Genomic DNA, 238,920 nt, shown 5'->3' with positions numbered 1-238,920 from the left:
AGATTTTTACAGATTTTTTTTCTTCTAAAAAAAGAGCAAATATAGTGATTATTAAGCAGAATATGTGTAAAACTCTCTCAAGCCCACCGCATTCTTTATAAATTTATACACCCCAATTAGAAATGTTAAATGATGACAAAATAGTTCAAATTTTAAAGTATGAGGGTAATTTATAGAATATGAATAAATAATTTGTAATACATTTCAAGAGAAGGATGTGAGCATTTATTGAGGGTTTTTTCAGAGCAATAACAAACCAAGCTGTGTGTTTTTTTTTCTGGACATACAATGCTGATTTGGCCTTTTATTACAAGGAAAGGTGACAGATAAAACCCAGTAGTTGAATAATCTAGAACTAATGCAATGGCATTTTTTGCCTGCATTAATAACCTTTGCTAGATATTCTTGATATGGGTTAGACATTTAGGTGGTAAATTCCTCTGGAATGAAAATTGCCACATCCACAAATATGAAATTACAAATTTCAAAGATAGGTTTCATTTATTTAAACAAACTAAGTAGCTGAAATCTCAAGCAAACATTTGAAATGAATAAACATGCACTCTCAAATATCAGTAAATATTCAGAGAAGCAAGCAACATGCGATCACTTACTAAAAAAAAATCACTATAAAACCACTATATGATATATCTCATGGACCTTTTTTTTATTAAAGAAGACTACTTAAGTTTCAATCAGTTTCATGCCAGTTTTCACAATGCTCATTACTAATCTAGAATACTTTTTATACATTAATATTTCTGTTATTGGCATATTCATTCATGTATTTATTTCGCCAATCAAAGGACAATACTTTTTTTTCATTTCCATTCATAATATGATTGCCGTATGTAAAAAAAAAATGGACTTGGCATTATCATATATTATGCAGTGGACTTTATCAATCTGGTGCTCCTTGTAGTTATATTTTATGCCATTAACAGTATAATTTTGCTGCATTTTATTGGTGATCAGGGTGAATGTACATGGGGGCAAGATATTTTACTTTAATCCCCCATCTATTATGAATTTTTTTAAAGGTAAACTTTTAAAAATTTTCTGTCCCAGAATCTACAATTCTCAAGTATTTTTTTTTAATTCTATTTTTAAAATGTTGTGTTTTTTGTTCTTGTAGTTTGATGTTTATCATCCAATCCAATGATCTGAACTTTAAAGCAAAACTTGACAAATATGCCATGTAATATTCATTTTTTAAAAACCATATCAAATGCTTGGTAACTAAGTTTTTGAGGTTGTTGGTTAGCAATGGGGACTTGACTATGATATCAACTTCATTTTGAGATAATTTCAAGTTGAGATTCAGTAAACTCTCAATCACTCATATCCATCTGATCAAATTGCTGTTTTCTATGTTATTCTCGATTGTATTCAGATGTCCATTTTAGGACCAAATAAAAACGATCCTATCATTGGACTAGAAAACGGGCAGTAATCAGAATATATCATGAATTTACATTGCTCAGGTATTTTATGTTTTCATGTAATGAATTGATATCTCTTTGAGATGTTATGGATTTATCAGCTGCAGGGGAGCGAGGGGGTCAATGGAAAATTCATATTTCTCTTCGTCTTAGGGCCAATCATCACCTGCATGTTGTTCAGAACAGATTGCCTACTTATATTTTTGTGCTATTGTGTAACTTGGGATTACGTTTTCCTCCAATGAACAATAAGATACCCTCAGATGGGCACAGAAACTTTAATATCAACTAAGCTTTTTACATTTTTAGGAGATAAATAAGCGATATATTGGAATCAACTTAATCGATCATGAAAATTAAATTTCTATCATGTGTAAAGCATGCACATTAACATATTTTTAAAAAGATAAAAAGAATAACCCCCTCACTGTCAGATTGTTGATGTTGTACTCTTGTAATATGCCTATGCATATTCTATTTAAGCTATGCAATCTACATTAGTAACTATATATGTTCCCCCATGCCATTTTATGAATTGTATATGTTGCTGCATTAACTATTTAAGTGTTTGACACGCTCTTGTGTGCAAAAGATATTTCTTGTAAATTTGCTTCTTAAACTTAAAGTAATATGTTCTTGATTCGTTTTATGAGTAGAGAATGATAAATATTCTCCTTTCTATAATTTGAGTTGAATAGATGATATGGAATAATCCACAATGGTTGATAGATTTAAATTTCGGTGAAATAATTTGAGCTGTATGAAATTAAAATAATATAATAAAAATCTATTTATTGATGAAGTAACTATTGATCAATGTCAGTGAATGGTTTTCTTCATTTTTAACTGTTAATTATCTACAAAGATGGATCATCTTCACACTCTAAAAAAGATTGAGTAAAAGTTTACCCAATTTGGGTAGAATGGGAACAAGCATGTTTGCTGCATATTTTTGTTAAAGGGGAATCTAACCCAAATAAAAACTTGTTCTTAGGGGAATAAGAAAAATCAGACAAGTTGATAGGTGAAAGTTTGAACACTATCTGACAAATAATAAGAAAGTTATGATTTTTTTTAAGTTGTGAATATTGGTAATCCCTAGATCCATGGAGACTGCAAATTGGCCACATATGTGATGTCACAGTGATGTAAGGCAAGGACTACTCTTCCATGTACTCCAATACATAAAATGGCTAATATGTCATTTTTTCAAATGTTTTACTTCAAATTTTATTTTTCTTTCATGAGGACATAAAACAATATACTACCAGGGTTATATTTAGATTACTGCCCCAGGGGAATGGGCAGTTAGGAGAAAACCACAAATCCCTGATAATTAAGTACATGGCCTATGGGAAAGTTGTCCTTGCCTCTTGTCATAATTTACTTACCCAGTTGCCAATTTGAAATCTACATAATCATAGGGATTTCAATTTTAAAGCAGCTATAACTTTCTTATTGCTGGTCCGATTTCTTTCAAACTTTCACCATTCTGTTCTATCCATTTTTCTCCTTTCCAACACTACATTTTATGACCAAGGCTGGGTTCCCCTTTAAATATTTCAACGCAACGTTGCATAAACTTTACAAAGTATTTTGTATCATTTTACCCAGCAAGCATACATGTTCCCATTTTACCCAATCTTGGGTAAACTGTTTTTAGGGTGCAATAAAGATGATTTACCTGAATTACAAAATCATGATTTTGATTTTGGTCATATTCTGTGATGAGAAAACTAAGTGTCTGATTAGGAATGAAGCTCTTGATTCATAGTCATAAGTTTGTCTTGTAGTATTGTGTTCTATGTGAATGAATCTTTTGGTGCTGTAGATTAAATATATTTCTATTTTGTTGTAATTTTTTATTCTGTAGAAAAAAAAATGTATAGTTCACTATTTCTATTCCTAAAATCCTTTCAGAGTAACAATTTGTGTGTTGTCTATTTTTTGTTGTACAATTGGGAAAGTTTTAAAATGTAGATGTTTTAGATATATAATATTATGAGCAAGAAATGGAGATACTATATTTTTGTCCTCTACTTTTTTTCTTTTCATTTTAACCTATAATCACTACCTTGAACAATGTTTGAATTTTTTGTTTCATTGACTTTTAACCCCTATGCCACCTTCGTGTTATATGTATTTTCATTCATTTTTGATTCTCTGATATTTTATTAGGGATAAGACATTGAATATCGAAACTGAAATTTCACACCTCTTTTGGGCTTTTTGCATGAGATGATTTTTCTATTTATCTTACCCAGTATCAATCGAAGAAGTGAATGGGATATTACAATGGGATATGCCTCTGTGTGGTTATGAAGAGAAAAACGTTTGATAGATTCTACGTCACAAGAAAAAATTGTGTTTAAAAATGCAAACCACGGCCATTAGAGGTGTGAGATGAATATGACCTTGTGTTCACTCGTCTGAAGTATATGTTAGGTCGTTAGTACTAATTTATTATCATGTATTATACTGATTGGCATTTGTTGATTGTGAAGAAATTTTGAGGGCGAAATGGAGAATCAATTAAAAAAAATGTTTGAAAATGTTAATAGCTTTCATTTTGTGATCAATGTTCATTTGTAGTTTGTGAGAGATAATGTAGTGTATATCTGTGGAGAGGTAATAATAGAAAAAAAGTATGGAAGGGGGAAAGATGAGAAAAGGAGACTAGGAAAAGATAAGGGAGAGAAGAAGAAATGAGGGAATAGGAGAATAGAGGGGAATTACAGAGTTACAGATTTTTGTGACCTTTACAATGTTATTCAACAAATTAATGCAATATGACGATTTAGACACTTATTTAAAAATGTTATTCAACAAATTAATGCAATATGACAATTTAGATGCTTATTTTGCCAGGCTTGTGCCAAAGAACACAAAAATTCAAGTATTTAGCATGTTGATTAGCTAACAATAGTACTATTTTTTCAGAAAAAAGGTGACAAAAAGAAATTTTAGATTACTAAGTCTTTGAAAAACAGACTAAGTGAAAATGATTTTAACCTTCCTGTTTCAATTTTCTGAAAACAAACGTACTATGTCAAGACATTAAAAACATACTATGTCAAATTAAATTGCTTTAATGAGAAAAAGGCTACAGATATAGATACAAAGAAACAGAGAGAGAGAGAGGGGGTCGGGGGAGATATCCATGTAAATATACACGTATATATGAATTACCTGAGACCGTCGCCTAATGACCCCAAATTCCGATATGTGAACTTATGCTTTAAGTATTATCTTGACAACTCAAAATCATTAGCACACCACAACACAGTCCTTGACCCTATATGACATTTGACCTTGATCATGTGACCTGAAACTCCTCCAAACTTACAGTGATATTTGCTTTCAGTATTATCTTGACAACTCGATATCATTAGCATACCACAACGCAGTCCTTGACCCTACATGACTTTTGACCTTGATCATGTGACCTGAAACTCCTCCAAACTTAACAGTGATATTTGATAATCACGACGTTTAAGTTTCATATATTCATATATCAGATTAATACACTTTCAAAGTTATGAAGTTTGACCTTGATCTTGTGACTTGAATATGCACGTTGGTTATTGATACATGATTACCCTTATGTCCAAGTTCAATGAAATAGTTCCATATCATGTCAAATACTTAACATTGGTTGAGATTCCACTTTCTCCTATAGTGGATTTTTTCGGACTTTCAGTAATGGTCTTCTGTGGACCCCAAGGAAATGCAGTATAATAAATTCTGTTGCAATTTGTTGAAAGTGAAAAGTTAAAATGTCTGGACTATTAGTGCAGGGAATTGTCTCAATAACAATTACATGGTTGGTGTGAACCTGAATCCGAATGAGCCTGAAACATTCCCTGGTCGAGCACTGATTAAATGTGGTCATTTCTGTAGAACTTCGAGAAAAGTTTTCAGACTTTCATGACCTCCAATTCGTACTGGTATTCAGTATAATAAATTGTCCTTTGGTCTTTATACACAGTGAGCCAAAGATGGGAGGGGTAGATCATGGCAATAGGGGGAATTACTTTTTTTTAGAAATCATAACCAAAACAAAATACATGCCATGCAGTGCACTTTTATGTTCAAAATGATTTATTTCCTCTCATGTTGACCGTGGTGATGATAATAATGATTATATATCTCCAGCGTTTATTAATATATTTTCATGATAATAATCACCCTTTCTTCTTTATCACCATGATCATGATCATCATCATCTGGCCGTCAATCATCACCATCATGAAACGTATGGTGATTCTAACTCTTTCGAAACAAGAGGGTCAAGGGGTGATTTAATGCTCAGTCATGTGGTAATTTCTTTCAGTAACAAATTCATAGTTGAGCAGTACAAGCTGGAACACGATCCACCGGCAGAGAGTGTTCCCAGGACCCTATCTGCCTCGCACTGCATCCGCCGCTACACTGGCCGTACGGCGAGTCGAAGAGGTCTCACAGGCCTAATTCATTCCCCATAGACTCGTGTGTTAAATTGGCACTAAGAAATTCATAAAAAATAAGGATGAAATTCGGGGGTTGAATGTTTACTACCAGTGGATAGGATATATATCTGGCAATCCATATCTGACCAGAAAAGGGTCCCTCGACCGGCTCATTTTAAAAATAAATTGGCGTGTTTGAAGACATCGTCGGGGGAGCAGATTCATCACCTCACACAGCAAAATAGCCCTAAACCGTCCGCCAGTCAAAATATAGTCCAAAATTGGTGATATTTCTTCCCAATTTGGGAAAAGGAAGTTCAGTAATTACCAAAAACAGAATCAGTGTGAGATGGACAATCATATGCATACACTTTGTCAATCAGCCATATCAAAATTAAAAAAAATAGCAATGGGTTGGCTCGAATGAATATCTCTTGCTTTCCGATATTAAGAGGCCCGTGAAACCAAGACAGCCGTTTTAACTTTTTTTTGTAACAGCAACATAGGGGGTTTGAATAAAAGTGAATAAAAACGACTCACCGTACGGCCGCCGCGCCGTAGAGCAAATGTGACTGAGGTATGAAGCTCATGCAATTAATGCTGCAGTCACATTTCCCCTACGGCGAGTCGAAAACCGCCTTTTATGCATTATTTATTCAAACCACCTTCAAGTATAGCTGGTACAAACAAATGTTGAAACGGGTTTTTTTCCGACTCGCCGTAGGGGAAATGTGACTACACCTTAAGGCTGGGGGTAATTGCGCCTGAAACAACTACTAGTATACAGAGTCCAAAATATAAAAGTCCCATCAATTTTAAGTTATCTTGTCTTACGTATGAACATTTAAGCATTGATTTCTCAATATGTCGTTATATAGAGCTGTTCTTCTAGCGTACTTCGGTACAAATTTCATGTTGATCTTTGCATGCATGACTGACTGCGAGACTTTCTTGAGTTGCGCCATGTTGCTGGGAGAAGAATGAAATAAAGAGTGAAAAGGTACTTGTGTGTACGCAGAAAGACACATTTCCACCATTCACACGCAGACACATACACGTCTCCACACCCACACAACACAAACTCCCTCACACATAACAAACCACCTCTCTCGCACACACATACGCCCATACACCCCACACACACACTTCGTAAACACTTCACAAACCAGTGTTTACATTTGCCCAATTACCCATTATCTCATTGGTTATTTTTTTGGATAAACAATGATCAGCTGTTCTATTGTTATACCTACATAATAGGAAGCAGTTACTAAATTTGAATTATTCTCAAGTCTGTGGGTGAGTGTGGGAGATGTGCTGTGTGCGCGTGTGTGTGGAATAACGAATGTGTGCTTCTCTGCGTGCACACAGTTACTTTTCACACTTTGTTTCAGTTTCCAACGAGAAACTTGGCGCAACTGAGATTTTACCTCCTTCTGGCATGTCTGGAGATTGTCTCGTAGTCAGTCATGCATACAAATATCCGTATGAAAATGGTACGAAAATGGGTTAGATTCTAGCAATTGCTAGCCATTCAAAAGATCATGCCTTTGAAATTACTTTATTTCGTATGCATATATAACCAAAGAGTAATGCCAGCCTGACACTTACACGATTTTGTGTCACGCATTGGCACGACTCAAGTCGTGCCAGTGCGCAAACTAGTCGTGAACTGGCGTGAAGTGTGCGTAAACACGTCGTGACATGTCGTGACTGCGTGCCATGTCGGGACGAGAATTTTGAAATGTTCAAAATTTTGGTCACGACAAAATTTAGCCACCGGGTCGTGAACTATGCGCAAACTGTTCGTGAACTCGTCGTGAACTCGTCGGGACGATGCGGGAGGATGCGTGCCAGTGCGTGGCAGTGCGCGCCATGCCACGACTGTCACGAATGGTTCACGAACAGCTCACGTCGTGTTCACGAATAGTTCAGCACGACACCGTCCGAATTGCGCAAACTCGTCGTGCCAATGCGGGAAGTGCGTAAACTATGCGCAAACTATGCGTGAACTCGTCGTGCCAGTTGGACACTGACGGGCACGCATTCGTGAACTATTCGTGAACTCGTCGTGAACTTGTCGTGAACTATGCGTGAACAAGTCGTAAAACAGTGCGGGAGCCTCCCAGTTCGTGCCCCAAAATGGCACGACTTGCCACGACAAAATCGTGGCCAAAAGTCGTGCAAGTGTCAGCCTGGCTTAACTCCTGATATAACCCACCCGGTATAACCAAGGAGTTATGCCATGGTCACATTTGTTCTACGGCGGCCGTACAGCGAGTCGAAAACAGCCGTTTCAACATTTTTTGTCCAACTACATAATCATGATAATAAAATCAAAATTGATAAAACGGCTGTTTTCTACTCGCCGTACGGCCGCCGTAGAACAAATGTGACCATGGTATTACCAGCACATTGCTTAATTGTTCTTAAACCCTTTACTTGCGTTCAGAAAGCAATTGCTAGTGGTTTGAACAATAGCGACGCCACGCTGTGCGAATACGACTTACCAAGGAGTAACTCCTTGGACTCACAGAACAAAAAGGATGGACTCGAATGCAGAGGTGTGGCAGTGCAAAGTACCGCTTCTCTCATATAACATCTCCTTAGATGTGGAGTCAAACTTTTCCTTAAACTTGTTTCTAATTAATAAATCTTCATTGTTTGCATTAGGTTTGTCACTTAATAGTAAGATATATGATAAATTGGGCACAATTACTCTTAAGGATGTAAAAGACAATGTTATTAGAGATTTGCTGGAATTAAATAAAAATGTTTAATATTAAGTTCGATTTCAGTTGAGCAGACATCACCTCCTTTGAATGATACCGCTATCACATTGATGGAGGGTGAGCCACGGAATAATTGCAGATTTTCCAATATGTAAAATCAGACACAAAAAACTGATCATTAAATTACTATCGTTTGGAGTACCTACACTTCGTTTATCTGTATAGCGCTATAGAAGATATTTGTGGATTTTTTTATATCATTTTTACTGGCGGTTTACTTCTAATTGTGCACAAGACTTCTTTGCTCATATTTGCGTAACAAAGGCCGTATTCGATTACATATAACAGCCAATAATATAACTTTATAATTTTGGCCTACCAACCGACTAACTCAGCCACAGATTGTCATTTCATACATGGTATAAAGTTCTAACGCACACCTGTGGCCACTTGGAAATCTGAACATGTTCAGTATAATTGTTGAGAGTGTCACTGGAGTATTGATGAAGGTAGGTATATAATGGTTGATCAACTTGTTCATCTGTTGCGTATAAATCTCAGCCGCAACTAAAAACAATCGTCATTAAAACGAGAGTGAATGATATACAATGGCATTAATGAGATGCATTTTCGTTTTGTTGTTGATGGAGTCTTTATCATCTTGTGATTGTTCTGATTCAGAGCGACCTGATAATGGAAGGAATTCGTCAACATCAGTTTCTAACTCCCTTGATAATTTTCCAGAGAATGAATATTCTTCAAGCTCCTGGTCGGTTTCTTACGGTAAGTACATCAAATTCCTTTTTGTTCCATTTATTTGCAATTTCCGCATATACGTTAGTTGAATACAGATTATGTAGGTACTTCTAAAGCCATTTAAAAACTTACTCATGACCTTATAATAATAGACTACATGATTATTGATTTTTTTTATATGATCCTATGTGTAAAGGTATATATATTAAAAAAAACAGAGGTCTTTATTTTTAATCTCGTTTGATTTGTGGTTAACAATATATCTATCACTTCAGATGTATTCTGACCATAGACGGCGGAAGCGGGGGGGGATGGGGACGTTCCCCCCTAAATTTTTAGCTGATGACCTTTTTTTTTGTCAATTTTTTTGGCCTGTGTCCATCCCTCAATTTTTTTTTTGCTTGTCAAAAAATTGTGGTGGTCCCCCCCCTGAATATAAGAAATGCAATCTATAATAGTCGAGAATTCATTCTTTTCATCAATTTCCAGTCACTCTTAGAGAAATACATACCTGCATCATGTATATGGAGAATTGTGGTGCAAAATAAAGCAAGGCCTAATCTAGTACTACATTGATTGTCTCCTTTTTTTCCTTTCTATTCCACTACACCTCAGCAGTTATGTCAAGGTATGTCAATGACTCCCACCACTTGAATCTTCCTTAAGGCATGGTCACACCGCCCGAGCGTTTTTGGAGCGGTCGTGGAGCGGAGAGAAAAAAAAATCATCACCGCTCGCTACCGTTCACCATTTTCGATTTCGATTGTGTTTTTATGTTTTCGATTTTTGTTTTCGATTTTTCCCCAATTTTGAAAGAGAAATTCGACCCTCTTTCCCTACCGCTCCAACAACGCTCGGGCGGTGTGACCATGCCTTAAATACAGTGCTCTGGTGAAATTCAAATTAGTCAACGACTACACCAACCCGTTGTCAAAGAAATAAAATACTAAAAGTACATGATCTCTACCACTTAAACTTTTTAAAAATCTTTTTTGTTTAAGCCATCAAAAACGGAGCACCCTCTGCCATTACTTCACTCTTTAAGGCCTGGTCACACCGCCCGAGCGTTGTTGGAGCGGTCGTGGAGCGGTAGGTCGAATTTCGCTCACAAAATTGGGGGAAAAATCGAGAGAAAAAAACAATCGAATACGAAAATGGTGAACGGTAGCGAGCGGTGATGATTTTTTTCTCTCCGTTCCCCGACCGCTCCAACAACGCTCGGGCGGTGTGACCGGCCTTAACCAAAAACAATGACATTCACACATATCATACAAGACAAGCTATTCCAAATCAATATCACCCCTTCTAACTATACTTGCACAAACAAACAATTTGAAAACAGGTCCCAAATACTGGAATGGTATACACCAAAGCCCCCCACCCCCCCCCCCCAAAAAAAAAAACTCTCAAAAATATTGCTCTTTTAGGGTAATTATGTGTCCAACCAGCATTGGGCTTTTTTTTATCCAGTGTGATGAAATTTTGCCCATATTAATGTAATTGCTGCTTATTTTTTAACCTTACTGGACAATATGCTTCCCGCATTGGCTAAAATACTGCCCCAAATTGGTTGGACACCTAATTACCCCCGTGGTGGTTAAAATTTTTACCTAATATTTTTTTTACAGTGAACAACAACCGACCCCCGTTTGCTCCGGGCTTTATTTCGTCCAGGGTTGCGATAGAGTTTTATGTTAAGTTTAAAGTTGTATATAGGATAGGGTGTAGTGTTAAATCCAGGGTTTAAATTGGTCATACCATTAATGTGTGGACTTTGCAGCGGAGCAATTGTCATGTAATCCCCAAACACACCTATAACCTTCATAAATGCCTTTCATAAAACATGAAAATTCTCTATTTTTTTCACGATACTTTGACTCTCCATCCTATTTCTTATTCGCATTCGAAATTTATGATGGACACGATACTGGATTTCCTTTATTTTATCACTTTCTTCCTTTCTTTTTTATTTGTGATGTTAAGTTTTTGTTTTGCCCCCCCCCCCCGCTCTGTTTGCAAACACTATTTTCTCTTCGCTATATAATTATGGTCGTATTTAACCTAATACCCTATTTTGATTACCTACATGTATGATTAAGATCACAATTTATTTCCAAAGGGTCTTACCAATACAAGCTCTGCTTTTTGATAAGTCCCTTATTTTTCATTTTCATATGTAAATGAACACCTGTAATTATCTAATTATCGAAATGTGTATTGAAACTACTATACGACTTATTAATTTTATCGATCACTTTCCTATGATATAATTTGTAACTGAAGTATCGTTTATCTGCTTTGTATATTATGTATTTACGTGTTTTTTATTATGAAAATAAAAATTTATATATTGAAACTGAATTAAATCATCTTGTTGAAAAAAACTTAACATTTTTTCATTTCTTTGCCCTTAATTAATAGGTTCAAATGAAATCACATCCGTCATTTGTCCTGTTGGTAAGTGTCTATCTTGTTTCTCTTGTATCTATATAGCATCTGTAATTCTTATTTATGCTGTTCATACTAACAGCCTCTGTGCAAATATCAATCAACAAGACTTATAAATAGGGCGCACTGCATAATTCAAACTATGTGTTGGGGACTATATATCTATTGAGATCAATAACAATAATTTGAAACAATGAACAACTATTGAAATCCATCTAAACTTTGAAGAATCCTATCATAGAACCAATGTAAAAGAGAGCAATATTGATCGTAATTTAATCAAAAAGAAAAAGGAAAAAAAGAGAAAGAAGGGGACTTTTGACTCTGACAAAAAAAAATTAATGGAGAAATTCGAGTGTAAAAGGTGTCAATATCATCTTTCCGGTACAAACAAAAAATCATATTTCAGAAGAAAAAAATGCCCGACTTCATTTTATTGGTGACCACGATTATTGGATTTAAAAAAGATGTTTACGCATAGGCGGATCCAGCTTTTGGCGAAAGGGGGGGGGGCGCACTACCGAGCGGCGCACATATTTTTGCACTTCACCGGCGCCATAAAAGAAAATGTTGAAAAAGAAAAAGGGGTAATGCCTGACCCTGTCAAAACACGCACACGCACACACACACACACACACATGCATATATATATATATATATGACTCATATCATATAGATATACATGACTCATGAGATAGAGACACATATTTCACCGACAAATTAATGCGAGCGCGAAGCGCGAGCTGAAATTTTTAAAGTATACTGACCTGGAAACAGGAGAAAGGTGCCTGTTTAGGACTGTTTGTAGTAACTCATGAGGAGGATACATATCTCACTACACAGATAATGCGAGTGCCGAGGGCGAGCTGAAATTTACTTATATTCTGACCAGGAAGCTTGATATTCTAAGCATTCTTGGTACCAACGATTAAGATGGGTATCTAAAAAAAATGCGAGCGCGAAGCGCGAGCTTAAAATTTTGATATTTCGATCTGAAAACATTACAGTTTAATGTACGTTTTAATAAAGAACAAGATTATATCCAACAAAAGATTATTGCAAATCGAAGCGGGAGTTCTTTTGAGGTTCAGAACTAAAAACGGGACATTCTATTAACCTATTTAATCATGAAAAATATGGGGTTTTGCTACAGAAATGATGCGAGCGCGAAGCGCGAGCTGAAAATTTTTATGTTCCAATCTGATAATTTGAGCACGATTTTTAATAAAGAAAGAGTTGTGTAGCTCAATCTCGTTTGCTGATTTCTGTGTAACATTACCATCTTATTGTTTTTGCACATGCGGAATTATTGGGGGAGGGCAAAACGATCATTCTTGACCGCGGCGCCGATCTAGATTTGGTTAGCAATAGGCCCTTCTTCATTATTCTACCGGCGCTTATTTATTGAAATCAGGGGACGCTGATCATTCTTGACCGGCGCCGATTTAAATTTAGGTGGCGCCGGTTAAGACAAAGGCAGCGCCGATTTGTCTTGACCGGCGCCGATTTAAACAAGTAGTACTGATTATTTTTACCGACGTTACGTAAGATTCAGGCAGCGGCAATCCATAATCGACTGGCGCCGATCTAGAACCAGGAGGCGCCGATTATTCTTGACTGGCGCCGATTTTTAACCAGGTGGTGCTGATTATTCTTGACCAGCCCCGATTTAGATATAGGTGGCGCTGATTATCCTTGATCGGCGCCGGTTAAGAACTCAGGCAGCGCCGATTTTTCTTTACCGGCGCCGATTTATAACCAGATGACGCCGATTGTTCTTGTCCAGCGTCGATTTAGATTTAGGTGGCGCTAATTATCCTTGATCGGCGCCGGTTAAGACTCTGGCAGTGCCGATTTTTCTTGACTGGCGCCGATTTATAACTAAATAGCGCTGATTATTCTTGTCCGGCGCCGATTTAGATTAAGGTGGCGCTGATTATTCTTGATTGGCGCCAGTTATATGCAGGCAGCGCACTGCTACCGGCGAAGTTGTTGGGAAAAGGGTATAGTTAAAAGAAAAAATAAGGAAGATGATATGATTACGCTTTGCTGGGGATAGTCTTTCCTTTACTGTTGCTAATGTTATATCAGTGTATATTTTTTTTAAGCAGCGCCTTTTCCCTTTCTTTCCTTTATTTTTAATTTTTCAAGCGGCTTTTCTTTCTTTTACTTTTTTTTATTTTCTTTATTTTGAGCGGCGCCTTCGGCGCCGCTCAAATATTAGGGGGGGGGGGGGCGCGCGCACCCTGCACACCCCCCCTGGATCCGCTGATGTTTACGTAATACTTTGGACGTCTAAAAAATCATAAAGGCGGAGATTCTGGCAAGAGAGAATGTTGATATCTTTAAATCTTTGGCCTGAACATTTCATGATTTGAGATTAAGTAATATTGAAAGAACTAACATCAGATACTGGGAACACCTGGCTACCTGTATCTATATGCAAGATGATATTAAAGTACCGAATTCGATATTTTGCATAATATTTCACCACAGGTGTTTGGACAGGTTTGTGTAAAAGACGAGTACCGTAAGGGCACTAGTATTCAACCCGGCATAATTCAAAGATTTTGACATATTTCCAAATATTTAGAAATATGGAAACTATCTTAATTTCATACCTTTGTTATTTCCAGGGTAATCTGTTGTCGGTATTTTCTTTATCAATCTGTCGACTGTATGCGCGTAGGATCGAATTATGCGCCGATGGCCTTTTGCACTGAATTGCACTAGTATTCAACCTAGTGAGGATAGATAGCAAATCTCAAAAGGGTTTATATTGCTAAATTAGATTTAGATCTATGTAAGTATCTGGCTTTGATTAATTCCCTGTTTGGTCTCATCTCAAATGGTCTAGTCCATAGTCGGATGGGACAAGGGCAGATTGAGAGACAGGACCATCTTTCATCGCTAGGTTGAATACTAGTGCAGACGGGTTGAATACTAGTGCAAAAAAAACTGTCGCCGTATAATTCGATCGCCCGCACACACAGTCGACTGGTTGAAGAAAAAAATAACGGAAAAAGAATAACCAGCATTTGCTCTTAGAAATAAGACGGGTCTGAAATTCAGGTAAATTCTATGTTTCTATATATTTGAGGAAACTCTCCAAACGGGTTGAATACTAGTGCCCTTACGGTATTATACGATTGACCGTCAGATAAACATATTTTGACCCCACTAATTATATACAGTTGAGGCCAAATTTCAAACATCGTTTCATAGAATTTAATGTCAAATCTATGATTAATAGTACATTTTCTATCATGATATATGTCACCACTGAACAGAAAAGGTGTAATCTGAAATGTTTATATTAAGAGGTAACAAGCACAAATATGACACGTTTTTGTCAAGTTTTTTTAAGTGATGAAGGATGAAGAGAACAATGGTAGGCGTAGATTCATTCAAGGGTTCCCCAGAGCTATCTGCCCTTTGGAAAAAATTGTGATGCCGAAAAAATGTCTCTGCCGGGAATCTAACCCGGGACCCAGGCTGCTATGAACGCCGCGCCGGTGCCTATACTAGACAGATTTTTGACACCATCCCAATTACCATTGTTGTCTTCATCCATTTCTTTCACAAAATATTTAGATAGAAGAGTTACCAAAGCGGTTGTACATGTATTGCATACTTTCTCCTAACCCGGGAGCCCAGGAGCTTACCGTGTACATGTATATGGCCATAGACACAGGACTAGGGTAATTTATGGTAAAACTACTTATCAAACTGACTTGTGAAAACAGAAATTATGCACTTACCACGATTATTACGGATGGAGGTCTAACATGTGGCAGTATTCTGGCATCGAGGCACAGACTGGTACTTAAAAAACCCCAAAAAGTTCTGTCGCGATACCTCTCCTAATTCTTTCAAAATTCATAATAAAATGGCCGATTGAGACTGGTAGAAAGAGACGGAACTTCTCGTTTTTTTTTGTTTTTTTTTTGAGGTTCCAGTCTGTGCCTCGATGTCAGGACACTGCCACACGTTAGACCTTCATCCATATAATCGTGATAAGTGCACAATTTCTGTTTTCACAATTCAGTTTGATAAATATTTATTACCCTAGTCCAGTGTCTATGGCCACTACACGGTAAGCCACTGGGCTCCCTTACGTGTAGGCCCTACTTTATCAAAGCAATAGCTTTGATCCAGCTGAGGCATGGCGGTTTGATCATTGTTCAATACTCATCTACAACCGACAAAGGAAATAATAATTTGTAGTGTCGAAAATCTATCTATCTGATGGTCAATCGGATCTGAGTCGCCCTAGCCACTAGCCCGTCTATGTGGTCTAGTGGTTAAGGCACCGGCGTTCAAAGCTGGAAGCTCGGGTTCGAATCCCGGCAGAGACATTTTATCGGCATCACCAATTTTCCAAAGGGCAGATAGCTCTGGGGAACCTTGAATGAAGCTACACCTTCCATTGTTCTCTTCATCCATTTCAAAATATTGAAATAAAAGAGTTGCCAACGATGTTGTCAGTGGCGTACCGTGGGTCACGGCATTGGGAGGGCACCAGCAAAAATTTCGGGTCACTTAGGGAGCGCGCGAAGCGCGCTCAGTTGTCAGGTATACTGACCTAATAGAGATATTTTAAGGACATGCAGTGCCATCAAACGGATATGTATCTCACTGTTTAAATAATGAAAGCGCGAGCTGAAAATTTTTGATATTGAGGGCTAAAAAATGACATTATAAGCGAATTGTTTTGTAATCATGATACTTAACTGTCTCGCTAAACAAACAATGCGAGCGCGAAGCGCGAGCTAACATTTTTTGTATATACTGACCCTAAACAAGGAAATTTCAAGGATTATATTTTAGAATAATATGTCACCATAGTCATCTAATGCTATTGCCATCCTTTGCTGATTTTGTTAGAATTACATCTAAACACAGTCATGAAGCACCTTTTGTAGTCATGTAATCATGATTATCATACGCATCTTACTAATCAAATACTGCAAGCGCAAAAGCGCGAGCTGAAAATTTAGGAAATATAGACCTGAAGAGGGGCATTCTAAGGGTTGTTTGTAGGAATTCTCTAAGACCCTACGTATTTGACTAACCAAATGATGCGAGCGCGAAGCGCGAGCTGAAATTTTTGTATATATTGACCACAAACATGGATATTTTAAGGACTATAGTTACGAATCCATTAAGCCAGAGTATACATATCTCACTATAGTCATCTAATGCGAGTGCCAAGCGCTTGCTGATTTTGTTAGAATTACATCTAAACACATGGAGCACTTTTTGAAGTCATTGCAATCATGATTATTATACGCATCTCACTAATGAAATACTGCGAGCGCGAAGCGCGAGCTGAAAATCTTGGAAATTCAGACATGAAGAGGGGCATTCCAAGGCTTGTTTGTAGGAATTCACTAAGACCCCACGTATTTCACTAACCAAATGATGCGAGCGCGAAGCGCGAGCTAAATTTTTTTTTATATTCAGATCAGAAAAATTGACATTTTAAGGACTGATTTTAGGAGTTCATGAAGAGCAGAAATCTCACCAATCCACTAATGCGAACGTTAGCACGGACAGGAAATGTTTTATATTAAGACCCTAAAATAGGGCAATAACTTTCAGTAGTCATGAAAAAGAAGAATATATCACTACTTAAAACAATAATAATTCTAATTGCGAGGAAATATATTATTTTGTTGTATATTGATTTGAAAACGGGAGGCTTTAGTACAGCAGGTTATATCTCGTTAAAAATTCTATGCGAGCACCAGGAACAATGAAGACACAATTAAGCAAATAATGTTTCATAAAGTTGTGAAAAAATGCTTCTTATGTTATATAACAAAATATAATATAACACTATGATAAATAACAATTCCTTCTTCCCCGCACTACGTTTCTCTTCCTTTTTCCCTCTTTTTCTCCTTTTCCCCGTTTTTTTTTTGGCGAGCCGATTGGGGGGGGGGGCACGTGCCCCCCATGCCCCCCCCGTAGTTACGCCACTGGATGTTGTACATGTATAATTTCACACACACACACCCACACACACACATATATATATATATATATATATGTGTGTGTGTTTATCAGGTATAATTATATTTCAATTCATAGAATGTATACAAGCATATGCTATTCATTACGTGTCATTTGCTTAGCACACTGCAAAGGACGTAACATTCGCCATTGTTATTACTGCAAGATGACAATGGCGAATCTCCGGTTCCAAAACAGGAAAATCTGAAAAAGGGTCGCACCGCCAACAGACGAGGTCAAGCGGTAAAAGTACCTGATTTCGATTTTACTTCTATTTATCAGTTAGTCTGTCCTTCCCGACTTACCACTCGAGAAAGAAGAGTTGCGATGCATGTAAAGTAAACATGTAGCGACAGGTGGATAAAAAGATGATGTGTAATCTTGAGGTCCTCTTTATTCTTTAAAACTTACAATCTTATCTTTGAAATTAAATGGTTATTCCTTGATCACATTCTATCTCAGAAGAAATGAAATTTTAATTTGAGAGGTGTTCCGAAATAGTGAGATCTTGGGGACGATTCCTTTTTATCATTGGGCAATTATTTCGTGTCCAATTGCCAGCATTGTTAGCCAGTGTATATAAAGGTACATTACATCTAATAAAAAAATAGTAGAGGGCATCAGCAATAGGCAAGAATTGGGGAAAGATATCACTATCGCAATGTACTTGATTTCATATTTGAACCAATATATTTTATCGATATGTATGAGACTCAATAACGAGATGATTAACTTTTCCACCTATTTTGGACCTTTTTTTTTTCTTTCCAGATTCTGACAAGTGCGTTATTTTCACTTATTACATAGAGGAATGTGATATAAATCAAGTAATGTTTGGACCCACTTCGATGTGTACCTGTTCTGCAAGCTGTATTTTCTTCGACGACTGTTGTCATGGATACCCAAACAACCCCACAGAGCCTTACGCCGTGATTATTGAGCGCCAGTACTGGAGTTGTACCCGATTTGCAATTGGTCTGGCACATAACACTTCTTGTAACTACACTTACTTTGTTGTGAATAGATGTCCAAACTCAGATGCGACTGACCCCCAGTTGAAACAAAGATGTGAGAACCCCAGAGCAAATGATACAGTCTTTGTTGATTCGCAGACTATCTTCTATCGCAACAGGTATTGCGCTCTCTGCCATGGCGTCAACTCGTCCGAACTTACCCCTTATATAATATTCTATCCGTGTCAGGACAATCTACCAAATGAGGACACGTTTTGTGGACAGATCCCTTATAAGCTCGACGGAGTGATGGAGTGGCGGAGGCCGCGTCTGTGTATTGAGGATTCAGACATCATATCACAATGCGATTCAAAAATAGGAAACCAAAGCTTACATTCACTTTGTTTGAGCGAAAGCGAACGAAGAGTGTGGGTCGCTCAGGTCGATGGAATCAACTTTGCCGACGGTAATATTTATAGGAACGTTTACTGTGCAATGTGCAATGGGTTAGATGGGGAAAAGGTCATCAATAAAACTAAATCATGCGACACGCACAAAACCGTAGATAAACTTTATAAAATTTCCTACTATTATCCGGAGCTGCAATGTAGCAATGGCCTCCAGTTATCAGGAACAGAATGCGTCCCGGAAGTAAGCTCTTGGCCAGACTGTGAGACCAGCAACTTCATCTTTGCTGTTGTCTCTAATGGGTCTTCGCAGTGCTACAAAGGCTTCGACGGTTTCAAAGAAATGAGCAATGATTGGAGTTTGGACGAACCCGAAACATCGAACTATGATTTCGTGTACGACCTCAATGGTGCGATGTCGTTCACCACATTCTTAGAGTTTCCAGCTGATTTCCTACCACACCAAAGCAAAATTAAGGAATTGGTTGGAAATAGCTTTGAGCAAATACATGATACGAGTTGTCCCGATAACACGATCATCATCCGGGAAAGATGCAACATTGTCTCTGGGCAATGGGTGGATTTTATTGGGAATCTATCAGACATCACAGACGACCCGCGACTTTTTGAACCAGTGGAAATCAACGGCACACTTTACATCGTGTATGATGAGACTACTTTCATTCGACCGGTTTTGTGGGAAAATTACACTTATTTCACACGTTTCTCAGATGAGTGGAATTTCACCAGACAGCTTTCATTCTCGCTGTATGGACACTTGGTTGACGTTCAAACTTGTGCGTCTATCGTTGTCGGAGATTCTTTTATCACCGAAAATAAAATAGACAATGTTACTGTGTTGGTAAGTAGTTTTACACTGTTTACACGACATTCAACATTTTTTTTCGGAAGAGTTGCAATTGATAGCATATGTACCTTAGGTTGTTCTCAACTACCATCAACTCAGATTGATTTTGATATTGATAATGAAGGTACCTCCCAGCAAAGTACAACACTTCGGACACATTTAAGTCATATCGCCAAGGAACTTGAATTAGTGTCTTGGTCATCGATGCCATTGTAACAAAGCTGCGACAGTATTTTTTTCAAATAGAGCGCCATCCAGTAACTTTTCTGTTAATCAGTTCAATTAAATGAGAATGGACGTTTCTTCCAATTTAACAAAAGTAAGATTTGTTAATAATACCTCTTGTTTAAGGTGTAACATTATTGTATAACTAATATTGGCGACAATTTTGGCATTTTTGAACCCTCAAACACTGATGATAAATCAATTTCGTATTATCTTGCTTTAGTTCCATTGATTGGTTTTCAATTACTTGAATTTGTGACTTTCTCCCCAAAACGCAGATATACCAAGGCATCGAGTTTTATCCGGATAAGTACACCCGTTACAAGAATGGATCTGTCCGTCTCTGCTGGACCAGTTCCGATCCCCAGAACCTGTCAGCATGTTCAATTTCTCCAGAGGACAGTATCTTCTGAACGTCATCCTCCTTGTAGTGTCCACCATCTGTCTCCTGGTGGCTTTGATCACATACTGTATCTTCAAGCCTCTTCGGAACCTTCAAGGCATATCTACTATGAACTTCATCACTGCTCTCTTTATTGCACAGGTCAGTGTCAGGTTCAAACATAGAAACTTTACTGAGAACAATGATGAAATTGATAGGATGGAAAGAAAATATTCATATGTATATTTTTGGTTTGCCAAAAAAAAAAGTTGGATACAAATAAACGAAATTATGAACGAGGCAACACTTGGTTAACACAAACTTAGTTGCTACTTTCCGTACGGAGTAATACACAACCGTATGTTAAGAAGGCGAAATTATAAGAATTATCTTGAAAACGAGAAATAAGTTTATTTCACCACAAATGAAAACCGCAAATCGTGGTCTAGTTGATATGTCTCCATACTATAGATTACAAGGTTTGGTGTTCGATTTCCTCCTCGGCACTTAACGTCCTTCGGCAGGTTTTGATATAATTTGTCACATCCGACACTGGTCAGCTAAATCGTTACCCGACAGGAAAATATTTTATTAAAATGTTGAACCGCATTATTTGGAAGCAATGCTAAACCTTCGTAATATTAAAGAACTTAGAAACATTCTGTATAGAACTCTTTATCTTGCATATTATAAATGTTATCATTGTCATCAGAAGCATCATCATTAATACAAAGTAAATTAAAGAGAATTCATTTTAATTTGATTTAGAAAATACTCACATCACTCATATAACAAGAAATCTAACTCTTTTTTTCCCAAATCAATTTGATCTCTGGTCGTGCGAAATAACAAGTTGATTGAAAAAAAAACGTAAGAAACATGCATTTCTTCCTCCTCTTTCAAGGTAATGCTCCAATATATTGCTCCAAACATGACATCATTCCCGATCCTGTGTACGATTGCTGCAGTCGCCACTCATTATTCCCTCCTTGCCGCCTTCACCTGGACAAACATCTTGGCATGGGATCTTGTCCGTCACTTTGCATCTTCGTCCTTTTTACCAAAGAGACATAGTGAGACAAGACGACTGATCGTCTACCATACCATTGGTTGGTGTGTTCCTCTCATCATCATCGTTCCCTGTCTCATCGTCCAAAGTCAGAACCCATCACTATATCGATATGGCAAGATCGGATCATCTTGCTGGATCTACCAGGCAATGGGTATCGTTTTGACATTCCTGGTACCTATTGCTATCAGCTTCCTCGTCAACATTGTTCTCTTCTTGTTAACTACCTACGGTATTCACAAGAGCAAACATGATTCTAGAATTCTCCGTGAAGGTGCAAAGGAACGACGAAAGGAACTCTTTCAAGAACTCCTGGTTCACTTCAAGGTTTGTATGAAAATTCTACTTTGGGGGAACCGCGTAATACAAAGACTTGTCATCAACAACTATTTCACCTTTTGTTATATAGGCTTGAAAAAATAGAATGGTCATTTGGTATTTCAAGACAATTGTCAACCGAAATATTTTTGATGTGATTTATATTTTTGATTCGTTAACGTAAATATAGTGAAATATGCAAAGTAAAGGAGTTAAATAACCCCTTTATGTTCTCAATAATTTCTCCCCCACTAAAACCTGTAGATATCTTGTCTACTTGGTTTTGGATGGTCTTTTGGTTTCATCGCTTCATTCACCAATTCTGCTACTGTTTGGACCATCTTCATCCTGACTAGCTCTCTTCAAGGGATATTCGTTTTCCTCTTCTTTGGCGCTAATCAACGAGTAAGGGATCTCTGGCGAAACAAGGTTTGCAGATCGGCAGCACAAACAGGAACTTCAACTATGGCATTAACATCTTCTACAAGTGTGGGATCAAAGAGTAATGGGAGTAATATAGAAACTACGACCTCCTGTTCGACTACGGGTGTGTAAGACTTCTTGGGCATGTCAGCTATGATATTTTGAATGACCTGACGAAACGGTCTTTGCCAAATTTCAGTGAATCAAAACAGCGGTGGCGTTCAGACTCGCTCTGGACTATGGACAAACGACATATTTGCAATTTTCGTCTGGTCCGAATCTTCGGACGATGTGCTGTCCCGGTCCACCAAGGCTTTTTACAAAAATCTCCCGGCTGTCCATTACGTGATTTGACTTGCATTTTCAAAGAAATTGGTGCGTTGCAGAAAGCGTCTGCGTTGTGATTGCAAAAATATGTTTTTGTCCTCGAAACGATCACAACTGCTGTCTCATGGAAATCAAAATTCTCTTTATCTTAACGTAGAAAGAGAATATTCATATTTGTTTATTTGTAGATACCTCTTAAGATATTTTGCAGTTCGTTAGTAATATGCAGAATTTATATATCGCTTGATACAATACTTCTAAGCGCTGCATACTATTCTGTGCTTCCGATCCCTTTCTGCTCCCATTATCCTTTTCATCTGTTCTCTCACACAGTTTTTTCATTGTATTCCCACCTGTCCATCCTCTCTCTCCTCCATTTCTATTGTTTTACGTCTATACTCTCAATTTCATGAAGTATAAATCTCGTAATCATTGTTTCATTTTTTTTTCATTGTAATTCGATTCTTATCCTGTAGTTCGAATACTTATGTATTGTTCATTATTATGCTTTCAAACCGTATTTTTAGTTTTGTACTTCAATAAACTGTTCGCAGGTTGACCCATTTATTGTACTGTTTGTAGATTTTTATCGTTAAAAATGAATGATAATTAAAGAATGCATAATTTTTACTACCATGAATAATATTATTTGAACAAAAAAATTGCGGTAGTCAATAGAGAACTTTTACACTGGATAGTTATTCGATCCCCATAACCATTCAACAGAGTTTAAAAATTTCTTCGAGAAATATGATTGAACTAAGTATTTTGTTAGTGTGTCGGGATATTTCGTTTAGTACGAACCATTAGGTAATGATATACATTATATTTTTGTCAATGCGATATGTCTTTAATGCTGTACGAGCTCCATAATAGAGGGGAAGAGAGAGAGAGAGAACGATTATAGAAACAAAGTTTGTGACTTAATTTATTTTTCATTGTGTCAATTTTTTTCCAGTAATTTTGAAGACTGATTATCGTTATAGTATCGTTAATACCATTAAAACTATAAGTATTACCAGTATTTCTTAATTAATGTAGCTTTAATTTTATCATCAATGTTATTATATATGGAGGAATATAAACATTGTCATTACACTTACTGCTATCAGTATTGTTACAATTGTTCGTAGTTCTATAACCAAATTTACATTTAGTACTATTCCCATTATTATTGATTTTATAATTGTTAGTTCAAATATTATGATTAATATCATTATTATCACTGTTGCTATATGATTATCATCATCATTGTTGTAATTGGTATGATCATAATTACCAATATTAGCAATATCATCAAGGTCTTCACAATTGTCATCGTAATTATTTTTATCATGAATAAAATAATCGCTGTTCCCATTTCCCCTAAAATATCAACAATAATTGCATTGATATGTACATCATTATCGTAAACAAAGAAGCGTTGTTTCCCCGGTGGAAATAACACAGTGTCATACAGTAGGATCACAGTGTATCCACGAAATTGGACTATGTGAAAATATTATTCACACTGTTCAAATGCTCTAATTTATCAGTGTAAAAGGAATTTCACACTGTGGCTACCTCTATGGTATGGATATATTCACAGTGTCTTAGCATAGTAAACCATGTGGATATGTAATTCACACTGTTGAAATGCTCAAATTTAATAGGTCAAGTCCACCTCAGAAAAATGTTGATTTGAATCAATAGAGAAAAATCAGACAAGCACAATGCTGAAGATTTCATCAAAATCGGATGTAAAATAAGAAAGTTATGACATTTCAAAGTTTCGCTTATTTAAAAAAAATAGTTATATGAACGAGCCAGTTACATCCAAATGAGAGAGTTGATGATGTCACTCACTCACTATTTCTTTTGTTTTTTATTGTTTGAATTATACAATATTTCAATTTTTACGAATTTGACGATTAGGACCTCCTTGCCTGAAGCACAAAATGTTAAAATAATGGAATTCCACGTGTTCAGGGAGGAATGAAACTTCATTTCACATGACAATGACGAGAAAATCAAAATATTTCATATTTCAAACAATAAAAAACAAAAGAAATAGTGAGTGAATGACATCATCGACTCTCTCATTTGGATGTAGCTGGCTCGTTCATATAACTGTTTTTGTGAATTGAAGCAAAATTTTGAAATGTCATAACTTTCTTATTTTACATCCGATTTTGATGAAATTTTCAGTGTTATGCTTGTTGAATTTTTCTCTTTTTATTCAAATCAAGTTTTTGTTGGGGTGGACTTGTCCTTTAATAGTGTGAAGGTAATTACACAGTGCTCTTGGCTGTGAACACACCGTGGCGTAAATTGTAGGACACTGTGTTCTTCTAGTAGGGTTAGGCCAACAAACATGGCTTTAAAGTCTTTAAAAACTCACCTTCCAATGATCAACTTCATTGTGAACCTTGCTGTGAGTCAAAGAGGTTAACATCCATTTCCAACAGAACAGCCACCACCAACAAAACATTGTTTCACGGGGAAATGTTCGGATAGTAAGTCTCCCAAATGACCTCGAGAGGAACTTAGAATAGATAAGTGTTAGACAGTGAAATTAAATTATATGGGCCACCTGGGAAAATAGTTTTTCGACTTACTGGTATAGAAAACAATTTAACTTTTAGATTTCTACACACACACCCATACACCCCACATACACTTTCTCTTTCTTACTATCTATCGATATGGATTTCATTTCAATGTCAAGGATTATGCAGTTCGGCTATTTTGGTCGCCAAACCTTACTAAAACACTGTTTAAAATCAAGTGAATAGATATTTTGCGTGCAAAAAATATACACAATTAAAAGATATCAAAGTAAATCTGTTGGAAATTGTGGTATCAAAATGCAGTATAATTTTTTACCGTAACATGAACACACTCTAAAAAAGGAAGAGTATTTAGCTCTTAAGGAGCATGTAGAGTGACTGCGCTTCGGAGTGAGTACTGACTTTTCTCGTTCAAATTTGAACTAGACTAGACAAATCAGCACTCCGAAGTGCAGTTACCATACACGCTCCATAAGTATGATGAGAGCTGAATTAACTTTCATTTTTTAGAGTGCACTGTCGTAAAAAAAAATGAGGGCAGGGGAAGCAAGAACCCTAACCCCATCGCCAATGATGAACATCAATTAAAAAAAAACCAAAGCAATAAAATTCAATACCTAGAATCTCTTAGGTAATGGTAGCAGTAAAGACTATATCAAGTTGTGTTTAGGTATAACCATAAACACTCTTCGATTTGTAAACAAAGTGAAGACAGAATGACACTGAAAGGCGGGTTTGTCCTATTGTTTCTCCTGATATTTTCCTCATTTCGTTCCAATGCGGAGCATGATTCTGGTCCTGATGGCGGATATCAATCTACACCGGGTTTGACTGGAGCCCGGAGAGGTAATGTTACAGCGGATATAACTTCTGAAAGAAATGAACGAGATACTCTGCAGTCCAGTTCTGAGGCGGATTCTCAGCTTTCATTTCTCGGGTCTCCTGATATCGATTGGAGTGACTATTCTTCACCCTACTCATCAAGCGAAGGTAAAGCTTAGAAAACGCATTTCTTGTCTGTATGCACTTAGCATGCTTAGGGGCGGATCTAGAATATACCAGATCGGAGTTTGGAGGTGCTTTCTAAAAGAGACACTGTCCAGCCCAAAACAAGAGGTGTTACAACCATTAAAGGCAGCATGTCCAGATAATTTTAATCAAAGATAATAAAAGAAACAATTAAAAAAAAACTTAAAGGTCAAGTCCACCTCAGAAAAATGTTGATTTGAATCAATAGAGAAAAATCAGACAAGCACAATGCTGAAGATTTCATCAAAATCGGATGTAAAATAAGAAAGTTATGACATTTCAAAGTTTCGCTTATTTTTAACAAAATAGTTATATGAACGAGCCAGTTACATCCAAATGAGAGTCGATGATGTCACTAACTCACTATTTCTTTTGTTTTTTATTGTTTGAATTATACAATATTTCAATTTTTACGAATTTGATGATTAGGACCTCCTTGCCTGAAGCACAAAATGTTAAAATAATGGAATTCCACGTGTTCAGGGAGGAATGAAACTTCATTTCACATGACAATGACGAGAAAATCCAAATATTTCATACATCAAACAATAAAAAAACAAAAGAAATAGTGAGTAACATCATCGCCTCTCTCATTTGGATGTAACTGGCTCGTTCATATAACTGTTTTGTTAAAAAATAAGCGAAATTTTGAAATTTTCTTATTTTAAATCTGATTTTGATGAAATTTTCAGTGTTACACTTGTTGAATTTTTCTCTTTTTATTGAAATCAAGTTTTTGTTGGGGTGGACTTGTCCTTTGAAAAAGAGGTACATACGTCGTCCGTGGATCCGAGCCTATAAGCATACACACACGTTGTTAACTTGCTCTCTAAGTTCTCGTATAACACTTGGAACTTGTTTTAGATATAATCATGGATCAAAATATAGTCCGAAACATATTTTGAGCGCTTTGAGCAGAAAAATACATGAAGTTGGTTACAACATGGACTTACTACAGGTCCATGGTTACAATGAAATACACACACACCCTCGCATACATACACACACACCCACAACGGCTTTTGGCAGCAATCTACTCATATTTTGAAGGTTTTTCTTCTTCGAAGCGGTGCATCTTTGAAAATGCTTTATTTTGTTTGATATTTAAGGTCAAGTCCACCCCAGAAACATGTTGATTTGAATCAATATAGAAAAATAAAACAAGAATATCCATAAAAAATCATCAAAATCGGATGTAAAATAAGAAAATTGTGAAATTTTAAAATTTTCACAATCATTTATATGCACAACTCAGTGAAATGAAAATGAGGGAGTCGATGATGTCCGTCACAGCCTCACTCCCAATTTCTTTTCTGTTTTAATTGTTTGAATTATACAATATTTAAACTTTTGCAGATTTGACCAACTTGACTGAATCATAAAAGGTTCAATTTATAAGAATTTCACATATTCAGGGGTGAATAAATCTTTTTGTCTCAGGCCAATGAGGAGAAAATTAGACAATAGAAATAATAGTGAGCGGGTTACGTCGTCAGTCCCTTCATTTGCATACCGACCAGGATGTGCATATATAATCTTTGTTTGGTGAAATTAAGCGAAACTTATATATGTCATGGCTTTATCATTTTACATTCGATTTTGATGCACTATTTTCAGCACTATGCTTGTTGGGTTTTTCTATGTTTATTCAAATAAATGTAATGTCGGGGTGGACTTGTCCTTAAGCATTACTGACAAATTAATTGACAATTTCAATTCATTCAATTATAATGAAATATAAATATAAAATCAGGGTGTACGTACATGCATAAAATAAAATACAAAATATGGCTTGGACCATAGAAAAAAAAATTGCTTATAGGGAATGGACGACAAGACAAAATAACAAAATTAGCAACAGAAATATTAAGATGAAACATTCGAAATAAAGACAAACTTCATCTGCAAACATACACACACATAGACACCCTTACCCAGGCACATAAATCTTGACAATGTTGTAGACTTTCAATCAAATAAGTCCCTTTAATTTCTGACGGAGGCGGCGTCAACATCTTAACCTAAGGTCAAGTTTTTCAAATGACATCATAACTTGGAAAATATACGGACCTAGTTCATGAAACTTAGTGACATAAGAGTAATCAACTATTGCTGAACTTCCTGTCCCAGTTTCATGTCAGATGACCCCTGTCATAGGTCATTTAGGGTCAGTAATCTTAGATCATTTTCGGGGAGTCAACATCGAAATATTTATATCTTAACCTAAGGCAGGTCCTACGAACTATTTTTTTTAATGATGACGTAAATTTAAAAGCCCCCCCCAAAAGGGGGGGGGGTTCATAACAAAATGGAGGTCAAATTGGTTCCGATAAATTTGAAAGGCCCAACTAAAAGTTTCATTACAAAATGTCGAAATGTCATTTTTGTTTGCTTCTCAGGGCCATGACCTCCTAAGGTTAAGTTTTTTAAATGCCATCATAACTTAAAAAGCATATACACCTAGTCTGAATGAAACTTGGACATAAGGGTAATGAAGTATTATTAAACATTCTACGTGAGCTTCAGGTCACATGACCAAGGTCATTTAGGGTCAATGAACTTTGGCTATGTTGGGGGGATTTTTGTAAATTACCACCGTAACTTTGATAGTTTATTGATCTAGTTCATAAAATGTGGACATAAGAGTATTCAAGTATCACTGAACATTCTACGTGAGTGTCAGGTCACATGAGACCAAGGTCAAAGGTCATTTAAGGCAAATGAACTTTGGCCATGTTGGGATAATTGTTGAATTTCCATAACTGTGAAAGTTTATGATATAGTTCATGAAATGTGGACATACTGTAAGGCTTATCAAGTATCACTGATCATCTTGCAGAAGTCTTAGGTCACATGATCAAGGTCAAATGTCATTTAGGGTGAGTGAAGTAGTATTATATACTTATGAATTGTGAATTTAAATATTTTAAAGTTGTCTTTAAGGTCAGCACTGCTGCTATATTGAATCGCGTAATGCAGGCGAGACTGTCATACCCTTTTTACACAGGCTAAAATTTCCTTAACCCCGTACTATAGGGGGGGGGGGCTAAATGGCAATTTAGCCCCCCCCCCCCTATACTTATGGTATATTATCCCACTTTCTTTTTACACAGCATTTTTGCAAAGTGGGCTAACCCCACCTATAGTACGGGATTATTTGGCACTGCAAAAAAGCAGGGTTATCCCAGCAATTGCGGTGCTAAGAGCGATAGTACGGGGTTAAGATCGCTAGTGTAAAACGAAAGTGGGCTAAGCTTAACCCCGTACTATAGGTGGGGCTAAATAGCAATTTAGCCCCACCTATAGTACGGGGTTAAGGAAATTTTAGCGTGTGTAAAAAGTGTACCAGTGAAGTACTTGTACTACGAATGATCGACAAAAACCACTAGTCCGGGGTTAGCGAGTTTCGTGTGTAAAAAGCAAGCATTCCTTATCCGGGGTTAGCAATAACAATTTGGCATGTGTGAAAAGGAAAAAAAATAGTACGGGGTTAAGGATAGTACGGGGTTAGCGATAGTCCGGGGTTAAGAAAATCCTGTGTAAAAAGGGTACATGAGGCGCTCCACTTGTTTGGGAAATATTTTATGTAATCCACCTCAATGTTTTCCATCGATTTCCCCTCCATTTTCTCCGTAGCATGAAGTGACAGTAAAATACGATTGCCCCAGGGATTGAAAGAATCAAGAAATAGCATACAGGCACGCGATGTATCTTTATGGTTTGTGGCAAATTAATAAAATGCAAGCTACCATCACGAATTTTTGCGTAATTGGAAGATGCAAGAAAGAGCTAACGAGTATAAAGTATGCAAGATAATAATACCATTAAGAAAAATTGATCAACAATTTTACTGGTAGTGTATAGCCATTTGGCGTAAACAAGTCTACATATTGGGATTCCTTATCCTAAATGATGTATCCATTATAATGGTATACGCAATCAATGTGCGAAGGAGTGAGTGAATATGAATTGTTTTGAGAGATAGCATAACTATATTTTGCATGAAATGTATTCATTATAAGTTTTGTCTAATGCTTTACCTCGTCTGTTTGATCCCCCAAGGTATCACAGGCCTAAAAAAATTCCCAGAGACTCGTGTGTTAAAGTGGCACTTTAAAAATAGTCATAAAAAATAAGGACATTCGAGGGTTGAATGTTTATTACCAGTGGATAGGATATATGTCTGACATTCCATATCTGACCAGAAAAGGGTACCTCGACCGGCTCATTTTTAAAATAAATCGGCATTTATGAAGACTACACCTGACAGGATCAAATTCATCACTTGAGGGAGTAAAATGACCCTGATTCTTCCGCCTGTAAAAACATAGTTTCAAAGTGGTGATATCTCTTTCCATTTTGGAAAAAAATGGAAGATCAGTAGGTATCCTCCTAGAATCAGTGTTAGATTGTCAGTCATATTCATTCATTTTTGTCAATCAGCAATATCAAATTTAAAAATTGAGAATGGGTTGGCTCGAATGAATGAATATCTTTCGCCTGCTAGTTGTAATTAGGCCCGTGAACCCTAATCTTTTTGCAAATGAATGAGGACAGTGAACAAGGAAAAAAAACTTGGTATTGCAACAGCACCGGCCTATTGAGTTGATAAGATTAGAAAACACAGTTTAAAATTGTATACATCGCTGTTTCCTAGACCCTTACAGTAGCTGTTTCAACAGCTTAAATAACCATGATTAATTTATTGAGAATTATATTTATAAGAAATAAACTTTGTTGTCTAATATATTAAACATTTGTTAAAAACGTATTGTTAAGTTCAGATAATAAATATCACGGTATAAAAAAGGAATAAGCGGCATTTTTTTCCTGTGTATACACTTGTATACCAATCTAAATGTATTGGTCCGTGATATACACAATGGGAGGAACTGGTTTTAGATAGGCCTTATTGTTAATTTATCGTTGGATTTTTTTAAGGAACCCATTTTTTTAAACAACAGTTTCCACATTTTTTCATTCACCCCCTACCATTTTACACCTTTTCTCACTTTCCCTCCCCTTTTCCTCCGTCTAATTCTATCCGATTTCGATTATTTGCAGTTCCAACCTCCTATACAACTTGGCTGTGTCCTACCGGTAAGTATACAACTATACATTATACAATTTCATATCATATAGGGTCAGCACTATTATACTATCAATATAGTATATCATATCATGACTTATTTCTGATATAACAGAACAAGATTTTGTATAAGATTATTCTTAATTTTGGGGTGTGTATTAATCTTTGTTAAGTCTTTAATTTGCATTGCTTTAAATCTTAATTCAAGGTCTTGAAATATTGCAAAGGTCTTGAAATCTTGATACTATCGTCCCCAAGATATCCTTTTATATCGGGATACAAACTTGTAATGGCTTTATCAGACCCTTTTCTGTATCCTTGACAGATTTGACGTACCTGAATAAATACAATGAAATGTTTTTAATGCAACGTGTCATATTTTTTTAAAACAAAATCTGTTCACCTTTTATAATATTAATTTACCAGTCATGGGTTTATAAAATACTCACACACAGTGGCTAATTGATGATAAGTGGTCCTAAAAAAATCACATGATAAGCGACTGGGGTACAGGTACGGGAGACATGAACTTTACAAATTACAATTCTAGATAACATATTTACATGGAATTCAATGCTCATTTGATTATTTGTCAAACAGTAACATGACTTTACAGTCTCTATTTAGAGTAAACCCTAAAAGGACTGGGCTATTTGATATGTAAGCCTATCATGAGGACGGGGGGGGGGGCATGAAGGCCCCTTCTGATCTCGGACGCCGTTTGCGCCGACATTTGGCACGCAGAATGATTACTACACAAAGTCAAGATAAACTACAAGCCAGTATTAAGAGAAATTATTATTTTTTTTTTTTATAAAATATGCAAATTTATTAGTGAAAAACACAATTTGCATAATCAACACCAAATTTCACTTCCAATTTTCATCTTTTTCCAGATGTCATCTCATGCCTTCTTAATAATTGCGCGAGATTTTAAAGAAATAAGTCATAAAATATTGCAGCGCAATCTTTTTTTTTTCGTTTCATAAATATCGCGCGAAGCGTTGGGGACATCATGGGCCCCCAATTTTTTCAATGGTTAAAGGAATAACAGTCAAACTTCATTTAAACACCAAGTAAATCTAGGGTAATCTTATTTATCACAAAGATTGTAACAAACATTAGTAGCCTAAAAAGCTGTATGCAACAACAGCTTGCAAAGGCAACAAAATTCCAGTGTATTTAATGATCATTCGCAAATTTACTGAATGGTTGTACAATGGCTATAATTTCATACATGCATTGTTTCTTGATCTAATATACAGATTCAGACAAGTGTGTGAACTTCTCTGCATTCATACATGAATGTGAAATGAATTCAACGATAATTGAATCTGCGTACTGCACCTGTGATTACGACTGCGAATTTTTCGACGACTGTTGCTATGGATACAAAGTGACAAATAGTACAGCGCAGGAGCCTGAAACGATGGATCTTGATAAGCAATATTGGAGTTGCACCGCATTTTCCATTGGCGTCGCACACAACTCATCTTGCATTTACAACCACTTTGTAGTTAGTCGATGTCCGCCAGTATCTGAAACTGACAATGAGTTGGCACATAGATGTGAAAACCCTATCGCCAATGATACTGTCTTCTTTGACCCAAGGAGAGTCTTCTACCGTAACAGGTATTGCGCTCTTTGTCACGGCGTCAACTCCTCCGAACTCACCCCTTACTTCATTTTTGTACCATGCCTGGACAACCTTCCAACTGAGGATACATTTTGTGGACAGGAACCGTATGAAATCGACGGGATTTTCGCTCCTCGACCTCGGTCATGTTTCGATGAATCTTCCATCATTTCACAATGTGACTCACAAATAAACAACCAAAGCTCACAGTCACTTTGTTCAAACGAAGAGGAGCGGAGGGTCTTTATTAATGGAAGTATTTACCGAAACGAAGATTGCGCGAAGTGCAATGGGGTGCAACTACCTAACGACACATTTAAATGTATTGATAGTGTCCCTATTGTAAAACCTGTTAACGCTTTTAACGCGGGTTACTATTATCCTATATTGACATGTCCTGAAGGCATGATACCAACTGGAACAGAATGTGTTCCAGAAGGGATTTCATGGCCAGAATGCGATAACAAAACCATCATTTTTGCTGTTGTAGCCAAAGGTTCTTGGCAGTGTTACGATGGTTTTTATGGTTTGGAAGTTATAAAGTCTTTACCAACACTAGAAATTCCTGTTGTCTCCGACTATGATTTCAATTTTGACATCGATGAGTTAAATTTCACCACCTTCTTAGAAATCCCTGTAGACTCCTTACCCACAACCTTAAGACAATTTAAAAGCGATGTTGAGGAAAGCCTGGAGGAATTGCGGGAAAAGAGTTGCCCTGATAAGAAAGTTATCATCCGAGAAAGATGCAATCTTGACTTTGGTCTTAGTAGGTCTACTTCTTTATTTCATATTCAGGATAAACCCCGGTTATTTGAACCTATAGAATACAATGGGACTGTCTATATCGCGTATGATAACACTACTTTCATAGCACCAGTTTTGTGGGAAAATGACACCTACCTCACACGTTTCTCAGATGAATGGAATTTTACCAAAGAACTATCCTTTTCCCTTTACGGACATGTCGTAGACTTACAAACGTGCCCGTCAATCATTGTTGGAGCTTCTCTCATTACCGAAGACACAAGGGGAAATGTGACCATTTTGGTAAGTATTTTAATATATTATCGATTTTAATTGGAACAGGTCAGATCGAAACAATGCTGTTCAAACGATAGTCCCCAAGTTCTGTGTATTGTGTGTAGGCCTACTGCATACATCTATTTTTAACATCAGAGATATAAACGCAATGCAAATAATTTCCTCTTCAATACAAGAAGAGCATTAGTAACATCTTTTATTTTCAATAGAAATTTCACTTCATCTCCTAATGACAATAAAGTTCTCTCCAAGCATCAGAGTTAACTTCAAGTGTTCGCAATGATTGTAAAACAAGCAGACCTTTACCGAGTCAGAAGAAAACTTAATTAAAAAGAAATCGCCATTTCAATGATAAAATACGCCATGAACAGTGCACACAATACCTTTATATATTCTCTGAAAGAGCTCTTCTCCCAAACAATATGTAGTCATTTTCGTATGGTTTGTTTATATTTTAATCATTAGGAGATGTTTTTGTTGTGATGTAAAATTTGATATATGTTAAAGCAAGGCATGGCTGCCGCGGCAATGAATGAATCCATGGGAGCGTTTCGTGAAAGGACCTGTCGGGCGTTTTATCTGTCATATCCTGTTTTATCCGGTAGTTACCATAGGAACTGTGCTTATTAGCCAATCATAATCCAGAAAGTTGTCATATCTGATATCAATGAAGGCAGACAACCAACACAAAATTCATTACAAAATACATTTTCAATTAAATTAGCAGGGGAAATGTTTAATAAATACTTTTTTAGTAACAATGTCATGTTAATTCGATTTCAATATTATTGAAGTTTACTGCAACTCACGTAAGATTGTGACGCCATGGCCATTAGGGTCCCGTTTGCTATAACAATAAATGCATGATTTAGCCAATCAAATTGACCGGTTTCAGTAGCTTTTAACTGTTAATGCAAAATTCTTTATCATAACAAGTTTTATGAAATGGAGCTCCTGGATGCATTCTCAAAATGTCCATTGCAGTCATGCCTTACTTTGACACTAGTCGGAATAAATCCCGATTATCTAAGCGTAAATAACTTAAAAGTAGTATCAAACTGTTTATGAGAGAATATCTTTTTAGGACATTCTTTTTCGTGACGTGTTTTTTCCATTGAATTGGTGATTTTAGGTATATTTTTTTCGGACTCACATCTGGAAAACAAGGCCCTGAAGTCTGCGTCATTGTCTAAGTGAAAGGGGGTGAGGGCGGTGGTCTCTTTCCAAACAATATTATCAGATAATGAATTTTCGTTGTGAATTTTTTTTTCTCATTAAAATGTTTTTTTAAAGATCATCATATACGTCGCGTTTCATTTGGACTACATATATAATCATAACTATGATTATGACAGAGAGTTAACCGCTAAATTTTAGGCCTGAAATAGATACGATACGTTTAACTCCACGTGTACAATATTCTCTGGATTATACATGTAGATATACCAAAGCATTTCATTCCCTCCGGATAAGTACACCCGTTTCAAGAATGGATCTGTCCGTCTCTGCTGGACTTTGTCCGATCCTCCAGAACCCGTCAGCTTGTTCAGTTATTCCAGAGGACAGTATATCCTGAACGCCATCCTTTTTACTCTTTCCATGACGAGTCTCTTCGCTACGTTGATCACATACTGCGTCTTCAAGCCTCTGAGGAATCTTCAAGGCATATCTACAATGAACTTTGTTTTTGCTCTTTTCGTAGCGCAGGTATATAAGTACAAAGTCTATTCTAAATTTCCCATCATTAATTCCTTTACCGAACAATTAGGACGTCCCGAAGAAGAAGGGTCTCGGCTAAGACAACAAACTACAGACATGAAAGACCTAGGTTAAAATCCAGTCACGTCTCTTACGCCATGACTTTGAACAATGTCTTTTATTCTCATAATATTCATGGATACAAGTCTGTAAATCCGCAAATCAAATGAGTTCCTCATTCAAGGCCGATATTTAGTACTTTTAAAAAATTATGGTGTATAAAACACACGAGCAACAGACCCAACGATAGTTTGCTTCGATATAACCCTAATCCTTAAAAAAATATATACGTCTACCATTCGTCAAAAATGTCCTTGACTTCTTATTTTTGTATGAAATTCAGTTCACTGCGATAAATGGCTGTAAAATTACTCAAGACCTGTGTCACTTTGTGATACACGTCCATCCGGGTCCAACTGTTACTCTGTTGCCGGAAAATAATATTTGTGTACACTTAGAGATACGTGTAATTTAACATGGACCCTCGCAAAATGATTATGCCTTTTACTTATACGAGATCAAATTTTATACGAACAATGACCTATGAAATATTCCCTTTTTTGTCTACAGGTGATGCTCCAATTTGTGTCTTCCTCCGTGAGTTCAATTCCAACCGCTTGTACGATAGCAGCTGCTATAACACATTACTTTCTGCTTGCCGTCTTCACCTGGACAAATGTCTTGGCATGGGATCTTGTTCGTCACTTTGCATCTTCATCCTTTGTACCAAAGAGACATAAGGAGACAAGACGACTGATCGTCTACCATACCATTGGTTGGTGTCTTCCTCTCATCATCATCGTTCCCTGTCTCATCGTCCAAAGTCAGAACCCATCACTCTTTCGCTATGGCAAGATCGGATCAGGTTGCTGGATCTACCAAGCGAAAGACATTGTCTTGGCCTTCTTGGTGCCTGTTGCTGTCAGTTTTCTTATCAATCTTGTTTTCTTCGTGTTAACGGCATGGGGTGTTCACAAGAGCAAACGTGATTCTAGCGTCCTTCATGAAGGCACGGGAACGCGACATAAGGAAATGTTCACCGAATTGGCGGTCCACTTTAAGGTTTGTATGCTGTAAAATTTACGCACAATACTTTTGTATTTTGTGCAGGCTTAGGGTGTGTGCCGTGGCCGAGTGGTCTAAGGCGCCTGGCTATAAAGTCCGGGGTTCGATTCCCGGCCACGGCACCTGTATGCTCTTTTATCCTGCATTCAAATTAATGGAAATGCTTTACGCATTATTTGTATAACTAGGTGTGCATTTTTTAAGTGTATGAATGGGTTGTCAATATTGTAGTTACTGACTTTGTCGTATTATTTTCAATTCGCCTATACTAGATCTTTGACCATTTTTTGCGATACACTGTACGTTTATCAATAAGCCTTAAACACACCTTTCATCAAATTAATGTAACAATTGCATTCATTTCATAGGCAATCACATAAAATATTCTACCATGATATCAAACATAATAATACAATACAATTACCCACTCATTTCTGCGTATGCGGCACAAAATCCCAATAGAGTAATATGTGAAAAGAAAACAGAAGACGCGGACATAAAAGGTAGGCGTAATAGGTCTACCTGGTTTTCTGAGATTTTATTCATTTATTTGTTTATATATTTATGCTTTAATAATGTGAATCACAATCACAATAACTGCATCCTCTCTAATTCATCAATTTCTTTTGAATTTCAAATTCTTTCTTTTAGATATCCTGTCTGCTTGGTTTTGGATGGTCCTTTGGTTTCATCGCTTCATTTACCAATTCTGCTTCTGTTTGGACCATCTTCATCCTGACCAGCTCTCTTCAAGGGATATTCGTTTTCATCTTCTTCGGCGCTAATCAACGAGTAAGGGATCTCTGGCGAAAAAAGGTTTGCGGATCGGCAGCACAAACAAGAACTTCAACCATGGCATTTACATCTTCTACAAGTGTGGGATCAAAGACAAAGAGTAATATAAAAACTACTTCTTCGGGTTCGACTACCCGTGCATAGGAATTCAGCTCTATTATTTTCCATGAACTTGTAAATATTATTGGGCGACTATTTGGCCTACGCCTAATGGATGAAATGCTTTAGTTTTGGGGTCTTAGTCACGTATTTGACGTAATTAATTCTTAACTCATTAGTTATTAACAGTACTTGATATATGTTGCATAAAGTTTGTCTGATAGTTTCTGACAGTTGAAATGGTTGTTCCAAAATATGTCAAGCCCGGGGTTAGCACTTGGGGTTAACGAAACTTTAATTTGTACACAGTACCAATATTCACCGGATTCGGCAAACTTTCGCATGCCTCATCATGCGGCATGAGTGTCATGGTGGCCCGATTTACTATCACAAAATGGCAATATTGCCTACACTACGTTTAAAAGATAAATAGAATGATCCATGTGTTTTGAATGGACGAAATGGATTTGTAATGTAAAATTTCTTTAATAAGGTATTGAGTCACAGAATGGTGATAATTATCATAGGCGGCGGAAGGGGGGGACAGGTCCCCCCAAAAAATTGAGGTGGGGGATAGTCTCCCCCCCCCCTAAATTTTTAGTTGATAACATTTTTTTTTTTTTGCTTGTCAATTCTATTTCCTGCGTCCCCCCTAAATTCTGGTGGACCCCCCTTAAAATGTCTCCTTTTTTGCTTGCTTGTCAATTTTTTTACATGTGTCCAACACAGAATTTCAGGTAGACCCCCTAATTCTTTTAGCTTCCGCCGCCAATGAGAATTATACAAGAGGTGGGGTGGCTGAGTGGTCTACAAGCCGCCTAGAAATTCCTAGATTCGACATCCGACCCCCGAGATCCGACCATGGCACCAGTATGACCATGAGCAGGGCATTTTATCTACATTGCTAATTCACGTCTTCCGGATTGTGACGTTAATGGTCGGTCCTATTAAATAATTGTAACGTGCATGTCAGCAGCACCTCTGTAAAAACAAAAACCAGACTCAAATGGCTATACACATTAAACACGATATACACAAATTTATACAACGCTGTTAATCATTATGAAATTTACAACAGTTGTTTAATAGTGTAAACAACTATCCATAATTTATTGAATATTAAATATTTAACGTTGGTGTTCAATATCTTAAACTATTGTTTAAACTCTAAACTTCCACTGTAAAGTGAATATAGTAAACAGCATTGTTTCCGGGCGTTGTATGAAAAATAATCTCAAATTTAAAAATTATGTAAAAAAAATCAAGTAAAATTAAACAGCGTATATGGGTAGTGGCCTTTTCCAACTTTTTCAAGATTGTCACCTCAGTTAAAGTTGTACGAAATTGAAAGCTAGGCAATATCCAATTTGAATAAATTAGTCGGTGTACGAGTAGTTGCCCAACGAACGTGTAACCAAATGTTGTGTAATTGTAGAGTTTGGTAAAATTTGTTGGGTCACGTGAGCGATAATAATTGACCTATATTGTGATTTACCCAAAATTACTTGTCATAATGTTTATCCGATAGCAAAATATCAAAAGGGAAGTCCAACCAATGAAATTAATTTTGGTTCAAATAAAAACAGAGAAAGATCAAACATACATTAGACTGAACATTCATAAAAATCGTATCTAAAATAAGAAACATTTTTAGCTTTAGCTTAAAATGTTTAACCGAGATGTATCCATCTTGGTTGGTATGCTAATGAGGGAACGGATTAAATCACTACTCGTATTTAAAAAATATTTATAACATAGAAAGCATTCTTATTTTCGTCACTATAATGTGAGACTGTTTGATACCTCTCGGCCTGAAGACGTGGAAAAGTAAACTTTTCAACTAAACTTTTCCTTGTACGAAATCTACACTACTGTCCGCTGTATTGGGTAATGTACGTTGGTAATAAATAAATATATAAATTGGGCAATTATTAGTTTTATTACCCAATTTGGACAGATTTAAACAAATATTTGTGTGGATAGTATGTTGCAAAGTGATAGTTAAAAATTGGACCCTTTTGCCCAACTTTTTTGAGAGTGCACAAATTGTAATATTGTATATTAATTAATATAAGATATTAAAAATATAATGACTTGGTGAATTTCAAACTATAAGTTTCTTATTTTGCATTCGATTATAAAAAAGAAAATCAGACATGAATATCTTTGTTTGATTCAAATTATTCAAATCAATTTTTGTTGGAATGGACTTGTCCTTTAATAATCATTATTATATCACAGTAACTCATAATGCATTTAATGTTATATAAATACTTGTTATGAATTTTAATGTAAGATATATTACGTTTACTGTCATGTTCCAAATGTACATTTCATTTTTCATGTTAAATTTATATAATTTGTTGTCTATCATTTTGCACGGCATGTACACGACAAGAATTTTCAATTATGGACAATAAATAAATATACTTATACTTAATATCTTATCAGAATATAGTATCCCCAAAATAATACTCTGATATTGCATGGAGTAACAACTCTAAGTTTAACTTCTTACTAAAAATGACAGTTGATGTTCCGAAAATATAAATAATATCAAATCATTTTACACAACTTTTAAATTCTATGTTAATCCAATTGTCAGTATTTGTCAAATGACCAGGTTTTGTACATGTATTTTGAAAATACCATGTTAAATGCAACGTTCCGTTTATTCTTTTTGAACAATAAATACAACTTACAGAACATACATTATGAACCTTAATTATCTATGTCATTCTTAAAATCATTTACAATAATTTGAATCACAAAGGTTTTATAGAGGAAAATCTGAAAATTGGGCATACTAAAGATTTTTTTATTTTATTTTTTTTATAAATACTAACCCGAAAGGGAACTACTGAAGCATTGTGCAACATGAAGGATTTTTTTTCTAGAGGATAGGGATCTCATTAAATATATGATATGAGCGCGAAGCGCAAGCTGATTTTTTTTTTAGAAAAACGGGTTTACTGATCACAGTCGGTAGAGAAGCGCGAGCTGAAGACTTTTGAAGATTTAACTTAAAAAAACTAAACATCTGCCCTTTTTATAAAGAACAACCCATGTTCCGCACCTGTTATTGGACAAACTGTGTATCTCAATAAACATAATGCGAGCGCGAGATGGAAAATTTTTTTAAGTAGACTGAGAATTTTATCTGGACATTCTATTTCAGGGGCGGATCAAGCCTTCGCCAATAGGTGGGCCCGGAATTTTTTTACAGCCATATTTTCCCCGATCGGCTGCTCGAATATGATTTTTGCCGGGATTTTTGGTTTCTTTGAAGGAGTAGTCATTATTGTCACTTCTTAGCTTTATTCTTATGAATAAACGTAAATAAATAATACCATAATCCTTATTTATATAATGCAAGCGCGAAGCGCGAACTATTTTTTTTAATTCTTAAGTACTTTTTCCTAAAATTTTTAACATTCTGGGCAATGTTTGTTATCCTGAAAAAAGATGTGTATGCAAGTGAATAATTACTACGAACGTGAAGTGCGAGCAGAAATGAAGTAATGAAAAAGGTACAGTTAAAGAATTGCTTACAGTTATAGCCATGAAGACTTTACATATTTTTTTTTAATCATATAATGCGAGCGCGAAGCGCGAGCTGAATTTTTTTTGACATTTTTACCTAAGGAATGGAAATTCTAAGCACTTTTTGTAACAGAATAGGTATATAACTAAACAATTGATGCAAAGCATGAGCAAAAAAAATCTAGCTTTAGACCTACTGAACGAGACACTCTATTCAAGTTTTGTACATCATGAAGGATGAGTAAGTAGGGATCTTCCTTACATTAATAATGCGAGCGCAGAGCGCGAGCAAAAAAAAATTATATACGTTTTGAACTGATCGAAAACGTGCCTGTTATGGACTGCTTGCACTAAGCCATGAAGACGTTACATAACATATTGCGAGCGCGAAGCGCGAGCTGAAAAATTTTGACATTTCTACCTGAATAATGGAAATTCTAAGCACTTTTTGTAATCGTGGAAAGGATAAGCATGTAAACTAAACATTATTGGTGCGAGCGTAAAGCGCGCCGAGCGGAAAAATTCTGGACACTCCATTCATATTTTCTAAGTTATTGGAAATTTTACATATAAAAATGCGAGCGCAAAACGCGAGCAGACACTTTTTGATATTGTGATCTGAAACTGGATAATGATTTAAATTTTTAAATAAAGAACAAGCTGCGTATCTGAATGAACGTGTGTTTCAGATTTCGACCTAGAATTGGGGTATTCTAAATTCCTTTCTTATCATGAAAATCAATAAAGCGAGCGCAAAGCGCGAGCTAAAAATATATGATATTCCGATCTGAAAAGGGGTAAATTTAAGCCCTGTATTGCAAGTACTTCGTAGGAAAATTGTGAGGTGGATATGGATCACAGAAAAAAAGATCTGATATTTTTCATTATTATTACTTTGAGTTTTGACTTAGGAATGGGACATTTTATAAGGACATTATATCATCATATGAAAATGATGACTATCTTCCTATTTCTCTTCCTATAAGCATGAGAGCGCGAAATCTGCATGCTAATATTATGGCCTTAAAACTCGACATTTAAAGCACTTTTGTAATTATGCATAAGATGCATGTCATGAGTTAATATCTATCAATGCGAGCGGAAATCGCGAGCCGAAATTTTTGATAAACTGTCATCAAATTGTGATTTTAAGTAGTTTGTTTTAGAATTAATATTGAGGTATACATAACTCATTAATCAATATGCGAGTGTGCAGCGCTAGCTGATACGTTTTGACAACCTGACCTTAATAGGGATATTTTGAGAACTTTATGGAATACAGGAAAGTAATAGGTACCTGTCAAATCAAATTTGCGAGCGCTCAGCGCAAGCAGAAAATGTTAATATTGAGACCACAAAACATACATTTTTTACAGAACACTTTTTAAAAATAAATTTGTAAATCAAACGAAATCATGAAAGTTCAATTTCCTAGCTGAAATGTGTTTTGTATATTGACTTCAAAATTTGATATATTAAGCTCCATATTGAGCAAGATATGTAAATCACCTAAGACGCAGTGCGAGCGCGAAGCGCGAGCGAAAATTTTATATCCCGACTTGAAAGATTAAAAAAAATATATTTTCCAAGTCTTCCCCTCATCTTATTTTATTCACTCATCTTCCTCCTCTTATGTTTGCCTTTCCTCTTTTCTCCTCTCTTTTCCCTTCTTTTTTCTTTTTTCCTTTCTTTTCCTCTTTTTTTGCTCCGCCAATAGGGGGGGGGGGGCTCGGGCCCCTCGCCCCACCCCCCTGGATCCGCCTATGTAATTACTGTCGGTACAGAGAGCTCCCCACCTACGTATTTCGAAAAATCACAATTTAGCGATAATGAAATTTGACATCTATCGACAAAGTTAATGAACAAGAGCGATTAGATACATAAGCAATTGGAACAACGCTGTGTGACCCGACATTTTGTAATTTTTCTGACATACGTCAGTTCAACCATGGAGCTTGACAGAAACCAAGAAAACACATGATTTTAAAAAATGTTATGAAATTATATTTCATTTTTCCAACATCTAAAAATCCTCATCTTTAGTTACACCGATACACCAGGTAACCTATTCAAAACTTCATCTACCATGTCTACCCAATCACCTCTCTCTGGTTTTCCTCCTTTTGTTTTCATTTTATTTTTTTCATGTCTTTCCTTTTTTTCTTTTTCTCATTCTCTTCTTTCCCTTTTTTCTTTCCTCTTTCTCTCTTCTTTTTTTAATCGCCCATTTTCTTCATTTTCCCGACGGCAGCGCAGATACCGACAATATCCAGAGTAGGAGGGTGTCGCACCTTCCACCCCACCCCCTTTAGCGACAGCCCTGCCCAGAGCACATGGCTATAGGAGGAACAAGAACCCAGCAAAATTTTGAAAGTAGCATTGCCACTTTAGATAGGCGAGTATATTGTACCTACTCAGTAATGTGTAAATTAATTTTAGCTTAGTTTAATTGCATGTGTGGTATTTATTGTGCCAGAACTGTAGTAAACTTTACCAATTTCCCTCTTTTTCTGACTGAATGCCTATGAACTAAACATATCCGATGGGCCAAAATATTATTTCGAAAAATGTTGGTTTACTTTACAAATTGGAAAACTATCCTCCACATACTACCCTTGTCACACTATACAATTCATTAATATTACCCTATTTATCGTACTGCAATATATGTATATATAGTTTGGGCAACCTGTGCAAAAAAATAAAGCACATTACAATATACTTATTACAGAAAATAAAACATTCGAATTTGTACTGATTCGCAATATTTATCACACACTAACGCATTATTCCATAAACTAAAGACCATAACAGTATTTGACATAAGTTCACTTGAAAGCTTGTACTGTGATGTTCAAGTTCGTATATAAAATACTTCCACCTTCTTTCCACAATTTTTATACAATGAACACATCTGCTCATTCTCATTTTTATCATCTTTATCATTATAATTATGAACAAACATTCTGCTTTTTAAATGCATTAATTTGATGAGTTTAATTCCGGGGTTGACATTTTTTTCAAACAATTTGCTGGTAATAACAGTCCTTCTTCTGCAAACTGTAAATGTCAAAATCATTTGGTAGTAGATCATTTTTGTTCAGAATGACTTCTTATTTAGTATTTTTTCCATTTATGATCCATGCCCCCAAAGTCTGCTTCGGCCCCGGCTTCGGCCGCTTATTGGTTTAGTAAAATGCCGTAGAAATAAAATCGCAGATTTTAAAAGGAGCGTACGTAGCTCTCAAAAATGAAAGGTAAAAAGGGGGTAAAGTCACTCTTCGTCAGTGCCAATGATGCGACCAAAAAAAAAAAGAATTCAAATCAAGTTTTTGAAACAGTCGTGAAAAACACATTTGTTCATGGGCATATAGACTTTGAAACTCGCCTTTATAAAAAAAATCAATGCGCTCAGTGAGAATGAATTGAGAAAGGTTTTCGAGTCCAACAAGATTGTCACTGAGGCCGATCCCCATTGATGATAGTTGCGTGATTATAAGCATAAAATTTGAAATGTAATAACTTTCTACTTACATCCGATTTGTTGACATTTTCAGCATTATATGCTCGTTTGATTTTCATCCTCCTAATCTTTTTCTAATTGTCGGGATAGACTTAACTTTTACAGAGGCGAAAATACCTCCCCCCGGCTTCCCCCCAAAATAAATAAAAATAAGAATTAGTTTGCATTAGAATTTAACTAATTATTAAAGATATATACTAAAAAAAGACCAGTATATACAAATACAATAATAGAATGTTTACAAAATACCTGAATCCTAGATAAACGTAATTCAGCATATTAGAATAATTTCCGTCATAGCGATATGTTTCTGACTTTCCGGTATACTGTCAGTGTTTCCACTCTTCCCGAAATTCAGGAAATTTTAACTTTTTCCAGGAAAGGTTCGGGAAATTAAAAAATTCCAGGAAATTTCGGGAAATCCGAAAATTACAATGAAACAAGAATTAAACATAGCAACTATTAATATTCAGGTTTAACCTCCATACGTAGCTCAAAAATTTTCGCTCGCGCTCCGCGCGCTCGCATTTCGTAATATTGTTCCTATTTTTAAACAGGGTGGGAACAAAAAAAATGCTAAATTCTCTGATTTTTGCCACCTGAAACAAATTTACACTCGCTGTATTATTGCCCGATTTTCGTTAAAAATCAAACTTGAAAATTCCAGGAAATATTTATGAATTTCAGGAATTTGGAATCCAATTTCGTGAAATTTATTTTGGAGCTGTGGAAACATTGTATACTGTCCCCCTTCGGCGTTCCATACCATGTAGAAAAAAAGTGAAATTTTTCTGCGGAATTTTCAGTATCTTCCTAAGCTTCTTGGCTCTAATCTGGCCGCCTGATCAGTCAGAGGCATAGGAAGGTAAGAAAGAGCTCTAAATTGAGAAATGACAAGGAAACTTCGTACCTGCCAGCGAGCTTTCGATCTATCTATCTGCTACCAAACCAGGTCAGCCAAGGATTTTCAACTGACGCGGAACCGAAGGGGAGCAGGCGCCAAGACTTCCCCGGAAGAGTAGTTCAGGACGCTGGTCGTGTATCAGTTGCACGTTCACTTATGCTATGCACTTAAACTTGCACTGTTGCATCGCTGCATACACTCACACATTGTACGAGGTTAGTATGCATAGTGCATCTGCCCCTGCAGGCTGCAGCTTCTCAGTCGTACCGTTTGTATTTAATTATATTCATGAACACTTTAATTAGTTATTAAACTTAAAGGTCAAATCCACCTCAGAAAAATGTTGATTTGAAATGATAAATCAGACAAGCATAATGCTGAAAATTTCGTCAGAATTGGATGGGGGGGGGGGGGGGTCAGGTGTCCGGACACTATATTTTTGAAGCCTTCTTATTTGACTTTGGATTACACTAAAAATATGAATTCAATAGTTGTAATCAGTTATATCTTAACCTTGTTCATTGAATGAGTGGTTGTAATCATCTTCTATTTTGTTCTCTATAATATTTCCTAACATTTTGTACTAAAAATTGATGGAACTTCGCTTGCAAATGTTTCCAAGTGACTTTCTAAAATTGATCGTCCGGACACACAACAACTGGGTATAGCCTACAGTAAAAATAAGAAAGTTATGACATTTTTAAGTTTCGCTTATTTTTCACAAAACAGTCTATAGATCTATGCACAACTCAGTGATATGCAAATGAGAAAGTCAATGATGTCCCTCACTATTTCTTTTGTTTATTATTGCTTGAATTATACAATATCTCAATTCTTACATATTTGACAAGGAGTCACCAACTTGATTTAATCATAGAATGATGCACATTCTACATGTTCAGGGAGGAATAAGATTTGTTTCACATGACAATGAGGAGAAAATGAGATTTTTCATATGATGAAGTACAAAGAAATAGTGAGTGGGTGACGTCATCAGACTGCTCATTTGCATACCGGCCAGGATGTCCATATAACTGTTTTGCGAAATTAAGCAAAACTTTAAAATACATTGTATCTAACTTTCTTATTTTAGAAAACATCAGATTTTGATGAAATTTTCAGTTTTATGCTTGTTGGATTTTTCTCCTTTTATTCGATTCATCTTTTTATTGGGATGGACTTGCCCTTTGATAACAAAGTTATTCTATTCTAGATACTGTAAGTTCTTGATGGGTGGGTTTTAGATAGTCGACTATAATCATTTTTTTTTTTTGGGGGGGGTTAACTTTAGTGTTACTGTATAGTGTTACATTTTTTTTCCACACACCCGTCATAATTCTTAATTACATACTTGGCCTTCCCTGGCCTTGGTCCTTGGCCTTATTTGGCACATGATTGTCCGAGACTGAATGATTGATTGATTTTTTTAGTAGTATAAAAAAGTTAGTGGGCCTCATGACTTTCCACCAAATGAGGTCCTTACAATAAAGAATATATCAAAATTAGTTTTGAGAGCTCTGATGAATTACAGAGTAAATAATATTAATCATCAGGATTATATTATGAATGACAGATCATACAGCAATTGAAGCGCACGGCTGATATTGGAGACCCTCCAATACAAGACAATCTATGATAGATGTATTTGAGATTTGTTGTGCAAAAGGATAAAATAAAAACATAATTAACAAGGCAGTTATTGTCGACCAAAATTTTTTGGCCAAATTTGTAAAATGATTATGCCCAGCTGTTAGGTTTAGTAATTAATTCACCAGAGTAAGTGAATATTTTAGTATATGTCTTGTTTTTATTGTCAAAACTTGCTATGTCAGATCTGATTTGAATGTAGGCTACATACAGTATGTGATAAACTCTGTTTTTATCAATTTTACTATGAAAAAAATTAGAATACTCGCCATTAAAGGTGGGTTTCAACTTTCAAACCCATACAAATAGAACACTAGTGTGTAGTTCAAACCTGATGTCTTAAATGACTTGACCATGAGCAATTGGAGCAGATTGGAGTGTTCTACATGTAAAAAATGAATACCTACACTGTAGAAAAATATATACTTCTGCAACCTCTACACATTTTTTATAGCCTACATATATAAGAATCTCGCTGACAAGGTCAAAAGCCCATTTTTTTTAGTTTGGATGACAAAAGATATAATGAGAACAAAACTAGTTTGATTTTTTTTTTAAGTAGAAGGTAAAGAGGAGAACATTTTTATGGGGAATTGCTTTACACATTTTGTTCACCACCAAGGTAATCCCTCAGATGCAAATTCAAAGGAAAAAAGGTCCTCCCAAAATGGAGACTGTCCGAAATTGGAAACCAATATTGTCTACAAAAACTCTGATACCGGTACTAGAGATATTTAAATGAATGGGAGAAAGTCTCCAATATTGGCAATGAGCCTCTAATAATAAGTGAATGTATTTAAATTGACCTGTGTTGTTACAATGATTTTTTTTCTTAAAGGCATTTTTGGAATGTGTGTTGTATGACATGTTGCAGACTCGAGACAGAGAATGTGGTTGCAGATGAGATTGCAAGTGGTCTGAAGAAATGAAAGGTGTAAAATACTGGGTCTTGAGAACAAGTTCTATTGGGCACAGTGATAAATAGGTTTTGGAAAATTGCATGTTATTGTGCAATGTGCACAGTACAAGAGAATCAATTGGTATGAGCCAAGTTACGGCGTTATGAAATGTGATGATACTCTCTTTCTATCTGTGCACTTTGAAATTGGTTAATTTCCATTTAGTTTGACTCCCATATTGATAATGAGGTAGTCCTATAACCTGTTGATAAAAAATAAAATGCAATACTTGCAGTTAAGTTTGCTTAATATATACTCTGTTGTTATGTTTGATAAGTCTGTACTCTCTAACAAGCTTTTAGGTTGACAAGACCATTCTTTGAATATTTGTATCAACATTTACCAGTCTGTTTGGTCTAGCAAATTACATTCCATATTCTTCACTCTAAAATTGAATCTGCAGGACCTGCATGTACTTCATATCTACCCGGTGAGCAGCATACAGAGACCTTGAGGTTCAATCTTGGATGTTACCCCTTCCAGATGTGAGAATACGATATGGCAAGAATGTCCAGACTGAGAGCTGTACTGATAGACCTTAGTGGGACTATTCATATAGAGGATGCTGCCATACCAGGAGCTGTAGCAGCCCTGAAGTGGTAAATATTTGTTTCCTTTTACAAATGTCACGTTCTCACAACAACTCAACTATAGATTAATTTGAGGAATCAACTTTATATCTCACTTACCAATGTTTTTGTAAATGGAAGTGACAGTCCTTTTCAGGACTTCACTCACTTTCAAGAAAAGAATACCTCTAGTTTCCTCTTTTCATCCTTTCTCGTCTTTCCATTTCAATTTTTCTGCCTGTATTCCCTTTCCCTTCTTCATATTACACATGGGGAATCGTAAACCTCCACGTTGTAAGTGACATTGATATGTTTACTGTTTTGGGCTGGCTGAAGACCTTCAAAATGGCTGCCAAAATTTGATTGACCTACATAACATGTAGGTCAAGGTTCAGGATACAGCATGTTTCCTCATATTTTGTTCAGAATTAGTCTAGAAGCACCACATGAAAATTTATCTTTCTACAAGTGGAAACTCGCCCAATTATAACCCAGACTATTTGAATATTTGAGAAACTTGTGTGTGTTTCGTAGAGCTAATCATAAGTTATGATTGACCTGACAAGACTGTTGACTCTTTCTTGTTAAATCAACACCATAAAAATTTGGGTATATCATATCATTTTCCTTGCACAAGAAGGGTCACCTGTCATTCGAAAGTTATTTACAGTCATATGTGCTTCATGAACAGCTTTATAAGATGGTACCCTGGTCTGCGAGGTTAAGAGTCCACCTTGAAATAAGGGTTCCGTAAGTCAAATAATTTTCTTTGAGCATGTTTTATATATATTACTCATTCTAAGTTAAATGGACTTTGGTCTTAAGATTAAAATTGACATTTGTAACCAATATTTTTTTCCTGAATGTACAGTCTGCGAGAGAAAACTACAAACATCAAGTTTGTAACCAATACTACCAAGGAGAGCATGGCGATGCTTCACAGCCGTCTCACAAGGATTGGCTTCGATATCAAACAGAATGAGATTTTCTCCTCCCTTACTGCTGCAAGAAATAAGATCAAAGAAATGGGCTCCAGACCAATGTTACTACTTCAAGATAGTGCAAAGGAAGATTTCATAGGTTGGTAGGATTGATCATATCTTTGAATATCTGTGTCAGAAAAAGGTGAATGTGCAGGAGAGTGAAACACATGGCCTTGATCTTTTTAATTTTACCCATTTTAGGTATGCAAATAGAGAACTTGGATATGAAATGGTCAAGCTTACCTCATTGTCTAGATATTGACTGTGTTTTTTTGTGCTCTATCTGTCCGTTTGTCACCTCTTTTCCCTTGTGATAACTAAAGAATCATCAGGGCCCTGTCTTACAAAGAGTTACGATTGATCTGATCATCTTAAAGTATATGGAAATCCAGCAATGTCATGATTTTTTTTTCTCCAGGAAATTTGCATGAAGTCTTTTGTAAAGAAAGAGAAGCACACTGAATTTTGAAGAAAGTAATGAATGTCTGATTATGCATCACATCTAGAAAATATATTGAACAAACGTACATTTAAGGCCACCGCACACTTTACGACCCGACCAGTCGCCGACTGGCTTGCGACTGGATGAGGAGAGATGTGACATCACAACTCTTGTCAGCTTGAGCGTCGCAGACCGGTCAGATTCGCAAGGAAAATCGGAAGGATATGACTGGATCGCAATCTCAGTCCAACCTCCAGCCAATCAGACAGCAGAATTGCATAACGCGTATTAAGATAAACAACGCGCATATGCAATAGTAAGCGCAATTTCTTAGATGCTATGCCAAAAAGCGCATGCGTGAGTCGCATATCGGATCGCAAGGTGTGCGGTGTCGAGGCTTAAGGCTGCCTTGCGATTCATCTCTCCTCACTCAGTCGCCGACCGGTCGGGTTGTCAGGTGTGCGGTGGCCTTCAGATCTCTTAGATGGCTTTCCATAGTTGTGGTTGATCGGACCAATATAACTCCTTGTAAGATGGGGCCCTGAGGAGTCCATGTCAAACTTGGTCCACATACGTGTAGGAGCTATGATGATTTGACTGTTCTTTTATTTGGGGGGGGGGGTCAAGTTCAGAGGCTGACAGAGCTCATTATATATATTGAATTAAAGGATTATCTTGTTCTTATCGTAGCTGAAGAACAGGTTAAAGATCAACTTAAAACCTCGTCAAAGAATGCACATTGGGATAACAATTGTTTGTATAAATTTCAGAGGGAAAGATCACAGAAATCAATTATACATTGAATTATCTTGTTCTTGTAAGTACAATTATATTTTGTTTTTGTTTAAATAAAATAATTTTGAATGTTACTGGTCACAACTTGAATGAATGTATTCAAGGTGTACCGTTCCTTTCTGTATCTGATTAGATATTTGTACAGATGATCCAAACTGCATTGTGGTAGGCCTATCTCCTGACAGTTTCAACTACAACACATTAAATCAAGCATTCAGGTGAGTGTCAGGTATCTTTAATATAATTATTACTAATTTATTATTACAATATTTGTTGCAATATGGAAAAATTGTTAAATCTCATAATTATATGATCTTCGGCTCACTGAGATCAGAAAAGAGGAGTGGCAATGCAATTCCAATTTAAAGTTTAAGTAAAAATATATCCATCTTATATTGTTTGAATGTAATGATCATGCCTTCCGTAAAAGATATGATTGATCTCATTATTAATATTGAGTATATGGCAGTCAATGGAGAGTTAAAATTATTTGTGCTGTTGATCTTATCACTGTGTATGTGGCATAAGACGACGTAAAAGGACAAATCAGCAAATATTACTTGCCAACTACACTCTGCACCTGCTACAACATGACTACCTCTACACTTATGTCATTTTTTTTCACTTCATGTTCTATAGATTGATTCTTGATGGTCATCCCCTCATTGCGATTCACAAGGCCAAGTATTTCAAGAGGCATGATGGGTTAGCCCTCGGACCAGGAGCATTTGTTGAAGGGCTAGAGTACGCAACAGGTATCACAGCTACGGTGGTGGGCAAACCAGAGAGGGCGTTCTATGAGGAGGCTTTGAAAACGATGTCTTGTGTTCCCGAAGAGGCTGTGATGATAGGAGATGTGAGTATCAAGAGAGTTGGGGGATGGTGTTTCACAAAGATTTAAGTGTGACTTAGAGTCACACTTAATTTTCAAGTTGCGTGCAGTATGATAGGTCAAGTCATGGCTCATGCTAAGAAGACACGTGCAACTGCATATTTATCAATAAGGTAGTGTGCACGTTGATACTGAAGCATGGCACTAAGACACACTTTAACTCTTTGTGAAACACCTCCAGGAGATTTACATCGGGCTTGAGTCAAATTACTTGTTTCTGATAATAAAAATTCAATCATCATATCATAATACCTGATGTACTTGACCAATGCAGAGATCCACAGCCAAGTTTCCAGGTCTAGCTTTCCTCTAAGCTTATTACTTATCACTACATAATATGAGATCATAGACTTTCATTTCTTTTTTTAAACAAGCTTATTTTAAGATATATTAAAACCAACGAGTTATTCTTGTTGCCATCAGATCCCCTTACTCCTTGTGTTTTCCTTCTTGCAATTCTTTAGTATAACAAAATAAAGATTTTTTTTGTTTAATAATAAAAATCCCAAAACGATTGTGTTTTCATGATGTATGTATATTTCTAAATGAATTCTGAAATTGTACACGAGTATGCTGAATAAAAAATGTATTTGCTACTCTATGTGACTGAGGCTTAAGAAAGAAAAAAAGTGTATCAACCATTGACCACCTTGAATAAAGTAAGAAGATTATGTTGTGTTGGCAGTATAGATCTGCATGAAAGTTGAATCCCTGCTTCCTGTTTTTTTATTAGGATGTAGAAGGTGATGTAGAAGGAGCACAGCGCATAGGCATGAAAGGCATCCTTGTGAAAACAGGTAAGATCCATATTTGATGTTTGGCATTCCATAGACAGGTGGGGTACTAAAAAGAAGGCATGCTCCAACTCATCTGTGTCAGTGTAATCAACAAATTAATTTGTGTCTAATAAGTATACGATGTATTGCATGTTGAGAATTGGTAGTTTATTAGGCTAAAGTCATTGCATTTTTAGGAAGTTTGCAGTTTCATTCAAGTAGAGCAAAATTATTATAATGGAGATATATTCAACTTTAAGAAAAGGAATCTACTGTGTCATGTTTACATCAGGACCTTTTAGCTATTCCATTGTCATAAGGTTGCGTCCCTAGCGACACACATCCAGCATTGTCTTATCTTGACCAGCATTTTGACTACATTGTTGCTGCGCGGATCAATATGATGCATATCTTGTTCTACGCTTCATCAGATGCCTGGGTGTGAGACTGTGGAGAATGCAAAGGTTCACTTTTTATCATCTGTGCATACATAGTCAGTATGTGCAGATAGACCAAGCAGAATACAATTAATATACCCACTCTTTACCGATATTCATGAAGACCGGGGCAATACAGCTTTGTAAATGACTAGCTCAGATGTCTGATTCGGGTAATAAGCACCAGTATTTTTTGTTCTCTTTCATTTAATGCAGGTAAATACAGAGAAGGTGATGAAGAGAAGATAGCTCAACCTCCGACGGCGATATGTCAGGACTTTCCTGCTGCTGTTGAACTCCTGCTGAGAGATTACTTATGACACGATACCTTGTGAAATATCTACGTTTTCATCATAATCACTAAAAATTATTATTGTGCAATCTGGTGCTAAAGAATGCAAGTAGGTCCCTGGATTGTTATTGTGGCTGCCTTTTGTAAGTCTTTATGCAGAGGAGTTTCATTCTCTATATCTAACTGTTGTTATTCGCAAGGCTTGTCAATGAAAAACAAGACCCATGCTATGGTTTCACAAGTGTATATTTTATTTAGCAACTCAATAGCGTAAACTTCAACACTTTCTCTGTAACCCTGAGTATATTAGTGAAACAGTGACAGTTAAATATGATTATAAAGATTCAATCTCATGCTTTTGTCTGTTCTTGAGTTCCTAGAATGCTTCCTGCAGGGAAAGGGCTGTTGTGTCGAAATCCCCCTGCTCTTTTAGGATGATGCCCATCTCCATCAACGTTTACCTTTTTTGAGTATTCAAATTGCTTCTTTTTCTCTTCCTTCTTGAATATTGGGATGGATAAGGTTGCTGAAAGGTTGATGTGTCAACCCGGCGCTGCAATGCGTGTTTTTCTGAGAGAATTTCCTCATCTGAGGCAGCGGGGATGTCTTTCATATAACATTGGGTGTGGCAAGAGATGGACGTTCTTGCTGTATGATCATGATCCAAGAGCTCTGACTGCAGAACCAAGAATGAGCATGTAAGCTCGAATAATGAGAATGAACATAACAAAAGGTTACATACTACAGCTGTTCTCAGAGGTATGTGTTCAATAACGAACATAATTCCACAATTTCACAACTTCCAATAAAGCATCAGAATAGTTTTTGTCTTGTTAATTGAAATTTGATTGATTCAAAATTATGGGGAAAAAATGGATGTCACCATAGCTATCAAACAAAAAAAAATAACTTCAGATAATCACAGCACTAAAAAAATCATCAAAACCCCCAAGTCTTAGACCTCTTATACCTCATGGCGGAGGTGCAATATAAACATTAAAGAAATTCTCCAGCATCAAAGAATTAAATTTTCTTGTTTACAATCCAGTAGAAACAACACCGAACAGATATTTCAACAGGAGTATTTGAATGAATGGCCTGAGTAAGACTGCTTTACACTCATCTACAATGTTGTTACCTTTTTTTTTTTTCGAAAGATTGTCTCTGCCATGACAGTTGAAATTTGATTACATGTGGACAGTGGAAATGGTGAAATACGACCCCTCCCCCCAAAAAAAGAATGCCATCAAATGGATTAATGTAATGAAGAAATTTGAACTTGTAATTATTGCTCCTTGTTGCTGATTATTCCCGAAGATTTGATTCATCATGGCCTTTTTCTTAAGATCCATAATGACAAGTGCTGGGCTTGCTGGGTTTTGTTTTAATTGTTTATTGAAGTTTGAAAGTTCATTTCTTGATAGGGGTGGCTTGCGCACTACAGTAAAATTATCTGTAGAAAAGAACATACATTACCTGTTGATCATCAACATCCATAACACTATAGCAGTGCTTCAATCATACCTGGAACAATAACAGGGTTTTGAAAATGGTTGGAAATGATATACAAGTATCTGGAAATGATGTTTTCTTCAAACAATACAATGTTTTCTTTCAGTCTAAACAACAATCATATTGTATTCATTCATTCTTTACATAATTCAGTACAAAATGAAGACAATCTATACAACATCGTAAAGGAAAATACATCTAGTCTGCATCTAACGCTAAAATACAAGACAATGTCTATCAAATTCCAATTCAAACATACACTTGATCAGAACAAAAAAATACAAATAGATATATACATATATCAAAACTTTAATTTACAAGTTGCAGAAATGTAAAATATGAATCAAAACAAGAGTACTGTAGTGTTATATGGCAAAAATATAGGCAGAGCTTACAACATAGACTGAAATATAATAAAATAAGATGAAAAATAATGACAAAAACAATAGAAATGAAAATCCATCATGAAAAATAAAAAGCCATATAAATAAATCTACATGTATTCTGACTACGAGTTCATACACAAGGCAGCTTCTTTCCTTATATAGATGTGTGCTATCTTTCACCTTTGTCATGTTTTCCAGTTCTTTCTCCATCTTGTTGATCATCCTTCTTGGTATGATATGTACGTCAACGATGACAGAAGAATTTCTTTAAGCTGGATTATCGACTGAATCATCCACATGCTAAAGCATTGATAAGTTCATCTCTGCCTCAGGATCGTTTGCCTTTTCGCATCCGAGATCATTGAGCTTGCTTGATCATTCCCCTATTGGTTTTGCCTGAAAGATCTCGTCACGTTTGTCAGACGTGATATCTTCATGTAGATCTTCATGTAGATTTCCTGAATTCAAATAATGTTTGAAATTTTCCATTTTGAGTTCAGTATATTAACTTTTTCAGCTTGAACTTCGAGCTCGCATTATTGATTCAATGATATCCTGTTCATGAATTCAAATGGAGCTTGAAATTCCCCTTCTTTTCAGATCATTAGATTAATTTTTTTAGCTCGCGTTTTATCAGAGTTACATAAAACGCATACTCATTCTTCATAAAACCAGAAGTTGAGACGATCACAACGATAAGTTGTGCATGTCAATAAGTAAAGAAATACAAACAAAATATTAATTTGTAAAAATAATAATGCATTACAATATTATAATGCAGTGAGAATGCTTCAAGTTGTTGCTGGGACTGGGCAAAAACCAAATTATCCAAGTAAGCAATTAGCATCATAATGGCTGATACACGTATGAAACCATGATTGGGTTTTTTACGCCAGTTTTACAACACTCAGAGTATGCGAGTTTATGGCATCTGTGAGAGCTGGAGGAGAATTGCAAAAGAAAATTCCTTGAGTCTTTTAAACTGCTCTCTGAACCACTGCTGGTCAAATGGGACGTCAACAGTGATTGCTTCCAATGCTGTCCAAACCATGAATTTGCATTTAGATGCCTTCGCGCAGTACATCGCCACCTGCACCTGCATGGAGTATCCATTGGCTGCAGCTGGCACAAGAAATACGGTACTCCCCTTTGTCATTTGTCCTCACGTCATATGTTCTACTGTTCAGCTAGAGACTTGTGCTTAGACATCTTCTGTGGTGTTGGACACTTGATCTCGAGAATGGTGTCCTCATCAGTTCGTCCATCAAGGCTTGCACTTAAAAATGAATATGGGAACGTTTGTTAATTTGTTTTTTATTTTACAGTGAACTGAAATATTTGTCAATCATTTCGCTCTCATTCTCTTCAACTTCCCCCTCCTTTGTATTGTTTCTTCTTGTTATCATTATCCCTTTCTTAAAGTAATGCAATGGAGTATTAAATGCGTATGTGATTTCATAATTATTTGATTTTTAAGGCTTATTAAAATATGTTCTATCGAAGAAAGATTACTTGCATTCGCCAAGTAGAATTTGCTAGTAAGAATTTCAAATACTTTTAGGTTGCACATATTTGAAAACAAAACAAAGTCTATTCGGGCCAAGCAAAGATCAAAGATGATATATTTACCTGTTCCGTGCACTTCCTTTCTTCTTTGTACGTTGTACTTCTTTGCCTTTGAAGAAAGATCTTGCCATTTTTTCTTATTTTTTCTAACGATCGATCACTTCTTCCTCCTGCAGAAATAATGGCCAGTCGGCACTTGTTCCATGATTCAACTTTCTGTCTCTCAACTCCCATGCTCCCCCTACCACCAGTTCCAAAAAGCGTAGATGCATTAATTTTGACAAATGAACACAGTGCCTGCACCTTGTGAGGCTCCCAGGGCTTTTCTCTTTTCTGTTGAGTAGAGCAGAAGTTGGACACGAATCATGTATTTGCATCTTTTCTTTCATTCAGACACTAAGTTATAATTTCCTTTAAAAACAATCAAAGAGGCACATTAATTTTATGGTAGCTAATAGCAACTGTATCAGTAGGCTACACAACAATGCAGAATGTAATTATTTATTTTCTTTTTTTTAGATTGTCTTTTAGATACTTTTGTGGTAGAAGATTAACTATTGCACCCGATTCCAGCTGGAATGGTACCCTCTGATTGTTGATAAGTATGTTACAGATAATTGGCTCTTTGTCCATATTCACTGCATTAATTTGCACCAAACTAATGCTTTCAGCTGAGGATGAGTAGTCATCATCATTCCTGGTCTTGCACACTGAAGATCCCTTGAAGTGATTAGGCTTACTGCAAGCTTTGCACTTTTGTCCCCATGCTGGACAGGACTCTTTTTCATCTCATGAACCCTGTTACAGAACTTGCACTTCTTAACCTCTGATTTACCTTTCTGTAGATCTTTCCCCTTTGGTTTCTGCATGCTATTCTTTTTTCTTCCAGACTTAGGGAAATGTTTCTGTCCAACCTTATGTATGTCTTCATTCTTTGTACTCAGAGCTTTCATTTGGACAGATGTAGCCTCTACAGCTTTACACACGTCTATAGCAGTTGTTCTTTGTTAATTACACCTCTGAAATTGTTACAAAGAATAGAAAAATTCCGTCAATTTGGTAGTGAGCAATCTTTTTATAAATTAACCAAACTTATTTACCTCAGTCGTATCCTTGGTAGGAGTTTGTCCATTCATAACTACAATCTTTTTGAGAATTGATTGACATTAGAATCTTGGTATAATTAATTGCAAGAAAAAACCCGCGGGTAAATGTACGCGCGCTGCTTGCGATGCGTTTTGACCCCATCCTCATTCAAGAATTTTTTTTTCCTTAAATACGCATCGTGGTTGCGATGGGTTTTGTGAAATCCTATGAACCAACTAATCGCAGCCGCGATGAGTTGCGTGGGAGCGATGGGTTGGGCGATTAATCGTTCGGCAATGTTAGTGAAATCGAGCCCTGGTCATCTACCAATACACCAAATTTTTTGAAAATCTGTTGAATATTTCATGATTTATGCAGAAACCAACTCGCATGATTAATGAGGTGTGACCTTTGACCTGCAGACTACGAATATGAACTTAGCCTGTATTTTGGTGTCAGCTACCAACACACAAAAAATATAAAAATCCCTTCAATATTTTTCTAGCCTTGCATGGAAACCAAGTTGGGGGGGGGACAGATGGACAGGGGCAACACTTCATATCCCCTCTAGGCTTTGTCTGTAGGGGCATAAAAGTGATCGTTGATACTAATTTCATCACCCCCCTCACTAATTTGACATGGGAGAAGTAATACTTATTTTATTACAACAGATGACTTTTCGCTTTTCCAAGAGGCTTGACTGAAATTCCACATGTCTTGGTTCTTGTCCGTTTCTGAGACATTTCGTTGATCATCTGAAAAATGGAGGAAACAAATGAGATATGTCAGAGGCTACCAGTTTGTTATAACAGCAGTTACATGTAAATCATCAAAAAGGTAGACATATAAAACTAGGACCCTTATTCAAGGCTTACTAATTAATATTATGATTATGAAGTTAACTGAATACTTACTTGTGGAGAGAATTGAGTGGCTTTTGTGTTTTCTTTCTCTTTCCTCAATCGTTCTTGAGACTCTTCCTCTATTTGCTTCTGCTCATACTCCTCTGTAATTCTTTGCACATCCTGTATTGTGAAAATAAGTTAGAAATACATGCCTAGTCACAATTCATCTTTTAAATTAAAATATTATTTCAGCATTCAACACAGTTCATTAAGATCCCACATGGGGATTTTGAATGAAAATTGGAGATAGGAGGGAGTTATATAACAAATTGACACCTGATGATTGAGATATTCTGTGTGTTCAACTGAAATGGATACAGGAGATGGAAAGTATTTCTTGAGAAGGTAAGCTACTTTGCTCCAACAAAGAATATTCAAATGAAATCAAAATTTTCATGTCTTCAGGGACATAAAATTATTGCATACTTTAAATCAGAAATTTTGATTTCAGTTCAATAAACATTTTTTTGCATTACCTTGGGAAGTTGAAAGTTTTATTACATGCCTACATAGAAAAAATTGATAAGCTTTCATAACAAATATACAAATAAAAACTATCTCTTACCTTTTTGCGGCAGTATACTGACAATCGACATTTCAAAGGGTTCTTGCCTGGCCTGTTACTTGCGTCTGTCAACGTAGTTGAAGTACTTGCATCTGCAGAAGTTTTTTCCTTGGTCCCGGATATAGACAGTACAGGTCTTGCAAGTTTACTTATAGTTGCCGTTGGCACTGGATCAAGTGTGCTATAACTGCAGCTTGCTGAAGAAGGCATATTAGACATGGTAGTGATTGACAAAGCTGTGGCAGTAGTTGTTGCTGTAGTTGTGACAACAGTTGTAGATGTTGTTGTTGTGGTGGCACTTTCTTGTTGTGGTGGCACTTTCTTGTACAAAGAAATCTGGTGGGAATGGCTGGATAGCTTTGTGGATGTGGGGAATTGCTGTCGGCTTCAATCGTGGTGGTAGTTTCTGAATATTCATCTGATACATCACCTGCGTTTCATCATATTGTGTGCGATCAAAATGGCCGCTGCAAACATGCACGCGAACCCGCTCATTTGCATTGAACCTAGCACGCTTCAGTTTGATGACATTTATCCAGTCATTTCTCACAGAGCCTTTTTGTTTTGGTAACTCATGGATACTGAAGCCGTCGTAGTTGGTGTTGCTACAACCTCCTACCACACACCTACATCCTCCTTCAGGCTTGGCCTTCTTTGGTACAGCTCCTCCTGAATCGTCCATTGCATCACCAGCACTTCTAGACATCTCGACATCTAAGAATGAGATTAAAAAGTAATCTACAAGTACATGTTTCTGTCACATTACTCAGATCTCTGGAAAGGATCGAAGATTTAATTTGAGACCAAAGAGTGCATTAATATCATACAAAGTTCTACTGTAGATTCATGACCTTGATCATGATTATAAAAAAAAAATCTTTCACTAGCCTCGATAGTTGCATGAATTGTTTTTTTTTCATCAGTAGTAATGCAACATTTTTTCATCAAAGTATTATTCATGTAGATCTAGACAATTACATAACGTTAGGTTCAATCTAGATGTTACTATTGTTAGATTTTAACATACGTAGACCCTCTTATCACAATCTAATGTTAGCACCATGTGCATATTCCAATTTCATAATAAAAAAAAGGTTCAGGCCTACATGTAGTTAAAGTTTTGAACACTCAACACAGATGAGATGAAAATGGAATCCTTTTTTTCAGCTAATATTTGATTAGGGCATTGAAATTCTGAACAGTCGAGGATAACCATGGACAGCCTAGTAATTATCAATAATACAAAATCCCACTAGTTTACATATAAATATGGTACTTTTACTCACAAGATAGGCCTACTATACTTTGAACTTCCTTTTTTTCAATGCCACATCAAAATTATGGTAGTAACCAAATGTAAACTAAGTGGGCTATTTGGAGCATTTTATTCTCTTTAACCCTAATTCTCCCAGGGGGGGGCCATAAATTTTCGCGATGTACATGTATCTGCTGCGCAAAATTTTTTGACCTCGCCACTCTCTGACTTTTTACTGTAAAGTCTCGCGCAAATTTTGAGACCAAATTTGTGATGCCCGGGTACATGTTCATGGTTACGACATTATGCAACATGTGAATGTCAGACCCAAAATTGTTCATAAATGTGATTTCCTGTACAAATCCAAAAAGATGCAAATTGTGTATTTAGCCAAAATTAAAAAATGTATCATCATTTCTACTCTTACTGACTAAACTTAATTAATTTTGCCTTTTTTATGATCAGGATTAAGTCTGGAATGATTTCCATCGAAAAAACAATAAAAAAAGTTAAAAACAAAAATACATAAGAAATTTTAAAAACGATAAATACATAAGAAATCGGTCATGGACTTGGTACCAGAATTTTTTTCATTCACAATTGTTAGGAATGCTATAAAGAATGTTTTCACAAAAAAATAGCATTCTAGGAGCTTTGCATCAGAGCAAAAAGTATGATTTCATGAATAAATTATCACAATTCATATAAAAAATTAAAATATATGAATTCAGTGAAATTTACCAATGCAACTGTGTAGATTTGTAGATGGTAGATCATTCTCTACCATCATGCAAACTTTCGTTGTGATCGTAATCTGAGATCTAAAGGGGGGCCATTATGCCCCCCCCATGACAAGAATCAAAATACCTCAGGTCAGGAGATTTAGCCTAGGGTTAATTTGATACCAAAATCATTAAATAAACTTGATCATAATATGTCAGAAATGTGCTGAACTTTGATTTTTTTCCCTCAAAACCATGACCATTTTTGGCTGTGTGAATGCGGTGAAAAGGGCGAAATTTTTTGCTCTCTGATGAGTACGAGTGACATACGGTAGTAGACTATATACTAGACGGGGCAAATACGCCCGACAAGGTAAATCAAGGTAAAAACTTAATCAGACTATATATAAGTTACCCAAATTCAGACATTTGTAATGTCTGAACATAATTCTCAAATCACCTGTCAAATATTCTTCCTTTTTTTTTAGCTTGCTAATGCTCGTCTCCCCTGGCCCAGCCCCTGCCCGAGCCTTCCCATCGGCACCCAAGCCAAGGGCAGTGCGGCAGCTCGGGCCTGCGGGCCGGCCGGGCAGCGCGCGCTTGATTGATGCGATCAATGCAGCATAAACAACATGATTGATAAACGTCGCAGCATCCATAAAAGGGTAATTCGAAGATTCTTTAAACAATTTTTTCACAAAGGATGAGAGGATTCGGTTTGAATATAGCATGAGGATAACTTCAAATGTTGATTGAGGCGTTTCAGTATCTGGAGGATTACGTTAGATCTAGTATAATCAAACTCAATCAAACGCAAACAAAAATTACGGTAGGGAATTGACACACGATGTCATTTGTCACAAACGTGGTTTAATTGAACTCCAGTTGGTTGATCGGTTAAAACAGCGAAGAAATTCAATGAAATAAGATTTTTCCCCAATCATATTCATAATTATTTAATAAAGTTCCATATGTCATCAGCTTCGATTAAAAAACGACAGAATGAAAGTCGAAAATAAGACACAAAAATGTAGCGTCGATAATCACTCACCGACTAAGTCGTGTTGACATCACGTGTGGAATACTAGCTAGCAGCAGCATCCCTGGTGGGTGTTTCATAAAGCTGTTCTTAAGTTAAGAGCGACTTTAAGAACGACTGGTGATCCTTACGCGTAATAAACCATTGCCAATGAACATTTTGGTTGTATGTCATTTACCACAAGAAAGCATCACCAGTCGTTCGTAAAGTCGCTCTTAACTTACGAACAGCTTTATTAAACACCCACCTGGATATCTAGCTCACTTTCCTTCATAGCATGACGTCATCATCTCACTGTCTCTTCGGTGCGATATTTCTTCCGGGTTTTGAAGCTCTTGAATTTCATATTTCAAATTCCATTTCTCATCCGTATTGCATTTTCCAGGAAAATAATTTTAATTTGTCAATTCTCTATATCATAAGCTTCAGTTTGGTATACAACATATATATTTTAGTTCCCAGTTCGAATATGGTCTTTAAATATGTGGCTGCCTGTCTCCTTCTTGAACTGTTCCCTTGCTATGTGTTCATGTTGCTGTCCATGGGCTGTCGCAGCATTCCCCTGAAAGCTGGATCCAGTTGCATTAGCACTTCTGGCTATGTGCAGTTTCCGCTGAGATGTCCATAATGCTGATATCTGATCGACTGTTTTTTTCAGCAAGATTGATGGCTTGAGAGTCTGATAGCTCTACATACTCCTCAAAAGCCTTCTTACAAGGAGTACATTCAAGTGGCATATCATGGCTTCAATGACTGTTTTCACTTGTAGCTCTCTGGTCGCTCTGAGATGTTGGTACTGGCTGTGGTCTAGCAGTTAGCATATGGTTCAGAATAGTTCCTTGAAGTGACGAGAGAGCATGCATATGTGGTTGGATGAGGTGGGCCATTATTTGGTGGTCGTTTCAAACGCTAGGACTGATTTGGCCATTGAAGAACTGCTACTAGAGCGAATGTTTTGCACTGTGTATATGGTAATGCCATGCTGTGATAAAAGTGATCCCCCCCCTCCCCGGCAATGCAGTCTACATACAAAATTTTCAGAAACAAATGTATGCATACATTTTATGCATCCTTTGGTTGTCTGACTGAGTACAATGGATCTTTCCATCAACTGTCCAGACTTACCAGTGTTGTCATCTCTCTTTACCGCTTGAAGAAGTTTAGACCTCTTCAAAGACAGATGTTCCCTGATCATGCTATTCTTGTTGCTCTTGGATCCATTTAGCTTTTTCTTGCTACGTAGTAGACATCCTTGTGCATAAGTTTCGGGCCATGTGTTCCCATTCATTGCAGCTGAAACACCTTGGGCGGCCTTGGTCTTCCCAGCTTGGGTTCCTGGTCTTTCCTCCCTGCTGATTTCCAGATCCTCTGCCTCACTTGGCCACCTACTGACTCATCTCAGTAATAGTAACCCGAAGGGCCTTCAGCTCATCAGCCAATTGGGAAAGGGTGAATGTAGCACCATTTTCTGCCAAGCCGCCTACCCTGTCTGTCTTGAACACGGATGCCTCAGCCTGACCAAACTCACCGCGACCCACCATTTCCTCCTCTGTTTCTGTCCTTCTTGCCACCTCCTTCAGCATCCTAAAAGAAGTAGCCCCCTTCTGATGAGCATAACAGCTCACAGAAATTTTCCTGGGACTCTAGCGCATCCCTTCAAGGAAGCATCCACACAACACCTCATCCACGTCAGATATTTTGTATTTACTTTCAGTCTTTCCTGTGAGTTCTTGGAGAGCCAAGGCAAACTGTCTAGTTGTCTCCCGGGCCTTTGATGTCGTCCATGGAGTTTATTGAGTAAGGATGCCAATGTCTCCTCTCCGTAGATATCTCGAAGAGCTTCAAATATCTTAGAAGGGTCTGTTCATGACGCACCATCTAAAACCATCACTTCCCTGCGGGCCTCTCCTGCGAGGTGATGGACGATGACCTGCGATTTCTGATCCTTAGGGGTATTCCATGCTTTATAGGCTGCCTCCACTCTTGCAATCCACCCTATTCCCTGAGTGGCTTCAAGGTTGTCCCACTGACAGTTGGTATTGTAAAATATAAGGGAAAGTAAGGGAGCCGCACTATTGGAGCTTTGACTTGGCTGGAGGATGAGATGGGGACACCCCCGTTATTACCTTCAGTGGCCATCCTACCGTCTAGAAATTGTTTACGGAATGGAGGAGGAAATGATAAATTGTTAGGTAATAAAGTTGTAAATCAAGAATAACAATGAAAACACCGTGCTGAGTAGCCTTAAATATTATATTCCTTGACTAAAATCCCACTTCTGACACCAAATTATGCAAGGTTCAAACTAACATACTTTTCTGTAATCAAGGAGTAAAAAAAAAGTCAAACAGGTTTTTCAGAATAACTTGGGATATATCCAAGGCTATAAAGGAACACTCTAAAAAAATCTAATATGACTTGGACAGGATCAGGTAAACAAACTCAAATAATATATTATATAAAAATTGATCAGTCAGTATCCACAGTGAAAATCAAACAAAATAAAAAGAAGCAGGTTGTGTCTATTTGTTTGATATAGAGATAACGATAACGGGACCTAAGTAAATATCTCAATAATTGACCAGGATAACATCTCAAGGGATCCAAATTTAAGGAAGATACTCCGGATAGCGTCTATTATCAAGTGTTGACCAAAACGAATGTTCAAAATCGAAGAATATTAATCAGGATAGCTTCTTAGGAGGTGTTTTGATTCCAATAATTGGCTTTGAAAAAATGCTCAAATCTGGATAGCATTTATCAAGGTGTTTGACTCTAATACCAACATTTGGATGCATATAACTTTATGCGTACTTCCGAGGTTTATAAATTGCTCAAAAAATGCTCAATAAATGGTTAATCACAAAATGAAATATTCCACAAATACCATCAGTGTCCTATTCCTCTTCACAGCCAATCCAACTCTGCCCAATCCTTTTCAATTGCAAAAGTCTCTCCACTGTTCCATACATGTGGCAGCTCTCCATGCCACGTCATAAGCTGTGTTCTCTTTTTGTACTATGATATACTGACCATTTAGTGTTTCCCCAAATTCTACTGCCATACAGGACCAAGTTTATAAACTATACACAACAAAATATCTCAGTCTGAAGAGTTCTAGACTGTCTTACACTGACAGTCCATAGATTTTCTGACCATGGCTTATTCTATTCCAGTACAAACTATGTTGACCCAAATGAAACACTGTACAGTGACCGCCTGCTGGCCTCGGTCACCACCCTGCCCATAAACCTGATAAAGCTAAACATAAACACATCCAAGGATAATGTAGAGGGGGAGAGGGAAGGGGCGGGGGTTGGGGTGGGGGTGGGGGTGAGAATGTTGCCTATTACAAAATATTCTATTGATCCTTCTGGAAAAGTCTATACTTTTCGTAACCATACATGTAAAAGTACTGCATTTCAATGTTAGAGAACTTGTGAAAGTCTTCTTGGAAAACCCAACCCAAAGGGGGTTTTTGATACAGGTGGTCATTGTGATTAGCATAGCTTGCATCCCCAATCCAGTAGGATGATTCTTGCTTGATTTAGTTTTTAAAAAAAAGCCAAACAAGCAGAGGAAAAGTCCATAAACTCAAATATGTTCCAAAGAATAAGAAACTAGTCTAGTAAATTTAGCCCCCCCCCCCCCCTGTTTTCCACAAAAGGACTCCACATTGGAACGGACATAGCCAGAGTCAATGCTAGGATCATCCTCCATATTACAACCTGTTTTCCAATTCATGCATTTTTTTTTTCAAGACACTTCATTATTTGTATGAGAATCCCTTACATATATGTTGTTCTCTTTTTTTGTGAAAAACAAATGATGAAAGGAAGGAACTGCAAATTTGAGGATGTAATCTCTGTGTATCTTTCTGAAAAACAGCTAATAAATTTGTGAGAAAAGTGTTCAGAGGGCTTTTAAAAAAGAAAAATAAAAGAATAAGACACTATAACTTATGTTTGTCCTCAAATATGAAATGTTTACTTTTGTATGTTAGGTAATACTCCTATATAATTAACATTATTAAACTTTACCAAAGCATTTGAACTGTTCTGAGTTTTAAGATACTTATGTTCTAAGACTTATGAACACTACCAAAAATGGCACTTTCTGCCTTTAAATCCTGATTAGTGACATTTGCTTTTCTGTCAAAGAAAATAAACATGTGTTCACCAGATTCAGACAGTATCATTAGAAAATTATCTAGGGTGTTAATGTTCTGAATAATAATTGATATATATGCAAATTTTCTTTAAAGATGATGAGTTTTTCCTGACAAACAAACTTACTTTCATCAAAATTGACTTCTTTGTGAATGATAGTATTCATATACATGTATATGTATTCATGATGTGTTTTCCAGATCATTAGCACACGCACAATGTCAATAGTTTAAATATCACTTGGACTGTTAAATCTCATTTTTCAAAAGTTACAAATTTTGAAGATAACTCATAAAATAATGTATTTTAGAATTATGGCAACCTCATATTGTCTAAAAAATGTTTTATAATTCCTACAGAGAACCCTTTCTAGGCAAGATTAGGTTGCCTCATATGTCATAACTCTAAAATGGGATTTTCTGATCTCTGCTAATTGTACACAGTTTCAGACAGGTGAGATTTAACAGCCCACTAGTTATATGAGTCTGTTTTCAATCATTTTTCATGCTCATGATTATTACCATATTGAAAACTGAAGCATTATTATTATTTTAATCTTGGATAATTCATTTTTATTTCACTGCCAGAATGAAATGTGTAGATCCACAAAATGAATGAAGTATCCAAGGTAGCTTTTGTTTTCTTCTCTTCTTGGTAATGAGCAAACATGTCAGCATCTTATAATGGTGATCTTTTTTTCTTATGAGCCAAACATTAGTTCATGTAGATAGATATACATTGTATAATTGAAATATTCTCATTTTGTGATGCATTTTACTTGATAATTCTATGAAATAGAATATTTTGTTAAGAAATAACCTGTGAGTTTTCCACACATTGCTGTTTGTTGTATATGTGTATTCTTTCTTTTCTTCTTTATTTTCTTTGCTATTTTTTCATTTCCTTTTCCTTTCTCTGTCAGCCATGCTATTTTCATTTGGCAGGAAAATAGAATCATATGAATCATTAATTATCGTTTAGGTGTATGACAATAAATATTTTTGCTGGATATACACTCACTTAAAATCTCTGATCTTACCATTTATTGCATGTGATGAGTTAAGAGAAGGGATCATAGGGGAATGGGGCAAGAGGGAGGGAGAGTAAGAGAGAGGGAGAGATTGAGAGGCATGAACATGGAACTGGGGAGAAAAAGAGGGGGGGGGGGGAAGAAAGAAGGATTTATAGAGGGGGAGCAGAGTGAGCATGAGAATGTGCCGTTGTCGGGGGGGGGGGGTAGAAGGAAGGACTGACGGAGAGGAACTATCAAAGAGCAGAAATTAAATGAGAACAAAGAAATTGTACTGTAAGCCTACAAATCACTGATGGATCCAGGGGGGGGGGGGGTTGAAAGTGAAGACATTTTTTGTTTTTATTTTTCAATATACAGGTCTCTTTTGTGCCCTGCATGATGCATAGACCTTATCCATTCCTCGGTGAGTTTAAAGCTAGAACGGATACAACCAATTCATTTTGGGAAACTATCTGTTCAAAAAGACGGTCAGAATTAAAGAAAAAAAAGATTATCATCTGCTAATTGTGATTCCTCAATTCAAAGAATATAAGAAATAACAAATAAGAAAGTGCTTGAATTTCCAAAACTTTATTGACTAAAGATGCATTCACAGGCTGCCGCTGGCTATTGGACTTGGTCTTGGCACTCTATTTTGTTGGTGATGAGCAATGCATGAAGTGGTGGTAGGCAGCCAGTGAAAACTCATTTTTTAATCATTAATAATGAATTTATGGAAATGCAAGAATAGTTTCAAAGAATCAGTAGTTTATTTTTTAGCCATTTCCTTTGAGGGATTATATTGAAGGGCATATGGAACATTTGCGACATGATTTTCTTTTTGAAATTGAGACACCCCACCAAATAAACAAAAAAAATAAAAAATGGGTTATCGAGATGACATATTTTCCCTCGCTTTTCCATTCATTTTAACTTCCTTTTCCTTCTTATCCTTCTTATCCTAAAAAATCGTTGCATTCGAGACTGAAGTAAGCGTTTGATTTTACTAGTTGCTTGACATTATTACGGCCATTTACCGCTGAGATTCTGCATGTTTTGCCGAAAATTAATACATTGGTCGCTTAGTTCAGCATTTCAGGAATGCAACCAACATCAATCATGGCAGAGTAAGTTTCATCAAGTTCATTCCTTGTCCATTTTAGGTGTTTTCCTCCGAATGAATTAATTTTCCTGTTTATGAAGGATTTTTAAAAGTAATTTACAGTAAGACTGTTTGGATGTGAATCCCGAATACTGTGCTATGTGTTATTGCAGACGGCCTGTAGACAGCTAGCCAAAAGTCTCGTGTTAGTACCGGTACGGTACGCAGTGCAAGCGGAGCTTGCCCGAAGTTCAGTCGGGACTGGTGGGGCGAGACTGAACCGCACACTGGATGCAGTTGTCCAGCCTCCAGGGCGATATCGCGATCGCGACCGGCAAATTTGAGTGCCTGCTTAATTCAAAATCAAATTCGTTAAGCTTTAGGGCCTAAGTTTAATAAACTTTAATATTTCAAACCATGCTAGCAATTGAAATGGGGATGGGTCAATTCTGAATTTTTTGTTGAGATTGATGTGATTTTGACATTCACATTTTTTTGGGGTGATTAATTCAACAAGTACGGTTTTGACCTTTTGGTGTTGGTGTTAGGATGGTCAATTTTTACACGATTATAATGCCAAACATAAAATGAAGATGATCATGAAAAGTAACTCGCTACTTGTTGAGGTTATAATGATGTCATCTGGATCAGTTTTGCAAACTATGTATAAATTTTGGAGCAATGGGAGGCAATTCAAATTTTAATACCAAGGGCCAGGCCAACACCGGACTTGAAATCACCCAATGGCATTTCTTTCAAGGGGGGGGGGGGGGGGGGGCTGACCTAAGTCCTAATGCTAGACTGAAGTGTAAAACCATATCAGTCAGGACACACTCCACAATCACAGAGGGGGAAAGAGGATTCTTCCTATCATATTTCATGATGCGATCATTGTAGTGACATCAGCAGCAATGGCAGCCATAGTAGAGGCACTGGTCAGAAAATTGGGATTGTCCAAGTTTACAGGGACTGTCTCAGTTTTCAAAGATTTCTCCACACAAGAAATCTCAGAAAATTCATTCTCCTGTCAAGTGCCGACACCATTCAAGTGCGCTAGTCAATGTAAACTTATCAGGTTTCATAACAAGATTATTTGAAGACGGCAAGTCTCGATTGTGAAAATTGATGTCGAACTGGGGGAAATTCACTTTATCTATTTTTAGCACTCTCAATTCCTGTAATTGACGTCTATTTCCTGCAGGGGTAAGTGAAAAAAATATTGTCCCAATAAACAAGGACAATTTCAATTTATCAAGACATGATTTGTCTTGGTTTATGAGGATATCCTTGTTTTGTGGGACAAGCCCAATTTTTGGACCAGCACCCAAGGCTCCACATTAACTTTTTTTTGTGGTGGCCCATTCGGGCCACCAAAACCTTCAAATAATTTTTTTTGGTGGCCCATTAGTAAAGTTTGGTGGCCCGAAAAATATAAAGAAAAACATTAATTAAAAATGAATAAAACAAACTGAAATATTCTGCAGTCACTACCATGTACCACTATCCTGGTACATCTTGTATGCAAATGGTGCTTGCTGTTATTTTACTTTGCTTATTTTGTGGTAATATATAAATTGTTCTATCATTGTGAACATGAAATGATTGAAAGAGAATAAAAGAATTGTATTGTTCCCAGGTTGTGTGGACTTTTAATCTCCGTATAGACACACACTCATAATGGTAAAGTAAATAAATAGTGCATATAGCAAACTCAGATTGATTTACAAAACAATGATTTTTCCTTCCTTATTGATCATAAAACCTAGATTATGCAGGCCCCAAATCCAGTTTATTTTCCAGCATATTATAGCAGGAGAAAATCACAGAAAATATGCTGCAGAATTAGAACAATGTATAAAAGGGGGGAAATAAACAAAAATAATTTTTAGAATAGTATATTGAAAAAAGAAACAAAAATTGTGAAAATGAATAAGTGAAATAAGACAAATAAAAAAATGAAGTAAGAAAAAACAAAGAACAGGAAAAAAAAATTGAGAAAAAAACAAAAGAAAATGTAAGAAAAATGAATAAGACAAAATTATCAGAAAAAATGGGGAAAATTATTATTATTCAGTAGAAACATGTTCTTTAATCAGGCATATTCAATGGGAAGGGGTATAAATGGTTTAATCACTGTAAAAAAAATGACAGAAAAAATAAGAAAACGGCAAAAGTTATCTGGAAAAAACAGTGAGAAAATTCCTTCCCTATATTTGACAAAATGATGGAAAAAATTCACATTTCATATCAATGAAATGCCTTCCCAAAGTATTTACTTCCTTAGGAGTGGTTTAAGAAGTCATTTATAAACAAGAAAGAAAGAAGCTGTCTATTCAAGACAGCTTCGAAAATAAACCAAATATCAACATACATACAAATGCACATGTGGGACTGTGATGTACTCACCTATGTGTATTAATGCATTTGGAAATCGGTCTTTTTGAGTCAAAAGAGAGGTCATAATTCCTCCTTTTAATGCTTGCAAATTATCAGGTTTCAGTAATATGGACTGTAGAAGGGCATTTCATTGGTGTAAAATGTGGCTTTGACGTAGATTTTCAAAGTTCTGGGGAAGATTTCTTAGCAGTAACATCTCTCATCGCAGCTCCCAGAGTCTGAATAGTCTGCTAGCGCACAGCCAGCTGCAGAGGTTTCATGCATGCAAAGCTCAGCAAGACAGCCGGCACGGTACGGCCGGCTGAATAATAGTTACTGTATGCTAGCGGTAGGCCTACATACTGTCATGACTATGCCATCTTTGTGTGTGTGTATTTGAAACAAAATTTGGGATTTTAGTTTTATATCGCATTAAAAGTTATTGAATCACAATGTGAAATTAAAAAAGATTAGGTTTCTTTTTCTATTCAACTGAATTTAACACTCCTTTACAGCTAGTGCTTTTTCTGCATTAACATTACACAGGCCTTCAAAAAAAAGGCGAACATTTCCTTTCCAACATTGACATCCCCTGACCCTTTCCGTCATTTATCTCATGTTTTATAGCTATGGAGATAGGAAGATCAAAGATGCACAGATGAGAGCAAGTATTAATCAGAAACTGGTAGAGACTGGAGAGAAGGAGAGGTAACTTATTTATCATGAAATTAGCATTAATATCACCGATCACCCTTGTTGTAATGTCCAATTTTGGAATTATTATTGCATGAAAATTATCCACATCTATTTTTAATAACTTTATTAATTGTTGATTCATTTTTTGCATTAAATCAGAATTTGGGTATATTTAAATAAAGCTCCAAAACTGCTGGATTCCTAGTCTAGACAGTCTTTATAAGATTATTGGGGGGAAAAATGGCAGTATGAAAAATTGTTAATGTATTTTTTTTTCAATTTCTTAGGTATTTCTTTGTTTGTTTTCAATGTTTTTTTATTGTTCTTTTCAATGAGATTTGTCTATGACACTAGTTCAATAATCAAAATCAGGAAAAGTAAAAATAATGACACATTTGTGATTTTTTTTACATACACAATTTGCATTGGGTATTATAGGATTAAGTTTCTTGAGCATAGATTTTGTCAAAAACCAAGATTTTGAAAATTAGACTAAGATGTTTGATATCATTATTTATAATCTTTGATTCTAGGATCTTTAATCCAAGAAATATCAATCGATCAATTAATTTCTTTCACCTGTTTGTGACTTGTACTTGGGTAAACAAAATGATGTCTATTAAATGGATGTGATTTAAAATTCATCCATTTTTAAAATCCATTTTTTGAACTGACAAATAAGCACTGTTTGTACAGTATTTTATTGACTCTGCATTATAAAAAGATATTTTTTGATATACCTTAATACCATTTGAGATAACTACTTATAACACAGATAATATATTTTCTATACTTTTATTTATGCTGAGAGGAAAATTACATATTTTGCTGCTCAGTAACGTAAGTATTGCAGTACAAATGCATTGAGTAATGACTCAGTGTTATCATTCAATTGGGCCTATATTACAAGACTACACTTTTCATAATGATGCATTATGGGTTCAGAACCTGGCCAGATTTTAGTAGTTTAGGAATTGAGCTGGTGCTGTACAAGGATGCTTGTTCCCATTTGCTTTAAAATGTTGCAATTCCCTTTTCTAATGACCTATTTTTCACATTTATTCTCATTATTTAGACTGAAGGAGCTCCTGAGGAATAAGCTGATAGAGTCTGGCTGGAGGGATGAACTAAAAGCTCACTGCAAAGGTTAGAAATGGCAGAAAAATCTATAGAGTACAGTAGATTCACCTTTTGACATTCAATTTTTAATGGGAAGTTTACCTTGACAAAAGTTTCATTGTAATAATAGGAGAAAGGTTTTCCTCAAGCCTTTACCAATATCTTTTTTCTTTCTGGTATTTTTACAGCAAACTTTTTATCAGGGTGAACTTCCCCTGTAACAATTAATCCATACTAATTCAAATATCAGGGGATAAAAGGGTACACAAAATGTGTGGCTGGAGTATTGAAAATTTAAGGCATTAATAGATTGAGTTCCTGGAAAATGGATATATACTAGTGGACTATGATCTGATATAAGTTAATCCATGATTTAGATAAAATTGTATATGAGCAGTGAAAAGAAGAAAAATATGAAGGGCTGTTGTAGAAACTGCATAAGGTTTTTTGATGTTCCATCATTTACTGAATTGAACCTTTTTCATATGATTCAAATTCAAATTCACTTTATTCACATCCATGAAAATGGTATAATACATACAACATATAAGCAATAAAAAGATCGATCAATACTTTAAAAATCACTATAATGATATTGATGATGATGATACTAATTAGGCCTGATAATAATAATACTTGTTTATATAGTCCTTAACACTTAATTTGTCAGAAGCAATCTAGTGTAATGCAGCATATGTAATCACCCATATTTGATTTATGTATTCCAGAGGTTGTGAGGAGAAAAGGACTTGAGCATGTGACTGTAGATGATTTAGTAGCTGAAATAACACCCAAAGGAAGAGGTATGTATTTTGTATTTAAAGAGAGTATATATTTTTCAGAATATTTTGGGCCCTAGGCCAGTTAACCCTTAGCCGTTATTATGTAATTCTATTTGTTGGTCTGTCATTAAGTATGTCACAGAATATTTTTTTTAAAGTTATTTTTCTTTGTAATATGATGTAAATAGAAGAAGAAACACTATAAGTGAAATCACAGAAATACTTCCAGAATACATAAGAAATAAATTTCTATACTGCAAGTTTTGTTTTCAAATTCATTGTTGAGAATGCAAGAAAACATATGTCTCTACTCAGAATAAACCCATGAGAAGCTTCATTTGGTGATTTAGAGTAATGACATAATATACACTATAAAGCAAGTGACTGTAAGATTAGAATGTTAGATGATACTGGAGTATTATTCACATTATTGATTCTTCATGAAAACTTTATGCATACCTTTAGGAAAATTTCTTGAATTCCAAAATGGAATCAAGCTGAAATGTTGACCCCTGTTTTGGTTGATCATTTAGCTGAAATGTCTCCCTTTTTTGTGAAAACAAGTTTCACTTCATAAATCAGTAGAAAACTGAAGAATAATATAATTTCATATGAACCTGAGTAAGTAATTTGAGTCAGTAAATTTTATCATCCATAGAACTTGTACCCGATGAGGTGAAGCGAGAATTGCTTCATCGGATTCGAGCCTTTCTGGCCCAGCAATCAAACATCTGATACTTCTGTGAGCGAGGTCTGTGATGCGTGTCCAGCAAATCTCTTGATTGTTATGCCAAAGACTGAATAGCTCATCACAAGTTATGTTTCTGGCAACTCTCCTGATAAGTGTGTCAAAGACTGCATCATCATGGGGATGTGTGTCCAATTCCACCTTGATTTCTCATCAGTGAATTCTCAAGTTATCACCTCTACTAGAATGTGTAGGAGGCATCAAAGTACAATTTTTGTTCATTCAAAGGGTTATTTATTATACTGTCAGCTCTATTTAGTCAAAGTTGTTTCAGTTGAATAATTTACTTTCAAACAGTACATTTAAAGTCCATTTTTCCTAATAGTTGTTTTTCCATTTCAAACCTTTTATTAGTTGAGTTTCATCAAGTATGTGTATTTCTGTTCGAACTGACTAGAGCAAAATTCACAGAAAAATGAAAAAGGTCAACAGTAGATGAATTGCCCTTTGTTTGAATGATTCTGACACATTTCTAATCAGATTGCTTGTGCTCTAGTTTCTAAACCTGAATATCGCTGACTGATGTATCATTCAAATAAGTCTATTCTTTTTCAGTTCTAAGTATTAAATCAAAAAGGAATTCCGAAGACTTTCATCCATTTCTAGTTGAGTAGTTCCTGAGGGGAAACACAACACACTTAATGATGCTGAGAAGCAATCATTTTTCTATGGCTTTTTTTATCTGGACCCTCTTCATATGCTGTGAAAGTTGAGATTAGAATGAGAAATTCTGAATGGTACTGGTATTTCTCCAGGCTGGTAACAAAATGATATAGAAACTGAAGATACTTCAACTCTCTTTTGGGGCAACATAATGTCTAAAAAACTTCAATAAAGTATATGCTTTGAGACGTTTTATATGAAAAAGTTCATGAACTTTGATTTGTTTTGTTTTTTGTGTGTCATATAAAGCAAATTTCATTATTCATAGTTTCTTTGATTAAATTTGCTCAGCATCCTACAGAATTTAGAAGAATATAATGAAAGTGAAAATTCAAGATATATTACATCAGTAATGCATGTGGTAGAAATGTAAAGGTATTTAATTAACTGCAAATTTAATTGATATTGGTGTGTGTTCAAGATTAAAGGTCACTATCCCAGAAATTTTTATTTTTGTAATAAAAATTGAAAATCAACAAGCATGTTAGTAAAATTTTTATCAAATTGTATGTTGTAAGAAAGGAAAGTTACAATGTTTTAAAGTATCGCTGAATTTCCCAAAATATGCATATACTGGTGAGGATGGAAATGGGACAACTAATGTCATCCACAATTTTGTTTTTCATTAAATAAGAAATATGGAATATTGCAATTTTCCTAAACATAATTAATGTGAAAAAATATTATTGCTCCGTGGATAAGAGCCATTGCCATTGTTGCAAACTACGTCATTCAATAAAGAGCTTCTTTATTGTCCGAATTGCAAAAATTGAAATATTCTATCATTGATATGATACAATACAAGGAAATGGTGAGTGTATGAAGTCATCAACACTCATTTGCGTATCATATTCATTATACCTATAGTTTTGTAAAAATAAACAAAACTTGAAAATTTTGTATCTTTCTTATGTTACATTACATCCAATTTTGACAGAATTTTCACAATTATTCTTGTTTGATTTTTGAAAATTTATATTCAATCAACTTTTCGCCGGGATGACCTATGGATGAATTACACGTTGACAAGACCCTTGTGTTCATCTGTGCATGTGCTTTTGAATACGTTTTATTTTTGATACATTTTGTATGTCTTGAAATTTCCTTAAGTAGAATTAATTTTGAATACTACATGTTTAAAGCTAGCATTCATAAATGTTGTAAATTTCATGCTTATTTTTTCCTGTCTGAATCTGTGCACATTTTGAGACCTTTATCATGATTACTTCATTTAAGTTTTCAAGTTTTCTTTATGTAGGTCTACATAGACATTCCATTAAAGTTCCTGTGAAATGCAATAGGGTCAGTCCAAAACAGTATATTGAATCAAAATGCCCCCCCCCCTTCCAAAAAAAAAGAATAGAGCCCTAAAAGCCCCCTAAATATAAAAAAAATATCTGAAATCCACGGAACTTGGTACTTTATTAAAACCAAAATATGCTTGGGCTTCTCTTTGCACTTTGAATTCAGTTTGTTAATGGTGGCATTTCTTTTCTAATATTGGACTATAATAGATAAACCCATTAATATTTTTTCTACTTTGTATGAAACAGCCATGTTCAGTTCTTAAAATTTTATTCATGGAATGTTGTGACATACCATTCAGGTAATTCTGATATATTAGACCAATGCTGGTCCTGGCCACCTTTTCTACAACCCATTTGCTCTGATGGAAAAATATTTCAGTCAACAGCACCCCAAAGATTTATTACATTATGACTGGGAAGAAACAGATTTCATTTGAGCATGAAATTAAATCAGTCATGCAAAAAGTGAATTGTATAGTGTACTTTCTTGCAGTATTACATATTCATGAGATACCTGTATGTGGTGTATATTGTAGATGTCTCTCAATTTTATGAAGGCAGCCATATATACTACAAATGCTTTGTGTGTGAATTCTAAGAGTATTCAGAATTGACTTATATAATTTAGACTCCCTTTCCTTTATATAAAAAAAAAATGCAGGAGTAAAGAAAAAAACTGTTGTGTTGGTTCAGTACAAAATCTGGTTTGTCACGTGCCAAAAGTCACACAAAATTCTTTGTTTTTAATAAGACCAATCAGAAACTTGAGTCTGCTGCTACATAAATAGATAACTTGTTATCTTAGAGATCCATTTTGGTCTTTTTGCATTATCTGAGAGAGATCTTGTATTTCTGTTGCCTTACTTTGTAAAAATGTATATATGTATTTTTTTTGCAATGTGTGTAATAAATCTGTAATCTCTGTTCAATGATAAATTCAGTGTGCTGTTTCTTTTGAGTGGAGAAATCTAACTAGAAAATGATGGTGCACAACATTGTAGTACTGACTCAGAGCTGCCAATTTTTGCCAGGGAATAGGGAAAAGGAGAGAGAAAAGAAGAAAGTGAAAAAGAAAAGGGGGAAAAATAGGAAGAGAAGGGGTAAAGAGAGAGGAGGCAAAGAAGGGAGAGGGAGGGTGAAAAGAAAAAAAAATGGGTAAAGGAGAGAGATGGAGAAGGAAAAGAAGGGTGGGTGAAAGAATGGGAAAGAGAAAAGTAGATAGAAATGAAGGCAAATGAGAGGGTACTGAAATGGAAGGGGAAATGGAGACAAATGGAAATGAAAATGAAGCAAAAGAGAAGCAAAGGAATGAAATGGGAGGAGGGAAAAATTAATTGCTGGAATTGGGAGAGAAACACTGATAAGTAAAAGAAGGGAAATGCAGTAGGGAAGAAAAGAAATGGGAGGGGGGTGGGTGGTGGAGGGATGTTAAGGCGAGCTTCTACTATTGAGCGTTGATGATTAGTGCAGGGTTCTTTTTCAAAACTTGTTTAAAATTACTTTTATCATATTTTCTTGCACAAAGGAATGGAAGATAAATATGAGAAGAAAAAAAGGGAATTCCGACTGCATAAGGACCTTTACTTTGACAGGGCGAGGAACAATGGGGTGTGGGGCCTTGTCTCCCCTTACCTACTCCCCATGAAAAGGGGGGTGGGGAACAAAACAAAATTAAGGAAGGAGTCGAGGGTCGAATGGCCCCTGCTTCCTAGTGGTAGAGAAGTAAAAGAGAGAAAAGGGAAGAGGAGAGGAAAAACAGAGAAATGGAAGGAAGTGATGAAAAAGTTGAAAGGGATAAAAAATAAGAGGAAGAATAAAAAGAGGGAAAAAAGGTGAAGAAAAATAAAAAGAGGAAAAAAGGTGAAGAATATGGAAGTAGTAGGAGGATGAGCAAATCAGAAGCCTTCAAAACGTAAGTTTGAGCTATGATGGAATTTTAGATCTATTGGTCTTGCGAGGCGTCATGCGGATCTTGATCTGTTTCGATATATCTGTGCAGTCTAGTCTTTCCCTTAATACCCACAATCAAAGCCGGCAATTACGGCAATTGAAGATTGACATATTAGGGCGCAACAACAAAACTTTGAAAATGGAAGAAATACTACAAATATTCAATTGGTGTTATAAAAAAACAAAGAGTTTATTCATTTATCAAATGTTTGACGCCTACATTATACATTTTTAGCGTGCAAGATACGACAAGTGGACCTTGTATAGGTCAGAAAAGTTTTTTTGTGATTGATATCAGAAGAACTCTAGACACATGTGTATATATCAAAACCGGAGGAAATGAGTGTAGTAGTCAATAGAGAAAGTAAAATCATTTCGTTTACGTCTTTTTTTTTACTGTCCAGAACTAAGAGAAGCATCCCATCAGTATATGTTGACGTTTTCCATGTACATAGGCCTATATCAATCATCCTATGGAAAAAAGTCAGCGGCGAGGTGAAAAATGCTAAATAAGGGTTAACTGAACCTTATCGACTGTCAGTCTTACATTTTAATTTTCAAGAAAGAAAAATAAAACCATGAACATAACGCATGATAGGCAGGTCCAAGCTATCTGACATAATATGTGTCATAAGGGACAAAGCAAAGAGGTATTTCACCAAAATTAAGGGTGAATAAAAATTGGTTGGATTAGGGGGTGTTGTAAGAAAATATTTGCAATCAATCGCAAATTTTCTGTTGCAATTTCAAAATCAAAAGATCTATTTTAGCTGTATCAAATCAGATTACACTCCCTGTTTCTAGGAGCAGATTAGCGATCAGTCACAAAGTTACAATTGCATGAAATTTGACTGATTTATTGACCGAAAATATAAACTTGCGATCAATCGCAAGTTTCTTGCAACGCCTCATTAGTCTCAGACGACATACTCTACTGCTTGTTAATCAATGTGACTGAAAATTATCATGTGTGCATTTTTAGTGCATGATACACTTGGGCAAGACTTTTAATATAACCATTTGTGTAATACTTCCCAGAAATTATCTGCTACTGTCAAACAATTTTCATTAATATGAAATGATCTGATAAGAGCACTGTTTGAACACTATACTGCAGGAGTTTTTTTTTTTAAGACCCCACATGAAGGGTACAAATTTGAAATAAACAGATGAATTCTTGACTGCACATAGTCAAAATGTATGCCTCTGCTAGTGCCAGATCTACAATTTCATACTAAGGAATCATGATGTCTGTGACCTTTAACCCTTGACCTTGTGACTCTAGAATCTAATTAAGGCAGTTTACACAAAAAATAAAAATTGATTTAAGTGAATAGAAGTAAAAATAATGATATTTCTATGAATTTCGGCAAGAAAGAGAACTTGCGTTGGATCTGTACACAAAAAAAATTCGGACCTGCATATCTGGGCATGGCAAATATGGTATCAGTAGTTGCACAAGATTTCAAACAAAAAATCCTTTAGCAATTTGTAAATTTTATTCTACAAAGGGTCATGACAAGTATTGAAATGATAATGAAACACTGATAATGAAACAATAGATAATTCTCTGAACTCTGAACTATCAGCAAAGAAATAATAGCTTGGACCTGCTCCATAGAGCTACAAAAGAGCCATCATAAAATATATATCAACATCACTTTACAGATTTGGGAAATCAAAATCTCTCATAGATGGATCTATGAATTATTGAAGTGAAATACAGTTTCCAATAATGTTCGTAATCACAAAATGGGGCAATTTCATTATGTATGTACATCCAACCCCTACATTGGGCGACCTCACTGAAATAAATTGTCTCTGTTTTTTTATTCATATAAAAAGTGGCAATGCTCTTAAATCCTTTAAACGTTTCTTGAGCAGTCAAGTGGAGAAAAATGGGACCTGCATCAACAAACCAGTTAATTATATAACTACCCACTTGTGTTTTCTTAACCTCCACCATTATACATTGTAAAATAAAACAAATAAAACAATTATGTGATAACAAATGACATATGGCAGAAAATTACTTTTAAAAAACCAAATAAGCTTTCAAAAGAAAAAATACAATCTTAAAAAATAAATCATTAAATGCAAATGCAACAGATAATAGGTATGGAATGTTCACATATAAAACATTTTGGAATTGAATTCCGATACTCTGCCCAAATACAGAATTCTTTCATTGAATTAAAGTCAATTTAGCAATAAATATAACATTAGTACAAAATATATATTACGCAGCTAGAAAATTATTTATTGTGACCTAAATTACAGACTATAATTTGACTTTGGTATCTTTCTTAGCCTGAGTCAGGATATTTTCAGTATAAGTATACAACAGATAAAAACTCGGAACATACCACAAAACAGGGTCAACATGCTTCAGATAAATTTCTTTCCCATGAACAATGCTACCAGTTCATTTGAATAAATGCAGAAAATGCCATAAACAGAATACAAGTAGTCAGAACCTATTCATTCAGACTTAACTGAAATAACAGATTGTTCTTGAAATAAATAAATACATAGTGTACCTGTATATTTAAGTAAACCACATTAATGCATTTAATGGTCAATTTCCATACATATATCTTACAAATACGACTATGATTCATTTTCATCCAGATTTAAGTGCATATTCCCTAGCTTGGGAATAGCAATGAAGTATAATATGCCACATGTCATTAAAATAAAAAGTGTAAATGAAAAAATGTTGCTCAATTCAACAAAAAAAATATCATTTATGTGGGCTTTCTGTACATTGTTGGGAAGTGGTTAACTACATGCAGATCCATGTATTGGTCATTACAAAAAATATATATATCATATAAAGATGTAGATTAAACAGATGAACGGTGAGTTGAAAATGAGTTGTGCAACTATATCAAAGAAAAACAGATAGTACAACACAAGCAACATGCAGTGTACAAGACACCTGTTCCATTCCAAAGATATGGCAAGAAAACCCTAAGGTATATAGTTTTTACACATCCAATTGCACTGTTCTGCAGAAACCCAATGCTATATAACACTGGGCCAAAACGTGGTTCTGCTTTACTATCAGTATGTACTATCAGTGTGTCATGCCCTGTGTACCCACAGTGATTCAGCATGCTTGAAGTGAATAAACGGGTGTAAATGTAGCTTTTTGTGCCATTGGAACTTTGGTGCAGGTTAAGCTCAATGTTGGCGCATCCTCATGAGTTCTTCCAAACTATGACCTTCGAATCCTGACCGCCCGTGAGCACCGTGGAAGCATCAGATGATACCTGGATACAATTAATTGCTCCTAAAAATGGAGAGAGAGATGCAATTTCTTAGATTTTACCAAGTCACTGACTTCAGGGACCCATCTTACTAAGAGCTGTGATTGATCCAATCAACCTCAAATACATGGCAATCCAACACTGTCATATTTTTTTCCTGTAGGAAATTTGCATAATGTCCTTTATAAACAAAGAGGAGTACATCGAAGTGTACAACATACAATGAATGGATGAGAATACATCATATCTAGAAAACATTTTGAATAAACAGGGGGGTGTTTCACAAAGATTTAAGTATGACTTAGAGTCGCACTTAAATCTCTAGTTGCGCGCAGTATAAAAGGCATGACAGCATTGGTCAGATCATGCCAAGAGGACGCGCCCTTCTGCGTATTGATCAATAAGATTGCGCGTTGCATATCATGTACGCGTCAACGTTTAAGTGCGACCTAAGTCATACTTAAATCTTTGTGAAACACCCCCCAGGTATTTCAGACGTTGGCATATCTGGCTTCCCAAGTTGTGGTTGATCGGATCAATCAAAACTCTTTGTAAGACGGAGACCACGTTTACTTTACTTACTCTTCTTCGTCACTCCAATATGCAAGCAAGGTTGGATTTGATCCAAATGATGATTTATAAGCTAATGCTAGAACTAAACAGGTTGATTGCACCTATGGAAAACTCAAAAAGTATAAAGCCTCCAGCGTCTCCCTTCAAGGGCAGATCAGATACAGCAAACTAAGATTTTTTTTTTCAGTGGTTAGTTTTCTTTTAAAAAAGTACCTAACACTGTCATCTGGTTCTGTAAGAAATGACACACGAAACGACAAAGTGTGACCATAATCAATATCATGGTCATTCGGTCAAAGAAACCAACTGACTATTGGCAAGCGCTGCAACAAAAGAGAAGTATTTCTATCTTTTTAACCTAAGGTTTCCATATTTACCTATATGTTGATGGAATGATGCTACTAAGTGAGCCTTGGCCATATCCCATATCATGAGGTTACCTCCTCCATCACCAGCTAGAAGAATATGATCTCGCCAACATAAACACCTTTAGGACAAAGATTAAAACAACAAAATGATAATGGTACGGAAGATCATCGTGATAGTATAGCATCGGTAAAGGAAATAATCTGTTGACTCCCGATGTAGCAAATTGAAAAAAAAAGGCGCATGCAGCAATTGTCTACTCCATTTCCTGACGAAGACTAGCAGGTGCAGTCGAAACGTCGCAATTTCAGTCTGCCACATCGTGAGGCAACAGATTATTTCCTTTACGGAAAATGATAATGGTTTCAAATTCTGATTTACTCTACCCTCAGAAACGCACTTCTTTTGTACTGCATAAAACCTTTTTTTTTAAAGTACTGTATACACAGCTTTTAATCTGCCAATTTGACATTATTCAATGTCTTACAAGGACAGAAAAATGTGTTGTGATTTTTTTTTTATAATTTCATATTCACTCATGGTTCCCATGTACACCACCTCTGAAGATGTAAGTAAATATTTTGACATGATAAAAAAAAAATTAATGTTGAATGGACACTGATATCCACTGGCAATTATGCAATGGCTTTGGTCAAATACAAGGGGAATATCAGACGGTACATAGAGCGTGCAATGAAATGCTTGGGAAGAGCGCACTACATCATTAAGTAACAACCCTTTTTTACCTTTTCGTATCGCCATCTGGTTGGGTACAAAACATATCAGAGAAATGGTGAAGGGGTGAAGGAATAGACAATTTTTACATTTTAAGATTTTTTTTCTTAACTGAGAGATAACATATTTCAGAGTTTTTTGGGTAATAAAAGGTGGAATTATTCCTATACGCCGCCCTTGCGCCCTCCCCAAATCCCTTCTCTCATTTTCTCCATATGTTTTATACACAGCTGCATGCTGATAAGCGAAGGTTTACTTACTCAACACGAGTGGGCATCCTTCCCCATGAGCATTTATCGAGCGTTTAAAAAAATCACGGAAGTGTCCGATCTTCCCCTTGTATTATCTTTGCTTTGGCTTAATACCATGGTCACATTTGCTCTACGGCGGCCGTACGGCGAGTCGGAAACAGTCGTTTTATTCATTTTTATTATAACCACCGACATGTAGCTGGTACAAAAAAATGTTAAAACGGCTGGTTTCGACTCGCCGTACGGCCGCCGTAGAACAAATGTGACCAAGGTATAAACAAACAAACAGTATCTTACCTTATTTCATGTTCACCATCTTTAGCAAACACCTCAGTCCCTGTGTTTACATCAATCACTCTGATGTAGCTATCCTGACCTGCAGAAGCCATCTGTTGACAATCTACAAGCAACAAAAAGATGATTTCTCATAAAAAATTGAATTCCCTCTTCAATTGTGGGGGCAGTGATGAGGGGGGCAACCTCTGATTTTTTGACAACCATAAAGAGGTGGCAGAGTAGTAGTTAATATGGGCACATCCATGGAGTCACAATAACATGCTCCCATGATTCAGTATGACAATGGTAGACAGAACATAAGTATAAAGATGGTACACAGTTCAAATTAACCCTCCCCCACCCCAAACCCTGTAATTTGATTTAACCCTAAAAAGACTGGGCTATTTCGACGCCTAAGAAGACTGGGGGGGCTGATTCAGCCCCCCTTATGATCTCGGCCGTCGATCGCGCGATTGCGACAAAAATGGCACACGTGTTACCCATGGCACTATCTACAAAACTATAACATAAAATTCTGCAAAAAATCTCATGTCTCATTAATTATGCTAATTTATGCGTAAAATCATAAGTGTGCTCTAATTAATAAAATAATGCCCCTGAAATGCTAAATTTTGTTTCACATACTCTAGATAGGCATCTGATCAAATTTATTTAAAAAAATCTCAACAACACATTTATTTTCTTATGTATTCTATTGTTTTCTAAATTTCTTATGTATTTCTTTGTTTTTCGACTTTTTGTTTTTATTGTTTTTTTCTATGGAAATTGTCAAGGACATTATTTTGACCATAAAAAAGATCAAATTAATTTATTTCAAGCAGTAAAAGGAAAAATAATGATACATTTATAAATTTTGGCTAAAAGCACTATTTGCATTGGATTTGTACACAAATTCACGTTTTTGAATAATTTTTGGTCTGCATGCACTTACGAAATGTTGCGTAATTTCGGAACCGCATACCTGGGGGTCACAATTTTGGTCTCAAAAGTTGCACGAGACTTGAAAGTAAAAAGTCAGTGAGCGATGCGGTCAAAAAAATTTGCGCGGCGGATTTATCGCGAAAAATGTTGAGGGGGGCTGAATCAGCCCCCCCAGTCTTTTTAGGGTTAAGGATGAACTGCATTTGGGCAAGGACAGTATACAAATAGCGAATAGGCATGAGTGCTATAGTGTGAGATTTCAACTGATGCCGAGTTGAATAGAAAGTCTCTTTCTTTCACCAAATACGAAATCTCGCACCATTGCACGAATAAGAATATTCGCTATTGTGTTGTACAATGCCTCAGAGTTTATCAAAAATATGAAGAAAAAAAGTTTTCCCCGCAGTAATCTATGAAAAGGGAGCAAAAATATTGAAAGCGAAAAGCAAATTCCACAAGCGCACATGATCTCGGGCAGAATTGCGCATGTAGCCAGCAGGCTATACGCGTATTTCACCTTCATTTTTTACTGAGCACAATGAATTGAATCGCATTGTGATGTCACCTCCTAAAGCCGTCCAATAGTCCATTTTGGATGGTATGTCATGTGCAATGGTACGAATGTTTGACATTTAGTCTCCCATTTGCTCGCGTACAAAAAGCTAAATAGGCGTTGTCATCTATTATGCATGAAGAATATCATTCAATGATCCATTCAAGGTAAATAGAGGAACAAACCCACCTGGACTGAATATCACAGCATTGACGGGTCCATGGTGGCTCTGTATGTGACGTAGCGCCACCTGGTGTTCAACGTTCCACAGGTTGACATCGCCGTCTTTCGTTCCCGTCAGGAGTAGACTGCCATCATGGCTCAGATCTGTGCATGTCACCTGTAAATGAATCGAAAATTACTAGAATAAATACTCATGAAGCCCAAGAGATGTACTAAGAAATAAGAATTACCACTTCAACAATGAGTTGCTCTCAGTAAGGAATGCCAAGATAAATATTTCTGTAAAATTCTGACAGCATTGTCCAAGGCTGTCCTAATCAGTTGCATTGGTTAATTTTACATGAAAATGTATTGTCTTAATCTTTGCAAATTGCCCTGTGAACAAATCAATATTGCAAAGATATCCATCCCAAATATGGCATACGCTATGAAAAGATTCATCTACTGTTCTTGAGAAAAAATACTAATATTGGCCATTTTATAATGCTCATTTGTCATGATGCGATGCACAATATGGATATAATCACCCTGGTCATAGCCGAGCTAAAAAATAACTAAAAAGTAAAGTAAATGACAAAAATGTGCATCTTTACCAACCTACAAGATGGAAGAGCATGTCAACACTTATTTAGTCTCATGACTTGCTACCATCAGTTACAAAACAATGAAAGATATTGGAAAAAAATAATACCCCTGAATCATGATCCAGCTCGGCAAGAACATCAGCTACAATCTTCTGAGAACTTCCATTAAGGCCCTCACACGCCCATAGTTTGACGGTCGAATCCCAAGAGGCGGACACAAAGATTGAAGAGCCCTGCTGCCAGCAGAGGGCGGAGACTGCATCATCATGGGCGGGGATTACCTCTAAGACACGCCCATAATCAACAGAGTATACATAGCTGTAAAGAGATCAAATGCATTGAGGAAGATGAAACATACCCCCAAGTTACCTAACCCAGAGCCTATTTGATATTTATTATGAGTAACATAAAAATGTCATTGTCACCACCATCTGGAATTTTAGTGAATGAATTTTGACATCTTTAAAAGACTGTTATATTGTTTTATAGTACTCTTGCTCCTTTAAATTCATGCAAAATTTGAAAGCTCATATTACAGTGATTACATCATCATGACGGAGGGGGAGACCAGGCTTTGCCCCCTCCCCCTCAATTGTTTGCTTTTAAGCCCATTTTGGTGCCTCGTCCCTCCTCGCGGCACATCGAACGAGAAACAGTTTTCTGTGTGTTTGCATAGTCCCGGGCCGAAGGGGGTAGGGGTGGCTCATGCACCTGAGTGGTCACTGAAATGTCACCTTTCTGATGAAAAAAAATACATGGCATATCCATTGACAGCCCACCCTCATGAAATGCTAAATCCAATGCTGAGTATGTCATACGGCATATAGAGTGCATGTGAAGGAGGCTAAAGTGTAATAATAATAATAATAATAGGCATTTGTATAGCGCCATCTATCTAGAAATATTCTATTCCGAGGCGCACAAGAAAAGAAAGAATGAGAAAGTTTGGATGAGTGTCAAAGTGCCAATAACTAATACTGTTAGAAAAGATAAGATTTCAGTTTGGATTTAAAGGTCTCCAGTGATTGTATAATTCTTAAATTTAATGGCAAATTATTCCAGAGAGAAGGTGCTGAGGCAGAGAAGCTCGTGCACCATATGCTACACATGTCTTGGGAGTCTTAAGAAGTTGCTGGTGTGATGATCTCAGGCTTCTAGCTGGTGCATAAGGCGTAACAAGGTCTTGTAGATATTTTGGTGCCAAACCATTAAACACTTTCCAAGTGAGAAGAAGTATTTTTAAATTCTATACGCTTCCGGATTGGCAACCAATGTAACTTTTGGAGAATTGGTGAGATGTGTTGATATTTTGATGTACCAGTTAAAACCCTGGCAGCTGTATTCTGAGCATACTGAAGTTTATTAACATTGCGTGAGGTTATATTAAAATTGCATATGTGTAGCCTACATATGCAATTTCAGGTAATGGACATTAGAACAGTTTCAAAGCTTTTTTTTGTGAAAGTCACTGTGTTATGAGATATTTTAAAGAGAATTGTTTGAATACTGTATATTTTTTTAAGTGTGGTGTTTTAAACAAGTATTGTAATGACTCACATAGAGTTATCCCACGATGCAATGAGTGCGTGTTTGTCGTCGGGGGTGATGATCACACTGGAGAGAGCCATGTTGGAGAGGCTGACACTCCGTAGCTGACGCTGGTCTTCTAATGAGTACATTTTCAGTTGTGTATCTGTGACATAGTAAAATATATTCCCATTTTACATATTAACATCGTTTCAATCACAACAAATTCATCTTAATTTAATTTCTATTGAAAAATAGTATACTTATTTAAAACCTCCAATGTGTTGCCCAAATTGTGTGTTTTTCATAACATATGTATTATTATTTTTGTTTCTTTGCAACGGATACAAATACTTATGTTTATATATGGTAAACAATTGTTTTTGTTTGATGGAAGTGAAATAAATAAAATTGAAATTGAATTAGGAAGTGCCTTTCATACAGAATTATTATTATTGCTTATGCAGTGTTTTCCCCATTAGGCCAAAACTGGCAACAATAAATGGCATTATATAATCTTTTAACTACAAACTATGAAAGAGATGGATTTTTATACCCATTCTGAACAATGCAATTGATGGAAAATATCAAGTGGAAAATCATACTGGTACTTTGAAGCTGACACGGTAAAAGTGCTATTGCTGGCAAAGTTACGATTTAATGAATATGTCAGACGAAGAGGGTCACTGGCCGACACAATTGCTCTGCATGTAGTTCAAGTATACAGAATCAAACAGCTACTTAAATACTCTGGAGTCTCTTTATCCAGTGTTTTATAAACAAACAAAGTAAATTTGAACATTATTCTGTTTCAAAGGAAGCCAGAGCAGTGAATTAAAGAGTGGTTGGGAAGAATAAATCCTCACGAAAACTTAGAATTAGGCAAGTGATCGTATAATAGTAACAATAAATGACCAAAACAAATTTATATATGTAGTGCTATGCAAATGCAAAAGGTCTTGCTATGTAACTTCTAGTCATTTATTCTGGATTGGACCTTGATACCATTTCTCAGATTTATAACATTATTTAAAAAAAAAATAAAAAGTGACACCGTTTGACTGTTGTTTTATCACATAATTACCTTTGGATACTGAAAAAACTGTGTTGTTGTTACTTGAAAGCTTTAGATCGCACACAGAGCTGGGTGGAAAACAAGACAAATACCCTATTGTTAGTTTAACATGTACATGTATAATGCAGTCTACTGACATTTAAGTAAATAATCAATTTAAGTTGAAGACTTTATACCTTGTGTCCACCATAAAGCACAGAAAAGATCTGATTTATTATACTATATATATATATGTTAGCTCTTCAGTAGATGAAAAGCCTTGCTTGGGGGCGGAAGTGTCTTGGCCAGGAATTAAATTTCGGAGTATAGCATTTTACAGGTAACTTCACCTTAGTCAAATCTCTTGAGACCAGAGAAATCTGTTTGACTGTGCAGCAATTTGACTTAAAGGTATTGTTTAACTTTGTAAGCAGCCGATTTAAACAATTCTCAAACCAAGATGAAACATGTGTACAAGTGCATGTATTAGAACTAATAACCCTGAAAACAACCATTATTGAGAATTAAAAGCTAAAACTAGAAGGCAAATCCCGATTTATAACCTAAATACACATTACACATTAGTGTATGGGATGAAATTAAGATGGTGTTTCCGGTCACTTTATATTTCAATTTTTGAAGCACTAAAAAGTTCTTTTCGAACGCATTTTTTTCTGGGCTTCATTTTTGTAACATATCACAGACACAGGTGACAAGTGTGACCTTCTAGCTCAGATTTTTTAAAAGTCAAACCAATGTTAACCAATCACTTTAAGAGAGGAAATAAACGCATGTTTTGTACAATCTGTTAAAAAAATTGGTTCGACTTGCAGGTTGCAAGGGAGAATATTTTACTTATGGAAGATTGATTTATGACCCTTATGTGTTGTTCACAAATAAAAATTACAGTTATAAAAAATTTTAATTCTTGACATTTAAGTAGGATTAAATGATAAATGAACTTGCCAAATGTACAACATATGCCGCTGGCTAAATGATCTGGGTCTGACAGCCAATTTACTAAGAGCACAACTGGGAACTCCCCTATTGACAATGGAGAAGAGAATTACTCACTCTTTATGTAATTTATAACTGAAACTTGGCTGCAGCTGTGATATTCTTTCCCAAGGTGACCGGGTAGATGGCTGACCATGAGAAGGGTCTGAAGTACCTGTATGATGTGAGTCTTCAAAGAAGAATGACAAAATATCATATCAGATTTAAATTATCTTTGACAAAAAAAATTAACAAAAAGTATATTCGCTTTAAATTCACCTAAAGAACAAGGGAAATTACATACTTTAAACAAAAACTGAATCACTTTTTTTATCAGCTAAATGTAAGTTTATTAATAAAAACATTTGTATAACTTTAAACCAGTGACTCTTAAATGCTTTGACTTGTCGAAACAAAACACAAAAAGTTGGGCACAATCATTGTACTGTTTATCACTAAGATAAACCCCATTCTATCCCTCAAATATAGCAAAATAGATCATCATTCTTTCATTATTACAATCTTTGATTTATTCCCTTATTAATAAGATATTCGTTCATTCACATTTTCGCAACCTACTTGAATCTTGGGAGGCATGTGATGCCAAGACATTGCTTTGATTCACCCAGCTAGTGGGAACACCCTCAGTCACATCTTGCAGTGGACTTCCTGAGGATGAGCAGTCCTCAGGGCGAGGTGATGACTGCTTGCTTCTTTGGGTGGCTACCTGCTCTGGCAATCCCACCGCTGCCACCGGTGTGGAGAAACGTGCAGGGTGGGGCTTGGTGAACAGCTGCTTTGGAGTCTGTCCAAACTCCATGATCTGGGATTGCATGGATGCCTTCTCATTTGGGTCTGATATGCTGAAATGAAAGGGAGAATAAAGAGATTGGATTCACTTTAGATTTCTCTAAGGGTAGAAGATATCATTTGTAAGGAGTTATAAAAAAAAATCAAGAATATTTCACTCAGGATCAGATGAAGTGTCTAACATACCTAATGATCTGTTGCTTCTCTGTGTGGGTTCAAGCTCTGCCAATTCCATATCTGCCACTATTGGTGCAGATAACCACGTAAGGTAGGGCTTGGCAAAGAGCTGCTTTGGAATCTATCCAAACTCCATAATCTGGGATTATAAGGATGCTTTTTAGCAAGAGTCTAATGTTAATTTGAAAATGAGGATATAAAGTTCTTTAATAGAGACAGTCTAAAAAATCTGAACAGACTATTCACACCACTGGACAGGTGTCCTTCAATACAGACTTCAATCAGAAATCATACTGGGTACAGAAAATATATCATTGGCAGGTGATCCTTACAGATACGTTGTAAATCAAGTTTGAATGCATATTTTTGTGAGTACTATGTTGTCATCTATAAATCATTAGCCTTCTAAGACTTGTAGACACAAAAACTTATACCCTAAAAGTATATCCAAAATATTGTACATATGTAGATAGACAAAAACAAAATTAAAAAGACATAGGGGTAACTACTGAGCAAACAATATGAAAAATATCATTCATCCTATCCAAGAAATAAACTCTTCATTCTCCATTGAATGCAAAGTTGTCGCAAATGGCAATACAACAAGCTCTTGGCAGAGGTCGGGTCAATGAGTAACAGTTACTGGTAAATATTTGTGAAATATCAGATGACCAATCGAAAATTAATGTATATTTCCTGTAAGGCAAGTCAATATTATATAACATAGATGGTACAGGATCTCGAGTGGAATATACCATAACTTAGGTATTCACAGATTTAGAAATTCTCAACTTATAATGTTACCAAGGAGATGCATGCTTCTATCTTAACGATTCGTTGAGAACCCACCAGCACATTTAAGTCGACCATCTTACAACTATATAATGCATGTTTTTTGTTGCTGAATACACCATTAAATGTGCATTCATAAATAAAGAATTTCTTTCAAGATTATGTCTCACCTTGGACTACAGCCTCAGTGACATACATGTACAATCCAAATCCAATTGAGAAATTCAAAATCTTTGAAATCCGATATTATGGTATCTATTCTAAAGCATGCTTTATATGTTTAGCATTCCATCAGTTTCATACTAATTTCTTTCTGCTACAAAAAAAGCAAATACCCTTAAACTGAAGTTGAGAAATATTAATATCATTACAAATGACTGTCATATTTCAATTTTAACTTCAAATGTGATTAAAATCACTATGATAAACCCATTCTACAGGCCACAGACAACCACAGATATTTAATACCAGTAGTCTTTTAGTACTTTGCTTCATTTATCTCATTTTTCATGGCACAAAGAACAACACAATGCCGATTACTATCTTCAAATGAATCGATAACTCTTGATTGTTTAGCCATATCATTTCTCAAGTCATTTATCTTATTCTTAGACATTAAGCTATGAAAAAAGGAGATAAATGGTACTAAGTTTATCAAATAAAGATACAACGTGATGAGTGACTCACCTATCCAAGTCTATAGCACCTTCGTATGTGAGATAATAGAAAACTGAAATTGAAAGAGGAAAAACGAATATAATTAAAAATTCAGAGTATAATTTGTATTAGGGGCAATCATGCAATTGAAATATAAAATAATAAATAAAAAATATAATTCATTCTTCAACCAGATCAGGATCTAATCTTATGATCAAAGCAAGTACAAAGTAGTCGGGATTGATCTCAATATGCTTTGAAGATGGGGTCTACATTATTTTCTTCCAATTGACATTTTTCATAAATTAATACAAATCTAGTCTAGGGGCCCATTTCACAAAGGACTTAACAACTGTTGTAACTTTGCCATTATGGCAACTGCATGTACCATGGTAACAGGGCTCAGCAGCCAATCAAAATCAAGGTTACCATGGTAGTTGCCATATTGGCAAAGTTACAACAGTTGTAACTCTTTATGAAATGGGCTCTGATCTGTTGTCTTTACTTCCAGATTTTCTATTTTTCGACTTATATGCATATTTTTTTCATACAACCTTCATGTCATTTTTTTTTTGTGTGTGTGATAGGCTCAATACTTTGAGTATGTGATCCTTGACCACAACCTTCTTGGGATATTATTAACCTATATGCTAATCATTTCAGAGAGAAATTTGTTAATATCCAACCAAAAAAAATCACTTCTTGAGATATCACTATTAAGTGAATGAAAAGGCAAGATCCTGAAAAAGTTTCTCAATTTTAAGCTTATGGGCTATTCCACGGTCACTCACGTTACATTTGGAGACACCTTGACTCATACTTGGAGCTGTAACTCCATTATCATTGATAGGAACTAAACATCTCCTTATCACAACAAAGTACAGTCTGACTATCCTTTGTATAAAAACAAAACTTAGGAAATCGTATTATGCTCCTTGCAAATCTTTGGAATGCGTCGGTTACTCACGTTACATGATTTGGACATGCATAAAATGAAAAGTCGACATAAGTGAAAAGTCTCCTCATACAAGGCTTTTATGAAAGTTGATTATATCCATTTCAAAGAAGTATATTAGGGAGACAAACTCTGTATATAATTAAAAAAATAAAGAACACATGGTTTTTACTTGGGGTGCAGATAATATGGTTACTCACGTTACGGTTACGGTTACTCACGTTACATTTTGTCCATGTATGGTTAACAACACACATGTCATTAAAAATTCAATAATGTGTGTAAAATTCATTGCTAGGAACATCAAAAAGAGAATTTATACCAAAAATTGGAACAATTGGAGCTTTATTAGGGAGTAGGAGGGAAAAGTATGATTTCGCTTAATAATTATGCATAAATTAGCATAATCGCTTAATACCAATGTGCATGAAATAAATTACTGTATAATATAGGATATTTTGTCCAAGACAACCTGCACGCAAATTTTCGGCGTGATCGTGCGGCCAATGGCCGAGATCTCAAGGGGGGCCTGGGAGCCCCCCACCCCCCCCGGCCATATCAACTCCCAAAATACCCTGGCCTAGATAGGGTTACAGGTAAGGGCATTCAATGTGTTGTTCGAACACTCTTTAAAGTTTGGTTAATCAAAACCAAGTCTTACTAATGCACTCTCACATTGTGAATACTTTTACTAATATTCAATTTTTTGTGTGATTGTATGACCACTGATATTTTGATGAACAAAGAGTCGCATCAAAGAGATGTACCCTCATTTTGCTTTTAATTAATCAAAAATAACTTCACAACTCACCATGAGACTTAAAACTTGACATCCCACAGAAAATGTTACCGAACTGAATAATTTTTACTGGTTACTCACATTACATGATGGTTACTCACGTTACAGTTTTTCTTCATCATTTTTATAAAAAAATTGTACTTTTTAATGATTTTGATAGTCATCACTGTGTCAAAGATTGTTTGAAGGAAGAGAATTTAAAATCCCACCAATTAACTGTGAAGAATTTTTCTCTCAGAAAACAAAGTCAGTTTTTTCGGTTACTCACGTTACATCACCTGAGCAGGTTGCAATATTCATTTTTGAATGAGTACTACAAATTTACTTGAAAAGCGGTTGTGTATTTTAAGTAATTTGACTCTTCTAAACTTCAGAAATATATGAAGTGGTATGTTGTTGCAATAACAAAATGGTAATAAGGCATATTTCATTTTTCACTATTTTTCTTGTATTTTGGTACACAATGGAAGACACAACTTTTGACCATTTTTTTCCAAAGTATACTATGAAAATAAACTTTTTATTTCTTGTTCCTGAAACTATCATGTATGAAGGACTTAAAGTATAAAAAAATTCAAGAAAATATTGAATTTGAATTTTTAAGCTCATGTCCACCAACCTGTGGAATTGCCCTTATACTTATAGTGAAATACCATGGAAGCAAATTACATGGCTTACACACATAAGGCGGTTTCAAACCGCCTCGATCACAAGAATCCCCGTTAAATTACGAGAACTTTTTAAGGCTAAAAAATACCCGTTAATTATTCCTGCATTCACACCGCCCCGAAACACATCCTTCGGGATAAGTTCCCGAAGTTACGAGCATGCGCAGTGTGGTCTGATAAGCAGGCAAGGCGCGAGATTCAAAATCACTATAGCCCAGCAGCCACCCACGCCGCCGCGCCCAACGACACGCTGGGATAAAAGTTCCCGTAATTTGCTTTCACATCGCCAAAATACCTGCGACCTTGGAAAAATCCCCACGAAAGTTCTCGTAATTTCGCCAAGTACCTACTATTTTGCGGGTATTTTCTTTCGGGGAAATTACGCGTAGTTTGCTTTCACATTACCAAATACCTGGTATTTTCTGATCGGGGTAAATTTCCCGATCAGAGAATACCTGGAACTGGCGAACTTCGAGGCGGTCTGAAACCACCTATAGAGAATCAAGTTGTGGGGGGGGAGGTTTGAACTACTATGCTAGGATTACATGTATTTCTCAAAGGGTAAATGGTGACTCGAAATTGTACTTAATTCAAAGATGCATGGTAGATACCGCACTATCAGAACGTTATGTCAGATTATACTTCGGGCTGGGAAGTTACCTCCACTAAACATGTAAATATCAAGGATCTGAAATAAATCCAAATCGGCTTTTAATAGTAACCAGCCAAACATTGGATTAATCCCCAGGATTAAAATAAATCCAATGTTTGGCTTGTCACTATTCACAACCGATCTGGATTTATTTTCAATCCTTGAAATTTAGAGAGTACTAAGCGTGAAATCATACAAGGTTTATGCATTAAACAGGATATGCATTTGGCACTTCTGGCTTGAGCTTGAATTTTAGTCTCACCTAAATCCTGACGAACTTTTACCTTGCCTTTCAAGACGATCAATGCATTAAAGTACAATTTTTCAGGGCAACTTGTTACACTATATCATTGATATTTTTTTTTTTTTTACTTGACCAGATTTCACCACAAGAATATACAAAGACAGAAATCCCAGACTATTCAGTTTTATAAGTGATCATCACATCAGAGCAATGTCTCTTCATGCTTCACAGATTATTACTCCAGTTATTTGGATTCTGACTTTGAAAACTTTCTATATTCCTGTAATCGCTCAGTGACCATCGATTTCATTGAGCGGGTTTCTATGGATTCATGGGACTGGCTATCATACTACATGCCGGTATGAGTAATACAAATCTGTTGGTTATGCACTATCAGATCACTGGAATGTGTTCGCTCATCCCCCTTTTCTTCTGCAAACTTCAAAGGTTTTTGTAGTGTTTCACGAACAGAAAACAACTTGTGTGCATGTTGCAAGGATAAATGTAGGTTACCTTCTAGATGCTCTCTCAGGTTCAGTAAACCTTCAAGTGAAACTGAATGGGATTCAAGAATATGGGAGTTTATTCTCTCATGACTGAATCCCATTGATCTCAACTCAATGACAGACAATGCATTGTTGTTGTTGTTTTTGCCTGACCATGGAATAATTGCATTAAGCCATCCAGTTTAAACCCTGACAATTCAGTCAAGAAATTTGTCCGCAATGAAAATAATTTAAGGGCATAAGAAGCATGAATTAAAGACCTTAAAATGTCATTTGAAAAAAAAAAGAGTACAGAAATGTCATTTCATCAAATAATCTGCAACTTTTCCTGAATCACAAACAATGTAATTTATGTGATATTCTAACATGTAGCATTTAGTTTTCAAGTGAAACATAGACTACATACAGCTTCTGACGAGACCCAGTTTTATTTTTTTTCTGTTTCGTTTTAAAATTCATTTTAATGTTTAAAATGCTTAAAATGTTGTAACCTATACACATAAAAAGGATTCTCATTTCATCTTATGGCATTCAATACAGATGTCATCTTTACCAAAAATATACTAAAGTTAGTGTAATGGTAATGAAAATACTATCATATGATCTACTTAAAGTAAGGGCAAGAGCAATAAAATATCAATTATACTGAAAGTATAGGATAGGGGTAATGAGACTATTTCATTAGTGAAAGTAAGGGTGAATGTAATGGGAACATTATAAAATGATACTGACACTGTGAAAGTGAGGATAAAGGTGATGAGAAGGCCTATATTTCAATTAAAATAATGATAGTGAACTAATACCTCGGTCACATTTGTTCTACGGCGGCCGTACGGCAAGTCGAAAACAGTCGTTTTAACATTTTTTTGTACCAGCTAAATATAGGTGGTTTGAATAAAAATGAATAAAACAGCTGTTTTCGACTCCCCATAATGGCCGCCGTCGAGCAAATGTGACCGAAGTATTAGGATGAATACATATTAAAAAGGAATATTATTCAATATTTAAAGTAAGGATAAGGGAAATGTGAACATTTTTAAATGAAACTGGAGGTAAGGGTGAGTGTAATCAGAATATAAAATTATACTTAAAGAACAGGGGTCGTGTGAATCACATCAATGGTACCCTGAAAGGGCAAAGGCAATGGGAATATTATCAAGTGCCACTGAAAGTAAGGGTAAGTGTAATTCATATAAAATGACTGAAATTAAGAGTAAGTGTAATTCATATAAAATGACTGAAAGAGTAGGAGTTAGGAGATTTTAATTTGATAATCATTCTGAAATCAAGGGTAGGGGTTATGAGAATATAACCATCACTAGAATAAAAAAAAAGTTGAAATAAATGAGGGTCTAATGCCACTTAATCCTGTTATTTTCATCCCATGCAATAATGGTGATTATATTACCATTTCATTCAAAGGCAAAAATCTTTTGAAACGTCAAGTTTGCCCCCTGAACCATAGCAGTGGATGCACTTCCGTGCCCCGGAACCACTTATTTGAATGCTCTGAAGCAAACACTGCGCTTCCGATCATCGATCATCGAGAAGAGCACTTTGAGAATAACACCTTTTGCTACAGTGGGTGATGCCAATTGGTCCTTCACAGGATAAGACGAATAGAAAAGGCCGACTGGCTGAGTCTGCATACATGAATGGTCTTATTGTGATTTATATTCATTGAAATGCTTTCTGCAGCTCTTTATATAGAAGGCCGTCGGACCAATGGAATAGCCGATAGCCGCCGCCCCCTCCATTTCAATGCAGTCTGGTTGAGGAAGTATATATGAAATAAGATCAGCCATGTGGCTATTCATATGTCCGACGTCGATAAGCTGGAACAAATCATTCTCTCGATCTGCATGATATTTTTCTAAATTCGTATCACATATAATACATTGATCTTTTGTATTCACTATGCTGCATGTATGGACAGGGACAGATTGCCTTCAGTGTTGGATATCTAGAATCATGGCTACTGTAATATGGAAAAGGGTGTGGTTCCAGTGAGCTAAAAATTGGTAAGAGACCAAGTCAGTTTGGCAGGACATTTGACCCGTAGTAGACAGCTAATGTCTGATATAACTCAAGTTGATTCAAATCATGATTTCAATCACCATGATTTTCTTTTAGGTGAATCAACTGATTTAAATAACTTCCATATGATCATCCACTAAGACTTGTACAAATTCTTCTCATGTAATTGAAATAATTAAAAATCAAGTCAATAAAATCAACTACTTCCACCAAAGCCTATATGCAATCAACAGTGACTCTCATGAGAACATTTTTTTTTCTGAAATTTTATTTTTTTGTTAATGGAAAGAAAAACAAAACATTTGTTTTCTTTTAGATAAATGAAGTTTTAATTGTTACCTTATTTTTGTTCATTAGTATTTATTATTTTGCATTTATTGCTTTATTTTACTCACTCATTTCTATTTTAATTCTTGCATTCCTTGACATACATGTATTTTTTGTAGGGGGAGCATTGCCTAATATGAATTAAGGCAATTTAAACATTAACATAGGTTTTAAGCCAAAAAAAAATGTACCACAAATGTAAAGCCCAAGTGCATATCGCTATTCCATTACATTATTAGATTATATCAATGCATGTGCCCCGAACGAGTGTGGTGTGAAGAACAAGGACTAAAATATGTTAATTGGCTAAATTTTGATACCGACTTGTCATTAAAATGGACAAGGACAGGTTATGGTTTATTACGTGGCAGTCATTGGCCACTATTCATCATTTTATGATGGGAACATCAGGCCCAAAGAACCATCCCATTTTTTTTTATTCATTTGATGCGGGTGCCAAATCAAAATAGAAATTTTAATATCTATAAAGTATTTTTGTCTTGCTTGTCAGTAGCTTTCTAATATTAAATTACTAAATATGTAAAGCAAAAATATAAACATTACTGAGTGGGCACGCTATTCAAATTGAAATCGTAACTGCCAGAAATATGCCATATTCAAATTCTGATATGTACACAATGCATTCAATGACTACTAAACTAAATGGCCCGTATTCCAAAGTCGGGTTTAACTTAAACCACGGTCTAACTCTGCGCTAAAATTATGGGGAGCCAAAAGTTCAAGAATTCTATTAATATTGTATATTTCTTATGTTTACTATTTTGTTTCCTTTTGCTTTCATAATGGATAAAAATGCTTCAGTTATCATTCCCAGACAATCATGAACAATTTGAGAGTCAAATGAGTTAAGAAAATGGATGTGTACATTTAGGGATTTGTGCCCCAATTGGCTCTCCATAGTTAAACCACAACTTTAAACCATGGTTCAATTTAAACCCGAGTTCAGAATACGGGCCTATATATGTTTAATGATAAGTATAGTTCACATTACTGACCCTTTACCAAAGTTTGTTTTCACTTTTTTTCCCTCTACAGACTTAAAAAAGGAAATGACTGAATGTTCCCTAATGCCATATTGAGTTGATGAAGAATATTACATGTATTCACAAGCAGAGTGCTTCAAAAAGGAACATGAATATTGAGGACTAATATGGCACTTCCCCCTATTGACTTGAATCGAAAGAAGGAAGTGGCAAAGTGAGTCTACCATTTGTCACACAAAATGTGCCTCCCTTTCGAAAGAGGAAGAAGAGTTTAAATGCCTGTTTGCGAGTGCATTGCTTGTTGATTTGTCACTTGAAAGCTGCAGACTTCACTGATTGGACCAATGTCCTGCTGCGATGAATACCACCTTGGTTTTTGTAGGAAACGTGAGAGGGGGCGCTAGAGTACCACTTGGTGACTCACACCGGCTTGGGGAGGTTCACTCTTTTTTTTGCAGGCAGTTAATTTAAGAACATATGCATTGTGTTGCACTGCAGACAAGAGTACCTGCATATATTGCAAGAGGACCGTCCAATTTAACCAGAGGAGATTCACAAGACACTGGAGTGGACTGACTCTACACACCAACATATTGTCGGCCCATCATGGAACTCTTTATATGTTTTGCGAAACAAATTTATCTTGTTTGGTTTACCAGCCTTGTCTTGCTTGGGAGATCTGGTGATGCAGCGAATATACTCATGAATGCAATATTAGGCAAAGGAAGCCATTATTACATTACTGAAGCTATCGGAGAACAGCTTGTCAACCGGGGACATAACGTGACACATCTTGTTAGTAATGCTTTCTACAAGCAAGCATCAAGCAGGCAAAATTCAGAGCTCTTCAACTATGAAGTATACGACACTGCGATACCACCTGAAGTTATTTATCAGCTGTATGCTAATATGAGTAGAGTGGCCTTCCTTTCTCCACTGAACAGTCAACATATTGAAGTAGAAAGCAAACCTCACTGGCATCGCTATCAGGACTGCCAAGCTGTTCTCGACAATCATGACCTCCTGGAGAGAATTAGGCGAGCAAATTATTCTTTGATTATATATGATATGTTATGGCCTTGTTTACCAATTATTTCTAAAATGCTTGATATTCCTCTTGTAGGAATCATTTCATTTCCCAACCCATGTATGGAAACAGAGATTGCAGGATCAAATTTTAATCCGTCCTACGTACCTTGTACTGGCATTGGATTTACAAACAAAATGACCTTTGTTCAGCGATTTGTGAACACATTCCTTTACGCATTTGTACCATGGCTGACAACAGACAAATATGTCTGGTACAATCAGCTGTTACATGAGCATTATTCCAACGATTCTGTTCAGCTTTTAGACATTGTTCGTGAAACACAACTCTTTCTTGCCAATAGTGATTTTGTAGCTGATTACCCCTGTGCCTTGGGACCTAATGTGGTTCTTGTTGGGGGGCTAACATCCAAGCCTCCTCAGAAACTGCCTCCTTCCTTGGAGAATTTCGTGTCGAGTTCTGGAGATCATGGAGTCATAGTGTGCACCTTTGGATCCTTCCTGTCCTCACACGACCTCTTTGAAGCAAACAGCAAGCTTAGTGTCTTCATCTCAGCTTTTGCAAGACTACCCCAAAAAGTCATCATGCAGTTGAGTCACGAGCCATCATTTCCATTGCCAGGCAATGTCAAAGTCCTACCCTGGCTTCCACAGAATGATCTGCTCGGCCACCCAAAGACCAAGGCATTTGTGTTTCCTGGAGGGAATAATGGATTCTACGAAGCCATCTACCACGGTGTGCCCACAGTAGTCATCCCTCTGCGTGGTGATCAGTTTGATGTTGCAGCTCGTGTGACTTCAACAGGGATTGGCGTGGTGGTGGATAAGCTGACGGTGACAGAAGATAGTCTACAACACGCCATTCACCAAGTCACCAGCACAAACAAGTTTGCCAATAAAGCTAAGAAGCTCTCGACTATCTTCCGGGATCGGCCGATGCCACCTGCACAGCGAGCTGCGTTCTGGATAGACCACGTTATCAAGCATGGAGGAGAGTATCTTCAATCCTCTGTTCATGACCTGAGCCGTATGCAGCATATCCTACTGGATGTCTTGACGGTCATGTTCATATTGTTTCTTGTACTGTGTGTTCTAGCCTACAAATGCAGCTCAAAGGTGCTGTGGTTCCTCTATGGGTGTGTAACACATAAACATTTAAAAAATAGTTAAGACCTGAAATATATCTTCTCATATTATTTACTATTATTTTCTTACATATATATATATATGGAATTGAAAATGCAATCTTTCAAGAATGGTTATGACTACTTCTGTAGAATCTGTACGAGGTACGAGCCATCAGGTATCAGTCAACTGGTTCAAGTGAAAAGTCCTGAAATAAGGAATTATGCAAATGGTATTTTAAGGTAATACAATAGCTTACCATTGCAAAAAAGTCATAAATAGTATTATTACTGTGATTACAGTCCGACCTCTCTTATTCGGACACATAGGGACCAGCACCAGTCTGGATAAGGGATTTATTCGGATCTGGGAGACCTGATATCAAATACACGCTGTCAGTGCAAATTATAGGCGGTTTCTTTAAGGAAATGAAATCGATTGGTTGCCAAGACTCTAGGATAATTTACCTGCTGAAATGATTGAGGAATACATCAAGCATACCTCAAAAGAAAGAAAATGACTATAGTCACACCCACCCCTGCACATCCATTGGTTCATTTGATTCTTCTGCTCCCCCCCCCCCTGAAGAATTCTGGCTCTGCTAATCAGCTAATCATTAGTAAAGATATTGTTTGACCCAAAATGCAGAAACTACTTTTTTTGAAAGACAGAGTCTCTGGTTGCCATGGAAACATGTGACTTGTGAGTCCCATTGCGAGATGTATAGCTGGGATATTAACAAATTACTTGTTTCCTTGTATATACATGGACCAGAACCAGACACTGAAATACCTTTATTTGTTCTTTCTTTTTACTTTAATTCTACTTCAATTTTAATGCCATTTATTTCAATACAATATGAGTATCTAATGTAATGAAGATGCAGTATTGTTGTTTGAATATAGATATTCATATTTATTTATTTCTGGGTTGACTAACTTTGAATATACTGTGAGGATGGGGGAAATATAACACTACAGGCATTCACCTACCTCTCTTCATTTCATCAGTGAGCTTCTAAATAAATAGCTGCAATTATTCCAAGAAAATGATGTTCTAACTCACTTGGGGGGAAAACATGAGTAATATTTATCATGTTTCATATTTAGAGCATACCTGAAGAACTACCATTTCGGTGATGTCAAAAATCACTCAAAGATCAATCCAAAATGAATAGAGAGGGAGAATAAAAAACTTCTGCTCCCCTGAGCATAATAAAGTGAAATGCATGTACAACCACTGCAATGCAATTTATGATGATAAAACCAGCAAATTGTATGCATTATACACCACAGTCATAATTTTAAGTCACATTTAACTTTTTACATTAAATTCACTCAAAAAATCACTCCTAAAAGTTCACAAATCCCTTGTTAGAGTTATACTAGTCAAGAATACACCCAACAAACAAGATCAGCTGATATTCTACAATATTTAATTATTTCTCAGCAGAACATTTTAGCTAACCAATTTCTATCTTAATAAGTGTACACAAAATGCAACATTTTTTATCAAACAAAATGTATTAAATTAATTAAACTAATTAAAATAATCTTTTCTGTCGTTACACACTGTTCACAGGATAAAAATACACCTTTTCTCATTGAAAGAACAGCATTTTTAAATCGAAGTCTTTCAGACAAAAACAGATAGTTTGATACAAATTTGTCTTATATGTAATTGTAATATATATCAAGAAAATGTCTATGCAATAATTTTGTTATTTAAGGAAACGTTTTACCGGTATTTAAAATTTGCCTAAAGACAGATTGAAGAATATTATGTGCAATGTACATTTACGATGATTGTGTTTTTAAAAATAACTTCATGACAATGTGCAGTTTTTCATTGAGTTGAAATTCATGCATCCATCGGCGTCAACACAGAGGATTATCGTTTGTATTTGGAAGGGGGGTGGGGACGCAACAATAGATGTCCCTGCACATCAGCTGCCAAAATCTAATTGCAACTGCATGTCTATAGCCCAGTTTCTGTGGTTGGTGCAGTATAGACAAGACGAGACAAAAAAAAATAAGACATAAGAAAATCCTCTGCGCTGACACCCAAGCATGCATGCATCACCATTTTTTATGATAGTGAAAAACTTAAAATATATATGTACAGTGTATGTCAAATACTTATATAAGAGTGCCGAACTTTTATTAAGGATCAAGTAAACGGAAAAAAGACAGAAACAACTAGCAAATTTGTTTAATATCATTTCGTCTTGAAGACGTTTATTAGTCCATGATATTTGATCTACAAAACCCAATTCTTCTTGTTTGCAATTTAGTTTGTACCGCTTAGTACAAATACATACATGTATGACTTCCTGTTTCAAGGTATTTCATGTACCAGCAACCTGACAGTGTTAAAGGTACCGTTAAACAAGTATTCCTTGTGAGTCATTGCGGGTGACCAGACATTTCTTAAGCTGCACTGAAATCTAGAGTCACATACTGTACGGAGGCAAGTCTGAATATCGTTTTCCAGGAAATGGTTTATTAATGATGACATGCTCAGCTCCAATGTTTATGTGCAGGGCCCCATCTTGTAAAGAGTTACGACTGATCCGATCAATCACAACTATGGACGGCCAGCAACATCAACATCTATTATGCATGTTTGTTCAAAATGTTTTCTAGCTATGATGTGTATTCATGCATTCATTGTTTTCTTGAAAATTCACTGCGCTTCTCTTTGCATACAAAGGACACTGTGTGAATTTTTCTTAGAAAAAAATTTGACAATGATGGATTTCCATAGAGTTATAATTGATTGAATCAATCGTCACTCTTTGTAAGATGGGGCCCAGATTTCCAATGCATCTTGTTCTTTCAAAGAATCTCAATATTTCAATCAATGTGTGCTCTTGCTGCAATTAATTTTTCATATCATGTGGAATTGATTCATTTTGTATTTTGTTTTGGTCAAAAGATTCAGAATAAATCATTTGGGTATCCATTTTAGGTAGATAACCCGAGTTTCTATGTGTTGCACATTCAATTATGGACAAAGTAACATTAACAATTATCATTTTCAGGAATAGTTCACCTTAAAGGGTGAGAAGATAAATCCTTGAATCATATCAATTTTAAAAGTCATTCTTGATTTTGAAAAAAAATCTATCGACATTTGGATAAAAGAGCTGAGAAGTTTCAGCTACAATTTTGTGAGGTCACTTAGAAGATGCTCCCCATATGCTGTGTATTATCAATATCATAAATTGCAATTTTCATGACTAATGATGAATTAATAGATTTTTTTCATAGAATTTATCTAAAATTATACATGTATGCAGGCACGGATCCAGGGGGTGGGGGCACAAGGGGCACGTGCCCCATTTTTGAGTAGCAAAATATAAAATTTGTAATGTAAAAATGCTATGAAAACAGAGGTGTGCCACTTCTTTTGAAATTGAAGACCTTTTTTCTTCATTGTCAAATTTTTCCTCCGAAAAATTTGCCCCCCCCCCCTGCAAAATCCTGGATCCGCCCCTGCATGTGTGTCTGATTAAATGCACAGGTTAAACTATAAAATCTACAAATTCTGATAAAGTCAGTTTATGGCAATCATAGAGCACAACATACGGGACCGCAGCTGTATGTCACAAAAAAAAATTAAAACACAACATTTGCTCCTGCTACAATTGCTCCAGGCTCAATTTCATCTAAGATGTAGGGTTAGGGTTATAATAGGAGTTTTATGTTAGTTTTAGGGTAGGGTATAGTATTAAACCAAGGGTTGAAGTTAGTCATTTGATTAGTGTGGTATACAGAGCGGAGCAATTGTTGCCAGAGCAAATTTCATGGAACAGATTAAAGATCATTACTCAGTCATTTTCTTTAGTGGATTTTCACCACAGATTTAGAAGTGACTTGACACACGAGTTGGCTCCCCCTTTAAAGGTGACAAAAATTAAAATGCCGTTAAAAACAGTTTGTTACCCACTGTCATTAAATGGGAACTGTATCATGTGCATGTTTTCAAATAATATACTTATATTTTTTTTAATAATTGAAAATAAGCTGAATTTTGTTGCCTTGTATGATATTATTTATGTTGTGGATATGTGTGGGGTGCGCAGGAATCTATTAACAGGTAATACATAATGGTGGAGGTGATATACCACTTTGGAAAAAAAAAATGTTTATCATTCACTGTTAAAAATAATTTAAACAACGCTGTTTACTCTGTGAATCACACAGTAGCTGTTTAAACATTTTAAACAAGTGTGTAAAATCTTAAACAACAAAGTTTGAATTCAAATATTTAATTACCAATAATTTAAGAATGGTTAAGATTTTAAACACTTGTTTAAACTGTCTAAGCAACTACTGTGCGATTCACATAGTAAACAGCATTGCCTAAATTATTCTTAACAGTGTTGAATGTGTTTGGGTCACTGTTATTGGACATTGGCAGTTGGTGCAATTACTAATATAAGTATTCAACTATTTAGGACACCATAAGGGATATTTGTTCTTTCACTGTAACTATGAGCTATTTATGCTTACCATGTGACTTTCAGAATTCTCTTCCACCTTTGCATACAGTAGAAATGCATCCTAACCTGATCAGATTGTAAATTGAGGTATTTAGTATTGATTGACTGGTTTAGAAAATTTTGCAATAGCTATAAATAGGATACATCCTGTCTTACTCATGTGTTATACCCTTTTCATAAACCTATCCTCCAATTAGCCGCCTAAGATTAATGCGGATAATTCAATAAAAATTGCGTTCATAAACTCCGAAAATAAGCCGCATTATTTCTACGAGCACCCGTCCTGAAAAAGGCGGATAATCGCCATGACAACTGGACACGCCCCCTCCGATGCGGTTGTGTTGGAAAAGGGTGACCTTGTGACCGCACCATGGCAATTATCCGCATTATTTGGAAATGCGTTCATAAACTCAAAATCTTATCCCGATGCCGCTATTATGCGGATAATAGCAGCATCAGAGTAATGCGGATAACTCTTGTCCTCCTCCAATTTTACGACCAAATTATGCTGCTATTAGCCGCCTAATTCATTTTAATTGGGTTTATGAAAGGGGTATAATATCCCTATAAAAGTATGTTGTTCAAACGAGTCTACACTCCTGAAGTCCAAAGTTTTCCATTTCCTATAAAATGCTAATTATGTGTACTTTGGTGTCATATGATTAGCAATTATGAATAGTGAAAAACATAGAAAAACAGAGGTTTCAATTAGGGTTCTTGATGTCCTCGTTTATAGAGCTTGGGGAAAACAAAAACTGCTGACAGATTTTCAACAGGTTTACTTTTTGAATTCACTTTTCACTATATCTTTCATAATAACAATATTTTGCTCAGAAGAAATGTGTTTCTGCAAAATTCCATGAATTCTGTGTTCTTCCTATATTTCATGAGATTTTTACTTAATCTGTATCAGGAAAACTGGGGACTTAAGTCCTTATATAGATAGATATTAGGGTAGTTTGGTATGTGGTGCAAAAGATATTCAATGAAAGCTATATTTCAAATTACCTTGCTGCAAATAATAGCTATGAAGCTTAACCTTAAAAATGTGTTCAAAGATATTTGCAATGATTGAATCTTGCATGATGGAATAACAATTCAATTGATGTTTTAATGATTTGCAAGTTCAATTAGATGCGAGTTTAATCTTATATATATTCAGTTTCAATGTTTACACCGTACATGTCTTGAGTAAAATCAATGGTGCTCTGTTTTTATACATTCATCATACCATTTCCCTATGACTTGAAACTTTTACAGAAATGCCACTAAAATATATACGTTTATCTCATCATATTAAAAACAAGCTTACAATGAAACATTTTACTTTTAGCTCTTGGAAAGTATTTATATATTTAGGAAAGATTGAATAGCATTGTATATTTCAATGATTTGAAATTTTCATGAGAATATAAAGTACAACTGCTATGCAAATCTAATCTGAACTTAAACAAGATTGCAAACTTTTTTTTATAAAGTTTGTTGTGTGTGAAGAGACTAACAAAGTAATTGTATGAATAATAAGCAGGACAAATATGGCATCTACATGTATCCATTTTTATTTCTATCCCCATCGTCATTGGTATTTTCATTATCATCGCCGTTGTTATGATCATGATCATAATCATTATCATCATCATCATCGTCATTGTCATCATCATCGTCGTCATTGTTCTTATTTAAATTCTCATCATCAAAATAATCACTATTGTTGTTGTTATTAAATATCATTTACTATTAATATAATTATCATACTTATAATTTTAAATCATGAAAATTATCATTCATTATCATCATCATCGTTTTTGTTTTATAATAGCAAGGTTTTAAGGTAATAAAATGTGTTCTTTTAACAATTACTGATTTTTGTTTATAAACAGAGTAAATTTAATGGTCAAAATCAGTGTGCTGTATGTCAAGTGAAAATAAAGGCGTGTTCCATATGATGGACTAAAACCAAAACAATTGTAATCTGCTGTTTTGAAGTCTATTGAGTCCTTAATAGCTGAAACAAATATAAACAAACTAAACTTAATAATATGTAGGGGAAGGCGGGGTAAGTTGTGACACTTTTTGCATTTTGCATAGTAGAATTGATATGACCAATAATATTGTAGAAATAAGTAACTTGCCTTTAAATTTGATTCTTGGAAAATATTTGTTCTCCTATATAACTCTCTACCCCAACACGTAAGTCATTGTGACCTTTGAAAAAAATGATGTCAAATGGCTCACTTGCCCCATATATATATGGGGTAAGTTGTGCCCCCCTCTGGGGTAAGTTGAGCCACAAAAACTATGTACAAAATCTATGCGGGAAGAACCAGCATGTAATTTTTTTTATTTAAAGTCTTTTCACTTGCTAATTCGCTGTAAATACTAACATCCTCTATAAGTAAAAGAACTGTCATGTGAATTTGCTCCTTTCTGCCTGCATATCAGTGGCTTTTTAAGTTTTTTTTTATTATATGTTACCATAAGAACTACCATGGCTCAACTTGCCCCATGTTTATTGGCTCAACTTACCCCATTCTGAACTTCATGCAATATTTTCACATCCTCACATTTTTTATGCATCCATCTTGTAAAAGACTGTGACAAGAATGAGAATCTATACCTGGACCAACAATATTGTTCTTATTTCTTTATTATATTTAAAGACGTGTGTGTGTGTGTGTAAAAAGCAGTGATCTATTTCGCACCTTTTTTTTACTTTTTTGGCTGAAATTTGTATTTTTCCCTCTAAAAAAGTACTTTTTGTTTTAAAGTTGAAAACAATGTGGTGGGGTTAAGGGTTATGTAATGGGTCATCAATACATGACACCACCATAATGTCTGACTCATTCATTATTGGCCTGGGGGTGGTGGCTCAACTTGCACCTATGCTCAACTTACCCCGCCTTCCCCTACTTACTTTTTGTGAGTGTTTGTTTTCAGTGAGTGTTAACAAATCTTTAAAAGCCAAAACTTAAAAAAAAATCCCCAAACAAAATAAATGATCAGAATATCTTGTTACAAGAAACAATAACACCTACAGTGTATTGACACCTTGCAAAAAGGAAGACATCTTTGAAAATTTGAAGGACTGTAAATAGCTGTCATAAAAAGTAACCCCCATGAGAAATACTTGGGGTTTGATTCCATACCATTCATACCATTTAAGAAAGGAGTTACTCCTTGGTTTCAGGTTATAAATCATGATCATAAATATGGACAGGGTGAAAATTAATATCATGATTTTATCATTTCTTCTTAAAATGTTTGTTACATGAATAGGTTTCTCGACTGTTTCGATCAAGTTCTCAATTCTTGATTTTGTAGTAATTAAAAAAAAACAGCATCATGGATGGACATTTTTGGAGAGATTAAGAGAGCTATCAGAATTTGAATTTTTTTATTTGTGATGTCATATATGAGCAGATGCCCATAAATTTCAATTTTGTAATGGTCCTGATGAACTTTTTCCCCCCATTTTTAGAACGGGTGTGAAATAATTTGTCTATTGATACACTGAAGGTACAATAATAATCATTTTTCAATTTTCAGAGAAAGTGACATTTTATTGATATTTCACCATATTGTAGGATTGCTCCTCGCACATGACGTCACAGATCAAATAATACAAATTCTAACAGCTTTTTAATTCTTCGATGGATTTTCCTCAAACCTTGGCCAATATTTTCTATCATCATTATCTTTTTACAATAAAATTTTTGTCAAGGTGAAATTCCCTTTAAGTCATAATGCCCTGGAAATTAGGCAATCCAAAAATAGTGTTCAGTAATTCCCAGTGACACGTGGTGAGTTGAGGTGCATCCTCATCGACCAAAAAAATTACAGTGACATTTTTATCAATCCTCAGCTGAAGATTATCCCAAATGCTTGATAAAAAGCCTGGGTACAAAACATACAGAGGGGTCATTCCATGCCAATTCACCCAATGAATGTGCAATTTTGCACCCGACCGTCTCAGAATTTGTTGTAATTTGGTATACATAAAATTCAACATGGCCCAAGCACAAAACAAAAAAATTAGTCCAATCGGTCTGTCGGTTCTCGCGCTACGGCCCGCCCTTTTCTCCTTGTTTTGACAAAAATGGGCGTGACCTTCAACTTTCAATGGCCACTGCATCGTTACGTGTTGACCAATTTTCATGAAACTGGTACCATTTGATAGGAAATTCAGAGAGGAATCCAAAACATGCATCGAATAATGTATTGGAGCAATTTATAAGGTCATGACCTTTGACCTTAACTTTGACCTTGAGTTTGACCCCCGGACATATAATTTTTTAACTTGATTTTCGTGTATGTTAATTATTGGTATGATATTGACAAAATATGTTAAAATCAATGATGATATTTTATTTCTTCACCTTTAAAAACTCTTCCAAAGATACCATGAAATTTCACTCTAGTCCCACACACTAATATTCATGTTAGTAAAGTGTTTACCAGTTACATGATTTCTTCCAATCTTCAGTTACAGCATGCAAACACATGAAAAGAAATTAAGCTTAATCAGTTTACAAATAAAAGACTAAACCTTTATGCTAATGAATAGGTATCTGTTTAGGCATTTTATGATTCAGCAATATATATCTTATACATATATATATATATATATACATGTATATATTTTGATGATAAAAGTGAAGACTTTACTACTATGAATATATATGATATATATTGCCGAACATCAAAATGAATATATATTGATGAACATCAAAATGCCTAAACAGATACCTATTCATGAGCATAAAGGTTTAATCTTTTATTTGTGAACTGATTAAGCTTAATTTCTTTTCATGTGCTTGCATACTGTAACTTAAGATTGGAATGGAAGAAATCATGTAACTGGTAAACACTTTACTAACATGAATATCAGTGTGTGGGACTAGAGTGAAATTTCATGGTATCTTTGGAAGAGTTTTTAAAGGTGAAGAAATAAAATATCATCATTGATTTTAACATATTTTGTCAATATCATACCAATAATTAACATACACGAAAATCAAGTTAAAAAATTATTTGTCCGGGGGTCAAACTCAAGGTCAAAGTTAAGGTCAAAGGTCATGACCTTATAAATTGCTCCAATACATTATTCGATGCATGTTTTGGATTCCTCTCTGAATTTCCTATCAAATGGTACCAGTTTCATGAAAATTGGTCAACACGTAACGACGCAGTGGCCATTGAAAGTTGAAGGTCATGCCCATTTTTGTCAAAACAAGGAGAAAAGGGCGGGCCGTAGCGCGAGAACCGACGGACAGATTGGACTAATTTTTTTGTTTTGTGCTTGGGCCATGTTGAATTTTATGTATACCAAATTACAACGAATTCTGAGACGGTCGGGTGCAACCACTGGGTGAATCCAGATGGAATGACCCTTAGGCACTTCGAATTTCATAATTGCATCTGCTATTCAGTTATTTTATCACTCTGATTTGCAGCTGATAAAGGTTTAATCTTAAATCATTTTTCTTTACATGTCTTGTTTTACTTTTATGTGAATGATATTTGTATATATTTTTAATGAAATGCAATTGTGACTATTTGGGGGTAATGAAAACATCTACAACTTTAATGCACTATGGATTCATTCAATCTGCTAGTTTCTTTCTTAAAGACTGCACTGTGTGTACATTCTGAGTACCACATGATCTTCAGTGTTCATTACAAATTTCCAATTAAAATTTTTTTTAAAACAGACTCAGAAATAGCCTTTTCTTCTTTTTCATATATAATCTCAAACAAGAAATACCAAGCAGGAACTTCAGTTTAGCAATATCAGTTATCTATTGGTGTGGATTGAAAATATTGGCAGGAATGACCTTCAGTGTTCATTACAAATTTCCAATTTAAAAATGATTAAAAACAGACTTAGAAATAGCCTTTTCTTCTTTTTCATATATAATCTCAAACAAGAAATACCAAGCAGGAACTTCAGTTTAGCAATATCAGTTATCTATTGGTGTGGATTGAAAATATTGGCAGGAATTTTAAAAAACTAAGCAACAGATGAACTAAGTACATCAATTATCAATATTACATCACCAGTCGGCCACTGCACACCTTGTGATTGGTCTGTGACCAAATTTGGAATAAAACATTTTAAAATTTGTGCCAAATCTCTAGATATGGATGACCTTACACTGCAAAGTTCTAAAAGATCATAATTATATTAAAATCTGTGACAGCAGTACCCTGCTTTATGAGAATAAAATAAGGTGTAATCAAATATCTAATCGCCATGACATCACTCACAGCAATCTCACGATAGGCTGAATCAAATATTGCCTTTCCTCCAAATCAAATTAAGGCTTGCAATCATCAAAAACTTTGGTATTGGCATGGTTAATTTGAACCTCAAATAGAAATATTCAGGAATTAAGGAAAATGCAATTTTTTCCAAAAAATCGGATCATAGACCAGTCGCAACGTGTGCTCTCATCTGTCATTTTAATACAAATCGAGAGAAGCTTCAAGGTATGATAATATCATAAAAGTAAAACATTGACTTCAAACTATAACTAAATACATAAAGGGATGATTTTAGGTGCTAGACAAAAGCTAACACCTTCCATTATGGTTACTTCCTAGTCTTGATTAGTGGTTCCTGTTTATTACTTGAAGTTACGAAGTACAAAATCATAACTTGGTGAATGACATAATGGCTGCATGAATAAGCAAGTTTTCCCAAGCTCAATGCTTGGATCCTTCGTTTCTTTTTGCAACGACAGGAAGAAACATTAAACCGCCAGGGCACTGTCTAACAAAGAGGTACAACAGATTCAAATCTCACGCAAATTTAACTACACAAATTTAAAATTTGGGTTTGATTCAAATCTGATCCAATTCTATAAAGGACAAGAGGGAGATTGTTCCAGAAAGCAGTTATGATAAATTCAAATCAAACTCAAATTGCGATAATTTCAAAATTCCCCTCTTTTAATTAACACAAATTTAGATCAATGTCAATTTGGGTTTGTGATTAAAATCTATTGCAATTCTATATAGGAAAAGAGGCAGATCATTCAGAGAGCAGTTAGGATAATTTCAAATCAAACTCATATTGCGATCCAGAAAGTAGTTAAATGATAAATTCAAATCAAACTTAAATTGCGATCATTCTACAATTCCCCTCTCGTAATTAACACAAATTTAGATCAATGTCAAATTGAGTTTGATTAAAATCTAATGCAATTCTATGTAGAGATCATTCCAGAAAGAAAGCTGTTACGATAAATTCAAATCAAACTCATATTGCGATCATTTCAAAATTCCACTATTTTAACAACGCAAATATAAATCAATCTAATTTGAGTTTGATTAACTCTATTGCAATTATATGTAGGACAAAGGGAGATCATTTCAAAAAGCTGGACCATGTGTGAAAATCTGTCAGTCATGCTCTATGGATATCAATAGTTAATTTTTAATACCCCATTATGAGGTTCATACTTCCTGTTTATGTACAATAATCATATCTATTTAAACTATTGTATTGATGATGATGAAGGCCAATGAGATGGCAAAATAATCTAACCTTTTTGTTAATGTTTTTATGGTGAAGCTTTGTAATTAACAATATCTGGGGTGTAACTGTACTATGATCTATTAAATAAGAATATCATGAGTACATTGCAATTGCATGATGGTTAATGGTTGTTCCTTTGAGCCTTTGTGCCACTTAAAAAAATATGTGTTTCATTGATTTTCCAATCACACTGAATGGAAAAGAAAATATTCAGACCATATTACATGGTGATTCTAGCTTGCAGAATGAGAGGTTTGTTTTCTTCATTTAAGCTACATTGTGACAAAATCTTATAGCATATACATACATGTACATGTATATATACAGTGCGTCCCAGAATAAACGAAACCGAGATTTAGCGATCATTTATCATAACTTAATCATAAATAGAATAGATAAATGACCTACCAATTTAAAGCTTAGAATCTCCTCTTTCATCTGATATGACTTAGCTTATTTCTTATTCACGCATGAGTGAGAAAAACAATTTGAAGAAAGAATACCAAAAACTCATTTGGCGAGGGGTATCTGGGTTTCAAAAAGAAAACCACATTTCTGAAAAATTCAATATCTGCTCTTTAATTTGGTACCTCAATTACAGATAATGGTCAAGAAATAAAAAAGTTCTGGTCATTTGAAATAAGGCTATTTTCATAATTTCATGAGATAAACGTGTTTTCACCGGTTTCCCACAGAAGCTATCGCATGGTGAACAAAAGATTTAATGCATGGCTGATCGTCAACAAAACGGAGTGTTGAGTGAGTTTGAAAGCCAGCTTGGAGAACCTCTTCATTTTATGAAATTATTGAAATTCAAGCCTTATTTCAAATGACCAGAACTTTGTTATTTCTTGACCATTTTCTGTAATTTAGGTATCAAATTACAGAGGAGATATTGAACTTTTCAAAAATGTGGTTTTCTTTTTGAAACCCAGATACCCCCCGCCAAATGAGTTTTTGATATCCTTTCTTCAAATTGTATTTGCTCACTCATGCGTGAATGAGAAATAATCTAAGTAATATCAGATGAAAGAGGAGATTCTAAGCTTTAAATTGGTAGGTCATTTGTCTATTTTATTTATGATTAAGTAATGATAAATGATCGCTAAATCTCGGTTTCGTTTTTTCTGGGACGCACTGTATATATATATATAAAATAAATAAAGTTACATAGATAACGTGTGGTTCATCAGTACTTTATTGATTTGCTACTCGGAGTTTCACGCAGATGCAATCTTCAGGCAACAATAAAGGCTAGCCTTTACAATAAAGACTAGCCTTTATTGTTGCCTGAAGATAGCATCTGCGTGAAACTCCGAGTAGCAAATCAATAAAGTACTGATGAACCACACGTTATCTGTGTAACTTAAACTTTATTTTATTTCATGCTCTACCAATGTCAATGACAATGACAATGAATGACAATGAATTTTATTCTTGAACGGTCCCACCAGGAGGCATGGAAGAATAACACACAAGTAAGATAAAAAGATAACACAGAAAGCATATATATACTATTTACAAATCACAAACATCGAGCACTCTTAATTACAATAATAGCATTCACCAATATGAAACGAAAATATTATTGAATGGATTAAGAAAATCTTGCAGAGATGTACATGTACGTGCATGACCAAAAATATGTGGAGGAACTGCTCAATTCCCCATACTCAGAAAAAGATCATGCAAAATCCGTTGGGTACGTAAGCATTCAAAGTTAGTTTCACTTTTGAAAGGAAGTATACAATTTTTTAAACTATCTTTAACAGACACAAAAATACCTTAAAATTAAGTGCTGAAATTATCAGTTAATTTCTTTATTCATCATTATAATACTTGTACATGAATTGTAATTTTTCAGTGAGAAATATCTGCTTACTACTATATTGTTTATTCTTAAATCAATCTAAAATACCCCATTTTTAAATGTAAACTATGCCCTACTGTGAGACCAAGTGTGTACATTTTCTTCTGTTTCACCCCTCTTTCTTTCTCTCTCTTATTTTTTTTTACTTCTCCTTCTTCACATCTTCCTCCTCAATCTTTTCCTCTTTCCCTCTTTCTACTCTATCCATTATTATGCACTAAACTATTTCCCAGGGTTCCCAGCTTTTCAAGAGAACAAATTCCATATTTCCCTGATTTTTCTCTGATGAAGTTTAACAATTCCCTGATGATTATTTAAACCCAGTTTTACATGTTTTCTAAGTTGTTGCAGTGAATTATGTGTAACCCCCCCCCCACAAAAAACCACCATAACCAGTCATTCCATGGATGTTTTGATATGCAACAAAATATGACAAGAGTCTGATTACCATGCTTTTGACTTTGGGCAGATCAAAAGTCCCTGATTTTTCCTTCATTTGAGGCATTTTTCCCTGATTAGAGGTATTTTTTAATCAAATTCCCAGATATTTCCCTGACTGGAAAAAAGTAAAATAATTTTTCGCTGATGGGCTGGGAACCCTGATTTTCATTTAATTATTCAGCTTTCATGAGATATGTCTATTGTACATGCATGATGAACAACTAAAAAACAACAACAAAAACAGACTTCAGAGCATTGTCAGAGATAGCATTAAAAATAACAACAGGCAAATAAACTGGCACAAAACAAAAACAGATTCAATTATTTAGAGAGATGAAGAGTTAAGTTAAAGGAGGATTTTATCTTGAAACCAATTGGTTTCAATTGAGACTGAAATTTGACACAAATGTATGTAAATGATGTGTGTGTGTGTGTTTTGGGGGGGTCCATCCAAGAACAATAGACTTATGGATTGTTAATTCATTTCATTTTATGAGATCACATGTACATGCGGCCAATCCCCTCATATGTCACGTGATATATTTAAGGTCATTTTCCTCAGAAAATAGAAAGTGATATTCACTAGCAGTGAATTCATGAAGCATTGAGACACATGATTTATCACATCTTGTGAAATACAAAAGTATTGATAATCATGAACCATTCAAAATGGAAATCTATAAAATTTATATTACACATTACAGTGTAACGGACATTGAAAATGCAGAAATATTACTGTTAGTCAATGATGGCTTTTCACCAATCCTTCATTAAAATTGTTTCTCTCATTTCTATTTCATGAAAAACAATTTTACATAAGAGTGGACTACCCCTTACAAAGAGGTTCGCAGCGGTCGAGACTTGAGAGAGAGAAAAAAATTCAAACAGGATTAATGTGGAGGGGGAAGGGTGGTAGTGTTTCTGACTCTTGTCTTTCAATCACAGGGTCAAGGGTTCAAATCCTATAGTATTATACTATAAATTGTTACTATTTGTTTGGTGTCATCTGTGCCTGGGAGGCGAAAAGCGAACCAAACCAGTGTGACCCGTATGTCTCTCCTCCCGATATAACTGATTGGGGGAGCACTTGCAGGTAGATCACTACACGCACAGGGCCTCCATTAAACATCCTACCCAAGGGATGGAGTGTATATCCACTTTAATATAGCCTGCATCTATGGAACAGGGGAGATACACATTAACACACAATGCAGGCTTCAGTCATCCGCCCGGGGTGGACTCGAAGCAATCTTTAGTTTGACAGGCAAATGCTTTACTGACTGAGCCAACTTGCTTCAATTTCCTTCAGCAAAAAGTTTACCCATGGATGTGAGTTGTACTCAACGTAGGTGAGATGAATGGGTACCTGGTAGGATTTATTCCTTTCAGGCTTTAGTGGCTATTCTTAGCTATAGCCAGGGTAATAATAAGATACTACATGTATAAGGTGCAGTAGAGTACATGCATATAGAAGCTGTACGACATAAATGTACCTACATGTATTATCATTACATTGCAGTGCCTTGGAAATTATGCTGGCATGCCATGCACATTATTTGTGAAGAGGGATGACCAAGGTCAGGAATTTTGGTTGGTTCACATACGAGCTAGCAAGGTAGCAAGTAAACACATGCATTAATTCTTTTACAGCTAGTCGTATGGGACCCAATATGAGGTCCCACCATGTTGATAATGCCATGGTCACATTTGTTCTACGGCGGCCGTACGGCGAGTCGAAAACAGCCGTTTTAACATTTTTTTGTCCAAATTCAAATAGGTGGTTTGAATCAAAATTGATAAAACGGCTGTTTTCGACTCGCCGTACGGCCGCCGTATAACAAATGTGACCATGGTATGATAGGTGAAGTATTCATTAAAGCCTGTCTTTTCTTGAGTATTTTATTATACATGAATAAACATCTAAATTATCAAACATGCTTGATATTTCATATCATGAACTGAAACAAATAAGCAAAAAGATACGAGAAATTCTGTAATAGCCACTAACCCAATTTAGACACCAATTTATTCACATTTTAGATATCCAGGTAAACCCTTAATTGCTGAAACCTTTTTTAGTTATCACTCTGATTAATTTTATTCAAGTTTTAAGTGTTTTCTAGGTTTAAAATCATTGTTTTCATTAAACTCTGGTTGATCTCAGTTTCAAGTAAAAGAGAACTTCATTTTCCTACATGTTAGAATATTTCAAGAAACCATTGGTGAAATGATTCAGCAGCAATGATTGGCAGTCTTAAGTACATACATACTGTCATATAGGAATTTGGAACATGCGATATTTTTTCAAGACTTCCTGGTTATTAAAATTACATGCTAGTACCATCATTTATCACAGAAGAGAAGTTTTATACGCCAGTACAACTCATTATGCTGCACAAGAACGAGGTCACTATTTCAAGGGATGGAAATTTCAAAGTGAGATGATATTTCCAATTTTCGTCCCCTCCCCCGAAGAAAATAGAAAAATTTCTCAAGGAAGGGACAAAAAAGATCAAGATGAAGTGTACAAATAAATCTACATTTCTCTTAATGGACCTTTTTTTATGAATTATATAATCTGATTGGTCGATTTGTTTGTGAGACAAACCTGTATTTACCTATTATTCTTGGTCACAATGATCAAACAGGTAATATGAGCACGTATCACCCGTTTGGTGTTTAGCTGTTGTTGTGTTAATGTTTTTATTGTTATGCGCATGCCCAGTGCTGATTTCAACCACGTAATCTGAGACCGTACTACATGCATATTGAAGCATTGGCTGCGCACTATTATTTACACATCAGTTTCTATTGGAAAATGCGCATTCTCTTCACGGTGATCATTGTGATGTCATAAATTACTTCCTTTCAATAATCACTCTCAAAATGCAGGTTTTTGCAGTTTTTTTTTTTTAATTCTTATTTTATTGATTTATCCTATTCTGCAATAATGTAAGGGATACACTTACAGAGATAAAACCCATTTTCCCCTGCTTGTTCTTACGAAGTACAGGAAATATCTACGTTCTGGTTCCATATTCCATGAGGCCAATGTGGATATTTCCTGTATTTCGTGAACAAGCAGGGTGTAACTAAAAGTATCACAGGATAATCAATCTATATATAAAGAAAAACATACAACTACAATGATAGGGTCACACTTTAATACACCCTTCTAACAGATTTCCTCCTCTTCAACTTTCTCAAACTCCTCTCACTCTTGCTTTCATGTACATGTAAGTATCATATACAGAATAATAAGACTTATTACAGTTTCTACAATATATTAGCAAGTGCCATGATATACTGCCCAAGACATTATCACAAATCAGATGTATTAGCAACAACTGACAGTACGAACCAATAGTAAAGCAATGTAATTTCACAAATAAAGTTCTTGATCCAAAGTTTTTTTTAACAAATACTTGAGACAGTCATTTCTAACTTAAAAAGCCAGATCGAGTTCAATTTAGATATACATTCAGCTATCACCAGTGGAGCATTTCATCAATACTTTCATCCAACAACTTGTCAGGGGCCCGTTGCAGAAAGAGTTGCAATCAATCCCAACTCTAAAAATCAATCGCAACTTCATAAATCAATCGCAACTCTAAAAATCAAGCGTAACTTGATATTCAACCAATCAACAGCGCGCATTTGGGACTTGCAACTGATTTTTTTACTTGCGTTTAAACGCAACTCTTTCTGCAACGGGCCCCAGATCTGACAACTTTCCTTGATTCTGGTTGGCTGAGAGGCACTGTTGGTATGGTAACTGTTGGATAAAACAGGACTTGTTGGATCAAGCCCTTTCATGTAACGCTACCCAGATCATTATCCCTGAATTACAATTTATGTTTTTAAACTGTTCTTTAGCAAGGATGAAACATTTGCAGAAATACCTAGCTGTTAACTAGCTGTTTATCCCTAAGTATGTTTAAATGTAAACTGAAATCATTTCTTTTGTCCAGTTATGGACACTGTTAAGACGCACTGGCTGAATATATATAATGTATTTGATTTGTACCTTTTTAAAGGTATACTGTGGTATGGTATTTCACATTGTCCACTTTTCCTCTAATTCTTTACCCCGTGATTTTGCGCTAATCTTTGGCTTTTCCTTTGTAGTCTGATTTTTCTTTAGTGTCCGATCTCCTTACGAACTTCGTAACTTTAAGGAACCTGCAGACATTAAAAGCTCTGCTTTTCATGCAGGTTCCTTCATATTTCACTTTATTTACTGCCATTATCTTTGTATTTTCTATGTAATCAAATGTATTTATTGTATTATGTTATTATTTTGTTATCTTGTGAAGTATGAAAATAAATTCAATTCAATTCAATTCAAAATGTCTATTACAATACTTTGAAAGTATCAGGAGAATAAAAGTGGTATAGATGGTCAATTCAAAAACAATCCCCAGGCAACCATCTTCAGTAGGAGGCATAAAAACATATCAGGGCCCCGTCTTACCAAGAGATACGATGGATCAGATCAATCGCAACTATGGACGGCCAGCAACGTCAACATCTATTATGCATGTTTGTTCGAAGTATTTTCTAGCTATGATGTACATTAATGCATTCATTGTTTTCTTGAAAATTCACTTTGCTTCTCTTTGCATACAATGGATATTTTGCAAATTTTTGTAGAAAAAAATCATGACACTGATGGATTTCCATAGAGTTACGATTGATTGTATCGATCGTAACTCTCAGAAAATCATTTATAATATCATGCTTGCTCTCAGTAAGGCATGGAGCAGTGATGATCAAATGATGATAAAGACCTAAAGTCTGTGGTGCTCAACAATTGTCACTACAGACCGTTTTCTTAACCTCCACACTGTAGTTTACATTGTACAAGGGTGCTGATTGATTGCTGTTTCCATGGAAACATCTTATTGCACAAAGTGTAAATTAAGGGTGGCAGCATCGGTTAGGTTAAGGACATGCTTGAAGTGACATTCTCCTTTAATACTCTCCATAAGGTGTTGTGGTTCAGTGGATGTCTCCAGACTTTGAACCACAAAGTCTGGGGTTCGAACCCCAACCCAGCACTAGCATCCTTTGGGATTTGCCACTCTCGACCCAGGTGGAGTAAATGGGTACCCAATAGGAAGAAATTACTTGAATCCTTGAGGACCTGATAACAGTAGCCATGCTAAAGCTGGGATAATAGTATGTAGGGCTTAGAAGTATTGCATTTAGTGTGATATAAATGTTGCATATTATCATTATTTTTGTAAATTTGTGAATACAGAGATATCATAATACAAAAACTTACCATTATCAGCTTGCTCTGCTTCAGGCCCTTTTTGCTTGTAACCAAAGATAAGATCAATCCATTGATGAAGATGATGTGAGACGTACTCACTTTCTAATGCCTCACGACACTTCCTACAAAAGTCTGCTTCATCTGAAACATAGGGGAAAATATTTTAATGTTGATTATTCTTCTAATTCATCCTATAAAACAGCACAACAATAGACTGACACATGTCATTTGTGTGAAATGATTGATGTTATGCAATATCTGGTTTTATAAAACATAATTTTAGTTATGTTACTACAATGCTTTAAAGCCCATTTCAAGCCTTGGTAAAGGTTCAGTAATATGAATAAGAATATTATATTCAAGTATCATATAAAATTCCAATATTACAAAAGTATGGTGGTCACTGGTGCTATTTCAGCCATTAGAGTTAAAATTTAGAAATTTTTAGCTGATTAAAAAATAAAAATGGCATCTTGTGTCCATCAATATTTTTCATATTGGGGTTTTGTTCAAAGAAACATTTCTTACCATCAGCCCAAGGTGGCAGCACAACATTGGTGACTGTCGAACCATCCTGGCACGTACCCAGCTTGAGTCCCTTCCGATTTATCAGGAAATCAGACATCTCAGGCTGATAGAACTCGGGGATCAACTCTTTGACATCGGAAGGGAGAGATAGGACGTTGTTCCAGGTTTCAGCCACACTAAAGGAATAAACACCATGCAAGAGTTTTAAACTGGTTGTGTGTTTTAGAGTTTTAAACTGGTTGTGTGTTTTAGAGTTTTAAACTGGTTGTGTGTTTTAGAGTTTTAAACTGGTTGTGTGTTTTAGAGTTTTAAACTGGTTGTGTGTTTTAGAGTTTTAAACTGGTTGTGTGTTTTAGAGTTTTAAACTGGTTGTGTGTTTTAGAGTTTTAAACTGGTTGTGTGTTTTAGAGTTTTAAACTGGTTGTGTGTTTTAGAGTTTTAAACTGGTTGTGTGTTTTAGAGTTCTAAACTGGTTGTGTGTTTTAGAGTTTTAAACTGGTTGTGTGTTTTAGAGTTTTAAACTGGTTGTGTGTTTTAGACTTTTAAACTGGTTGTGTGTTTTAGAGTTTTAGAGTTTTAAACTGGTTGTGTGTTTTAGAGTTTTAAACTGGTTGTGTGTTTTAGAGTTTTAAACTGGTTGTGTGTTTTAGACTTTTAAACTGGTTGTGTGTTTTAGAGTTTTAGAGTTTTAAACTGGTTGTGTGTTTTAGAGTTCTAAAATAGTTGTGTGTTTTAGAGTTTTAAACTGGTTGTGTGTTTTAGAGTTTTAAACTGGTTGTGTGTTTTAGAGTTTTAAACTGGTTGTGTGTTTTAGAGTTTTAAACTGGTTGTGTGTTTTAGAGTTTTAAACTGGTTCTGTTTTAGAGCTTTAAACTGGTTGTGTATTTTAGAGTTTTAAACTGGTTGTGTGTTTTAGAGTTTTAAACTGGTTGTGTGTTTTTGAATGGTAACTAAGAGAATGGGCATTTCTGGAGAGAGGAAGGGGGCAGGAGACAGGATAGGGTGAAAGGATTGGGGGGGGAAGGGAGGGAATAAGACAGACTCATTGAAAGAAAGACAGTGAGGAAGGATAAACCTTAAAGGTCAAGTCTACCTCAGAAAAATGTTGATTTGAATCAATAGAGAAAAATCAGACAAGCACAATGCTGAAAATTTTATCAAAATTGGATGTAAAATAAGAAAGTTATGACATTTCAAAGTTTCGCTTGTTTTTAACAAAATAGTTATATGAACGAGCCAGTTACATCCAAATGAGAGAGTCGATGACGTCACTCACTCACTATTTCTTTTGTTTTTTATTGTTTGAATTATACAATATTTCAATTTTTACGGATTTGACGATTAGGACCTCCTTGCCTGAAGCACAAAATGTTAAAATAATGGAATTCCACGTGTTCAGGGAGGAATGAAACTTCATTTCACATGACAATGACGAGAAAATAAAAATATTTCATATAATAAAATACAAAAGAAATAGTGAGTGAGTGATGTCATCAGTTCCCTCATTTGCATACCGACCGAGATGTGCAAATAACTATTTTGTGAAATGAAGCGAAACTTTAAAATGCCAAAACTTTCTTCTATTACATCCGATTTTGATGAAATTTTCAGTGTTATGCTTGTTGATTTTTTCTCTTTTTATTCAAATTAAAATAAATTCCGGTTTTGGTAACGATCTCAAAATGAAATTTGACAGAATCTAATATAATGACCACCCAAGTGTCTATTTTTATAAATAAAAAATATGTGCCAAAAGATTCTGGAAAAAATTGTGTAATTGTTGAGAAATAAGCAAAATAAGCTCAGATTCGGTCACTTCTGTCGGGTCTTTATTCCAGCAATATTAATACACTGTCCCACGTGTGCCTATCTGTGTTGGTGATCTTCAGTGAAAACATTTTTCAACGTATATTTCAAGATTTCACAAAGTTCAGTTTATGTAACTGTACCAGATTTAGATACTCGATAATATTCTGACAATTAAGCCTGGTTTTACAGACTTTCTCATGAAATCAGTGTTTACTGCAACTACTGGCATTTCTCTTTAAGTTTTTGTTGGGGTGGACTTGTCCTTTAATAAGCATGTTGGTAAAAAAAATTGGCCCAACATTCTTATGAGGATTAGAATAGTATATATAGTACAGAGATAAAATTAGATGCATATTTGTATGTCTACTGCTACAGAGTGAAGGAGCCTGAACTTTTTAGAGATAAAAAGAAGGAACATGAAGAGACCTTATCTTTCACGTCCAAAGCAACATAAAGATTGTTTTATTCTCAAGTATCCAATAATCCTTGAAATTAGACATCAATACAATTTACAGAAATATATATTTTCACCAGTAAGCGTAATGTCAGATGGAAGCTACCCTTGCCAGATTTATTCAACAACGGAGAGTTGGGGGGTCGTTTTTCCTCACCTTTTGAAGAGTCTATCTGGTTGGTCAAACCTGCCATTTTGTAAGCACAAAGCCTGCTCTGGAGCTACCCTCACCAAGTAGTACAAGACATACCCAGGGGTGGAGTAATGAGAACCGTAGAGGAATTTGGGCTCAGGCATATCTTTTCTCCTCTCCTGTCAAAGCAAAATGAAGAGGATGCTTCAAAAGGACATGTTACTACCCTAATGAACCTGGGGGGTGTTTCACAAAGATTTAAGTATGACTAAGGGGGTGTTGCAAGAAAATATTTGCGATCAAATGCAAATAATCTGTTGCAATTTTACAACTGATACATAGATCAACGTTAGTTGTAGCAAATAAGATTAAACTTCTTGCTTCAAGGGGCATATTAGCAATCAATCGCTAATTTGCAGTTAACTGCAAGACATATGATTGATTTAGGGACCAAAAAATAGACTTTCAATTGATCGCAACAGTTTCTTGCAACACCCCATTAGAGTTGCACTTAAATGTCTAGTTGCACGCGGTATAAAAGGCATGACAGCATTGGTCAGATCATAACAAGAGGATGCGCACTACTGCGTATTGATCAATAAGATTGCGAGTTGCATATCGTGTACGCGTTAGCATTTAAGTGCGACACAAGTCATACTTAAAAATCTTTGTGAAACACCCCCAGTTTACACACTGATCTATATCAATTCAATTTAATTTTGGCTAATTAAATAGAAAAATACACAAAAGGAAGCAATATGTTACCATCATTTCCAACATTGACAGCTGAGTATGATATTTTATTGACATAACCCAATCACAAAATTATGATTTTTTTTGGACTTAAATATTCTCCCTAAACTTTACATTGTTATTGTTATTAAAAAAATTGGACTAATGTATGGAAAATGTATTGCTTTCTTTATTCATTAGTTTTAATACCAATGATAAGTTTAATGATAGATTTTTGCTTCGAAATCAGTTTTTAATTTATTTTGCACCGTTTGGCTTCACTCGTTTATTTTACGCAAATCATGTGTGTTCGTAAAATATTGCGAGGCTGGTAAATTTGGTGTCGTGCTGTACCTGTTCTAAATCAAAAATGATAATTGCATCTTCTGAATTAGGAATGCAGAATGTGACAACTTAAATAACTTCTTAAAAGCTACCAAAACACAGACAAGCAGGATTCTGAAAAATATTTCAAGAAGCATACCATCGATGATTTTCAAGTACAAATTCTTTCAGCCAATAAGATGTACAGATTTCAGTAACAAGGGTCAGTTCAGCGAAAAACACTAAAAATAATTGCAAAGTCACTCTATGAAATGGAGGACACACCACATACCCTGAATCTCTCCAGACGCTTGGGATTAATGGCACCGATCGGTTTGCTGAGGTCACGAAAGGTCGTAGGGTCACTGAGGTCAAGTTCAAGGCTTGTGTAGTCTGCTAATATCCACGGAAAGACAGGGTATTGTGTGATGTCATTGATACTACGGTCAGCTTGACTGGAAGAAATAAAAAAAAGTGGGATGATTAATTGAAAAATGGACAGGGCCATTAACATTAACTCATGGATCTATATGCCACACTCTGACTTATCACTGAGCCTGTGTAAGGGTAAAATCATGAAAAATGCTCCTTTAATACTTAAAGTTACATAAATTCTGCTACACTTCATTAAGAGTTCATGCTGATTATTATTACTATATAGTTGAATTGTGAAGAACAATCTAATGACTTATAAATTCCCCATATTACTAATTAACCAATTCTGCAATCTATTATTCTTTGGCATATATTTGTATTCATACATCAAATACTCGGGCAATGCCTTCATTTTCTGATTGTTATAAGTAGGGCCAAGTGGAACCGACTGGTCCACTGATGTCTGACCAATGCTACCATCAAAGGGACCGATCTTGCAGATCGGTGGACTGATGACACAAATAAATCCACAGAATCAAAGCCTTTGGCAATTAACCAGTTTAAGATCCAAATTTTCTAATAAAAGTTTCATATTTAACCAAATGGAACTATGGAATTAATATTACTATGCAGGACTTCTCTTTTTTTGCTAGCCCATAAATTCAAGCTAGAAAATAAAGAAATCCAGAAGGCCGTTTCATAAAGCTATCGGAAGTTAAGAGCAACCTTCAGAACGACTGGTGATCCTTTCTTGTGTTTAAATGATATTGACCATTAAATGTTCATTGGTGATTATTTAGAGCGTAAGAAGGGTTCACCAGTCATTCTTACAGTCGCTCTTAACTTACAAACAGCTTTCTGAAACACCCACCTGCTCAGTAATCTTAGTTCCATAGTTTTTTTTCAGTGATTTCAGGTTGGTTTGGTTCTAAAAAGCACGAGATAGATGAGGAAATTTAGTTTTTAAACTGTTCAATTTTAGTAGTCTTTGGTGACACTAATTTCTCTTTTTACATATTTTCTTATTTCACCAGTTCACCAGTCTCCACAGAAAAATCAATGGAGGGCACCGGTCAAACAAAAACCTGTTATGACCCAGTCCCAGTCATAACAGCCGGATTTATGTTTAAGTGATAAAAATACTCCTCCCTCATACCTGTTTAAGTACATAAGGTAATCAAAGTTTGAGATAACTTTATTCTGCCATAGTAGCATCATGTTCTCTTGTCCTGATTCTTGTAAGCTGACACCTATTAGCAGAGATAAAACACCATACACATAAATGCACCATTAACAGATGAAAATGGGCTCATGCACTTTGAATATTTAACATCTCATACTTTCTTAAGTAGTATATCCTTTGTCACAAAAAGCTCACACCCCAAAGTTTTCATTTTCATTTTACTGAGCATCTATTGATACTAAGTTGTGACAACAGGGTACATGTTTTTAAATTTATACATATACTTACATCTAAACTGCAAATCATACAAAAAAACATTAGCTATTTGTTATAATAATGTCGCTGAAAAATCTGATACAGAATACAAATATTAATGATTGATAACAAGGAAACGCATATTCCTTATATTCAAAATACTTCAATACTGTAGATACTTTTAAATAGCTTCAAAGTAAATTTATATTAAACACCATATACATGTATATTGTTTACACAAAAAATATATATTACTGTTTATACAGTTTCTGAAACATAGGCAATGTGAAAGCATTTTCATTTAATCGGTTTCAAGGCAACATCTTTATGCTACCCAAACTGTAAATGACCAGGACCCCGTCTTACAAAGTACTGAGATTGGAGTACGAATACGATTGATCTGATCATCTTAAACTATATGGAAATCCAAGTGTCATAATTTGTTTCTCCATGAAATCTGAATGATGTCCTTTGTAAACAAAGAGAAGCACATTGAATTTTTAGGAAAGCAATGAATATATGAATATACATCACATCTAAAGTATATTTTGAACAAACATGCATTTTAGATGTTGATGTTGCTGGCTTTCCATAGTTATGCTTGATCAGATCAATTCCTGCTATTGTTAAAATAATTCTTCTTACCTGGTTGTTCAATGACCTTTCTGTATAATTCATCTCTCTCTTCGGGTTTAGAAAGCACAAGGAATAAATTGGATCGGATTGAATCATCACAAAACACCTCCATCCCCTGATATTAATTACCAGACAGAAAAAAAAATAAAAAAGGACTGAAACTTGTCTCTGTATATATGCATGTACATTACAATTCATGCAGCATAATGGCACTAATGTATCCATAATACAATACTTTATATAGATTGGTTGAATTCTATAGGATCATATTAAATAACTTTAAATGTAGCTTAGATCCAAATCAAATTAACATATTTGAGTGGGACTGAAGGAATTAAAAAATATATATATTCTAACTCAATGTTGTATTAATACAAAAAAAATATGTTGACTATAATGGTACCTATAAAATTTGTATGATTAGTTGAGAAACAGGCATGGAATAAGTTTTACTCAAAACGAAACACTATGTACAAAGAATAACAGAAACACAAAAGCTTCTAGGTTTAGTAACCGACTAGAACCGGTCATTACTACACAAAACAGCAAAACCAAATATTCAAAGCCTGAATTCAGATCTTAAATTTAAAGAAAATTGGTATGTCTGCATTGGCGAAACAAGTTAATGAAAAATATTATGAAGATAATATGTAATGATATACATGAATTACTCACCACATGCTTCAACAAAAATCTCCTCTTTACAAGCCTCTTGATGTCAGAAAGCTTTATCTTCATGACAGGCACCTATGAAAAACAAATGAAGAAATTAAATGAATGGATTGCTATTCAACAAATACCAGCACAGCAATTCCCAGTGATTCATGTAAAAAAAATAATTTTAAAACATAATAATATAAGAATATAATATAAGAATTCCCCTTATCATATTTTTTACGCTTTTCTTTCTTTAAATATCAATTAACGACAATTGCTAAAATTCAAATATACATATATTTTTTTATTGAACTGGAAACGCATTAATTCATTACCAGCACCACAACATTTACAAAATGACACATTCATGGTGACAGTATTCCTTACATAGTGACTACATACAAGATAACTTTCAAAGCACAACTTACTGGCTCTACATTATTGAATGGCTGGAAGTACAGGATAGTAGATGTGACCATGATGCGACCAGGGTTGACTACCAGCGGTGTGATGCGCTCCCCAACCATCTCCACGACGATGGTCTCATACAGACTCTCCAAACGACTTGTGTCAAACTTCACCCTCTTCTGCCTGGAGTACACAATAGTTGCAATCTTGGAGGAATATGCAATGGAAATGATGTTGCAATAAAAGTTATCGTTGTAGGTAGTATTTTGTACAAACTGAAGTTGTGTAATAGCAAGATTTTGTACTGCCAAAGAAAATATGTGAAAAAGATGACAAAAACACAGTGTAACTGAAATAATTTTATCTATATTAACAATGAGCCGATTTTTTTTTCTTGTAACAATGACAAGTAATGGGTAATCAAAACTTATTCACATATTCAAATAAATCCAAATGAATCAAAGTATAGCAAGTATATACAGTGCGTATCAAAAAAAAGTTTACACTTAGAAAAAACCCTGTAAAATTATACATTTGTAATATTCTGAAGACTTTTCCACATTTTAACATTGGTACAGATCCATTTAAGTAAATGACGATAAAACTGTCGAGAAATATTTCCGCTTGAGTGAGCACCACTTACTTTTGAAAAGTTAGTGAAAAATGATTTGCGCAGAACCTTGAAAAAGTTTACCTTAATCATGAAAAACATGTAGAATTTAGCTAGTAAAATTTATTTGAAGATATCTTTTACCCTTTTAAACTTGTTTCCATGCCCACCCCACTCCCCCACACACCAAAGCCATCGTGACGATATTTGCTTTACACTGACCTGTGATTTACATGTAATGGCTAAGGCTTGATTTTCATTTTGTTAATCATTGCCAAGCTTTGAAAAAGTGTGGAGAAACAAGTATTAAATGAAAAATGAAATGTAAACCCACTTTAAATGATAAAAACTTAGTGAAAAAATGCTGAAGATGTCTGATATAAACTTTTGTTCAGATTCAGTTATGTCCTCAGATCCAGCTGGCACAAAAAGGGTAAAGGTTGTGCTTACTAAGTGCTGAAATTTCAATTTGGGTGGCAAAATTGCTACAAAATGCTTGAATGTATCCGTTTTATCTAAATTGACTGAAAGTGCAAGGAAAATGTATGAGAAATGTTTCGCAGAGTAAGTTTGATATCGCCCTTTCCCCTTGACACAGCGTGAAAACAAGCATTTCTGCGCAAACAGATTTCTGCGAGCTTTACAAAAATGGACAGAGCTCACTCAAGTGTAACATTCTGTCAAAACTTTTACTTTCATTGGATAGATGAGACCCAAACCCAATATTATATGTGAAAAAATTACCCACATGTTGTATATATTTTGATTCCCAGGGCTTTTTCAAAGTGTAAACTTTTTTTGATACGCACCGTGTATATATATATATATATATATAATCATAATTTTGCAGCCACTTTGAGAGAGCTGAGGCACAAAACTTGTAATCATATTTGTAAAAAAGAATGAAGAAAATAACATCATATGAAATAACATCCAGGGTAAATAGAATATAAGTCCCAAAGCTGTTAGAGTGAGCTTGATTCATTGCACTTTAATATTCATTCGTACTGGCATCAGAAATTCTCAAACTTTCACAAAGCAATTACATTTTCCCTGGCAGAGAAATGAGAACATACCAATACAAAACAACTTTTCAAGATTTCATCTCTTCACAATCTACTTGGTTTCTACCTTGTGAGCTTTTGCCTATTTGTTTCTTCAGGCTTGTTCAGACTGCGCCGACTCGCAGCAGATATCGGCAGTATGACAGCGGATAGGGAGGCCATGCCATAAACAGAGATGCTGGACAATAAATATGATCTCTTCCCTATGTACCTATTCTCTTGGACGATCGCCCTGCCAATACTAACCGATCTACGGCGAGTCAGCGCTTGTCTGAAGAAGACTGAAGGCAAAAGCTCACAAGGTAAAAACCAAAATTGATTAGGAAAAGATGATAATTTGTTTTGAGTTCTACCAATCAGATGAATCTCTATACGAATGTGTACATACTGTTTCACAGAGATTTACTTATCTATAATACTAACTTAATGTCAAGAGAGCCCCTGTCCCTTCAACATATATTTTTTTAAGAAGCCCCCCCCCTTTAAAATGATGACGACAAATACATCACTGCCACATATTCATCGCAATGATTCTCAAACAGTTTCCTTACCATGGCATCTTGATCTGCCATTGGAAGAGTGGCTGCTCTGGCCAGCTGATTAGCAGGATGTACCACATCTTCAGCTGCCCCAAAGTTCAAGGTGAAAATGTACCGGCTATCACCCTGGGAAAAATAAGTATATACAAGTTTTTCTTTTTTTAATGAGCTTTTCCGAGCATATTCTGTAAATGCTTGAATGAGGGTTATTTTCTTAGTTTCTTATTTTCAAACAGCAATATATATTTTCACTTTATTTTCTTTTATAATTTTTTTTTATAAAACTAGGATGTACAATAAAGCTGAATTACATGTATATTTGTATGTATTTTGAAAATTTTAGATGAGGTTTCCAACAATCTCTTGGTTTCATACTACCTAATTCTTTAATTCCAGCAGTTTTTACAAACTTTGTTTCATTACGGAAAATTAAACAATCATTTATGTTCTTAGAAATGTCAACATCTCTGGATCATTATTTATCTTTTACTTCTTTCTAAAAATTGTTCGACGTTCAAAGCATTCACTCGTTAGGACATAGGTATTGACTAATTGGATAAAATATTCAAGTTCTCTCTCATGCAAAATAACTGAAGAATTGATACACACCATATGCATTAGATATCATGACATAATAATAATCATCACTATGCACATCAGAAAACAAAAATGAGTCTTCTGTAAAATTCACAACAACAAAAATGAACACAGAAGTAGAAACTACCAATCAAAATACTTCAAGACATACAGTACCTTCTTAAAGTTGTAAGGTCCTATTTCATTGTCAGATTTCATATGAATGGTTTGGGAAGTCTGGATGTAAAGAGTGTCCCGCTTTGATCCAATCCTGTTTGTTAGGGGTTCATAAGAAAAGAAACTCTTATTTCAAAACTTGATCAAAAATCAATCATAAAGCCTCTATGGCGAGAGCAAGTATGAAAAGGATCAGATTTTCACGATCGACATTATCTCCAAGATTTAGCACATTTGTTTTCTCTCCTCTTAAAATCAATATACAATAATACGGAATAAACATAAACTTGATGCTAAAACCTGTTAAATGGGTCGTTGATAGAATGCAGCATCATTGATGTCTATCCTCTCATGGGTTTTACTTAAATGTAAGTGCAAATTGTTGTAACAATTTCAAAATAAGTTCGTACAAACTCTAATAACAAGTGGAATGCCTCTGGTAATCTCGCCTGCATTATCCCTATCTAGGCCGGGGTATTTTGGGAGTTCATATGGCCGGGGGGGGGGGCCTCCCAGGCCCCCCCTAAGATCTCGGCCGTCGACCGCTCGATCGTGCCGAAAATTGGCATGCTGGTTGCCTGGGACATAATCTCCAAGATTGTATAGTAATTTTTTTCGTGGGAGTCGCTATTAAGTGATTATGCTAATTTATGCGTAATTAGTATGCGAAATCATACTTTATCCTCTAACTCCCTAAATAAAGCTCCAAATGTACTAATTTTTGGTATAGAAACTCTTTGTGGTGTTCTTAGCAAGTGTACATGAAAAAAATTGCGATATCAAATCATTTTCTTATGTATTTTATTGTTTTTTGCAATTTCTTATTTATTTCTTTGTTTTTTGACCTTTTGTTTTTCATTGTTTTTTCAATGAAATTTGTTGGGGACTCTTCTGTGATCATAAAAAGCATAAAATAAATACATTTAGAGCAGCAAAACTAAAAATAATCATACATTTATGAATTTTGGTTGAAAACACTATTTGCATTGACTTTGTACACGAAATCACGTTTTTGAGCAATTTTCGGTCTGACATGCACTTACATAATGTTGCGTAATTTCGGAACCACGTACCCGGAGGACGCAAAGTTGGTCTCAAAAGTTGCGCAAGACTTGAAAGTAAAAAGTCAGCAAGCGGCGCGGTCAAAAAATTTCGCGCGGCGAAAATATTGCGCGATTTGTTGATGGGGGGGCCTGTGAGGCCCCCCCCCGGCCTAGATAGGGTTATGCGATTCAATGCAGCAGCAGTACTGACTTTGAAAACAAGACAATTATGAATGATTTGAGTGTCAAATAAGCTGATAACATTAACGTGTACTCATAACAAGTTATGCCACAATCAGCTATCCATAGTTAAACCACAACTTTAAACCAGAGTTTGATATAACCCAAGTTCAAAATACGGGCCATTACGTTTAATAAATTCACAGTTTGACCTTTGATGAAAAGTACTTTGAAACCTGGATACCACGGTCACACCAACAAACCCGACTCCAAACCGAACAAAGGTTTGTCATTGGTATAAACCAGCGCGCGACACTGGCACTGGTCCGACGGCCCCAGACGGTAAAACTTGCAATGGGACCACTTACTTTTCAGAAAAGTCAACTGGTCCAACATGACCAGTAAGAAAACTGATACAAAATATATTTTCTCCTCTTTTTGTCAATCATAAAAATGGCACTGGCATCTCAAAAAAATGGCTCTCATGAATTGTGTTGTGTGTGGACTTTTTTTTTTTGGGGGGGGGTAACGATAAGCAATAAAAGACAGCAAAATAAACTCAAGCCTTTTTTATTTTTATTTATTTTGGGGACCAGTAAATTTTAGGTTTTGGTCCAGTAAAAATGGAAAAACTGGGTAGGCCTATGTACTGGTCTGACATGATCAGGTCGGGCCAGTAGAAAAAAAGGTTAGTGTGGAGCCCTGTAATGGAATAACTGTTCTTTGTCTGAAGTCGGTTCGACAACGTGACTGCAGCATTACACACATCATTATTGAAAACTATACATGTAATTCCTACTTGGATAAGAGTGGCGGGTTCCATTCCTCGATCTTGATACAACTCCTAAGAGGAAACTTCATAATAGGTTGGGAGACATCTTGAGGATCGAATACAACGGACTTTGAACAGATCTTCAGTCTTCCTCTACATCGCCTGTAGTGAAACCAGAAATAAAACGAAGTAAATAAAAGAAGTAAAATTCAAACTATCAATGCATTCGTTCAATTTACCAACGATCTGCAATTGCAACTGAATACTACTTTTCCTACTATTCAAATGTTCACTTCAATGTTGATTACTGATTTGAGACATTCAATTATCAAACGAACATGGCTATAATCTTTGATATTTGATAACAAAGTTCAAGATAACAAATGAAATTTTTGCTAAAATTTGGTGAATTCCCAAAATCATTCAGATGTATTAATGTGCATCTCAAAGGCACTTTACTGGGAAACCTAGCTTGCTCATTACGTGTAACCATGTCAGGTCATGTAAGTAGGTCAACTTTTTATGATTTCCAGGAATCTTAATTGATCAAAATGTTTGATTGTTTATCCTGGCGAACAATCGAACAGCAAAGTTCATCATTTATGTCATCAAAACTGTTCATATTCATATCATGATCATAACAGCTATAAAGATTAGAAGTCATTTGCTGCAAAAAAATAGTATCAACCAACAAAATCAGTAACATAAATTTAACCAAAGTAGAGGAATAGAGATTTTCATATGTAAAAAATTGTCTTTTCCATTTCTGAAAACCTGTAATTCTGTTTCAAACTTCTGTTAATCAAAAATGGATATTCTGTATGTCATAGAAAAAGTATAACCAAAAATATGAATTTTGGTCCGAACCTAAAGAGGGAGTGGATAAAAAAAGAGAAAACGATAGAATACGGTAGATGGCTTGGTCAAGAATGCCTTAGCACCAGTATAGTGGCCATGCTACAGCCAGGGTACTAATGATAGTAGCACCTTGAGTACTCAGCACAGTGGGTGAAAGAATTCTATAATTTGCTTGTTTTATCAATTGATATCTCATATCAACAATATTATTACACTTATCATCATATGATCCAGCAAATCATCCCGATCTGAACAATCTCGAGATTACTAGCAATGGAGACGCAGTTATCGCGCTAGTTCGTAGGATTCATCTTGAGATTGCAATCCCACGTCAATTTGGGATTATTTGCAAAAATTGTCGCACTAATTCGTAAGTGCAGATGCACTCGGGATTATTTATTCACGGCGTCAGACCATAATGCATCGATGCCACGCTCAAGCAGGAATCGCTCTTCTTGCGATGGTGGAGACGGGGTTTCTTGAATCTCGAGATTAATCGCAAAGAGGGCCGATCGGGCTAAAATCTCTAGATTGTGCAAACTCGGGATGGTGTAGCACCGTCTTATCTATCTTCCTCTTACTACATAAGGGCTTTAATCTATAAGTTATTATGCCTTATTACCTTCTTATTGCTTCCTCTTCTGATACAGCCTTGAGACCAGTTGGGTAAAAGTAAACACTGAAGTCTTCAAAGTATATCTCACCAGGGTCAAGCAGCAAAAGAGAAAACCTAAAAAAAAAATAGCATTGACAATTTTGTCGCCCTCTATATGTGACTCATACATGTAGCTTAGCTACTAACAAAGAGGGCAAAATGGCGATGTAAACATCGGTAAGTTAAATTCCATCTTGTCATAATAATTTTTTTTCTTTTTTTTTTGAAGGACAAGTCCACTCCAACAAAAAGTTGTTTTGAATAAAAGGAGAAAAATCCAACAAGCATAACACTGAAAATTTCAACAAAGTTTGATGTAAAATAAGTTATAACATTTACATTTTCGCTCATTTTCACAAAACAGTTATGTGAACATCCTGATCGGTATGTAAATGAGGGGGCCGATGATGTCATGTCATCCACTCACTATTTCTTTCACATTTCACTAAATGAAATATCTTAATTTTCTCCTAATTGTCACATGAAACAAAGTTTCATTCCTCCCCAATTATGTGGATTGTGGAATTTCCATTGTTTTAGACATTTTGTGGTTTAGTCATGTTGATCATTATTTTCAAATATGTAAAAATTGAATTATTGTATACGGTAATTCAAACAGTAAAAACAACAAAAATAGTGAGTGGTGGGTATCGACTCTCTCAATATGAATATCACTGAGTCGTGCATATTGTGAAAAATAAGTGAAACTTTAAACTGTCAGAACTTTTTTTATTTTACAACCGATTTTCATGAAATTTGAAGTGTTACGCTTGTTTGATTTTCTCTAATGTTTCAAATCAACATTTTTCTGGGGTGGACATGGCCTTGAATTTCTATTATCTTTAAAATGTAATCAATAATGTTATAAATATTGGAAATTAAATTCTAGCCCATTTACATGCTTTAGGGCTATAACTTTTACTGGGTTAGCAGAAATCTAAGGGGGCGAAAGTTTCAATTTTGCCCATCCTCTACGAACATTATAATTTATAGGCACAATCCCTGGCTCTGTGCACTCAATCAATTATATACAACCAACCTGCCTGTGAGGAATGTAGATCTATGCCAAATGCAGTACACAGCACACACTTAAAAAGTTCACTGAAATATCACTTTTGTAACCGAAAATACCAATTTCCATACAGTTGCACTTAATTTTTCATTTATTTTTCATTTGTGAAAAATGTCATCTTACAATCTATATTTTTCATTTTGAAAAAAATAAATAAAAACTTCAATGGTGACCAGACGTCCTGTATTTCCCGGGATTGTCCCGTATTTCGCTCCTTTGTCCCGGCGTCCCAACAAACCCTTCCCAGGACGCCTATTTGTCCAGTATTTCAGAATATTGAACAAAATATAATACATTTAAAAGTGACGAATTTTCATTAAATAACCAACAGATGACGAAACAGAGACAACAATTAAATCGATAACTGTAAACTTTTACAAGTTCTGCTGTGATTTTCTTGCTAACCCAATACATTGCAAACGAACTGGCCTCCTGCCTGTGTGTGGCAGGCTACTACATGTAGGCATGTATCGGAGCAAACTCTCAATGGTGCAAACAATCTCACATGATAAACAGTTTTTCCACCAAAATAATCCCAAAATCGGCGGGAAATTCTTATGAATTCTCACTCAGGTTAATAATTTGCAGAAGTAGTCGCAGGAAAAAGTTATTAACTTTTCATAGATCTAGTTGTTTCAGCTTTCATTTTGAGCCTTGGTTTGTACGATGCCGCAATGTTTCATCTAATTTTTAAGTTTGACAATATGTTTCACTTTGAAATTTTATTCATTTCTAAAACATTTTACTTTTTGAAATTTTTATAATACATTTAAAACACCAAATAACATTATTTTTATTAGATGATTGGATTTTTTTTGTTTGCTTGAAGTTTGAATTTTCCTTTTTCTTTCTTTTCTACCCTATCTTTCCTGCTTGCCCTATTTATGTTCCATCTATCTTTATTTCCTATCATTCTTTCCTGAACATTTTTTTTCTCTCTCATCTGTTCATTTTTCTTTCTTTACTTTCCTTCTTTATCAAATTTCCTTTTCTATTTCCTTCATTCTTTCCTTAAAATTACCTTGGCTTCCTTCTCTCTACCTCTCCAGTTTCTTTTCGCTTTTTTCTCTTCTTCCATTATTTTTTCTTTTTCCATTTTCTCGTGCCTTCATTATTCCCTCCCTCTCTTCCTTTATTTTATTTTTTTCCTTCTAATTCTTTTCCATGATTCTTTCTTTCTTTCTTTCCCTTCCTTCCTCCCCTTCCTGTTTTCTTCTTTCTTTCAAAAAAATGAAGGAATCACATTTCTTTCCTTCAATCTTTCTTTCCTACTGCTTTTTCTTACTTTTTTCCCTTTAATTTTCTTTTCGTCTTTCACACATTTATTCATCTTCCCTTCCTTTCTTTCTATATTCATTTCAAAGAATGATAGTAACTTTTCTCTTTCTTTCATCCTTCTTTTATTCTAACTTTCTGTTTTTTCCTTTTTCCTTCATTTTCTTTCCTTCTCAATTATCTCTTTTCTTTCTCTCCTTCATTCTTTCGTTCACCCTCCTTCCAATTCTTTATATTTTTCACAAGTCTAACACTGTGTGAGCTTCTTTGTTAATCTTTGTTTGTCAATTGTCCCGTATTTAATTTTGTGAAATTTGGTCACCCTGAATAATAATATGGTAGGCTACTTGATAATTAAGAGCCAAGTTTGAACTTTGAAGTTATCTGATAATACAATGGAAACTGGGCGCTAATGCAGTTTCGCACCGGTCGATTACTAGCACACCTAATCACCAATACTTGTTCCCAAATGTCATGACAAGTCTCTCACTCAGTCACATTTTGATGTCAATATATCCACCACTTTTCAAAATATTGTGATCGGGAATGGCTGTATTTCGGCTTCGATCTCAACGTCGTTGATCGACACGGCGTAGACATCGCTTCGCGGATCGCTTGGATTCACCGTGCATTCACCGTAATGTTGATATGAACTGAAGTTAGCAACCTAATCATGCGAAAATGTGGCGAACAAACTGCCAGCATGCCGCATGCGAATCTATGTTCGCATGATTTGGTTGCTAACTTCAGTTCATATCAACATTACGGTGCACGGTGAATCCAAGCGATCCGCGAAGCGATGTCTACGCCGTGTCGATCAACGACGTTGAGGGATCGAAGCCGAAATACAGCCATTCCCGATCACGATATTTTGAAAAGTGGTGGTAACCGGCCGGTGCGAAACTGCATTAGCGCCGGAAACTGAGCTGACAATGCCCCCAAATCAAGCATTTGTCCCTAAGAACAAGAGAAAATAAGAAAAACATTGCCAACCTTATTGGTTGGGTTTCAGGCCTCTGTTCCTAGTGCACTTTCGCAACGCCCGACGAGATGAGGCAAGGATCAACAATCCTCTCACATGGAGAGCGCGGCGGCCCGCGGGGCGGGCAGCGCTGGCGGGCTGAGCCAATGAAGTTAGTACCGTATGGTGCGAAAGCGCACTAGCGCTGTGCCGGAACTCGTACCAATAATTCTCGAATAATTAAGGGCAATATTTACCTTTCTTTGATACTCAGATCTTCATCAACAAATGCCATGGTTATATAAGTTAAAAATCATTAATACATATCATTTCCTTTAGCAATATCACAGCTTTTGTTAGACCAAAACCAAAACATCAGCAACTTCGCTGGCACTCACTGCGGTGGGGTGGCTAAGACGTATGGTGTCTTCGATAATGAAATAAAAACAGAATGAAGTAGAAGTTTTGGGGATAAAATTTGCGTTATTTCTATATGGAAGAGACTCAAGAATGTGTACTTGTATGATTACATTTCTTTCAAATTAAGAATGAGAATACAGGTTACATAAGATATTTCATTGTTCATTATTACAGTGACATATGGAATTGCCACAATTGTAAACTAGATCTATCAACAGCTTCTTTTATCAAATATGCTAAAATCGAAATATTTTACATCAGTTTACAAATAAAAAAGATAGCCCACTCCTATGGGGGGGGGGGGAGGGTCACAGCCTAGTGACGAGTCACAGCCCATAAAAAGGATGTATCCCCCTGACGAGTCACAACTGATCCCTGACGAAGTTGAAGACCCTTTTTTTTTGCTTGTCAATTTTTTTTTTGGTATAAAATCCTTCGTGGTTAAAGACCCTTTTTTTTTGCTTGTAAATTTCTTGGGAGATGCTTTTGCCCCCCCCCCCCTTTGGAAAATCCAGGTACACTACTGAGATAGCCCATGGGCTACCTACATTAAAAAGTGGACATCATGTTTGCATACAAAACAGCATGGGAAAATGGGAGGTTTCCGATGCCTAGACGATGTATGCGCTAGTTTTAAAAAGGAGTTTCACTGAAATTTGCCAAATTCTTAGGAGAAAAGGGCATCTGTGCTATCCCTTATTATTGATGGGGAAAAAGTAAAAAAAAATATACTTGATATGATGATTTCATATTTAGAAGCATGGTGTCAAGCTTCTAATGAATGCCCCCCCCAAAAAAAAATGAAATAAACAAAAATACAAAGAAATATTTCTGAAAAATAGTAAAACTGACATAGTAGACTCTCTTGTTTGCATATCATCCCGTTGCGCATACAATCCTGAAAATAATTGAAACTTTGAAATAGATTTTTCTGAAAAATATATATATAAGAGGAACAGAGAAGCTACAACCAAACTAATATAGCAGAAAACAGTTATTTTCAACATTACAAAATCTGTGGGCTACCTAGAACACCCAGTAATGCCTTTCAAATGGAATTCAACCCAACAATAAAAAAAGTAAAGATAAATCAGAAAAGTAGACAGGTGAAAGTTTTAACAATATCAAACAATAATAAAGTTATGAATTTTGTGGGGTTTTTTTATGAAATCTCTATCCACAGACACTTCATATTGGCAAGGCAAGGACTACTCTTCCATTTACTCACATTCCTAAAATGGGCAAACTGTCATTATTTTCAAAGTTGAAAATGCATAATTAATGTACTATATGTTTTTCTTTCTAAACTTTCATCAGTATTCTCTACTCTTTTTTATTCACTTTTCCCAAACTTAAAAAAAATTGTCTATTAGACCTACATATTCCTCTAATCCAAGGTAATCTCCCATTAACTTTGTTGACCTGAACTTTGGCGTTCTATCCTCCTTAAAGGTCGAGTCCACCTCAGAAAAATGTTGATTTGAATCAATAGAGAAAAATCAGACAAGCACAATGCTGAAAATTTCATCAAAAAGGGATGTAAAATAAGAAAGTTATGACATTTCAAAGTTTCGCTTATTTTCAACAAATAGTTATATGAACGAGCCAGTTACATCCAAATGAGAGAGTAGGTGATGTCACTCACTCACTATTTCTTTTGTTTTTTATTGTTTGAATTATACAATATTTCAATTTTTAAGAATTTGACAATTAGGACCTCCTTGGCTGAAGCACAAAATGTTAAAATAATGGAATTCCACGTGTTCAGGTAGGAATGAAACTTCTTTTACATGACAATGATGAGTAAATAAAAATATTTCATATTTCATATAATAAAATACAAAAGAAATAGTGAGTGAGTGATGTCATCAACTCTCTCATTTGGATGTAACTGGCTCGTTCATATAACTATTTTGTTGAAAATAAGCGAAAATTTAAAATGCCATAACTTTCTTACTTTACATCCGAATCTGATGAAATTTTCAGTGTTATGCTTGTTGAGTTTTTCTCTTTTTATTCAAATCAAGTTTTTGTTGGGGTGGACTTGTCCTTTAAGGCGCTGTCACACCTTGGCGTTTTAGACAGCGTATGCCCGACGTATCAAAATTTCTCTAAAACGTCGGCATACGCTGAACTTTGTTGTTGTTTTTTTCAATTCTGGGCGTATACTTAGCGTATTCATAACGAGTTGGACGTACACATAACGTATTAGTAACTTATATCGAACGCTTCGTTAACTTATAAGTAACGTATTCCAACGAATGCTTAGCGTATTGCTGGCGTACACAACTTATGCCCTACGATAGCCTAACTTAAGGCGCTGTCACACCTTGGCGTTTTAGACAGCGTATGCCCGACGTATGAGGAATTTGGCGAATACGCTGGCGTACGTCAAATACGTTACGGGTAAGTTTTGCATACGTTAAGAGTACGCTAAAACACGCTGGTATACGTCGTCATACGGCGAGGTCGTCGAAAATTTTTGTGCAAGCACAAAATTTTTCGACGTATGCCAGCGTATGGCTCATACGTCCCGCATACGCGGGCCATAAGTTGTAGGCAAGTTACGCGATCGTTGATACACGTTGACACACGTTACTCGTAAGTTACTCATAAGTCGATGTACGTCGAGATAATGTCCAACGTACCCTAAAAACTTACTTCTAACCTATGAGTAACGTGCTTTGAACGTATGTGTAACTTAACTCCAACGTATAGTGACGTATGAAGACGTGCTCCGGATGACCACAAAACTTACTGAACGTGTTTATAACTTACAGCTACCGTATAATGGCGTATTGACAACGTTTATAGGAATTGGTATACAAAGGTGGGGTTCACAGGAATTTTCTTCGGCATGGCGGTGGTGTTGATACGGTGATGTATCGTGCGGTTATGATTTGAATAGTCGAGAGCAGCCTTTTTATAGGCTATGACACGTGTTCGTCAGCGACACGTGTTCGTCAGTATACGCCCAGAGTTGAAAAAAAAAATCAAAGTTCAGCGTATGCCGACGTTTTAGAGAAATTTTGATACGTCGGGCATACGCTGTCTAAAACGCCAAGGTGTTAGCTGACGAACACGTGTCGTAGCCTAAAAAAATGCTGCCGCTCGACTATTCAAATCATAACCGCACGATACATCACCGTATCAACACCACTGCCATGCCGAAGAAAACTCCTGTGAAACCCACCTTTATATACCGATTCCTATAAACGTTGTCAATACGCGATTGTACGGTACCTGTAAGTTATAAACACGTTCAGTGAGTTTCGTGGTCGTCCGAGCACGTCTTCATACGTCACTAGATGTTGGAGTTAAGTTACACATACGTTCAAAGCACGTTACTCATAGGTTAGAAGTAAGTTTTAGGGTACGCTGGACATTATCTCGACGTACATCAACTTATGAGTAACTTACGAGTAACGCGTGTCAACGTGTATCAACGATCGCGTAACTTGCCTACAACTTATGACCCGCGTATGCGGGACGTATGAGCCATACGCTGGCATACGTCGAAAAATTTTGTGCTTGCACAAAATTTTTCGTACGCTGTCTAAAACGCCAAGGTGTGACAGCGCCTTTAACAGTATAATATCCCTCCACTTGCTGCAGTGAAAACACAATACGTATATATCTTAATGAATCCCCATAACGCATCTGTGTTTTTGAATTGCATAAATCATGGAGGTAGATAAATCATGTAATCTGAAGTGAGATAATATCAACAAGCCTCAAATAGCTTTTGCACCCCCTCCCACTCTCTCTTACTCTTTCTCTTCAACTAATGTGTAAATGTGTTTAGTTGTAAACTACGTAATTCGGAATAAAATGAAGAAAGAGCTGTTCCTCCGCTCTCAAGGAATCTCTAGGCCTCATTACATAAAAGCAACTAATAGTTTCTTTGCCATACAACGGTAACTGCCATGGTAACATTGCTCAACAGCCAATCAAAATCAAGGATTCCATGAAAGATTCAAATTTACTATCCTAGTGACTTTCATGCAACAAGGCCCAGATAATCAGAAGAAATATTTCAATATATCCATGTGAACACCAAGAACAGCTGCTTTGATGCTGTAATCAAAAGAAAAGACTTTGACAATTGACTTATAACATTGCATTTTGTTTTATTTCATGGATGAATGACCACATCCCATGACTGTGAAAAAAATGTCAACAAAACAAATAGCTCTTTTTTGGTTTACTGTACATGTATACAAACACCATTCATTTTTCTTTCTGTTTCCTATGTGTCCTTCTTTAAGTAAAGCCTGATTCATGTGTGTTCACCATCCACTCTTCAGAAAAGTTGTCAGATATTCATCCTACAAGTCTTGTCTTATCTGACCGTTACCATAATATTAACAGAGCTTCTCAGCCGATTAAAGCAGAATAAAGTTGTCAGATCTGACAAATTGTCAGTAGACAAATGGTGATGAAACACTCTCATATTAAACCAAATCCAATGTTTTAAATGACATGAATTATCACATAACCTCACCTCTCTGTCCTTAACCCCAAAAAAATCAATCTTCAAAGGACAAGTCCACCCCAACAAAAACTTGATTTGAATAAAAAGAGAAAAATTCAACAAGCATAACACTGAAAATTTCATCAAAATCGGATGTAAAATAAGAAAGTTATGGCATTTTATAGTTTCGCTTATTTTCAACAAAATAGTTATATGAACGAGCCAGTTACATCCAAATGAGAGAATTGATGACATCACTCACTCACTATTTCATTGGATTTTATTATATGAAATATGAAATATTTTTATTTTCTCGTCATTGTCATGTGAAATGAAGTTTCATTCCTCCCTGAACACATGGAATTCCATTATTTTAACATTTTGTGCTTCAGGCAAGGAGGTCCTAATCGTCAAATTCGTAAAAATTGAAATATTGTATAATTCAAACAATAAAAAACAAAAGAAATAGTGAGTGAGTGACATCATCGACTCTCTCATTTGGATGTAACTGGCTCGTTCATAGAACTATTTTGTTGAAAATAAGCGAAACTTTGAAATGTCATAACTTTCTTATTTTACACCCGATTTTGATGAAATTTTCAGCATTGTGCTTGTCTGATTTTTCTCTATTGATTCAACTCAACATTTTTCTGAGGTGGACTTGACCTTTAACTTGAAAAGTTAACTTAATATAATGAAAATTCTGACTTATAAAAAGTTCAAGTAAACATATAAAAATCAAATCTAACAACCCAAATATCTTTTAGGGCTTTGACAATTTTCCTTCTAGTCTTATTGTAAATTTACATTTTTATTACAAAACCGTGTTCATACACATGAAGATATCCGGTATATCTTTTAGAACAACTGATGAGGCCTCTATATAAAGTGTTCAAAAATGATATTATAAATTCCCTTTCAAGTTTTGGACTTCTAAATACTTTAAAAAGTCAAACAACTATCAACATAGAAAACAAACTTCTAACAACATGTTTTGCACAGATTTGATGCACTTCATTAACATTTGCAAACAAAATTCAAAACACATACAGTTGCATGCTATTGGTTACAGAACTTTTAAATAGTATTTATTTCCCATTTCTGTTGCTTTTAAAAGCACATTTAAAACACTAATAGTATTCAAGTTCTGCTATGTTTTAACATTTAATTGTGAAGTCGGGTGTTAAAAAATGTTTCATTCAATCAAGTTTGTTTCTCTGGGCTCGCTGAACATTGTAGTGTCTATATTCAACTCTCAACAAAGAGTCAGCATGAAAGAGTGCATTTTGAGGTGGGGTTACAAGGTTACAAGCCTGTATCTAAAATAAAGGCAGAAAAGCATGGGAGAAAAACAGATCCGCAGGTAAAAAATACCCTTGAAAATTTTAAGAATACAGGCTGATGACCTTTTTTTTTCGCTTGTCAAATATTTCAGAGACAAATTGTCAACAACTTTTACTGATTTTGTTGAAAACAATGCAGAGCTGTATTTGTAGTCAATAAAACCATTATCAAATATTTTTCAACATTATAATTTGGCTAATACTGAAATATTGATGCTACAAGTGCTATTCCTCAAACAGTTTAAAAGTTGAAACAACACATATTCAGGTACATCTAATGGCCTCAAGACTTTAAACGTTTTACCTCACAAACTCTAAATACGTTAAGGGGGTGTTGCAAGAAGATATTTGCCATCAATTGCAAATTTCAGAAGCACATTTACGAGTGACGGATCAATTCTAACTAAAGCAAATCAATTTATATTTCTTGATGCAAGAAGCAGGCCATCAATCAATCACATATTTACAATGAAATGCACAGATTTCAATCAATTTTTGACCTAAAATTGACTTGCGATCAATTACAAGTTTCTTGTAATGCCCCATAAGATTGTCCCTCAAAGATGTACATGAACCAGGTTTGAAATTGATCCCTTAAAGATTTATGCCAGTTGTGGTAACGATATCAAAATGAGCTCACACAGAATCCAATGAAATAGCCACCAAAGTGTCTGTTTGTATAAATAAAATATGTGCAAAACGCTTCTGGAAGAAATTGCGTAATTGCCGAGAAATTAGCAAATAAGCACAGGATTTGGGTCAAGTGTCGGGCCGACATTCAAAGCAATAATAATACAATGTCCCACATCCACTTATCTGTGTTGGTGATCTTCAGTGTGAACATGAATAGACTGCAATACATGGGTAACACTCAAAATTTGTAAAATACCACTTGGTCTATCCCCGCTTTGTAAACTTTCAGTTGGTCTTATCCCATATAATTCAATCCTATTTAAACTTCAACCAGTCATATAAAAAACAATTAGTCTAACTGCCATTTATTCCATTCACAATTTTGTCTACTTTTTAGTTAGAGTTTACCCATTTTGTATAATACATATCCACTTGATCTAACGCCACAATTGTTCATGAACCAAATTTTCATTTGACAAAATATATCTACAAAATATAGACGGTGTGGAAATTAGATTAAAATCTGGGCATTAGACAAAATGACAAGCCAAGTGAGTAGTAGACCAGATGATGGGTTGACCAAACAACAATCAGATCAAAGTGATAGTAGTCCAAAGTAGTTTAGGCATGATGATCTTTTACAAAATCTGTGAATTAGGCCATGTGCATAAAAACCTGCAAATTTGCATATTGTGAAACATAGAAAAGAATGGATATTTCACTTGAGAATAATTTAAATTGCATGAATTACACAAATCTGGATGCTCTTTGAGACCCCAAAAATCACTACCACAGAATACATTCACTGGAACAAGTGGAATGCCTCTGGCCGTCTCACCTGCATCATGCGGTTCAATATAGCAGCAGTGCTGACTTTGAATACTACTCTAACTCGCACAAGATGTTCAGTGATACATGGTTACTCTTATGTCCACTTTTTATGAACTAGACAAATAAACTTACAGAGATATGATGGTTATTCAACAAAGAAACCCAACATGGCCAAAGTTCATTGACCTTACATGACCTTTGACCTTGATCATGTGACCTGAAACTCGCACAGGATGTTCAGTGATACTTGATTACTCTAATGTCCAAGTTTAATGAACTAGATCAATAAACTTTCAAAGTTATGATGGTAATTCAACAGATACCCCCGATTCAGCCAAAGTTCATTGACCCTAAATGACCTTAATCATGAGACCTGAAACTTGCACAAAATGTTCAGTGATGCTTGATTACTATTATGTCCAAGTTTCATGAATCAGATCCATAAACTTTCAAAGTTATGATGGGAATTCAACAGAAATCCCCAATTCGGCCAAAGTTCATTGACCCTAAATGACCTTTGACCTTGGTCATGTGACGTGAAACTCATGCAGGATGTTCAGTGATACTTGATTAACCTTATGTCCAAGTTTCATGAACTAGGTCCATATATTTTCTAAGTTATGATGACATTTCAAAAACTTAACCTCAGGTTAAGATTTCGATGTTGATTCCTCCAACATGGTCTAAGTTCATTGACCCTAAATGACCTTTGACCTTGGTCATGTGACATGAAACTCTAATAGGATGTTAAGTAATACTTGATTAACCTTATGGCCAAGTTTTATTAACTAGGTCCATATACTTTCTAAGTTATGATGTCATTTCAAAAACTTAACCTCAGGTTAAGATTTGATGTTGACGCCGCCGCCGTCGGAAAAGCGGCGCCTATAGTCTCACTCTGCTTCACAGGTGAGACAAAAAACTGTCTTCAAGATTTGGGGAAGAATGCCATTAACTATAATTGGACAGGTTAGGTTGTGTGCACACATGGCACAGAATAGTTATTCTAACGATGTGTGGAGATGTTTCCTAATCATAAATCAATCTTTTCACAATGACATAGAATACCTTAAATCAGGAAGGAGAAAGAAATATATTACAATGCATTCACAAAAAAGTATATCTTTCAGTTTACTTTGATGTTATGGTTAAACGCAATTTGGCTATCACCTTATTCCAATTAGAGTCTGACACTGATAAGGTGAGATTGGTTGATTTATACATGCAGGTATTTATAGGCCTACAATGATTTCGTTCCTTCGATAATGATATGTACCACTGTTTCATTTCTTATTCATTCCATAGTTTTGCTATTTTAGCATTTCTTATTCTCCTCTCACTTAGGGATGACATCTTGGCCTTGTACTCATGAAGATCGACTCTTTGTTCAAACTCAAAGTTTTCAAATCCTGTATGTGATCTTCCAGGAACTTCCACCAGGCACTTCTTATTGACCAGGAGTTCAACCAGATTTGCAGTATCAGATTCTCCAATTTCAAAGGTATACTTTCCTGGTGCTTCCTCATCTCCCTTCACTTTTTTCCCCAACACCTGAGCATCAAACAGCCTATTCACTGTTTTCTTGGACCAAACCCCTTGAACAGAGCGAGGTATGGAACCGTAATTGAGAGTCCCTGCTACATCTTTCACTGATTTCATGTAATCCTTATTCATGATGGCCATTCCAAGATCCTTTCCTGCATTGTTTCCATCACCACCAAGCATGTTCATTGTTCTATTCCACAAAAGCTGATGACCTTTCCTCTCTGATACTCCCCCGTTCACATCCATAAGAAGAGTGTGTCCTTCAGCGAGGTATTTCCTGTGGTGCTTGTCAAAGAAATGTGCAAGATCAAGACGCCAATGTTGGACCATGCGATTACCGTCTCCTTCTCGTATTGCATCATAACGTACCATCTCACTCAGACCGAGATGGAGCAGAGCTTTGGAATATTCATATTTTGAGTCCACATCTTTCTTCTGCTTCTTCTGTTTTCCTTTATCCTTCAGATGTTGCTGATGGCATCTATCGCTGCAAAGCCATAGTCCATGGATGAGGATATCTTGATTCTGCTTCAGGCAATCCCAATGGCACCATTTATCTTTTCTACATCTCTTGTTGCCACACATCATAATCCTCACATCTTCGTGTTTTTCTTTACAAATACAACAAGATCTTTCATCATCCTCATCATCCTCATCTTCATCATCATTCTCAAGATCCTCTCCAACAGCTTCTTCAGCTCCCCCAAAATCCATCATCATGTCTCCCTCGCCTATCTGGTAAGGATGGAAAGACATATCTAGCACAAATTTACATGTGTTACTGAAATAGGATAGCATTTCCTCTGGGTCTTGTGGCAGGTCTTTAGGGGTATCACTCAGCTTTTCTATGCCCATATATTCACATGCTGCAGCCAACACGTATGCTTCTGTTGTGAACCTCAAAAGGTTGGTTGCATCATCAAAGCACTGGGAGACCTTTGGTGTCACCTTACTATGCTTGTATTTGCTTTTTACATAGTACATACTTCCACAAGACTTGACACTCTTTACATCATAAAGGAGTTTGTAGGTATCCTGTTAAAACAAACCAAAAACAAACAAAAAATGCGTGAATAATTGATATATACTGCTAAATGTTGTAAAGTTCATTTACTTCCTCATCACTTCAGAGGGAAAATACAGAACAGAATCCAGATTACATAGTCAATAAAAAGCGGTCTGTCTCCTGAATATTGAATTTCTAACAGTGAGATGATAGAGACAGAGGGAAATGGTGGAAGGCAAGGGTAAAATGAAAAGTGGCTGCTGATAATTTAAAATACAATCACTCATTAATAATTTATAAAATCTCCATAGATGACAAGATCCAATATAAAGGCCTTACAGAAATATTCAAATTTTAAATTTTCCATTGCATCTTTGAAGTCAACGTTTACAAGGTTTACTCTTATATGGACAAATTCTTCAATATATTAGAACGACTACAATCTCTTTGTCCCCATTACATAAGACTTCACAAACTATGACAATTTCTTTGGTGCTAAATCAGATTCTCAAACATTGATTAGCATTATTTGAAATCTCAATGTATGCAGCTTAAAACTCCCTAACAAGCATACGAAAGCAGTCTATCACTTGTCAAACTTTCATAACTTGGGAAATTAGAAATTCAGTCGTACCAGGGATTATTTTGTGCATTTTATGAAAACAAAAAGATTGCGTAACCTGCCGTTGGTAAGGATATGCGTAACTTATGAAAAGCTTGATAAAACAGTCCACTAAACAATTTAGAATTTGCTACCTTCAAAGATTTTTAAGTATACAACAGAAGAAAGAAAGGTGGGGCTTACCTGTAGCAAAAGATGACGTTTATGCCACTCCTGTGCCGATGGCAATAAGCCACTCAGTCTACTCCAGGATGTATCCTCGTTGATTCTCGAGGCAATTGCATCACGGAATCTCTCGCAGGACGGTACATCTCCATAGAGAATCATAGGGATTGGTGACTTATCATCCCCTGGTACGTATCCGTGCATATACTCCAATACATCTACCATATCCTCTATCTGGCTATCATCTTTCTCAAGCACTCCTAGTGGTATCTGTACATTAGTAATAAAAAAGTCATTGTCATAATTTTAATATTGTGTTTGTGTCTCTCTGTCTTTTTGTGTCTGCTTTCTTTGTGACCAGCCACCAATCATCATGGCATGCAATTTAATCCCCTCACAGTTCTCTATCATCTACATCATCAGTGAGGGTTTTTTTCACCATATTTTAAATATAATCCTGGCAGATAGCTTCCTGATAGATAATAACAAATTATTTATGGTATATCAAAAGCTATGGCCTAAGTTTGATGATTTTCTCTGACAATGAATTCAACTTCCATTGATCAGAGGACAGCATCTGCAAAAATCGTCCTTAGGGAAAAAACACCCTATACAAGAATTCCAGGGTAGATCAGTACAACACCCTAAACACAAATTTTATGCAGATTTCCTAAAATTCCACATAATGAAAAGTGGCTGCTGATAATTTAAAATACAATCACTTATAAATCACTAATAAAATCTCCATAAATGACAAAATACAATATAAAAGCCTTACAGAAATGTAAGGCCTTTATCTGTCTGGGCGTTGTGGTGTGCGCCTGTAATCCAAGCTACGTGGGGAAGTTACAAATTGATGCAGAGGTTCGAGCCCTGGTCACGTCCTTCAGATGGTGACGTTAAAGGTCGGTCCCAGACATAAATAATCATATCTGATTGATACACATCTTACAAAACTCAAATACACACACCACACCTTAAACATGAATTTTTCTTTCTTTTCACTGATTTTTTAAATATATACCCTTAAAGGTAAATGCTAATTTTGGTAACGATATCAAAATGAGTTCGTACAGAATCCAATGAAATGACCACCAAAGTGTCTGTCTGTATAAACAAGTGGAATGCCTCTGGCCGTCTCACCTGCATCACGCAATTCAATATAGCAGCAGTGCTGACTTTGAAAACTACTCTAACTCGCACAAGATGTTTAGTGATACATGGTTACTCTTATGTCCACTTTTTATGAACTAGACCAATAAACTTACAGAGATATGATGGTTATTCAACAAAAGAAAACCAACATGGCCAAAGTTCATTGACCTTACATGACCTTTGACCTTGATCATGTGACCTGAAACTCGCACAGGATGTTCAGTGATACTTGATTACTCTTATGTACAAGTTTCATGAATCAGATCCATAAACTTTCAAAGTTATGATGGTAATTCAACAGATAACCCAATTTGGCCAAAGTTCATTGACCTTTGACCTTGGTCATGTGACCTGAAACGCGCACAGGATGTTCAGTGATACTTGATTACTTTAATGTCCAAGTTTAATGAACTAGATCAATAAACTTTCAAAGTTATGATGGTAATTCAACAGATACCCACAATTCGGCCAAAGTTCATTGACCCTAAATGACCTTTGACCTTAGTCATGAGACCTGAAACTTGCACAAAATGTTCAGTGGTGCTTGGTTACTATTATGTCCAAGTTTCATGAATCAGATCCATAAACTTTCAAAGTTATGATGGGAATTCAACAGATATCCCCAATTCGGCCAAAGTTCATTGACCCTAAATGACCTTTGACCTTGGTCATGTGACGTGAAACTCATGCAGGATGTTCAGTGATACTTGGTTAACCTTATGTCCAAGTTTCATGAACTAGGTCCATATATTTTCTAAGTTATGATGACATTTCAAAAACTTAACCTCAGGTTAAGATTTCGATGTTGATTCCTCCAACATGGTCTAAGTTCATTGACCCTAAATGACCTTTGACCTTGGTCATGTGACATGAAACTCTAATAGGATGTTCAGTAATACTTGATTAACCTTATGGCCAAGTTTCATGAACTAGGTCCATATACTTTCTAAGTTATGATGTCATTTCAAAAACTTAACCTCAGGTTAAGATTTGATGTTGACGCCGCCGCCGCCGCCGCCGCCTTCGGAAAAGCGGCGCCTATAGTCTCACTCTGCTAAGCAGGTGAGACAATAAAACGTATGTGCCATAGGATTCTGGAAGAAATTGTGTAATTGCTGAGAAATCACCAAATAAGCACAGGATTCGCGTAGAGCGTCGGGCCCGACATTCAAAGCAATAATTATACAGTGTCCCACGTGCGCTTATCTGTGTTGGGGATCTTTAGTCATTTTTCAGCGTAGATTTCAAGATTTCACAAGGTTCAGTTTATGTAACTGTACCAGATCTAGATCCTCGATGATATACTGACAATTAAGCTTTGTTTTACAGACTTTCTCATGAAATCAGTGTTTACTGCAACTACTGGAATTTCTCTTTAACTCGGATATTCCGATTTTAATACAAGTACTGGACCTACTGGGGATATTGAAATGTGGAGTAAGGGATTCCATTTCCAATTTGAAAATTTTATGAGGCTTCTATTGGGGTAAAGGATTTTCCGTTCATGGATCTTGTTACAGAAGGTCCCAGAGTCGATGCAAATAATATCCCCTTTTCAAGTTTAAATATGGTGATTTAGGGGCCATTTTTTTCTCATTTTTTTAAATATTTCTGACACTATTCACAATCCTTGCCTACCTACAAAATGCACCATATTTACTGCATTTTTTCTCTCAAAGATACTGTCCACTCTTCAACCCCCCCCCCCCCCCCAGCAGGAGTGACCACAGAAATCAGTAAAAAAAAACAACATGCAAATAAATGACTGATATTTTTGTAATTTGCATTAGTTAAATGAAATGCCATCAGAAAATGTGATTGAAATAGCACAAGATATCTGTGTGAATATTTCTCAGTAAGTTGGGCAATGAGAGACTATTTCTAAGTTGCTTGCAAATAATTATTTCCCATTACTCTAATGTATACTTACCACAACACTTTTCTTCTTCATCTCTTCAAGATAAGGATGTGGTATCTGTTCAGTAATGCTCATGTCCTTGAAAAAGGGAATGTGATTGCAGAGTATTCGGGATATCATCACTTCATACTCATCCCTGTGAAAGAAGTAAATCAGAAACAGTCAGTCGGCAAGCCCCTTTGTTAATGAGCAAATGGGCAAGATTTATCCAATTCCTCTCGTCACTGAATTCATGTCCCTGCAAAATCTTGTGAATTGTGAGACTTTCTTTCTTTTTCTTGAGTAAAATTGATTATTTTTGTACCATGGGAAAGAGTAAATGTTACTCTTTATATTGGTCATTTCTTTTGAATAAAATATTTTGATAAGTGAATTTTGTACTTGAAAAAATGCATCAAACATAATTTTTTTCCTCTGTGTTCACTTGCAAATTCTGCAACATTTTGTGTTTTAGGCACAAACAATATTTATATCATCAGAAAGCTCAAACTCTATACTTTCTTACAATGTCACTCTTGATATGTGGCATCTTTGAGATGGGTCAGCAGCCAGCTTTTTCCATCAAGATGCAAGAAGAGATTTCTAAAATTTCTCAGTAACATAAAATCGAGAGTTCTGATTGGCTGAGTAATGTTTTCACAACAACAGGAGCAGGTAATTTGAAGAGATTACCACATGGTGAGTGTGACCTTGCAGAGGCCCAGTGAGGGGAACATTGGAATTTGCGCAGGTGTGTGGTCTCTATGACCAATCAGAGCGCAGTATTCTTGTTTTTGAGCTGCTAAAAGTACTTGGCCTATGAAACCTGGCTGCTGACCCATCTAAATACATCTTATAAAAATTATATTACCGGTATATCAAAGCTTAGATCTTCAGCTTTATCATTATCTAAAAATCATTTGTGCTCAAACAAAAATTAAGTGTGAAAACAACTTTTGTTGCATGAAAATTATTTTGTTTCATGTTTTATATCAAATGTTTTCCCTATATTACAACATTCTTTTAAAAATCCACACACATGACCTGAAAGAATGATTCTTCTTCTTTACAAAGATACCCAAAACATGAAATTTTGTCAATATTTAGAGCAGCAATGGCCGAATAAAAAGAGGTGTTTTGGTTTGCACCAAGTTCATTAACAACACAGAAAATCCTCTAGTCATGATATCACTTGGATAAAAGAAGCTACTTTTTCAGGGCTTGCCGACTGGAAAGAAATGAAACTTAAATATTATGTAGTATCATTGATACAGCATTAAGTTTCAAGAAATTATGCCACCCTCCCCCTATAGAATATAATACAACACAAAGATAAAGTGTTTCCATTCATTGGCATACATAAACAAAGTTTGACATCGATCCCTCAACGGTTCTTTCGATATTGCAAGAACAAATGTTTTCAGTCTGAAATGACCTCTGACCTTGTGATCCTAAAATCTGATCTAACAATCATTGCTCACATAAATGCACACATGGGCCAAGTTTAAAGTTGGTTTCTTAATAATTCTTTAGTTATCTCAAGAACATATCTTTGATATGTAATAAACTCTGTGGCCTTATACCTTGTGACCCCAATATCACATCTGATCAGAGTCCAGCAATATATATACATTTATCACATTGATATTTTGATTAATTTTTAGACAAAGCAAGAACAGGAGGGACAGACACTGCATGAAAATGTAATGCCTCCTACAACCATGATATGAAGCGCAGAGGCACAACAATTAAAAGGGGATAAATTTACCGTAGATTACAAATATCATCAGTAGAAGGGAGGAAGATATCTTGAGAAATACTTGAAAGCTGTTCCAAAGATGGTTCCTCGTCTCTAAGATGGAAACATGGGACACGGTCTAACTCTCCAAAGCACTGTACCATGCTGTTCAGTTTTCCATTCATACTTGAACGGAACGTTATTACCGAGCTTTGATCAACACTGGCACACATCAAGGTATATCCTAATGGTGTTGCTGCATATAAATTGAAAAGAAAGCATTTTCATCAACAAGTAGGCCTATGATAGCCATAAGTGATACACCCATAACACATCCATTCAAATACTAATTTATAATAAAATTGGAAAATAATTGCATTTTAACTTTTCACCCATTTTTTTTTTTTTTAACAGTAATATGCACATCCTGAACTGAATGCAAATGAAGGACCTGAAGATGTCACATATTTTTTGTGTATTTCATTATATCACAATACCATATTTCAATATTCATAGCTTTGCAATGTTGAAGGCTCTTTCTCTGATCCACACCAAATCATAATCATCAATGATATCATGACATCTTCAATTCTCTCATTTGCACTACACCTAAAATGCCTATAAAAAAAATTCATGAAAATCTTAGGAAAAAAAATAATAAGGTGTCCTACTTTTTCTTATTCTTAATCCTATCTTGATGCACGGTAATTGTCAGTGTTATGCTTATTTGAATGATAATTCTTTATCTATTCATCACAGCTTTTTGTGGGGTGGCCTTGACCGTAAGAGAACTTAAGTGAATTATAGTTCTTGAGCTTAATAGTACTCACCTGTTTTCGTTTCGGGGGCCTGGACTGGTCTCTCATTATCAGAGTTAATTGAGGCATCATCGGCTTCTTCTCCAACTATATGAAGATATAATAGGAATAAAGACTAGAATGCAGAGCTGCCAACCTCTGTTGACCAGAAAACTTACTGATCCATAATTAAAATCATATTTCGAAGGAAAAAACACATTTTGATTAATAAATTACATATGCCAATCAAATTTAACAAAAAACATATTTTGCAATAAAAAATCTTTTTTGTCACTTTTGATTATGAAAAAAACATACTAATATTGCTAAAACATATTAGTTGGCAGCTTTGAGAATGCCCTTTTCTATGTTCATATGAAAGCAAGGTTCATCATTCTACCCCTTTTGTCTGTTTTCATCTACTTGTAGCATTCTTCAATCCAGGCAGGGTAGGGATTCGCCCCCATGACCAGCATGGATTGCACAACTTCTTTACAACTATACTAATAATCAAGCCAAGTTTTTTTCCTTCAAGTCTCAAGCATCTTTTGACACTTAATTCAAGATATCCAAGCATGTGGTTCCGAAGTCAGTGGCGTACCGTGGGTCATGGCATTGGGGGGGCACCATCAAAAATTTTGAGTCACTAAGTGAGCGCGCGCCCAGTTGCCAGGTATACTGACCTAATAGAGACATTTTAAGGACAGTGCCATTAAACAGATATGTCTCTCACTGGTTAAATAATGCGAGCACGAAGCGCGAGCTTAAAAATTTTTTATATTGAAACCTAAAAAGGGACATTATAATCAATCTTTTGTAATCGTGATACGTACCTGTCTAATGCGAGCGTGAAGCGCGAGCTGAAATTTTTGTAAATATTGACCCCAAACAGGAAGATTTTAAGGACTATAATTTAGGAATCCATTAAGAGTATACACATCTCACCATAGTCATCTAATGCGAGTGCCAATAAGTGCTTGCTGATTTTGTTAGAATTACATCTAAAACATGCACATAAAGCACTTGTAATCATGATCAACATACCCATCTTACTAATCAATCTTGCAAGCGCGAGCTGAAAATTTAGGAAATTTAGACCTGAAGAGGGGCATTTTAAGGCTTGGTTGTAGGAATTCACGAAGACCCTACATAGTTCACTAGCCAAATAATGCAAGCGTGAGCTGAAAATTTTTGATATTCAGATTAGTCAGGACCATGATGTAAAACAGTTTTTAACTGATCTTGTCATCCTGAATAAATATATTTGAATAAATAAATAAATAAATAAAAAGGGGAATTTTAAGGACTGATTCTAGGAATTTATGGAGAGCAGACATATTTCACCAATCTACTACCTATGAATGTAAGCACGGACAGGAAATGTTTATATTAAGACCTTAAAATTGGGCAATCCCTTTAAGTAGTCATGAAAAAGAAGCATACCGTAAGTAACGGTGTATTAACCGCACCTTTTTCTCGGCGGGATAGAAGCAAAAGTTGGGGGTGCGGTTTATACACGGTGACGGGTCTGAGCCAGCCCGCCGTAACCCCTCCCGTACATGTACGATGTCTGCCAGTTCACAACACATCGAGTGGCCAGGCGTAGCCGCCCAGGCAATGTCGTTTAGAGGGGTATGAGCCGCGGGTAATGGGAAGCGATTATTACGAACTTAATTAAATGTTGTCCATAACAAACGCACCCACCTTCATGACACTAATTTTGACTTTATTCTCGATTCAAAGTAGTGAAGTTCCCTGGCTAATTTAAAAGAGACGCCAAGCATACTCGGTAATATTTTGTCACCGCTGAGCGAGAGTTGAGTGAGCTTAGAGATTGCGTTGTAATGTGGTCATAGTGCGACTTAAGCTGGCGCTATTCAAAGTCCCGTTTCGCGCCAGCTTGTTTTTTTCCTTCCTGTTTGCTTTTCATAAGATACCATGTAAACCACGCACGAGAGACGGCACGAAGCCGTAAAAAACAACTGGAAAAAATGTCAATTTCTTTGTTTCTTGAACCTTCCTGTAATCCCGTATCCAAAATTCATGCTAAGACATCAAATTTCTGAAAGTGATTCATTGATGCAAGAAATGTGAATGTTTCTTCCTCCTACGCTGGGAAAGACACAGATCATAATTTGATAAGATGTACTGGCATGACTGGTACTGTATTGTAGTTTGCAATGTAATGGCAGTGCTGTGTGTGTGTGTACACTGTGACTGTGAGGTGAGTGAGTGTGTAAGTTGCCAATATTGTCGGGACCGTTCTTTCTTTCTAACATTTGTAGATGAATTGATCAAGAACAGCAGATTTCCGCATACCGGTAATCTCTTTGGATACTTTGAAATCTTAAAAACCTAGATTTTGTTTCTTCGTACCTCAAATATGCATGTAAATGTGAGAATTTTTTTTTTTTTTTTTTAGTCCAAAGTTGGGGGTGCGGTTAATACACGGGTGCGGTTAATACACCGTTACTTACGGTACTATTGTACCTAAAACAATAACTCGAAGTGCGAGGAAATGTATTTGGCAGCTTGGTGTATGTTGACTTGAAAACGGGAGGTTTTAGTATAACAGGATTATATTTCTCGGTTAAACAGACAATGCCAGCACCAGGAACAATGAAGACATAGGCCCTGAGCAAATTATGTTTCATAAAGTTATGAAAAAAATGTTTTTTATGTAATATAACCTAACATAATTATGATATGATATAACATTATAATGAACAATAATGTCTTCTTTCCCAATACGTTTCTCTTCCTTTCTCTTTTTTCTCCTTTTCCCCGTTTTTTTTTTTTTTTGGGGGGGGTCAGCCGATGGGGGGGACACGTGCCCCCCCCCCCCCCCCGTAGTTACGCTACTGGTAAGCATCATTTTGTGCTTGCACGTCAAACTGAAAATAGCCCAAATACAAATACTGTTTTCCGTCTTATACCCAAATCATGTCTTTATTTTTTATTATTTAAATAGTAAAATTCAATGTTTGCTGTTAATATATAACCCTAACCCTATCATGTGACCTAAGATTTGTCAGTGATACTTGATTACCCCATGTCCACAATTCATAATCTATATATCCATAAACTTTGAAAGTTATGACAGCAATTTAGTAATTACCTCCAACACGGCCAAAGTTCACTGACCTTAAACCCATTCGACCATGGTCATGTGACCTGAAACTCACACAGGATGTTCAGCGATACTTGATTACTCGTATGTTTAAGTTTTATGAATCAGATCCACAAAAGTTTTAAAGTTATAATGGTCATTCAACATATACCCTGAACTTAGCCATTCATCAACCTTAAATGACCTTTGACTTTGCTCATGTGACCTGAAACTCGCACAGGATATTCAGTGATACTTGATTACCCTTATGTCCATGTTTAATTGCTAGATTATATACACACTCCTGGAATGCGTCATCTACTTTCACTTTAACCCTGTCGTTGCTACTTATTCCCTTGCCCTCATCTAAATCCAGAGAGGACATTCCATTATTACAATGTATCCTTATAATATATTCTTCTGCTCATCCTTCTCTGGCTCAACACCACTTTCATTTAAAATTGAGAAAGTGAAATTATCTTGATTGTATGAGAACTCACACTCATAGATCAGGGGCCCATTTCACAAAGGACTTGCAACTGTTGCAACTTTAAATGGCTACTAACATGGAAACAGGGCTCAGCAGCCAACCATAATCAAGGATACTGGTAGTTGCCATAATTGCAAAGTTACAAGTCCTTTATAAAACAGATCCCAGACCTCAAATAGACCTAGCATGACTTTATATCTAACAGCAAAGATTTATGATTTTTAAAATATGAAATACATAAAGAAATAACACATCATGCTGATTTTGGTCCAATACACTCAATACATTAAACAGAAAAAAAAGTATTTAGAACAAATTTCTGTTGACTTCATTCTTTAACAGATGCAATCCATTCATTCATTTGGGGAGACAATTTCTAAAACTCATCACAACATTTTGTAGATTGCATAATTAAAGGTCAAGTCCACCTCAGAAAAATGTTGATTTAAATCAATAGAGAAAAATCAGACAAGCACAATGCTGAAAATTTCATCAAAATCGGATGTAAAATAAGAAAGTTATGACATTTCAAAGTTTCGCTTATTTTCAACAAAATAGTTATATGAACGAGCCAGTTACATCCAAATGAGAGAGTCGATGACGTCACTCACTAACTACTTCTTTTGTTTTTTATTGTTTGAATTATACAATATTTCAATTTTTACAAATTTGATGATTAGGATCTCATTGCCTGAAGCACAAAATGTTAAAATAATGGAATTTCACGTGTTCAGGGAGGAATGAAACTTCATTTCACATGACAATGACGAGAAAATAGAAATATTTCATACTTCATATAATATAATACAAAAGAAATAGTGAGTGAGTGATGTCATCAACTCACTCATTTGGATGTAACTGGCTCGTTCTTATAACTATTTTGTTGAAAATAAGCGAAACTTTAAAATGCCATAACTTTCTTATTTTACATCCGATTTTGATGAAATTTTCGGTGTTATGCTTGTTGAATTTTTCTCTTTTTATTCAAATCAAGTTTTTGTTGGGGTGGACTTGTCCTTTAATGACACACATGTTAATTTTGGTCGTGAATGCAGTCAATAGCCTAGATCCCTGACAGCTGAATTGGATTGAAATAACCAAGTTAATTCTCTATTTGCTCATTATTTTGTACTTCCCTTTGCTTGACATTACAATTTATTGCAATGGCAATGTCACTTCTCCATCAGTGATAACTTAAATTTCATGGAAACAATCTTTATCATCACACCCATTTCTTGCCTCATTCATCAAACTGCAGTTTCAATGTCTTTATCCAGTTCCTTTCTATTAGACATTTAGCAGCAAATGACGTTGACAGTCATTTTGATTAAAGCACATTAAATATTGCTCTTCATTATTTTATGACTCACCTGCTTCCGTTTGTGAAACCGTGTCCTTTTCATCATTACTGGGGTTCATTTGAGTATCAGTGGGTTCATCAGCTGCATCAAGAATTCAATAGACGTACATGTATAGCAGTCACGACATGAATCCATTACCATGAAAGCATTTATTCAATATCTCATTCCTGCAACAATCCCTAGTTTCTCTATCACAAAACTCTTTCATTCTTCCTTTCTGTTTTTATCTCCCTATTACATATAAAACAAATGATTAATACAGGTTTAGGCAAATTAATTTTATGAACCTGCATTGGTCTATTTAGTGCAAAGTGCATACACTAAATGAGGCATATACATGTACATGTATATGCCATAAATTTGAAATAAACCTTGGTCTTAAATTTAAACCACTTTTGTAAATTCCACCTAAAAGGTCTCCATTATTAATATAGGATATTTATATTGCACACATATCCACCTTGTTAGGTGCTCAAGGAGCTCCTATAATATACCCGGCTAAGCTAGGCGTTCATAGCGCACACAGCTTCTTAAGGAATTACTTCCTACCGGTACCAATTTTTTCCTCACCTGGGTTGAGTGCAGCACATTGTGGATCAGTTTCTTGCTGAAGGAAATTACGCCATGGCTGGGATTCGAACCCACGACTCTCTGTTTCAAAGTCCGAAATCTAATCCACTGGGCCACAATGCTCCATTATTATTCCTATCATGAATATCATAACTTATAAATCTGATGAATTTTGATTGATTGCGTTGATTTCAGATTATTTTATCCATACCTTTTTCCCATTCTGTCAAGTCTACCCACTCATCATCTACAGCCATTTTTGCTTGCTGGTTTGTTGACCGGCGCTCTGTGATTTGCTGTCGTTGTCTGCGGATTGCATCATTGCCTTGGGTTTTCGAGGCTTGCAGGGTTTTTAAGGTGGTTTGGACATTGTAAGTAATACCAAGTTTGTTCAGCTTGTCGAAAGCCTGCAAGCATAAAGCATGTACCTATAATAGATTAATACATTCAGGGGCAGTGCCACGTTGGAAAAGTTACCTACTCCATGACTTTTCAATTAGTGCAAAAAAGTGGGAAGGAAAGAGAGGAAAAGAAAGGGAAAAGGAGAAGGGTGCACAAAGGAGACGTCGGGTGGCTCGTGTAATGCTTTACTCTCCCAATTATCAACTGAACTGACATGATCTTAAGGCCATCTTTCCCCAAAAATCAAAATAGCGATCAGTGCACCTGGATATATATTGTGGCAACTGATAAAATGAGTCTAGTAGCTTGGGTGGATTTGCTATTCAAAGACAACACTCAACTTATAATAGCACATCATAGATAGAATATAGAAAAATTATCATTCTGATTTAATTTTATTACTAGGGGCCGTTTCATAAAGCTGTTCGTATTAGTAAAGAGTGACTTTAGAACAACTGGTGATCATTTCTTGTGGTAAATGGTGTACAAAATGTTAATTGGCGATGATTTAGTGCGTAAGAAAGGATCACCAGTCGTTCTTAACTTACGAACAGCTTTATGAAACGACCCCCTGAATTCACAAGAATATATGACTTTATTGATACCCAAATGTGATTACACATCATTACAGAACATAAAATATGCAAGTCACTGTTTTCTGAAAACAAAAAAAGGATACATGATGCTGTTTAAGGCACATTGAACCTTATTATTCATTCTGAAGTTTGTTCCTAAACTTTCCAAGCAGGGAAAAACTTACATAGGGGCTGGGGGCGATTTACATGTAGCCCCAGAAATGGAAATTCCCATTCATCTCAATGTCAAAGCTTATCTAAAGTTGAAGATTAACCACCCTTTTACATGGTAAAAGATTTGTAGTTTGAATGATTCCAGTGAAAAATAAGGCTAATGATGAATTTTTAGCATGTGTGAAACCACACAAGAATCACGAACGGTAATCACAATTACATATTCAAATTCTACTCCGGAGGTGAATTCCAGTTAAGTTTCACTCAAAATACGGTACAAATTTTTTTTGTAAGGCTTGACCTCCAAAACATCTTTTGGGAGGTGGAGATTACGTGACCTTTCAAGCACTTGTTCAGGGTCTAATTGTCTCATTCATCCCTTCTGAATATATTTGCCTAATCATGAAGGACACATACCGCCTTCACTCGGGAATTCAAATTCAAATCAGTTTTTGAGTGAGCGTGTGAAAGGTCCGATGATTCTAAAGACGATTTGTAATCATCATTACAATGACGATTCTAGATTCACGTGTAAAAATGCCCTTAGACAGTAAGTTGTGAACAGAAGCCCCAGAAAATGAAGAAAAAAAATTGCCTGTTTCCATGTGCTCACTGAATCAAGAGAGGAAATGAGCAAAGGTCCTTAGGCAGCAAGATAAGCTAGCTCAAAACTACTTGACTTTTGACAGACCAATCTATTATGATAATTGGCTTTTATATAGCGTGATCCCAGTCTGTGACTGCTCAAAGAGCTTCACAATTATTATTACCTGGTCCTAACCCTGGTCCCAGGAGTCATAGCTTTTCTTCCCAACCTATTAGGCGCAGTCTTGCTAAACCAACCACAATGACGATTGTTTCCTACCAATACCCAATCAGCACCTGGGTGGAGGGTGGCAAAAACATGGATTGACGTCTTACTAAAGGATGCTAGGCCATGCGGGATTTGAGAACATGACCCTCTGATTGAGAGGTGAGAGTCAGAAGTGCTACACCACAACGCTCCCACATTTATGTACAGTGGTGCTCAAAAGTTAGTGGACCCCACCTGAAAATGCACATATGTAAAGTGTTCAAGTTCTGCTATGTTTAAAGGCCTGGTCCCACTGGCCGATGGACACAAAACATAGACCTACTCATAACGGATGCAGCGGACAAGCAAAATTTTGGGGAGGCTCCATCCGTTTTCATCCAGACAATGGACAAAATGGGCAAACAATTCAATCACAGTGGACGGACGCACGATGGATGAAGAATGTATGAAACATGTATGCAAGAGTACAAAACAGATCCATTTAACGTTTTCCAATGGATGGCAAGATTCTTTTCCCTTTAACTTCCTCTCTGCATCTGTAAGTGCACTGGGACCAAGCCTTTGGATGTTCCATTGTGATGTCAGGTCATGAAATATTACATTCAATAAAGCTTTTTCTCCCGGTTCGCTGAACATTGTAATGCTGTCTCTACATTCAACACTCGGCTAGAAAAGGTGCATTTAGTGGGGGGTTCACTAACTTTTGAGCACAACAATACCATCAGTCAATTTGGAGTTGGTTGTATTGATATGACTGTAGCATACAGTATGTGTCGTGTGGTCCAGTAGTTAGAGTATTGGACTCATAATCACTCTGCCATTGTCTCCATTTTGATAAAGAGACCCGAGAGTAATATCTGTCATCTATAACTTCAGCCACTATGACTGATTAACATGGACGTAAAATGTTTCCTAGGTAATTGCTTATAAATATACCACTTTGGCATTTACCAGCAATACGCTGTCCTGCCGAGTTGCTACTGGAGTTACTTTACCATAAACAGAAACAGAAACTGTGGCATATATTTGAATCAATTTCCTTTTGGGGGGCAAGTTCAAGAATTCGCGCATGTTACGTATGTGACATTTCAGAGGCTTTAATGACCTGAAAAATAGTGTTAAATGACTTTGATTAGATTGAATTCCCTCATGATGGTAGACATCTAGGAGAAGAATAATCATGCGAAAAAATGGTGACATATGACCTTGACCTTTTAGAGAGAAAAATGTGTCGTTACACATGGGACGCAGAAAAAAGACAATTTTTAAAACCTTTTTTTTAAAGAGAGAATTCTCTGAAAGTATTTCATTTGACAACTTGTAACTTAGTGTGATAGAAGTCACAATACTCCAGTATATATAAGGCAAGTTTCATGCCATAAGCCAAATCCCTCTAATTACAGACTCTAATTAAACAAATTAATGACATGTTACGTATGGGACATTTTGTCCCCATAGAGAACGTACACAATTTTCCCCATAATTAAAAAAATTGAAATAATTTAAAATATGGAAATAACGAGAGTTTCTTTCTTTTAATATGTTCTATCAATATGACTGAAAGGGAAATTTTCAACATTTCTTTTTCTTGTTTTTCATGGTTTCATGAATTTGTTTTATATTTTTTCATACTTTTCAATTTTTACAATCTTTCACTTCAGTTGTTTTCATTGATCAGTATTCATAACAAATCAATCTTTAAATACTAAGGAAAAGGTAATTAATCACCTTTTAGAGCACTCTAGAAATTTGTTTTTCTCCATTCACTTTGTACACAAATCTCCCAATTGACATTGTGTGTAAATGTCCCATACGTAACAATTTTTAAATTAACTTTTAAAACGTAAACTCTATTTTTGAAACTTTTTGTGGTATAACATTTTCATACTTAACAAATTAGAACTTCCCAGAGATGCAGCAATACAAGCATTGTATTATGAGAATTAACTTAAAAAAATTAAAAATATAAACTTCTAGACAAGTAAAAGGATACAAGTAAAAGGATACTACAAGTAAAGGGATACTTTCTTTAAAGCTTGTGTATAGCTTTGGTAAATCCACCAAAATGCACCTATCACTATTCCAATTCATTGCTAGCTAATATGAATGGATATGCCCTATAACAGTTATGATGTGGAGGATATGAAATGAAAATGTGTTTTACAGGATAAATTTTGCGATTTTACATGGAAACTTGATCGGGTCACCCGATCAAATTAAAATATCTGTGTGTTTTTGTCTTTCAATTAAATCCTATTCCAAATCATGGAATGGGCTGAAACTTTCAAGATATGTTCTTTGTAACTTTTGGATATCTAATCACTAAATTTATAAGATAAGTGCTTGAATGCCCATTTTTTTAATTTAAAACAAGCATCGCCAAGAGATGGTGCTATATATCCAAGATTTGAATATTTGAAATTTTCTCAGAGAAGTGCAGTTGGTAAATCCACCAAAATGCACCTATCACTATTCCAATTCATTGCTAGCTAATATGAATGGATATGCCCTATAACAGTTATGATGTGGAGGATATGAAATGAAAATGTGTTTTACAGGATAAATTTTGCGATTTTACATGGAAACTTGATCGGGTCACCCGATCAAATTAAAATATCTGTGTGTTTTTGTCTTTCAATTAAATCCTATTCCAAATCATGGAATGGGCTGAAACTTTCAAGATATGTTCTTTGTAACTTTTGGATATCTAATCACTAAATTTATAAGATAAGTGCTTGAATGCCCATTTTTTTAATTTAAAACAAGCATCGCCAAGAGATGGCGCTATATATCCAAGATTTGAATATTTGAAATTTTCTCAGAGAAGTGCAGTTGGAAAAATATCTAACGGTCTCTACGCTTCAGTAAGACTGTCATATTAGATGATATTCGATTATCAATCACATTATTGACCCTTTACCAAAGCTATACACAGGCTTTAAACAAAAGTAGTCAGTATTCACCTTTCTGTTGGTTCCAGAAAACCAGAGGAGGAGTCCAATTAATTCTTGAAGAACACTGCATCTCCGAGGACATCTTATGAAGAGCAAATGAGCTACTGTCATTGTTAGTCTCACATTATCTGTCTTCTTCGGTTCTCTACTCAGTGCGCTGTGCAGAATGGTCATGAGGGTTGGACAATTCTTCTTCAAGCTCTTGTGTGCAGTTTTCCATGAATAACCCTCCAATGACTTCCTCTTATTCTTCTCATCGACAGTGAATACAGATTCAACTGATCTAATCTCTCTTCTAATATCCCTACAGATTGAGTCAAGGAGATGTTTGTTGAAAGACACCGAATGAGCTCTCATTTTGGACAATGCTAACTTATAATGGCCTTTTCCCAAATAAACTGCAGCTTCTGTACAAAAGGAATCTTTCTGTAAGGAGATTTAGTGAAAAAAATTAATGACTATCAAGGAAGAATTGAATTGACAAAATGATGCACACTATAAAACACAATGGTAGGGTCAAAATAGCATTATAACATCTGAATGTTGACATAGAAAATCCAATCAATATTGGCAATTACAGTATTTGAATATCAGTGTACAGTATTTGAATATCACCCGTTGATGGCCATATTTTGTTTTGACACAATTCTTTTAGATAAAAACCCATTTATCAAAATATGTAAATTCATATGGGAATGTTTACTTATTTCAAGAAAGGGATGGTGCATTAAACGAACAAAAGTCTGCAGATTGTATCATGAAAATTTCATCTTACACCATGCTCGAGAAATAATTGCTTTTCAGTATAAAAACAAAATTCAGAAATCAAAATTAAAAATCTTAAAATTTTGGATTTCCTTTTCAAAGATGACATCTGGGGGGCGTTTCATGAAAGGACTTGTCGTACGTTTTATCCGACAAGTCCCATTTTATCAGACAGTTACCATAGGAACAGTGCCTCTCAGCCAATCAAAATCATGGAAAGATGTCAGATCTGACAATTGTCGGATGAAAATATTGATGAAACGCTCACCTGGTTTATTGACTCCTAGATGACCTTTGACATTCACCAAATGACATAAAATTCCATTTATCACTTTGCTGATAATTGCTGATAATTGATAACCATATGAGTTAGGGATTTATACTTTAATATTATTTGAATTCCTAACTTGAATAGGTTTTTGATATTAGTAGCAAAAAGTGATCAAATGTCATTGACCATAAAAACTTACCCTTGGAGGTTGTCGGGGAATCGTTTGAGTCATCTGATCCCTTTTTTGGGTCACATAGCGTGCCTTAGAGCTAGCCACAGTTTGTGATTTGCTCCCTTCAGTTTTTCTCCTTTTTGGAATCAAGCTTGGTGTTTCCATGAGCGCTCTCTTAATCTCATATCCCAAATATGTATGTGGTTTGGTGCGTCTCTTGAGCTCCGCTATTAAATTCTTCAAGTCTACACTCAATTTCCCACCCAACTTTCCAATTAATGCAGCACATTTAAGGCAAACGAAGTGTATACCTGGCTTGTCTGGGTTCAATTCTATTCCCAGTCTTTGCAGTGCCTCTAAAATTGTAAATGATGAGTGGTCCACTTTACGATGAAGAGATCTTCTTATTCCTGGATGTCCATGCAGATCACAAGCACAATTGCAGCACCAGTATCTAGCCTCCTTAGCCATGGTCAATGAATGTTCAATATCCTGTCAAGAGCCAGCTTCACGTCCATAGATCTGTATGTTAACGCAGATCTGAAAGATTTGACCAACGTTGACAATTAATGCAGATGACGGCAGGAAACGGATGGCAATAACCTTTGTTCTTGGTACATCACATGTAGATTCTGAACTTAAAGACAAACAGGGACACTGTGAGCATAGAAACATCAGTCATAAGTTTAGAAACATCCCAGTCAAGGTGAAACAGATTAAACATATAGCAGGGGTGATAATAACTCTTAAAAAGACATATTTAAGCCAGGGAGTGATAGGGACTTTTTGCATTTTGGGACTCCACATTGTGCAAAATTGTGCATACTTGGAGGGAAAAATTTGGGCTTCTAAATCTAGAGTCTCTAACTCAAAAAAAAAAAACCATAATCCCACATGTGCAAAACTAAAATAAGATTATGTTATACAGAAATCAGCAAGTGAGATTTGAGATACACAACCCATTCTTTATTTAAAATCGTGCTCAAAATGTCTGTTTTTCAGATTGGAATATCAAAAAATATCAGCTCGAGCTTCGCGCTTGAATCATTTCTGTAGCAAAAACTTGTACTTTTCATGAAATAAATAGGTAAATAGAATGCCCCGTTTTCAATTCTAAACTTCAAAAGAACTCCCGCATCGATTTGCAAAAATCTTTTGTTATATATCTTATATATATCTTGTTCTTTATTAAAAATGTCCATTAAACTGTCAAATTTTTCAGATTGAAAATCAAAATTTTCAGCTCGCGCTTCACATCTATTGTTCTTTTAGTTACTCATCTTAATCATTGGTACCAAAAAGGCTTAGAATATCGAGCTTTCAGGTAAGAATATCAAGAAAGTTTAACTTGTGCTCTGAACTCGAATTATCTGTGTAGTTAGATATGAATCCTCCTCGTGAGTTACTACAAACAGTCCTAAACAGGTACCCATTTCCTGTTTTTCAGGTCTGTATACTAAATTTAAAAAAATTCCTGAAATGCTGCAATGTTTGGTTTAAAGATCAAGCAAAAGAAAAAGGAGTTTAGCGCAGTCAAAATCAGACTTGCAAACTTGATCCATACGGTGCAAATTTCAACTGCCATTTTTTCTCGGGTGATGATTTGAGATGCCCATACTATAAAGCAATTGATGTTTCCAAAGCTGCCCGCTCAAGTTACCAACATTTGGTATCAATCATTTCATTTTGAAAGTGGGGTTGACAATTGTTATCAAAATAAGAGGGGGTAGCGTCTCAACGTAAATCTCAACCCACAGAGAGGTTTCAACAACGCAACAACAATGCACTTTTATGTACGATTGTACTCTTGTGTGCGCGATATGTCTATGTAGTAAATATATTGGAATTGGATGTTTGAATCGGCGACTCAAAATTTACCCATCATTAGGTCGCCTTAGGAGTGCGTAATTCATGACGTTCTTACTTAAAATGCAGGAATTTCAGGCAAAAAGTTTTTTGTATATTTGAAAGGATTTGAGGATGCTTTCATCAGTAAAGGCGCTAGTCTAAAAATTTGGATTGTCCCAGAAAACAAAGATGTCCTCATTAACAGAGCTGCCAACCTGAACAAGAACATTTAAGTATTTTTAAAGATGAAAAAAGGTATTTTGGCGAGGAAATCAGTATTTTCAAAGAAATAACATAGGACAACATATAAAAATGAAACTTGAGAAATCAGTATTTTGCATGAAACCATCAATATTCTCATTTTCAGTACTACATGTAAATACAGAAAATCAGTACTACTTGGCAGCTCTGCATTAACCAAGACAAATCATGTCTTGATGAATTGAGACTGTCCTTGTTAACACAGTGACAAATTGTGTACAACGGATAGCGGAGCTAGCGGTCATGTACATTTATGCTTATTATAGGACATCATCCAACCACTGCCAAGAGCCAATTTATAATTTATGAATGAAAATATAGTAAGCATGCGCAGTGCAAGCCTTCCATTTCCCCACATAATATTCCATCAAAACAAGTGTGCAATTCTCTATCACCTATTTCCAATATCAACCGAGAATTTCACTTTCCTATAAAGAAGGGTATTCTCGGAGGATCTATTTTCTCACCGATACTGCACAGGGAAGCGAATTTCGATTACTTCTTGCTTTTCCGTCAAAATCTTACGAATTAGCTTCTATATGGCATCGTGTTTGTTGGAATTTGTAGAGTTTATCGCAACGTGTGCAAAGTCAATTGGCTTCCGGGTTTCGAAATGTCGCGTGAATATGCATGAAATTGCAGTTTCGATAATTTTCAATCGATACCGGAGCTATTCGATCATGATCCAAGACCATTTCCCGCGTACACAACGTGACCGGATATCATTTTATCGCTATCGATACTTCGCACGAAGGAATTATTTTGGCGACCACATGGTCATGACGTGATCTGCGCAACTGACCAATCATCGGTCTCCGAATCGCTGTGCGGTGATGATCTATCCGTTGCGTTGTACACAGTCTATGGTCTATGGACAATTATTCGTTGTGGTTTAAGCCTAATAAGGGTACGCTTTTTTTCACTTTCCCCTGCGGCCAAAGACAGCAATAAGAGAAATTGAGAGTGCTAAAAAGAGATTCAGTGACCTCAATTCCGCCAGTTCACCATCTGTTTCATAACTTGCCGTCTTCCATTACGAAGACCTGGGGTGGTATTCTGAAAATTGTCTTAACTTTTCTTTTTCTTGTAAGTCAGCAAGATAACAGCGCACTAAAATTCTCTTAAATTGGTATTTTAAAATTTCTTATCTCTGTAAGGACGTCCCCTATTTAATCTCTGTCACGCTCAATATTCTGTCATCAACCTATTATTAAGCTTGTTACTTATACGCTTGGGTCAACCAATAGAAGCAGCTCTTCTGAAAAATAATGAAGTGCATTGTTGATATGAGGTGTAATTTCCTTGAGCCTGCTTATGCGTTGCTGTGCTAAAAATATATGTGGCTCTTCTCAAAGATAAAAGATCCATCATCTCAAACACCAATTTTCAATTGCTGAAAAGTCTACCAATCCGTTGTTATAATAATGTCTTTGGAATGTCTCCTTTTGTAAAACATGATGTTCTTACGGGATGGAGCAAGAAACAATTATTGCAGACGGACAAATATCCCATGCAACAATAAGTTACCATAGCCCCCACCTCTTGTAAATTTTTATAGTATTTTCCAAGGAAGTTGAGAGAAAGAGAATTTTCAGAATACCTTGTAACTCAATATTTTATCTTGCGCACAGACATAATATGCGCCGATTATGTATTTACCCATCATTATCTCTGACATCATACGCACTCAGTGAAATGTACAAGAAAAGTTACAAGAAAAGTTAAGACAATTTCGGAATACAGATTTTATTGTAACTCTAAAGATACAAGAATATCTCTCTTAAGAAAATTTTCAGAATACGGCCCCAGGTATGTTTACATTGACTAGTGCACTTGATTGGTGTATGCACTAGTCAATGTAAATAAACTTTCCTAAAAATCCTAGATTTCTTGTGTGGAAAAATCCACTCCTTCAATGAACAAGGTTATGATATAACCTTGTTCTCAGTTATATCTCCATGTGTGGCAAAATAAGGGTGGCAATGTTTGGCTTATTTTCTCTTTTTCTTTGGGGCAAATGCTTGATTTTTTTACACTGACAGTTTCATTACACCTTTTATTCATACAACTTGGCTCTTATTTAAATTTGATTCTTTAAATCATTTTTTTCTTACCGGTAATTAAAAATAGAGATCAAAAATGAAAATTTTCTTGCCTTATTACTTTCTACCAATAGAGGGCATACACAAAAATATGCCCAAAATTAAAGTTTTTGAGCACTCCGGTGAATACAAAAATTATTCCCAAGTTACTAATGAAAAATAAATTGCAACTGTATGGAAATTAGTAATTTCGGTCACAAAAGTGATATTTCAATGATTTTTCTAAAGTGTGTGCTCTGTTCTGTACAACTGGCAAAGCCATAGGGCTACCATAGTCCTACCTGTAGATTCACCCCCGGGATTCACCACAGGCAGGGTGGTAGCAGTGAACAAGTGGAAAAATCTTTGAAAACTGACAATCCCTGTAAAGTGTAAACTGGAAATATCCTACTTGAATCTGACCAGCGCCTCTACTATTTCATCGCATACAAAGATTTGGGTAAGAATTTTTATTTTTTGCAAAATTGAAGGTTGAATCTTGAAGACCATCGATTATTGCCGACTCACTGACAATGCACATGGACGTTAGTGCCAGGCAGTAGCCTTATTGGATTATTGTATCGGTATGACTTGGCTCTTGGTCATCTTTAAGGACTAAGCACTCTGACGCCTGTGTTGCAATTTCCTCTAATGAGGAAAGGGTGTAAATGCCCTGTCCTTGAAATACGGTAAATAGGGGTAAATTTGCGAAATGGGCAAAAGTGTCCTTACAATCTTATAATTAGGGGTGTTTCAAGGTACCATTTTACCGCAATTTTGTCCTTGTTTTGCGTGAAAATAGGGGGGGTAAATTTCACAAAATGTCCTTGAAATCGACTGCAATAGGGGGTCACTTGCATTTGTAGTAACGGTCATACGTGTCCCCCTCTGCGGCTGAGTGACCCCACTGGGAGTAGCCACTCCGACCTCGACCTAGGCTTAGCTAGGGTAGATCTCTAGATCTAGGGCCAGGCCTAGACTTTTCTTCTAGTCCAGATTGGACCTTCACCTTGTTGTTTGGAAATGGAAGTGCCCTTTCCCAAATCCACTCATCTTCCCTCAGATGAGTGGATTGCCGCTGATTAGAGATTGGGAGACATGTTCCCTCTATGTTAGCTTTGGGAAAGGGCACTTCCAAAACAAGGTCCAATCTGGGCTCCGTAACACATAGACAGCTGGCAGCCGTCTGTTTCGAGGAGTTTTTTATTATTTTTTTTTTCAATTTCTCCTCGTACACAGACGGCTCGCTATCGTGCAGCCACCATTAGGGGATTTGCAATGCAAAAAACCCCCGTCGGGGCTTTTCTATTTTTGTCTTTAATGAATATAAATTTTGAAAATTAATTTGACCAAAATGCAAATTTGTATTCCCTCTTGGCATTAATTGCCAAAAAAACATAGAAAAATGAAGTTGGAAGGAACAAAAACAGTGACTTACCTCGGCTGTCGATCATTCACTTCCCCGTTTTATCCAATCTTATAAGTACATGAACATATGGCCATTGAGTCCCCTGTACAGATCGCGCTAGAACAGTCTCTGTATTTGGTAAGTGAAGCAACAGAGTTCAGCTGAACAACCAACAAAACAGACACCGAAGCTTTTGGTCTACGACTTAACACAAACTAGCGATCAATCGCTAAATGAACTGACCAATCAATATCAATGTTATACGCGCATTGATTTGGTTTAAGGCAGTGTATACAGCCACACGCGTGTGTCTTTACCATCCAGCCACACGCGTGTGGTTATATCCAGAACACCTATCTGTGGATACCGCCACACGCGTACGCCGCCAGAGCAGTAATAACAGGTACCGTATGTAGGTCTGACCGTCTATATCACGATCAAAATAACCTCATTTCTTCATTAAATTCTTACATTCTAAACCCCTTTGATATCCTTAGATCGTTTCAATTTCATTCTCACCGTCTTCTCTCCTTGCTTTTCTTGTCTTGTTACAAACGGTCGTCTGTTTAACAGCAAATTCTCTTTTTCTACTTGTGTCGATTCTGGCTTCCTACGCGGTGGCAGACCCATACAGCGTTAGCGCAGCGCAGTAGTAGACATACACAGGACAAACTGTGTATGTCTACTACTGCGCTGCGCTAACGCTGTATGGGTCTGCCACCGCGAAGGAAGCCAGAATCGACACAAGTAGAAAAAGAGAATTTGCTGTTAATCAGACGACCGTTTGTAACAAGACAAGAAAAGCAAGGAGAGAAGACGGTGAGAATGAAATTGAAACGATCTAATAGTAGACCGGCCAAAACGATTTTTTATACTTTGGACGGCAAAATTTGTTAATGCTTGCTAATGCTTGGCATCCCGGCTAAAAGTTTGCAAAAATACCCAAGGAATAGCGTACGGCCGGATGCCAAGCGCAATTTTGCGTGAAAGTGTCATTTTTAGCGTAAAATCTGAAAGACTGTCGAAAATCACGCATTTTGATATTTTGACGGATTATCATCATATTTCTGATTATCTTTGATATGAAACTATTTTTATTCAGAGTTTCAAATTATAAGTCTACTAAATATGCATTTCAAATTTGATTATTACACACACACACATGGCACAGGGAAACTTAAAACCGCGATTTCCTCGAAATAAAAGTTTGAAAAAACTATCAATAGTTTGAAGTTTTTTTACGCAACATAAATTCTTCGATTTAAATGCGTTTTTCCATCGAATGTATAGTAAATGTTCTAGTGCCACAAATATTAAAAGAATTTTCTAGTAAGATGGAAGATATCTCATTTTATTTTATCCGAAAGGAGACAATGTGCATTTTACCAGGTGCGCATTTTGAAAGAAAAATTGAAAATACCGTACATTATGTACATAATTACATGTATAAGTACATTCCAAAGCGAGTTTTTATTTACATGTATAGCCATAATAGAGCGAGTTTTTAATTGGATAGCACAATTTGTCAATTCCTTGCATCCCAACTAAAAGTCTTGCGGAAATACTGAGGAATAGCGTACGGGCGGATGCCAAGTGCACTTTTGCGTGAAAGTATCATTTTTAGCGTAAAATCTGAAAGACTGTCGAAAATCACGCATTTCGATATTTTGACGGATTATCATCATATTTTTTATTATCTTTGATATGGAATTGTTTTTATTCAGAGTTTCACATTATAAGTCTACTAAATATGCATTTCAAATTTGAATATTACACACACATATATGGCAATATGAAATATAAAATCGTGATTTACTCAAAATAAAGGTTTGTAAAAACTATTAATGGTATAATGTTTGTGTTCCGCATCTCAATTTCGTCAAGATTTAGTGCTAACGGAATAAATACTTAATAATCGTTGTCATGACACATATAGTGAAAACAAATATTGAAATAAGATGCAAGATATATATCATTTTATGTTATATATGCGAAATATAACAATGTACATTATTTTATCAGATGCACATTTCTGATAAAAATAAACAGCGCACAATATTACATCGATATTGCACGTAGCTTATATCAATGTGATACTCGTCATGATATTATATAGGATTATGTTTGCTTTTGTAGAGTTCGATCTTCTTGCTATTTCCGCGAATGAATTGGTGCTGAACTTAAATCTACCTTTGGCGATATTCAGAAATAGGTCTGATAATTAATTTGCCGTTACCATGGTAGCATTAATTTTACAGGAATATCTATATCCAAAATCATAGAAAACATACATGTATGAATAAAACGATTGAATTAGCATTTTTAAACCACTCTGTCAATCTACATGTTACTTCAGTTATTTGATTATCAAAGTATATTAAAATAAATGGCCGTTGCACGGCAGTACCTATTTTTTGTCTCGCCGGCATACTAGCAGAGCAGGACTAAAGGAGCCACTTCTCCGGTGGAGGTGACGGTAGTTTTAATATAACAGCGTCATATCAACCTTGAAATCTTAACCAAAGTTACATTTTTCAAAATTTCATTATAACTTTGAACGTATGGAAAAAAAAATTAATGACACTTTAATTTTAATGACACTTTAATATTCATGTATTACTTATCGTCTTGCACAAGTTTTAGATCACATGATTAAGGTCAAAAGTCATTTAGAGTCACTGAACTTAGGCCATATGGGGGTATTTTTTTAAATTTCATCATAACTTATTATTTTTATTGATCCAGTTAAAGATTACACTTGAACATAAGGGTATTAAAGTATCATCGATTATTTTGCACAAATTTCAGTTCACATGATCAAGGTCATACGTTATTTAGGTTCGATGAGCTATGGATGGCGTTTTTGTGAATAATTATTAATATCAGTTGTTTCCAATGTCCTGCTGCTATAATTATTATGTTAAAATATGAATAATAAATGTTATTTGGTCTTTTGCATTGCATATTATAATTTTCATTCAATTCATTTTACTTCATCAAAGTTTTTGCATTTGCTATTATCACAGGTCCATGTTGTTATACATCGTAGTCTAAGACGGGGGCCGGACAGCCCGACCCTGCAGCCCTTGACATACCAATGCCCTTTTGGGAAATGCAGTTGTACGACCATCTATATATTGCAATATATGCGCTGGACGCTGGTCATTAGTCTGTAGATTTGTTTGTCATAATGGTCGTGCGATGGCATTTCCCAAAATGGAAATACACTGTGATGAAATGATTTTAAGAATTGAAATGTGAACTTTAAAGGACAAGTCCACCCCAACATAAAATTGATTTGATTGAAAAGAAAAAAAAATCCAATAAGCATTACACTGAAAATTTCATCAAAATCGGATGTAAAATAAGAAAGTTATGACATTTTAAAGTTTTGCTTAATTTCACAAAACAGATATACAGTGCGTATCAAAAAAAAAGTTTACACTTTGAAAAAACTCTGGGAATTAAAAAATATACAACATGTGGGTAATTTTTTCACATATAATCTTGGGTTAGGGTCTCATCTATCCACTGAAAGTAAAAGTTTTGACAGAATGTTACACTTGAGTGAGCACTGTCCATTTTTGTAAAGCTCGCAGAAATCTGTTTGCGCAGAAATGCTCGTTTTCACGCTGTGTCAAGGGGAAAGGGCGAAATCAAACTTATAACCCTGCGATACATTCCTCAAACATTTCCCTTTCACTTTTAGTCAATTGAGATAAAACAGATACATTCAAGCATTTTAAAACAAATGTTACCACCCAAATTGAAATTTCAACACTTAGTAAGCACAACTTTACCCTTTTTGTGCCAGCTGGATCTGAGGACATACCGGTAACTGAATCTGAACAAAAGAAAAGTTTACATCAGACATCTCCAGCACTTTTTCACTAAGTTTTTACTATTTAAAGTGGGTTGACATTTAATTTTTCATATAATACTTGTTTCTCCACACTTTTCCCAAGCATGACAATGATTAACAAAATAGAAATCAAGGCTATTTCATTTTATGTAAATCACAGCTCAGTGTAAATAAAATATCGTCCTGATGGCCTTGGTGTGTGGGGGAGTGGGGCAGGGCGCAATGCACTTTTCGAAGTGTATTGGTCAAGGAAACAAGTTAAAAGAGGTCAAAGGTATCTTCAAACCAATTTTGCTTGCAAATATACGTTTTCTTCATAATAAAGGTTTACTTTTATTCGCATAGCTATTTCAAAGTTCTGCGCAAATCATTTTTCACTAACTTTTCAAAAATAAGCGGTGCTTACTCAAGCGGAAGTATTTTTCGATAGTTTTATCGTCATTTGCTTAAATGGATCTGCACCAATGATAAAATGTGGAAAAATCTTCAGGATATTACAAATGTATAATTTTACAGGATTTCTTCAAAGTGTAAACTTTTTTTTGATACGCACTGTATACACATCCTGGCTGGTAAGCAAATGAGGGGACTATGACGTCATCCACTCACTATTTTTTGTATTTTAATATATGAAATATGAATTATTCTAAGTTTCTCCTCATTGTCAAGTGATACAACGATTAATTCCTCCCTGAGCTTGTGGAATTAGCATTGTTTTATAACATATGGTTCAGTCAGGTTGGTCCTCATTGTCATATAGATAAAAATGAAATATTGTATAATTCAAACAATAAAAAAACAAAAGAAATAGTGAGTGATGGACATCATCGACTGACTCACCTAGTTGTGCATATCACTGTTTTGTTAAAAATATAAGCAAAACTTTAAAATGTCGTAACTTTCTTATATTATACATCCGATTTTGATGAAATTTTCAGCACTATGCTAGTTTGATTTTTCTCTATTTATTCAAGTCAGCATTTTCCTGGGGTGGTCTTGACCTTTAAGAAACTACTCTTTTGGTATTTCAAACATCATTCTCCACAGATGAAAACTCTTAGCTCATGCAAATGGTTATTGGCCGATCTATTTTAATTTCTGGTCTTATGAATTGTTCATTTAACTGATTAAAGAGACCTCAGTTGCATGAAATAATGCCTTCTACATTCTAAAATGGGAAATGAGCTACGGACACTGACATAAGCCTTTTGATAGAGGATGCATGGAGGTGATGGGAGAAACTTGCCCCCCCCCCTCCCCCAAACAAATAAAAATCAAGAAAAGGCATAATTGAAGCAAAATAATCGAAAGCTTGTTGGGGAGGGGGTCATTTACTTATTCATTAATTTTTATCTGTTATTTATACATCAATATATATTTATTTATTCATTATTGCTTCAATTGAATGTAATTATTGTAATTTCAAACATTTTTTTACTTAATAAATACAAATTCTTCCCTTGTTTAAAACGATTGGTCAGTCAGCTGCACTCACCAGCAGCGTAGCTAGGATTTTATCAACAGAGAAGTACGGGGGCGGGGCTTGGTATTTTGCAGGGGGTACCAAAATATATTCTCACAAGCACAATTAAGTATCTGACAAGTCCTATTTGAATAATGCGAGCATTTTTTTAACATGCCATGAAATTAATAGCTGAAAGTTAGAAAGTTACACAATTCGTAAGTGTAATCATGAACATGATTCATATTTAATTGTAATGTTATTTTTTTTTATATTCTGACATTAAAGCGGAGCATTTAATACATTTTTTTTAAAATGATCTATAGGCTATTGATGTGAGCGCGAAACGCAATCTGATATTTATATTCCAATTCGTGAACTGGACATTTTGATGAAGTTTTGAAATAAACAATATTATATATCTGTTTAAAAAGAATCCAGTACAAGCCGAGTCGTTTTTCTTTTATTAGAAACGAAACATTCTAAGGCGCGATAGCTCAATCGGTGGTGAGGGGGTTTCGAATTCCGGTGGCCTGGGTTCGATTCCCACTTAGTGCGCTAGTGCCAAGTAAGGCATTTAAATGCCTTATACTAGTAATGGTAGTAAGGCATTTTAATCCTCATTATAGGTCCCTCGGAGAGTACCTTAAGCTATCGCTCCTCTAGTTGCTAGCTTAGAAGCATTCAAGCTTTCTTAGCAAATGAGGTAAAATAAAAATCGTCAAATTATGAACAGTGATCAGTATTTAATTATAGCATTTGATGCGAGCGCGAAGCGTGAACTGAAAATTTCGAATTAAATGAATGATTTTGAACATTTTTTCAATGTGGAAAAAGATGAATATCTTACTAAACAAAACCGTTAGCGCAAAAGCTGGATACTTTCAGCTCCATGTAATCCTTTCGGACACTATACATGACCTTAGACAGCGGGGGAGGGAGGGGCAGAGGCAGTTGCGGCCAGAAATTTTGTAATTCGTTTTTAAGTACTTATTCATGTAATTATGTTTATAATTTACAGTATCTTCAATTTTACACTCAAAATTCCCCCCCCCCGATAAATTTTGCATGTCCAGTTTCGGAAAATATCTCTTCCACCTTACTTAAAAAAATATTTTGATATTTGTGACATTAAAAACGATCGATATTCAATAGATGAACCAATTTAAATCGAAGAATTTGAGTTGTAAAAAAACTAAGAGCTATTTATAGTATTCACAAACTTTTATTTCGAGTAAATCACGATTTTTTTGTGTCATATTGCTATATATGTGTGTGTAATATTCAAATTTGAAATGCATATCTAGTAGACTTATAATTTGAAACTCTGAATAAAAACAATTCCATATCAAAGATAATAAAAAATATGATGATAATCCGTCAAAATATCAAAATGCGTGATTTTCGACAGTCTTTCAGATTTTACGCGAAAATTGATACTTTCACGCAAAAGTGCACTTGGCATCCGCCCGTACGCTATTCCTCAGTATTTCCGCAAGACTTTTAGCTGGCCAATGCAAGGAATTGACAAATTGTGCTATCCAATTAAAAACTCGCTCTATTATGGACTTATACATGTAAATAAAAACCCGCTTTAGTATGTACTTATACATGTAATTATGTACATAATGTACGGTATTTTCAATTTTTCTTTCAAAATGCGCACCTGGTAAAATGTACATTGTCTCCTTTCGGATAAAATAAAATGAGATATCTTCCATCTTACTAGAAAATTCTTTTAATATTTGTGGCACTAGAACATTTACTATACATTCGATGGAAAAACGCATTTAAGTAGAAGAATTTATGTTGCGTAAAAAAACTTCAAACTATTGATAGTTTTTACAAACTTTTATTTCGAGGAAATCGCGGTTTTATGTTACCCTGTGCCATATGTGTGTGTGTAATATTCAAATTTGAAATGCATATTTAGTAGACTTATAATTTGAAATTGTGAATAAAAATAGTTTCATATCAAAGATAATCAGAAATATGATGATAATCCGTCAAAATATCAAAATGCGTGATTTTCGACAGTCTTTCAGATTTTACGCTAAAATGACATTTTCACGCAAAATTGCGCTTGGCATCCGGCCGTACGCTATTCCTGGGTATTTTTGCAAGACTATTAGCTGGGATGCCAAGCATTAACAAATTTTGCCGTCGAATTCTTATCTAGAGCACTTTTTGAGGTTTGGCCGGTCTACTATAAGGATATCAAAGGGGTTTAGAATGTAAGAATTTAATGAAGAAATGAGGTTATTTTGATCGTGATATAGACGGTCAGACCTACATACGGTACCGGTACGTGTTTACTGTTATTACTGGCGGCGTGTGGCGGTATCCACAGATAGGTGTTCTGGATATAACCACACGCGTGTGGCTGGATGGTAAAGACACACGCGTGTGGCTGTATACACTGCCTTGGTTTAAAATGCTGACCAGGGACTAATCAGTGAGCTTCTTTCATATTTGCAATCCATCGCAAACCTGGCTTTGTGTTATGGAGCCCTGATCTGGAACCTCGACCACAGACGTTCCGCGGCCGGGCACTCCTGCGCGCCATGAAAGTGGCTGTGGCCTGTGCAGGCCCCCGAAGCTACCGCCATTTTGTTTAATCCATTAGAAGCTAAAATAAGCCCCCATTAATATTAATTTCGTACGATGCTCCCTCGTCAACTGTGGTTTTGTACGTGTATTAGACAATACGCACACCAGCGCAATGACAAAGGTCAACTTGGCAAATTTATTAATGCATTCATTTTGTTACGCGCTCGTGACGCGAAGGATTCAGCGAATCAAGCAAGCGCAAATCTGAGACGATACGTTGCGCTTTATAAAGTATCGATATCACAAGCGATATCACTTAAAAACAAAACAATGTTTGTATTGCGTCTTATAGGCCTATGCTAATTTTAAAAGGGAAGATGAAAAGAGTAGATCAAGTCGCGATTAGGTAAAAAGGTGGAGGTGGGGTGGGGGCAAATCATGGTTATTACAATGATGGTATTCATTTTCACTGGTTGAGTATGAATACTGAAAAAAGAACTTTCACCACTAAAAGAGTCATTTCTTGTTACAAATTTAATTTGGAGAAGTAAAAAAAAAAATCTTCATGGATCCCCGTGCCTGCTTTCTTCTGGCGTCCGTTTCATAATGAATTACACTGAGCTATTTAAACATCGCTATTATTGTGATAACCGTGGGAACCTTGATTATGATTGGTATTCGTAGTTACCATACTTGTAACTCATGATGAAACGGGCCCCAGTTTATCATGCTCAATATGTTTCCTGTCCCCTTTATTCTCCAGCATTTCTTACTCTGTTTTTTTTTTCATTTAATCATTTTCCCACTCATGTTCTTTTGTGCCGCCCTTCTCCTACATATGAAGAAGAGCTCACTTTTAAAAGGGGTTAGGTCCATTTTTAATCAAATTTGATTTTTATGTCTTAATTGATTTTTAGTAGCTCTATAAGATGATACCATAGAAAAGTTGAAATTCCCATAAAAAAGTGAACTAAAAAAAGAAAATTCACTTTCATAATTTTTCTGGAAAATAATATCTTTAAAAAATATGAAGATAAGTAGATTTCTTTTATACCCAATTTTGAATTTCTAATGGTAGGGTATCATGAAAATTCATTTTCGCATAAGAATATTGCAATATGGGAGAATAAAAAAAAATGATTTTCTTGGAGTGGCCCTAGCCCCTTTTGCAACTTAACTTTTCAAATATTTCCTTCTTATTTTCCCACTTGTTATCTGTCTCCTGGGGAGTGTTTCATCAACATTTTTGTCCGACAAGTTGTCAGATCTGACTTCTTTCTCTGACTCTGATTGGCTGTGAGGCACTGTTACTATGGTAACTGTCGGATAAAATGGGACTTGTCGGATAAAACGTCCGACAAGTCCTTTCATGAAACGCTCCCCTGGTTTCCAAAAATCTCGTCTTATTTCTCTTCCACCCCTTTTGTTCCTACTTCCAACACCAGCTCTCTCACCATCCCCTCTAAATTATCTCTTCATAATTATATGCCCCTCCATTTTTACTTCTCATCTCTTTTCAACCCACTTCTCATCACTCTTTCCCTCTCTCGATCTCCGTCTCACTTTGAATTTTGCCAATTCCAAATCCCTTTCATTTTAGCTCGGTACAAATACTATATGAACACAAATGAAAGACATGAAGGAATTTTCTGGTTAGTGGTGAATTTTATTAATTATCCAGAAAAAAAATCACATTATCAGAGGATTAAGCTTTACTTTTTTCTTAAGCGTATGTTAATAGTTTGAACCAAAATAAATATGTTTTTGTATGCTGGGGGGCACAATTCCCCCTACTTTTTGAAGCACTGAAAAGTGCCTTTTTATGCAAGAAAATGCCCCCTCACGAACGTGTACTGTGTCCCTTTCACCTGATGAGAACCTGTTTTAGGTAATACCAATTAGTGCTCTTCCTTTTATGCAATTTTTCACCCCAAAATGCCCCCCACGTGTTCTGTGCCCTTCCATCTGAGAGCCCGTTTCATGTAATACAAAGTGCCCCCTCGCCTTCTTGAAAGTGCCCTTTCTTGAATCACTGCCCCTTTTACCCAAGAAGAGCGCTTCTAAAGAATTTGTTCTGTGCCCCTTTCACTTGAGAAGGATCTGTTTTATGGTCACCATGACGAGTGCCCTTTGAAACAAGAAAACAATATTTTCATTTCTATAATATACTTCTGAAGGAAATCCTGTGTGCATTAAGTTTAATAATTCATGTGAGTGGGGTATATAAGCAGGTTCGTACAGATGGAGGGGGGGGGGGGCTTGAAGGACTCTTGCCCATAGGCGGTGGAAGCGGTGGGATAGGGGGACCTGTCCCCCCTAAATTTGAGGTGGGGGACAGTCCCCCCTCCTAAATTTTTTGTTGAGAATCTTTTTTTTTGCTCGTCAATTTTTTTTCCTGCGCCCCCCCTAAATTCAGGTAGACCCCCCTTAAAATTGTTGTGCCCCCCTAAAATTGTGGTTGACAACCTTTTTTTTTTGCTGGAAATTTTTGTGGTCCCTTCTAAGATTTAGGTGGATAAATTCAGGTGGACCCCCCTAAATTTTTTGCCTTCCGCCGCCAATGCTCTTGCCCCCCCCCAAAAAAAAAAAATCACGACCAAGGGGAAAAAAAGAAAAAGGAAAGCAAAGGGTGAAATATATCATTTTGAATATTTTGTCGAAATCTATCACAAAATTGGATATTTGTTTTTAAAATGTCAAAATTTTGCTTGCTCGCAACTTTTTAAAAATTTCACATAAAACAGCATTTTCCCTGTGCCCCCCCCCACACTTTCAAGCAACTTCAATCCGCTGCTCCTATTTGTATGTTTATAGCTTCTCTTTTTGCAACCAATTTTAATGAAAATCAATAAGAAATTTCATACGTCATGAATTTGGGTTGTGATAATAATTTTTTTTTTTAATTGGACTTGGAAAAAAAAACCTTTTCCATCTTCATCACGTGGTTCCTAAGTCTTCAATGTTGAATAGTTGGATTTCTTGAATGAAAACATCTGTTACACCAGTCCTGCAGATTGAAAAAAATAGAGAAAGAAAATCAATTAAATTGTCATGATTTATAAAACAAATGTTTTAAGAAAAGTGAGACTATGCATAGGTATATATGTTTCTTCAACACATACCATAGGAAATCTTACTTCTAATTATAAAGTTGTACTTCTATAAAGCATATCACTTAAAAATGTTCTCTGCAGTTTACATACCACTCTCCATTCTAACTACATGTACTCTTCGAAAAAATGACAGAGATTTCTTGTAAATATGAATATATAAATTAACATATGTAAATTATATGAATAGTCAGAATTAAAGTTTATATGTTTTGTTGCACAGAATATTTTGATCTGTAATTAAAAACGACACTAACTATAATCTAGAAACAAAATTGAAATGGGTTTTTCAAAGGCAGGTCTATTTGTTGCCAAAAAAATGTGAACAACCTCCATTATCAAAAATAATCACTAACTCACTCACTCATATAACTGCTGTAGTTTGTATTTCTCTGTGGTCCAGGCACTGTTCTATTAGGCCTACTTCACCAATTATTTATCATCATCAATCACCTCCATGGAAATTGTCAAATTGCATCATCCTATTAGACAAAATGTAAAACCAAAAAAAAATCGTAAATCTACAAATATGAAATATGAATATCACACTAAAGAATGAATAAAATGAATTTTATAAAATATAACTCATGAAAAATAAATATTGCTTTGTTTATAAACAAATAGGAAATAAAAAGGCAATTTAATTACTAGTAGATCAAGGACATGTCCTAATTTTATAAATTTGCCCAAAGTACATAACTTTTGACATTGGTTCTACTTTAGACTCGAGAGCCTGTATATTTAAGAAGTGTATGTTCCGTACAGATCCTACCTCTTTGTGGCTCAGGTTATTTTTATTTAATGTAAACATGGTTAACATTCAATGCATGTAATGTATCTGTAATTTTGAATGGGTTAGTTTAACTTTTATACCTGGACGAGAATCTGCAAAATGATGCATGCACTTATGATCATCATCTTGAACCATATAGGTAGACCTCTATACTGTTTTTCTTGTCCTTCAAACTCAACCTGTTTTTCTTTTTCTTCAAACTCAACCTGTTTGTGAAAGAAAAGAGAGTACAATAATAAGAAGTGATATTTTTCATGGCCGTATGTATAGGGGAGGGATTTGGGTAAGAGATGAAATGTGAAAACCTTCATCAAAAAAAGAATTGCATGACATCCTTCAATTTTATTTTAGAAAATGCACAAAACGGCCATAGGTAATATTGGTTACTTCTGGCCCTCGCTTTCTGAATTTTAGGTTTCTCTAAATTTTTTCAAATGTCTGCCCTCCCCCCAAAAAAGAAACATCTGCATCTTTTTATTTCCGAATCTTATTTCATTTGACTTTAACATAATTTCATCTCATGCACTAGGTCTAGATCTATTTGTAAGAAAGTATAGATCTAGTCCAAGACTCAGAGCTGTGCAACAGCATTCGCGTATCTAAATTACTCGTAGGTCTAGATCTAGATAGTAACGATGGACTCTCGATCTATCTAGACCTAGAAAGTAAAGCTTTGGTTCTAAACTGAGATCTAGGCCTATATGGATTTGATGTCTTTTATTCCTGGCTAAAAGTTTAAACTTCATTGCCATTATTGACCAAGATTAGATCTAGTCCTTGGTCCACTGACACTGACAGGCATACTCGTACATGTAAATGGAGTCGTTTAGGCCCAGAGCTAGATCTAGGCCTAAATTACAGACCTAGATCATAAGCCCTGGGCCTGGGGTAAGTGTCGCGGGTTGGGAAAGTATAATTTAGATGACTCGATTTGAATTAGGTTGGCCTAGAATTAGAAAGCATCGATGAATAAAAGTGAAGTACCGTAGGCCTAGATCTAAGTCTAAAATAATATTAATAAGCAACAGTAACACTAGGCCTAGTCTCCTCTGTTAACCAAGTTAGAAATTAGATCTAACGTTAGGCCTATCTAGATCTAGGTCCTAGATCTAGCCTATTGATAATAAGACAAACATGCAGAGCAGCATATTATTTCGTATACAGGAATAACCGTCGTTTCTGGGGATTTATTCAACAATTTCTGACATTTTTTTTTACTATTCGTGAGTGAGCCAACACAGTTCAGCGGAACAACCAAAATAGAGAGACTGAAGCTTTTGGTCTATAGGAGTCTAACTATAGACCCTATTTATAAATAACAATAAGTTAAAATGGGTGGGGGCTAAATGAAGAAGCCTGAAGTTATGCAAAATAAATTTGATATCTGAAACTGAAAGTGAGGATTGACACAATGACAGGCAATATATCTTCATCCACACTCCACTTCACAGTTTATTCCTGACTGGGTTTCGATCTACTGAAGATAGATGCAGATCTCCCTCTAGATCTAACGTTACAGTGTACAAAAAGAAGCTTCATTCTTGCTTTAATCAATCGTGGGTTGGTCCTTGTTAATTGGAGGTGAACCAAACCGGCCCGAAATTCTCTCGATGCCCAATCGGCTAGGAGCCCGTACAAAATACATGTGGTTAACACAGCGGCATAACCGCAACACTGCAAGCAACATACAGGCTGCACTGGGCGACGATGACAATCTAACTTCAATTTCAAAGACCAAATCCTGCTTTCCTTTAAAAGAAGAATGATAGTAAACTCTCTAATTTGGTAGAGAAATAACCTAAGATCACAAAATACAGTGTGAAATTTGTAAATAGTCCACTGAATTCATGTGGTTATATCAATTTATACGTACTCACCGGAGTGTTCGTAGGTCCATTTTTGTGTGGAAAGAAAAGTTTCAGAATGAATAAATTAGATGACGTAATGAGGTCAAATGAATAATTACTTCTGTAACACGATACCACTAGTATCGATGACTAAGAATCGGGGAAATCGCGTATTAATGACGCTCTTAGCCAATGACAAGGCCGGAATATGAATATATTTACGCTCATGAATGTCAATGGGGGCTTATTTTTGTCTTCAAATGATCGCGGTAGGCGGAGTCTAATCTCATTTGTTTTGTGCTGAACGCGCGCGCAGCTTTCGGTCTAGTATATTATAAGGTCTTTGGGCCTGTGCCATGCCGCGGACCGTCGCCGCGGACCGTCAAAGCGGGCCTGCAAATTTTAACTATCCCACTCTTTCCTACTAGCTACTCACTGCTGTACAAGTTTAATAACTTCTAACCTATACTCTAAGCATACTCAGGCTCATCTCTAATCAAAACTTTAAACAATCATCCAGATTATCATTCGTATAGACCCTAGGTTCATACCTTATTCCATCCGGTCGACAGTTTTTTCTAGCGCTTCAAGTCACCATTCAACAAATAAACACGACGATTTTTAACCCATGCCCGGCCGGCCGCCGGGGGAACTCCCACGCGCCCGCGCCCGCGTAGCGGGCATGCAGTCACCGCGGGCAGTCACCAGTGTCATATGCAAATTGACCCAGGTAGTCGATTTGTACCGGCGGAACTAATCGGCGGCTCTTTCATCCGCCGTTTTGTTCCGGATTTTGTGGAGCGATCATCACCGGGATCATCACAGCTAGCCGATTTGTTTAGATTCGCCGTTAACACATCTAAAGCAAAATGGGATAGTCTAGTCGTCATGTTCTACAAATCACAGAACAGACTTTAAGAGAATCTTACAACGAGAATGAACGAATTACTTTAACATAACTCTCAAGTGAATGAACAATGCATGGAGGAAAGCTGTGTGAGCCCGGGGGGGGGGGGGCACTTCCATTGACGAGTGGATACTATGCGCGACCACGGCCTCGAAAAGCACGGCCCTATTTCAGAAAATGCACCCCGGCCTTAACAAGCTGTATTGGCGATATCCTACCCTTAACTAGTATTGGAAACAAAACGATACTCTTTTGGCAAGTTCCCTGAATAATTATTGACCCCCTAAACATATTAGTACAGCGATATTTTTATTTTTTGTCACGGATCGACGTCGGTCGTCGGTTCACCTACATGGGGTAGTACAGCCCCACTTCCCACCGTCTCGTGCAAATCGTACTCTAAACACGTACACTCTTGGGGCAAAGGTACATCCTTTATAAAATACATTTAGTCTTGTTTTTTACACCCTCACAAATTTGACCCAGTTTTCCTAGTGAAAATAGTATACCCTCTTTTAATTAGTTTAGTGTTTTTGACACCCTTATCACGTTACGTCAGTAACGTGCCCTATCTTGAAAAAGACATCCTTTTTTTAGTCACGCATGTATCCACTCGTCAATGTTAGTGTCGCCCCCCCCCCCCCCCCCGGTGTGTGAGCCAATCCCCAATTCACAGTGCTCCCTTTTACGCCAATGCTATATTGGCATTGGAGAAGCAATTTGGGCCGCTGTATTCTGAAGTATAGGGTTTAACTTAAACTCATGCAGGTTTAAAGGACAAATCCACCCCAACAAAAACTTGCATTTGAATACAAAGAGAAAAATTCAACAATCATAAGGCACTAAAAATTTCATCAAAATCGGATATAAATAAACGGTTATGACATTTTAAAAGTTTCGCTTATTTTTAACAAAACAGTTATTATGAACGAGCCAGTTACATCCAAATGAGAGAGTCGATGATGTCACTCACTCACTTTTGTATTTTATTGTTTGAAATATGAAATATTTTTATTTTCCGCGTCATTGTCATGTGAAATGAAGCTTCATTCCTCCCTGAACACATGGAATTCCATTATTCTAACATTTTGTGCTTCAGGCAAGGAGGTCCTAATCATCAAATTCGTAAAAATTGAAATATTGTATAATTCAAACAATAAAAAACAAAAGAAATAGTGAGTGAGTGACATCATCGACTCTCTCATTTTGGATGTATACTGGATCGTTCATATAACTATTTTGTTAAAAATAAGCGAAACTTTGAAATGTCATAACTTTCTCATCCGATTTTGATGAAATCTTCAGCATTGTGCTTGTCTGATTTTTCTCTATTGATTCAAATCAACATTTTTCTGAGGTGGACTTGACCTTTAAAGTTGTGGTTTAACTCTGTGCATATTTGTAATTATTGCGACCAATAGGGATATTTAATGCACTGTGAATTTTTCTTTTGTGATTGAGTTAAACCATTTTGGAATACTGTAGAAATAGTTATACGAAACCTCTGTTGTGAGAATTTGTGTTTTCACCACAATTTGCCGTATTAAACTTAGTTAAAAAGAAAGAAAATATTAATGGCATAAGATTATATATAATACGCATTTTTTTTCTATTTATAGAACCGCAATTATAAGAAATAAAAATGCGACACATAATATTTTGAAAAATTATATCTTTATTGTTGAGAGATCGTATAGAGATAGAAACAAACAAAACCAAAACAAATAAAGAGATAAATATTGAGTTATGGAAAAGGTTCCTCGGAGGATTGTAGTTCCTTTTTAATTCAATTCATTGTTGTCATCGTATTCCGACAATTGGGTTTTTTTTTCTTGTCTGCATGTACCTTAAATCATAGTGTGGTGTGTTTTTTTTTTCATTGAAAAAAAAAAGAAATTTTGTAATAGCCTGTATTTTTATGTGGATTTGATAAAATAAGACCAGAAATGGTATAAAGATAAAACAAAATAATGGCGACACATTTACACATGTATGAAAAAAATTCATGATACTATATAAGAGAAGGGAAAGTAGAGATGCCAGATTATCAGCCGATCTAATGAATATTCATGACGATCTATTTTCTATGTTTCCACAAAATATCAATACAAATTAAAATTCAATAACTTTCTTGTTTGTTATCCGATTTTGATGAAATTTTCAGCAATTTGCTTTATGAATTTTACTTTATTTAGATATATTTTCAGCCCGGACCATCCCTTTAAAAAATTACATGAAATCACTATATTATGAAGCATTTATCAAAGTAAATAATACCATAGAAAGATTTGATTAATGTGGAACCAAACGGCGGCTATCCTATCGTTTCGGCCAAAATTTGAAACAGTCATTTGGATCTGTCGCCGGGCCCGTACGACTAGCCGTTTGGTATACTGGCGGTACTATCGGCTAGCCGTTTTGGACCGCTGGTACCCGGGCTAATTCGCTATGACATCGACACCGGCTACACGCGTAACGAGCTGACATCGTACCGGTATATTAACAGTTTCAACCCTTTTTCAACAGTGTTTCAATCATGCCAAAGTCAAAGACAAAGAGGCCGATAAAGAAAAATCTGGTGTGTTGTAACTGTGGGCGTAATATAAACAATGAATTACAGAGGCGAAAACTTACTGCAAAAATAAAAAGCCAAAATTGTCAAATTTCTTCGATAGACGCCCTGAAAGCACTTGGAATAGAATTTGGCCCAGGTGAAGGGAGGCGTCATCTGATCTGCCCAGTGTGCGCAAAAATTTTAGGCAAATTATCTAATGCCATTGGAAGTTTGAAGGCATTGCTATCAACTCTCAAAGAAGTAACCAATGATGCTCATACTCCTGTGGGATATAAGATCAAACGAGTACTGGAAGGGTCCGCAGATGGAGAGTTTTACTTCAAGGCGAAAAGAAAAAGGAGAAAGACCAAAACTGGCAGCAGTGATGATGGCAGCTGCATAATTGACACCCCTCTGTCTCAAGATCAGGTAACTTACACTCCAGTCCAGGACATGTCCACCCCTCATAAAAGCCGATTTGAATAAAAGTCCAACAAGCGCATTACATTGAAAATTTCATCAAAATCGGATAAACAGAGCTCTGGCAGCCTTCTGTTTTCAGGAGTGTTTTTAACATAAAAAAATTCTCCTTGTACACAGACGGCTTGTGAATAAACAAAATTATCTACACACATGGCACATGTGTGGATTCACGACAGGTAGGGTGGTTGCAGTGAACAAGTGCCCTAAACCTAGTACCCCTAATGGATACTAAATTAATTTAAATCATTGTAGAAAACATTGCAATCAATTTGAAACATTTGTTAAAAAATAGCGATCAGAGATTGTAGGATGGGGGGGGGTCGGGTGTCCGGACTCTATTGTCTTTGGTTTTACACTAGAAATATGAATTCAATAGTTGTACCGTAATCATCTTCTGTTTTGTTCTTTATAATATTTCTTAACATTTTGTACTAAAAATTGATGAAACTTTGCTTGTAAATTTTTCCAACTGACTTTCTAAAATTGGTCGTCCGGACACACAACCTGTCCGAACACACAACAACTGGGTATACAACCAACTCGGCACCTTATTTTTTGGCGTTGACAAGTTTTCTTGAGTGTAGCTGTAGCTGGCACCCTTGACAAGCTGTTTTAACTTCTGCTACTGGTACAGTAGCAATAATATTGCATTTTCATCATGAGAGAAATCAGAAATATTTGAACAACATTTTGTCATTCTTTTCACAGATAATGGACATCTTTCCTCATGTTGCATCAGATCTACCACCTGACCGTTACAAGAAGGTGATGAAGCATATAAAATCATCAAAGAGTTTGGACTCCTTCATGATTGAATCAGTTTGCAAGAAAATTAGCGCAGAGATGAAATCGGGTCAATCTATTTTCTCAATCGATGCCGAATGTAAGACAAAGTCAATGGAGAAATATTCATGGAGAGCTGCACACAGAAGTTTAAAGGTGAGGTGTCCAACACTCATGAACATTTTGGAAAGCACACTGGAAAGAAAACCTGTGAGGAATGACAATAATCGGCTCACAATGACAGCAGCTCACTTGTTCTTTATTAGATCTTCAAGGCAAAGAATCTGCCAAGAACTGATTGGTCGACTTCTTTGGTATGCTGGGACAAACAGGAAGGTAAACTACATTTTTATTTCATGAATATGTTATCCAATCATGTACTTACACGGAGATCATTAAAAAAAAAGAATTCATCATTTTTGTCTCACCTGCATAGCAGAGTGAGACAATAGGCGCCGCTTTTCCGACGGCGGCGGCGTCAACATCAAATCTTAACCTGAGGTTAAGTTTTTGAAATGACATCATAACTGTGAAAGTATATAGACCTAGTTCATGAAACTTGGCCATAAGGTTAATCAAGTATTACTGAACATCCTATTAGAATTTCATGTCACATGACCAAGGTCAAAGGTCATTTAGGGTCAATGAACTTAGACCATGTTGGAGGAATCAACATCAAAATCTTAACCTGAGGTTGAGTTTTTGAAATGACGTCATAACTTAGAAAGTATATGGACCTAATATCCTGCATGAGTTTTATGTCACATGACCAAGGTCAAAGGTCATTTAGGGTCAATGAACTTTGGCTGAATTGGGGGTATCTGTTGAATTCCCATCATAACTTTGAAAGTCTATGGATCTGATTCATGAAACTTGGACATAATAGTAATCAAGCATCACTGAACATTTTGTGCAAGTTTCAGGTCTCATGATTAAGGTCAAAGGTCATTTAGGGTCAATGAACTTTGGCCGAATTGGGGGTATCTGTTGAATTACCATCATAACTTTGAAAGTATATGGATCTGATTCATGAAACTTGGAGGACATTAGAGTAATCAAGTATCACTGAACATCCTGTGCGCATTTCAGGTCACATGACCAAGGTCAAAGGTCAATGAACATTGGCTGAATTGGGTGTATCTGTTGAATTACCATCATAACTTTGATTGTTTATGGATCTGATTCATGAAACTTGGACATAAGAGTAATCAAGTATCACTGAACATCCTGTGCGAGTTTCAGGTCACATGATCAAGGTCAAAGGTCATGTAAGGTCAATGAACTTTGGCCATGTTGGGTTTTTTTGTTGGATACCAATTTTATTGGTCTAGTTCATAAAAAGTGGACATACAACAGTAACCATGTATCACTGAACATCTTGTGCGAGTTAGAGTAGTTTTCAAAGTCAGCTCTGCTGCTATGTTGAACTGCATGATGCAGGTGAGACCGCCAGAGGCATTCCACTTGTTTAAATTTAAGTGGATACAGTTAATTGATAGGTAACATATTTTTTATTCATGAAATATCAGTTCATATTCTGTTTATAAGGTTAATTAAGTATTACTAAACATCCTGCTTGAGTTTCACATCACATGATAGGTCAAACTTCGTCAAAGGTCATTTAGGGTCAATGAACTTTTGCCAAATTGGGGTATTTATTGAATTACCATCACAACTTTGAAAGTTTATTGGTCTAGTTCATAAAACTTGGACATAAGAGTAATCAAGTATCACTGAACATCCTGTGCACATTTCAGGTCACATAACCAAAGTAAAAGGTCAATAATCATTAGCCTTAATGGCCAAATTAAATGGAATCCCAGCTGCTTGTGTACTTGTAATAAAGCTCGTTTTAGGCTCATGGATACTTAACAAATATTCAGCGGCTGGTAAGCTGTAAATTGTATTAATATCAATGAGATTGCATTTTTTAGCTTACAATTTGCTTTCTTTTGATGTATGATCGATCAATTTTATGCTGCCCTTTAAATGTTTTATGCTACTTTTATTCAATAACAGACTTTTCTGAGGCTCAGCAGACTTGGACTTTGTTCCTGCATCAAAACCACAAGAGATAGTATAAATTCTTTGAAAAGTGAATTAAATGACACAATCGACCAACAAAAACAGAGAATCGCAGAACTACAGTCAACGGACCGTAAAGCGATGATGAAACCTTCTAGCGATGATTGGACGGAAGTTGAAAATTGGGAGACAGGTATGATTAGTATACTTAATTGGAAGCATTCATCTGATTCTTTGTTGGAATGTGTGATATACTTTTGTAACTATTGTTATTACACCATTGATAGTTTTTTTTATACTTTTATACTGTATGGTATTTTATATTTCCTTTACCATTGTCATGTATATGTAAACATGTCCCTCCCTTTATTGGAATGAGAGAGGAAGAGCAGGAGTGTTGGGAAAGAATGTTTAGCTTTATATTTTTTGTAAAGTGAAACCTGTCGCTGTCACTTGTGACCACCCAAGGAACACAAAACTGCTGTAGAATGGTTAGACACAACCAGCCTCCATGTGAATCAAATTAGTGGACATTCTAAGCAAGTAGCTGCTATAGACAGATGACCACTAACAGGTTTGAATGTAATAATTAATGAAGAATTAGTAACTCTCCCTCATGTTAATATTTTCTTTCTTATTGAAAATAATTATACAGAGCAAGGTCTTTTTGACACCCAAAACGATCATCATGGTGATAGTCGTACTATGGTTCCACAAGCAGGTGCAGGTGAGTGAACAAATATACCACAAAATGGTTCAAACATCTATTTTACTTATTGATAAATAGTTCATATTTTAAAATGAGCTATGTATGGGACATTTGCACACAATGTCAATGGAAAAATATCAAATTTCTGTACAAAGTCATAGAGAAAAACAAATTTCAATAATTCTCCAAAAGTGATTCATTCATCTTTTCTTAATAGCTTATGAAGACTGATATGTAATAAATATTGATTAATAAAAATGATTGAAGCAAAAATTCTGGAAATTGAAAAAATATGAAAAAGTTGAAATACATAGAAAAAATTGCTAATTTGTGTCACATTCATATCAAATATGTCTTAGAACATTGTAAAGAAAAATGTGTAATTTCTGTATTTAATGTTATTTCAATTTTTAAAGTCATGGGGAAAATTTTGTACGTTCTCTATGCGGGACAAAATGTCCCATACATAGCATGTCATTAATTTGTTTAATTAGAGGGTTTTGCCGCTTGGACATGAAACATGCCTTTGATATACTTGAGTGTTGTGACTTTTATCACACTGAGTTACAAGTTGTCAAATGAAATAATTTCAGAGAATTCTCAGCTTGAAAATAATCTTTTAAAAATTTTCTTTTTTCTGCTTCCCATAATGGCATGTAACAGCATATTTTCTCTCTTAGGTTCAAGGTCAAAGTCATATGTCACCATTTTGTACATGATTATTATTCTAGATATCAATCATCATACCATCAACCATCAAAGTCCCTTAACACTATTTTACAGGTCATTACAACCTCTTAAATGTCCCTTTCACAATACGGACAAGATTTCTAACTTGCCCATGTATACTGAAATATGTGTGACTATAGCTTTGAAATTCCCCAAGCCTATTCCGTATACTGAGGATGTACATGGGCAATTCCACAGGTTGGTGGACATGAGCTTAAAAATTCAAATTCAATATTTTCTTGAATTTTTTAATACTTTAAGTCCTTCATACATGATAGTTTCAGGAACAAGAAATAAAAAGTTTATTTTCATATGTATACTTTGGAAAAAAATGGTCAGAAGTTGTGCCTTCCATTCTGTACCAAAATACAAGAAAAATGGTGAAAAATGAAATATGCCTTATTACCATTTTGTTATTGCAAAAACATACCAATTTATATATTTCTGAAGTTTAGAAGAGTCAAATTACTTAAAATACACAACAGCTTTTCAAGTTAATTTGTAGTACTCATTCAAAATTGAATATTGCAACCTGCTCAGGTGATGTAACGTGAGTAACCTGACTTTGTTTTCTGAGAGAAAAAATCTTCACAGTTAATTGGTGGGATTTTAAATTCTCTTCCTTCAAACAATCTTTGACACACTGATGACTATCAAAATCATTAGAAAGTACAAGTTTTTTATAAAAATGATGAAGAAAAACTGTAACGTGAGTAACTTTGTAACGTGAGTAACCATCATGTAATGTGAGTAACCAGTAAAAATTATTTAGTTAGGTAAAATTTTCTGTGGGATGTCAAGTTTTAAGTCTCATGGTGAGTTGTGAAGTTATTTTTGATTTAAAATTAAAAGCAAAATGAGGGTACACCTCTTTGATGTGACTCTTTGTTCATCAAAATATCAGTGGTCATACAATCACACAAAAAATTGAATATTAGTAGAAGTATTCACAATGCGAGAGTGCATTAGTAAGACTTGGTTTCGATTAACCAAACTTTAAAGAGTGTTCGAACAGCACATTGAATGCCCTTTACACCTGTAACCCTATCTAGGCCGGGGTATTTTGGGAGTTGATATGGCCCGGGGGGTGGGGGAGAGGGGGGGGGCTCCCAGGCCCCCCTTGAGATCTAGGCAATTGGCTGCATGATCACGTCGAAAATTTGCGCGCAGGTTGTCTTGGACATAATCTACAATACTATACAGTAATTTATTTCATGCAAATTGGTATTCAGCAATTATGCTAATTTATGCATAATTAGTAAGCGAAATCATACTTTTCCCTCCTAATCCCTAAAAAAGCTCCAATTGTTCCAATTTTTGTTATAAAATCTCTTTTTGATGTTCCTAGCAATGAATTTTACACACATTATTGAATTTTTAATGACATGTGTGTTGTTAACCATACATGGACAAAATGTAACGTAACTGTAACGTGAGTAACCATATTATCTGCACCCCAAGTAAAAACCATGTGTTCTTTATTTTTTTAATTATATACAAAGTTTGTCTCCCTAATATACTTCTTTGAAAAGGATATAATCAACTTTCATAAAAGCCTTGTATGAGGAGACTTTTCACCTATGTCGACTTTTCATTTTATGCATGTCCAAATCATGTAACGTGAGTAACCGACACATTCCAAAGATTTGCCAGGAGCATAATAAAATTTCCAAAGTTTTGTTTTTATACAAAGGATAGTCAGACTGTGTACTTTGTTGTGATAAGGAGATGTTTAGTTCCTATCAATAATAATGGAGTTACAGCTCCAAGTATGAGTCAAGGTGTCTCCAAATGTAACGTGAGTAACCGTGGAATAGCCCACATGTAGGTTGAGATGAGATAAAACTATAATCCTTTATTAGTAAAATGTTTGGAAATCTGAGTTCTGATGCTTTCGCCTTTCAGTATTATCCAATGAATTTCAATTCTTATTTAATTCAATTTTTAATTCTAAAGTTTGTATATTTCTCTTGGCAGTGATATCCTGTACAAATAATCATGGGAACAATATAAGGTAGACGCTCTGCAAATTGAATTTTATTACAATGGTAATGGAGTAATTTCTGTTGGTATCTTTATGCAGTTGTAGAAGTTGTTGATGCTGATACCCCGATAGATCTTGGTGGAAACAGCCAAGTTATGATCTCACGAAACGGCGAAGGTGAGTGCCAAAATACTGTACACTGCGTGAGTGTTGCAAGAATATATTTTCAAATTTCTCTTGCAAGTTGAAAATTGATCAATCAATTTTAAATGTAGCAAGAAAAGTGTTAGCTATCATTAACAAATTGCAATTAATGAGAAGACATATGATTGATTTGGGTACACCATATAGCTTTGTGACTGATCACAAGTTTCTTTCAACACCCCGAAAGATTAAATTTCATAGGGCTATTAAAAAATTTTCGTCTCAACACTGGACAATTTACCAATTTATTTTTTATATAAACCATTACGTATCCATGCTGGTATCATGTCTACCCATCTGCAATCTTTCTTCGCATCTTCAAAGAAAATCAGATTTCATTTACCTCATACTAAGATTCCTATCTCTGATTGGTCAAAACTGCGTCATGTGACGCGGTGCTATTCCATCTATCATCGCCTTAGGGGTTTGACTTACTCTACATTTCTTCTATCAAACCCTCTGATAGTACTCGTTAGCCCTGAGGGCGGGGCCACAAGTTGTGTTGCTATGTGTGCTCGAGCTAACTAGCTGCGCTTTATTGCGCTTCTGCTCGGTCATGTACGTGCAGCCAACGGTGTGCTGGCTGGCCAACTGGATTTATTGGCTGTTCTAGCCAGCATGCAGCAGAGCAGCCCCGGGAGTGATTTAGCAAATCAAATTGAGATTATAGAGTTACACTAGTTGTCCTGAAAAAGTAGATGGATTTGGGATAGAGTTATGTGATTTTCGATGAGTTACATAAAACAAATATGGACTGCTCTGTATTCAGATGAGATTGAAAATCATCACTCCATCTGTGCTTTTCATCAGTTTCATCGCTTTTTTCATTTTTGAGACCGATTTCAATTTCCGCTTTTTTCCTGTGTTCCATTTCCGTTTTTTTTTAGTAAAAATTCCGCTATTTTATCCAAAACGGCTGGAAAACAAGTCTAGGTAAATGGATGCGAGCAGAATGTGTGTGTTGTGAATATACACGTTACGGGGCCTTTTTTTTGCCTTTGCGAAGTTTCGAATTTTTAGTATTTGTAACTCTATGAAACTGCTGCGGATCACACCGTGCACCGTTGCCGTTGTTGGCATACAAGTGCAAAGCAGCGGCTCAAATCGCGATATTTTGCGACTGGTAAATAGGTAAATTTTCAGATTTTCCGCTGTTTTTTTGAAACCCCACTCACAGGCCTGTTTCATATCGGCCCTTCTATCACCATTCGGCCAAGGTCTCGGGGTGATAGAAGGGCTGGTATGAAACACATGGATTGATAATTTACACCGTCATCCCCATGCGCAGTCAATATTTGTATACTGGCAGTTTTGAAGATGTTTTGCTTATTACTCCATCTATATATCTCATTGGTCAAATACGCTGGTATTTGTTAAAGGCTATGCATCTCCTTTTCAAGTTACCAATGCTCCTATCCCTTTAACCCTTATTATTATTATTTATAATTTTGTTGGTTTAGATGGATTTATTTTTTGTTACTTGTATGATTGAAAAAGGGTCCTCGACAAAGTTCATCGAAAAAACAATATAAAACAAATATTTGAAAAAACAAAAGAATACATAAGAATTAAAAACAATAATTAAATACTTAAGAAATTTATTATTTTTCTTCAATTTTTTTTGTAGATTTTTGTTCGAAATGTAAAAATTGATGTTTTCACCAAAACTTAACATTCTACTAGCTATAAAGTGTGTTAAAGGCAAAAACATTAAAAAACACAATTTAGGGCAAATTTCATACACTTATTTGCTTGATTAGTTAATAGAAAAATTTAAGTAATTTACATCCGACTTTACCCGTGTGCAAATTTTCGCGGCGATCACAATTAACGGCCGAGATATGAGGGGGGTCAATTGACCCACCCCCCCTCAGTATAATGTTGGTCTGAAATAGCCCAGTTGAGAAAGGGTAAAAACTAAAATTACATTGTCTACTACTGTTATATAAAGCTTATGAGAGATATTGTCAGACATTGTTGCTATTATTCATTTCTTATGTTAACATTTTTATTACAGTGGTAGAGGTAAGCGTGGTAACAACAATGGAATCTCAGGATGACAGTCAAGCGGCACAAACAGAAAAAGGTAAGATTTTTAATGAGCAAGAGCTGTAAAAAAAATGAAATAATGATTGCAACAGATGATCAAATTACTGAGGCCTGTATCAATTATGCTTGCACACCAATATCCAATATGATCAGGTTTTGGTAGGGTTTTTCCCATTTCAGGTGATAGCTACACAATATACCAGTGCAGTATTACCTCATGAGCATTTTTTTGTCTAATGACATTTTTTACATTGCTAGGCAGATTTCAAAGCAAGATATTATGTAAGCATGCCTTACATAGCAGGATGCAAAAATTGTATAGACCAGGTGACTAGAATAGCTCACAAATGAACACTTTATGCAAGCATTTTTACTTTGAATGCATCAACAAGTTGCTATAACAATGTACTTAGGCCATCTTCGAAATACCAGTCGCTAGTGGACGCATTTTTTTTGTTGATCTAACGAAAAATAAAATTTTAAAAAATATATGAATAATCAAGACATCGGAATGGAACTCCAAACTAGCTTATTCATGCTGATAAATGCTATCAAATGATATTTTTGTGTACTCTTTTTATTTGAACTATCGCACAATATTGACATTCAAATTCAAATCATATAACTATGAAAGTTAAGTATGGACATTGGACATGCTATTAGTACGTACAGTGGTGCTCAAATTTTAGTGAACCCCCACCAGAAAATGACCATATTTTAAAGTAGTCAAGTTCTGCCATGTTTTAGGTATATTTAATAATGAACTCGGGTGATACAATATTAAATTCAATGAAATATGTTTCTCTGGGCTCACCGAAGATTATAGTGTCGTTTTTTACATTCAACACTCAGCATGAAGGAGAAGATACTAGTTCACTATCATTAACATTATTTTTTGTACATATCTCAACTTGTTCTCTATTGTACACAGCATGTTTGCAATAGCAAAGTATTCCATATGGGGACACTGACGCTGGTTACTAAATATCTCAATATTTTCACGTGCAAATTTGCCGCCGATCAGCAATTCGCAATTTCCGCAAAAATAATAGCTTCTGCAATACATGTTTTGTTGGTCAAACCTCTAATACACATTCACAAAAAAATGTTACCTGTTGAATTTCTCAAAAGACAAGATTTTTTTTTTCAAAGGGAAGTACATGCATGTACGATAACTTAATTTGAAACTGTCCATTTGTACTCCCTGGTCTGGTAGAGAATAAAGCTGATGACACCCCAGCATCACCCTTGGGATTTACGTTGACCTTTGACACTGTCAATCAGACACTACCAAAGTTTCAACCAAGCGAAGGAAAACTCACCAAAGAGGTTAACTTTCTCAATTCCTACGGAGAGATTGACCGTGTTCCATGTTTCCATCTCAGCGATGAGCCACCATCTTTGGAACAGTTGTCGAGTATTGGCGAAGATGTCTTCCTCCCCTCTACTGGAGATATTGATATGCTCAGGTAAATTATTGGTCCTCTCTTTTTCTCCATTAATAGTGAAAACAAAGTTACAGGATTTTGAAGTTAGCATGATATCACGAAATGAGATAAATTGATTGTGCTGTATGTAGTGCTGTAGCTCGGATTGTTTACCGGACTGAATTCTGCAGATGTGGCATTGTCCGGTTCGGAACTTTACGGGTCAGGTTTCACTTTTAGTCCCTCGAACTCTGTAAATAAACCTGGATGGTTTGATAATATTTGAGCTGTCATTTGTCACCGCAATAAGAGTCTTGAAACTGTTTTTAACAAGCAATCCATCCACCTAGTGTGATGGTCGAGGGGACAGGTCAAATGCCAAGCATCCCTACCTTATTTTCATTTTTTCCCCATCATGATTGGACCTCCTGAGTCATGGCCTTGTGTGTGAGGGATCGAGACCATAGCTAGCCGGCTAACGGAGCACATGCACACAGTGCAGTACCTACCATGTGATATCATCTGACTGGTCATGTGATTGGCTGAGAGTAGGCTTAATGGGGTATAATGGTTTCACTGGGTGAGAATGTCCAATTTGTTTACAGGTAAAAGGCCACTTGGTCCATTAGGCATGGTCATAACTAAAGAAGTTTTCCTTTTGATATTATGACTGTGATGACATGCAGAATATTTCTCTTTTTTTAGGTAAAATAATCTGTCTGGTTTATTGAGATATCTTTTATATCATTTTTTTCTCTGCTAACCATAAAAGCCCCCTCCCCCCAAAAAAAACCCTCTGTCGTGTTGACATATTCCACGAAGTCGGTGATCCAAAAATAATAGCTGTGATGACATGCAGAATATTTCAGAATATTTCTCTCTTTTTAGGTAAAATAATCTGTCTGGTTTATTGAGATATCTTTTATATCATTTTTTTTTCTGCTAACCATAAAAGCCCCCTCCCCCCAAAAAAAACCCTCTGTCGTGTTGACATATTCCACGAAGTCGGTGATCCGAAAATAATAGCTCAGCTGGGTGCAAAACATTTTAATTCCCATTTAAAGGATGCATTAATCAGGGTGGACGAGACGGACGAGAAGAGGAGTTTCATGTCACATGACCAAGGTCAAAGGTCATTTAGGGTCAAAGGTCATTTTTTTAGGGTCAATGAACTTAGACTATGTTGGAGGAATCAACATCGAAATCTTAACCTGAGGTTAAGTTTTTGAAATGTCATCATAACTTAGAAAATATATGGACCTAGTTCATGAAACTTGGCCATAAGGTTAATCAAGTATTACTGAACATCCTATTAGAGTTTCATGTCACATGACCAAGGTCAAAGGTCATTTAGGGTCAATGAACTTAGACCATGTTGGAGGGATCAACATCGAAATCTTAACCTGAGGTTAAGTTTTTGAAATGTCATCATAACTTAGAAAATATATGGACCTAGTTCATTAAACTTGGACATAAGGTTAATCAAGTATCACCAAATATCCTGCATGAGTTTCACGTCACATGACCAAGGTCAAAGGTCATTTAGGGTCAATGAACTTTGGCCGATTTGAGGGTATCTGTTGAATTACAATCAAAACTTTAAAAGTTTTTGGATCTGATTCATGAAACTTGGATATAATAGTAATCAAGTATCACTGAACATTCTGTGCAAGTTTCAGGTCACATGATCAAGGTCAAAGGTCATTTAGGGTCAATGAACTTTGGCAGAATTTGGGGTATTTGTTGAATTACCATCATAACTTTGAAAGTATGTTGGTCTAGTTCATAAAACTTGGACATAACAGTAATCAAGTATCACTGAACATCCTGTGCACATTTTAGGTCACATGACCAGGGTCAAAGGTCAATGAACTTTGGCCATAATGGGGTATCTGTTGAATTACTATCATAACTTTGCAAGTTTATTGATCTCACTTTTGAAACTTGGACCTAAGTGTAATCAAGTATCACTGAATATCCTGTGCAAGTTTCAGGTCACATGATCAAGGTCAAAGGTCATGTGAGATCAATGAACTTTGGCCGCATTGGGGGTATTTGTTGAATTACCATCCTATCTCTAAGTGTATTGGTCTAATTCATAAAACGTGGAAATAAGAGTAACCAAGTATCACTGAACATCTTGTGTGAGTTATAGTAGTTTTCAAAGCCAGCACTGCTGCTATGTTGAATCGCGTGATGCAGGTGAGACGGCCAGAGGCATTCCACTTGTTTTTATTAAAAGGGGAATACACCTTTCTTCTAAGAGAGTAATTTTTTCAGATTATTCTTCTTGATCAATAGGCCTATCACAAAAAATTATTATTACCGGTAGCTGAAAGCTAGAATAAGACAGATAAAAATAAATCATACACAAAAAATAGTTTGAGTGAAATATTATATTGCTGCAAAGCAAATATGATGAATTGAATATGCTCAGAAATTATCTCTTTCTGCCACCTCCACCCCTCCGAAAAAAATCTGCCCTATGGTAGACAGAAACAATCTCTGCGAGAGCCTGTTTGAAAATTGAGTCACCAGAAGTCCAGAATGATAACATAATAAACAATGTGGTTTGTAATCTACCTCTCGATTTCTCACACAAAAAAAAAAATTATTGCAAAGCACATGTTTCGTAGTAAATCACTAGCGGTGCACAGACTGTGCTGTTGACCGCTGCACTGGTGATAAGCATGTTAGGGATTGTGAGTTGGCCTTGTATCGTCTCGATCCCCTCTCTACATTACTACTGGATAATATAAACAGTGAATGAAATATTTTGGGGGTTTGTATGGTCTTTTGAGAACAAGGTCAGAAGGTGATGTCGGTCACAGATAAGAGTCAAGTAGGTCGAAACATTGTATTTTTGCATGGACATAAATCATTTTTAGCCGGACCGGGTAACCGGGCCTTTCCGGGTCGAGCTATGATTCTGATAAGATTTACGAGCCGGGTTTGGACCGAGTTGAAGGAACCGAGCTACAGCACCACCTGTATGCTCACCCTTCGTTCTATCATTGAAAATGCAAATGTTTTTTTTAAATGAATGATTTAACTACTCAAAGTGTACCAAATCTTTCTATACAAAGTATTTTGATATAATAGCATTTGAGACAATAAATTACAAAACAAAGTTGCAAGTCTTGACATCATTGCTCAACAGTACACTGTTCTTGTCGTGTATACCACTGACACAAAAAATATTGCAAGCCTCTAGATGCTGCAACTTTGATATTTATGAAGAATAACAGCGTTGAAGCATTTGAAAGTTTTCAGTTTCAACAAAAAATTAAGTTCTTTGATATTTTTCTTGAATTAATTCAGATATATTAATCACATATTTATTTTTCAATTGATTTGGCATTTAGACTTCAGATAACTAGTACTATGTTCATACATTTTTAAATTCAAACTTCTTTTCATATATACACTATGCATGATTTAAGATGAGTTTTTTGCTAATCATCTGGTAATTAAACTTCACAGGTATGAGTATGAAGTGATGATATCCCGAATACTCTGCAATCACATTCCTTGTTTCAAGGACATGTGCATCATGGAACAGATACCACACCCGTATCTTGAAGAGATGAAGAAGAAAAGTATCTTGGTAATTGTTCTTTTCAATTAACATAACGTTAGATAAGGCTTCAACATATTACTATATACAGATATGCATGATTTTGATACTACCCAAACTAAGAATTTTTCCTCGTTATCTGTGAAATATTGAAAATTCATTTATTCCTCAGAAAGAAATAAAAGAAAAATTATTTTGTAAAGTATTTCAGAGTGTTCACAATTAAAGACAATAAATCCCAAATTCCAAATTATTATTCAATGAATTGAGGATTAAAGTTTTAGATTTACATAGGTTCCAAAGTGTGCAAGCTTCTGAATGACAAATTATCAAGTATCAGTCAAGCCAACTCTCTGATAGGAAAACTGAGTGTGACACATACAAACTTAATATATCAATGCAGAAAAAGGGTGTATTTCTCTACAAAAGAAACAAACACTTTTAAGCCCAAATCACAGATTCAAACAGTGACACATGTATGCCCTCTTTGAGTGTGCTTATTGGGAAGGTAATGCACATTTTATCGAGTACCGAAGTGTGACGTCATCAGTTTTCTTTTTCAGGTACTTACTATTTTTTATACCATATTTTTGTTGAGCAAGATGAAATACTCCCACTACCAAAATTTGGTGGTAATTACTAAGTAGTCCATGGGGGCCTTAGATATGACCTCATGAACACATAATCAGCCCCACTGAAGTCAATGTATAATTGGCCTGGTTCTCAAATTTAGGAACCAGGCCTCAATGCATTGACTTCAATTATGTGTTCATGAGGTCATATCTAAGGCCCCCATGGACTAATTTCCACCAAATTTTGGTAGTGGGGGTATTTCATCTTGCTCAACAAAAGTATGGTATCAAAAATTGTAAGTACCTAAAAAAGAAAACTGATGATGTCACACTTCGGTACTCTATAAAATGTGCATTATCTTCCCCATAAGCACACTCAAAGAAGGTATACATGTGTCACTGTTTGAATCTGTGAATTGGGCTTAAAATTGTTTGTTTCTTTGTAGAGAAATACACCCTTTTTTCTGCATTGATATATTAAGTTTGTTTTTCATCACGCCCTGCCGAGGTATGGTATAAAAGATGCTGAAATGCAAAAGAAGTTTTTTGTGACGTTACCACTTCGGTACGTGATATCAATCATAGATGAGAGTTCGATGCAAAAAAAATTGTTTCATCCAAGTGTACACATTCCAATGCATTTTCATTCTGCACATATTCCAATTAGTGATGTGTGTTGTGACTATGAATCAGAGCTGTTACTTTAATAGCTTTCTGCAAAACCTATACACTATGTGGAGAATGACAGATGACATGTTAAGGATGTCATGTGATATCCTTAACGAGTGATATAGTTAGATTACCGTAGAATATAATTGGAATGTTTAGTATTCAGATGGTGAGAAGTTCACAATTAGCATACCATCAAAAGAGGATTCATCTAATCCTGAAAATCACCCCAACCTCACAGGTACCTTTGGGAGTTCTTGAGAAAGATGAAACCAAACTTTCAGAGATGATAGACGCATTGGACCATTGGCACAAATACGTTCCTGGACAGAAGTCACCTATCCCCATGGTTCTCTATGGTAGTGCACAGTCCTGTGACAGAGTCAGAGATGCCATCGGAGCCCGAAGGAATGCGGATACACCTTGGAGTAGACTAAGTGGGTTAATGCCATCCGCACAGGAGTGGCACAAGCGGAAACTGTTGCTTGAGGTAAGTTTTATATTTTCTTCAGTGGTACATTTATGTTTCTACAGTTATGAAGGAAGAGATTCCCATAATTTTAAGCCACTTCAGATCGCTGTTGGTGGAGCATATTCCACTCCAGGCATCTGCATCCAAATCAGGGTACAGATTCATAACAAAAAGGTAAGTGGGTTGTGACATCATCATGAAGACATGCCAAGAACTTTCACCATAATAATGCAAATCTTTAAAATCTAATAACTTTGTTATTTGTTATCCGATTTTGATCAAAATTTTCATCATTTTACTCTATTTAGCTGTAAATATTTTCAGCCTGGAGCATCCCTTTTGAATTACATGTAATTCTCTATAGCTAGTATTCTGCAAATGGCATGATATTAATGGTAGAAGAAGAGTTTACACAAAATGGTATTTTTTCTTTTACCTTGAAGATGGTACATTCAAACCAATTGAAGATTTAAATACTCGGTGAGACCTCAATATTCTATTGCAAACAGTCACTTTTCCAATTACTGATGAAAAGTATTTTCGATTGATTTTTGGTTTTGCAGGACACATACAATCCAAATATTTATTAACAGTATTTTTATATCCTATTTGTTTTTACAGGACACATACAAGCTTCTCTATGATGCAAAGAGTGTCAAATCATGTGGAAGTTTATCCTATGTCCGGGACACCTACATGCGTACTTATGCAACAGCGAAAGTCGATGTGTCTTTCGAGCCCTTGACCAACCTTCTGAGGTTCACAACAGAAGCATACGTGTTGGCTGCAGCATGTGAATACATGGGCATACAGAAGCTGAGTGATACCCCTAAAGATCTGCCAGAAGACCCAGATGAATTGTCATCCTATTTCAGTAACACATGTAAATATGTGCTGGAGATGTCTTTCCATCCTTACCAGATAGGGGATTCTGCCAAGGGAATCAAAACCTTGAACCAAGGGGATGCTATGGAGCTTGATGAGGATGAAGGCCCTTTCTGCGTATGCAAAGAAACAAAAAGAAAAGGGAGAATGATAAGATGTGCATATGAAAGCTGTGAGAAGGGGAAATGGTTCCACCATGAGTGCATGCGGCTGAAGCAATCTAAGATCCCCAAAGGTGACTGGTTTTGCAGCATCAGATGTCGGCGGCAGCATCAACAGAAGGGTGGAGGTGAACAGGAGAGACCGAAGGATGATGTGGACTCAAAATACGAATATTCCAAAGCTCTGCTCCATCTTGGACTCGGTGAGATGGTACGTCATGATGCGATACGAGAAGGAGACGGTAATCGCATGATCCAACATTGGCTTCTTGATCTTCCACACTTCTTTGACAAACACCACTCAAAGTACTTCAGTGAAGGACACCAGCTTCTCATGAATGTTAATGGGGGAGTGTCGGACAGGCTAGCGTACCAAATGAAATGGAATCGGACGGTGAATGTGTATGGTGGTGAAGGAAAAAATGTAGGAAAAGATTATGGAATGGAGAGTATGAATAAAGACTTCATGAGTGTACTGAGAGATACATCATCAAACTTTAGCAAGGATCTTGTAATCTCACGTTATAGTCAAGTAGTTGTTATGGAAGAAACAGTGAATAGGTCTTTCGATATTAAGGTTACAGGAAGACCGACGCCCACTGCACCGGATGCTGCTCACATAAAAGCATCCGATACTGTAGATTTGGCTGAACTCCTAGTCAAGAATAGGTGCTTGGTGAATGTGCCTGGAAGATCACATACAGGATTCGAAGACTTCAAGTTTCAACAAAGAGTTGATCTGGAGAGGTATAGGGCCAAGATATCAGCCTTGAAAGAGAAAAGACTAAAACAGGCTAAATTTGCAAAACTAATGGAATAAGATTTATGACAGATGTTAAGTGTGGTAATACACCTGTAAATACCATCTATCAATATACATCAAACTCTGAATCTTGCAATCTGGCCACATTTGTGTGCTGCCATTCATGTTGTTAGATTTTATCATATGCACATATTTGACCTACAACCTACACACATTTGATTTAATTGCCAAATAAGATTGAGGTTGCTCTATAGCATTTTACGACACCTCAAAAATATCTTATTTTCTTTGTACACAAACATGTTGCCAAGTTTTGTTGCACTATGTACAGACAAGTGTAAGTGATATTTCATTTTACTCACATAAACTTCTTGTCAAATTCACCTATAAAACATGTGTGCATATTTGTTTTTGCGTTTGGTTTGATTTATCATGGCTTGTGAGATCTGGTCGGTGCTTCATAAAGGCGTTACAACTGGTGACCCTTGTGACCCTTTAGAAATGTATGCAAATGGAAATCTGATGTGTATTACAATGTACCAAAAGAAAGGATCACCATGACCAGTCGTTTGTACAGTCTCTCCCCCTTGGGGGGCATTTCATAAAGCTGTTCGTAAGTTAAGAGCGACTTTAAGAATGACTGGCGATCCATTCTTACGTGCGAAACCATAGCCAATGAATACCATTTACCATAAAGGATCACCAGTTGTTCTTGAAGTCGCTCTTAACTTATGAACAGCTTTTTGAAACACCCCCCTGTATTGATCATTATCTGCAAGAACAGCATTGCATCGACTGAATAAACTACTCAATTATGTACTGTATAGTGCGGATCTGCTTTTCATGTTTTCCACGTCTCCTGCAAATAATGGAGCATGCAATGAAGGCCTGTCCTTTCTCTTGCTTTGCCTTGTTCATTTTTAGAAATTTCTTCAATCATTGAAATAGGTCTTCTAGTCTTACCCACTTGCTTGCCACTCATATATCCTGTCTTTTGGTAGATCTGCCTTCACAAGTCATGAAATAATAACATTACTATAAATTCATTGTGCCTTATGTCTGTCCTTGTTGCAGTCTGCTAAAGTTGCTGAACTCTATGCTTTCTTTTTAATCTAGTGGACATGGATGCTGTTAAGATTTGGAAGAATGCTCCGATGTACTAGGGATAGTGAATTGTATTTTCCGTTTCTGAAAATCTGTAATTCCATTTCAACTTGATCTAAAAATGGAAATTTTGTTTTGTCACTGACATTGTACACAGCAAAAACCTGAATTCCGTTTTGCAAAGATGAATTCCATGAATTTTACATGAAAAGTATAAGAACCAAATGGAATTTCCGTGTTATTTACCAGTAAAACAGAAAATAACTGTCCCTACGTAGCACTGTCTCTAGTACTGTTTACACATAATCACTTCTTAATGAGATTCATTGAAATACTTTATCAGTACCTCAAAGAAATTTGATGTTAGATGGGGCATTCCCCAAGGGTCCAGGCTCGGACCTCTCCTTTTTTCCCTTTATTCTAGTAGGCTTTTTTCGGTTATCAAAGCATACTCTGAAAAAATATCTTGTCACTGTTATGCAGATGACACTCAATTATACATTTCCTTCAGCCCAGTCAGGGAACAAGAACAGTCCTGTGTTTTGTCTCTTGAACACTGTCTACAGGAACTTCGTAGATGGATGTTGAGCAGTAAGTTGAAACTCAATGATAGCAAAACTGAGTTTCTTATTATTGGAACACCTAGACAAGTGTCTAAACTAAATATAGATTGCATAACAGTTGGAAATACTGTAGTAAAGCAGACCATGGTTGCAAAAAACCTTGGTGTCTGGTTTGACTCGCAGCTAAACATGGAAACCCACATATCCAAAACATGCAAAACTGCCTTTTATCATCTCTACAACTTACGTCATATCCGAAAATATTTAAGCAGTACATGTATTGATACACTGGTCCATGCATTTGTAACAAGCAAGTTGGATTATTGTAATGGACTACTTTTTGGCTTACCAGATTCTCAGATAAACAAATTACAGCGTGTTCAAAATGCATGTGCCAGACTCATTTGTAATTCGCCCAAATTTTCCCATGTAAGGCCCCTACTCATCCATCTACATTGGCTTCCAGTACGTCAGCGAATCAAATTCAAAATAATGCTCCTAACATATAAGATACTACATGACATGGCCCCCACCTATCTCAGTGAACTCCTTAAATTAAAATCACCCACCCAGTCTTACAGGCTTCGTAGTTCCCATGACACAATGCTCCTCAGTCTCCCAACATGTAAAACAAAGATCACACTAGGTGACCGTGCCTTTATCAGTGCTGCACCCAAACTCTGGAATAGTCTCCCTTCCTCAATAAGAAATGCATCCTCTGTCAACTTATTTAAAACCAAACTGAAATCCCACCTCTTTCAAGATAGTTTTTAATAAGAAGTCACTTTTTCATGTTTTTGATTATGTATTTTGTAGAAATAATTAATCTTTACTTATTTTTCTTCGATTCATTTAGTGAACTAAATTTTTGCGTATCCTGTTAATAATTGTTTTTCTGCTTATCTGTTATGTATTGTAATGCGCAGTTGAGTATATCCAAATAGAAATTGCGCAATATAAATTTACAATTATTATTATTATTATTATTATCAGTCAGAAGTTTAGAAGAGTGCATTTGTCCTTACCTCCATGTGGATCATATATCAATGATCAATAACAAGGTTATGGGGTGATGATATTCAGTATATTGTTGGTAAAGTGACTTTGAAGAGTAAAATTGTCTTGTTTTTTATTTTTATTTTGTTCCTCAACTTTTGTATACAGCTTATACTTACATTCCGTGATTCAAACTATGGAAGTGTTGAAGCTGATAACACTTAGGTTATACGACTAAATATAGTCTTAGACCATAACGATGGAAGAAAAGCCTCAAACGTTGTTAGGGAACAATGGAAAAAATTAAGGCAGAAGTATGGAAATCACTTTATCATACTTCATTTAAATCAACACAAGTTGTACTTCATTTGTGTAGTGTAAAAAGCATATCAGAATGGAAATGACAAACTATGTGATTGCTTGTGTTTTTTAATCTATTGGATTTTTTTGTCATTTCTTTCATTAGAAGTTCAATTTTATTGAAAATGGAGGAAATGATTCAATTATGAAATGGTTTATTGGATAAAATTAACAATAACCAAATGAGCATGATTCATGTTCCAAGATTTTTTTACTCCTTTTTAGGAAGTCATTTAAACAATTTATTTTGATAGCATAAACTAAGATTTACAACCTTTGACAGCTCCTTTTTTTAAGTTTTTTATATTAAATCATTGGTTGCTGGGACATCACAGAGTGGATTTTATAGTCCTCAATTGGAATTTGTAATATTTGAAGTAATTGAGAATAGCTGTTAATGTGCTGTCTCATGGGTGTATACATGACTACATAGTATTTTAAGGGGGGTGAAACAATAGTTCATCCCCCTTGAATAATAGGTTTACTGCTTGAATTTACGCCAATGTATCTCATTCAAGAAAACAGAAATCTTGCTTGAAAATAATTTACCTATACAGTCGAAGGTGATATTGTCAAAGAAAGAAGGAATCTATGTGTTTGTGAAACTTTACTGAATTATGAATCAGTTATGTATTTTTACAGTAACCATGCTCAGATTTCAGGATCAAATTATGCTCAATATAGTTTTGGTGAACCACTGTCTGCTTTGTGTTATTACCCCACCCCCTTCCTTCAGAAGGAAAAGAAAGACTTTTCATTGATCCTAGATGTTTCCAGGGGTGACACGACATTTGCTCCTGCGACATTTGCTCTGGCCTTGATATCTCAAAAGGCACAGGGCTAGAGTTAGGATTGTAATAGAGTTTTTGTTTCAGAATAATGTAAAGATGAATATTAGGGTTTATTTAGTTTTGGAGGTAAGGTTATGTTAGACTTAACATGCAAATTTTCCATCGCAACAATTGTCGCTGGAGCAAGTGTCATCGATTTGTTGTTATAGTGTTTTGAAAGTGTTTGATTATGTCAAGTAATTTTAAGGTCATAATTTTGGCAAGGAGGTTAGAATATCAGTTTAATGACAATTGTTCTGTGATTCTGTCATTGTGTCTTTTTGAAGGTATTCTCGAAACTGTTTCATATGAAATCGATACCAATATATACATGTTTTACTTCACAGAAGTATAATGCCTCAACAAGTTTAAGAAAGTAAAGTTACTCAAGTCTCAAAGATATGTTGGTTTGTTCAGTATACATTATTATGTACTCTCTTTTATGTGTAGCACAACACTCTATAACTGCATGTGCACACATCCACAGTTATCTGTACTTGTTTGTCTGTTTTTTGTCATTTTGTTTTTCTTCTTTACTTGTATAGAATATTACATGTACATGTATGTAAATATGTGTTATCCTGATTTGCTTTAATAAAACATACATAGAAAAGCATTATATTGTGCATTGAAATGCATTTATTTTGAAATTTTGTTTGTATGCAGGGGCATATGATATGGCGTTTAGGATACAAAGTGTAATATTTAGCTTCAAGAGAAATAACAGAATATGTATGAGAGAGATAGTGCCGAAACTGCTGATGGGGGGGGGGGGAATAATATGGAAGGGGTTCTTCTATTTTCCCATCCCAAACTGCTTTCATATCCTGTTCTCAAAATCTTATTAGTTTTCTTAATGTAATACTGCCCCTATATCCTGGAGATTTAAATTAACTCCAAACCCCTAGCTAGCTGCTTCCTCTTGTGAACTGTCAGAATTTATAGACTTGTATTCCTCATCCTTTTCCAATTTCTCTGACTTTGTTTCATCATATTTTCAGCATCTGTGATCGAGTAATACACCCATTCTTTTTGACCTGGTTTAAAAAAAAAAGAGAAAAGTTTGTGATTAACCTTCCTTATCTCTGCTATAAAAAAAAATAGAATGTAATGAACTGTTCAAATATTAATGGGAGTGATGTAAAATATGATGTTTTTGTCATTGACATGAAATTCTTTACAATTTGGATTTCCCTAAATCTGTCTGGAAAAATTGTGAAGGCATTTTTCAGGAAGGTGTGTGTGAGAGGTGCGAATCTACCTTTGTTTTTAAAAAAATTAAACAATTCTAGCGAACTTGCGCATATTTGCCCAAATTGAAGCATTTTTTTTTATTAGTGTAGATTCTAATGTGTTGGCCCTAACAGGCTCTCTACATGTACTGTATTTAGTCATTTTTTTTAAAAGGATAACAGATTTATTATTTCTGTGGTTCCATTATGTAAGACTGAGGCAATGTTATCTGAAAGTAACGGGAATGCGTGGGGCTGAGGGGGAGGGGGTCAATGATTCCATGTCAGCAAACTACATGGTGTAGGCCTGTACATGTTTACTTTTGCAAAATGAAAATGGATTCTGACATCAATTAAGAGATTTTGCTTTCCATTTCTTTTTTCTTTCCTTTTTTTTTTTGGGGGGGGGTGTCCTCCGAAATACCCATATATATATGTATATACATCTATGTCAGTGTGTGCTATTATATATGTAAATATATGTACCATACTTATGAGTGTGTGTCGGGCGGATCCAGGATTTTCCCAAAAGGGGGGTTGGGGGGAGTGTCCTCCAAACCACCCATATATATACAGAGAGGGGGAGGGGCAATTTCCAAAGGAAAATTAGAAGACCCCAAAAAAGAAGGGTCCTTTGCTTTCGAAATGGGTGCACACTTGTGTTAAAACAGCACATCTACATTATAAATTTTGATTATGCCTCTCAAGGGGGGGGGGGCACATATCCGGCCCCCTCCGGATCCATCAGTAGTGTACGTGTCTACATACCATTCTTTTTTTTTTATGTTTGAAAAAATAGAGAGTGAGCAAATTACGTGATCAACGAAATTCAACTTTTTTTACATGACATTTTGGGGGTATTTTTTTTCCATCTTGAAACCTGATTGCACACAGCACCCCCCCCCCCCCCCGTGTGTGTGTGTGGGCGTCATGGGTGTTTTAAGCCTCAAAGGGGAAGTTCACCCTGAAGAAGTAAATTGTAAGAAATATAGCATTAAAATCATGAAAATTGGTGAAAGTGAGGAAAATTAAGAAAGTTGTTAGTATTTTAAATTTTGGATTTTATTACTTTAATGGTTCCTGATGACTTATTTTTGTTTTCCTTTCATGAGCGGATGTGAAAATATATATTTGTCTATTGATATACAAAAGATACAGTAAAAAACATTTTCATTTTACCCCATTTTTCAGAGAAAAATAACATTTCAAATTTTTTACCACTAGCATGTTGCTTCTTGCATATGACGTCACAGATAAAATAGGCCTAATCAAACTTCTAATAACTCAAACCTTCGGCTATTTCATTTTCTACTATTTTCACAATAACATTTTTGTTAGGGTGAACTCTGAAATGTGGAGAAGAGGTTGTGTGTATTTCCACGCTTGATCAGCTGACAGATGGTCACATGATGCCTTCTAGTTCTTATTTCATTGTGATTACAAATCTGGAGGTGGTGTGACGAAGTGTACTGTAAGTTGCGCTCATTCAAGTTTTCCGCATTCTTATTTAACAACTTTAATTACTAGAGGAAGAATACAGCTGTAGAACTAAATGTGTAATTTGTTACTGACTACTGGGCAGGTGCAGGCCGACTACTGGCACTGCACTGGGTCTGGGCAGTTCTACCGGAAAATTGTGGCTGGGGACTGCACAGCGCACAGAATGCCGTGCAGAGTCGGTAGCCAGTACGGTAGGCTCAGCAGCGGGGCGGGGCGGCGCGAACGTGAGGTTCCGGCAGCGCCCGAGGCCGAGTTGTTTTATGGTGGATCAACGTCTCCTATTCTGTTCTTATGTGTCTGCTAGACACAGTACTAGAACGATAAATAGGTCTATTTCTCATTTTCTGTCAGGGATTAGACAGCTGGCAGCCGTCTGTTTCGAGGAGTTTTTTAACATTTTTTTTTTATTTCTCCTCGTACACAGACGGCTCGCTATCGTGCAGCCAGGGACTTGCAATGCAAAATCCCCCCGTCGGGGCTCTTCAATTTTTGTCTTTAACTCTTAACATGCCACGCACACTACTAACCCAATGCCACAGTGCTAATCCGATGCTAATCCCCTGTGCCAGCCACAAAACCCCCCTGTGCCACATTGATTTTGGGATCGCGAGTCGTATTCACTCCTTTCAATAGTCATGATTACAATTGCTTGTAACTCCCTAATGATTAGTTTATCCACAAAATATTGTGTAGTGAAGTTGTAGGAAATTTCCTTATAATGGTGTCCTCATTATATGGATTGGTTATTATCTTTACCGCTAAAATATGAGTTGTATCAAGTAGTTCCATTTTGTGGAGTGTTTTGTATGGATCAAAAAACCGAGGTCTCTTCCCTCTCAGAGGCGGAGCCATATCTTGTAAAAAAATGTAGAAATACTTGAAAAAGTCGAATGTAAACCACATAAGTTGATTTGTCAGAAAGCACTGTTTGCACTGCACACAATAGTGCTAATTATGGCGTGCATGCGATGTGCAATACAATGCAAAACGGCGTAACAATGATTGTAATTCCAAATGTGCGCAGTCATGCACGAAGCAGGCGAGGGTAGGAAACAATGCAAGCACAAAGCAGTCAATAGTAGGCGTGAGAGCACGAGTGTGGCATGTTATAGTAGGATACGTAGTGTGCACGAAGCACTCAATGAGTTAATGAATAAAAAATTGACAATTATTGCGACTAAAATGCAAATTAATATTCCCTCTTGGCATTAATTGCCAAAAAACAGAGAAAAACAAGTTGAAAGGAACAAAAACAGTGACTTACCTCAACTGTCACACAAATTCACTTCCCTGTTTTGTCCAATCTTAAGTACATAAACATATGGCCATTCAGTCCCCTGTACAGATCGCGCTAGAACTTCGGTCTCTGTATTTGGTGAGTGAAGCCAACAGAGTTCAGCTGAACAACCAACATAACAGAGACCGAAGCTTTTTGTCTAGTCAGGGATATGCTCCGCTGAGACTTTGTCTGGCTCTGCGGCACCCCCTCGTTAACACTGACAACAGATTTGGGCTCGTTAATTGGTAACCCAGGGAAAAAGATGACGGATTTCTTCATTTTTAGTGCATTTTCGGGGACCCTGCTTCCTGAATCTGAACTAATCCGTCGCCTGCTTTGGAATATGGCGCAGATAAATCAGTTTTAATGACGTAATTTGTATTTCAGGGTTTTTTTGGGTGAGTGATAGCGCCTGTACTTAGATGTGTGTTACGGTGATTGTCTGTGTGCTTGTGACTAAGCCTGAGTCATATCGATTATTTTGAAAACCGGTGTTCGACAGCTCTAATTCGATCGAACATCGATGCATCGAATATTGAAGGCGGGGAAAATTTAGTCTTTTGTTTTTGCGTCGATGCGATGCGCTTTGCATATGCACTACGCACTGACGGTATGCGCTGGCGTTGGCCGGGCGGGTGAGCGTTGCACAAGCAGATGACAGAGCAAAGTTCGTTTGTATTTTCCATGATCACAAAACACACAAAAAAAGGCCGGGGACCAAAGCAGAATTCTTCCCAAAATATCTTCAACAATGATATTTGCAGATGACAACATATAAGTTTAAAATGAAACAATAATAAAGACATGAATCACGCAGAGTCGATCCGAATGATTTTCGGTCAACTAGCGTTCGCAGTCCATTCACCAGCCCCGTCCGCAGCTCCGTACACTCACTCTCCCGAAACGACAGGCGTGCTTGACGTCAGCGCCAGCAAACAAGTGCAATCAACGGAGAGCGCTGTAACTTGCCTGAGATTGTGTAGTTGGATCCAAAATGAGCTCCAAATAAATTTATGAGAATAAATACGTAATTTTCTCTGGATGGTCATTTGAATTGCTATTCAAAGCTGATATAACGATTGTGAGGAAAGATTGTGGAATATGAGTTATGACGATGTTCGAGAATTAATCCTGATAATGACAATCCAGTTTTTTAATTTTAGACGCAATTGATCATGCGATCAAAATAAATACGAATGTTTCGAATCGAGCCCTAAATTCATCTAAATTATTACGATTTAACAATATTTTATGGTCATACTAAGAATATTGACGATGTCAGCAAAGTATGTTATGTTCATATGGAAGAATTAATACTATAATTCTATTGTTATTCCATCTCTGGACGTCTCCTCCAAGCTCCGAGAAAATAAGCACAATGCGCATGCGTGTTCGATGACGTATGACATATTTTCCCATTCATGAAATCAGAGCCCAAAGTTGGGCACAAACTAGCTTCGAATTGAAGGGAAAAAATCAAACGCAATTTCCTCTGTGTTGTCATGTAAAATGTTATTATATGGTGATATTACAAACTTGAACAGAGTTTTTGCATGTAGACAATGTTCGAGAATCAATCCTGATGTGATGATTATTTTTTTTAGACAAGTGCACTAGCTCGAAGTCAAGTCGATCGTCATGAGATGTCCGCCATTGAAAATTGAAACGAAATACAAACGTTTCACATCAAGCTCTAAATTCATATTAATGATTATCATATGCAAATTATTGTTAAATATTACGATTAAATAATGTTCTATGGTCATGATATTAATATTGTTCATGAAAGCAAGATTTATTTTACGTTGATCGCGTCAATTTCCGGCCATTTTCTGGTTTGTTTAAAGAACAGTACTGCGCATGCACGATCGATGGCCATGACTTCCATTCATGAATTCATCATGCATAAATTATCTCGGCACGAACAGACGAGTAAGACTCGAACTGTGATCGAAATAAACTTCAAATTAATGGTGAATACCATCATAATTACTCAATCGGTTTCATTTCTGGGGCAATAGAAATCAAGTAAGTAGTAGTAAAGTTGGACATTACTGATATTTTGATGATTGATTGTGTAAACCAAACGAATCGGCCGGCCGACATATTTTTTTTTTTTTTCGATGCACCGATTTTGCAAAATCTGCACCGGTGTTCGATGACATCGATCGAACACCGATTTTAAAATCGATTCGACTCAGGCTTACTTGTGACTCTGTTGGGTGAATGCATGTGTGTGCTGGGAGGATGTGATTGACTGTGCTGGTGCGACATGTGAATTTGTGAAATGAATTGAATTTTCTGGCGAGTTTTTTAACATCAGCAGGCAATGCATTGAATATTCAATTATGGATTTAATATTCAATATCAATTTTAAAAAATGAATAAATATTGAACAGTATCAAACATGTAGTAAATGAACAAGCAGCTGGAAACTGCGATGCGAAACCATGCCCAGAGCTCAAAAAGAGATTGGCTCTTGTAAACTGAACATGGCTCCATGGTAATAAAAATGACCCCCCCCTTATGCATTTTTTTTACCCTTACATATATATTAATGTAGAATGTTTAAATTATTTACTTGACATGAACATTCTGTTTTACAACAATACAGTACCAGTATACATCAATAGATTTTTATCGCATAGTACATATTTTCCATACATTTCCAATCAATCGTAGATATTTATATATATATATATATATATATATATATATATATTCTACTCATTTATTATTAATATTGAGCATGCATCAATCACATAATTCGAGCTTGACATGGCCTGACAATCATTTGAATAAAAGATAGTAAATAGTAAGGACCTCCCTCATCACTGATGTCAAAATTTGGGCCGAGAAAATGCCTCCTTGTTTTAAAAAAAAATAGTAAGATACCAAATAGTAAGGACCTCCCTCATCACTGCTCTCAAAAAATCCGGACGATCAACTACTATCTTTTTTTATTTGGCCTTAGATCCAGATCTAAATACATTCAGCTTACTAGAGACAGCTGGCAGCCGTCTGTTTCGGTATTGTGCAGCCACCATATTAGGGGTTTAACAATGCAAATTGCCCCCGACGGGTCTCATCGATTTTGTCTTTATTTCATAAAAATGTACAAAAAGAACTGTACCAAAATAAAGATTATTATTCTGTTTTGGCCTGAAATGCACCAAAACGGAGAGAAATAAACTGAAAAGGGGAAAAAACAGTGACTTACTTCGGCTGTTGTGTAACTTCACTTCCCTGTTTTATCTGAACTTAATACTTAAACATATGGCCATTGAGTCCCCTGTACAGATCAAGCTAGAACTTCGGTCTCTGTATTTGGTGAGTGGAGCCAACAGAGTTCAGCGGAACAGCCAACATAACAGAGACCAAAGCTTTTGGTCTATCAACTTACAACCGTTCCGAAAAATATGCTAGAAAATAGCAAATTTTGATTTTCAATCGCCATCAGCGCAGCTACAGCTGAGCATACGAACGTGCTGGCCAATCCAGTGGCACGTCTGTTTGCTCAGCTGTAGCTGATGGCGATCGAAGAAGAATCTTGCTGATCCGGATCTGTTTGTTATCAAAATTTGCTATTTTCTAGCATATTTTTCAGAAAGGTGGTAAGCTGAATGTATTTGATATTAATTTATCTTTATTATTTCTTTCATTTTTCCCCCCTCAATATGGAAAAATTTTTTTTCTCCATAGACGCTGTAGTTAAGCGGTGGTTGTTTGCTTCACCATTACAATCCCAATGACCGCCATCCATCTGTGTGGGAGGAGGATATAAAAAATCAGAAAATGTTGAAAAACTCTGAAACTGCAGATTTATCAGTCGAATGCCGGATGTGGGCCTCAAGAGTTAAGACTCAGTATTTTAATAGCTGGCTGTTGTTTTTAAATCAGAGTCAAAATTATATTGAATTTTATGACTTGGCATAGAAATGCAACTTTTCTTATCAAAATCCCTGTATTGTGTTTAGATCTAGACTTGAGTGAAAATATCCACAGGCATTGGATTGGGCACCATTGATATTTTTTTTTTCAAGCTGAAAATGACAGGCCACAGTTTTTGAAAGCATTGCATTTATTTTTCTCACGAGATGTTTGGTACCTGCATCTGCTCATAAAATATCAGCAACAATATTAACTAAAATAATTCTGGAAATTTAAAGAAATAAATCTTTAATCTTCATTTCAATTTCTAGGTGTACAGTTACCCCCCTCCTTCATACATAACTCTGTTGACACTGTACATTTTATTTTTTTTCATACAAAACATACAGATGTGCTTCATCATTGCTTGAATCCCATCTGGAGGCTTCAAAATTGAAAATCAAGAAAAATCAAGATCTAGTTACAACTACAAGGTATAAGTGAAACATGGTCATTTGAAGTTGGATACAAGCATCACCACTTTGGTTGAAGTTTTACGGATTCAGGACACAAGTAATACTCTGACCAGCACCTTGATTTGTGATATCAATAAACCACTGATCCATATTTCAAAATGAGTCGGAGCAGCAAGAGACTTTATGCCAACGGACTGAATGACTCGATGGATGCATCGGGTTATGAATCCAGTGAGAGCCAATCCTTGTTGGGCAGTGTCACAGTACGGACTCATCCTGCACCGGGAGGAGAGACGTCTGTTCTTGGAGCGATGTTTATCGTTGTGAATGCTTGCATTGGGGCGGGGCTTCTCAACTTTCCCTTCGCATACCAAACTGCTGGAGGGATTGCCGTTAGTGCTATCATTCAGTTGGTAATAAGTGAAATTATTTGACTTGAAGTATGACTGTTGTCATTATAGTATTATGTTTGACTAAACAGTATCTTTAATACCCTTTTTGTGCTTCTAAGTTAAAATTTCATTCACTTTTAAGCATCATCACTTGTTTCGTCCTTTGTCAGATCACAAGAGTTATTAAAATACATGAATGAATAGATGAAGGGTGACTAATGATATATACTTGAAAAAAAAATATGCATTGATATAGCAAAGAATTGAAATGAAATCAATTTCTTAATTTATGAATGAATAGCTAGATTAAATAGTTTGATAAATTTAAAAATTTATAAATTTGTAATTGAATTTAGATTAATATATTTTTTGCCAAAGAATATTCAAACTTACCAATAAACTTTTCTTGTCTTAATTTTTGCCTTGTTTCTTTAGGTTTCTTTACAAGGTGCCCTGCAAATAAATGAATGTTACATTTGATATATGATCATGTCACATAAAATGAACACCGTATATCAATCACTGGATAATTTTATTCCATTTGACAATTTATCTGTTGCAGGTGCTAGTTTGTATAATCTCCACCACTTTGCTGATTTTAGCATTGTGCTCTGATGTGCGTCAATCCAAATCTTATCAAGGTGTCATCCAGGAGATGTGTGGTCCCATAGGAAGAGTTATCTGTGAGTTGTGTATCATTGCATACTGCTTTGGAACATGCATCACATTCTTCATCATCATAGGAGACCAGACTGATGGAAGTAAGATTCTAATAAGATGTCCTTTGTACATGTATGCAATGAGAACTGCAGTGAATTTTCAAGAAAACAATGAATGCATGAATATACATCACAGCTAGAAAATATTTTGAACAAACATGCATAATAGATGTTGATGTTGCTGGCAGTCCATAGTTGCGATTGATCGGATCAATCGTAGCTCTTTGTAAGACGGGGCCCTGAGCTGATATTCATTATTTTATTAGTATGTGGAATTAATAGCAAAGCATATTTGCTGGAGCAAATGTCATGTAATCATTTCGACCAGACTGGACAAGTTTTTATGGAAAGAAAGAACCATCTCCTTATGATCTTGGATGAGAGAAGAAGATATAGGGATTTATTAAATAAATGATAAAAAGAAAGCTTTATGTGACTTACTTACTTTTATCCTTTGAACAGTATTATCTTATATCTGTGGAGGTGCAGACCACTTGGTTCACTGGTATCAAGATAGACGCTTCACTATAACCTGCTGGGGAGTATTCATTGTCCTACCTCTGTGTCTGCCTAAAACTGTTGACTTCCTCAAATACCCTGGGTGAGTACCCTCTCATCATGATATGCTTACATGTACTGCATTTTGATAGAATCAAACTTATGGTTATATTTCATGTTTGTTATTCCTCAACTTTGGCATCAATACCTTGATTTTGTTTTTAGATTCAAATACATGTGCTGGTCTCTATAAAAAAATGTAATCACTTGCCCTGTCAGGCAAAAAAAAAATGTTTATTTCCGGGTATTTCCGGGGCTACTTTTAAAAACTTACTGCCTATATCTGTAACATTGGATTAACTTTAAACATTGCAATGAATGTGGATTTTGAAGGACTCTTTCATGCGTTTTTTTGTTGGGGGGGGGGGGGAGAATCAGCCCAAGCCCCCTGTCTGTCGGGCAAGTGGTGTTTCAAAATATTAAATAGTAAATTTGATTGCTTTCCGTTCCACAACATGTATATTTCTGCTTCTATTCGCTCCACATTGTCATTAGCTTCAACCGGTTATCCAAAGCACTTTCTTTTATTACAAAATGAAAATGCAGCAGTGAAATGAAATCATTATTGTTAATGTTACCAGTTAACAGAATGATATACCGTATTTATAATTGCATGTACTTCAACTCTGATAAATTAACAAGATTCATGCCGACAAAAAATGAATTTGCTTGGATATCCTCTTTATTCTCACCAGTTCCATTGGAGTATTTGCATCACTGTACATCTGTATCGTAGTCATCATCAATTACTTTCGGAAAGCTGGCAGCCCTAGTCCAGATCTTGTCACTCATCCTTCATCCTGGACCCAAGTCTTTGCTTCAATACCCACTATATGCTTTGGATTCCAGGTAATGATAATGATGCAACTTATCGCGTGCTAATTTCCACTCTGCATAGTGCACAAGGCATTAATTTTCACTATTACCCTGGCTGTAGCCAGTCACCATCTGGGCACAAGAGGAGTGAATAGTCCTGTCTGGTAATGAAATTGAACTCTTTTTTTGACATTTACGTTCAATTTTATTTGCATGTAGCTGTTAACGATGCCTTATTGTTCCATCGCTCATTTGAATTACATTGTGCACTAATATTGTAACAATGTTTCCCTCTCTTTCTACATAGACATGGTTATTATGAATAGGATAAGTAATATGCCAACAATATAGACCAGTTCGTAGTTACTTCATGGGCAATTTTGGTCAAATGACCTTTCATTTCTTTCATCATGATAGGCAGATTTCAAAGCAAGATATTACGTAAGCTTGCCTTACATAGCAGGATGAAGAAATTGAATAGACCAGGTGACTAGAATAGCACACCAATGAACACTTAATGAAGGTATTTGTTGCATTCCTACTTTGAATGCATATCTTAGCATGTTGCACAATGCACTTGACAAACTGTGAAATACCAGTCGTTCGTGGAAGCATTGTTTTTTGTGGATGTAAATGAAAACGACAATTCAAAAGAATATATGAATAATCAAGACATCAAAGTTGGTGCTTATCTCATTAGATTTTAAAGCACCATGTCACTTTAGTACAAATGACCTTCTTCTGATCATGCGTAGAATCTTTTGATCATGCGCAGAAAGGAACTACGAACTGGCTTATTGCATTCTGGCAAGCAAACATAAGGAAAGAAAGTGGCTTATATACATATGTAAAGGTTTTTTCTTATATTTTTTCTTTCAACATTCCAACTTGACAGTGTCACGTCAGTATTGTTCCAGTCTATTCTAGTCTTCACAAGCGCTCTCTACCTCGATTCTCTCGTGTCATAGTCCCTGCACTCCTGATTAGCTGTACAGCATACACACTCTCTGGTATATTTGGATCTCTGACGTTTGGCAGCAAGGTCTGTTCAGACATCTTACTCTCGTATCATGATAAAAACATCACAATCATGATTGCCAGAGTGATGGCTTTAACCAACATGCTCACAACATATCCTATTCTACACTTCTGTGGCAGGTGAGTAAGTTTTTCAGCTAAAATAAAAAACTTGTGTCAAAACTTATTGCATTAAGATTGCAACATTCCACAGAAATATGGTAGGTCTTTGTAATAATTCAGTGATGAAATACATGTAATTCACTTGGTTATGTATGCCATACTTCATCTCATTTCATTTATTTTGCATTGTATTATTTATTAGGTGAAATTTAAGTATTATGGGAATATTCAGCTAAAAGTAATGCACTGATAGTGGTTGCTGCTCATTATCCAGATAGAGATATTTTCATTCCCTTATTTTAGAATAAATCTTTGGTGAAAAATCAATTCCTATGGATTTAAAGGGATGGTCCGGGCTGAAAATATTTATACTTAATACATAGAGTAGAATTCACTGAGCAATATGCTGAAAATTTCATCAAAATCAGATAACAAATAATAAAGTTATTTAATTTTAAAGTTTAGCAATATTTTGTGAAAACAGTCATCATGAATATTCATTAGGTGGGCTGATGATGTCACATCTCCACTTTCTGTTTTTGTGTTATTACATGAAATCACAATTTTCATATTTCATACTAGTGTGAATAATATGTCTCCCTTATAATGAAATAAGTTGCAGCAATAAATATCTAATGCACTAAATCAGTTGCCAATCTAATTTTTCTAGTTATTGGGGGAAAAAAAATTAATAAACCTAATGTCATATATAATAAAATACAAAAGAACAAGTGGAGATGTGACATCATCAGCCCACCTAATGAATATTCATGATGACTGTTTTCACAAAATATTGCTAAATTTTAAATTCAATAACTTTGTTATTTGCTATCCGATTTTGATGAAATTTTCAGCATTTTGCTCAGTGAATTCTACTCTATTTATTAGGCTATACATATTTTCAGCCCGGACCATCCCTTTAAGAGCAAAAAGCACAGAATTATATACCTTTTTATGATACATATGTACATATTTGTTTGTAAGTATTGCTAAATGGCAATGCTCATAGAGTTGCATTTAATTTCCAACTCTTTATGCAACATAGCCTCGATTGATTATCCAGAGAATTTAAGTGCAAAATAATGTAATAAAAACTACATATACATTTGTTTTTATATTCCAATTTGATATGGATAGTAAGTACTTTAAAAAGCAAACATGTTCTCTTTACAGGTTAGCCATTGAGACAATGTTACAATCTTCTCTTGGTCGGACGGATGAAGAGTGGGCCTTGAGAGAGAAACGGCGCAGGGTCATTGAAACAGTAACATGGTTTAGTATCTCGCTTCTACTGGCACTCTTCATTCCAGATATAGGGGTGGTCATCTCGGTCATTGGAGGGTTGGCTGCTGTATTTATATTTGTATTTCCAGGTGAGTTGATATAATTATGTAGAATGAAAGTCTTAATTTGTTGAAATAGTTCAGTAGCTTGGGAATAAGAAAATATATACAATCATTTTAGAAAAGGGAAAATTAGGATTTTGTGTGAAGTGTTATTTCTCCTTTTCTATATTCCAAATTGTATTTGATATTGAACACAAAAGCAATTTATAGGTCTCTTTTCAAATGTGGGAGCACCATGGGCTAGTGCTAAAGACTCTCGTCTTGGCTTCAATTTCCAATCATGGGGTGCTTTCTGTCAGCAAGAAATTTACCCACACTGTGCTTCACTCAGCCCAGGTGAGGTAAATGGGTACCAGCAGGAAGTAATTCCTCAAGGAGCTCTGAGCACCGGTATCGGTAGACTAGCTTAACCGGGGTAACAATATAGGAGTGCATTGAGCACCTAACATGGTGGATACATGCCCATACAAATCCTGTATTATGTATTATTATTTTTCAGGATTATTTTCTTATCTTTTGTAAGAAAATAGCCTGTTGCCCTGTGGACATAAATGTTTTGAAGAAATAGACCTTATTGTAGTATGTGCTTCCAATTGATCCATCTAGGTTTTGTTTGGATTATGTTCTGATTTTTTCATTATTATTATGCAATTCAAAGAAGCAATTTCAAAGCCAAGGAAAAAAGGATACGGAGGCTAAGGGCAATTTGCCCCAACAAATTAGAGAATACTTGTAGCCTTTGTAAGTAGCAAAAGAGCTCTTATAAACTAACATCAGATTCAATTCAATGTGACAAACTTGGATACATAATGAAGAGAAGTAGCCTGGAAAATAGCTTCATACAGAAAATATAAATTTAACCCTGCATTTTGACCTATAAACTTTATTCTTATCTCTATTGACAAATCCATTAAAAAAAACACTACTAAACTCCCATTGTTGTGTTTTACCGTAGTGATGTATACTGTGACTCAAACACAATAGTCTATTAAATATGAAAGTTTGACACATGTGACAACATGGTTATGTACTGTGAAACAAAAACACCCTTGTAAGCTATCAGTTGTGTTATGTCAATATGAGATAAGTTAATCAAACAAGATAACAATGAAGCATGTGATAGTTATATGACAAGCTCAAGACAAAGGCTAGTGGTATGTAGGTGCTTTGTACGCCTTTTCCAAGATTAATTTTAAAGCTAGTACGTATATTTGATTTCATAGAATTCCGAATTTAAGCACTGAAATAATATAATATGTAAATGTATATGTAAGTTTAAAATGTATACATATATGTAAGCCAGTATTTTCTGCAATATTTTTTTAACCGACCTGCAAATTTTGATATGAGATTTTTATACGATATTTTGAATACTAAAGGAACTGATTAAATCAATTTTCATTAACTATTTTACATGTTGATTTGTCTGAGTTTATAGTGAGCCCAAGAAAATCAGATTATTTCATTTTAAGAGTCAAATACAATTTGAATTACATTCCTGAAAATTCAGTTAATATTTGTGTACATTGCAATCAACTTTTATTGATACAAGATATTCAATACTTTGTTCTTAAGGGATAGTCCACCTAGACATTAAAGGGGAATGAAACCTTTGGAATAAGTAGGCTTGTGTCGAAACAGAAAAATCAAAGAATAAGAACAATGAAAGTTTGAGAAAAATCGGACAAATAATGACAAAGTTATGGCATTTTAATATTGCAATCACTAATGCTATGGAGATCCTCAAATTGGCAATGAGACAAAGATGTGTGATGTCACATGTGAACAACTTTCCCTTTGATGGACTATAAGATACCCTCAAAATGTCTCTTTCTGCTTTTTCTTGTGGTGATACAAACTCTTTATCCATGATGTAGTCTTTAAAAATATGTATTACATGCCCTCCTATGGAAAGAACACATGATATACTGATAAATGTGATAAGAGGCAATTTAAGTGAAATACTAAAGTAATGGGGAGAGTTGTTCACAATTGACATCACACATCTTTGTCGCATTGCCAATTTGAGGATCTCCATAGAATTAGTGATCGCAATATTCAAATGCTCATAACTTTCTCATTATTTGTCAGATTTTCTCAAACTTTCGTTGATCTGTTTCTTTGATTTTTCTGTTTTCACACAAGCTATCTTATTCCAAAGGTTTCATTCTCCTTAAAGGATATTTTAATAAAAAATAAAAAAAGATGGGAGATTACATTAAGGTTTACTGGAAAGCTATCAAAGAAAAACAATTATGAATTTTTTAAAGATTTGATTCTGTGACACAACTCGAGAGTAGCTGCCCCATTTTAGTCGTGAAATCCATAGTTTTTAATGATGACTTGAAATATTTTTCCTGTGAACTGTGTATGAAATTATGTGTTAATATTTTTATTATTAATAGTAGTAATAGTAGTGTTTGATGTTTCATGTTTGATTATTCATGTCAAAATCATCTATTTACACGTCAATCTGGGCAACGGAAGTGTAGTCGATGATGGTATGAGAAATTGCACATTTGAAATTTTCAATCATGAGTGCTCATCAGTTATAAAGGTTTAATAGATTTAAGAATGCATTTTCCTGCACTGTGTATGTGTATAGATTAAAAGCTTTTGTTGCTTTCTAAGATTAATCTGGATAAATTACCACAGTCCAATAGGAATTTGATGCACCGCTGAATTATTACAGTAATGGTCTTACATTTTCATAGAGCTCTGTAGTGCATGGTAATATATCTCAGTTTTATTATCATTTTATTTGGCATAATGAAACATAAAGAACACATGCAAGCTATTATGGAACTTCATGTACAATTATATCTCAAAATCATGCTTATAAATCAAGGTGTTATTTTAAACAATTTGGAATTCTAGATTTTTCCATTGTTGAAGGTTAGTGTATTAAAAAATAGAATTTAGATAAAGACAGATTGAAACAAGACTTTGCTCCAGTCCATAAATAATTATTTTCATATTCAACAGTACATCTTAGAAAAAATCAAGTGAAGAATTGTCCATGTTTAATCATGAGTTAATTTTCATTATACATGTAAATGATAAATGACTTATTATTTTGAAGCTTTTTTTTAATACAGAAAATTTATTTTCAGTAGTGCATCAAATGAATAAGAGGACCTAAACTTTAAAGTACAGTTTCAATTAGCTTGAGAAGAAGAATATTGATTTTCCTCAGTTTATTTTTTCTGAGAAGCAGTGTAAACTTTCCTCCAGTTATCTTGAAGCTGGCTGTGTTTCCCCTTTCGTACATGTATTTGCATGTGCCTGTTTTTAATTTATTGTATTAGTGCACAAGCATGATAGATCTCTGTTTGATCAAATCTATTCTTCATATTGAATTCATCTTACATCAAACCACTTGGCAATGACCTAATTTTGATGTACATACCATCTTGTGAATCGGAACAGCTGTGACAAATCATCATCTTCAAAGTCCTGAGAGATATACTTATTTGATTAGAGATGTTTGTAACATGTGAATTGATGTCACATGCCTGAAAAGAAATAGCTTCAGGTATATGGAAGTAGGTAACCCTAAAAGAATGGGAGGCTGATTCAGCCCCCCATTACATTTTTTGCGATAAATCTGCAGCAAAATTAATATTTTACTTCATCGCTCGCTGATTTTTTACTTTTAAGTCTCGTGTAAGTTTTTATACCAAAATTGCGATCCCCTTGTACGTGGTTCAAAAATTACACATTTTGTGAGTGCATGCAGACCCAAAATTGCTCAAAAATATGAATTTGTGTACAAAACCAATGCAAGTAGTGTTTTTAGCCAAAATGTATTTATTATTTCTCCTTTTACTGATTAAAATCAATTTTTTCATCTTGTTTATGGTCAAAATAAAGTCCCTGACAATTTCCATTGAAAAACAATCAAAAACAAAAACCTTACATCCTACACTAACCCTAACATAAAACCCTATTGCAACCCTAAACCCACCTCCTAGACAAAATTAAGCCCAGAGCAATTGTCACAGGAGCAAATGTTGTTTCACTGATACTATAAGACCCTTCATTTGGTGTCAGAATAGTCTTTGATTAAAACTTTTGGTACGACATGTGCATGTGTCATTCCTATACATGGATTGAAACATTACCCTGTCACTCAGTCATGCATGTATTAGGTGTGATGATTGCAAGAAATATGGTTGGAACTTAGGTTATATAAATCAAAAGTCCAGTAGGCAGTTCTGCAGACATTTATTAGTTGAGATGCAACAACAATGATCACTACTGCGTCATCTTGGTAGCAGCCATAACTTTCTCTATACAAGTAGTCACGTGTAATAACAAAGTATAGTCTACGCTTGCAGACCTTTATCAGTTATCACCACACCTCCATTTCTTTAAAAAGGTTTATATACACATATATAATACTTCTTAAACTACAGAGTGACAGGGTGGACTACCTGTACACTTACAACAGTACTAGGGGATTATTCTGCCCCTTAATTCTGGAGTACTGTCGCTGTCAAATATTTTAACATGCAACATTACAGTTCATATATATTTCATTTTTGCTGTTTGTATGATGCGACAATTCGTTAACCGGTAGAGACATCTGTTGAGTTGAGTTTTGTGATAGCGATAAATTCAATCCCGTATTGCTGATTAACTTTAACATGCAAATTTATATCATGCACATGCAATCATGCAGTTATCATGGGGTTGTATTAGAGTTCAAACCATTTACAGTTTCAAAGTTATTTTTAAACTCATGTGGCTATTTACAAAACGAAACGCGAAAGTTTTTCTGTTTAGTTCGCTTTCCTCTATTTACAAGTTTAAACGATCTGGCGGTTTAACGACTCGTCCGCTTCTGGTTGTTCGGGATGGTGACGAAGATGCGCGAACATCAGATGCTGGTTCCGCTTCTGTGCTGTCATCTAGCTCGAAGTCATCCTGTGTTGGTAATGGAATAGACTCGGCTTGGTGTCTGGGATCTGGCCTGAGGTGACGTCTGTTTCTGCGACGTATCTCGCCTGCAGCTGTTTCAATTTGGTATGATCTGTTATGATTATTGACAGACTTTATGATACCATGTTGTGACCAGGTATTAGTTTTCATGTCTTGGAGTATCACATGATCTCCAGGTTTTAGCTTTGGCAAGTCATGAGCATGTTTATCGAATCGCTCTTTTTGTTTCACCTTCTGCTCATCCTTTCTTCCCCTCACAGATTTAGTATCAATCTGTTGGTTATTGAGCAAAGTGTCAAGCATGGGAAGGTTTGACCTAATCTGACGATTGTACAGAAGTTCTGCTGGAGATTTTCCGCATGCTATTGGTGAACTTCGATAGACTTGTAAAGCTCTGTGGATATCTTGTCCACTGTGTTGTGACTTCAGTATGAGATTTTTGACAATCTTCACAGCATTTTCTGCGAGGCCATTTGATTGTGGATAATGTGGACTCGATGTGGTATGGTGAAAATCCCATTCTTTTGCAAAGCTTTTGAATTCTTGGCTTGCAAATTGAGGACCATTATCCGACATCAGTTCACATGGTGTACCATGACGAGCAAATATTGCTTTCATGTGATTAATCACGGCCTTGCTTGTAGTTGAAGTCAAAGTACATACTTCAATGAATTGTGAGTAGTAGTCAACGACGACCATATATTCTCTTTTGTTCAAAGTGAATAGATCTACTGCAATTTTTTCCCAAGGACGATTAGGCACTGCATGAGGATTTAGGCTTTCAGCCTGTTGTTTTGGTTTGTACATTAGGCATGAAGTACAATTTTGGACCATTTCAGTGATGTCTGCATTGATTCTTGGCCAATAGATTACTTCCCTAGCACGTTTCTTACATTTCTCAATGCCTAAGTGACCTTCGTGTACTTGGTTTAGTATGTATCGTCTCATGGAAGTTGGAATTACTATCTTAGAACCTTTGAATATGATTCCATCTGCTTCAGAGAGTTCACTTCGAATGTTCCAGTACTGTTTTATTCTTGCTGGACATTGTTGCTTACTTTCTGGCCAACCATTTCTGATGGTGGCTAGCAACTCTTGAAGCTCTACATCTTTTTTGGTCTCTTCAACAATTTCTTGTCTTTTGTTTGATGTTACTGGCATTGCTTGTACTATCATATCTACATAGACTCTGATATCTTCTTCAGTTTCAACATTCAATTCTGCTTTTGGATCTACTGCTCGTGACAGTGTATCGGCAGTGAACATGTACTTTCCAGGTGTATATGACACTTTGAGATCATATCTCTGTACTCTGATTAGTAATCTTTGAATGCGTAAAGGACAATCTGCCAATGACTTAACAAACAATGGGATAAGTGGCTTGTGATCTGTTTCAACTTCTATCTTTTGACCATAGATATATTGATGAAATTTTTCACATCCGTAAGTGATAGCTAAGAGTTCTTTTTCTATCTGAGCGTAACGTGTTTCTGCATCAGTCATAGCTCTTGATGCGTAAGCTATTGGATGCCAATTTTGTTCATGTTGTTGTAGGAGAACTGCTCCTAGTCCATTTTTTGAAGCATCAGCTGATATCTTTGTGGGTTTTGTGCAGTCATAGAAATGAAGCACTGGTTGACTCATTAGAGCTTCTTTCAGTTCGCACCATGCTTTTTCTTGTTCATTTTCCCACATCCACTCTACTTTCTTGTCAAGCAAAATACGTAGAGGTGCTGACCTTGTTGATAGGTTTGGAATGAATTTTGCTTGGTAGTTTATCATCCCCAAGAACCTTTGTATGTCCTGTTTACAGGTTGGTCTTGCCATGTTTCTGATGGCAGCCACCTTTTTAGGATCTGGTCTGACTCCATCTTGGCTGATCAAGTCACCAATGAAAGTCATCTGGTTCACATTGAACTCACACTTGTCTCGATTGAGTTTCAGGTTTGATTTTTGTGCGATGTCTAGAACTTTTCTCAGACGATCGTCATGCTCTTCTTGAGTGCTTCCCCATACCACTATGTCATCCATCATGGTATTGACACCAGGTATATCTACGAACAAGTTATGTATTATCTTGTGAAATACTTCAGGAGCACTGCAGATACCAAAAGGTAGTCTCAAGAATCTATATCTTCCGTACGGAGTGATAAATGTACAGAGCTTGGAACTATCTTCATCTAGTTGGATTTGCCAAAAACCACTTGATGCATCTAATTTACTGAAATACTTGGCTCCAGCAAACTGAGAGGTTATTTCAGCTCTAGAAGGCAATTTATAGTGTTCTCGTTTGATTGCTCGATTAAGATCACGTGGATCTAGACAGACTCTGAGTTGACCATTCTTTTTCTTGACTACAACAAGAGAAGACACCCAATCTGTCGGTTCATCAACCTGTTTGATTACATCCATATTTTCCATCTTATCTAGTTCCTCTTTTAGTTTCTTTTGAAGTGGAAATGGAACTTTGCGACATGCATGTTGAACTGGTTGTGCATTGTCTTTCAATGTAATGTGATGTTTGCCTGGAAGACATCCTAATCCTACAAATACATTGTCATAATCTTGCACTACAGTTTTGCCTGTTTTTATCTCTGTTTGTTTATCAACATGATAGACGCGTTTTACTAGATACAACTCTTCACTCGTCCTGAGACCTAGCAATGGTTGACGATTTCCAGGAATGATGAAACATTGAACACTGTGTTTAACTCCTTTGTACTCCATTTGGACATAACAACGACCTTTTACTGGAATGTTAGTCTCATAGTAACCTGTTAACTTCACTTTGGCTTTTTGTAGTTTTGGTTTCGGTTTCAATTTGTGGTAGATTGTTTCAGGGAGAGTGTTAGCTTGAGCTCCAGTATCTATCTTGAACTCAACTAGCTCATTATTGACTCTCAAATTGACTTTCCACTCTTCCTTTGATTCATGTTCCTGTGAATCAACTGAACAAATCATGAAACCATCTGAATCTACCTTCAAGTGTTGCAATTCATTGACTTTTGCTACTGGGGTACGACAACACTTAGCAAAATGATTTTGCTTACCGCACTTTTTACATGTTTTACCTTGTGCAGGACATTTTTCTTTGGTGTGTCTATTACCACATCTTGTACATGTTTTATTGTTAGTACGATCTTGAGGTTTTGTTTGTCTTGTTTGGTTTGACTTTTTACCAGATTTCTTATTCTTGCCGAGAGAATCAACCGGAATTGAGGCATTTTTCCCGGTGGAACTCAACGCTTGGGCCTGCGTTCGAGTTTGTTCAGCAACCCGACAAACTTGCAACGTTTTATCCAATGTGAGATCATCTAGCCTCAACAAATGCTCTCTTAGACCATCATCTAAGATACCACAGATAATTCTGTCCTGTATAAGACTCTCTTTCAACGAAGAAAACTCACACGACTGTGCACGACTTCGCAATTCAGTTGCATACTGATCAACACTCTCATGCTCTAATTGTGATCTTGTGAAAAATCTATGTCTCTCATACGTTAGATTACGTTTTGGCATGCAATATTCCTCAAATTTGTCCAACACTTTCTCAAGCTTCATGCTCTCATCCTCGGCAAATACAAACGTATTATACAATTCCAAGGCAGCATCACCAATTACGTGTAGAAGCATTGATGTTTGTGACTTGTCATCTTTTTCTGACATTCCTGAGGCAACATTGTATAGAGTGAATTTTTGTTTGAATCTTTTCCAATTCTCGGAAATATTTCCCTTTAAGTCAAGTGGAGGAGGTTGACTTAGATTTGTCATTTTGTCTGTTGTTGTCTTTGTTTCTGTGTATCGTTAATGTTAGTAACTTTGTCTTCCTTTTTAGTTTAGTAACTTTAACATACCAATATCACTTGTGCATATACTCATGAACAGTATAATAATTAGCAAGTATTTGTATCTTTCCAACAATTATGTTTGCTCAATTATTACTACTCTCACTGAGATAGAATGTTCATGTCCCATAAACGTCACGCTAACTGTCCGTCATACTGAAATTTGGCCAGGCACATTCATGCACTCCAAATCCATACAACGACATAGCCAACTATATGGACATAACATCACACATACAGCAATGGTCATTCACTGATACACATGAATACAATAAGCTCTTTGTCTTTCACCATCTCTCTCCTCACGGGGGTTAGGGAGAAAATGGAATGAACTGGCCTGATTTCAATGATTCCTCCATCTCAAAGCTCGGTGGGTTACTCAGCATAATAATGCAGGATCTGATGGAAACACTTCTGACACCATGGTTGGAACTTAGGTTATATAAATCAAAAGTCCAGTAGGCAGTTCTTTAAACGTATATACAACAGACATTTATTAGTTGAGATGCAACAACAATGATCACTACTGCGTCATCTTGGTAGCAGCCATAACTTTCTCTATACAAGTAGTCACGTGTAATAACAAAGTATAGTCTACGCTTGCAGACCTTTATCAGTTATCACCACAAAATAAGAATAGTTCATCAGTGATATGATTTAAAACTGATAATGTTGCAACATTTAATTTTTCTCTTTATTTTCTCTCAGGTCTGTGTCTAGTCCAGTTTGTCCTTCAGCACTCGGCTGCATCCCGGAGAAAGAGATGGTGTCTCATTGCATTTGGTGGATTTCTCCTGGCTCTGGGCGTCTTCATCTTCTCTGAGAGTTTCATCCTTTCTATCATGAACGACATCTCTGGTAACAATAAGAGCGGGTGCTGAGAGCTCTTCTGTATGCTCTTTATTTCTATGATATGCAGGGAATCAAACACTTGATAACTCCCTATATGGGTTTTGAAAATCCTACAGTGTACGCAAGTCTTTATTATATGAGGATTCATTCTCTCTATCATGAACGACATCTCCGGTTACAATAAGAGCGGATGCTGAGGGTTTTCCAATTTGCTCTTTATCAAATTTATGATATACAGGAAAGAAAAAAACTTGACAGCTTTCTGTATGAGTTTTGAAAACCCTACGCAAGCGTAAGTCTTTATATATGTGGGTTTATTCTTTTTATCACGAACTTGCCCTTTATCAATCTATGATATACAAGAGTGCAAAAAACCTGATGTCTTCCTGTGTGGACTCGTCATTACATCAGAGGCTTTCACCCTCTCCATCTTGAGGAGTATTTATGGGCCCGGCTTACAAAGACTTAACGATTGATCAAGTTCGACTATGGAAAGCCAGTAATGTCAACATCTAAAATGCATGTTTGTTCAAATGTTTTGTTGATGTGATGTATAATCATACATCCATTATTGTCTTGAATATTCAGTAGGCTTCTCTTTGCTTAAAAATGACATCAATGTGCAAATTTCCTGTCAAAAAAAGCTATAACATTGATGGATTTCCATATAATTGTGGTTGATTGGAACATTCGTGACTCTTTTTAAGATGGGCCCCTGGTAACTCAAAGAGATGGTGCCAAGATCTTCACTTAATCTGTCATTTACAGGAATGGAAAAGCCGATAGTTCCTATATAACCTTGTAAATGCTGTATTGTAATTGAAGCTCACAACATGTTCGTTTTGGATGACTGGTGCTTTATTTTTAAAAATGTCTCTTTGTTGTCCTACATGCAAAAATGAAATTCCTTTTTTTTCTCCTTCTCCAACATTTGGATTTCACTCTGTTGTACTTGTTCGCTATTTCTCTTCAGTGCTCCTCAACCACATTAAGGTAATTTGTCCGATTCATCTTGTCTTTGGTGGTAACACATATTTTAAGTTCTTCACTTCTATCACAAAGAGATATCATAAATATGTTTCCTGCAAGCTTGAATTGATTAAATCTAAAGCTTTTATTTTCTGCTTAATTGGCACAGCTTTCCAATTCTATCTGCATTCAAGTTATGTGTAACAAATTTTCCTGACATAGCAATTTATGCCCAGTGAGAGCCAAACTAAGAATTCACAAAAAATCTAGTGAAGAGTTGTAGGTTTCCATCCATTTGAGCACTGAATAGTTTTCAGTGCAATTTTTTATGCAAAGTGAAATAAAAATGAATTCAGAATCTGAGAAGCAGAAAAATTAACATTTATTTCTGTGTACAAACCAATGGAAGCACAATGCTCCGAACACAACATGACTGCACGGTCTCAAAGCTGGTGAAAGCACGTACAAGAAAGCCCATTTTCAAAGCCCAATAATTGGAGTTATTCTTGAGCAAAACAATCAGCTGGAAAGTAGTGAGAATGCCTAAAGCTTGCAATTATGTGTTAAGTAGATTTGTCATTTCACTTCTGGGTTTGGTCTGGGTCTTAAACATTTCACTTCCATGAAGAGAAATCCACTTGGCGATTATTTTACTTTTGCATTTGCACCCAATATTTTCAAGCTAGGGTCGTCTTCGATACTAGACACCTTTCCCAAGTTTGAGCCCCCTCTTTCCCACGAAGCATCATCTCGCTTCTAATCCACCCATTTCAGTATATAAAAAACAATGGAGCATGTCACTTTGAAAAGTCAAAAATTCTGAATTGGAATCAAATAAATTTTTATCTTTTCACAATTAATATGGTTTTCACCTTGAATGTGAAAAGAAGAAAATTTGTTTGATTTGAGTTCTACCAATCAGGTGAATCTCTTTACGAATATTAACTGAATGTGAATGCTTTTACCTTCAAGAAGACGGGGAACAGACCTTTGGTGGTGACTAAACATTCTTAAGGACTTCACATGGGCCCCGTCTTAAAAAAAAGTAACAATTGATCCAATCAATCATAACTCTATGGAAATCCCTCAGTGTCATTATTTCTTCTACATGAAATTTGCAAAATGTCCTTTGTAAACAAAAACGAACACATCAAATTGTCAAGAAATCAATGAATTTATGGATATTCATTTTTTTGGAAAAAAAACATGCATTTAATATGTTAACTTTGCTGGCTTTCGCAACTCTTTGTAAGACAGGGCATCACAGGAGATACCTCTCTCTCCCCCTCTAGTCTACATGTACCTCTTTCCTGCCTTTCTATCCCATCTCTTTCACTCTGACTCTACCAGTCCTTTTTCAGGGGACCGTTGCAGAAAGAGTTGCAATCAATCTCAACTCTAAAAATCAAGCGCAACTTGATTTTCAACCAATCAATAGTGCGCATTTGGGACTTGCGATTGATTTTTTTACTTGCGTTTGATTTTTTTACTTGCGTTTAAACGCAACCCTTTCTGCAATGGACCCCAGGACTAACAACATGGTGAACTAGAAGCCTCTTCTAGATTCTCTGTACCACGATGTAAACCTTCAAAGATCATTGGATATTCTTGTGTGTTTATATGAATCAATGTACTATAGCTGTTTATGTATAATTATAAGAAATATTTTGGAGTTATGAACTAGCAGATGACAGATGGAAATATGTTCAATTTTATGTATATTTCATTTAGTTGTAATCCAATAGTAGATTGGGGAAAATCCTGTATAGAATTAGCCATCCTGCCCTCTCCTCTACATGTTATTTTGTCTGTTTGTAACATATGTAAATGTTTGTTATCTGTTTCTTCATTTTGTATGAATATATCTTACACTTGAGAAAGTAGAAATCGATTGTATACGATATCAAAGTCACCCCCCCCCCCCTCTACCTCCACCCCCAAAAGGGGTAGTAGACTTGGCAAAACCTGAAGTGCAATGTTCCTTTTAGAAGTAAATATTCTTGAAAATTACTCAATTAATAAAGTGATGTGAACTTAATTTTAGTACTCATTCTAACAAATTAATCTTTTGAATGAGTACAAATCAAATTTGCATACCGATTATGTGATAGAAATACCTATATTATTGCATCTACTTGAATTGTTGTATGTACTTATATAAAGTGTACTTAGAATCTATTTATTAGAATTATTTATGATCCTTTTCAGACATTGAACCAATAAGATGCATACCAGAAATCTGTAGATTTCTGACAAGTTATTTTCATATGTTTTATTTTTGTGAGTTTATGTTTGCAGAGATTTTGTTTGAAAGTTGAAAATTTCAGGGATTGTATAGTACTTTAAGTAGGTAAACCTTTGCTTTGAGATTGCAGAATCCTCATAAAACCATGACAACACTTCTTTATCAAATTCCTTGATCTATCTTGTAAATGTAAATTCACTGCCTTCTAAAACCAGGTGTCATTTTTCTATATTTGTTAGTATCATAAGCATTATAATCTGTGACATATTGATTGATTTTTCTGAGAGATGGCCATCACTTTATACTTTAATAATTTCTGGGGTGAAAGCATGGTAATTTATATAAAGGAAAGATAATAGACACAAGTACTTTGTATCTATCAGTGAATTTGATTATGAAACCCCTTCATCAAATTTTTGAAGTTTAGTTAGATATCTTATACCACTTCTTTTATTTGCGCATAATTAGTGCTTCGGTTTGTGGTGTCATTGGGAATATGTGTTGTTCCTCTACAATATTAAAGGGTATTTCGCCATGGCCTTGAGTGTGCAGTACATAAGAACAAGGTAACAAAAAAAATGCTAAAAATCATGAAAGTTCATCTGTGTTAGTTGAAAATATGGAAATTTTGCACTTATGTTCACAAGGCGCAAAGAAAATTTGAAGAGCTACCTAGAAATTTTTGGCTACTAAATGCAGCATTTCTCAGTGATGCGGAAGGCTGCAGTGAGTAGCCGAAGATTTTGAAGGTAACTCTTTAAATTTTCTTTGTGTGTTGTGAACAAAACTTATGAACTTTTGTTACAAAAGTTCATAAGTTCCTTGAGGATATAAATATAGAATACATATTTGCAAAATGCACCAGCAAGCCTTTGGCTCTACCTAGCCTTTTTTTCTATTACTCAAAAAGAGTGTGACATTCCAAACCATATTGGCGGGCTTACTATATATTTTCATCTTGGGATTTTTCTCCCCTACAGATTTTCTGTAATGCCTTGAGTATCCACTAATCCTAGTGCTCAATATATTACACCTTACTCTGGCTTTGCTCTGTTCAAAGTTTATTTTTAGTTAATGAAAGTTTGAGATGAGCCAGTATGTATGAAATTATGAGTAGTAGTGGATTATTATTTCTAGTCAATTTGCAATGGTATGTATCAGAGGTAGCATATTCAATTGTGTGTTACCTTCATTTTCCACAATGCTATGTTTGTGTGTGAATAAAGCAAAATGAGGTTTATAGAGGGTTATTTTTCTTTTCCAAATGCTCAAGGTTTTTTGTGAATGATGATCATGATAAAAATTGTATAAAAATACATAACATTCTAATATCAAAGACTTCACCTTGTCATTATTTTTGTCATTTCTTAAAATTGTAATTTTCTTCGGAAGAGTGGTAAATTAGACCTCAAGGCAACTCCTTAAATTAGATTTTGTACCCTTTGATACCTAGTTTCACATTCGCGTCAAGATTGCAAATGAGGTCTTAATCACAGAGTGATCATTGAAGATCGTACGAGATCAGTCATGGCGATTGTATTGATCGTAAAAATGTTTTGAAAGGTTCAAAAAATTTTAGCTACAAAAAGCAAATTGTGGTATTTGTAACAAATTGCATGACAATGGGAATGAGGTATTATCAAGAAATTTGTTTATATTTCTGTGTATTTCAAAAACACATAACTGAAATTCATCAAATACAGTATCACTTTTTTTCAAACACCTTTTATAGATGAAACAAATTTCTAGTATAATTTCCCAAAGGGTCTGTGTGAAATTTGTAATGTACACACAATTACA

The 238,920-nt window shown here is 35.8% G+C and overlaps 8 protein-coding genes and 2 pseudogenes across 10 annotated transcripts; 7 read left to right on the top strand and 3 right to left on the bottom strand.

The window, feature by feature from the left end:
* The first annotated feature begins 9,137 nt into the window (after positions 1–9,137).
* On the top strand, positions 9,138–22,621 carry LOC121409723 (annotated as a pseudogene).
* Positions 22,622–26,142: 3,521 nt separating this feature from the next.
* LOC121407759 lies at positions 26,143–38,411 on the top strand. The gene is made up of 7 exons (XM_041598954.1): positions 26,143–26,233; positions 26,267–26,355; positions 31,459–31,494; positions 32,749–34,169; positions 35,604–35,870; positions 36,492–36,983; positions 37,638–38,411. Exons 4-7 carry the CDS (start codon positions 32,796–32,798, stop codon positions 37,923–37,925), a joined length of 2,421 nt encoding a protein of 806 aa, XP_041454888.1. The 5' UTR covers positions 26,143–26,233; positions 26,267–26,355; positions 31,459–31,494; positions 32,749–32,795; the 3' UTR covers positions 37,926–38,411.
* A 7,298-nt stretch (positions 38,412–45,709) lies between these two features.
* Positions 45,710–54,009, top strand: LOC121407758 (haloacid dehalogenase-like hydrolase domain-containing protein 2). The gene is made up of 7 exons (XM_041598953.1): positions 45,710–46,065; positions 48,860–49,055; positions 49,897–50,105; positions 51,379–51,463; positions 51,885–52,101; positions 52,871–52,934; positions 53,567–54,009. Exons 2-7 carry the CDS (start codon positions 48,955–48,957, stop codon positions 53,668–53,670), a joined length of 780 nt encoding a protein of 259 aa, XP_041454887.1. The 5' UTR covers positions 45,710–46,065; positions 48,860–48,954; the 3' UTR covers positions 53,671–54,009.
* On the bottom strand, positions 54,005–65,739 carry LOC121409722 (annotated as a pseudogene).
* A 3,140-nt stretch (positions 65,740–68,879) lies between these two features.
* Positions 68,880–77,581, top strand: LOC121407757 (transcription and mRNA export factor ENY2-like). Its single transcript, XM_041598951.1, has 5 exons — positions 68,880–68,986; positions 71,965–72,045; positions 73,109–73,179; positions 73,881–73,955; positions 74,593–77,581. The coding sequence occupies exons 1-5, from the start codon at positions 68,961–68,963 to the stop codon at positions 74,667–74,669; spliced, it is 330 nt and encodes a 109-aa protein (XP_041454885.1). The 5' UTR covers positions 68,880–68,960; the 3' UTR covers positions 74,670–77,581.
* A 2,495-nt stretch (positions 77,582–80,076) lies between these two features.
* Positions 80,077–139,043, bottom strand: LOC121407755 (protein FAN-like). The gene is made up of 23 exons (XM_041598949.1): positions 138,884–139,043; positions 135,286–135,393; positions 133,833–133,967; positions 131,811–131,904; positions 131,070–131,183; positions 128,865–129,050; positions 128,455–128,526; positions 127,789–127,894; positions 126,862–126,955; positions 125,623–125,785; positions 124,299–124,453; positions 121,879–122,054; positions 121,360–121,491; positions 92,381–92,423; positions 90,494–90,777; positions 89,993–90,104; positions 88,949–89,007; positions 87,895–88,030; positions 86,445–86,655; positions 85,760–85,910; positions 84,097–84,199; positions 82,825–82,934; positions 80,077–81,897 (listed from the first exon to the last, which is right to left on the bottom strand). Exons 1-23 carry the CDS (start codon positions 138,919–138,921, stop codon positions 81,806–81,808), a joined length of 2,874 nt encoding a protein of 957 aa, XP_041454883.1. The 5' UTR covers positions 138,922–139,043; the 3' UTR covers positions 80,077–81,805.
* Positions 97,718–103,931, top strand: LOC121407756 (UDP-glucuronosyltransferase 2C1-like). The gene is made up of 2 exons (XM_041598950.1): positions 97,718–98,195; positions 99,595–103,931. The coding sequence occupies exon 2, from the start codon at positions 100,149–100,151 to the stop codon at positions 101,757–101,759; it is 1,611 nt and encodes a 536-aa protein (XP_041454884.1). The 5' UTR covers positions 97,718–98,195; positions 99,595–100,148; the 3' UTR covers positions 101,760–103,931.
* Positions 139,044–147,492: 8,449 nt separating the features above from the next.
* On the bottom strand, positions 147,493–186,767 carry LOC121407754. Of its 3 annotated transcripts, none has more exons than XM_041598946.1 (10): positions 186,683–186,767; positions 166,937–167,546; positions 165,711–166,127; positions 160,994–161,189; positions 160,222–160,293; positions 155,286–155,360; positions 154,486–154,711; positions 152,751–152,874; positions 149,684–149,935; positions 147,493–148,907 (listed from the first exon to the last, which is right to left on the bottom strand). In XM_041598946.1, exons 2-10 carry the CDS (start codon positions 167,378–167,380, stop codon positions 147,618–147,620), a joined length of 3,096 nt encoding a protein of 1,031 aa, XP_041454880.1. In that variant the 5' UTR covers positions 167,381–167,546; positions 186,683–186,767; the 3' UTR covers positions 147,493–147,617. The 3 variants fall into 3 exon arrangements, with proteins under 3 accessions (XP_041454880.1, XP_041454881.1, XP_041454882.1); XM_041598947.1 differs by having other exon boundaries at positions 166,937–167,541; XM_041598948.1 differs by having other exon boundaries at positions 166,937–167,449; positions 186,683–186,766.
* Positions 186,768–189,516: 2,749 nt separating this feature from the next.
* On the top strand, positions 189,517–208,526 carry LOC121407753. The gene is made up of 10 exons (XM_041598945.1): positions 189,517–190,021; positions 190,784–191,194; positions 192,878–193,076; positions 193,539–193,610; positions 196,405–196,482; positions 198,527–198,595; positions 199,775–200,027; positions 203,469–203,592; positions 205,045–205,293; positions 205,897–208,526. Exons 1-10 carry the CDS (start codon positions 189,575–189,577, stop codon positions 207,139–207,141), a joined length of 3,147 nt encoding a protein of 1,048 aa, XP_041454879.1. The 5' UTR covers positions 189,517–189,574; the 3' UTR covers positions 207,142–208,526.
* Positions 208,527–219,297: 10,771 nt separating this feature from the next.
* LOC121407752 (putative sodium-coupled neutral amino acid transporter 7) lies at positions 219,298–238,337 on the top strand. Its single transcript, XM_041598943.1, has 7 exons — positions 219,298–219,707; positions 220,249–220,447; positions 220,868–221,006; positions 221,659–221,812; positions 222,675–222,937; positions 224,093–224,292; positions 233,763–238,337. The coding sequence occupies exons 1-7, from the start codon at positions 219,453–219,455 to the stop codon at positions 233,933–233,935; spliced, it is 1,383 nt and encodes a 460-aa protein (XP_041454877.1). The 5' UTR covers positions 219,298–219,452; the 3' UTR covers positions 233,936–238,337.
* Positions 238,338–238,920: the final 583 nt, after the last annotated feature.

The sequence above is a fragment of the Lytechinus variegatus genome, chromosome 2, assembly GCF_018143015.1.
Source record: "Lytechinus variegatus isolate NC3 chromosome 2, Lvar_3.0, whole genome shotgun sequence".
Taxonomy (NCBI): Eukaryota; Metazoa; Echinodermata; class Echinoidea; order Temnopleuroida; family Toxopneustidae; genus Lytechinus; species Lytechinus variegatus.
The sequence above is the reverse complement of the archived record's forward strand: the minus strand, read 5'-3'. Positions and strand labels throughout refer to the sequence as shown.

Excerpts from the sequence above, each read along its gene's own strand:
- LOC121407755 (XM_041598949.1), bottom strand. The coding sequence starts at position 138,921 with ATGGCATTTGTTGATGAAGATCTGAGTATCAAAGAAAG. Across the intron at positions 133,968-135,285 it reads GAAGAGGAAGCAATAAGAAG|GCGATGTAGAGGAAGACTGA; the intron begins GTAATAAGGCAT and ends GTTTCACTACAG. Across the intron at positions 90,778-92,380 it reads GGTGCTATAGACTTGGATAG|CATATCAGACCCAAATGAGA; the intron begins GTGAGTCACTCA and ends CTTTCATTTCAG.
- LOC121407756 (XM_041598950.1), top strand. The coding sequence starts at position 100,149 with ATGGAACTCTTTATATGTTTTGCGAAACAAATTTATCTTGTTTGGTTT.
- LOC121407752 (XM_041598943.1), top strand. The coding sequence starts at position 219,453 with ATGAGTCGGAGCAGCAAGAGACTTTATGCCAACGGACTGAATGACTCG. Across the intron at positions 221,813-222,674 it reads CTATATGCTTTGGATTCCAG|TGTCACGTCAGTATTGTTCC; the intron begins GTAATGATAATG and ends CCAACTTGACAG. Across the intron at positions 224,293-233,762 it reads ATTTATATTTGTATTTCCAG|GTCTGTGTCTAGTCCAGTTT; the intron begins GTGAGTTGATAT and ends ATTTTCTCTCAG.
- LOC121407758 (XM_041598953.1), top strand. The coding sequence starts at position 48,955 with ATGGCAAGAATGTCCAGACTGAGAGCTGTACTGATAGACCTTAGTGGG. Across the intron at positions 50,106-51,378 it reads TGCAAAGGAAGATTTCATAG|ATATTTGTACAGATGATCCA; the intron begins GTTGGTAGGATT and ends GTATCTGATTAG. Across the intron at positions 52,102-52,870 it reads AGGCTGTGATGATAGGAGAT|GATGTAGAAGGTGATGTAGA; the intron begins GTGAGTATCAAG and ends TTTTTTTATTAG.
- LOC121407757 (XM_041598951.1), top strand. The coding sequence starts at position 68,961 with ATGCAACCAACATCAATCATGGCAGA. Across the intron at positions 68,987-71,964 it reads CCAACATCAATCATGGCAGA|CTATGGAGATAGGAAGATCA; the intron begins GTAAGTTTCATC and ends CATGTTTTATAG. Across the intron at positions 72,046-73,108 it reads GAGACTGGAGAGAAGGAGAG|ACTGAAGGAGCTCCTGAGGA; the intron begins GTAACTTATTTA and ends CTCATTATTTAG.
- LOC121407759 (XM_041598954.1), top strand. The coding sequence starts at position 32,796 with ATGAATTCAACGATAATTGAATCTGCGTACTGCACCTGTGATTACGAC. Across the intron at positions 34,170-35,603 it reads GGGGAAATGTGACCATTTTG|ATATACCAAAGCATTTCATT; the intron begins GTAAGTATTTTA and ends TTATACATGTAG. Across the intron at positions 35,871-36,491 it reads TTGCTCTTTTCGTAGCGCAG|GTGATGCTCCAATTTGTGTC; the intron begins GTATATAAGTAC and ends TTTTGTCTACAG.
- LOC121407753 (XM_041598945.1), top strand. The coding sequence starts at position 189,575 with ATGCCAAAGTCAAAGACAAAGAGGCCGATAAAGAAAAATCTGGTGTGT. Across the intron at positions 191,195-192,877 it reads ATGCTGGGACAAACAGGAAG|ACTTTTCTGAGGCTCAGCAG; the intron begins GTAAACTACATT and ends ATTCAATAACAG. Across the intron at positions 200,028-203,468 it reads GGAGATATTGATATGCTCAG|GTATGAGTATGAAGTGATGA; the intron begins GTAAATTATTGG and ends TAAACTTCACAG.
- LOC121407754 (XM_041598946.1), bottom strand. The coding sequence starts at position 167,380 with ATGGCTAAGGAGGCTAGATACTGGTGCTGCAATTGTGCTTGTGATCTG. Across the intron at positions 161,190-165,710 it reads TTTCTGGAACCAACAGAAAG|GCTTTCGACAAGCTGAACAA; the intron begins GTGAATACTGAC and ends TTATGCTTGCAG. Across the intron at positions 155,361-160,221 it reads GGTTTCACAAACGGAAGCAG|TTGGAGAAGAAGCCGATGAT; the intron begins GTGAGTCATAAA and ends ATCTTCATATAG.